The 245,977-nt window shown below is 45.2% G+C and overlaps 8 protein-coding genes across 18 annotated transcripts; 4 read left to right on the top strand and 4 right to left on the bottom strand.

Moving 5' to 3' along the window:
* Positions 1-20,329: 20,329 nt before the first annotated feature.
* RUFY4 (RUN and FYVE domain containing 4) lies at positions 20,330-55,701 on the top strand. 4 transcript variants are annotated; one of them, XM_084806276.1, is made up of 12 exons: positions 20,330-20,602; positions 27,453-27,516; positions 30,595-30,701; positions 31,409-31,537; positions 31,964-32,070; positions 33,329-33,472; positions 34,572-34,635; positions 36,543-38,546; positions 44,980-45,086; positions 46,474-46,620; positions 48,813-48,944; positions 52,716-55,701. In XM_084806276.1, exons 2-12 carry the CDS (start codon positions 27,471-27,473, stop codon positions 52,816-52,818), a joined length of 3,090 nt encoding a protein of 1,029 aa, XP_084662402.1. In that variant the 5' UTR covers positions 20,330-20,602; positions 27,453-27,470; the 3' UTR covers positions 52,819-55,701. The 4 variants fall into 4 exon arrangements, with proteins under 4 accessions (XP_084662402.1, XP_084662432.1, XP_084662423.1 ...); XM_084806306.1 differs by lacking the exon at positions 52,716-55,701 and adding an exon at positions 46,808-46,848 and having other exon boundaries at positions 48,813-48,886; XM_084806297.1 differs by lacking the exons at positions 48,813-48,944; positions 52,716-55,701 and adding an exon at positions 46,808-46,920.
* A 9,802-nt stretch (positions 55,702-65,503) lies between these two features.
* LOC146358252 (C-X-C chemokine receptor type 2-like) lies at positions 65,504-84,752 on the bottom strand. The gene is made up of 2 exons (XM_084806260.1): positions 84,672-84,752; positions 65,504-67,749 (listed from the first exon to the last, which is right to left on the bottom strand). Exon 2 carries the CDS (start codon positions 67,726-67,728, stop codon positions 66,649-66,651), a length of 1,080 nt encoding a protein of 359 aa, XP_084662386.1. The 5' UTR covers positions 67,729-67,749; positions 84,672-84,752; the 3' UTR covers positions 65,504-66,648.
* A 6,787-nt stretch (positions 84,753-91,539) lies between these two features.
* LOC146358251 (C-X-C chemokine receptor type 1-like) lies at positions 91,540-98,895 on the bottom strand. 4 transcript variants are annotated; one of them, XM_084806224.1, is made up of 2 exons: positions 98,713-98,895; positions 91,540-93,551 (listed from the first exon to the last, which is right to left on the bottom strand). In XM_084806224.1, the coding sequence occupies exon 2, from the start codon at positions 93,528-93,530 to the stop codon at positions 92,451-92,453; it is 1,080 nt and encodes a 359-aa protein (XP_084662350.1). In that variant the 5' UTR covers positions 93,531-93,551; positions 98,713-98,895; the 3' UTR covers positions 91,540-92,450. The 4 variants fall into 4 exon arrangements, with proteins under 4 accessions (XP_084662350.1, XP_084662375.1, XP_084662359.1 ...); XM_084806249.1 differs by having other exon boundaries at positions 98,534-98,723; XM_084806233.1 differs by lacking the exon at positions 98,713-98,895 and adding an exon at positions 98,493-98,701.
* Positions 98,896-100,515: 1,620 nt separating this feature from the next.
* Positions 100,516-104,167, bottom strand: LOC146358250 (C-X-C chemokine receptor type 1-like). The gene is made up of 2 exons (XM_084829456.1): positions 104,069-104,167; positions 100,516-102,782 (listed from the first exon to the last, which is right to left on the bottom strand). Exon 2 carries the CDS (start codon positions 102,759-102,761, stop codon positions 101,685-101,687), a length of 1,077 nt encoding a protein of 358 aa, XP_084685582.1. The 5' UTR covers positions 102,762-102,782; positions 104,069-104,167; the 3' UTR covers positions 100,516-101,684.
* A 36,440-nt stretch (positions 104,168-140,607) lies between these two features.
* On the top strand, positions 140,608-178,681 carry ARPC2 (actin related protein 2/3 complex subunit 2). The gene is made up of 10 exons (XM_084806179.1): positions 140,608-140,834; positions 149,738-149,772; positions 151,131-151,243; positions 155,507-155,552; positions 156,154-156,340; positions 157,815-157,908; positions 161,075-161,201; positions 168,712-168,812; positions 169,904-170,004; positions 178,225-178,681. Exons 1-10 carry the CDS (start codon positions 140,761-140,763, stop codon positions 178,247-178,249), a joined length of 903 nt encoding a protein of 300 aa, XP_084662305.1. The 5' UTR covers positions 140,608-140,760; the 3' UTR covers positions 178,250-178,681.
* Positions 178,682-180,020: 1,339 nt separating this feature from the next.
* Positions 180,021-205,339, bottom strand: LOC146358248 (keratin, type I cytoskeletal 18-like). 2 transcript variants are annotated; one of them, XM_084806107.1, is made up of 8 exons: positions 204,943-205,339; positions 198,743-198,825; positions 187,572-187,728; positions 185,915-186,079; positions 185,676-185,801; positions 183,186-183,406; positions 181,506-181,534; positions 180,085-180,269 (listed from the first exon to the last, which is right to left on the bottom strand). In XM_084806107.1, the coding sequence occupies exons 1-8, from the start codon at positions 205,327-205,329 to the stop codon at positions 180,172-180,174; spliced, it is 1,266 nt and encodes a 421-aa protein (XP_084662233.1). In that variant the 5' UTR covers positions 205,330-205,339; the 3' UTR covers positions 180,085-180,171. The 2 variants fall into 2 exon arrangements, with proteins under 2 accessions (XP_084662241.1, XP_084662233.1); XM_084806115.1 differs by lacking the exon at positions 181,506-181,534 and having other exon boundaries at positions 180,021-180,269.
* On the top strand, positions 205,246-228,398 carry LOC146358247 (keratin, type II cytoskeletal 8-like). Of its 4 annotated transcripts, none has more exons than XM_084806097.1 (10): positions 205,246-205,678; positions 206,008-206,300; positions 215,354-215,562; positions 217,458-217,518; positions 220,296-220,391; positions 220,656-220,820; positions 224,417-224,542; positions 225,623-225,843; positions 226,922-226,971; positions 228,137-228,398. In XM_084806097.1, exons 2-10 carry the CDS (start codon positions 206,022-206,024, stop codon positions 228,142-228,144), a joined length of 1,215 nt encoding a protein of 404 aa, XP_084662223.1. In that variant the 5' UTR covers positions 205,246-205,678; positions 206,008-206,021; the 3' UTR covers positions 228,145-228,398. The 4 variants fall into 4 exon arrangements, with proteins under 4 accessions (XP_084662223.1, XP_084662206.1, XP_084662197.1 ...); XM_084806080.1 differs by having other exon boundaries at positions 205,544-205,678; positions 228,166-228,398; XM_084806071.1 differs by lacking the exon at positions 205,246-205,678 and having other exon boundaries at positions 205,977-206,300; positions 228,166-228,398.
* Positions 228,399-232,850: 4,452 nt separating this feature from the next.
* On the top strand, positions 232,851-242,927 carry GPBAR1 (G protein-coupled bile acid receptor 1). The gene is made up of 2 exons (XM_084806141.1): positions 232,851-233,122; positions 238,808-242,927. The coding sequence occupies exon 2, from the start codon at positions 238,834-238,836 to the stop codon at positions 239,857-239,859; it is 1,026 nt and encodes a 341-aa protein (XP_084662267.1). The 5' UTR covers positions 232,851-233,122; positions 238,808-238,833; the 3' UTR covers positions 239,860-242,927.
* The last annotated feature ends 3,050 nt before the right edge of the window (positions 242,928-245,977 follow it).

The raw sequence follows: 245,977 nt of genomic DNA, 5'->3' as shown, positions 1-245,977 counted from the left end.
CATCTTCCACTCTTAACTCTCCTGTGTTTTCCCACTGTTTCTTCCACCTTTTTTCTTACCATGGAAAATCGGTTAAGGGGGGAAAAAACAGAATAGCTACTGTTAGCACTTGGACCTCTCCAAGCACCCTTATAGCCAATACTTCTGAATGTAGCTGGTGGTGTACAGGATGTATACTTGACCCTGAGCGTTATTATAACTCCTCAGATATAACTATCATATATACACAGTGTCAGTTATTATTTCAGTACTGCTGTTTGCATATGTCTTTTGCAATAAGGCACCACTGCAATGTAAACATTTCATTTCAACAACACATGAAATGCCTTATTTAAAATACCAATAAAAAACAGATGACATTAATTAAATGGTATCTCTTTCTGAATCCAAAATGGAAGACTGGGGCCACCGGGGGGTTGGGCTGCCAGATGTTGCTTAATTCAAGAGATTGTCCTTTATTCCAAAATATCACAGGCTGCAGAACATCATGGTTGCCTGCTATTTCAGAACACAAAAGCTCTGGAGAGCCCTTATTTTGTAACTCTGCATCCAGCAACAGAGTTGAGGGAAGCTGCCTTATGATGGGGTTCCAGGCTGCCAGCAATGGAATCAAGGGAGAACAAATGATGAAGGGGATTGCAACAGTCTTCCATATACGTGTTTAGGACTGGTCACCCCTTCCCACTACATCAAACCCACCTGGTTACTACTTTTCCCTCTTCTGCCTCCAGTTTCTCCCCTGCCCCCACTCCCATATCTCCACTCATGCTTCTCCCCACTCTCCCCGAATCTGCTTCAATGTATTTTTCCTTATATCCCAGTGCTAAGCAGCAGAATGTTCACTTTCCCTCTAGCAGAATATGTCTCCCTTTTGACATCAGTGCCAGAAATAGACATTTTCACACTGACGTTTGGACAGGGAATATTTGGTCAGCATCCTCCCTGCTATTTATGTTCTGTGTATATCTTCTGCCACAATGATAATGATGATTCTGTGTGTGTGCGCGCGCACATGCACAAGGGAGGGATGATGTCAGAGTTACCATAGGAAACAAATTGCCCTAAATGGTGAGCTGTATTGAGATATTTCCTCCCATTTAAACATTAACAGGAGCAGTTAATTAAATGCAGTGTTCTGATCTGCAGTTTGTTACATCTGACTTTTCTCTGCACTAATCCTAACATTGGCAAGATGTGTGTGTGTGTGTGTGTGTGTGTGCGCGCGTGCACGTATGTGAGTTAGTATAAATATGTCTCTGCATATGTGTAGATCAGTTGGGGTGTAATCTTCCTGCAGAACTCATCCATGCATTTCTGAATATGTGAGGTTGGGTGGAGGTGATCACCAGTGATCTGAGGACTGGCCACCACGTGAAGAAATACAGCGTGAAAGCCACCAAACCAGGATAACCAAAATCCAGCCACTTAGGAATAGTGAACAGAGTGCTGGACTCCAACTTTCAATCTGGTACACCATGAAGCTCAGTTGGTAGCTTTGAGCAAGTCACCTCATGGAAGTGGGAAGGAGGGTGGTGTCAATTTTTGTGTTGCAGACTTTGTAAGCATGAGACTGGATTGTGCAATAAAGGAACTTACATGAACACTGCAGCTTGTACAATGGTAATAGAAAATAGCCTGTGCTCTACATTCATTCATTCATTCATTCATTCATTCATTTATTATTAAATGTATTAATCGCCCATCTGGCTGGTCACCCGGCCACTCTGGGCGATGTACGACAACAAAACAGTTAAAACAATAAAATTCTACATTAAAAACATCATAAAAAATACCCTAACCCACCCCAAATGCCTGCCTGAACAACCATGTTTTTAATGCGCGGCGGAAGCTCATTAAAGAGGGGGCATGGCGGAGTTCCCTAGAGAGGGAGTTCCACAGAGTGGGGGCCACCACAGAGAAGGCCCTCTCCCTCGTCCTCACCAGCCTAGCTGTCCTGGCTGATGGGACAGAGAGAAGGCCATCCGAGGCTGATCTTGTTAAGCAGCCTGTCTGGTGTTGCTGGAGGCTCTCCTCAAGATAGGCTGGGCTGGACCAGAACTGCATAGGGTTTTAAAGGTCAAAACCAACACCTTGAATTTGGCCCAGAAAACAACTGGTAACCAGTGCAACTCCTTCAGCACTGGAGTGATGTGATCTCGCTGGCGGCTGCCTGTAACCAGGCGAGCCGCCGCGTTCTGTACCAGCTGCAGCTTCCGAACTGTCTTCAAGGGTAACCCCACGTGGACTGCATTACAGTAGTCTAAACGAGAGGAGACCAGGGCATGTACTACCGATGGGAGCAGATGGTCGGGAAGGAAGGGGCGCAGCTGCCGTATCAGATGGAGTTTGTACAGCGCTGCCCGGCTCACAGCTGATACCTGAGCCTCCATGGACAGCTGGGAGTCTAAAATGACCCCCAGGCTGCGGACCTGGTCCTTCAAGGGTAGCCGTACCCCATTCAACACCAGGTCAACATCCTCCAACCTCCTCTTGTCTCCCACCAAAAGTACCTCGGTCTTGTCAGGGTTCAGCTTCAACTTATTCCTCCCCATCCAGCCACTCACCGTCTCCAGACATTTGGACAGGGATTCTACGGCCAACCTTGGTGAAGATTTGAACGAGAGCTAGAGCTGCGTGTCATCCGCATATTGATGACACCGCACCCCAAACCTCCTGATGATAGCCCCCAGCGGCTTCCCATAGATGTTAAATAGCATCGGGGAGAGGATAGAACCCTGTGGCACCCCACAAGTGAGTGGCCATGGGTCCGAAACCTCCTCTCCCAGTGCTACCTTCTGGTACCTGCCAGAGAGGAAGGACCGGAACCACTGCAATATGGTGTCTCCAATGCCCAACCCCTCCAGGCAGTCCAGGAGGATACCGTGATCAACGGTATCAAAAGCCGCTGAGAGGTTGAGGATAACAAGGAAGGAGCATTCGCCCCTATCCAGAGCCCTCCTCATATCATCCACCAAGGCGACCAAGGCCGTTTCTGTCCCATGCCCAGGTCTGAAGCCCAACTGAAATGGATCTAGATAATCAGCTTCTTCCAAGTGTGCCCTTAACTGCATCACCACCACCCGCTCAATCACCTTGCCCCAAAATGGCAGATTCGAGACTGGGCAAAAGTTGTTCAGAACTTGGGGATCCAAGGACGGCTTCTTTAAGAGTGGTCTTATCACTGCCTCCTCAAGGGGGGCATTCACCACCGCCCTGATCCCCTCACCCAATCTCTCTCTGCAGCCCATAATGAGCCAAGATGGGCAAGGATCAAGTAAGCAGGTGGTCAGCCTTACAGATTAAAGCACCTTGTCCACTTCATCAGAAGGAAGAAGCTGGAACTGATCCCACAAAACCGGTTTGCCACAGGCCGCCTCTTGCTCACTAACTGTATCCACAGTACACGGAATAACACTCCTAATCCGATCAATTTTATCTGCAAAGTGCCTTCCCAAGGCCTCACAGGAGGCCTTAGAATGCTCCAGTGGTTCCAGAGCCACTGGACCGACCAGGCTCTGGACCACTTGGAACAGCCTCCTGGGACAGCATTCTGCAGATGCGATAGAGGCAGCATAATATTCCTTTTTTGCTGCCTTCATCACCACGTGATAGGCTGAAGATACAGCACTAGCCTGTGTCTGATCGCCTTTGGAGCGAGACTTCCGCCACCAGTGCTCTAGCCGTCTCACCTCCTGTTTCAGAGCTCGTAACTGCGGATTGAACCATGGTGCAGTCTGAGCCCTGTTCAGGGGGAGAGGGCGTTTCGGAGCCACCTGATCTAATGCCCCAGTGATCGCGGCATTCCAGCCACCCACCAGGGTCTCGACCGAGTGGCTGTTGGCGTGCTCCAGAGAATCCCCAAGCGCATTCAGGAATCCATTTGGATCCATAAGACGCCTGGGGCAGACCATTTTAATGGGTCCTCCACCCCTGCGGAGGGGTTGTGGAACTGAGAAGTGGTGAACCACATTATTCTTTATGTGGTGTTCTGCTTCCCTCGATACAACCACTCATGGAGCACTTTGCATCTTACTAACAACCACTTAGTGCTGGGCAGGGGATTCTGAGACGCAAACAGCTTTGGTGGAGATTTAATCCCACCCCCTCATAGTATGTGGTGGTCTCAGTCTGAATTGTGTTGCATGCACCTGTTGTTGTTCAGTCGTTCAGTCGTGTCCGACTCTTCGTGACCCCATGGACCATAGCACGCCAGGCCTTCCTGTCCTGCGCTCTCTCCCGGAGCGTGCTCAAGTTCATATTCATTGCATCGGTGATGCTATCTAGCCATCTCATCCTCTGCCGTCCCCTTCTCCTTTTGCCTTCAGTCCTTCCCAGCATCAGGGTCTTTTCCAGGGAGTTTTCTCTTCGCATTAGGTGGCCAAAATATTGGAGCTTCAGCTTCATTATCTGTCCTTCCAATGAGCACTCAGGGTTGATTTCCTTTAGGATGGACTGATTTGACCTCCTTGCAGTCCAGGGGACTCGTAAGAGTCTTCTCCAGCACCACAGTTCGAAAGCATCAATTCTTCGGCGCTCAGCCTTCCTTATAGTCCAGCTCTCACAGCCATACATTACTACTAGGAAAACCATGGCTTTGATTAGACGGACCTTTGTCGGCAAGGTGATGTCTCTGCTTCTTACTATGCTGTCTAGGTTGGCCATAGCTTTCCTCCCAAGGAGCAAGCGTCTTTTAATTTCATGGCTACAGTCACCGTCTGCGGTGATCTTGGAGCCCAAGAAAGTAAAATCTGTCACTGCTTCCATTTCTTCCCCTTCTATATGCCAGGAAGTGATGGGGCCAGATGCCATGATCTTCGTTTTTTTAATGTTGAGTTTCAAACCAGCTTTTGCACTCTCCTCTTTCACCCTCAACAAGAGGCTCTTTAGATCCTCTTCGCTTTCTGCCATTAGGGTGGTATCGTCTGCATATCGGAGGTTGTTGATAATTCTCCCAGCAATCTTAATTCCGACCTGTGATTCATCCAACCCGGCATTTCTCATGATGTACTCTGCATATAAGTTAAATAAGCAGGGTGACAATATGCAGCCTTGTCATACTCCTTTCCCAATTTTGAACCAATCGGTTGTTCCATGTCTGGTTCTTACTGTTGCTTCTTGACCCTCGTACAGGTTTCTCAGGAGACAGGTAAGGTGGTCTGGTACTCCCATCACTTTCAGAATTTGCCACAGTTTGTTGTGATCCACACAATCAAAGGCTTTAGCGTAGTCAATGAAGCAGAAATAGACGTTTTTCTGGAATTCTCTTGCTTTCTCCATGATGCAGCGAATGTTGGTGATTTGATCTCTAGTTCCAATGCCTCTTCTAAACCCAGCTTGTACTTCCGGTAGTTCTTGGTTCGCATACTGCTGAAGCCTAGCTTGTAGGATTTTGAGCATCACCTTGCTGGCATGTGAAATGAGCGCAATTGTGCGGTAGTTTGAACACTCTTTGGCGTTGCCCTTCTTTGTAATTGGAATGTAAACTGACCTTTTCCAGTCTTGTGGCCACTGTTGAGTGTTCCAGATTTGTTGGCATATTGAATGCAACACTTTAACAGCATCATCTTTTAGGATTTTAAATAGCTCGGCTGGAATACTGTCATCTCTGCTAGCTTTGTTGTTAGTAATGCTTCCTAAGGCCCACTTGACTTCACTCTCTAGGATGTCCGGCTCAAGTTCAGTGCCCGCACTATCATGGCTATCAGGGACATTCAGATCTTTCCTGTATAGTTCTTCTGTGTATTCTTGCCACCTCTTCTTAATCTCATCTGCTTCTGTTAGGTCCCTGCCTTCTTTGTCCTTTATCATGCCCGTCTTTGCACAAAACGTTCCCTTGAGATCTCCAATTTTCTTGAAGAGATCTCTAGTCTTTCCCATTCTGTTGTTTTCCTCGATTTCTTTGCATTGTTCATTTAAGAAGGCCTTCTTGTCTCTCCTTGCTATTCTCTGGAACTCTGCATTCAGTTGGGTATATCTTCCCCTTTCTCCCTTGCTTTTCACTTCCCTTCTTTCGTGAGCTACTTGTAAAGCCTCATCAGACAGCCACTTTGCTTTCTTGCATTTCTTTTTCTTTGGGATGGATTTCGTTGCTGCCTCCTGAACAATGTTACGGACCTCCGTCCATAGTTCCTCAGGCACTCTGCCTATCAGGTCTAATCCCTGAAATCTATTCCTCACCTCCACTGTATATTCATCAGGGATATGATTTAGGTCATACCTGAACGGTTTAGTGGTTTTCCCGACGTTCTTCAATTTAAGCTGAAATTTTGCAAGAAGCAGCTCATGATCTGAGCCACAGTCAGCTCCAGGTCTTGTTTTTACTGACTGTATGGAGCTTCTCCATCTTTGGTTGCAAAGGACATAATCAATCTGATTTCGATATTGACCATCTGGTGACGTCCATGTGTAGAGTCGCCTCTTGTGCTGTTGGAAAAGAGTGTTTGCTATGATCAGCATGTTCTCTTGGCAAAACTCTATTAGCTTTTGTCCTGCTTCATTTTGTACACCAAGGCCATGCCTGCCTGTTATCCCGGTGATTTCTTGACTTCCTACTTTAGCATTCCAATCCCCTATGATGAAGAGGACATCTTTTTTTGGTGTTAGTTCTAGAAGGTGTTGTAGGTCTTCATAGAACCGATCAACCTCAGCTTCTTCGGCCTCAGTGGTTGGGGCATAGACTTGAATTACTGTGATGTTGAATGGTTTGCCTTGGATTCGTACTGAGATCATTCTATCATTTTTAAGATTGTACCCCAGTACTGCTTTTCCCACCCTTTTGTTGACTATGAGTGCTACTCCATTTCTTCTAAGGGATTCTTGCCCACAATAGTAGATATGATGGTCACCTGAATTAAATTCGCCCATGCCTGTCCATTTTAGTTCGCTGATTCCCAAGATGTCGATGTTCAATCTTGCCATCTCATGTTTGACCACCTCCAGCTTACCTTGATTCATTGATCTGACATTCCAGGTTCCTAAACAATATTGTTCTTTACAGCATCGGATTTTCTTTTCACCACCAGACACATCCACAGCTGAGTGTCCTTTCGGCTTTGGCCCAGCCGCTTCACTCTTTCTGGCGCTACTTGGAAATACCCTCTGCTCTTCCCCAGTAGCATATTGGACACCTTCCGACCTGAGGGGCTCATCTTCCGGCATCATATCTTTTAGCCTTGTGATACGTTCCATGGGGTTTTCTTGGCAAGAATACTGGAGTGGGTTGCCATTTCCTTCTCCATGCATGCACCTACTCCAGAGTAAAAAGAAAGATAAGGCTCAGTTACACGCTATGCAATTATCATATCTTGTATTTGGACCCTTTGATTATAGGTTCTGCAGGGGTAGCCATGGGAATTTCAAAGACAGACAGCTGAACTACAGTTCATCAAGCCATTCAACTCTATCTCCTGTGGCTTGAACAGTGACACAAGTTTTCTTTTTTATATTACACTACATGTATGTATGTATGTATGTATGTATTTACAGTACTTATATACTGCTCCACATCAAAGATTTCAGAGCAGTAAACAACAAGATAAAAGAATAAAAACCATATTAAAACAATTAAAACATTTTAAATGAAACAGATTCTGAACTTAATAAACTGTGGCTGGTCACTCAAGGAAGGCCTCTCGAAATAACAATGTCTTCAGAAGGCGCTGAAAGCAACACAACTTTGGCACCTGTCTGACCTCCAAAGGCAGGGAGTTTCCCAGGAAGGGGGCCACCACACTGAAGGATCTTTTCCTGATGGACTCCAACCGGGCCATGGGTCCATGTGGAACCACCAGGAACATGCCCTCTGATGACCTCAGTGACTGGGCTGGTTGGTTAGGAAGGAGGCGCTCTCTCAGGTATCCTGGTCCCAAGTTGTTTAGGGCTTTGTACACTAGTACTAATACCTTAAACCTGGCCTGGTAGTGAATAAGCAGCCAGTGCAGTTCCCTCAGCAAAGGAGTTACATGCTGAAAAAGGGCAGCTCCTGATAACAGCCAAACTGCTGCATTCTGCACTAGCTCCAGCTTCTGGAGCACCCTCAAGGCTGCCCAACATAGACTGCATTGCAGTAATCCAGTCTTGAAGTTACTAATGCCTGTACCACTGCGGCCAAGCTATCCCTGTCCAGGAGATACCATAGCTGGCAAACCAGCCGAAGCTGGTAAAAGGTACTCTGAGCAGCAGCGGCCACTTGGGCTTCCAGCAACAATAATGGATCTAGGAGTATCCCCAGACTATGAACCTGATCTTTCAGAGGGAGTGGAACCCCATCCAGAACAGGCAATGAGCCTGTCTCCCAGACCCAGACTCTCTCAGACTCAAGGTGGCATACATAGGGTTCTCAGGTGGACCACCATCAAGGCACCAACCTGGCCCAGACCTGCTAAGTTTCAGCAAGAAGGCAAAATCATATAATTATATGGGGGGGGGGGAATTCTAGGTTTGTTTTGTAGAAAGGATTTTTCATAACTTTGGGGAATTGACAACTTTAAGTGCTATATTCTGTTTAAGTGTTTGTATTCTTTTTTATTTTTAAGCTTTATTGTATATTTTAACTGTTTGTTTCATATTTTAAAGCACAATCCTATGCAGGTTTAGAGAGAAAAAAATCCTACAACTCCCCGCATTCCCTAGCTGTCCTTGCTGGCCGGGGAATGCTGGGACTTGTAGGACTTTTTTCTGTCTAAACTTGCATAGGATTGTGCTCTTATTCTTTTAATTGTTTGTAATCCACCCAAAGAAATTAGTTATTGGTAGGATTAAAAATATAGCAAACAAGCAAACAGAAGTACCAGTGTGAAGGCACTACTACAAAAGAGGAAGTGATTAGATAGCAGTAAGCAGGCAATCTACTTTTATTTTTTATTTTTTTAAAAAGGAAGAACAATGCATATTTACTAGTTCCTTATACATTTCAGGTTCCCTGAAAAACTGGCACTAACTTTCTAAATTTCTAGAGGAAGAGATTTACCACTGAAGCATGATGACACTACTCAGATGGTTTGGGGGCTGGAAACTCTCTCCCAGCCCTACTAGTGGTTTCAGCAACATTCCATGACTGGACAGCTCCATATGGAAAATAAGCAACCAGGCCTCAGAAGACCTGGGAGCCATCTACACGGCACCGCTTTCAACTTTCACTCCATCGTAACTGCACAGCTGCAAATTAGCTTCTGCTGCTGTACCTGCACATTTTACTGCAGACTTCTCCAATGGGAAAATCCACTGTGCCCTGACACACAGCCATTGAAGTGAAGTGAACCCATTTTTTACCATTATATTTAAATGTGCAGCTGCGCAGGCCCATGAGGGTGGGGGTGCGACACTTTGGGTTTTAGTTGCTGTTTTTATATTAGGGGTTCTTTTGTGTCTGTCCATCCCTCATTTGGCAGTTGTCCAGTCTGAGACTCTCGTGATGGTTCACCAAGGCATGTGCCCTTGAGAGGGACGTGCCTACCCATCATTCCAAAATGGTGGCTGGAGCGAAGTTGGTCCTGGACCTTCTGCTCCCCCAAGACCCCTCGGCCCTTGGCCACTGACTCCAAAGCAACCATTGCAAAGATACAAAGTTGCAAAGGTGTGCAAAAGTGTGGTTGAATAAATGAGTACACTTCTCCATGCCTCTGTAACTGCGCAGCCATGAAGGAACGGGGAGGAGTGAAGGGGTGTCACAGGGTGACACAAGCACTAGGCACGCCTACCACACACCCACCACAAAATGCGAAGTCGGTTCAGAGAAGGGACAGACAGCTCACAACCATGGGAAACCCACAGCAAACCAAAAGCATCGCAGCAAAATGCCTCTTTGGAAAGCCACATTTTCCAGATGAAAACCACAGTTAGGCTGCGAAGTGGTGACTGCGTCATATGTCCCAAAGGACCTCGAATCGCAATGGCCCCAGAGTAAATGGCTCATGTAGATGGGGCCCAGATCCTGAGCGCAAGACATACCCAACAACTGTACAGTCTATAGACAAGATGGGGTGGGAGCAGGGGGAAAACAAGTCATGATTCTTTGAGGAAACTAGAAATTCTTGCAGCTCTTGGCTGATTACTTCACTCCTTGGGTGCTTCCAGATGGAGGGCTCCTAGCAGCACCAGTCAAAAGACACTGTGCTGCTATTCTTTCTTTCCCTCCTAAATGGATTTTCTGCAGTAAGAAAAAAGATGGAAGAAGCAGTGGGAAGATACAGGAGGGTTACAAATGGAAGTCAATGACGTCTGGACCACCACTGTAAAATTCCGTGAATCAGGCAGAGCAATTGCACCATGAAAGCCTTGTCCAGAGGCAGGCCTTTAGGCATGTTTAGTGTCTGACCAATAAGGCAGAATTGTGTAAGACAAGTCCCTTGATGACTCTTTAATTAAAATGTAATGCTCAAGGGCAATTGAAAAGGGTATCCTAATCCAGGGCTCTCTGGAGTATTGACACAAGAAATCCTGCTATCGTAGTTGATTAGGAAGTTCCTCTCCTGTCCAAACATGGAAATTGCTCCTCCCTAAAGTTTTATATATATACATTATATGTATATGAAAACATTCATTCGCATGAGACTGTATGTGATCCTCAGCCAGTTCTCATGTCTACAACCGCTCAAATAGGAAACTGTAATTCTGATAGTACCACATGGTCCGTACTTTAAAAATACAACGTTTAGGGGGTTCCTTTATTTCAGAGCAGAAGGGCCAGGCGCCATTCTAACCATAGTATCAACAGTCTCGGAAATGAGAGGATGGAAGCAAAGTGGCTATTTTGAAAAACAAAACTCCCACTTATCATGCCCTCCTGCGATGTTAAGGTGTGGGGGGGGAAAGATTCATTTTGTTTTATCATGTGGTTCTAGCCCCTCACTCAGGCTTTGTGGGCAGAGGCTGCCAGAGCATTAAAAATGAATGAACAACTGAAAGCCTCCAAGTGAGTGTCAAGTAGCAATGCCATTTTTGATTTGAGAGACATATTAATGGCTACTCAGCTATCGGAGCTCAAGGAATCAATCCCTGTTTTAAAAAATATTTGTCACTAATTAAAATATTCACAGTGTTTGTGTGATAGTGAGGCATACATATCAGTCATTTAATTAAACCTTTTGGCAGTTCTACTGATCCTATAGTTCACTATTGCCCGACCTGGGGCCCTCCCAATATGCTGGAATACAACTCCCATCATCTGCAGCCAACTCACCTATTGAGACCAACATATGTAGGGGAAGGTTGCTATCAGTTAGTATGCCACAGGCAGACTCAAAGCACTTGTTTTTGGCCCACTGAATGCATGAAGGCACCTTGGAAACCTCAGCTTTCATCTGGTGAAGCTTCTAGTTCTTATCATTATGAAATGATGATGGAAGGGTTAAACATCAGACAGTGAGTAAGAATATCACAAAGTTAAGACATAGGCCATTTTGAGAAGACTCACTTAAGAAGCAGTGTGGCAGTAACTGGGTATTCCAACCAGGGGGGTTGACCAAGGAGAGATCTGGTATGGCCAACCCCATGTGTGCCTTAGCAAACAATGAGGCTTTAGGCTAATTTTAAAATGGTGGGATGTTAGGACTGGGGATGGGAGAATCAGCAAAGCTTGAGCTTGGCGAGATTCTCCGAGTTCTACCTCAAAGCTCGATCCACCTCATTTCTGTTCCTGATTGTGAAATTTTTGTTGCTGTTCAAACCAGAAAAGCGTGCATTGGATATGCATTTTTTAAGTGCATACCCAAATGCGCACTTCCCACCATTGACTAAATCATGAAAATACACATTTTTCCAAAATGCACAATTTAAAAGTGCACTTTTTTTTTTGAACCAGCATCACAACATGAGAGCTTTTGCCAGCAAAATGCATTCACATTTGGGTGTGAATGGGGCAAGTTCTGGTCACAAGGAACTGCAATTAAATTCTCATCCATCCCTAGTTAAGACAAAGAACGGTGTATTATTTCCAACATGAAATCCATCATTTCCTAAAGGAGAACTGACTTTGGCTGATCTGAACCTTTGTGTGCATGTTATTTCTGTAATTGGGGAGGGGGGTGAAGTACTAAACATGGGTTCTCTAAAGTAGGGTTCCGGTGCACCATTCTATGAAAGGAGCGCCATGGCCATGGAACAGACCTTGAGATATACTGTTGGTGTAGAGTTTATTTTGTGGGCCTAGTCTCAGGGGTGCCATTGAAGGGGAACTGGGCGTTGTGGAGTAGAGTTGTCCTTTCCCCAGTTTCTGGACATATGTGATTATTCCACAGTTGTCACGAAATATAAAGTGAATGCTCTGAAGACATGCTCTCTTTTATTGCAATTAAATCTTGAATATATCCATACCCATTTTGAACCTTGCTGCAGAACTTGCTCCTCCTCTCACTGACACTTCTGTGTCCTCCCTGCCTGGCTTTATTTACGTTCTTGGTGGTGTATGGGGTACCAGTGGCTGTTTGTGAGCCTGAGCAATTCTGTGACCTCCTCCAGTGGTTATCAGGGCCAATACACTCATTGGAACATAGGATACTGCCTATGTTATGAACAGTCAGATTATGTGTTTGGCTAGCTCAGCCTTCTCCAAACTGGGACCCTCCAAATGTTTTGGACTACAACTCCCATCAGCCCCAGCCAGCATGGCTAATTGTCATAGAATAGTAGGGTTGGAAGGGGCCTACAAGGCCATCGAGTCCAACGTCAGGGATGATGGGGCTGTAGTTCAAAACTTCTTCCGGGACCCAGGTTGGGGAAGGCTAATCTAGGTCAATATTCTCTTTCTGACTGGCCTGAAAAACAACTTTCCCATCAGCTGCTACCTGGCCCTTTTAACTGGAGATGCCAAGGATTGAGCCTGGGGCCTCCTGCATGCAAAGCAGCTGCTCTGCCCACTGAACTACCGCCCCTCCCCTCCAACCACACTGCGCCTGCCTGGAAAGCAGCCACATTCATTCCGCTGGCCGTGGTGTGAACGTTCGACCTTGTAAGTGTCACCCATGAACACCAGCAAACAAACAAGCGGAGAAGCGTGTGCAAACTTTCTCCTCTCCCACAGGCCTGCCACACAGGCGGCAGGAGGTGACCCCAGCAAGACGGCCTGTTAAGACTGGAAATATTTGTCTGAAAGAAGATCTGCACAAAAGAACCATCTAGGCCAGTCAATTATTAATAAAGCATTCCTAGCTGTAGCCAGATTGGGCCGGAAGCATATTTTTCGCGGGGGAAGGGGTGTTGAACACAATGGGCAGCAGTGGGCCTGACAGACACAGTGTTGCCACCCCGGGCCCTGTACAACTGTTGCTTTCCCACTAGACCATTCCCTTCTATGGGGAGGGGGAAATGTTCAATGGAGCCCTTGTCTCTGTGAAATATCTCTGGCTTTGCAGCCAGCAGGCATTGTCCCATTCCTGACATTTGCTGGCACCTTCTGGTGTATGACACGTTTTCACTTGTCAAGGAACACAGGGGTAGGGGAGGTGCTATAAAACCTGAGTAGTGGGGTGTTTTAGGCCCTGCCCTGTAAACACTCCTCTTTACACGTACACTGGCCAAGCAGTAAAAGGCAACTTGGCTGCACCAATGATGGATGATCGGTGAGGCCAGGAGCGGGCCAAACTATTCCGAGACTAAATCAGGGGTGTCAGACCTCAGGCATTCAGCCCAAATCTGGCCCACTTTGGGCCCAAATCTATCCTTGTAAGGTTCCTCAGGAAGCCACACCCCTTCCCCTGGCCCCACCCCTTTCCCCACAACTGCCAGTCATTTGGTGGCTGCATGCTTTCCCCCCATTCTAAAATGTTGAAAGCTCCTAAGGCTGTGTTACGGGCAGTAAGAGCTTTAAGCTAAAAAAAAATGCTGATGTTTTTGGTAGCGTTGGCATTTTGTTCCCACGCTTTTTTGCTTTTGGTCTCACCCACCACCAGAATGCGGCTCCTGAGAGCTTCTCCAAAATGTAATTCAGCTCTCAGGCTGAAAGAGCTTTGACACCCCTCGACTAAATGCATCCTGGGTTAACCCGGGATATGATTCCACACCACACAATACATCTGGCTGGTAGGACAAGCCTGAAAGAGCAGCTGCTCACTGCTTTAGAAAAACAGTGGGGGGAGCCCAGTTCTGTGTTGTCAATTAACTGCACACCAGGGCATGGGTCACAATGAAGCAGTAAACCTATATTTGGGCTGTATCCTTTATGCCACAGATAGGAAGTACACATGATCAGATGCTTCTCGGTACAAAAAAAAGGGGAAACAACTATACACCAAATTCAGAAAAATGAGGACATCCTAAATAGTGTCATCAACATGCAACTTTCCTGCACAATGTCAATCATGATCTTTGACATGAGTTGAATATCTTATTGGAAATTGATCGATTTTATTTACTTGTGGCCATCGCTGTTTCCACACAGGATCATCATTTTCCAAAATGATATTCAACTTGATACGATATCTTTCTCTATCCATTATCATGAAAGTCTTTTGTTTGATGTAGTTAGGGCAAGGTAGAAACATCATAGCCTACAGAGAACTCAAAGTGTCATTCCACATATTACAGTTTTAGACATACACCTAAGGCATTTTAAGTATTCATCTACAACTGTAAAATGTGAAGGCATCACATGTGTTTCTTACAGGAGATGATTCCAGATGAGGCTTTTATTGCACAATCAACATGCTTCATTCACAGACTGAATGAATGAATGTGGAGGGGGGTGTTTCCCAGATGGTGACATCACCCATTTGTAACCCTCCTGTGTTTCCCTACCGCTTAAAATATCCATTAAGGAGGGAACGATGGAATAGCTCCACAATGCCTTGGTAGTGCTAAGAGAGGAAGCACCCCAGGAATATTTGTCAGGGATTTGGGATTGGCTGAAGCTCCCCATTTTATTCACGACACTTAGAGAAGTGTGCAAGGCCTGCCAACCCCATTTAATCTGCACAACAACCCTGCAAAGTATGTTAATCTGAAAGATAGTACTTTTCCAGCTGCACTGGCTGCCAGTCCTTTTCCAGGCCTGATTCAAAGTGCTGGTGTTAACATTCAAAGCCCTTAACGGCTTGGGGCCAGGTTACCTGAAGGATCGCCTCTTCCCATATGTGCCTGCCTGGACCTTAAGATCATCATCAGCGGCCCTTCTCCGTGAGCCCCTGCCAAAGGAAGTGAGGCGGGTGGCTACTAGGAGGAGGGCTTTTTCTGCTGTGGCACCCCGGCTCTGGAATGAGCTCCCTAGTGAGGTTCGCCTGGTGCCTACATTGTATTCCTTTCGGCGCCAGGTGAAGACCTTTTTATTTTCCCAGGCATTTTAGCATTTTAGCTTTCTAAATTTTTATCTTTGCTGTTTTAAATCTGTATTTTAAACTCCTGCACTGCTGCTAGGTTTTATTGTGGTTGTATTGTTATATTGTGGTTTTAATGTTCTGTATATTTTAAATTGTTTTATTGTGTGTTGCTTGGATTTAATTTTTGTGAACCTCCCAGAGAGCTTCGGCTATTGGGCGGTATAGAAATGAAATGAAATGAAATGAATGAATGAATGAATAAATAAATAAATAAATAAATGATTAGCCTAGGGTCATCTAGTGAGCTTCATGGCTGCATGGGATTTGAACCTGGCTTTTCTAGTACCTAGTCAGACTATCTAACCACAATGCCATACTGGCTCTTATGCTACTCAGTGACAAATCCAGTGACAAATTGCTTCTGTAATATGTGAAATGGCCCTTAATGGGGGCCTGGACTTTTATCACCATTGTGAAGTGCTAGAGCAAGAAGGTCTATCCCTCACTCTTTCATTGACTCTGCAGCCTGCTTCCAGACTTCTCTTTATGAAATATATTTTCCTGTTTCCTCTGTGTCCCATAGATGGTGCTAGCATACCATGCACAAATACAGTAACTCTAACTCACTTTACTGCTGCATGTGCAAGCTTTCCAGATCTCCAGATCTCTTTATCAGCCAAAACATTACAAAAAAAATTGTTTTGTAACATGTTTTCTGATGAGAAGATGTCAAAAGCTTGCACATTTTTGTGATCTTTTGGTTGGCCTAATAAAAGAATTACACTAATATGGACTTCCCCTTCATGGATCACTGCCTTGTTGTGGCAAAGGGGCTTGCATAACTCAGTGAAGCCATAAGCTATGCTGTGCAGGGCCACCCAAGATGGATAGGTCATGGCAGAGAGTTCCGACAAAATGTGGTCCACTGGAGAAGGAAATGGCAACCCACTCCAGTATTCTTGCCAAGAAAACCCCATGGACCGTATCACAGGGCTAAAAGAGATGATGCCGGAAGATGAGCCCCTCAGGTCAGAAGGTGTCCAACATACTACTGGGGAAGAGCAGAGGGTATTTCCAAGTAGCACCAGAAAGAGTGAAGCGGCTGAGCCAAAGCCGAAAGGACACTCAGCTGTGGATGTGTCTGGTGGTGAAAAGAAAATCCGATGCTGTAAAGAACAACATTGTTTAGGAACCTGGAATGTCAGATCCATGAATCAAGGTAAGCTAGAGGTAGTCAAACATGAGATGGCAAGATTGAACATCGACATCTTGGGAATCAGCGAACTAAAATGGACAGGCATGGGTGAATTTAATTCAGGTGACCATCGTATCTACTATTGTGGGCAAGAATCCCTTAGAAGAAATGGAGTAGCACTCATAGTCAACAAAAGGGTGGGAAAAGCAGTACTGGGGTACAATCTCAAAAACGATAGAATGATCTCAGTACGAATCCAAGGCAAACCATTCAACATCACAGTAATTCAAGTCTATGCCCCAACCACTGATGCCGAAGAAGCTGAGGTTGATCGGTTCTATGAAGACCTACAACACCTTCTAGAACTAACAACAAAAAAAGATGTCCTCTTCAACACAGGGGATTGGAATGCTAAAGTAGGAAGTCAAGAAATCACTGGGATAACAGGCAGGCATGGCCTTGGTGTACAAAATGAAGCAGGACAAAAGCTAATAGAGTTTTGCCAGGAGAACACGCTGATCATAGCAAACACTCTTTTCCAACAGCACAAGAGACGACTCTACTCATGGACATCACCAGATGGTCAATATCGAAATCAGATTGATTATGTCCTTTGCAGCCAAAGATGGAGAAGCTCTGACTGTGGCTCAGATCATGAGCTGCTTCTTGCAAAATTTCGGCTTAAATTGAAGAACGTAGGGAAAACCACTAAACCATTCAGATATGACCTAAATCATATCCCTCATGAATATACAGTGGAGGTGAGGAATAGATTTCAGGGATTAGACCTGATAGACAGAGTGCCTGAGGAACTATGGACAGAGGTCCATAACATTGTTTGGGAGGCAGCAACTCAATCCATCCCAAAGAAAAAGAAATGCAAGAAAGCCAAGTGGCTGTCTGAGGAGGCTTTACAAGTAGCTGAGGAAAGAAGGGAAGCGAAAAGCAAGGGAGAAAGGGGAAGATATACCCAACTGAATGCAGAGTTCCAGAGAATAGCAAGGAGAGACAAGAAGGCCTTCTTAAATGAACAGTGCAAAGAAATCAAGGAAAACAATAGAATGGGAAAGACTAGAGATCTCTTCAAGAAAATCGGAGATCTCAAGGGAACGTTTTGTGCAAAGACGGGCATGATAAAGGACAAAGAAGGCAGGGACCTAACAGAAGCAGATGAGATGAAGAAGAGGTGGCAAGAATACACAGAAGAACTATACAGGAAAGATCTGAATGTCCCTGATAGCCATGATAGTGCGGTCACTGAACTTGAGCCGGACATCCTCGAGAGTGAAGTCAAGTGGGCCTTAGGAAGCATTAGTAACAACAAAGCTAGCGGAGATGACAGTATTCCAGCTGAGCTATTTAAAATCCTAAAAGATGATGCTGTTAAAGTGCTGCATTCAATATGCCAACAAATTTGGAACACTCAACAATGGCCACAAGACTGGAAAAGGTCAGTTTACATTCCAATTCCAAAGAAGGGCAACGCCAAAGAGTGCTCAAACTACCGCACAATTGCGCTCATTTCACATGCCAGCAAGGTGATGCTCAAAATCCTACAAGCTAGGCTTCAGCAGTATGCGAACCAAGAGCTACCGGAAGTACAAGCTGGGTTTCGAAGAGGCAGAGGAACTAGAGATCAAATCGCCAACATTCGCTGCATCATGGAGAAAGCAAGAGAATTCCAGAAAAACGTCTATTTCTGCTTCATTGACTACGCTAAAGCCTTTGATTGTGTGGATCACAACAAACTGGCAAATTCTGAAAGTGATGGGAGTACCAGACCACCTTACCTGTCTCCTGAGAAACCTGTACGAGGGTCAAGAAGCAACAGTAAGAACCGGACATGGAACAACCGATTGGTTCAAAATTGGGAAAGGAGTACGACAAGGCTGCATATTGTCACCCTGCTTATTTAACTTATATGCAGAGTACATCATGAGAAATGCCGGGTTGGATGAATCAGAGGTCGGAATTAAGATTGCTGGGAGAATTATCAACAACCTCCGATATGCAGACGATACCACCCTAATGGCAGAAAACGAAGAGGATCTAAAGAGCCTCTTGTTGAGGGTGAAAGAGGAGAGTGCAAAAGCTGGTTTGAAACTCAACATTACAAAAACGAAGATCATGGCATCTGACCCTATCACTTCCTGGCATATAGAAGGGGAAGAAATGGAAGCAGGGACAGATTTTACTTTCTTGGACTCCAAGATCACTGCAGACGGTGACTGTAGCCATGAAATTAAAAGACGCTTGCTCCTTGGGAGGAAAGCTATGGCAAACCTAGAAGCAGAGACATCACCTTGCCGACAAAGGTCCATCTAATCAAAGCTATGGTTTTCCCAGTAGTAATGTATGGCTGTGAGAGCTGGACTATAAGGAAGGCTGAGCGCCGAAGAATTGATGCTTTCAAACTGTGGTGCTGGAGAAGACTGTTACGAGTCCCCTGGACTGCAAGGAGGTCAAATCAGTCCATCCTAAAGGAAATCAAGCCTGAGTGCTCATTGGAAGGACAGATCCTGAAGCTGAAGCTCCAATATTTTGGCCACCTAATGTGAAGAGAAAACTCTCTGGAAAAGACCCTGATGCTGGGAAAGACTGAAGGCAAAAGGAGAAGGGGACGGCAGAGGATGAGATGGCTAGATAGCATCACCGATGCAATGAATATGAACTTGAGCACACTCCGGGAGAGAGCGAAGGACAGGAAGGCCTGGCGTGCTATGGTCCATGGGGTCACGAAGAGTCGGACACGACTGAATGACTGAACAACAACAACAACAATATGGACTTGGGAATTTTTAAAATACCCAGCACAGCTACTTTTGCTTATAACACATGTGTATGCATAAAGAGACCCACTCCAAAACTCCCCACATACTGCAAACTCAGTGTCTATGGGGGATTTGCTCTATGAAAGGCAAGGCATGCCCTTCAAAGATAATCTTTAAAGAACAGAAGCAATGTTCTCAGTACCCTGCAAATGTTTGGATGACAACTCCCAGCATTCCTAACCTTTGGCCATGCTGGCTGGGGCTGATGGAAGTTGAAATCCAAAACATCTAGAGGGCACCACGTTAGGGAAGGGTGCTATAGATTTATATAAAGGAAAGCAGAGTTCTTTGTACTATGTAGTTCTAGTTACATTTTATTGTTCTAGTTAAATTTTATTGTTTCTTATTACTCTCTCTGTATATGATTTACTGCATTTCTTAGTTGCCTTTCTCTTAAAAAAGACCTAAAGCAACTTACAAACATATTAAAATATACAAAATATAAAACAGCTAAAAACAATTTCCATTAAAAAAATGCCAAAAAAAATTAAAACAACTAAAACATCAGTGCAGGCCATAACCCAAACAGCACAAAAAGTCCCATCATATGCCTTCAAATGCCTGGTATTAGAAGAAAGTCTTGACCTGGTGCTGAAAAGAAGACAATGTTGGTGCCTGGTGTGCCTCACTGGGGAGAACGTTCCACAATTGGGAGGCCACCACTGAAAAGGCCCTCTCCCTTGTTGCCATCCTCCAATGACAAGGGAAAGGTTGAATGCTCATGAAAACCCAGAAGCTTTGGGGCACTCCAAGGCAGGGAGAAGGTGGGTGGCTGTAGGGTAAGAGGGGCCCTCGCACCAGTGGAGGCTGGTGGCTCTGATTTCAGTGCGGCTGTGAATCCATTCTGGGTATCCATCAAAACCATCCAGAACTCTAAAGGAGCTATCCAAGGTGCTAAATCCTATCCCCAAAATAGGTTCAACACCTCAGATAGCTCCTTTAGAGCTCCAGCCGGCTCTGACGGAAACCCAGAATGGATTCACAGCCCCACCGAAATGGGAGCCACCAGCCTCCACTGCCTCGCACCCACCCTCGCTGCCGTCGGCTTCTCGCACGCTCTCCGGAGAGCACGAATGTTGCCGGACCCACCCCGCTCGTTGCTTTGGGGCTCTTGACTTCGCCCTTCCTCTTGGGGAAGGAACTGTAGTTCAGCTGCCACCGCAGCCGTCGTATGAGAAACGGGCTTCGAATGTCTTGAGCCGACGGGGTTTTCCTCCGAGATGCTTCCTGCTTTCGCTTTGCCGGGGAAGGATCGCGGGTGGCGGCGGAGGGGGCGCTTGGCCTCCACAGCTCTCCTGGGTCAAGGATCGGGGAGTGAAGTCATGCGGGTGAGTCTCTAACTAAAACAGGGCCAGTGGCCCACGGTCTCCGCCCGCCCGAGAGGCAGAAACGCACAACTCCCCTCCCCCTGCACCCCACCCCCACCCCTGTATTGCCCGTGCTGTGTGGCGGCCCTGACTCCGGCACTCAACCTGCGGGGAGCGGGCCTGCACGCGTGTTGCAAGTGGCGAGTAAGGGCTGCCCCTCGACGGGTTCACAGGCGCCCCTCGCCCCGCCCCGGCTCTGCAGCCTTGGGACTTCGGTGGTCCTGCCGTGAAACTGACAAGAACCTTCCTTCAGACTAGTCAGTTTCGGCGTCTCTGCAACTCTGTGCAGGCCCTGAATGCTCCCCCTCTAGGGCCCTAGTGTACACACATCATTCAACAAAAGAGAAGGAAGGAAGGAAGGAAGGAAGGAAAGAAAAAGAAAGAAAGAAAGAAAGAAAGAAAGAAAGAAAGAAAGAAAGATGTATGCATGTGAGCATATGCGTAGAGATCAGCAGCATGCCTTTTTGCCCTCCCCCTCCCCACAAGCTTGCCTGCTGTGGGCCAGACATCATGCTATTGGGGCTTGGAGGTCTAGCCCATAAGTGCTAACTTGTTGACAGAAGACCCATTGAAGAACTGCCTGTCTGGATCAGGCCTGAGTCGCTGCCGCCATTCCTGGAATCCAGGGGGATTTCCTCCTCTGCTGGAACATCACGCCTTGCCCTTGGGAAGCAATGACTCCCTGAGGAAAGGGGGAACTGCTCATGTTAAGCTAAGCATAGATCCATCAGCCTCAATCCACACTGATGAAACCAGAGAGGCACAAGCAGTCCGAGGGCCAGTCTTGAGGCAGGGCAGAGCTGAGATCCAGACCAGGTATGTGCAGTACTGCAGTCGTCCTTGGGTATGCAGAAAGGACACAGAAGCAGAGACTGGTGGTGGGATCTTGTCCAAGGAGTTCAGACAAACCAGGGAAAGCTACAGGGGAGGCCAGGAGCCTCAGGCCTAGAGATGTGAAGCATGGGGGATGGGGTGGGGGCCAAGAAAAATGGTGGGGCCGGGAAAGAAAAAAAACAGAAAAAAGAAGACCAAAAAAGTTTTCACTAGTTTTTTCCATATATTTTCAGGGGGGAATGTGGAGGGATGTTTTTTCTGAATTTTCCCATCCCCCCAACACCAGTCCCCCCCCCCCAAGTATTCACATCTCTGTCCAGGCCATACGAAGGCAGGCTTCATATGGATGAAACTGTTTCACCTGCTATGATGTCCTTTTAGGGCCTCACCCTCAAGCACTGGCTGGAGAAAATTTCACACTGACACTGTGACTAAATCATCAGGTTTCCTGGACATTACATTGTAGACTGCATGTAGGAAAAAGTCCAAGAAGTGTATCTGTGTGGGGAGGCCACCATGAAGTATGCAGGCTACAGGGACCCACGCACACAGGAAGGGGCAGATTTTCAGCCTAGTCGAGTGTTGAGAGGTGTGCGAAAATTCCTGTAAGTGTATGCGAATCAAGGGCCTCTGTGTGAATTTCAACTCTTTGATGCAAGTATATGAGAATTCAGATTTGCTCAGCACTGCACTGTTTTGGGGTTAGCAGTGCTGCTGGATGGCTGAAGTTGTGTGATGTGTTTTTTTCCCCTTTTATTCCTAGTGTCATTGTTGTTGCCCCAATTGGAGGAGGACTGCTGTGTGTCCCCTTCCTTTGAAAACTGTTGAGAAACTTCAGCTGGTCCAGAATGCTGAGGCCAGACTGTTGACTGGGGCCAGTTTCAGGGAGCAGGTGACCCCTTGTTACAACAGCTTCACTGGCTACATCTCTTTCTGGATCACAATCCAAAGTCTTAAGACGTGGGCAGGCTTGTATGTTAGAATGTGGTCTTCCAGGTAGCTCAGCCCCAAGCCATACATAGGGCTTTAAAAGTCATAAAGCCCTTGGGACTGGGCTACCTGAAAGACCACATTCTGCCATACAAGCCTGCCCAGGTCTTACGATTTTCAGGGGAGGTCCTTTTCTTGGCCCTGCCGGCTGCAGAGGCGTATTTGGCGTGGACAAGAAAGAGAGAGAGCCTTCTTGGTAGCTGCTCCCAGGTTCCAGAACTCCCTGCCAAGGGGGACTAGGTCAGGCCCCTCTCTGTTGCCCCTCCACCAGCAGGCAAATACATTTTAATTTAGGTAGCACTTTGGCATATAAACTGCTCTTCTACTGAAGGGCTTTTTTAATTGGTTGGTTCCACTTATTTTGTTGTTGTTGTTGTTGCTATGTTTTGTTTTTAATTTGTTTTTTATTATTGTTTTCATTAAAACTTTGTTTTAATCTTGGCATTATCATTGTTGTTGTTTGTTTGTTTGCTCATTCAAAGCATTTCTATCTTGTTCATCCATCTAAAAGAGTCACAGAGCAGCTTACAAGTATCAACAATCTGACAGTCCCTGCCCTCTAAACAAACATGAAAACATAAGGAAAGGGACTGGGAGAGAGGAAGGGAAGCAGGGTGGTGGTATTTGATTCAGCTGCCCAGATGGATGGGAATATACCAGTTGAACTCAGGTTTGCACTGCAACTCTTGCCCTTCTGGGCTGGCTTGTTCTTTGCTGGCCTGTTCCTCTTCTCCTTCTTGTCTTCCGCAATTTCTCTTCCTTTGAGTTCAAGCCTAGCCTGTTTCTTCTCCCATCCCCTCAGGGCAAGATGTCTCCTCAGATGCTCTTCTGGTGGCAGTTGGGGGACAGGGAGGCCACCACTGGGAGCTGGGTGGTTAATGAGTGCCGTTTTGGGGTGGAAAGGCAGGATATAAATCCAATAAATAAATAAATAAGCACACAAGGCTGGCCCTGCAGCAAGGTGAAGCAACCTGCTTCAGACTCCACCCTTGGAGACCGAGGAAGGCAGGAACTGTTGTATGAATGGTGCAGCACATCCTAGGCAGAGCAATCCAATGGAAACAGGGAGAGGAAGGCTCTGCAAGAGAGGAACCACCTCGGTTGGTTTCAGAACAGCGGTATAGAAATACTTCCAATGAATGAACAAGCCGCTGCTCCCATAGCCTTGCTGGATTCGCACTGAGCAGGAAGCAAAGTGTGTGTGTGGGGGGGGGGGGTTACTGCAGGGAAAATAAGTATGCCTGCTCCAGGGCTTTGGATTTGCAGGATCCACCCCCAGTAGGATCTGTGTTTATTAGATTAGAGTGGTGATTGAGTGTGGGTGCGTGGAAGAGGATATATAGAAGGTTTTTATGTGACTTATTACTGGTACTCAGTTATTTATGTGCAAGAGGAGAGTAAAGTGATTATTTACTGTTTAACACCTTAATTCTATCAAAAATAAATATTTCTTTGCTTTTCAAAATCCCACACCTATGGCTCATGTCTACCAAAGGGTAAAAAGTGATCAAGAGAATAATATATGTCAGAATAACAAGCCAGTGCACCCTCACATCTCAAGAAGGAAAGGTGTTGGACCTGAGATAAAGGTCTGAGCTGCAGCAATACTGCATGTGTGATGGAAAGTGTTGCCTACTGTGGGAAAGGCCTTATAGAAAAGGTATTCAAACCGGTAAATAGGCAGGAATGCACAGGTTCCCCGACATGCCTCTTTCCTCCCTACCACAGTTGGAGTGCCAACAGCAGAGAAGAGATGGTGGTGGTGGCAGTTTCCACCATGGCTGCAATGAGAAGGTCTTTGGGATTGGACCTCCATCTCTGCCCACAGAGAGGAAGGCCTGTAATATGCTGTGGCCCTGGTATACCCTCCCAGGGTTGCGCCCTTAAAGTGTCAGCCCTGGCGGGGGGGGGTACCATTTCAACTCTGCATCAGGCACCAAAATGTTGTGGGTTGGTGCTGGGAGCACCTATAATGACAGTAGAAGGAAGTGAGGGAGAGGCCTACCTGCCTGCCTCCCTTTTCAGGGTCTTCCTTAGAGAAATTGTTGGCTGCTTCCTTCTTGTAGCTCCACTGGGGAAGTGGAGTGGAAAGGGTCAGGGATGTTGCAAAAGACAAGAGAAGGAGGGACCGTGCACCCTTTTAACTTAAGGCTTCTCCACACTAGGTTTTTTATCTCACAATTTACTGGAGCTTCTGCTTCCGGATTCTTTTCAGGATTAAGATGGGCACCTTACACAGGCTGACACAGGATTTTTTTCCAGGACTTCCTTTGTCTGCAAGTTCTACATGTTTCATTACACAGCCACTAGATGGCACTGTGTTATAGTAGAACTCCACAATTTCACACAGCCATTAAAGTGGATTGACATTTATTACTGCGTTATCCCTGCTCTTTTTAAAACTGGGATAAAGATCAGAAAGTGAGGAAGATGCCCTGGAGGACCCGCGTAACAACGTCGCGTAAAGGACCCGCAAACCTCTGTGAGTGACCAATCATGAGTGTGCAATAGAAGCCTTGTGTAGAAATGCACTTAGTTTAGGTGCAAGTGACAGCCGATATGCCTGGGATCACTGCACCCCAGCATGAGAAAATACTGAGGAACATGCCAGCTTCCTATTCCTCCAAAGCACTTTCTTGTGCTGAAGTCAGGCACAGTGTCAGCACACAGGGTTCTTGGGTAGTTTCTACCAGGGCCCAATGCTGCACTGGTGCCTGCCCTGGTGGTCCCGTTAACTGGCGCTCCAATCCAGTGAGCTCCAAGCAGCTACACTGGGGAGCCACCATGTCCATTTTGTCACAATCTCATAAGAACATAAAAAGAGTCATGCTGGATCAGAGCAAGGGTCCATCTCATCCAACATTCTCTTCACACAGTGGCCAACCAGCTGCCTGCGGGAAGCCCACAAGGAAGACATGAACGCAACAGGACCCTCCTGCTCAGCGGAGGCTGGCAACTCCAGTGTCAGTGGGTCTGTGAATCCGCTCTGAGCTTCAGTCAGAACCAGTCAGAACTCTAAAGGAGCTATCCAAGGTGCTGAGCCTATTTTGGGAATTGGATAGCTCCTTTAGAGTTCTGACTAGTTCTGACAGAAACCCAAGGAGGATCCACACAGCCTCAATGGCATCGGAGCCACCAGCCTCCACTGCTCCCACCCATGTTCCCCAGCAACTGGTGTACATAGGCATGATCCTGGAGGATCCATGTAGCCCTTAGGACTAGTAGTCATTGACAGCCTTCTCCTCCCTGAACTTCTGCAATCCCCTTTTCAAGCCATCTAAGTTGGTGGCTGCCACTATATCCCCTGGTGCAGCTTCGCTCTGGGTGATTGTTGGAAATTTAAATGGCAGCTTTATTGCTGTCCACCACTGCTGCTTCTGTCATGTAAGCCACAGCATGAGATGGTCACTGGCGTAGGTGGGGCCTACCAGAGGGCACTTTGCCAAAGGCCCCATCAAACTTGGAGCTGGACCTGGGCTTACAGTACTGCTGTGAGGAGAAGGGGAAGAGTGCAGGAACAGGCAAAGGATGGAGTCTTCCCTCTCCTACCCTGGCCGTGCGTGAGAGTTCTCTTCAAAAACAAGAATATTGAGGCTCTGGCAACAAGGATTCCAGTCCAAATCTATAATCTGGTGACACTAGCCTAGGAGATGGACTGGATGGGAGATTGGGGTGGAAGGAGCCACAAAAGGATGCTATGGGTTGAGAAGCGCTTGCAGAGGAAAACTGGGGAATGGGGCAGTATGTGGAGGAAGCAACAAAAGCAGGGCAGGGTGTGGATGAATGGCTGTATGGTGGGCCAGGTACAGCGGTGCCTAGAGTTTCCAGAAAACGTTGTGAAAGACCTGGCCTGATAAACACTGGTCGCTTGTGACTAATTGCTTTTGTTCCTTGGGTATTTAGGGAAGGAATGATTGCTCAGAGTCTTGGGTCCGTTCTAGGCGGAAAATAAAACCCTGCCCACGTTTTTCCTTTAGTGTTACTGCAGTACTAGTCACAATTGAGTGTCAGTCATCAGCAACAGGGTGTGGGCACGTAAGGATTGGGGCACTTATAATGATTCATGTTACAGGCACTGTCCAATAGGGGTCTGTGGTGCTCATGCACATTTCACACGGCACTCACTCAACTACTGCAACTAATGTTCTAGCTAGGGGAAATACATGTCCCCAGCAACAACATACTGTGGTTTCAATGCTTGCCTGCCTGCCTGCCTGCCTTCTTTCCTTCCTTGTAATTGTACAAAATGACTCCACATTGACACTTTTCTTTGGCATGACACTGGAAGATAAGCATCTTGGTAATACCGTCCCAGACCTTTGCCATGGAACAGAGGAATGTCTCACAGTACAAGCTCATGCCCTTGTGCTCTCTTGTGTTTCCACATATCTCTGTCCCTGGTGGCTCCCTGAACCTCAGAATCACTGAACAACACTAGTGGCATTAGACATCCGGAGGGAATTGGAGGGAGGAAAGCAACTGCTCTGCAATCCCCCCCCACCGATGTTATCCATGGAGGGAAGTATAAGAATGGAGGTGAGGGAGGAGCTGACTGGCCTGCACATATGATTTATTTTATTTCATTATTACATTTCTATCCCCACCCCACGTTTTCCCCTCTTAGGAACCCAGGGCAGTTTACATGGTCCTCCTCTCCATTTTATCCTCACAACAATCCTGTAAGGTAGGTTAGACTGAGAGTGAGTAGCTGCCCCAAGGTCACCCAGTGAGCTTCTTGGCCAAGTGGGGACTAGAACCCAGATTTCCTGCATCCCAGTCCAACACTCTAACCACTACACCACATTGGCTGTCTGATGAGGTTCCCTCTTGCGTTACATTTCCATATTGGACAGATAGGGACTGTATGAGAGAGAGAGAGAGAGAGAGAGAGAGAGAGACCCAGGACAAGAATGAACAGACAGAAACAAGAGCAGCGTAAAAACTGGTGCTACCCCCTCACCTTAATGAATGCCCATTTCCTTTGCAGGCAAGGTGAGGGAGAGCTATGGCAAGTGACAGAGAGCTCCTTCGTGTGATCAAGGACTTAAAGAGTAAGTGTGTGGGGGACCCTCTCTGGTCTCCCTCTTCCCTAAGGCCATTATTTCGACCACAGGCATTATCGGAGGTGTGTTCTGAGGCTGGACCTATTTCTCAAGTATCCCCTATATTGACCATGTATTAAATTATATCCACTTTTGGTAGCCAGACTCTCCTTTCCCAGCTAGCCTTAGAAAGCACTGTCGATGACAGCGGAGTAGACCATTCCCCCATCCTTCCACTTAGGAGCCATCCATAACACAGCCATGCTTCCCGAAGAGAGAGAGGCCTTATACTGGGCAGGGGAGGGGGGAGCCCTCCAGAAGCTGTTGGACTGCAACTCCCATCAGCCCTAGCTAGCATAGCCAAAAATGAGGGCTGCAGGGAGTTATACTCTAATAACATCTGGAAGGCTGCAGGTTTCCCATCCCTGCTGAAGAAGGCATCCTTATTCATATATAGTTCTGAGCTTTCTTTCTGGTTTGATCGCTCTGAGGCTGGAATTGTGTATAACTGATGAGTGACTACATCCGCTACCTACTCTGCTTACGAGCTATTGCACTCATGCCCTGCTTGTGGGCTTCCCATTGGGGCATCTGGTTAGCCACTGTGAGACCAGAATCCTGGACTACATATGCCTGAGGCGGGAGACTCCTTCCCGCTCCACCCGACTGGCTTGTTTCTCTTACTTGAACAGGTGTGTCTGTGACTCCCCTGACCAAGAGAGAACGCGGCGGCTGTATGGACAGAGCCCACTCAGCCACAGATTTGTAAATCCCAGCTGGGTGTTCCGGGCGTCAAGAATTAATTGATATGGGCTGGGGCCCCTCCAACTCCCCTCAAGCCAAATTACGCCAAGTGGCACCACAAAATATATATTTATTGCTCTAACAGTATTAGAGAATAACAACACTTTGTAATTATGAAACGAGCAAGACCCATCACTACATACAATGCAATTAGGATGTTTAGACGCATAATAGAAATCATGGGCTAGCATATATCTTAGTGAAATTAAAGTTCTGTTCCTCCCAACTAACAAAGCAGACATAATTAATTTGTTTCTTTTAAAATGTTTTAATTGTCTTAATATGGTGTTTTATTCTTTTATCTTTGTTGTTCACCACTCTGAAATCTTCTGATGTGGAGCAGTATATCAATATTGTAAATAAATAAATAAAATAAATAAATCATTAAGATCTTACAGTTACCTATCTGGCAAGCATGGTTGGCAGAGGTTAGGCAATCCTTTGTGGTAGGTTTCTCATGCTCTCCGATCTCTCTCCCAAAGAGATCAAACCCTTGCCTTTTATAACCGCAATGTTGAGGACCTCATCCTACATTTTAAACCTGGTCATACCGCTACTCCCAAGTCTACCATCTAACCCTAGTAGGGCTGCCTCCCAATTCAGCTAGGTTTGCCATTGGCTTCAGAAGCTCCTTAATGAAGGCATCTCTCCTAAGCCAAGCAGCTTTTCGCTTTGGTAGGCGAGGTTCACCAACCCACTTGCGGTAACTCTCTTTGGCCCATTTCCAAGAACACTTTCCAGTACTCACAGCTAGTTTATAGCATACATTTGTTGTTCAGTCGTTAAGTCGTGTCCGACTCTTCGTGACCCCATGGACCATAGCACGCCAGGCCTTCCTGTCCTGCGCTCTCTCCCGGAGTGTGCTCAAGTCCATATTCATTGCATCAGTGATGCTATCTAGCCATCTCATCCTCTGCCATCCCCTTCTCCTTTTGCCTTCCATCTTCCCCATTACTGATCACTTACAGTTAGCATACACAGATCATAATGAATAGCACTCCTATGAAATATAATGAATTCTTATCAACAATAAACATAACATTCAGACTTTGTAACACACCTTTGGTCTGATCCAGCAGAGCTGCTCTCATGCTCTGCCTTCCACTACCAAGAAGTAGATCGGCCACATTCTCCCCATCCGGGGCTTGGAATTTCTGTAACAAGTTGGGAGGTAGAAGACAGGGAGGGGGATGGACTGGCGACAAAATTGCATAGGGGATTGTAGTTATGTGGCCTGCAGAGATAAAAGAACAGAGGATATGGAAGCCACTGAAATTTCTGCTGTGCTTCCCTCTATTTTCTGAGCCTTTTCCAAACACTGCCCAAATATTCCCAAGGTTTCATCTGAACACATGAGGACTAGAAAATTGCTTTTATTTTTCTAAAAATGAAATGCTCAGGAACACACATTTCATGCAGGATACTCAATTCCATGCTTGTGTGCTGACAAGGTGCACATACCAAATATGTACTACTCTCTCCTAGCCCATCCTTTTAACCTCCAAGGAAATTCCTCTGTCATTCCGCCCATGTACCAAAATAAAGACCATGGTGTTTCATCTGCCAGGCTGGGACAGTTGGCTGGGAATTCTCTTTGTGCATGATGGAAGAAAATTGGTTCAGCGGTGAACATTTTCTTAGTAGCTGGAACTGCAGTAGCCTACAAGTAGCAGTGCCCAAAGAAGGAGCTCTGTAGCCTAGTCTTTTAGTGTTGATAGCCATGGCTTTGACCCTAGCTGGCCTTTATAACAGAACAAGTGGGAGAGTCAACAAAATGTTGCAGTGGAGGAGACTGTCTCTGCCTTCCAGATTCTTCCCTACCAGCTATTTCGTCCCATGGTCCCTTTTCCTTCCCCTTCCCCCAAATACCTGGCTTTCAGGGATGGAGGCACTGGGGGGGGGGTATCAGGAAGGGAAGGGCTGTGTCTGTGTTCTGAGCTCTGGGTGAAGTTCAGGCAATGGCCTTGCTTCAGGTAATGGCTTTAATTCTGTGCTTCTTCTCCCTTCCCTTTTCTCCATGCAAGCGCACGCATGAGCAGCTTTTAAAATGTTTTGTGGGGAGCTGCCCCCACTTTTTGTTTACTATTATGTACTTCTGCAGACCTTCTGGGTTCCCCAGAGCGTGCAGATCTCTCTCTCTCTCATTTCTCAGTATGGCCATTTTGGCTACAAAGCTGTCAGCACACCCCAACCAAGTTCAGCATTAGAAGGAGTGATGTTATGGCAGGGCTGAGGCATTGCATGCTTTGGAATGTGACTAATCGCATCCCTTTCTTTGTCTAGATACCATAATTGAGTTACACAAAAACTACCGGGAACAGGGGCTACCAGTGACAGATGGTAGTCGGGAACTGCAACAGTTCTGTGCCCAGCTGGAGTTCCTGTTGCAGGTATGGGATTAACTGCACAAGGGCTTTAGTTACCAATACAGTTTTTTAAAGGACATTATTTATTTTGCCTCCTACAGGTTACAATAGAGATGGGCAACCTACAGCCCTTAGCCTTATTTCAAAAGCCCTCTGCAAGCAGTCAGTTCAGACCTCTGGCAAGGGCAAAATGTCCATCCTGCAGCAGCATTAGAGAGGGAGAGAAAGGTTCGGGGGGGGGGTGTCAGAAAGACAGAGAGAAAGGAGTGACAGAAAGAGAGAGAGAGAAGCGTGTGTGTGAGAGAGAGAGAGAGAGAGAGAGAAAGTCAGAGAAGGGGGGAGAGAGGGGGGAGAGAGAGAGAATGGTCCTGCTAACTTTTAGCTCTGGCCTCCCCCCCGCCCCGACTTTGGCCCCATGCCCCCCCTTCTGTAACAAAGCGGGATGCTACTCAAGCATGTGCCATTTTAATCTGTGTGCTGAACAATAGGGAGCCCAGAGTTTGTTTTATAACTGTTCTGCCTTGTAAACCCAGTCCATTTATAAGACCTCCCCGAAGGATCAAACTTACTTATTTAGTTATTGGGGGGGCGGGGGCGGACCATACCCTGCTCTTCCATTACAGTCACAACACTCTGGGCAGCTTACAACAATACAACAATGTAAATACATCCCAGAGAACCCATACAAATGAACAATACTCTTCTCCCTACACCCAATATTATTCTTCCAGTATGATTTGAAAGAGAAGAGGAACCTCTTTGGGCAGAGAAAGGATTATTGGGACTTTCTGAGCCGAGTCCTGACAAGGCTGCACAGTGGAGTACATGCAGGAATGCAACACATCGCCTCCCTGGACAAAGTAGGACTGGTTGACATTATATCTGAGCACAGGGTGGGGCAAAAAATCCTAACTTCATATATATGCTGATGTGGTCTGAGCTGGCAGTGACTGACTTGCACAAGGGCTGGGGCAGCTTTCCCCAACCTGGCGCCCTCCAGATGTTGTGAACTACAAACTCCCAGCATGTCTGACCATTGGCCATGCTGACTGGGGCTGATGGGAGTTGTAGTCAGATACATCTGGAGGGCACTAGGTTGGGGAAGGCTAGACTAGGGCATTGTTAAAGAATCCTTGCACTGGCAGTGAGAAGGGAAGCTTACAAGAGAATGTATGCCAGCCCAGGTGGGGTAGGGAGATGGGGTGCATAAAGGATTCTGTAGCAAACTTTAGAGGCTTCTCCACCTTTGAATGTGCATCGGAGTGAGAATCTGTTTGTCCTGGCAGCTGAAAACACCCATGGGGAAGGGCCGTGCTTTCATCCGCTATTGCCTGGTCCATCGGCAGCTGGCTGAGACTTTGCAGCTTTGCTTCATGGAGCCAGAGATCACCAGGTAAGGATGCTGTGAGCTGGGGGAAGACAGTGGCTTGGCAGAGAGAGAGAGAGAGAGAGAGAGAGAGAGAGAGAGAGAGAGAGCGGGCGCTTGAAATGCAGGAGAAGGTTACAAGCTCAGGGTCATGGTGGGGCCACGGTGCGAAGGGAAGGGGCAGAACAATGGAGACGCTGGCATAGGGAATCAGCGGCATGGAGAAATCTGCCAATCCCGAGCCATGACTGGGGTCGGGGCCGAGAAGAGAGTGCTGCCAGTGGCAATAGAGCCCCAGCACTTGTTGCCTGACATTGTAGTCAAGGGCAGAGCCGCAAGATGATGCATAGAAACAGCAAAAGGGCAAGTCAAGGGCTGTCCTGGACCAGCTAGGAGATGGCAAGTCATTTCCCAATGCAGTGTTAAGAGCCGTGTCGGGTCAGAGACAAGGAGAAGACCGCAAAGCCATATTCTGCTATCCTACGCAAAATATTCAAACCCTGTTGTGCCTTCCCTATCCGGACGAGTCGATCTGGAACCTAGCGCCCCTCTCTTATCCCCCTTGCCAATCTCTGGGGCATTTCCAGAATGTTACACCTTTCCCTAGAAGCAAAACAAAGCAGCTTTTCCTCGCCCTGCCTGGAACTCTCCACCTAGCAGGTGATGTGTGCTGGGACAGGGCTGGCCCTAGTTGGCAGAGTCTGCCTGGGGCCAGGTTTTCATTGGAAGGCGATGCAGGAGAGGTATCTGGTCATTTAGCACATCAATAATAGCTGGCATTCTCAAGCCACAAGATAACTAGGACGGTTTCGCCTTTCTAAGCCAGTTACATCTCCTTGGATCCAGCCCATAGTGGGGAATAGAGACAACAAGTTCCACCGGAGGGTTTGCCATCTGCTGTGACCGGGGAGTAGAACAAGCCAAACAGGCCCAAGCCAGCCCTCCAAGGTTCCCCAGATGGCCATGCCCCCTTCCACTGGTCCCACCCCCTTTCCCCTAACTGCTGATTGCTTGGTGGTTTCCTGACTGTTGTGCTCCCCCCGCCCGCGTTCTAAAAGTTTGAAATGCCCCTCCTAAGGCAATAAGAGCAATAAGAGCTTTAAGCTAAAATAAGTTGATGTTTCTGGTACTTGGGCCCTGCCCGCTTTGCCTTTGACACCACCCCCTTTGCCTTCAGCCCTGCCCACTGCTCAAATGCGGCCCCCAAGACCTCCTCCAAAATGGAATTTGGCCCTCAGGCTGAAAGATATTTCAACAGCCCTGTGCTATGGTGTTCTCCTTGCAGTGAGTGGTACTACGCACGCAGCCCCTTCCTGGACCAGAACCTGTGGCTGGACATCTTGGGCTCCCTGTATGAGCTGGATGGCATCGCCTTCCACCTGGCACTCCGCAGATCAGATCTGGATGCTGCATGGCCTATGGTCTCTGAGTGAGTAGTCATGTAGTCCCCCCACCCCCCAGTGACTACCACCACAGACATATTTCCTTCTAAATAGGCCAGGGGTGCTGGAACCAAGTAAGACTATTGGAGTTAGCTTTAGCTATTCTACTACCTTAGGACAAAAGGAGCTGTTCTTAGTGAATAACACTGCCGCTCATCAGTCTTCCCATTTCCCCTTCATCATTGCTCTCCCCACTGGTACCCCATTTGTGGGTTTCCCTTTACTCTAGTATGTGTACCTTCCTTGCTAGCTCTCAAGCTCTCTGTAGCTTCCACCACCTCCTATACATCCCTATGGACTACGCAACATCTCATCCCCTGCCTGTCCCCAGGACCCTCTCTTCCTTCCCCATGACCCTCTCTTTCTCCTCCATGGTCCACAACACGCTTGGGTCTGCTCCCTCCCTCCCAATACCATTCCCACTAGTAATTCAGGCTCACCCCACTGCCCTAATATGCATATCTCCCTCCAGGGAAACTGAGTCCAGGTGGATTGTCTTGAGAGACAGTTCCTCCCCCAGGAAGTTTATGAAACACACATGAAGTGGGAGAAGAAATCCAGATGTCACCAGCATCCTTGCAGATCCATGAGAACTTAGTAACTTAAGAAGAGCCATGCTGAATCAGACCAAAAGCCTATCTAGTCTAGCATGCTGTTGGCACAGTGGCCAACCAGCTGCCCATGGGAAGCCCACAAGTAGGACATGAGTGCAACAGTACCCTCCCACCCATGTTACCCAGCAGCTGGTATAGAGAGGCATACTGCCTCTGATACTGGAGGTAATATATAACCATCATGACCAGTAGCCATTGATAGCCTTATCCTCCATGAATTTGTCTAACCCCTTTTTAAAGCAATCCAAGATGGTGGCCATCACTACACCTTGTGGTAGCAAATCCCATAGTTTAATTACGTGCTGTGTAAAGAAGTCCTTCCTTTTATCTGTCCTGAATCTCCCATCATTCAGCTTCATGGAATGACTCTGGGTTCTAGTCTTCTGGACTAGAACCCCAAGTCCACTTTCTCCACACCATGCATAATTTTGTACACCTTCATCACGTCTCCCTGTGCTTCTGTCTCTTCTAGGGCTTTGCCACGGTGTTCCACCCCAGCCGTTATGCACAGCCAGGTGGAGAAAGTATCCTCTAAGGTACATAAGCCCCACCTCCTTGCCTATCTCTCTGCATAGCAAGAAACTCTATGCCAGAAGACCGCAGCAATGGCTTTGGGTCATTGGTGTACTGTGAAGCTTTCTCATCAGGAAAGGCAAAGTCCAAGCAAAGCTGTCTTTCTGGAGCACTGCTGTCTCAAGATGGTGGGAGTGCCCTGAGGTGGTGGTCTTCTAGGGCTCCATTCAGCCCTTCCCTTTCCCATCAGGAAAAGTGAGGACCAGGCAAAGCTGTCTCCGGACTGAGCTGCTGCTCCAGGGAGTGCCTAGTGCCTTGAGGAGGCAGCTCAGTCAGCTTCATTTACCCCTCAGCTTTCCTGTGAAGAAAGATGTGGGCTGAGCAAAGCCAGCTTACTGGAGAGCCACTGCCTCAACATGCTGGGAGTGCCTTGCGGCAGCAGTTCACTAGGGCTGAGCAGCGCAGTAGTGAGGAGATCATGGTGAAGGGAAGTTTAAACCTCCCCTCTCTGTAATCCTCCCCACTGCCACACCAGTATGTGTGTGTGAGTGGTGTGTGTGCGTAGGGGCTATGCATGTGGTATGTGCGTGGGAATACATGATGTGTGTGTTGTGTGTATGTATATACATGGTGTGTGTAAATGAAATGCGTGTGTGTGGGGGGGTGTCTGTATGTAGGGGCTCTGTGTGGTATGTGTGGGTATAAATGATGTGTGTATTGTGTGTATATATATAAATGGTTGCATGTGTGTGTATGTGTGTGTAGGGGGTATGAATGTGGTATATTTGTGGGTATAAATGATGTGTGTATTGTGCACATGTATATAAATGATGTATGTGTGCGCACGTGTGTGTGAGTGGTGTCTGTGTGTAGGGGGTATGAATGTGGTATATGTGTGGGAATACATGATGTGTGTATGTATATAAATGGTGTGTGTGTGTGTGTGTGTGTGTGAATGAAGTGCGTGCACGAGAGAGAGAAAGCTCTGTCTGTGCATAGGGGTATGAATGTGGTATATGTGTGGGAACAAATAATATGTGTACATTTATAAATTGTATGTGTGTGGGGGACAGGGAGAGTGGAGGGGGCAGTGGCCCCACCTACTGCTTGCATGCAGCCCCCAAATTCCTTCCCCAGAGCAAATGTGGCCCTTAGGCCAAAATAGGTTCCCTACCCCTTCTAAGACTTGACCAAGCTAGTCTCCTGTCCCCCATGTTGGTATCCTGAGATTTGCATGGATGCCTGTCAGTCATAGTCTTTCTTTCTAAGGGGAACGCAGGAATGATCAAGTGATGTGATCAAGTGGAACAGTTCTCATACCCTGTCTGCGTGTGGCAAGCTGTCCCAATAGCAAGATATAAGCAGAGAGTTCCGAGTATCATTTGGAAGCTTTGGAGAATTTAATTGGCCTTGACCAAGAGACCAATCTCAAAATGCATTGGCTCACAAATATATTGGGAAGGAAACCCTGCAGCTGTCTTCAGTTGTTTTAATGTGGAACCTGTTGCTCTCCAGATGTTGTTGGGCTATTTATTTATTTATCACAGTTCTATACCACCCAATAGCCAAAGTGGATTCACAACAATTAAAACCATAAAATACAATGTAAGATTGCACTATAACAGTTTAAATGTTTAAAACCACAATATAAAATAGAACTAAAAACCAAAACTTCAGCTCCCATCATCCCTGGCCATTGGCCATAATTTCTGGGGCTAATGGGAATTGGAGACTAACAACTATCAGAGGGCCACTGGTTCCTCACCCCTGCTGTAGTGACTGTGAGTGACAGGCTTTTCCAGAACTAGCTTTTGTTCATGACCATATGCCACGTTTTGAATCATTGTGACCCAGTGCTTCTCCCATTTCCTCGGATCCAACATGGCAACATCACTCTGTACCAAACTATTTATTTCTTTGTTGTCCGTAGGTTGGGAACTCAAATAGAGATTGTGGGAGTCACCAAGGAGTCACCAAGGGTCATGAGAACTTACTAAGAACCAAGGACCAAGATGTGGTTGAGTCAACTGCTGATGATCTAATCAGTCCTGGGCTGGAACATTCAGTGGAGAAATGGGTTGGGGCTTGGAGAAGCAGAAAGAATGGCCTACTGAAGATGGGTTCCCTCCTAAAGCTGCATCCCTTTAAGGAAAGGGGTGCCCAGCATCCCATTTCTGGCAAGGAGGTGCAGAGAGTAAATGGTGAATTACAGGTCCAAGTGGAGAAGCTGAGCAAAGAGCAGCCAGGCAACGTCTCTTCCAACCAGGAATTATATTCCTTACTTCCTCAGCCCGAACACTGCCTCTGTGGAAAGATGGAGAGACCTCATCAGGCAGTGGCTGAAAGTGGTGATGGGAAGCAGAAGGATCTGAGAACATTGATGTGGGAACTTGGAGTTCTGCAGCTAAAGTTGTCCCAGCAGCAAGAGGAGAGCACATCTCTGAGGCAAACCCTTTCAGAGGAGAACCGGACTCTGAAAGAGGAGCTAGCAAAACATGAAGAACAATGCAAAGAGAAAATGGCCGCACAGGAAAAGCAGCAGCAGGAGTTGGCCAAGGTAGTAAAGGCCCTCAGAGACGCGGAACACAAGGTTATGAACCTGACCAGTGAGTGCCAGGAGGCCTGGGCCAAGAAAGATGCTGCTGAGAGGTCTCTTGAGGAGGCAGAACAAAGGCTGAGTTCTCAGCAGGCAGAGAGGAGAAAGCATCTGGCTGATATCGAGGCCCAAGAACTGAGACACCAGCAGCTGATCTCTGAATGTCAGGGGCTGCAGGAGAAACTGAGAGTCCGTGAAGAGAGTCTGGAGCGGTGGGAAATGCAAGTGGCAGCCCTGAACAGCCAACAGGGTCTGATGGAAACAACTGAGGGGCAGTCAGAAGGGACGAGTTCCTGGCCAGCAGAAAGGGAAGAACATCCAACCATGCTGGAGAGGGCTCTCCTGAGGGAGAAGTTAGAAAGGAGCCATGCTGAGATAAAGGTGCTAGAGAGGGAGAAGGAGACACTTATGGAAACTGTGGTGTCTCAGGAGCAAAGCCTGGTCTTTACAAAACTAGAAGTTCAGGGCCTTCAGAAGGAGCTGTCAGTATGTCAAGAGCACATTGTTACTCTCCAGATAACTCTGGAGAAGCAGGAGAAGACCCTGAGGGACAGGGAAGAAGCTGCTCAGGGCTTGCAAAGAGACCTCAAGGACCAATCAGCCCAGCTACAGGAAGCACTGGAAAAAAACACTACATTACAAGCTCGGTTAGAGGAAAAGGCCAGCGAGAAGTCTCAACTTGAAGCCCAAGCTGCTGAAGGACAGAGCCGGTTCGAAAGAACTTTGCAGGAACTGAGGAGCCAACTGGGATCTTTTGAAAAGGAGGTGGCCACACTGCAAGAGGAGAGGCAGCAGCTCCAGGCCGCTCTACAACAAGCCCTCGAAGAAAGAGCAGCCTTGGCCAAGCAAGCCGAGAGCACAACTGCAGCCCTGGAGGGAAAGGCCAAAGAGGCCACACAGCTTAGAGATGAGCTGGAGAATTTGAAGGCTACCAGCCAAGCAGTACAAAAAGCCTGGCAAGAGAAAAGTGAAATGGTGGCCTCAGCCTTAAGAGAAGAGCGCCTGCAGCTGAGAAACCGAGTGGAGCAACTGGAGCGGGAGGAAATGCGAGCTGCTAACATAGCAGAGAACCTGAGTGAAGAGTTGGAACAGTGCTGGGAATGGCCCACAGAGGGAGGTGCTCCTTCTGTCACTGTGCTGGATCCAGCTTATGAGGCCAGAGATGAGGAAGCCAGGGGCCTAGGCAAAGAGAGTGACAGTATTGCCAAGGAAAACAGCCATGGAGTGGCAAGGTCACAGCAGATGGCCAAAGTCCTTCAAGTTGATATGCCACGAGATTGGGAAAGACCTGTCAAGAAGGAGACCAGCGCCAAGCATAGAACTGAAGCCCCAAGGAAGGTAAGGAGCCTATTGTTCCATGTGTTGTTGTTGTTGTTCAGTCGTGTCCGACTCTTTGTGACCCCATGGACCATAGCAAGCCAGGCCTTCCTGTCCTTCGCTCTCTCCCGGAGTGTGCTCAAGTTCATATTCATTGCATCAGTGATGCTATCTAGCCATCTCATCCTCTGCCATCCCCTTCTCCTTTTGCCTTCAGTCTTTCCCAGCATCAGGGTCTTTTCCAGAGAGTTTTCTCTTCGCATTAGGTGGCCAAAATATTTGAGCTTCAGCTTCAGTATCTGTCCTTTCAATGAGCACTCAGGGTTGATTTCCTTTAGGATTGACTGATTTGACCTCCTTGCAGTCCAGGGGACTCGTAACAGTCTTCTCCAGCACCACAGTTCGAAAACATCAATTCTTTGGCGCTCAGCCTTCCTTATAGTCCAGCTCTCACAGCCATACATTACTACTGGGAAAACCATAGCTTTGATTAGACGGACCTTTGTCGGCAAGGTGATGTCTCTGCTTCTTACTATGCTGTCTCGGTTTGCCATAGCTTTCCTCCCAAGGAGCAAGCGTCTTTTAATTTCATGGCTACAGTCACCGTCTGCAGTGATCTTGGAGTCCAAGAAAGTAAAATCTGTCACTGCTTCCATTTCTTCCCCTTCTACATGCCAGGAAGTGATGGGGCCAGATGCCATGATCTTCGTTTTTTTAATGTTGAGTTTCAAACCAGCTTTTGCACTCTCCTCTTTCACCCTCATCAAGAGGATCTTTAGATCCTCTTCGCTTTCTGCCATTAGGGTGGTATCATCTGCATATCGGAGGTTGTTGATAATTCTCCCAGCAATCTTAATTCTGACCTGTGATTCATCCAACCCAGTGTTTCTCATGATGTACTCTGCATATAAGTTAAATAAGCAGGGTGACAATATGCAGCCTTGTCGTACTCCTTTCCCAATTTTGAACCAATCGGTTGTTCCATGTCTGGTTCTTACTGTTGCTTCTTGACCCTCGTACAGGTTTCTCAGGTGACAGGTAAGGTGGTCTGGTACTCCCATCTGTTTAAGAATTTGCCACATTTTGTTGTGATCCACACAATCAAAGGCTTTCGCGTAGTCAATGAAGCAGAAATAGACATTTTTCTGGAATTCTCTTGCTTTCTCCATGATCCAGCGAATGTTGACGATTTGATCTCTAGTTCCAATGCCTCTTCGAAACCCAGCTTGTACTTCCGGTAGTTCTTGGTTCGCATACTGCTGAAGCCTAGCTTGTAGGATTTTGAGCATCACCTTGCTGGCATGTGAAATGAGCGTAATTGTGCGGTAGTTTGAACACTCTTTGGCGTTGCCCTTCTTTGGAATTGGAATGTAAACTGACCTTTTCCAGTCTTGTGGCCACTGTTGAGTGTTCCAAATGTGTTGGCATATTGAGTGCAGCACTTTAACAGCATCATCTTTTAGGATTTTAAATAGCTCGGCTGGAATACTGTCATCTCCGCTAGCTTTGTTGTTCCTAATGCTTCCTAAGGCCCACTTGACTTCACTCTCGAGGATGTCGGGCTCAAGTTCAGTGCCCGCACTATCATGGCTATCAGGGACATTCAGATCTTTCCTGTATAGTTCTTCTGTGTATTCTTGCCACCTCTTCTTAATCTCATCTGCTTCTGTTAGGTCCCTGCCTTCTTTGTCCTTTATCATGCCCGTCTTTGCACAAAACGTTCCCTTGAGATCTCCGATTTTCTTGAAGAGATCTCTAGTCTTTCCCATTCTGTTGTTTTCCTCGATTTCTTTGCATTGTTCATTTAAGAAAGCCTTCTCGTCTCTCCTTGCTATTCTCTGGAACTCTGCATTCAGTTGGATATATCTTCCCCTTTCTCCCTTGCTTTTCGCTTCCCTTCTTTCTTCAGCTACTTGTAAAGCCTCATCAGACAGCCACTTGGCTTTCTTGCATTTCTTTTTCTTTGGGATGGATTTTGTTGCTGCCTCCTGAACAATGTTATGGACCTCCATCCATAGTTCCTCAGGCACTCTGTCTATCAGGTCTAATCCCTGAAATCTATTCCTCACCTCCACTGTATATTCATCAGGGATATGATTTAGGTCATACCTGAATGGTTTAGTGGTTTTCCCTACGTTCTTCAATTTAAGCTGAAATTTTGCAAGAAGCAGCTCATGATCTGAGCCACAGTCAGCTCCAGGTCTTGTTTTTACTGACTGTATAGAGCTTCTCCATCTTTGGCTGCAAAGGACATAATCAATCTGATTTCGATATTGACCATCTGGTGATGTCCGTGTGTAGAGTCGCCTCTTGTGCTGTTGGAAAAGAGTGTTTGCTATGATCAGCGTGTTCTCCTGGCAAAACTCTATTAGCCTTTGTCCTGCTTCATTTTGTACACCAAGGCCATGCTTGCCTGTTATCCCGGTGATTTCTTGACTTCCTACTTTAGCATTCCAATCCCCTATGATGAAGAGGACATCTTTTTTTGGTGTTAGTTCTAGAAGGTGTTGTAGGTCTTCATAGAACCCATCATCCTCAGCTTCTGATCAACCCAGATCAGAAGTGGTTGGGGCATAGTGGTTGGGGCATAGACTTGAATTACTTTAATTACAATTGTGATGTTGAATGGTTTGCCTTGGATTCGTACTGAGATCATTCTATCTGAGATCATTCTATCATTTTTAAGATTGTACCCCAGTACTGCTTTTCCCACCCTTTTGTTGACTATGAGTGCTACTCCATTTCTTCTAAGGGATTCTTTCCCACAGTAGTAGATATGATGGCCACCTGAATTAAATTCGCCCATGCCTGTCCATTTTAGTTCACTGATTCCCAAGATGTCGATGTTCAATCTTGCCATCTCATGTTTGACCACCTCTAGCTTACCTTGATTCATGGATCTGACATTCCAGGTTCCTAAACAATATTGTTCTTTACAGCATCGGATTTTCTTTTCACCACCAGACGCATCCACAGCTGAGTGTCCTTTCGTCTTTGGCCCAGCCGCTTCATTCTTTCTGGCGCTACTTGGAAATACCCTCTGCTCTTCCCCAGTAGTATATTGGACACCTTCCGACCTGAGGGGCTCATCTTCTGGCATCATATCTTTTAGCCTTGTGATACGTTCCATGGGGTTTTCTTGGCAAGAATACTGGAGTGGGTTGCCATTTCCTTCTCCAGTGGACCACATTTTGTCGGAACTCTCTGCCATGACCTGTCCGTCTTGGGTGGCCCTGCACAGCATAGCTGATGGCTTCACTGAGTTACGCAAGCCCCTTCGTCACAACAAGGCAGTGATCCATGAAGGGGGTTCCATGTGTAGCATGTTGCTATATGATAGCTGGGAAAATAAAATACAACCGATCCTGAGAACAGCTCCACATGCAGACACCTTCTGAAACTGGCATCCCTCTTCTCTAATGGGAAAAGGCCTAGGGCAAGTCTATGCCACAAATCAAAAATGGAAGGAACTGTTATGTCATCTCCGAAGGTGCCCTGGCTATTATAACTTTTTGAGTCATCAACTGTTAGATTTCACCAGTTTCTCCATACAAAATGGTGATTCCCAGGAAACAAAGGAAGCCATGTCAATTAAGGTGGTTTATATTTGTAGAAAGGCATGTAAGACTTTCTCCTAGTTTTCTGATGAGTCATAATTAGAAATGTTGGGTCCTTTTTTATGTACAGAGACTGCAGAGCAAAGATCCATCTCAGAGGCAGAAGAGGGGTTTGTTTGTTTTACTCTAAAGGTGCAATCCTATGGTTGCTAGAAAGCATCTAGATGGCCATAGGATTTTTTGGTTTCTGGGAACCTAGCTTGGAGATTGCACTCTGAGCTGAGTTCCCAGAAATCTGGAGGCATGGCTTGTGCCCGGCTCCGTACCCGGAAGAACTGTACCGAGCGGCAGAGAGGGGGCATTCCTGGGGGTGGGGAGGGGAGGGGTCCATGGAAGCACCGGTACAACACTTCCTATGCACCGTCTGGCCTCCCGCTCCTTACTCCGAGGCGTCCTGGTTAGGCAGCCAAATCGGCTGTCGAGCCACAAATGCAGGGAGGCCAGAGTGCGGAAGAAAAAAAACTCCACCCGCCCTGCGTTGGATAGTTGGCTGCCTCCGAGTTCGGAGGCGGCTGACTATCCCCATAGGATTGTATCCTACGCCTGTCCTAAGGTGAGGAGGACATAGAGATGCAATAATGGAGACACCGTATGACTCTGATGACAGCCATAATTCTCCGGGTAGATTTTGGAACTGGAAGAAAAGGCTCATGGGACACATTTAAGACCCTCCAGCAGGGAGGAGAACTTCAGTGGGAAAGACATTGGCAAACAGCAGTTCTGTGAAGGAAGGAGTTTTGAAGCCAGAGATCAAGTATTAGTTGGCCTAAGGATAAGTCTCAAAATTAATTTCGGTATACACAATCGGAATTTAATTTCATACATTTTGAATGCAAAAATCTAACTTTGACATTTGAGTTTCATATTCCAGATTTTGGACTCTTAGGTTTTTGGTATATAACTCAGATTTTAGCCAGAGATTGGACCTTAATTCTCAAATTTAAGTGACAACGCTTGAGTTTCCATGCCCAGTCCTGGAAATGGAAGCTAACAGCCTGATATATTTTTCCCCTTCAAATTTAAATCCTCTAATTTTAGTTTGGAGGGATTAAATCAGACCCTTAAATCAAAGGCTTCATGTTTCTGTGGCATCACCTCAAGAAAGAAACAAGTAAAGAACAAAAGAATATTACAAAAATAATACATAAAAAAAACAGAATCTAAACAGAATCAAACACTTAAAAACAAAACTGAAGTTGCTATCCCAGGGGTCCCTGAGAGAGCTTCCCAAGGGCCATAGGATTTAGCAGAACTCCTTCTCCATCCTCAGAGAGTGGCGTCTATGAGTGGAGAAGGAGGTCTGTTCTCAGAAGCATCCTCTGTATGGTGGTGGGAAGGTCCGCCGCAATGCTCTTCCACCATTTCCCTCCAGTGGCAGGGAAGGCAAAATTCTGGAGGGGCTGTAGCCCAGGGGTGGAGCACCTGCTTTGCATGTAGAAGGTCCCAGGTTCAATCCACAGCATCTCCAGGTAGGGCTAGGAAAGAATCGTGCCAGAAACCCTGGAGAGCCGCTTCTAATCAGTGCCAACAATATGAGCTAGAAGGACCAGTGTTCTGACTCAGAGTGAGGCAGCTTTCTGTGTTCCTAAAAATTAGGTTTTCCAGGGGCAGATTGGGTGGAGATTTTGGATCTGCTGGATTCAAAGCCCTTCCGGTCCCCTAATACGCCTCTGGAATGCGGCGGGGGGAACTATGCCTGCCCTGGAGCTGATATCGTTTATTTCCCACCCATTCAGAGTAATAGGAGACAAACAGTTTTTGAAAAACAGGCCAACAAATAGAAGGAAACAAGGTGTCCATCACATCTTCTGCCCTGCCACCGCAGGCCCAGCAGGGCATAGGAAATGGTGGCTCATCCTTCACTTCTTCTCCTCTCTCTCCCCCCACTGGGTTGCTCTGGCAGGCTTGCGTAGATCAGGAGTCAAGCTGATGAGTTTCTGTATATTCAGCTGCAGTCCTGTGCCAGCCCTGGAAGTAAGCCAAGGCCCCCCAAGTATCTTCATGGGGCACGGTGCCATTTCACTTCATCATGAATGACCTGCAGTCAGGGGTGAACAGGGAGGGAGCCAAGCTTGCAGATGGCTCTGAGTTCTTCAGAACTGTGAAATCCCGAGACGACTGTCATCAGCTCCTGAAGGATTTCTCAAAACTGAGTGAACAGGCAACAAAATGGCAAATGTGGTTCAACGCAAGTAAGTGCATGCTGGGCCAAAAATAATTCCAACCATGGATACTCAGATTATAATTTACATAGTACCAACAATGTCCATTAATTGATTGATTGCACTTTTAACCCACCAATACCTCAAGTTCTCGGTGTACAATAAGTTAAAACATAAAATACAAACAATAAAACAATGAATAAAAACATGGTGCTCTCTAGACAACAAGAGGCAGAGGGCTCAACATCTACTAGGGATCATTAAAAAGGAGACTGTGAAATAAAACCACCAATATCGTAATTCCTTTATAGTGGCCTCCCCCAGCCAACCTGGGTCCTTGTAATGTAGTTTTGCTCTATAACTACCATCATCCCCAGCCTGCTTAGACAATAGCCAGTGATGATGAGAGCTGTAGTCCAAAACATCTGGAGGGAACTATGTTGGGGGAGGCTGCTTTCTATAAATCTGTGGTATAAATCTGTGAATTTTATTACCATTAATGTTACAGCTCCCGGAAGAAGGCCTAAAAATAAAGAAAAAGACCGAAACGCATTGGGCTTCCTACAATAAATTCATTTTTGCATCCTGAGAACCCGTTTCTCTTCTTTGTGGCCTCTCTGATTGCAAGCCATTGATTTTCTGCTGTGCTTTCCTCCCTTACCTGACTTCCCACAGTGTCTAACTAGCCACCTGGACAGAATGATGGGGGATGTTCGGCAGGCGAAGCAAATGCTAGTGGCCAAGGAGAAAACAATGAAGCATCTCACGGAGCAGCTGAGCCGGTGAGGGCATGAGCCGATCACGTTTCGTGTTACGTGTAGGGAAAGGGCAATGGAACATATGCTTGGCATGCAGAAGCCCTGGGTTCAAATTGTTCAATCCCTAGCAACTCCAGGTAGAGCTGGGAAGCACTCCTGTCTAAAATCCTGGACATACACCGCCAATTCACTTTCAGAGAGGCTGTCAAGGGCTGCATCCCAGTGGTTGGTGGAACCAAAGGAAAAGGAGTGGGCCAAAGAGAAAAAGGCCAGGGGTAAAAAATGCCCCCCCAGCATATTTTCAGTGGAGGCTGGTGGTTTCAATTATGGTGGGGCTGTGAATCTCAGAACCAGCCAGAACTCTGAAGGAGCTACCCAAGGTGCTGAAACTATTTTGGGAATAGGGTCCAACACCTTGGATAGCTGTTTTAGACATCTGGTTTGTTCCGACTGAAACCCAGAATGGAATCTTCACCCCACCAAAATCGGATCCACCAGCCTCCCCTGCCAGCCCTGCCCCAGGATCTACACAGGGTGGGAAGTCCAGCCCCTCATCCCTCCCTGGCTCTTGACAGACCTCTCCCAAGAGACCAGCTGCCTTGCCTCCTCGAGTGGTCATAGAAGATTCTATGAGAGTCTACTTGTGATATCCCTTCTGCTACACAGCAATGGTGTAATCTTCTGTATGTCCACTCAGACATAAGCTCCATTGAGTTCAATGGGGCTCACTTCCAGGGGCACAAGTATAGGATTGTTGTTGGGCAAGTCGTGTGTTCTGGACCAAGTGCATATCCTTTAACCAGGAGCAGTTGGCAAGGTACCTTATTGGAGGATGGGGCAACTTACTAGCAAAGAGCAGTCTCCAGCCAGTTATTGATAATTGTGTCATGAACTGTGGGATAACTCCCAAGGGTAGTGTGCCATTTACCTTCTATAAACTGCCCAAAGAGCTTCGGCTATGGGGCGGTATAGAAATGCAATAAATAAATTTTAAAAAATTGAGTGTGGGTGAAAGAAGGGGCACTTGGTAATTGACTCTTTCTATATAGTCGCTGTTGACTCTTTCTGTATAGTCACTGTTCGACCAATTGTAATGGGGTGGATCCTGACACATGCACTGTACGCAAAGTCCATGGTGATGAGCACCAGGCAGCCCAGAGCACTAGGAGAGACTCCACAATTCAGAGGTATCTTGCACTACAGGCTTAAACTGGTTTAACAATAATTTCCTCTTCCTTGTAAACCTTGGGGATTGTAGTTCTATGGTGGGGGAGGTATTTCTAATGGCACTCTACCTAACTAAAATTCCCAGGATTCTTTGGAAGAAGCCAGGACAGTTAGTGCTATAAAAACAAGATATGCCAGCAACGTATGTAGTAGGGCTTCAAGAGTTCCTCTCCCCGCTGCTTAGGTCTCAGCAGGAAAAAGAGCAGTTGCAACTTTTGCTGAAGAAAAGCCGCCAAGAATCAAAGGAAATGGAGAACAAGTACAAAGGGGAGCTGTCAGAACAGGGGGAGCTCATCTGCAGTATGAAAGGAAAGCTGCTGGAGTTGCTTCGGTGAGTGAAGAGAGTCCAAGAGGAGCGGGGGAGAAAGGGTGTATTGTCCTCCTATGCTGCTGGCGTCAAAAACTCCTACTTGGAGATGGAGCACCACCAACCCAAAGATCAAAGCGCACTAGATGAGATAGAGGCCAGCAGGACTCTTTACATTAGTACTAACCCATCTCTCTTATTCCTCTTGTAGGCTCTTCAGATGTATCTGAAATTATGGCCAGTGGTGTAATGGTAAATTTGGAAGTGCAGGCGCTCATCGTGACAGTCCCTATAGCCGCACCCCCAAAGAGAGTCCAGAAATGCTGCCAGCTGTGTTGATCCAGCTCTAGCAGTTTTCGTCTCCACCAGGAGCAGGTCTTCTGTAAAGCTAATGGGCCTTAATTGCCCATTCAAGACCAAGACCAATACTTCATGTTTGTGTTACAACAGGGATAGCTCTCAACAATGTACTGATGCTGAGAAAATCTGCCCCGCCCTGCACTCCCACTCCCAGCTACTATGAGGAGTATTGTAAGCTAAGCTCAGAGGGAACTGGGAAGCCTGAGGAGGGTGGCAGATGGTGTCGCTGTCCCTGCTAATCAAAAGGTCCCAGTGCTTTGACCCTGTGAGTCCTGGCTCTCCCGCAACACTTGAAATAGCTCATGGAAGCTGTGGAGATACTCAGCTGGAAGATACACGAATTGGGCATGGGTAGATCACATCACTACGAATGTTGTATAAGCAATATCACTAGACAAATCCCCAGATGAAATTGGTCAGCAACACTTGTGCTGCCCAGTGGCTATACAGTGGCCAAACTAAGGGCCAAACTAGACTTGCCATGTAGTCTGCACTTGTGTCATTGGTTTCTCTTTAACAAATAGCCAGTGCAGGGCAGGGATGATTCTACTCAAGACGGGGTTGGCAGCAAAAGAATAAAGCCCCCTCCCCCAACGCCACAGTCCTGATCCAGCTCAGGGACCCACACACCAGCTATTTCACAGATATGTCTTAGAAGAGCAAATTACGTTACAAATGTCCCATCCTTTTTGTTTCCCAATGTCTTGGAATGGAACCTTTATAGCCATTGTATGCAACGTCCAATATATCCATGAGCACATGCAATGGAATGCAATACCATCTCCATCTTCCGTTCTCCAAGGTCAAGGTACATTTCCCCACTCTTTTTGTAATGGGGGCCCAGCACAGGCATTGGTTTTGCTGCTTCGCAGCACCCTGGCTGTGTGAAAAAGGGCACCGAGCAAATGTGAAGGATGACCGCTTGACCCAGAACCAGCTGCTTGTGCACACTCATCACGAGTGTGTCAAATGTGTGTTGCACACAGCCTTTTCACAATTACCAAAGAGTAGAAACCAGCAGCCCCCTAATGTTTCAAACCTCTGAGAATTGCCCACAGTGAAGATAAAAAACAATTGTTCAGCCCTAATATTACTTGATACTGATATCAAGAAGAAATGGATGAAAGTAAGCTGCAGAAAAAGGAGATGTCATCAGTTCAATCACAGGGAAAGCTTTCTAATTAGTCATTGTGAGAAATGAAATATAAATTGAGAAATGAAATGTTGCTTAGAGAAAATGTACAGTCACCTTCCTTGAAGGTTTTAAATGAGCTGGATATGCTGTCATTTGGGATGGATTAAAAGCCTAGCAAATTCTGCCTCAATGCAAAGGATTTGGCTAGATCCTCATTAAGTGCCCCTCACCCTATGAGAAAAGGCATGGCTATGCTTAGTCTGGAGAAGAGACGATGCAGAGGAGACATGATAGCCACCTTCCAATATTCAAAGGGCAGTCACAGAAATGACAGAACAAATTTGTTCTTTGTTATTTCCAAGGATAGGAGCCACAGCAATGCAGTTTGAATGACAAGAGATGGGATTTGGATGAAAATTAGGAAGAATTTTCTGACAGTATGAGCTGTTGGAAGGTAGACTGGACTGCCTCAGGAAGTGGTGGACCCTCCTTCCTTAGAGGCTTTTGCGCAGCAGCTGGATGGCCATCTATCAAGGATGTTGTAGAAGTGGATTTCCAGATTTGGCAGTGGGTTGGGGTAGATGACCTTTGAGGGCACATTCCAACTCTGATTCTAAAGAGTTTCCATCAGCTTTGTCTCAGACTAGTGCTCATTAGCTGCTTGTTGAGCTAGGAAAAGAATGATCTTCCTTTGCTGTCTGCCCTCCTCCTCCTCTTTCAGGGAAAAGGATGCCCTGTGGCAGAAAACCGAAGGCATTGCCTCCCCTGCAGTGTGTTCAGCTCCTCAGAACTCCGGAGTATGTGTCCAGTGCAAAAAGGATTTCAGGCTCATTTCACGCCGATACCAGTGCAGGTAATGTGTCCAGGTGTTTGTTTGTGGAAGGAACAGGTGTGTTTGGAGAAATGGGGCACAGGCAAAGGGAACAGAACGATTTCCAGGGCCTCCATTTCAGGGAGAAAACTCCTCCCTGTTTTTTCCTACATTGGATTCTGCTGCATATGGGAAAAGAGAATCAGGTAGGCCAGCTGGGAAGCCAATACCAACAGGGGAGCAGATTGCGATTCTCTTTTGTCAGCCTGAAGTCCAAAGGTAAAGACATGTCACAGCATCAAAGGATTCAACATGGCACACCCAGAACGCCCTTTTGCATGTGGGAACCTCAGGGCAGAGCTGTGATTGCTCAGTAAAAGCTTCATATGGAAGCATCCTTAGGCTGCAATCCCACTTATCTGAGAGTGTCCCATTGAAATCAACAGGGCTTGGTTTTCAAGGCCAAAACAGACATGACTTTAAATCTAGCCACTACATCTTTTTTGAGTTTTTATTTTAGAGTAGTTGCAGGATGCCTGATCCTGATCAGAACCCACACAGGGGTAGGGGGGCTTTACCCTTTCCTTCACCCAGCTATGGGCTGAATGCAAGTTGGGGGCCTTGTGCCTACTCTAGAGTAAACATGAAGAGAGAAAAAAGACTGCTGGATATGGATTTAAAGTCATGTCTGTCTTGGCTTGAGTAGACATGTCTAGGATGACACTGTCAATAACACAGACATTTTCCCTGATGGGAAGTTACTGATATGTTTTCTGTAACGGGGCAAATAGCTTTGTGGCTGGATAAGTGGTGCAGAAAACCAAGCCGAATGTTAACCGCTCCCCACCTCCCGTGCTGTGGTCCTGATCCAATATTGTTGGGGGGGAGGGGTGTGGAGAGAGCTGCATAGGTTCTTAAAAAAAAAAAATCCTATTAAAGAGATGGAAGATCTAATCAGGGATCTCCAGTGCCTTACCTAGTTTGGCCCAGCTGCTGCTGCACCACACTAATTCTACAGCTAGGAAGCTTCGGTGGAGACTCTTTGCCAGTAAACAGCAGCTGCAGAAAAGGGAAGTCCAGACTCAAAACAAGACTTTGAGGTTTTCACAAGCGGGCAGGGTGTTAAGAGCTGAAGTGAAGTGGGAAATATCTCATGAAGCATAGGCTGGGTGCCTTTTATCCTGCAATCACTGTGTCTCAAACATGGGATTTTAGAGGGGTTCGAATGATGTTGTCTTCCACTGGCCACCCTCCCATGTTTTCCCACCACTTCTTCCATCCTTTTTCTTACCAGAAAATAATAACAACAACAACAACCACAGGCTTCTTCATAGGGTCAAGCAGGAAACCCAAGGGCTGAATTAATTAAATGCACGGAAGGAGAGCCCCAGAATATTCAGTAACTCTTTTCCCGCTTCAGTTATTGCTGAGGATAACTGAGCGCCTTGTTAAATGGTCACAATTCCAAAGGAGCTGTTAACACACATGAAAAGCAACCATGTCTGCAGTCAGGGCTATTGCTGTAGCATTGATCTCATTGCAGCTTCCACCACAGCCGATGAGACAAGCTACTTCCAAAACAGAATGATTTTGTCAGCTTCTGGGAGCAGGGGCTGGAGAAATTACTGAGACAGCCCTGATAATGCCTTTGGTTTCTCTGGATGCGCAGTCCCCTTGGATTAAACACTGGGTGGACAAGAAATAGCTTGTGATAATGTTGTGAATCTCCTGCTTTGTAGGGAAGGATGGAGGAAGCCGATTTCCTCCACCCAGCTCAACTGGAACAGAATCACCAAAAACTAGATCAGCCTTCCCCAACCAGATGTGCTGAACTGGATATGACTTCATTCTCAGCCCTCCAGATGTGCTGGACTGGAACTGACTTCCTTCCCAGTCAACGTGGCATTGATCATGCTGGCTAGGAATGATGTGAGTTCCTGTCCAGCACATCTGATGGGCACCAGGTTAGGGAAGGCTGCACTAGAGAATGATCGTATATCATGCTGAACACCAACCAGTGCAGAAAGGGGGATATCATGGATCTAAAACAGAGGACAGGCAACCTGATGCCCTCCAGAAGTTTTGGACTATAATTCCAGAATCCCTGGCCATTGGCCGTGCTGGCTGGGGCTTATGGGAGTTGTAGTTCAAAACATCTGGAGGGCACCAGGATGTCTTCCCCTGACCTAAAGCTACAATAATTTACTAAATCTCTGTAAATGATTTAGGGAAGTGGGTTTTGTGGAAAGTGCTTGGATGAAGCAGCTTCCACAACAGATCCCCGAGCCACTTTTTGTGCAAAGAAGCCTATGTTCTTTCAGTCTTGATTTCTGTGGGTTGTATCCAGTGTTACTCCTATTTAGAGTAGACCCATTGAAATGAATGAGACTTAAGTTAGACTAACATTGGATACAACCCACAGTCTGGGTGGGATCATGAGCATTTTGTTGTTGTTGTTATGTTGTGTGGGGGAGTTGTTGCCTGTGCTGTTTCTAGAAGTTGGAAATGGATTGTGGTGTTGAGGCTGCTTAAAATAAGAAGCTTCTCGACACGAGGCCTTTATTGTGTGCTTGTGATTGGTCATTCATGGATGTGTACAGGTCCTTTACACGATGTCATCAACCTCCAGGACCTCACCTGTGCTTTATAACCTTTATCCTGGCTTTTTTTTAAGATCGAGGAAAATGCGGTAATAAATTTAAATTGTGCTCCAAGGGCTGCTGAATTTTTGGAATCCTACTATATCACAGCACCATCTAGTTACTGTAGTATGAAACATATAGAACTTGCAGAGAAATGAAACCCCTGGAAAAAAAGGGGGAAGCACATGTGATGGAACTGATCGTAATCCCGCAAAGAATCCAGAAGCAGAAACCCCAGTAAAAGTGTGGGATAAAAGCCTGGTGTAGAGAAGCCCCACATCATTTTCACAAGAGACACTCAAATTGTCCTTTCCCCGCATCTGTAAACCGAATGGCGAGAAGACACATTGACTTGCATGTGCCTTTGATTGTCAGATGTTGATCTTCTTCCATTTATTGTACCACACTGGCAATATTTTGAAGTAATGCATTGCAGACTGTTAAAAGCATTCTTAAAACATCCTTGCTGTCACTCTGAGGAATGTCTCCTGTTATGCAGCCTGTTCTTATGCATCCTTACTCGGAAAAAGCCCCACTAAATCCACTGGGATTTATGCTGGAATCTTACGCACATTTAGAAGGGAGTAAATCCCACCAACTATAATAGAAATGCATACGTAAACGTGCATAGGATTGTGCTCTTACAGAGCCCATTGTCTATGATGGCTGGAGGATGCTGGGAGTTGTAGGACTTTTGGATAATTTTGTAGGGAGTTGCAGGATTGCACCCTTAGTCTCTTTGCCATCCTGTGAGTTAGAATAAATAGGTAACCAAACTGATGAGCTTCAGCCTGATTATCAGTCATCAGGGCCAGCCCAAGACATGTTGCTGCCTGAGGGAAAGAACAAGATGGCACTGCCTCCTATTCCATGTACAGCAGCATACTGGACTAGCAGATGAATCTGTCTTTAACACTGATGACGGGACAGCATCCTCTCCTGCATGTGAAGGCAGCAGGCTAATTTAGGAAAGGCTGCATGGTACACAGATCTCTCCTCCAACACCTTGTGACAGCTTCACTCTGCCTAATGGTAGGGCCGGCCCTGTCAGTCATGAGTGTGTAACTTCCTTTAGATCAGATGAGAACATGTTGGGAATCTGATAACTATATCAGCCATCATTAACAAATTGGCCACCTGTTCTCTCTCTCTCTCTCTCTTCCTCTCTCAGGTTATGCCGGAGGGCTGTGTGTCATGCTTGTTCTGTGAGCAGCGGACACAAAGAGCGCTGCTGCCTACCATGTCTCCAGAAGAGAAATGGCCAAGGCACCTGACGCCTGGGGGCCACCTACCTGACAACAGAAGGAGAAGCACATCAGAGTATTCTATGCATTTTCAGGAAATCAGCTTTGGTCCATCAGGGACACACAAAGCCAGACAAGCGGAGTATACTGTACCTAAAACCCTGCTTTTCACAGGTCACACAGCGCTTGGAATCAACTTCCAGGTCAGGTGGGTGGAATAGAACTGAACATTATCAACCTGGCAGGGGCTGTTCAACCAATGAGAGAGACTTGTTTCCCGCACCTGTCCAGGCTCCCCCTAGCTACTACATTATTATGAATGGAAAGTAACTAATTCACAATTCTAAAGGCTAGAAGCAGCACTGTAGCACTCTTACGAATGACAAAAGGCAGGCTAGATACTCACTCCCCATGAAAACACCCCACCAGCACAAATAAGCTCCATTCCAGGAAATAGTCAGGGAGTTCTAGCTTCACCTCCCCTTTCTTCTTCTCTGGCCACTTCTCCCTGCTCGCAGTGACAGGCTTCTCTGCTCCCGTGATCCAGATACCTCAGTAGATCGCTACTGTGAGAAAGCCCTAATGTGCATTTGTTTAATGCCAAAGGAAAAAGTATACGCTCCCTGTTCACTCACTTTTCCACGAAGAAGCCATAATCCCAAATTATCCAGTTCAGCATCTGAAACCTCCCCATGAGAGCACCCCACACCACCACCCCAATATTTCCCCATTACAGCAAACTGTCACGGAGATATAGCTCTGAAGTAACGGACAGGCACTGATGTAATGCAAATGTAAGAAAAGCAAAGTAACGCAAACATCAGAGAAGCACATAATGATGGCTCTCTATGGGGAAAGGGAGGCTAGTTACTCCCACTGGCGAAAAGGAAGTGCAGTGTGATTCTGAAAGCTCAAAAGAGTGCAAAAGCACTCTGATGAGTCAGAAAGGCAGGCTAGTTACTCTAGTTACTCTCCCTGGGGATAGTAGTGCCAGTGGGGAAAATGAGTGAATGCCAGGGGAAGGGGCAGTCCCACTCCTTGACCACATCACTGCCAGGTCACAAAGGCACGCCCAGGAGTTAATGTGGAAGAACATGGCATGCTGCAGCCATGCAGTTTTTTACAGTTAAGAACCACCTTAACTGTAAAAAACGGAGTAAAATGACTTTCCAATAATGCGGCTTTTCAAGATGGAAGCTGGTGGTTGGCAGTGCACTGGCCACAATGTCATGTGCTGTAACAACCTCAAAACGCTCCCAATCCTCAGGAAATCCCCCCATGAAGACAGTCCCCTGGTCTCATCAACCCAGTACATGCCACCCATTGGCACTGGTATTGCAAGCCCAGTAAACATCTCCTGGGCACGGTCTGGGAATGGATCGGATATCATTTGGGGGCATCATTGGAGGCTAATCCGATGTGGGATAGGGACATCTTTACTGTTTTCCAGACCCAACACTATTATAGCTAAAACCCTGCTTTTAGCTGGCATTCCTATAAAACATGCAGCCAGCCAAGTTTCCAGATCCAGCCAAGTCTCTGTTTGCCTTCAGCCCCCGCAGTTAAATATCCCCCCAATGTCTCATTTAAGAGATAAGAATGTATTGATTTAACAAGCAGTTGGACAGGGAGGTAAAGTATTTCCTATCCAGTATGAGGTGTGGAGAGCAATCGGCCAGCCTTGGGCCCTGTTGCAGCTGGTGGAGATGCTCTGGAGGTAGATGCATGGGTGTTCATATGTGTATTGCACCACACTGATTACTTCCATTGCAGTATTTTGTATTGTCCCCTACTGATTTCTTCTACTGCAGAATTTGAGTGCTACAGTATGTATGCAAGCTGGTAAAGACGGAATGTGAAAGGGAGTGACTTCATAGGAACCCCCCTGTTCTCTTCCTGTGCACGCTCAGCTACAGCAGCAGTAACACAAAAAGATACTTTTTTGCCTGTTAAGCCTGTGGCCGCATGAAGTTCCCCAGCTAGTCCATGGAAGAGTTTTGCCTCATACTGTATATTAAGCACTGATTTACATTGTTTGTAGTTGGTGGGGACTCTGAGGCATCAGGGAAGATGATTGGGGTGAGGGAGAGGGAGAATTATGAGAAGGGAACAGTCCCCCCGCCATGGATGACAGCTATTATGCCACTAATTAACTGTATTTTATTTATTTTTATTCTGAAAGAGTGGAGAAATCACTATTGGTAACTGGGATTCATAACTGAATCATGTAATTGCTATGGAAAAAATTATTATTTATGGGGAGGGTATTTAAAGCAATTAAATTGATTGAAAATCATTTGAGTTGTTTTCTTTTGGTTCTTTCACTTCCGTCTTTGTAGAAGATTTATAGTCTTCTGTTTCTCCAGATTAGCAAAAAAAATTCATGGTTTTCTATTTTTCATACATGTCAGCTGCTGTGAAAAGGGGCACTGAAATTTAATGTTCTTTTTCTCCTCCTCTTTTAATTTAGCAAACAAGGCCATTAGGGGGAGTTTGGTGAATCAAACTACTTGTTGAATGTGACATGTGGTGTTACGTCTTTGGCATGAACGCTAAGTTTTATTAGATTTTAGTTAATAATTAGTTTTATTATTAATTTCATACCAACAAGCAGAAAATGTCAAATGTGTTTAACCAGGTCTTCACTTTGTTCAAGCAAATAAATGAAAACATGTCAAGGGGGACAGCATGCTGAATGTGGAGAGGTAAACAATCTTTCTCTTGGTGGCTACAAAATGCACCTAGGAGTGGCAGACATATTATTATTAATATTAATATACCACCCTTCATTACCAAATCACAGGGTGGTGTACAAATTTCTTTAAGGGCACAATAGCTGGATGGGGAATGCTGGGGGTTGTAGGACTTTTTAATGTCTAAACATGCATAGGATTGTACCCTAAAGCAACAATTAAAATAAAATACAAAGATTAAATAATACAATAAAATACAAATGAAATACAAAACAAAACTATCTCCTAAGCGAGTTATTAAAATCAGCAGGTGGCTGGGTAAACAGAGTAGTTTTTAACAGGCACTGAAACACCCATCAAGGTTGCTTCCTGTTGTACTGCAGGCTCTTGCAGACTAGGGCTGCAGTCCTATACACACCTGTGAATAAGTCTCAGAGAACTCAGCGTGGCTTGCTTCTGAATAAACAGGTATAAGATTAGACTGCATAACTCTTACTTACCATCCCATTTCCACAAGGTCTCCTCCCTAGTGTTGCCAGGTCAGCAGCATCCCAAAGCCTGAAACTCACAAGGTGATTAGCCATAATAAATAAATGGAACCTCCTGGTCCAGAAGCAATTATGCTTCTGAATACCTGTTGCTGGAGGCAATGACATGAGAGGTGCATTGCCTTCATGTCCTGGTTGCAGGCTTGCTAGCTGGCCAATGTGGAAAACAGAGGGTTGAACTTGCCACTCTGGAGAGAAACAAAATACAATTCAGCAGAGGGACAGTGCACAACACTGCAATGATCCCAAGAACTAAAAACATAAATAAAGGGAAAGGATCTGGATTGGCAGTAGACAGCTGGTGGCCCAGGAGCCAGATCCAGTTAATGGACAACCACCAGTTGACTCACTACTCATGCATGCTCTTCTAGTAGATAAAAGGCATCTTTTGTTGATAGCCACTCATATAAATTCCCCCCACCCATGTCTTTCCCCTGCTTCCCTTCCAGGACAATCACTACGTCAGTCTGGAGCTTCCACCCACAGCTGGTTCTGAGTGAGAACCTGGAAGTGAGAAGAAGTAAATAAGAGGGAGGTGGGAAGGGGTATGGCCTCCTTGCTCCTGTTCTCTGGCCTGAGTGAGATACTGATCTAGGAGGCGAATAGACATAAGAAACAGTGCAAGAAATCACCATGGGCAGCCCAACAGATCTGGCATCAGGGCTGGCCCAAGACACTTTGCTGCCTGAGGCACAGGACAAGATGGCACACAGACCCCTTTCATGTACAGAAGCCAACTGGACTGGCAGTTGACTGGCAATGGGATAGCATCCTCCATCACACCTGAGGCCAGCAGGCTAGCTTAGAGCGCGGAGCAGGCTGTGTGGCATGTAGAACTTTGTCCTCCAAGAGAGGGGAATGGCCAGGTTCTCGGGAGGAACAGCTAGTGGGCTGCCACGGCTGCCCCCTCCCCCACCTGCATCTGCTGCCTCAGGCAGTTGCTTCACTGGGCCTAACTGTAGGGCTGGCCCTGTCCAACATCATAATCCAGAATCATGCCAGTTTCACCCAGATGGCAGATGCAATTTCCAGGATCTGAGCACTAGTAAAAACCAGCCAGTGATATGCATGTTGGCTCATCACAAACCAAATGGAGGTCAGCCAGCACCACATTAAATAGCATAAAAGCACATTAAACAGCATGGGCACCAACTGCTGTGTCAAGCCATTGAAAGCTTCTGCTGTTTTTACATTCTTTTAGCGGTCCTAGTGAGAACAGGCCCTTAAACAATCGGACATTCCCATAAACAAGCGTGTGGTTTATGAGAGGCATGGAGACCCACAGTTCAAAGGAACAAGGAGCTTTTGATTAAAACCACCCAAAGGCAACTCCTCCTGCATGTATTACTGCATTGAGAGAGAGAAATGAAGTAACTACGCTCTAGGCCCTGGGAAGATGGCTCCATGCGCGCTTCGGATGCTGTTGCTTCACACACAAACATACTTCCCTAATACATCAGGCATCTGATTCAACTGCCATTACTAGGAGATGGGATCTGGTCCCATCCCCGATCACCATGAATGCAAATTGTGCTGTCAGCCATTGCGAGCCATTCCGCTGCCAATGAAAGACAGCCACCCACCAGCCACTAGCCCACCCCACCCCCCAAAAGGACAATGGATGCCTTCTTTCTGGGCAATAGGGCAGAAAGGCGGAAACACTTCCATTTGCCAAAGATGGCAGTAGTAGATATGCCACTTGGCACCCATACCCAAGTTTCCCATAGCCACTGTTCATACCATGTTTTCCACTTCCTGGGCGATAGCATTTTGAGTAATGGCATTTTAAATGGTGCAGGTTTCATCCATCATTTGAAAGGGGACAGAATGTAATCTTAAAGCCCCACTTACCAGCAAGTAAGCTCCATTGAAATCAGTTGGTGTTTCCAGTGAAGCTAAGGAAGGACGGGGGGAAGAAAGAAACCCACCCATTTGATTGCAGAAGATAACATAAAGCTATGGGCACAAATCAGTCTGGCAGAAGGGAGTAAAGCTGCTTTAGGTCCCACAGCTAAGCACATGCTAAGCTCCCCTCCACTGAAATCAATGAAATCTATGAGGGCTGAAATTTCTCTGACTTCTTGGTGGAAATAGAAGGTTAGAGGGTATGAGCTTCCATGGTGTATCAAATATTCAACCAAGTTAGCTGCACCCTGTTTAAAATGGGGTCAGTCTAGATGTGTCACTTTATTTTATTTTATTTGAAGTGTTTTTACCCCTCTCTTCAGCTAAAAAGAGTCTCAAAGCGGCTTACAAAGATTAATAAGACAGCCTTTCTGCTGAGACTTGCAATCTAAAAGACACAGCACAAAAGGAAAAAGACATAGGAAGGGAGGAGGAAAAAAGCAAATTTAGACATCAGTTCTTCAAGTTACAGTTCTTGAAACAACCATCTGGGATGGACACAGTTCAGTTGCCTGATGGAACAGCTACTACTAGGTGACAAATGAAGGAGAAGAAGGCAGCTGGTCTTTCAGCAGAGTTCATGGAAGGGCCCTGCTTTCCTTTTCTCCCACTGCTACAGCCTGATGAAATGACTGCTGCTAGGGTGACAACGTATGTCCTCTTGTTGGAACATGGAACTGCTGCACAAGTTTATTTATTCACATTTATTTATGTATAAGCTTTCCCCATAGCTCAAACTAGGATTGGGTACAACAGCCTTTTCTGCTCCTGCACCTTTAACAGCAGCTCGATCTGCAGAAATCAGCAGATGAAGATGTTCATAGCATGAAGAAGAGCATCATCTGCAGTTAATAACTGCAGGCTGAGTCACTGTTAAAGCAGTGGGTGGGGAACCTGTAGCTCTCCCCATGTTGTTGGACTCCAACTCCCATCAGCCCCAGCCAGTACAGTGTATAGTCAAGCTTGATAGGAATTGCAGTCCACCTGGAAGGCCACAGGAGTTAAAGGCACAGCAGCAGCAGCAGGAGATGGGGCGGTAAAAAAAACAAAAAACAAATGGCAATCTAGACTCAAACACCTCAAAGCTGTTCATCCTAGACAATTGTTGTAGGGAGAAAGAAAGACTGTGTATTTATGTATAAGCTTTGTCCAGCTCTTTCTCTTCTGAGAAACAGTGCAATTAGGCAACCAGGTGCAGTAAAGAGCAAGAAACCTACCTCTTAGCCAACTGTTTGTTCCCCTCTGCAGGCTTCCTGCTGCTATTGCTCCTGACATCTCTTTTCTTAAGCAAGAGATTTTGTACTGGCAACTGCAGGGGAAATCCAGAACTTCTGGTCTAAAGAAACAAGGGGAAAGCTGTGACCCAGTTTGCACAATCAAAAGTACACACGATGGCTTGTTTAAATCGGTGGCATGTGCCAGTGTGTGTCAGGCAACATTGGCTTAATTACCCATCCAGGCACAGCCTGTTGTGTTGTCCAAACCCAGGCAGCATGGCTTGTTGGAGGGGGGAAAAACCCTCAAATAACCCATGGGCTTCTGTTGGGTTATTTGAAGGTTGTTTTCCCCTCCAACAAGCCATGCTGCCAGGATTTGGACAAGACAAGTCGCACCCAAGCTGGTAATTAGGCTAATGGTGCCAGTATGCACTGGCACATGCCACTGATTTAAACAAGTCACTGTGGCTTATTTAAGCCACTGTGGCCTGTTTGATCATGCAAACAGGTCATGTGTGTCTATGCTGGCTAGGCCTGATGGCATTGGTGGCCAAAACATCTGGAAGGCCACAAACTGCCCACCCCTGTGTTAAAGGGACAGAAAAAAAGTGCCATCTCTACAGTGGGATGGACACATTTCTTGTATTCCTTTAGTAGCCATGGGTTGCTCTGTAGTTCCTTCTTACCTGTGTCGTATAAGAGGCCTCTTTCACAACACTTGTGGCTGTCCGTTCAGTGTTGTAACCTGTAGCAGAAGCTTTGGAGATAGCATAGCAGCCCTCTAAATCAGGGGTGGTTAATTTGTGGTCCTCCAGATGTTGCTAGACTACAGCTCCCATCGTCCCTGACCACTGGCCATAGTGGCTGGGGTTGATGGGAGTTGAAGTCCAGCAACATCTGGAAGGCCACAAGTTATCCATCCCATTCTAAATATTCTAACTAGGTTGCTAGCTTAAAAGCAAACAAACAAAAAGTTTCAGCCCTGTGATGTTAAGAACAACCAGACACACAGGAATATAGGGAGGTGATGCTTTTCCACCACTTATTTCCATGCTAATGCTAGAAAAAGCTTCTTTTACTACCTATCTGTGTATCAGATTGCTACTGAAGGCACAGAGGTAGAGCAGAATATACTGTGGCCATTTTAATTCTAACCTAGTTTGTAGAACATCAAACGTTTTTAACTTGTTTGTTACTTGTCTTGAAATCACTTGATAAAAGGTGATATATGAATGTTTTAAATATGAACGCATCAGCACAGGCTTGCCAGACAGTTTCTGCAGCAAAATGCCTTTAAAACAGCAACTTGATCAGCAGCAGTTTCTGTATGGCTTGAAAAGCTTCACCTACTAAATCCTGCACATCACACTTGTTCAAGGAATAGCTACAGAGGCCATTCGTAAAGTTGGCAGCCGTACTCCTGTGGCTTTAATTACCCTGGTGGTCCAAGCACAAAGGCACCAACATGATAGATTTGTTGCCCCACTTCAGATACCTTTCCAAACTGGAGAGGATCAGAGGAAAGCAACCAGTTGTGGTCACCAACAACCAAAAAGGCACAAAAAACTGAACATGTTTCACTGCAATAAAGATCTGGATTTATCTCCCACTCCCCTAAAACTTTAGGATAGTCAAGCAGAAAAATGAACTGCTGAAGACAGTTATGCAGCTCTTCTTCTTTTTTGAACAAGACAAATCTCTGGTCTCCTTAATATGTATTCACTCCAGCTACAGTGATCGATGGCCCTTTCTGTAGAAGGAAAGACCAATAACCAACAGGAAGAAAAAGATGCTGCTTTCTCTTTACTGACAGTTTCCATGTCCCCAAAGCCTATGTTAGGGTTGCCAACTTCTTTTTTTACTAGTCATGCCTTTAACACCATCTTGATCTGCAGATGTTAGCAGAAAGGGAGCAATGTTTATCTACATACGGTGAAATGCTTCACCTGCCAGTTTCTCCAGTTCTCAAGCTGCTGTTAAAGGTAGAGGAGCAGAGCATGCCATTTTTTCTGGTCACCCAGCAACCCTAGATGGGCTCTTGGGCCATGGAATGTGTGCGTGCCCACAGAGTTAAATGGGGAAGCTCAGAGGCCCTTCTAAACAGTGCTGTTCTGAGGATTCCGATGTGAACTGTATAGCAGCAGCCTCCCAGGGTTCATCTCCCAGCTGTGCTCTAAGGCTGACACCAGCAGTTTACAGTAGGTGAGGAAGATGCGAGGACTTTCGCAAAAGCCAGTTGGGTAACAGCTGCTTTGGCATCCTGTAAATGACGTGTGCCAGTCTTGAGTACAGAGCACTTAGGAATTTCTCTACAGCCTTAGATAGTAGCTGTTTCTGGGACACAGGCCAGTCACTAGTTAGAACATCATCATAAAGAGGATATACATGGGTCAGGAAAACTTCTTGTTTTGGCCAAAGCAGCCAAACAGAGAATAAGGCCTGGTTTGCACGTAACAACAAGCCAGAGTTTGGGTTGAGTATGGGTTAAATCGTGGGTTGTTTTTGAGTCATGGGTTGTCATTACATGCAAACCCTGCACTATGATTTAACGATGGGTTGTCAACCATGACCAACCCAGAAAGAGAACCCATCATTTGTTGTTGAGTTATGAACTCTGGGTTGTTTGTGGTTAACAACCCATAGTTAAACCATTATGCAGGGTTCATATGAAATAACAACCCATACTTTGGGTTGTCATTACATGCGAACCAGGTCAGTACAAAAACTCTAAACAAGAAGGAGGCAACCTGCAATCTTAGGACCACATGTGGCTTTCAGTCTAATTTCATGACCCCCTTGACTTAATTTCAAAAGCATTGTGCATGTGATCAGTTCAGATCTCTGGCAAAAGCAATCTACCCCTTCTCTGCAGGTCCCCCTGTGTGGGAAGGAGGCGAGAAAAAAGAACGTGGCAGAAAGAGAAAGGGGAGACCCACCAACTCTAGGCCCTGGCCCTGCCCACTGCTGGCTTATCACCAACATCTTGACCATGACAGAATACTCATGAGAAAATACTTGACAGAACAAAAGGTTTTCCACTCCTGCTTTAAACCCAACACACTCCATAATGCTTAAGCTAGTAGTCACTGGACAGGTAGAATTTGAGGACTGGCAAAGGACAGCTCAGAATCTTCATGATCAATTGATTTGTATTTTGTAATCAGATAGTGTCATTGATCTCATAAGTTAGCTAGAACTGTCCCTTCATGTGGCTTTGGGAGCTGAACTTGTGACAGATAAGAACAGGAGAGTGATAAGATCAAGTGGTAGAGCATTTCTACACCAGCCTAAAATCCTGCATTTAAAATGGGGCTTTCTGCTTCCATTTTAAACGCAGGATCACGACTCCCTTTTTCACGCGCTTCCTTTCCCCCCTCCTTCTCCCTGTATCTGAATCTTCCATTATCTTTCATTGATCTCACTCCTCTTCTTGCCGCTTTTTCTCTTTTCATGGAGGGAACTCAAGAGGAACACAACGGGGTAATTTGATAGCTCATCTGCGATCTATTTAAAAATGGAACAAAGGGCATTTAGTGCAGGAGACGCCCTGGAGGGTCACAGCTTCATGTAAAGAGCCCCAAAACTTCCATGATTCAGCCATCTCAATAGCAGGATAAAAGCTCCATGTGACAGAGTCCCACATGCTTCCCTGCCCCTGCTTTTCCCCCTTATCTGCGTTGTTCTATATGTTTCATTATACAGCCACTAGACAGCACTGTGGTCTAGCTCCTCTTATTGTGGGATTTCTAGGGATGGGCAGATTATTTACCCTGTTCCGGGTGGGGGCGTCCGCTGGGGGGGGGAGGCGATCCGTCCCTCCCCCCGGAATCCTCCCCGGCTGCAGCCGGACTTCTGTCCACTGCTGGGCTGTGGCCGCAAATGGCATCCGGTGTAGCGGCCGCCATTTGCGTCCCTGCATTAGCCGTGATAGGCTACGTATATATTTACGTAGCCTATCACGGCAAAGAGCAGGGACACAAATGGCGCCCGCTATGCCATTTCTGATAGGCTACGTAAATATATATGTAGCCTATCACGGCTAACGCAGGGACACAAATGGCATAGTGGCCGCCATTTGCGTCCATGCGTTAGCTGTGATAGGCTACGTATATATTTACATAGCCTATCATGGCAAAAGGCAGGGACGCAAATGGCTTAGCAGACGCTATTTGTATCCCTGCCTATCACAGCTAAAGTAGGGAGGCAAATGGCGGCCACAGACCGGAGCAGAGGACGGACCGGACCAGCCAACGCCAGGTAGGGTCTGTCCTGGGAAAATTTCATGGGGTGGTAGGGGGGAGTGCTCCGTTCCGCCATGGACTCCGGGGGGGGGGGATTCTAAAGAATCCGGCCTCATTGGAGTCCGTGGCGGAATTCTCTAACATCCCTAGGGATTTCTTCCTTTCAGGAGGGAACTCAACCCACTGCAATTTGATAGCTCGTATCTCCAATCTTTTAAAAAATGAGATATAGTTCATTTAGTATGGGAGACACCCTGGAGGTTGACGATGTCATGTAAAGGACCCACAAACTTCCATGAGTAACCAGTCTCAATAGCAGAATAAAAACCCGGTGTGGAGAAGCCCGTAGCCAGGCACTGGAAAGGTCAGGAAGCTCCCCATCAATTCTAATTTCAAGACATGTGGAATGTATTTGCCTCCATTGCACCCCCTTCTCTTGCACCTGTGGAGTGCCCAGCTGATACCTAATTTTTACATTTTAATTTTAATTAAACATTTTTGAGTGAAGTGTTGGCCCCCAGTGGGGGGAAAAAAACAGGAAGGAAAGAAGAGATGAATCCCATTGCTGCTAGCTGGTAAGCAGTGGGAGGCTTGGGGTGGGGATGGCCGCATGAAAATTGGGGATTGCTGGGGATGACCCAAAAGACCAAGAGGAGAAATTGTGGAGATTGGGGCTGGTGTGAGGAGGGTTGGGATTGACCTGAGATGAAGGAAAAGAAGGGGGAGACTAGGGCTGGGGTGGGGAGGACTACAGAGGGTGAGGGAGACCAATGGGTCAGGGGAGATAAAGCAGTGTGTGTGTTTGGGGTGCAGTATATGTGAGAGACTGAAAGTCTGGGGGGTGATCCTGAGAGAGAGAGAGAGAGAGAGAGAGAGAGAGAGAGAGAGAGAGAGAAGTGAGTGACTCAGCTGAGTGGATCTTGTGTGCTGGGGATGTGGGATGTGATAGGAAGAGAGTTTGGGAGGATGCTGCTGAACAAGAGAGAGAGAACTGTTAGTTCAAAGGAGTGTGTTTGTGTTTTGAGGCTCAGACCCCACCTGTGTCTTGTATTAAGGTCCCTGGGCAAGTTACTTGTCCTTTAGTCTCATCAGTTTGCCTTACTCTGAAACAAATGTTTTGGTGGCTGCCTGTGCCTACAATGGCAGTCCATTTTGGGAATGGACCCTCCCATGTTTTCTGGTTGCTTCTTCCATCTTTTCCCTTAATGCAGAAAATCCACTGAGGGGAAAAAGACAGAGCAGCTACACACACCTCCCGAGTGCTAGCACTAGAAGCCCTCTGTCTGGAAGGCCCAGGACTGGCCCTGCCATTAGGCAGAGTGAGACAGCCACCTCAAGCTGAGGGGTAGGAAGTAGCAGCAAGGTGTTACAGCACCATCCTGTTTGTGCCACACAGCTTGTCTTGAGCCCCCTAAACTAGCCTCTTGCCCTCAAGTGCAACAGAAAATGCTGTCCTATTGCCAGCGTTGAAGTAAAATTCCACAACCAGTCAACCTGCGTACATGGAGCGGGGAGAGGCACCATCTTGTCTTTCCCTTGGGCCAGCTCTGGGAAACATCCAAAGATACACACCTGATTTCTCCCTAAGCTTTCTTCGTTAGGCAGTGTAGTCTAATTTAGAGGGACTAAACTTCTTGCTCTTGTTAAGGGGTTAGGAGTCAGAGCTTTTTCACATGAGGCATTTATTGTGTGTTCATGATTCCTCCTTACTCACAGTTGTTCACAGGTTCTGTGGATGACGTCAAGATCCTCCAGTTTCACTTTTGTTTTTTAAGAGCACTTTGCAGGAGTGGGTTTAGAATGGGGAAAATGGGGTATTATTTCTGAAAGCAAAAGAAAAGGTATTTCCCTGCTTGTATAATTACAGTATTCTGCTATAGCACAGCAGCAGGTTATGTAGCAGAAAGCAGAAAAGGAAAAGATTTTTGTGTAGAGCTCGGATCTCAATTCTGTGATGAAACCCAAAGCAGACACAGCGATTAACAGCCTTGTGTAGAAAAGCTTGCTGCTGACCTACTGCAAATCACCCACTGTAGATCACCGGTAGATCATGATCTACCCTCTGGCTGCCCTTGTTCTCTACATATAAAAAATAGAAGATATATGCAATAGAAAATGCAGAAGTCTTTATTAAGTGATCCAATAAGAGAAATCACCTCATTTAGTACCTGTGAGATAACATGTCTATATAGCATCTGTCAGGCCTTCCAATTCAGCACAGCTATCCACAACATAGTCAGTGTCCCTGTGGAATAAACAGATACTTTCTCCCTGAGATGTCTGGCATCCAAAGCCATGCAGACTGCAGAATCACACTAGGCCCTCAGTGGTCTCTGTCTGACAGTGGACATGTGGAAAACCACCAATCCAGGCAGAACCTGTGTTAACACCTCTGAATTGTGAGAAACAGATCCACTAGGTGAGTGCATCCAGTCACTCGACTGACTATTGCCTATATCCAGCATGGTGGAAACAATTCCTTGTGCCAAATATACATGCATCCATACATACATATGCATTGACTTAAACACAGTTGCAAGCATAAGCTTACAGCAAAATCATATCTTCATCATAATATGCAAACATATTTAGTTTTAAATATGAAAAAGTCAGATGCATCTAAAACAAAAAAGATTAAACACTAGAGAGGGAATTATTATTACATTTGCGAGCTCCCTCTATATTGTATTCTTTAGTTAAGCTCAAATGAAAATGACAACTACCTCCACCCAAATTTCTGTCAAGAGAGTCTACTATAGACAGAAAGGATGGAGAAGGACAGGAGACCCTTTGTTGTTGTTGTTGTTCAGTCGTTCAGTCGTGTCCGACTCTTCGTGACCCCATGGACCATAGCACGCCAGGCCTTCCTGTCCTGCGCTCTCTCCCGGAGCGTGCTTTAGGTATAATTAATAAGACTACATTCTCTCTGTGTTGGATCATGGGCAGACTTCTTGATTCAAAATACACAGTCTCCTGTTGTTTGACAATTATGATTGCTGAAGTACAGTAGTTAACATGAACTTGTTCAGATTATTTGGATAGGAAAAGCCCTTCTTGGTAGAGAACAATCATATTTGCTTTTGTGAGAAGCAGGCAGGAATCTTCTCATGGCTACAGTTGGCAGCTACAGGTCCTGAAGCATCTCAGTGTTATCACCTTAGTCTGAATCTTGTAGTCCACTAAGAACTCCACTGTAAGAATAGCTGGACCATCCCTTTAGTGATTGTGTATTGCCTCCCTTCTGCCAGCATGGCAATTACAAGGTCATTGAGGTGTTGCCAGAGGTAGATGAGAAGGAGGACCCCTTCCTATACCGAGTCAGTGTTTCTTTGCTGATGATACGTCGTGTGACCAAGATCTTCAGGAAGCTGTTCCGGAACTTCTGCCCTATAAAGGCATATATGATGGGATTTATGCAGCTGTGAGCAAATCCCAGAATCTCCGTATCTAAAAGGGCTCTATCAATAGCAGCTTGGGGGCCGCAGGTTTTCCCAAAAATGCCAGTCCTCAGCAAGGTATCAGCAAGCAGAGAGATATGGTAGGGCAGCCAGCAGACCAGGAAGACCAGCACCACAACCATTATGACTTTCATGGCCTTCTTTTTTTGGCTGTTCTTGGTCTGGAAGAGCCGGTGCACTGTCACACCATAGCAAAAGAGCATGATGATCAATGGGACAATGAAGCCAAACATTTGCGGCAGGATTCTCAATGCCACCCTCCAGTCTGATGTTTTGTTTCCTCCAATATTCTCATAACAAGACATTCCAGAGGAATTGGGATCCTGGAAAGCCTCACGGAAGTAGATCACAGGGAAGGCAAGGAGGAAGGCGCACAGCCAGATGCCAACGCAGACAAATTTGACCCAGTGCCTCTTCTGAGTGGCTGCCCGAGTAGCGTAAACTATGGCCAGGTAGCGATCAATGCTGATAAAGGCCAACAGGAGGATGCCGCTGTAGAAGTTGACTTCCTTCAGGCCTGAGATGATTTTGCACATGGCAGTGCCAAAGATCCACTCATGAGCTCGGTAAACAGCCCACATTGGCAAGCTGAGTGCAAAGAGGAGATCGGCAATGGCTAAGTTCAGAAGGTAGACGTCAGTAACAGAGCGGTTCGCCTTGTTGTAGGTGACCACCAGCACCACCAGGGAGTTGCCCAGCAGGCTCACAAGGCATACAAGGCCATAGATGAATGCCACGGCATAACTGAGCCCAGTTGTCATACTCTCACTTCTGCAGGGTGGTGATCCGACACTGCTAAGGTCAAAGGTGAAGTTATCATAACTAAAATTTACTAGGAGATCATCCAGATTCTCATCCAATGTGAACACTTCTCCCATCCTGGAGGTCTTGCTCTGGACCTGTGTAGAGTATGAAGCCAAAATACATGAACACCGTCATTAAAATCAAGGTGATAAATACAAATCTTAAATGGATCAAATCTATTTTTGACTGTGTTAGGAAGACCATTTTGAGTCCCCACAATTCTTGAGTATCTTTAAGAAACATCAACATTGCAACATCTTGCACCCTGATGTTGGGGGTATTATCAGTCAGTGTTATACAATGAAGTGCAGAGCTAAAAAGAACCAAGCAATCATCAAATTCAATTCCCCACTACAACACAAGATGTAATGCCAAATGGTGTGGCCCTTTAAAAAAAATAAAGTATTTAGAATGACAGATAATTACAATGAATTTAAATCTAATTGTTGACAGGGGGTAGTACATTTAACATTTTTCCCTTTACTTTACAGGCAAAAATATACAGTGTACCTCATCTCTGCCAGTTCCCACTGGTTATCTCCGTGTCCTGTCTCCATGGAGAGAGAGACTCAACTCTGCTGCCACTGAGCCCAGAAAGATACAAATCTAGCAGCAGCAGTGGCGGAGAACCCAATGGGCAGGTGCCTTCCTGCCCTGCCCTAACCATCATAGGCACAGTTTAGCACAGTTACTATGCATTTAAGGACCTAACAGAGGAGGTATCATGTTGATTGGGTTGACGTAGAAGGAAATGATCTCAAGACACAAATTCTCACCCTTTTCCTTCACCGTCAGTATTCATACTTTCTAAGAGGCAGGACCCCTTCATGGATCACTGCCTTGTTGTGACAAAGGGGCTTGCGTAACTCAGTGAAGCCATCAGCTATGCCGTGCAGGGCCACCCAAGACGGACAGGTCATGGCGGAGAGTTCTGACAAAATGTGGTCCACTGGAGAAGGAAATGGCAACCCACTCCAGTATTCTTGCCAAGAAAACCCCATGGAACATATCACAAGGCTAAAAGAGATGATGCCGGAAGATGAGCCCCTCAGGTCGGAAGGTGTCCAACATACTACTGGGGAAGAGCAGAGGGTATTTCTAAGTAGCGCCAGAAAGAGTGAAGCGGCTGGGCCAAACCCGAAAGGACACTCAGCTGTGGATGTGTCTGGTGGTGAAAAGTAAATCTGATGCTGTAAAGAACAATATTGTTTAGGAACCTGGAATGTAAGATCATTGAATCAAGGTAAGCTGGAGGTGGTCAAACATGAGATGGCAAGATTGAACATTGACATCTTGGGAATCAGTGAACTCAAATGGACAGGCACAGGCAAATTTAATTCAGGTGACCATCATATCTACTACTGTGGGCAAGAATCCTTTAGAAGAAATGGAGTAGCACTCATAGTCAACAAAAGGGTGGGAAAAGCAGTACTGGGGTACAATCTCAAAAACGATCGAATGATCTCAGTACGAATCCAAGGCAAACCATTCAGCATCACAGTAATTCAAGTCTATGCCCCAACCACTGAGGCCAAAGAAGCTGAGGTTGATCGGTTCTATGAAGACCTACAACACCTTCTAGAACTAACAACAAAAAAAGATGTCCTCTTCATCATAGAGGATTGGAATGCTAAAGTAGGAAGTCAAGAAATAACTGGGATAACAGGCAAGCATGGCCTTGGTGTACAAAATGAAGCAGGACAAAGGCTAATACAGTTTTGCCAAGAGAACACGCTGATCATAGCAAACACTCTTTTCCAACAGCACAAGAGGCGACTCTACACACGGACATCACCAGATGGTCAATATCGAAATCAGATTGATTATGTCCTTTGCAGCCAAAGATGGAGAAGCTCTATACAGGCAGTAAAAACAAGACCTGGAGCTGACTGTGGCTCATGATCATGAGCTGCTTCTTGAAAAATTTCGGCTTAAATTGAAGAATGTAGGGAAAACCACTAAACCATTCAGGTATGACCTAAATCATATCCCTTATGAATATACAGTGGAGGTGAGGAATAGATTTCAGGGATTAGACCTGATAGACAGAGTGCCTGAGGAACTATGGACGGAGGTCCATAATGTTGTTCAGGAGGCAGCAACTCAATCCATCCCAAAGAAAAAGAAATGCAAGAAACCCAAGTGGCTGTCTGATGAGACTTTACAAGTAGCTGAGGAAAGAAGGGAAGCGAATAGCAAGGGAGAAAGGGGAAGATATATCCAACTGAATGCAGAGTTCCAGAGAATAGCAAGGAGAGACAAGAAGGCCTTCTTAAATGAACAATGCAAAGAAATCGAGGAAAACAACAGAATGGGAAAGACTAGAGATCTCTTCAAGAAAATCGGAGATCTCAAGGGAACGTTTTGTGCAAAGACGGGCATGATAAAGGACAAAGAAGGCAGGGACCTAACAGAAGCAGATGAGATTAAGAAGAGGTGGCAAGAATACACAGAAGAACTATACAAAGATGCTGCTGTTAAAGTGCTGCACTCAATATGCCAACACATTTGGAACACTCAACAGTAGCCACAAGACTGGAAAAGGTCAGTTTACATTCCAATTCCAAAGAAGGGCAATGCCAAAGAGTGTTCAAACTACCGTACAATTGCGCTCATTTCATATGCCAGCAAGGTGATGCTCAAAATCCTACAAGCTAGGCTTCAGCAGTATGCGAACCGAGAACTACCGGAAGTACAAGCGGGGTTTCGAAGAGGCAGAGGAACTAGAGATCAAATCGCCAACATTCGCTGAATCATGGAGAAAGCAAGAGAATTCCAGAAAAAAACATCTATTTCTGCTTCATTGACTGCGCTAAAGCCTTTGATTGTGTGGATCACAACAAACTGTGGCAAATCCTTAAAGAGATGGGAGTAGCAGACCACCTTACCTGTCTCCTCAGAAACCTGTACAAGGGTCAAGAAGCAACAGTAAGAACCAGACATAGAACAACCAATTGGTTCAAAATTGGGAAAGGAGTACGACAAGGCTGCATATTGTCACCCTGCTTATTTAACTTATATGCAGAGTACATCATGATAAACGCCGGGTTGGATGAATCACAGGTCGGAATTAAGATTGCCGGGTGAATTATCAACAACCTCAGATATGCAGATGATACTACCCTAATGGCAGAAAGCAAAGAGGATCTAAAGAGCCTCTTGTTGAGGGTGAAAGTGGAGAGTGCAAAAGCTGGTTTGAAACACAACATTAAAAAAACGAAGATCATGGCATCTGGCCCTATCACTTCCTGGCATATAGAAGGGGAAGAAATGAAAGCAGTGACAGATTTTACTTTCTTGGGCTCCAAGATCACCGCAGACGGTGACTGTAGCCATGAAATTAAAAGACGCTTGCTCCTTGGGAGGAAAGCTATGGCAAACCTAGACAGCATAGTAAGAAGCAGAGACATCACCTTGCCAACAAAGGTCCGTCTAATCAAAGCTATGGTTTTCCCAGTAGTAATGTATGGCTGTGAGAGCTGGACTATAAGGAAGGCTGAGCGCCGAAGAATTGATGCCTTCAAACTGTGGTGCTGGAGAAGACTCTTACGAGTCCCCTGGACTGCAAGGAGGTCAAATCAGTCAATCCTCAAGGAAATCAACCCTGAGTGCTCATTGGAAGGACAGATCCTGAAGCTGAAGCTGAACTATTTTGGCCACCTAATGCGAAGAGAAAACTCTCTGGAAAAGACCCTGATGCTGGGAAAGACTGAAGGCAAAAGAAGGGGACGGCAGAGGATGAGATGGTTAGATAGCATCACTGATGCAATGAATATGGACTTGAGCATGCTATGGTCCATGGGGTCACGAAGAGTCAGACATGACTGAACGACTGAACAACAACAACCACAAGAGGCAGGACAAACAGAGATGACCATCTTTCCCTTCATCCCAAAGGACAGGGCAGTGGGAAGAAGTCTCCTCCACTTTCCTTTCACTGGTTCCCACTTCTCTATTGTACAAGACTTAAGGTGGCTGTCACGTTGATCCTTTTGAGTCATTGACTGTATTGCTGCAATGGCATGTACAAAATACTTTTAACTCCTGAATGGGGAGAGGGAGAACAGAAACAGAGAAGCTGAGGCTGGGAAACTGACTAGAAAGTGCATCTAAGGGATCGTGAGCCTAGAGATAGGGTGGATTAAGGAGAGGAGACAGAGCATGTGGCAGGCCAAGAAAGAAGGACCCAACGGCCAAACTGTGTGTGTGTGTGTGTGTGTGTGTGTGTGTGTGAGATTGAATACCCTGGAAAAGGGCATGGCTGGCTGGTTGGCTGGAATTCTGAACAGGAGCACTCCAAACAGCAACAGTTCGTTGCAAGACCCACTTGTATTAAAGTGAATGATAAGAGAATGGCCACTGGAATGCACTGAATTTCTAACCAGTGATTACAATATATTAAGCCAGGGGTGCATAACCTTTTTGTCCCTATCGGCCATATGTGATGCTGACTCAGGGGTTGGGGAAAATGCACATACACATGTGCACACATCCCAGAGATCGGATACAGATTGCTTCTTCCTTGCTGCTAGCACCAACAGGGAAAGAGCGATCGGTATGAGAATTGCTGGAGGAGGGGATTTGGAGGCAGTGGCGAGGGGGTGAGGGCATCTGTGAGGGGCTGCAATTAACAGGTTGTGCACCCCTGCATTTAACCGGTAGTGCCAGTTGCATTTCTTTCCTCAGCCTAACTGCATGGGGTGTTGGCAATTTTCTCCAGAAGGAAATTAGAGAGAGAACAGGGTGGGCAGGGGATAAAAAGAGAGATGTGGATGAAGGAATGGAGAGAGGTGAGTTGGAGAGAATATGTATTTATTGTTCTTCTAATATGTTAAATAATCTGGGGAGGACATTCTTCCCCCGGAACCCTGGTAAATTCTGGTTGTGTAATTGTGTGTGTTATGTGGCTTCTCTTGATCCTTGTGTGTCTCCCTGCTCTGCACTTCTTTATTTTTATTTATTATTAAATTTATTAATTGCCCATCTGGCTGGTCACCCAGCCACTCTGGGCGATGTACAACATACAATAAAACAGTTTAAAACAATAAAATTCTACCATAAAAACATTTTCTAAAATACCTGTGGCACATGGAGAGGTGTTCATAAATGATCTGGAATTAGGAGTGAGCAGGGAAGTGGCCAAGTTTGCTGTGGACACCAAATTATTTAGGGTGGTTAAAACAAACAGGGATTGTGAGGAGCTCCAAAAGGATCTCTCCAAACTGGGAGAGTGGGCATCTAAATGGCAGATGTGGTTCAATGTAAGCAAGTGTAAAATGATGCAAGTTGGGGCAAAAAATCCCAACTTCAAGTATAACCTGATGGGATCTGAGCTAGCAGTGACTGGCCAAGAAAGAGACCTTGGGGTTGTGGTGGACAGCTTGATGGAGATGTCAACCCAGTGTGTGGCTGCTGTAAAAAAAAAGAAAGAAGGCAAACTCCATGTTAGGCATAATTAGAAAAGGCATTGAGAATAAAACTGACAATATCATATTGCCTTTACACAAGTCTATGGTGCGACCACACTTAGAATTCTGTGTACTGTTCTGGTCACCACACCTAAAAAATTAAAAGACGCTTGCTCCTTGGGAGGAAAGCTATGGCAAACCTAGACAGCATAGTAAGAAGCAGAGACATCACCTTGCCAACAAAGGTCCGTCTAATCAAAGCTATGGTTTTCCCAGTAGTAATGTATGGCTGTGAGAGCTGGACTATAAGGAAGGCTGAGCGCCGAAGAATTGATGCTTTCGAACTGTGGTGCTGGAGAAGACTCTTACGAGTCCCCTGGACTGCAAGGAGGTCAAATCAGTCAATCCTAAAGGAAATCAACCCTGAGTGCTCATTGGAAGGACAGATCCTGAAGCTGAAGCTGAAATATTTTGGCCACCTAATGCGAAGAGAAAACTCTCTGGAAAAGACCCTGATGCTGGGAAAGACTGAAGGCAAAAGGAGAAGGGGACGGCAGAGGATGAGATGGCTAGATAGGATCACCGATGCAATGAATATGAACCTGAGCACACTCCAGGGGAGTGCGCAGGACAGGAAGGCCTGGCGTGCTATGGTCCATGGGGTCACGAAGAGTCGGACATGACTGAACGACTGAACAACAACAACAAAGAGCTGGAAAAAGGGCAGAAAAGGGCAGCTAAAATGACCAAGGGGCTGGAGCATCTCCCCTATGACAGAAAGTTACAACAGCTGGGATTGTTTAGCTTGGGAAAAAGGAGGGTAAGGGGAGACATGATAGAGGTGTACAAAATATGCATGGTGTGGAGAATGTGGATAGGGAGACATGTTTCTCCTTCTCTTAAAATACTAGAACCCAGGGTCATCCCATGAAGCTGATTGGTGGGAGAAACTATGGAATTCACTACAACAGGATGTAGTGATGGCCACCAACTTGGATGTCTTTAAATGAGGGTTGGACATATTCCTGGAGGAAAAGGCAATCAATGGCTACTAGTCTTGATGGCTATGTGCTACCTCCCATACCAGAGGCACTGAGCCTACATACACGAGTTGCTGGGGAACATGGGCAGGAGGGTGCTGTTGCACTTGTGTCCTGCTTGTGGGTTCCTGGTCGACAGCTGGTTGGCCACTGTGTGAACAGAATGCTGGACTAGATGGACCCTTGGTCTGATCCAGCAGGGCTCTTCTGATGTTCTTACATGGTGTTAAGTGTGAGACTTCCTAGCCTGCTGCTTTGGTTGTGTCTTCCTCTCTGTGTCTAAGGCACAATCCTATCGGGATAGTTGGCCACCTCTGAAGTCAGAGGCGGCTGCCTATCATACGCAGGGTGGGCGAAGCACATAGGGGATCCTCTCCTCCGTGCTCTGCCTGCCCTGCTTTTGTGGCTAGACGGCTGGTTTCAGCTGCCTAGCTGGGGCATGTCAGAGTGGGAGCGGGGGAGGCTGCGCACTGCAAAGGAAGCTGCATAATCGGCTTCCGCAGTCCCCTCCCCACCCCACCGCTGGGAGCGCCCCCTATTCACCTGCTACGTGCCCGAGTGCAGAGATTGGCAAGAATAGCACCACTTCCAAGGCAGCAGGGGAGGGGAGTGTCATTCCTGGCAACCACTATCAGAGTGCTGGCTTCGACCTCAGTTCCCGGGAACCGAGAAATCCTGTGGCCCCCTAGACACCGTCTAGTGGCCGCAGGATTGCTCTCCCTGTGTGTGTTGGGGGAGGGAGTCACAAGTTCCCAGCTGTGCATTTGTACTCAGAAGTCAGTCTTCCCATATTCAGTGGGATAAAAATGGTATAGGCTCAAGCTGCATTGACTCTGCTGCTGTTCACTTTGTTTTTATTTTGACAATATAGTATCCCTTTTACACTTAATGGTGCTTACTCCCAAGTAAATGCTTTTAGCGTTCGGCGCTCGGCCTTCCTTATAGTCCAGCTCTCACAGCCATACATCTCCTTATCTTTAACCCCTCCCAGTCACCACAGAAAGCTCCTGCTCAGCAACTCACCCGAGGTCGGAGCAACCACTCCAGGTAGAGGAGAGAGAGGGGGAGGGCAGGATAGGAAGAAAGAAAAGCCAAGGATCCACCAGATCCAAAGGCCTCTCAAGCACTTCCCCCACCCCAGCCCAACGGCACCAGACAGGCTCAAAACCCTTCTAGTGGAAAATGCTGCAAAGGAGCAGAAAACACCCCCATCACTCCTCCCAACCTGTTGGCAACAGCCCAGCAGGGCATAGGATTCTCAGAGGCCTCAGAGATCGGAGGCGTCTGTCTAGCAGGCAGCAGAATTGAGTAGAGTTGTCCCCTATGACAATAAAACATCTAAACATTAAAAACCTTACAGTACAATCCTATACATGTGTCCTTAGAAGTAAGTTCCACCGAGTTCAATGGGGCTTACTCCCAGGTACCATGTACCCCAAGACAATGAGAAACTACGATAGAGAATAAAAAGGCGTACTACTTCTCATGCCTCCAAAACATCCTAAGCAGCTTCCATTCCTGTTCAAACGGATGTATTCTGTATCTTCCCTGCTTTACCCCAAAAACCTGTTTAGCTTATGGCTGCTAAATTCCACAATTTAACACACAACTCCTTTAACTGAGGTATTCCCTTTCTTGCTAATATCATATAAAAGAGTAGTTTTTCATTGTTCTTGGGACTGCATCTTTCTGATAAGTTAATAAGCAAATTCTAGAACTTAAACAAATAGTATATTAACAATATGACTAATATTAAACACAATCCTGCAACTAACTCTTTGCCACAGAACAATTCTACCAACAGTGTATACATTCTGTTCTTCCCTTCCTTTGCTTGTAACAAATATTCTGATTACTCACTGATAATCTTAAAAGAGGCATATGCCTTTGAGTTAGAACATTAATTTCCATTTAAAACATATATCCATTCAAATTATTCCAAATAGATTCCCACGTTTCACCTAATGTTCTTTCTCCAAGTCCCATTTTAATCTTAGAGCCATGATGGTGGCTTCATGAAGTGAACTTAATGGGCTGGATACAAACTTAGGGCTTCTCTACTCCAGGCTTTTATCCTGCAATCAAGATTAGTTACTCACTGAAGTGTGCAGGACCTTTACATCAGCGGTCCCCAACCTTTTTGGCACCAGGGACCGGTCTCGTGGAAGACAATTTTTCCACGAACCGGGGGGGATGGTTTCGCTGGTGGACTTTCGGCCACTGGGATGCAAATGGTGTCCACATAGTGGACGCCATTTGCATCCCTGTTCTTTGCAGCCTATTACTTGAAGAACAGGGACGCAAACGGCATCCACTATGCGGACGCCATTTGCATCACAGCAGCTGGAAGTCCGCCAGTGGCCAGAGCCGGCTGGCATCTCTGCAGACTTGCCACAGAGCGGAGCTGGCCAGGGCCGGCGAGGATTCCGGGGGGGGGGGGGAGGGACGGATCACCTCCCCCCCTGCGGACACAAGGTAAGGGGGGTTCCCACACCCCTACGTCAGCCCAGTTCCTAACAGGCCACAGACCGGTACCGGTCCATGGCTCAGGGGTTGGGGACCCCTGCTTTACATGACATCATCAACCTCCAGGGTCTCTCCTGAGCTTTGTGCCCATTTCCATGGCTTTATTTGTAATGGGCAAAATGCACTATTTTTAAATGGCAGTTTGAATCGCTCCGTGTAATTATGGACTTGCACTATAACCACAGCTATACCACAGTGCCATCTAGTAGCTGTATAATGAAACATAGAACTTGCAGACAAAGGAAAGCCCCAGAAAAAGGGGGAAGTGCATGTAAAGGGCTGATCTTAATTCCACAAAGAATCTAGAAGCAGAAATCCTGCTAAAGTTGTGGGGTAAACAGCCTAGTGCAGAGAAGCCCTTAGTCATGCTTAAAGCAGACCCACTGAAATCAATGGTTCTTGAGTTAGTCATAACTAAATTAAGTCTAATTAACTCTTAGCATGACCAAGTCTGGATCCAGCCCAATAAATTCCTGATATTCTTGAATGCCTAGACAGGTGAAATGGTGTGTCAATATTCTCTCTCTCTCTCTCTCCCTCACATGCACGCACGCATGCATGAGGTAATGAGTTCTGAGAAGACTCATCCCCCAATAAAAAAAAAGTTTGGGAACCTTTGCAGTGGAGAAATATTGCCTGCTGTGAGGGCCACTTCACTCGGGCCATTTCCCCTACACAATAATAACCATCTGTGAGAAGCTGTTTGCGGGTCATCATACAATCCCGCAGGTTTTGCTGACTGCAAAGCAAGAAAAACCTACAAGTTTGGGCTAGTTGAACAGAATTGAGAGGAATCAGGACAAGGGCTCTTTAAATGGCTTGAGGATTCTGAGAAAGGAGAAAGAAAGAAGAGGCATAGCAGAAGCAAAGGATAAAAGCCTGAATGCTAGAAGCACAGGAGGGAGAGAAGAGAGACAAAGCAGGACTAAACAGACTCAAGAGGACTGGCTGGAAGAAACAACAAAAACAGAACAGAAGGTACAGAAAGGGGTAGTAGGAAGAGAAAGACACCAGCTAGCTCACTAGAAGGCCAAACACTGAAGCAGATGACCAGCTGCTGGGATTTGTAGGAGAGACCTTTCAGTATGGACAGCAGTGGACAAATAGAATGAGTGGATAAGAAAAGACTTACCCACTTCTACAACAAACTCCGTGCCAAATCAACCTGACCCTACAACTACTTACTGATGGTTTACATCACTACATAGCCACTCTTTCTGATCCTGCAAATACTTACATGTGTTGCTCCATTGGCATTCACTTTGGGTCTGCAGCCACTTACCTCACTCAGTGAGGATTTATCTTGATCCTGCAGATACTTACATGTATTGCCCACAGACATTCAACCTGGTCCTGCAGCTACTTACTAGTATTGCTCTGGAAGCTTTCCACCTTATCCTGCAACTACTCATATAGCTCCCTAAGAAGTTATTCTGATCCTGCAATACTGGATTTGAATGATCCTGTGCATAACAAGAATTAATAAAGTCTAAACTTGCTGTAAAAACTAAGCTTCAACATTAAAAAAAACTAAGATCATGGCATCTGGCCCCATCACTTCCTGGCATATCGAAGGGGAAGAAATGGAAGCAGTGACAGATTTTATTTTCTTGGGCTCCAAGATCACCACAGACGGTGACTGTAGCCATGAAATTAAAAGTCGCTTGCTCCTTGGGAGGAAAGCTATGGCAAACCTAGACAGCACAGTAAGAAGCAGAGACATCACCTTGCCGACAAAGATTCGTATAATCAAAGCTATGGTTTTCCCAGTGGTAATGTATGGCTGTTACAGCTGGACTATAAGGAAGGCTGAGCACCGAAGAATTGATGCCTTCAAACTGTGGTGCTGGAGAAGACTCTTACGAGTCCCTTGGACTGCAAGTAGGTCAAATCAGTCAATCCTAAAGGAAATCAACCCTGACTGCTCATTGGAAAGACAGATCCTGAAGCTGAAGCTCAAATATTTCGGCCACCAAATGTGAAGAGAAAACTCCCTGGAAAAGACCCTGATGCTGGGAAAGATTGAAGGCAAAAGGAGAAGGGGACGGCAGAGGATAAGATGGCTAGATAGCATCACCGATGCAATGCCTATGAACTTGAGCACACTCTGGGAGAGAGCGGAGGACAGGAAGGCCTGGCGTGCTATGGTCCATGGGGTCACGAAGAGTCGGACACCACTTAACGGCTGAACAACAACAAACTTGCTGTATGTGTGTTTTTAAGTTGTTCTTTTGCAGTGAAAGCTGAAGGAAGTTACATATCCCCACTAATGGAGGGGACATCCCTTGTGACACCATTCTATATGTACTATGTAGGGGAGAGATGTATAACTGTGTACCTTGTACACCATCATGTGTGAAAACAGATAAAATGTTTATTGTTCCGTGATTGGTTCTAAACATCTAAGACCAAGGCAAAAGATACGCATGTCATTTTTATTTTTATTCTTTGCCTGTATAGAGGATTTGTCAGTGTACAGATGAAACTTCATGTGTGAAGCAGCCCTTGCTTTACAGCTATGTTGGGAAATATGTGTCAACTTGGTTGCTTTTGCTCTCATTGTAATAGGAAGTGTGAGGACACCCCTTTCCCAAGATGTAGTTATGGCATGTTTGCTTCAGGAGGTCTGCAATACAAGTCTCATTTCTACTGTCTGCAGTACTACACAAAATGTAACTGTAAAGTGAGGGCTGGCTGGTTCACATGTGACTTTTTCCCATGCTGACACCTCCTCTCTGATTTAGGGCTGGGAAACATCCAGTGTGGGAGGGGTCACTCCAAAATCTTGCCTTTGCATGGATATTCAAAATCTAGATCAACTATTTTGTGTGTAAAGAAAAGTCAGCAAATAAAGAGGTGATATTTTCCCTAAACTCATGGTGTTGATGGTGAGTCCGATACAGATTTAGACCACGGGCTTTTCTACACAAGGCTGTTAATCCGCTGTATCTATTTTTGGTTTTGTCGCAGAATTGAGATCTGAGCACTGCATGAAGAGCATTTCCTTTCCTGTTTTTCTGCTACATAACCTTCAGGTGGTGCTGTGCTATAGAGAATAGTGCAAATACACAAGTAGGAAACCAGTTTTCTTTCACTTTCAGAAATAATACCCCATTTTCACTGCTCTAAAATAACCCACAAAAGCACTCTTAAAAAAAAAAACAGAAGTGAAACTGGAGGGTCACAACATTGTCTAAAGAACCCGTAAACAACTGTGAGTAAGGAATCACAGGTGCACAGTAAATGCCTCATGTAGAAAAGCTCTTAGTAAGCTGCTGGAAAGAGGGGCTGTAAATGGTGACAGCTAGCAAGAGAAAGCAAATGAGGGGTGCTGCAGCCAGTGGGGTGGATTTTGAGTTGAATGTTACATTTTGAGCAAGAAGCTTATCATTGGCTTCTGAGGCGTTGAAGGATAGGAGGTCTGTTTTTCATCATCACATTTAGGCAGGTCAGCTACCTAGAATAAATGACATGCCTGTTTTAGCCCCACATCCTCTTTCCCTGCCTTCTACCCTTTCCATCCCTGCCAGTAGGCGCAGTGTCTTAGCAGAACCTCAAGGATGGAAAGAGGGGGAGAAAAGTCCATTTGTGCTTTGCTAGCCTCATCGCTAAAGAGGGCAGCCTCTTCCCTTGCTGCCCACCCAAAGAGTCCCCTGCCCCAACTGTGCCGGCTCTGTACAAGCCTTGCTTTCGGCCAGCCTTCCTCAAACTGGTGCCCCTCCAGATGTGTTGGACTCCAACTTCCATCAGCTCTAGCCAGCTTGACATGAGCTCATCACCTAGGGAGGGCTTCAGTGCTGCTGCTGTGTTCAAGACCTTGGCCAGATGCAGGGCAGCAGAAGGCAGGCAGCAGCTTTCACATAGAACAGGGGACCCCAACCTTTTTGGACCTGTGGGCACATCTGGAAATTTGAGAAACTACTGTGGACACCACCACAAAATGACTCCCAGGGAGGATGTGGCTAATCACATAATGGCTGCCATGGGAGCCTGGATACTCAAAAGAGGTGGGGGAAGAGAAAGAGCAAGGCTAGAGACTAGAAGGGAGGAGGAAGGGAGGGGAAAATAGCAAGGCAAAGGGATAAAGGGAGAGAAAGAACAAGACTAGAGATGGAGGGGGGAGAAACAGCAAGATAAAGAGATGGGGGAGAAACAGTCAGGCTGGAGGCTGGAAGTGGAGAGAAACAGCAAGATAAAGGGGTGAGTGGGAGAGAAAGAGCAAGTCGAGGGGCTAGGAAGGGAGGGAAAGGAGGCTCAGGATGGGGAGAAGGACAAATAGTGAGGAAAGGGGTTGGGTGGAGAGACATAGCAAGGTTAGAGGCTGGGAACAGAGAGACAGAACAAAGGGGATAAGTCTGTGTGGACCGAAGAAGATTGAGCGAGGCCAGGAAGCAACCTGCCTGCTGAACATCTGATCAGCGGCAGGTTTAGGAACAGGAAGGAGTGCCTGGTGCCCTAATGTTTTTCATGTTTTTTCAAGGGGGTGGGAGAGCTTTGTGGGCACTATTAGAGGTCCCTACAGGCACCATGATGCCCACAGGTACTGCGTTGGGGACCCTGATCTAAAAGCTGCCTCTTTTCTCTTCAGGAAAGAGGGGTTTGGGCAAGGAGGATATTAAAGTACCCATAATTAAATTCTGATGAAAAGTAGGTCCTCTCTTTCCAGTGCAGAAGGCCTACACACCTACACTCAGTCTCAGTCTCTCTCTCTCTCACTCTCTCTCTCTCTCTCACACACACACACACACGTCCATGTAATGGGGTATGGAAATGATGAGAGATTAAAACAAAATCTCTCGTCAGAAGTATTGGGGGCAGGGGGATCGATTAAGCCTTATTCCCGAATATGGCAATAATTTCTTAAAAGCCAAAATGCGGGGTGGGTGTAAGTCAGGACCAGAGACCAGGGCAGGAATGCTCCCAGCCCTACCTGAAGATGCCGGGATTGAACTCGGGACCTTCTACAGACAATGCAGATGCTTTACCACCGAGCAATGGTCACTCCCCAGCTAGCACTTTTACTCTGGGGTAAGTGCAGGAGAACCAATGTGGATCAGGACCCTAGTGTTGAGTAGGGGGCTTTAACCCTTTCCCCTTCCACTATGGGCCCAGTCTTGATCAGGGTTCCCACACCTGCCATTTCTCTTGCAAAATGATGCTCCTTTTGCGTCACGGATAGCAATCGGGCCAGCCTCACAAGCATGCAGGCTGACCCAGAAGCAGCACTGGAATGGCCAGCTGCCATCACCGGGGAGGCCCACTCACAAGTGAGCACACACAAAAGGGGGAGGCTGGTGGCTGCACAAGTGCCACCATCAGGGGGCCCAAGTGGTGGCGGGCACCGGGGATGGGCCCAGGCAAGGCCCTGCCAGAGCACGCGGGCCCCAGTTAGAGCTCTGGTATGCCAAGCACTGATACCAGGCCTGATAAAGCAGTGTGGCGATAGAGTCATTGCTTGCCTCAAAACCACCCCTCTTCTTTAAAGATGGAAACATAGTGCTAAGGTGATCTAGACTTGGGGGGCTGGGGGCAGGTTGCCTCCCTTTTCCATTGTTTTCACGTGCAAAATTCAGATGTTTTGCAGTCTAAGAAAAGATGGATAAGTCATGGGGAAAAAAACAGGATAATAACCATTTGATTATGGGCTTCATCACACAAGGCTAAAAATCCTGAAATTTACCAGGGCTTCTGCCTCCAGAATCTTTGTAGGATTAGATTGGGTCCTTTCCACATGGCATTAAAAAAAAAAAAAAACTACTAAACTTCTGTGTGTTTCATTACAAAGCCACTAGGCGGTACTGTTGTTTTATTTGCAATAAAAGCGACTTTACCCTCATTTATATCCACTCCATGGTAGGAGGAGGGAAAATGCTGGACTTTCGTCGTCATGGAAAACAAGGCAATAGAGCTCACAAAGAGCGGGACATTCTCTGGAGGAGGGCTGCGTTGTGTACAGGACCCGCAAACTCCTATGAGTAGGCAATCTACATTGCAGGATAAAAGCCCAGTGTGAAGGAGCCTTATGTGGGTGCCGCATAAAAATGGCTGAAGAGAGACAATTCCAAAGGAATTGCCTAGTGGGGAAGCACATACACCCCTCTGTAGAAATCCTGTGATTAGGTGCTATTTTGCCCTAAACTCCATTTTGTTCTGTTGCCAGTACATTTGTTACACATAGTCACTTACTACAGAGTAACGCAAGAGAGCTGTGTGCATCGCTGTGGTTCTTCTGCAAAACAGTGCAGGACACGGGATAATGGGCTCAAGTTACAGGAAGCCAGATTCCGGCTGAACATCAGGAAAAACGTCCTGACTGTTAGAGCAATACAACAATGGAACCAATCACCTAGGGAGGTGGTGGGCTCTCCCACGCTGGAGGCGTTCAAGACGAGGCTGGACAGCCATCTGTCAGGGATGCTCTGACTTGGATTCCTGCAATGAGCAGGGGGTTGGACTCGATGACCTTGTAGGCCCCTTCCAACCCTACTATTCTAGGATTCTATGACTCTGTGATTCTGGGTTAGGTATGCTGCAATGTCTTAAGAAAAACTCCTGCAGCATGTTGTGATGCCAGGCTACATTGTGTAGATCTGACAGTCTCCAAGCCGTACAAAATGCATACTGACACTCATATGGAGGCCCAGCTGCTTCTTGAATACCTGGCAATGATATCCTTTATAAACAGTTGCTCTGCTCTAGAAATAGCTGTTCATTCCTGCCAAGCAAAGGATGCTTGTACTGTTACCTGCCCCTTCCCATGAAATAATGGCAGCATCCCTTTGCCTTCCTCTGGCTTTCCCAGTCAAAATTTAAATTGTAAACTCTTTGAGGGCAGGGACCTGTCTTTTTTATTTATGAAAGGTAAGGTACCATGCATGCACACTGAGAAAATTGTATTAGTGATATCTTCTAGTCTCATCACCTATCACAGCAGGGGTGGGAACCTGTGGTCCTCCCAATGTTGGACTACAGCTCTCATCATCCCTAACATTGACCATGCTGGCTGGGGAGGATAGGAGTTGGAGCCCAACAACGTCTGGAGGGGCACAGGTTCCCCACTCCTAAGCTGCAGGATCCCTCTCTAAACAACGGTTCCACCTCAGAAGTCAATCCGTATCAGCACCAGATTTAGGATTATTTACAACATAAACAGCTACCCCACCTCAGAGATGGTGACACCCATCAGGCGCATGACTTTGCATTGTACATGAACCATTTCATTAGACATGTTTGTGTGTGTGTGCTTCTAATTATTATCTACATTTGAAGTTTTGCTTCTCAGTTTAATGATAAAGTATTATCAGCACAATAATATGAATATACTATGATATCTAATCAGGGTTTTAAAAATGTATCATGTAATATTTTATACAAAATAATATTTCATAAGATTGAATATGTAGAAAGATTGCATTCCCATATAATATGAAGTGAAGCCTGCTCTGTGGAATGTCTAACACTTAGCAACGTGCAACACAGAGGAATCTTTGCAATGTCCAGGAATGATCACTCCATCAAAATGATGTAGCAGCTCAACTTCCATCTTCTGTGCTTTTCAACAATTGCACTTGGAGGTGCAGAGGGAGTACGTTTACAACCTTGGTACTCTTGAATACGAAGTTGTTTATATTAATCCATTGGACCTAATATCTTACTGCATTATTATTTTCCTCATCCTCAGCCCTGCTCTTGTGGAAAGGCAGCCAGGGTCAGGGTCAGCCCTGCCATTAGGCGGAGTGAGGGGATCACCTCAGGCGTTGGGTGCTGGGGGCAGTGGTGGCAGCCTGCTGGCCATTCCTCCTGAACTCCCCAGCTGCTTCCTGCTGTTGGAGGACAGGGCCGTGTAGGCCACACACCTTGTCCTGGACCCCCTAAACTACCCCGCTGCCTCAGGGGTGGTGGAGGACGCTATCCCATCCCCAGGGTTGAGGTAAGATTCAGCTGCCAGTCCAGCTGGCTTCTGTAAGAGGAACGGGCAGAGGGCACCATCTTGTCCTTCACCTCAGGCTGCAAAATGGCTCAGGCCAGACACCATCCACTTACCTGCCTGCTCTGGAGAATCCTCCGGACAGCACAAAATGTGATGCTGAAGGTTCGACTTTTCTAGGAGGAAGTGGCCCTTGCAAAAGCGCACAGGGAAGAACACAAATGCCTCTTTTGTATTACCTCAGAGGCTGGTGGAGGAAGAAGACAACAGGAAACTACTCACACAGCAATCAGTGCAGCAAGTGAAGAGCCCTGCTGGATCAGGCCAAGGGTCCATCTAGTCCAGCATTCTGTTCACATAGTGGCCAACCAGATGCCCATGGGAAACTCACAAGCAGGACATGAGTGCAACAGCACCCTCCCAACCATGTTCCCCAGCAACTCATGTACACAGGTATGCTGCCTCTGATACTGGAGGTAGCACAGAACCATCAGGACTAGTAGCCTTTGCTAGCCTTCTCCTCCATGAATTTGTCTAATCTCTTTTTAAATCCATCCAAATTGGTGGCTGTCACTACATCTTGTGGAAGTGAATTCCATAGTTTCTCCCACCGGTCAGCTTTATGGGATGACCCTGGGTTCCAATATTATGAAAGATGGAGAAAAATGTCTCCCCATCCACTTTCTCTACACCATGCATAATTTTGTACACATCTACAATGTCTCCCCTTACTCACCTTTTGTCTAAGCTTAACAGTCCCAGACGTTGTAACCTTTCCTCATAGGGGAGTTGCTCCAGACCCTTACTCATTTTAGTTGCCCTTTTCTGCTCCTCCTGCGTTGTAGATTCCCGAACAAAGGTGGGAATCAAAAAGCTAGTGGGATGAGGGGTGGAGTACGCAAAATGCTGTCCCTGGGGAATTGTTGTCCCTGGAGGGAAAGGGACTGCTGGCAGTCAGGGATGGATCAGCTCAATCAACTGTAGGATAGTCCTCAGTGTGAGCGATTAGTTCAAGCGGAGCCTGTAGCAGACTAGGATTAGTATCATTTTCTACATCAATTACATACCAAGACTGGGAAAATGAAAAAAGGATAACATACCGGGAAGCTAAAGGCTCCAGCAAACTGGGTGCCAATAAAATGTCCTGCAAAAGTGGCTGTCTGGAGAAAAACAGCCCCATTTCTGTATTTGAAGGATGAAACATTTCCATTAATGCTGTGTCACACTGAAAATGCAAACACTTTAATCAGGATTTTCCCACCCACTTTTAAGTCAACAGAAGGGGCATAAAAGGGGAATCGACAAATTCATCAAGGAGAAGGCTCTCAGAGGCTACTGGCCATGATGGCTACATGCTACCTCCAGATCAGAGGCAGCAGGGCCCTGAGTACCTGTCTCTGGGGAGCAACAATGGGACAGGGCATGTCCCGCTTGTGGGCTTCCCCTTGCTTGGCCATTGTGGGTAAGAGAATGCTGGACTAGATTGGTCTCTGATTTGATCCAGCCAGGCTCTTCTTATGTTCCTAAGACACTTTGCTCCTAGGAGGAGGCACTGTTCTCTGTTTAAGCAGAAAGTGACAGCCACAAGACAGAGGCTTAGACCAGAAAGAGACACCCAGGAGACATGAGCATTGAAAGCCATGTGCGTTGACATGCACTATATAAAGCAGTGGCTCTCAGGGTATAAGCATGGAGAGTTTGGAACTGTATCTTTATGTCTCAGTTTGCTGAGAATGTCAACTCTTCGACCCATATGAACCTGGCACCCATGCTTGCAGGCTCTCTGTGCTTTCCCATTTTTATGATATTTGAATCCTGGGAGGCTTGGCTAGGGAGGTTTGACCCCCCAGAAAAGCTTGCCTCTATGCCTCCACACTCCTTCTACTGAAGTATGTGCCCCTTGGTTGTATCTTCCAGTAGAGCTGGTACAGCCAGAGAACATGCAAAAAGGTGACCACACAGGAAGTGCTTGACCACTAATGAATTAATGGCCCTGTTCAATAATAAGGAGTTTTTAATAATAAAAATAAGGAGTTTTGAGCTAACCATGTTGGTTTAGCATGAGGTCTGAACAGGTGTCTGTCCCAACCATGGTGGTTCATTAACCACAGACTACCGACTTTCACTAACCACTTTCTGCAAGATAGTTAGTAGGCTCTACCATGGCTTAGCATGATGTCTGAACAGCCTCCATAGTTAATTGACAGCTGCCATAGAGCTCCACGGCCTGAGCAGCCAAAGAAGGAGTAGCTGCTGAACACCAAAATGGCCGACAGCACAAAGGCCACTGGGATGAATGGCTGCCCATCCAGAGAACTGCAGGTTCCTGCAGGAGGGGGGTGGTTAGAGAATGGTTAGTCTAACCATGTTGTGGAACATGGTTACCTGCACATGTGGCAGTAGCACTCGCAGTGGTTAGCGGTAACCACCACACACCATGGTTAGCCTAACCACCCTTCCCCAATGTGAGTCTGAACAGGGCCAATGAATTCTATTAGGTGTGGCCCATTCCTTTCATATGTCAATATATACGCTAGGGCCTCTAGGCCTGAGTCTTACCCACTCCAGGTGGAAAGATGAGAAAACTATGTGTAGAGATTTAGGGAGAAACTATGGTAGAACCCGGGGACTGTGGGAGAGGTCCATACATCAGCAGCTGGAAGGAGGCATACTGAAATGGAGAAGTTAGGCACTGTCATGGAGCTGGAGGCGATTAGCAAAACAGCATGTCTATTCTGGAGGCAGAGGTATGACTAGCAGGGAGTTGGGCACTGGAGCATAGGAAGCTGGCTTGGCCTGAGTCAGGCCATTGGTTGGTCTAGCCCAGTACTGTTGACTCTGACTGGCAGTGGCTCTCCAGGGTTTCCAGCAGGATCCTTTGCTAGCCCTGCCTGGAGATTCCAGGAACTGAACCTGGGACCTTCTGCATGCAAAGCAGGCGCTCTGTCATTGTGCTACAGACGAGTCCCAGCCAGGCGTCTTGGAATGGAAGATGGTTGGGGAAACAGTACGTGCTCTCAAGGCCAGCACATAGCATTACTTCTCAAAAGGCATTGTGCAACTGTTCTGTCTTTTCCTCCTTAACGGATTCTTTTGTGGCAAGAAAAAAGAAGGAAGAAGCAGCAGGAAAATGTGTGTGTGGGGGGGGTTACACAACTGGAAGATGCCTTCATCTGGGCCCCTCATAAAATTCCATGAATGATGCAGGCTAATAGCATGATTGTCTGGAAGCACCCTGCATTGTGGGCTGTCCATGTCATAAGAAACATTGGGCATCAAGAGCCAGCTCCATTATCATCTGCACCTGCACCCCACTCAATCACCTGGGGAGCATGTAGTTGCAGCCTGGCCAGGCTCACACGGAGGTGCTGGCTGGGTTTTGTCACGTTTCCCATTGCCCCTGCTGCAAAACTTCAAAAGCCAAAACAAAACACAGACAAGAGACTTCAGTTCCAAGGCTTTTAATCCACTTGATTCAACGGGTCATTCAGATGCTAAGTGTCAGTGACCCACAGTCTACAAAGAAATACCTTCAGGGAGTTCAAAGGAAAACTATTAAAGTTGCCCACCGTCTGAGGAACAGGCGAGCTTGTTGTCCTAACTTAAGGGGTGGAGGGATCTGCCTCTATTTCCTGAGGACTCTAAGCACAGCTATTCCCTCCGGGCCAATTGGGCAGATCGCCTAAGCTCTGCCCCTGCCATTTCTCTCTTGTCTCTGCATCTAGTGTCTAAGAATTCAGGCTCTGCCAGGCCCCCTTCTCCCTGTTCACTATCTCTCACAGGGATGGGAGAAGAGGGGCCCCCTCCATCCAGCTGTGCCTTTGAAGCTTGAGGAGTAGGCCTATTCATCTCTGTCCAGGCCTGGGAAATTTCCTCCCCCACATTTTGCGGTTCCTCTTCAGACTCCGAGCTACTCTGCCAATCGCTGCGCTCAGGGGCAACCCTGACAGGTTTGCATCTACAGCTGCCCTGACTTACATAATGTGAGTGAGCTTTTGCCAACTTCTTGCTTCTCCGCTTGGGGAACCTTCCTCTTGCATAGACCCGCAGCACGAGTTCTGGCTGCCCAGAAGAGCTTTTCCCAACCTAGTACCCTCCAAATGTTTAGGATCTCATTTCCCATCAGCCCCAACCAGCCTAGACAATGGTCGGGAATGCTCGGAGTTGTCATCCAAAACATCTGGAGGCCACCAGGTTGAAGAGTACTGAACTAGATACTCCCTATTGCAGTCTGCTCAGTTTGAGTGCATGGAGAGTGTTGGTTTAGCATCTACCCTGCTGCTCAACAGTCTCCTTTCCTGAGATAGCTGGGGCAATCTCAGAACTGGTGTTTTGCGGGATTTCAGCATTCATGTTGGCGTTCCTCAGTCATGAGCAGCTCAGTCTTTTGCCTCTGGCAGCAGAAAGTCTTGGCTAACTGGCAGTGTCTAAAAAGATATTCAAAGTTGAAAGACAAAATGGTCCCCTGCCTGCTCTAAAATTCTGACGTGATGAAGCACATTGTTTATACAAGTGTGCATGATATGTTTGCTATATTTTTCTCTGAGTGCCCATCCTGAAGAGTTCTGTTCAGCTCAAAACCTATTCATTTTACACTAGAGCTGTTACATACATTATTCTTTATGTATTCTTTGCCAGCACAGAGAACATGAGACAAGCTGTGTAACTGAACACACCTTTTCCAAGTTTGAGTTAGTTCCCTTTGCTGCCCAGACACCCAACTGCTACAGTTATTCTCCAGAACTGCTTCCCACTTCTCAGAATATGGCTATGAAGCAACATGAGAGCTAGAAGCACTGCCAGGAAAAGAGCAGGCAATGGAAAGACGGCACAACACAATCTGTTGCCATCACAGCTGCCTGAGCTGCATGCAGGAAATGTTCCAACAGAATGTCTTGCTGCTCTTCCTACAGCTTCCCAGCAGAGGGAGGAGTTCCTTGATTTCAAAACGGAAAGGTGATGAAAGAGGTCTGGGAAGCTAGTACAAGTATCAATCATCATCATGCCTTTGGGGCAATTTTTAGCTGCTGCAGGGATGTGGGACTTGGTGAGGCTCACCAAACAAAAACAAAGTCACTTTTAAAGTATAACAGTATAGCCCTGCCTTGTGGTTACTCTCTCTCTCTCTCTCTCTCTCTCTCGGGAGCTTGCTATTCTTACTTCTGAGCATTTATAGCTAAAAACAGCACTAGATTAAGCCAAAAGGTTAACTTAACACATTTTTGTGCAATCTGCGCCAATTCTATGTATGCATTTCAGTTTTCCATAAAGAGAATGGTCACAGACTGAACATTTTGCATTTCATAATGACCCACTGTTTACTAGTGCTGTGCACCGCTTTGGTCTGAATCCCAAATTGAATCGGGGTGCTTTGGGGATGCTTTGTTGAGCTCCAAAGTGGGTCAGAATAGCCCCGAAGTGGCCCGAAGCAAAGTGGATCACCCCCACAGTGCCTCGGTGCACTTCGGAGATTTGGAGCTATTCTGAAGCCATTCTTGAAGCCCAGACAACCTGTCTCTAAAATGTATGAACTTGCAAAAGATCAGGGAGGGGGCAAGGAGGAGGTTGGCACGGGGAAGGGGAGAGGAGGAGGAGGGAGGGGGGAAATGGCGAGCCTTGGTGAATGGCAACTCTAGTTGCCAGATTAGGGCTGAACTTAACCCAGCAGTCTCCAGTCAGTGACGGTGGGGAAATGCTGTATACAACAGCAGATCACTCTGCCTTCATTTCACTATGAGAGAGTTGGTTAGAGAGAGAGTTGGCTAGCTAGATCTGTGTGGTGCATGTGTTCTCCTGCAGCGTCAGTTGCCTTTCTTCTTCCATCCTACCCAGCTCTTCTCAGTTTAATGATTCCTATTAATCTTCCCATCCTTTATTTTCTACTAGATTCTTTATTTTAAAAAAACAAAAACATTTAAAAAGTACTTTAGTTTCCTTGCCTTGTTCTTTGTCCCCACTCCCAGCCTTCTCAGTTCCTGTATTCCTTCCCTTCCCATTTCAGCTCTTATCTTTCTAAAAAAAAAGGTGTGTGTGTGTGTGTGAGAGAGAGAGAGAGAGAGAGAGAGTGTTTGGGGGTGATCCTGAAAGAGAGAGAGAAATGAGTGACTGAACTGAGTGGACCTTGTATCTGGGGATGTAGGGTAAGAAAAGAAGGGGGGGATGATCCTGAACAAGAGAGAGAAAGGAGTCATTTGAGTTTTGGGCCTCAGACCCCCCCCTCTGCCTCATATTCAGGTTCTTGGGAAAGTTACTTGTATTTTAGTCTCACCAGTTTGCCTTACTGTGAAACGGGTGTTTGTGACTGGCTGCTCCTACTGTCAACCTGATGTGCAGCTGCTGCAAAAAAGCCAAATTCTATGTTAGGCATAATTAGGAAAGGAACTGAGAATAAAACTGCCAGTATCATACTGCCCTTATACAAATCTATGGTGTGACCACACTTGGAATACTGTGTACAGTTCTGATCACCACACCCGGACCTACCATTAGGCAGAGCGAGACAGCCACCTCAGATGGCATATGCTGAGGGGTGGGAAGTGGCAGCAAGGTATTAGGGCACAGTTCTGTTTGTGCCACACAGTTTGTCCTGAGGCCTCTAAACTAGCCTGCTGGCCTCACGTGTAACAGAACATTTTGCCCTATTGCCAGTGTTGAAGTAAAATGCCACTGCCAATCTGGTCGACTTTTGAACATGAAGTGGGGAGAGGCACCGTCTTGTCCTTTACCTCAGGCAGCAAAATGTCTTGGGCCAGCTCTAGAAAGCACCCAAAGATACATGCCACATTTTCCACCCAAGTTTTCTTCATTAGGGGAGTGCAGCCTAATTCAGAGAGACTAAACTTGTTGCTCTTGTTAAATCCTTAGGAGTCAGAAACTCCTGACATTCTACTGCAAATAACCCCTGTAGATCACCAGTGTACATTCCTGATGTACATTCTGAGCAGCCCTGTTCTACATATAGAGAACAGAAGAGATACACAACAGAAAATGCAGAAGTGTTTATTAAGCAAACATCTTAAGAGAAATCACCTCATTTAGTACCTCTGAGAGAACACATGTCTACATAGCAACTGCCAGGCCTTCCAATTTGGCACAGCTTCCTACAACATGGTCAGTGACCCTGTGGAATAAACAGGTACTTTCTCCCTGAGACGTGTGACATCCAAAGCTGTGCAGATTTAGAGATCACAGTGGGTCCTCAATTGTCACTGTCTCACCAGTGGATGTGTGGAAAACAACCAGCCCAGGCAGAACCTGTTTTGACATATACAAATTGTGAGAATCAAATGTGCTGGATGAGCCCCTCAGCTAATGGCCATGGAAGCATACCTTACAGCAAAATCACATTTTCATCATGATATACAAACGTTTTCAGTTTAAAATATACTAAAGACAGATGCATTTAAAATTTAAGAAAAAGAATAAAGAGGGAATCATTACACTTACTAGCTCCTTCTTTACTGCATTTTTTTTAGTTAAGCTCAAATGAAAATAGCTACCTCCACCCAAACTTCTGTCACGAGATTCTACTTTAGATAGAAAGGATGTAGAAGGACAAGACATCCTTTGGGTATCATTCATAAGACACTCTATATTTTATTTGAAAATACAGGTCTCGTGTTGTTTGGCAATAATGTTACTTGATGTACAGTACTTGACATGAACTTGTTCAGATCATTTGGATGGAGAAAGCCTTCTGTGCGGAGGACAAGCATATTTGCTTTTGTGAGAAGCAGGCGGGAATCTTCCTACTGCTACAATTCACAGCTACAGGATCTGAAGTATCTCAATGTTATCACCTTAATCTGAATCTTGTAGCCCACTGCAACCTTCAGTGTAAAAATAGCTAGACCATCCCTGTAGTGATTGTGTCTTCCCTTCCTCCAGTATGGCAATTAAAGGGCTGTCAAGGTGTTGCCAGAGGTAGATGAGAAGGAGGACCCCTTCCTATACTGAATCAGGATTTCTTTGCTGATGATACGTCGTGTGACCAAGATCTTCAGGAAGTTGTTCCGGAACATCTGCCCTATGAAGGCATATATGATGGGGTTTATGCAGCTGTGAGCAAATCCCAGAATCTCCGTACCTGAAAGGGCTCTGTCAATGGCAGCACGGTGGCCACAGGTGTCCCCAATAATGCCAATCCTCAGCAAGGTATCAGCAAGCAGGGAGATATAGTAGGGCAGCCAACAGACCAGGAAGACCAGCACCACGGTCAAGATTACTTTCATGGCCTTCTTTTCTTGGCTGTTGTTGGTCTGGAAGAGCCGGTGCACTGTCACACCATAGCAAAAGAGCATGATGATCAATGGGACAATGAAGCCAAACATTTGTGGCAGGATTCTCAACGCCACTCTCCTGTCAGACGTTTTGTTTCCTCCAATATTCTCATAACAAAACATTCGAAAGGAACTGGGATCCTGGAAAGCTTCACGGAAGTAGATCACAGGGAAGGCAAGGAGGAAGGAGAACAGCCAGATGCCAACGCAGACAAATTTGACCCAGTGCCTCTTCTGAGTGGCTGCCCGAGTAGCGTAAACTATGGCCAGGTAACGATCAATGCTGATAAAGGCCAACAGGAGGATGCCGCTGTAGAAGTTGACTTCCTTCAGGCCTGAGATGATTTTGCACATGGCAGTGCCAAAGATCCACTCACGAGCTCGGTAAACAGCCCACATTGGCAAGCTGAGTGCAAAGAGGAGATCGGCAATGGCTAAGTTCAGAAGGTAGACGTCAGTAACGGAGCGGTTCGCCTTGTTGTAGGTGACCACCAGCACCACCAGGGAGTTGCCCAGCAGGCTCACAAGGCATACAAGGCCATAGATGAATGCCACGGCATACTTGAACCCAGTTGTCACACTCCCACTTCTGCAGGGTGGTGATCCAACACTGCTAGGGTCGAGGGTGAAGTAATCATCGCTATAGTTTGCTAGGAGGTCATCCAAATCCTCATCCCATGTGAACACATCTCCCATCCTGGAGGTCTTGCTCTAGACCTGTGTGGAATATGAAGCCAAAACAGATACATGAATAACATCATTAAAATCAAGGCGATAAATACAAATCTTAAATGGATCAAATCTATTTTTGACTGTGTTAGGGAGACCATTTTGAGTCCTTACACATGTTTAAGAGACATCAAAATTGCAGCATCTTGCATCCTGAAGTTGGGAGGATTATCAGTCAGTGTTACACAATGATTGAAGTGCAGAGCTTAAAAGAACCAGGCAATCATCGAATTCAGTTCCCCATAACAACACAAAACGTGATGCCAAACAGTGTGGCCCTTCAAAATAAAGTATTTACAATGACAGATAATTACAATTAATTTAAATATAATTGTTGACGGGGGCAGTACATTTAACATTTTCCCCTTTACTTTACAGACAAAAATATACAGTGTACCTCATCTCTGCCAGTTCCCACTGGTTATCTCTGTGTCCTGTCTCCATGGAGAGAGAGACTCAGCTCTGCTGCCACTGAGCCCAGAAAGATCCAAATCTAGCAGCAGCAATGGCGGAGAACCCAATGGACAGGTGCCTTCCTGCCCTGCTCTAACCATCATAGTGCTTCGACATAGTTACCATGCATTTAAGGACCTAACCCAGCTCTGGTAACTGCAGAGTACAGAAAGGGAGAGAGACATCCTTCTACCACTCCTGTCTCCCCATCCTCTTCCCTTTCTCTTTCCAAGCTCCCTCCATCTCTTCCACACTGCCCAGGCCTTGTTCCATCCTTCCCCTCCCTCTGATCCCCATCCCCTATCCTGCCTCTTCCTTCTTTATCCTACCTAATTTTCTTCCTTGCCCCCTTTCCTCTACCTCCTCTGCCCCACACTCTAGCCTTCCCGCCAGCCAGCATTCTGAACCCTCCGCCATAGAATTGTGTGCCACTTTATTTCAAATTCAATTAATGGAGGTAATGTAGGCAACTGATTAAATGTTGGAGTGGGGTGTAGCTGGAAATTGGGAAATTACTTGGGAGTGACACCCCCACCTTGGCTTCCTTTTGGATTGGTGCTCTCTGACACTTTTTGAAAGTCCACCTTGGTGCAAAAGTTGCCATTTTTGGAGGAGGCGGAGTAGGTAGAAAGAGTGCATGAAAAAAGTTACCAATCGTTCTCTTTTATGCATTTCTTACACCCATTCACAGCCATTGCAAATTAATTGCAGCTGAAGAGCAGCTACTGATTTGGTATAATCCGGAAGTGCCATGCGGATCAATTGAATAATGTCTTTAATTTGGGGTTAATTGGACAGAAAATTAATTGCCTGGCTTTGCATTCTGTGAAATTTAAATCAGTCCTAATAATAATTCCTAAATGTATATGTATATATATAAATTAGTGCATGCAAAGTTTATGCAGATTTATGTCCTATGAGCCTGAGCCCCACATCTTTTATAGCAGTGCTGCTGAACCTCTTTCAGCCTGAGGGGCGAATTCCATTTCAGATAAGTCCCCAGGGGCCACCTTCCAGCGGTGGACAGGCCTAAGGCAAAAAGAGGTCAGAGCTGAAGGCAAAAGGACGAGACCTAAAATGCCAGCATATTTTGGCCTAAAGTTCTTGCTTCCAGTAACTAAGCCTTAGGAGAAGCATTTCAACCTTTTAGAATTGGGGGGGGGGGGCGCGGGGGGCTGTGCAAAAACTGGGAAACTACTAAATAATTGGTGGTTGGAAGAAAGGTGGAGCTGGGGAAAGGGTCGTGGCCATCTAGGCAACCCCGAAGTGCTGCATAGAGACCCCAGGCAGGCCGGATTTCACCCAGGGCCTGTGGGTTTGCACTGCTGTTTTAAATGACTAGCAATGCCTCAGATAGCGTGCAGAGGGCTGCAGCCTTGATGTTCTGTTCCTCTCATTTCTGTGAACATTTTTTTCTCTTTTATCTCTACTGCCCCTTCCTGTCATAATTTGCCTTGCTTATTGGTCCCACAATCTTGTCTTCATTCTCTTCCATTCTGGTTTAACATTGTCTTCCTCATTCCTCCCATGCCCTGTTTTCTTCCTCCTGTTCCAGCCTGATCTTGTGCATTTTTACTCAGAAGTCAGTCTTGCCAAATTCAGTGGAATAAAAATGAAACAGGCTCAAGCCAACAATATTTTTAGAAGCTAGCATTGACTCTGCTGCTGTTCAGTTTGTTTTTATTTTGAAAATATATTATCTCTTTTACCATGAAATGGTGCTTACTCCCAAGTAAATGTTTTTAGCATCAGGGCAGCAGAAGCAAACCCATTTTAATTTTCTTAAGTAATTTTTGTATCACAGTTTGAGAAAACAGAAAAGAAAAACATAGCTTCCTTTCTATACATAAATTCTGTACACAAGCCATTCAAGTTCCATCTCACAAAAATTCTTAAACATTAAAATGTTAAGACCTTGCCAATGACTTCACATTAACAAAGAAGTCAGAAGCAGATTACTTGATGAAACAAATCACCACAAACATTAAAATATTGCTATCCTATAAACATTTAAAGTGCTAATGCCTGTTAGAAACAGTAAAACATTGAAACCTATCAAACACCTTAACCAAGCAATCCTATGGCCCCTTGACAATGTCTGGGATGCCATAGAATGCTGCAGATCTCTTCCTCCTCAGCCCCTTTCGCCCACAACAGAGGGCTCCTTGACATTTCCTCACTTGAGGTCAGAGCTCCAACCTCCGGGACAGGATGGAGAGGGAGGGGATGTGCTGGTAGGCAGGAAAGGGAAAAGAGAAGCCAAGGATCCACTGGATCCTAACGCCTCTCAAGCCCCACCCACAGCAGTGCAACAGCACTAGGCAACCCTGTCTAATGGAAAACACTGTAAAGGAGGACAGAGAGGCAAAACTCACCTCCATCACTCCTCCCTCCTCTCAGAAGCCTCAGAAATCGGAGGCTTCTTTCTCGTGGGCAGCAATCCAGTAGAATTGCGCCCAAAGGCAATAAAACATCTAAACTTTAAAAACCTAACAGTGCTATCCTAGACATCTGTACTCAGAAGTAAGCCCCATTGAGTTCAATAGGACTTACTCCCAGGTAACCATGCAGCCTAAGACAATGAGAAACTGCAATGAAGGAAAAAAGGGGTATTACCTCTTATGCCTTGCTTATCATTCCAAAATGTCCTCAACAGCTTCCATTCCTGTTCAAACTGATATATTCTATATCTTCTCTGCTTTACCCAAAGAACCCATTTAGCTTATGGTTGCTAAATTCAACAATTTAACATACAGCTCCTTTAATTGAGCCATTTCCTTTCTTGCTAATATAATCTAAAAGGGTATTTTTTCATTGTTCTTTGGGACTGCATCTTTCTGATAAGTTAATAACCAGAACGTAAACAAATAGTATTTTGAAAAATATGGCTAATATTAAACATATCCTGCCACAAACTCTTTGCCGCAGAACAATTCTACCAACAGTATTCACAATCTGTTCTTTCCTTCCTGTGCTTGCAACAAGTATTTTTACTATTCTCACTGATAATCTTAAAAGAGGCATATACCTTTGAATCAGAAGATTAATTTCCATTTAAAACATACATCCATTCAAATTATTCCAAATAGATTCCCACATTTCACCTGATGTTCTTTCTCTAAGTCCCATTTTAACCTTAGAGCCATGATGGTGGCTTGATAAAGTAACCTTAATGCGCCTCCAGCAACACCAGACAGGCCGCTCAACAAGATCAGCCTTGGATGGCCTTCTCTCTGCCCCATCAGCCAGGACAGCTAGGCTGGTGAGGATGAGGGAGAGGGTCTTCTCTGTGGTGGCCCCAACTCTGTGGAACTCCCTCCCTAGGGAACTCCACCATGCCCCCTCTTAAATGAGCTTTTGCCACACATTGAAAACTTGGTTGTTCAGGAAGGCATTTGGGGTGGGTTAGGGTATTTTTTATGATGTTTTTAATGTAGAATTTTATTGTTTTAACTGTTTTGTTGTTGTACATCGCCCAGAATGGCTGGGTGACTGGCCAGATGGGCGATTATAAAACAAAATAAATAATGGGCTGGTCCAGTTTTAGTCATGCTTAGAGCAGACCGATTGAAATCAATGGTTCTTAAGTTAGTCATGACTAAACTAAGTCTAATTAACTCTTAGCCTGACTAAATCTGGATCCAGCTCAATAAATTCCCAATACTCTTGCATTCCTAGACAGAAGAAAGGTGTGTCTATATCCTCTTTCTTTCATAGACACACACTCGAGCTAATGAGTTCTGAGGAGACTCATGCCCCAATAAAAAAAAGTTTGGGAATCTTTACAGTGGAGAAATATTGTCTGCTGTGAGGGCCACTTCACTCAGGCCGTTTTCCCTATACAGTAATAACCATCTGTGAGGAGCTGTTTGGGGGTCATCATTAGTTCATGTGTGTTTATGAAAGAATGCACTCCCCCAGTTGTTTCGCTGACCGCCAAGCAACAAGAACCTACAACAGTTTGGGCTAGTTGAACAGAATTGAGAGGAATCAGGACAAGGGCTCTTTAAATGGCTTGAGGATTCTGAGAAAGGAGAAAGAAAGAAGAGGCATAGCAGAAGCAAAGGATAAAAGCCTGAATGCTAGAAGCACAGGTGGGAGAGAAGAGAGACAAAGCAGGACTAAACAGACTCAAGAGGACAGGCTGGAAGGAAACAACAAAAACAGAACAGAAGGTACAGAAAGGGGTAGTAGGAAGAGAAAGACACCAGCTAGCTCACTAGAAGGCCAAGGAACTGAAGCAGATGACCAGCTGCTGGGATTTGTAGGAGAGACCTTCTAGTATGGACAGCAGTGGACAAATAGAATGAGTGGATAAGAAAAGACCCACTTCTACAACAAACTCAGTACCAAATCATCCTGACCCTACAACTACTTACTGATGGTTTACATCACTACATAGCCAGTCTTTCTGATCCTGCAGATACTTACATGTGTTGCTCCATTGGCATTCACTTTGGGTCTGCAGCCACTTACCTCACTCAGTGAGGAGTCATCTTGACCTTTCAGCTACTCACCAGTATTGCTCTGGGTATCACGAAGTATGAATGTAACATGTATTGTTGATAATAATTCATTGTATTGCTATTTATAATAATCTGTGTATGCTGACTATAAGTATAGAGTGATTAGCTATGCATGCTATATGCTAGCTTAAAGGGCAAAAATGTATTCTTGGAAGTAAACAGCTCATTACCTTGTGAAGAGATGGACCTTTGCAAGGCTGCTTCTGAAGTAAGCCGTGAGCCTGGCTTCATTGGGGAGACGCCCTCCTGAAGTCATGAGTAGAAGCTATGACTAAGTCCAAAAAGTCAAGGTGTGTAGGTGTGATTAGTTCTCTGTGTGTTGTGAGATAATGGTGAGTACTAGAAAGTATTCTTGGAAATGAGGCAAAGAAGATTGCCACAAGAGGTTTTGGTGAACCTCCCCCACCCAAACAAAAAGCTGCCTGGCTTAGGAGAGATATCTTCAATAAGGAGCTTCTGAAGTTAATGGTAAACCTGGTTGCACTGGGAAACAACCCTATTAGGGTTAGATGGTTGAACTAGGGGTAGTGGTATCACCAGGTCTGAAACTTAGAGGATCTCTACACCAGCCTAAAATCCCACATTTAAAATGGGACTTTTCGCTTCCGTTTTAAATGCAGGATCATGATGGGCCCTGTCCCGCCCGTTACCTGAGTCTTCCACATGTTTTCTTATACAGCTGCTAGATGGTGCTGTGGTCTAGCACCTCTTTTTCATGAGGGAACTCAAGTGTGGTAATTTGATAGCTCATTATCTCCGATCTTTTAAAAAATGAAATATAGGTCACTTAGTGCAGGAAACGCCCTGGAGGTTGATGAAGTCATTTAAAGGACCCACAAAAATCTGTGAGGGAGCAATCTCAATAGCAGGATAAAAGCTCCATGTGAAGAAGCCCTTAGAATGAGGTCATCCACATAGGGGTTATATAAAGCAAGGGCTTGATCTATTTGGGAGGGAGATCCTGGGAGAACAAGAAGCCCGCCATACATGCCTGCTAGATAGGTAACTATAAAAACTTAATGATGACTGCTTTGTTGGTTGACAGGAATAAAACTTTAATTTTACTAAGGAATATACTAGCCAATATTTCTATTATGCTTCTAATTGCATTGTTCGTAATACTGTGTTTTGCTTGTTTTATCATTGCAATAAATATATATTTTGTGGTGCCATTTTGTGGTAATTGGCTTGACGGGTGTTTCAGGGACCACAGCTCATATAAACTAATTCCTGAAGCCCACAAAACTTAACTGGAATTCATACACCTGTTGCTGAGTGGGGTCTGTCCAAACAGCCACTGTTAACTCTCCTGGTCAGTCAGAGACACACCTGTTCAGAGAAGAGAAACAAGCTAGTCAGACGGTGCTCCCATCTCATGGGGGCATTCTGCTTCATCTTGCAACTATTTACATAGCTCCCTGAGAAGTTATTCAGATCCTGCAGCAATGGATTTGAATGATCCATTGGCTGTACCGTTAGGCAGAGCGAGACAGCCACCTCAGATGGCATATGCTGAGGGGTGGGAAGTGGCAGCAAGGTATTAGAGCACAGTTCTGTTTGTGCCACACAGCTTGTCCTGAGGCCTCTAAACTAGCCTGCTGGCCTCACGTGTAACAGAACATTTTGCCCTATTGCCAGTGTTGAAGTAAAATGCCACTGCCAATCCGGTTGACTTTTGAACATGAAGTGGGGAGAGGCACCGTCTTGTCCTTTACCTCAGGCAGCAAAATGTCTGGGGCCAGCTCTGGAAAGCACCCAAAGATACATGCCACATTTTCCACCCAAGTTTTCTTCATTAGGGGAGTGCAGCCTAATTCAGAGAGACTAAACTTGTTGCTCTTGTTAAATCCTTAGGAGTCAGAAACTCCTGACATTCTACTGCAAATAACCCCTGTAGATCACCAGCATACATTCCTGATGTACATTCTGAGCAGCCCTGTTCTACATATAGAGAACAGAAGAGATACACAATAGAAAATGCAGAAGTGTTTATTAAGCAAACATCTTAAGAGAAATCACCTCATTTAGTACCTCTGAGAGAACACATGTCTACATAGCAACTGCCAGGCCTTCCCGTTTGGTAAAACTACCTACAACATGGTCAGTGACCCTGTGGAAAAAACAGGTATTTTCTCCCTGAGACGTGTGGCATCCAAAGCTGTTGAGATTTAGAGATCACAGTGGGTCCTCAATTGTCACTGTCTCACCAGTGGATGTGTAGAAAACCACCAGCCCAGGCAGAACCTGTTTTGACATATACAAATTGTGAGAATCAAATGTGCTGGATGAGCCCCTCAGCTAATGGCCATGGAAGCATTGTTGTTGTTCAGTCGTTCAGTCGTGTCCGACTCTTCGTGACCCCATGGACCATAGCACACCAGGCCTTCCTGTCCTGTGCTCTCTCCTGGAGCGTGCTCAAGTCCATATTCATTGCATCAGTGATGCTATCTAGCCATCTCATCCTCTGCCGTCCCCTTCTCCTTTTGCCTTCAATCTTTCCCAGCATCAGGGTCTTTTCCAGAGAGTTTTCTCTTTGCACATGGAAGCATACCTTACAGCAAAATCACATTTTCATCATGATATACAAACATTTTCAGTTTAAAATATACCAAAGACAGATGCATTTAAAATTTAAGAAAAAGAGTAAAGAGGGAATCATTACACTTACTAGCTCCTTCTTTACTGCATTTTTTTTAGTTAAGCTCAAATGAAAATAGCTACCTCCACCCAAACTTCTGTCACGAGATTCTACTTCAGATAGAAAGGATGTAGAAGGACAGGACATCCTTTGGTTATTCATAAAAAAACCTCTATATTCTTTCTGTGCTAGACATAAATTGGCAGTCTTTTTGGTTGAAAATACAGGTCTGTTGTTTGGCAATAATATTTCTTGATGTACAGTACTTGACATGAACTTGTTCAAATCATTTGGATGGAGAAAGCCTTCTGTGCGGAGGACAAGCATATTTGCTTTTGTGAGAAGCAGGCGGGAATCTTATCGCTACAGTAGGCAGCTACAGGATTTGAAGCGTCTTAATGTTATCACCTTAGTCTGAATCTTGTAGCCCACTGTGACCTTCAATGTAAGAATAGCTAGACCATCCCTGTAGTGATTGTGTCTTCCCTTCTTCCAGTATGGCAATTAAAGGGTTGTTGAGGTGTTGCCAGAGGTAGATGAGGCGGACCCCTTCCTATACCGAATCAGGATTTCTTTGCTGATGATATGTCGTGTGACCAAGATCTTCAGGAAGCTGTTCCGGAACTTCTGCCCTATGAAGGCATATATGATGGGGTTTATGCAGCTGTGAACAAATCCCAGAATCTCCGTACCTGAAAGGGCTCCGTCAATGGCAACTCGGCGGCCACAGGTTTCCCCAATAATGCCAATCCTCAGCAAGGTATCAGCAAGCAGAGAGATATGGTAGGGCAGCCAGCAGACCAGGAAGACCAGCACCACGGCCATGATTACTTTCATGGCCTTCTTTTTTTGGCTGTTGTTGGTCTGGAAGAGCCGGTGCACTGTCACACCATAGCAAAAGAGCATGATGATCAATGGGACAATGAAGCCAAACATTTGTGGCAGGATTCTCAACGCCACTCTCCTGTCAGACGTTTTGTTTCCTCCAATATTCTCATAACAAAACATTCGAAAGGAACTGGGATCCTGGAAAGCCTCACGGAAGTAGATCACAGGGAAGGCAAGGAGGAAGGAGAACAGCCAGATGCCAACGCAGACAAATTTGACCCAGTGCCTCTTCTGAGTGGCTGCCCGAGTAGCGTAAACTATGGCCAGGTAGCGATCAATGCTGATAAAGGCCAACAGGAGGATGCCGCTGTAGAAGTTGACTTCCTTCAGGCCTGAGATGATTTTGCACATGGCAGTGCCAAAGATCCACTCACGAGCTCGGTAAACAGCCCACATTGGCAAGCTGAGTGCAAAGAGGAGATCGGCAATGGCTAAGTTCAGAAGGTAGACGTCAGTAACGGAGCGGTTCGCCTTGTTGTAGGTGACCACCAGCACCACCAGGGAGTTGCCCAGCAGGCTCACAAGGCATACAAGGCCATAGATGAATGCCACGGCATACTTGAACCCAGTTGTCACACTCCCACTTCTGCAGGGTGGTGATCCAACACTGCTAGGGTCGAGGGTGAAGTAATCATCGCTATAGTTTGCTAGGAGGTCATCCAAATCCTCATCCCATGTGAACACTTCTCCCATCCTGGAGGTCTTGCTCTAGACCTGTGTGGAATATGAAGCCAAAACAGATACATGAATAACATCATTAAAATCAAGGCGATAAATACAAATCTTAAATGGATCAAATCTATTTTTGACTGTGTTAAGGAAGATCATTTTGAGTCCTCACAATTCCTGAGAGCATTTAAGAGAATTGAAAATTGCAGCATCTTGAACCCTGATGTTGAGAGGGTTATCAGTCAGTGTTACACAATGATTGCCTGGTTCTTTTAAAATCTACACTTCAGTCATCCAGATCAATTCCACGCAATAACACAAGCCCTGAGGCCAAGCGGAGTAGACCTTATATTCCAGACTGTAGGGCTGAATGTGAAGAAACCCCTGCTGGGGGTGTCCAGATGGAGGGAGTCAAGCAGAGAACACCGGAGAAAAAGGCCTGCTTGGGGAATCTGCTGCTGTCAGCTCTGCAGGCATATTTCAGGCAGCGCACGTCATCTCTGCCAGCTCCTACTGGTTATCTCCGTGTCCTGCCTCAGACTCAACTCTGTTGCTTCTGAGCCCAGAAAGACCAGCGGCAGCCGTGATGGAGAGCCCAGTGGGTAGCTGCCTTCCTCCTCTGCCCTACCATACTGCTTATGCTCACACAATTTTGTCCTCATTCACTTACTTTCTGACTTAATACCCTACTGAATATGTAGACAGCCTGCATTGCAAAATGAAGCCTGTTCTGTGGAATGTCTAACACTTAGCAACGTGCAACACAGAGGAATCTTTGCAATGTCCAGGAATGATCACTCCATCAAAATGACGTAGCAGCTCAACTTCCATCTTCTGTGCTTTTCGACAATTGCACTTGGAGGTGCAGAGGGAGTACGTTTACAACCTTAGTACTCTTGAATACGAAGTTGTTTATATTAATCCATTGGACCTAATATCTTACTGCATTATTATTTTCCTCATCCTCAGCCCCGCTCTTGTGGAAAGGCAGCCAGGGTCAGGGTCAGCCCTGCCATTAGGCGGAGTGAGGGGATCGCCTCAGGCGTTGGGTGCTGGGGGCTGTGGTGGCAGCCTGCTGGCCGTTCCTCCTGAACTCCCCAGCTGCTTCTTGCTGTTGGAGGACAGGGCCGTGTAGGCCACACACCCTGTCCTGGGCCCCCTAAACTACCCCGCTGCCTCAGGGGTGGTGGAGGACGCTATCCCATCCCCAGGGTTGAGGTAAGATTCAGCTGCCAGTCCAGCTGGCTTCTGTAAGAGGAACGGGCAGAGGGCACCATCTTGTCCTTCACCTCAAGCTGCAAAATGGCTCGGGCCAGGCACCATCCACTTACCTGCCTGCTCTGGAGAATCCTCCGGACAGTACAAAAGGTGATGCTGAAGGTTCGACTTTTCTAGGAGGAAGTGGCCCTTGCAAAACTTCCCTCCACAGTGCACAGGGAAGAACATCAGTGCCTCTTTTGTATTACCTCAGAGGCTGGTGGAGGAAGAAGACAACAGGAAACTACTCACACAGTGAGGAGTGTAGTAGGTGGCCACCCTCAGACCTTCCAGTGCCTGTAGATTCCCCAACCAAGGTGGGAATCAAAAAGCCAATGGGATAAGTGGGTGGAGTAGGCAAAATGCTTTGTTGTTCCTGGAGGGAAAGGGACTTCTGGCAATCCGGGATGGGTCAGCTCAATCAGTTAATAACATAAGAAGAGCCCTGCTGGATCAGACCAAGGGTCTATCTAATCCAGCATTCTGTTGACACAGTGGCCAACCAGCTGTCAACCAGGAACCCACAAGCAGGGCATGAGCGCAACAGTACCCATCCACCCATGTTCCCCAGCAACTGGTGTATAGAAGCTCACTGCCTCTGGTACTGGAAGTAACGCATAGCTACTAGTCGTGATGGCTATTGATAGCCTTTTCCTCCAGGAATTTGTCTAACCGCCTTTTAAAGCCATCAAAACTGGTGGCCATCATTACATACTGTGGAGTTCCATAGTTTAACTATGTGCTATGTGAAGAAGTACTTAGAATCATAGAATAGTAGGGTTGGAAGGGGCCTACAAGACCATCGAGTCCAACCCCCTGCTCAATGAAGGAATCCAAGTCAGGGCATCCCCAACAGATGGCTTTCCCGACTCATCTTGAATGCCTCCAGTGTGGGAGAGCCCACCACCTCCCTAAGTAATTGGTTCCATTGTCGTGTTGCTCTAACAGTCAGGAAGTTTTTCCTGATGTTCAGCCGGAATCTGGCTTCCTGTAACTTGAGCCCATGATTCCGTGTCCTGCACTCTGGGATGATCGAGAAGAGATCCTGGCCTTCCTCTCTGTGACAACCTTTCAAGTACTTGAAGAGCATGATCATATCTCCCCTTAGTCTTCTCTTCTCAGGGCTAAAGATGCCCATTTCCTTCAGCCTCTCCTCATAGGGCTTTGTTTCCAGTCCCCTGATCATCTTTGTTGCCCTCCTCTGAACCATCTCCAGCTTGTATGCATCCTTCTTAAAGTTTGGTGCCCAGAACTGGACACAGTACTCCAGGTGAGGCCTAACCAGTGCTAAGTAGAGGGGAACTAGTACTTCACGTGATTTGGAAGCTATGCTTCTATTCACACAGCCCAAAAGAGCATTTGCCTTTTTTTGCAGCCACATCACATTGTTGGCTCATATTCAGCTTGTGATGGACAACAATTCCAAAATCCTTCTCGCTTGTAGTGTTGTTGAGCCATGTATCCCCCAACTTGTAACTGTGCATTTGGTTTCTTTTTCCTAGGTGCAGAACTTGGCATTTATCCCTATTAAATATCATTCAGTTGTTTTCTGCCCAGTGCTCCAGTCTATCCAGATCACTTTGAATTTCGTTTCTGTCTTCCAAAGTATTAGCTATCCCGCCCAATTTTGTGTCATTGCAAATTTGATCAGCATTCCCTGCACCTCCTCCTCCAAGTCATTAATAAAAATGTTGAAGAGCACTGGGCCCAGGACTGAGCCCTGCGGTACCCCGCTCGTTACCTCTCCCCAGTTTGAGAAGGTCCCATTGATAAGCACTCTTTGAGTCCGATTCTGTAGGCCTATCTGTATAAGGAGGCACGCTTACAAGGGGGCCAGCTCTCTGAGCGTGAGGAGCCCCAGTGACAAAGCGCCTCAGCCCCAGGGACAAAACGTCAGCAAACAAACGAGTTAAGCAACTGTACGAATTTAGCAACAGGGGGAGGGAGCCAAGGCAGAGAACCCTTTCCCCCCCCCAATCATAATAAGTAACTGTAAATAATTTCCCCACCTTCTCGTAAACAATTAAGTTTTCCAGGGAAAACACACCCAAATAAAAAACCAATTATGAAGGTAGAAAACCAACAGGGGGCAGGGGCTATCCAGTGCATTGCACTGAGTGCCACATGTAGGACTATTTGCCTGCTGGATGGAAGTTGTGGGTATGTGCTTGGTGTAATGAGTTCCTGGCTCTCAGGGAACAAGTGCGTTCCCTTGAGGCCAAGGTGGCTGATCTGGAGAAGCTAAGAGAGGCAGAGAGGTTGGTGGATGAGACTTTCAGGGACCTATTAGCTGTGTCCCACTCCCAGGGTGACAGCTCCTCTGCCATCGTGGAGAATGTGGGTCACAGGGAAGGAGGGCATCATTCTGAGTGGCTAAGTCTTTCCCATGTCCACTACTTTTTGGATCTTTCTGTTCACTGCTGTCTGTGTTGGAAGGTCCCTCCTACTGTTCCTAGCAGCTCATCATCTGTTTCAGTTCTTTGTCCTTCCAGAAAGCCAGCAGGTGCCTTTCCGGGCTTACTACCCTTTTCTGTACCTTCTGGGCTTAGTTTCTTTAGGGTTGCTCCCCCACAGCCGCTCCTCCTGAGTCTCTTTACTCCTGCTTTGGCTTTCTTCTCTCCTCTCTATGACAGGTGGGACAGCACAGGAGCTGTCGCCCTGGGAGTGGGACACAGCTAGGGATGGGCAGATTCCCTACTTGTTCCTCCGCTTGGGAATCTGCCCGCAGGGGGAGGCAATCCGTCCCTCCCCCCGGAATCCTCCCTGGCCAGCTCCGCTCCACACCAATTCCGCAGAGCCGCCAGCCGGCTCTGGAGCACCAGCGATACAGCCACCATTGCTGTATCACTGGCTCGGCTGACTGACTCCGGACGCAAATGGCATAGCAGACACAATTTGCAGCCAGAAAGCAATTAGATTAAGCTAAATGCAGCCATAAATGGCTGCATTTAGCTTAAAGTAAAGGCTTTATGGCCGCAAATGGTGTAGTGGACACCATTTGCGTCTCTGGTTTTTCACGCAATAGCCTATCTTGGGTGCTGCCTGCTCAGTTTGCTACCCAAGTGCCAACTGTGGATGGGAAACTTCAAGGCCCCTGGTCTCCCTTCTCATGGTTCTTTGACTTTAAACCACACTTAGATTGGACAACCTTCAAATAGAGGACTGTCCTTTGTAAAGTAGGACACCTGGCCACCCTGCATCCATGCCTACTCTGATTCACAGAACGTGTGTGGCACTTTGGAGCTGGGTTGTCTTTAGAAGACACCAAACCCACCCTGAAGTGCTCGTTCACACAAGCAGCATCTGCATGTGATCCAGGCAATCAGCCCAGCAATGGCTTTGTATGGTCCTGGAAGGGTTCATGTGGAGACTCCGCATGTATCGAGGCAGGTAGAGGCTGTACAGAAGGAGAGGAACAGGGAAGCAGGGCTATTCCGCTAGTCCTGCTGAAAATCCATGTAATTTTCCCCATTCCCATCCATTTGTTCTTGTGTGTTATGTCTTTTTAGATTGCAGGCCTACAGACAGAGAGCCAGTCTTGTTTTACTGATTGTGTGTAAGTGGCTCCTAGAGCCATTTTGACTGAGGAGAGGGATCAAAATAATTTAAATAAATACATGTCTGAATTAAATTAAAACTCCCTTTTTAGAGTCTGCATGCCTCTGATTTCCAGATGCCGAGAACAAATGACACCTAGTTCGCCGCCACTGAAGACAGGATAGGCCTTTGGTCTGACCCAGCATAGCACATCCTAAACTTTCATGATATTATCAAATATCTTTCTGGGGACTGAGGTCAGTAATATATCACTGCAGACTCACACTAAATAGGCCTTATCTGCTGACTCAGACCGGCAAGCTGGCTGTGCATTTCACCAGCCTGTATCGAGAAGATGGTATCTAGTGCCATTTTCATTTCATTTTAGAATATCCTAGGAAATCACACCAGTTGTTGAGAGGAATGTCCTCCATCGCCTTTACATTTAGAAAGTCACTTCCTGCCTGATGCGCAGAAATCACGTAGTTTGGTAACATGTAGGTTCAGTTGACCTGTGTTGGGCTCAGGATGAAGAAGCCACTAACCAACAGGAACACTCCAGGTAGAACTGATTATAAATGGCTTATTAAATCTAGCTGTCATCGTCTCCCTCTTTTTAGTGCTTCTCTCACCCACCCTTGAGCTATGTGTGTGTATCTATGTATAATATATATTCTGAGTTAATTCTTCCTGCAATACTTATAGACTTGTTAAATGACTGCTCCCTCCCCCCTCTGTGGGGCAGCACAGTGTCAGGGGAATTTCTTCAGTGGGATGGAGTGGGAAGAGACCTCTCACTCAGGGAGCTATGGGGGGGGGGGAAAGGGCAGGGCAGGGAGCAGGGGGAGGTGGCCACTTACAAATCATTGTGTAATATATGGGCACTATATAGTTATTTGTTAAACAGTTTTTCTCAGTCTGGTAGTTGCTTTTGTTTCCACACCACACCACAGGAGCTGAACACACCTGTGAGAAGCAGTCAGGGGCCACTGTGCAGGCCCCCAGGTTTCCCTGATTATCCTACCCAGTGATAAGAGCCTGCAACAGCTAGGACTAGTTGAACAGAACAAAAGGGAATCAGGACAAGGGCTCTTTAAAGACTCAGGCACTCTGAGAGAGGTGGAGCAGAAGCAAAAGATAAAAGCCCAAATGCTGGAGGCATAGGGAGGAGAGAAGTAAGCCAAAGCACGAGTATAGAGACTCAGGAGAAGTGGCTGTGGGGGAACAACCCTAAAGGAACTAAGTCCAGAAGGTACAGAAAAGGGTAGTAAGCCCGGAAAGATACCTGCTGGTTCTCTAGAAGGACAAAGAACTGAAACAAATGACTAGCTGCTAGGAACAGTAGGAGGGACCTACTGTTCCTCACAGCTGTGAACAGATAGATCCAAAAAGGAGTGGACATGGGAAAGACTTAGCCACTTTTGCAACAAACTCAGTAATGGTTCATCCTGATCCTACAACTACTTACTGATAGCTTACAATTGTTCTGATCCTGCAGGTACTTACCTATATCACCTCACTGGCATTCATCCTGGCCTTGCAGTCACTTACCTCCTTCAGTGAACTTCATCCTGGTCCTGCAGATACTTACCCACAAACATCCCCAAGACACAGTATCACCCACAGACATTTGTCCTGGTCCTGTAACTTTTTATCAGTATTGCTCCAGGCCAAAGCACCTTATCCTGTGAATATTTACATAGTAACCTAATAAGTGGTCCTGATCCTGTAACAACAGACTGTAATGATCCCGTGAGGTAACAAGGATCAGTAGGGTTTATAGTTGCTATATTCATATTGTCAAGTTGTCCTTTTCAGATGAAAGCAGTGGGAAATGACATGTTCCCCTTGATGGAAGGGACACCCCTTGTGACATCATGTTTGCTTTACTACCACAAAGTGGCTTTGATACAACTTGGCATATAAGTGATGATGAGTAGAATCAACTACCACTTCACAGCCAAGAGGCTGAGCAGTAGACGGCCTCACAATGATCCTGATAAACATAGATTGTGACAGTATCAGTTCAGTTCTTGAGACCAAATGAGATACAGAACACATTGTGACAGTATCAGTTCAGTTCTTGAGACCAAATGAGATACAGAACACATGGACAGGGCATTGGGAATGTGGCACCAGGATCCACACCTCAACCTCTATGTCAGGGGTCCTCACCCTTTTGGGGTCAGTGGGCACATTCTGAATTTTGAGAGAATGTTGTTGGCATTCTCACAAAATGGCTGCCATGGGGGGTGTCTTGCCCATTCATAAAATGGCTGCCATGATCAGTACGGCCACTTACAAAACACTCATTTCTCAGAAGGCAAACTGGGGAGACTAAAAGAAAAGTAACTTGCCCAGGAACCTAAGTACAACACAGAGGTGGGGGTCTGAGTTCCAAAACACAAAAACACTCTTTTGAACTGAAATAAAAATGGTGCTGGAGGGCAGCCATTTGTTTTGCAGCATGCCAGGCTCCCAATTAAAAAAAATAATGTTTTTAACAAATTTAAAAGTAAAATAAAAATCAGGAGGAGCAGAAAGCCTGCCAGGCACCAAGAGAGGTGTCCATGGGCACATTGGTGCCTGTGGGTGACATGTTGGAGACTCCAGGCATAGGCAATCACTCTGCATGCACAGGAAAAAATAGTGCAACAGTTGAAAATGTAAGGGTGGACTTCCACTATAAGAAGCAGCACGCCTGTTTTCAACTGAAGGTGAACTGAAGGGGTGTTCTGAGGGACACAGATTATAAATGAGGAAGGGCTCATGGGTTGCCATTGAAGGGCATGTTAACAGGAGGATGTTGGGCAAATAAACCCTTCACCTACTCTCAAAATTATGAGACATGACTAAATTCATTGCTTATACATTCTGACATGATCTATTTGCTATATTTTTCTGAGTACCTATGCTGAAGAAAGAGCTCTGCGTGGTTCAAAGGCATATCTATTTTAAAATAGAGTTGTTCCAAATATTTATGTGTTCTATGCCAGCATGGAGAGTATGAGACAACATGTGGAACTGAACACACCTTTTCCAAGTTTGATTCCTTTTGCTGCCCAGACACCCAAATGATACAGTTATTCTCCAGAATTGTTCTTCACATTTCTGAACATGGCTACAAAGCAACATCAGAGCTAGAATCACTGACTGGAAAAGAGCAGGCAATGGAAAAACGTCACCAAACAATCCTTTACTGTCATAACTGCCTGAGCGGCATGCAGGAAATCTTCCAACAGTAACACTTGCTGCTCTTTCTATAGCTTTCCAGTAGAGGGAAGTGTTGCTTGACTTAAAAACAGAAACATTGAGCTATCAGGAAAAGCTAGTACAAGTGTTGATAAAGGTATTGATTTTTTTTGCACACATATCTATAGTAGGAAGAGGAAGTTTGTTACTCTTGCTTTTGAACATTTATAGCTAAAAACAGCACTGAATTAAGGAGAAAGGTTAACTTAACACATTTTTGTACCTGTGCCAATTCTTCGTGTGCATTGAAGTTTTTCATAAACATAATGGTCACAGAGTGAACATTTTGCATTTCATAATGACCATTTGGTCCCATGTTTACCCTTTTCCCCCTCTGTACCCATATATGTTCGTGTGTATGTTCCCTCTAGCCCACAAAAGCTTATGCCACAATAAATCTCTTAGCTTTGATGGTGCCACAAGTCTCTCATTGGTTTTTCTGCATGATCTTTTCACAGCTCATTGTCAGCCTGGCCAGGCAGTTTGTAGTTGCTGCAGCAAGCATGGCTCCTGGCCAGGGACAGACATATCCTCTGTGACTTCTGTTTCCCCAATCATATCCTTTAGAGCAGGTGTGAGCAACCTGTGGCCCTCCAAATGTTTTGGTCTACAACTCCCACAGCCCTAGCCAGCATAGCCAATGGTGAGGCATCATGGGAGTTGTAAGCCAGAACATCTGGAGAGCCACAAGTTGCCCACCTCTGCTTTAGAGAGAGATGCTTTTTGGAACTCTTAACAGTCTGCTTGGGATATCACCATCCAGACCAACAGAGTGCCAAATCAATGTTTGCTTCGTCCAATGAGGGGAAGAACGGAAGCCTGAGTAACCCCTGGACCTCTCCATGTTAGACAGGATTTGGTGCTTTCCAGTCAGGGAAATCTTTTGCCCAGGGGTGGCCCTACCATTAAGCCAAGTGAGGTGGCTATGTCAAGCAGCTGGTTTGGGGTGTCATGAAAGGGCAGCAAACTGAACGTTATTAAAGGTGCATGTGAAATTTTCTGCCTCAGGTGTCAAAATAACATGACTAGCCTTGTGTACTAGGCACCTTTACTGGGGGGGGGGTACAGTATTTATTGCTCTTCCTCAGGTAGGAAAATGTCTTGTGCAGGCCCTGCATTTACCTGGTGGTAGGAGTGATGCTCCAACCACGCCTCTACCTTCTGTTCTATGGGTAGTGTTGCCCTAAATCCTGGCAAGCTGGGCTGCAGAGGTTTCTCCACCACCTTTCCCCCCAATGGTCTGTCACACCATATTACCATACTCACCACTGCAGGCCTGGATTCAATTCCTGGCCAAGCAAGCCCGTCTCCCCCTGCAGTCCCCCCCACACACTTCCTCGTTTGGTTTCCAAATAATGTTCTTGTAACCAAAAGCATCTTTCTGCTCCCATAAAACTTGGTTTGTTTTTCTGTGAATGTTTTTAAAATACACACATATACAGACAAGAGCAAATATTGCCATGGCCCCTCCTGTTAGCACTGGGGGTGTCTCCCTCCTTTTTGACATATTGGTATTTTATGTTAACATATGATCTGTTGACAGACAGAACCACAGAACTGTTTTACTAGAGATCAGAAAGAATCTCAGCTCATAAATGGGCCCCATAAAAAGCAACACACTGAGATGGGAAAGATTTGATGTTATCCACCAAATATTAGCCTTGCCTCCTAGGGTACAGGATATGAATATATGGAGATGAAGTTCATTAAGTCAAAAGGGAAGTTTGCTACATATTTTGGATGCTATCTTTCCCACCAGGGCCATCCAAAGGCATTTTTCTGGCTGAGGCAAAAGGCAAGATGGCTCCCCATTCCCATTCCATCTACAGAAGTTGACCCAGCTAGCAGTTGAAGTGTACTTCTACACTGGAACATGTCAACATCTTCTACTGCACCTGAGGATGGTAGGCTAGCTTAGGGGCCCAGACAGGCCATGTGGTGCACAGAATTCTGCCCTCCCAAAACTCACTGCCATTCTCTACTCCCCAACACCTGCTGCCTGATGCTGCCACCTCACTCTGCCTAGTGGTAGGGCCAGCCCTGTCTCCCACTATGGAAAATAAGGACCACACTAGGCATAACATTTGTCATGTAGTTTTCCCTTGTGTGGCTGATTTTTGGCAAAAGAAATCACCACTGCTGGCCCAATATGGACCATGGCATGGGGAAGGGGGCTTTAATTCGTTGACCCTTCCATAGTCACACTTGGAACTGCCTTAACCCATCACCTGTTATTCCAACACTGCTTGAGAATGACTAACCTTGTTGGACCTCAAGCTGGGTGGAGATACCAAAGAATCAATGGCAGACAACGGAGATGCAGACCAAGATTACATAGAATTGCTGGCTGGAGAGGACCAGAAATTTATCGCCAGTGGAATTAATCGGAAAACAAAGTGGTACCACCCCACTATGAATATTTTCAAGTAATTTTAATTTCTAGCACGGATGTTGAGCTTCTATCAGCCCACAGGCCAAATTCTATTTTGGAGAAGCTCCCAAGGGCCACATTCCAGGAATGCGCAGGGCTGCAGGAAAAGGGCGTGGGGCCAGAGGAAAAACAAAAATACTTAAACCACCAGCATCTGCAATGACTGCCAGTCCATTTCCATGTCCAGTTCAAAGCTCTGAACAGCTTGGGGCCAAGTTACCTGAAGGATTGTCTCCTCCCATCTACACGTGCCTGGACCCTAAGATTGCCTTCAGCGGTTCTTCTCCGGGAGCCCCCACCAAAAGAAATGACATGGATGGCTATTTAGCAGAGGGCCTTTTCTGCTGTTGCACCCCAGCTGTGGAATGAACTTCCCATAGAGGTTTGCCTGGCACCTACATTGTGCTCTTTCCGGTGCCAGGTGAAGACCTTTTTATTTTCCCAAGCATTTCAGTATTTTAGTTTCTGTTTTAAATCTGGTACTGTACTGTAACTCTTCACACTGCTGCAAGGTTGTATTTTGTTATTATTTTATTTTATGCTGTAGTTCTCAACTTTTATATTGTATTTTATCATATTGTATTGTATTGGTTTTAATTGTTGTGAACCACCTAGATAGCTTCGGCTATTGGGCGGTATAGAAATGTAATAAAATAAATAAATATTTTAGTTTAAAGCTCCTACTACAAGTAACTAAGGTTTAGAAGCATTTCAACCTTTTAGAATGGGGGGGGGGGATTTGCACGAAAGCTGGGAAACTACCAAACGATTGGTGGTAAAAGGAAAGGGGCGTGGCCATATGGATTGAGACCGGATTGAGACCCTAAGAAGGCCAGATTTGACCCCCAGGTCTGAGGTTCTGCACTCCAGATTTACAAGAACTGAAAGGAATATTGCAATCGCAAACATAAATTAGATTCAGCTGCACAAAATGCATATAAAAGTAGTCTATATGCCAACAATATTATTCATACCCTTTCGAATCCAGTTTGAGATGTTGTACATGCCGCCAGTTCAAAAAATGAACATTTCATTTGCACCCTGTATTGTGAACTAAAGCTACAGTGCTTAACACACTTACCTGGGCATAAGCCCTACTGAACTCAATGGCTTTTACTTCCAAAGTAGACACGTATAGGACTCCACTGTAATATTCTCAAAACTTTATGTGTATATCTCAGTTTTATCAGCACCACTGTTCTAAATGTCAAGAACAAGGAAGTGAAATCCCAGCTATTGAAGCAAGAAACCTTTTAAAACAGGTGCCAAGCAGTATCGGATGGGAACCAAGCCATCCTTTTTGCAGAATAAAAACAAAACAAAACAGCCCATGAAAGAAGCCATGTAATCACAGGAGTGATCTTCTTGCATTCCACTCTCTTGAATCTGGTATTCTATAATCTTGGCACCATCAAGAGGCTGTGTCTTGTGTACCTGCCCTCAGGATAGAGAGCAGGGTATCTGCTGCCAATGTTAACGGCCAGGCAGTCTCTTGTGAGAGCAGGCAGCTATGATAGCCGAATAGCCTAATAGGGTGGCCACTTACGCATCACCAAGAAAGAGGAAATGCATCACCAAAATTGAGGTTAAAAGAGGACGGAGGTTTGCATATGTTCATTAATACATAAAGATAAACATTTAGAAATAATTACTATAATTTAAGTAGAAATCCAATACATGAGACTAGGTGAATTGTGTACCTTGCTCAGTCTGCTGTTCAGGTGCTGTTAATGGCCAACTTCACAGCCATTGCTCTCCCTTCTTATGGTTCTTTATTTTGAAACCAAACTTGTACTGGACAGTCCTTCAAATAGAGGACTATCCTCTGACAGCCCTTCAAATAGAGGAGTGTCCTCTGTAAAGCAGGACATATGGCCACCCTACATTACAAGTTGCGACACATATTTTTTCCCCATTCTTCTTGTGGGGAGTGTCGGTGACCCTGGGAGGGAAACAGGGCTATGGACTCTGAATGAGAGTGCTTCTTTTTGGGTAGAAACTTGGTTGCCTGATCAGAGTGGGAAGCTAGTGTAGCATAGTGGCTAAGAGGCTCAGCTTCAAATCAGGAAGCCCTTCGCTCAAATGTTACTACTGTCATGAACTCTCTACATGCTCTTAGGCAAGCCATTCTTTCTCTGCCTCAGCACCGTCCCTGTCCCCCCGCCCCTGCCGTCTGCAATATGGGAATAATAATACTGACTTACTAGATAATGCAAGTGAAGGGCCTTAAACACTTCGAAGTGCATACAATCCTCACCATCTCCATGTGGACTGGATATCACACAATTGCCTTTGAACTGCGATGTGCTGGACTGTTCTATATTGATTAAAATGTTGAAAGCCATGATTTGAACTGTCTCAGTAAGTCTGCAGAGAGTTTAATAATGCACAGTGCAATCCTAGGTGTGTCTACTCAGAAGTAAGTCCTACTGAGTTCATTGGAACTTTTACTCCTGGGCAAGGGTGCACAGGATTTCAGCCCTAATTATTATTTTACAGTGGTATCAGTATCAGAGGCAAAGCTAAAATGCCACCTAAAAGTGTTAACAAAAAAAGAATAGAAAGTAAGCACCAAACTACATACAAAGAGGAATACAGTAAGGACGGAATTTCCATGCACAAGAAAAAGAAAGACAGGTTATGAAGGATATGGCAGACTTATCTAGGAGTAAGTCCCACTGAACTCAGTGGGCCTTACTTCTGAGTAGACAGGCATAGAATTTAATTGTAAGTGTTTCTATAGAAAAGCAGGATAAAAATAACATGAAAATTTATTTAATTTTTTAAACGTTTTTAAAAATCAATGTCCAGTGGTCAGGAGAATTATCCCTAATTATATGAAGTGCAGCGTAACAGCGTTCCGTGCACCTCGATGTTCAGTCATGCCGGCCACATGACCACGGAAGCATCTTCCGACAGTGCTGGCTCTTCGGCTTAGAAACGGAGATGAGCACCGCACCCTAGAGTCGGACACGACTGGTTGGGGACACCTTTACCTTTTTATATGAAGTGCAGCAGGGATGGGCAGACTTCAGGCTTGCATGATCTACTCTCTTTTTTACTAGAACCATAGGATCCACCAGATGAAGCCTGGTGCAAAAGACATACACTTGGAATTAAAGAATTTTGAGGCCAGGAATCAGTTTTGAGTACTCGAACTTAACTGAACTCATAGTTCTTCTACACAAAAATTCACTCAGGGTTACCTTTCTTCATTTCAGCAGTAGAATTTAGGGTGGGGAAGTCATTTTGTTGTTACTACTGTTAAACAACTAGGAGTCGGAAATGCTTGTCGATCTACCACAAATCAGCCAGAGGTCTACCAATAGCTCTAGATCAGCTTTCCCCAACCTGGTGTCCTCCAGTTTGTTTTGGACTTCAGCTTCCATCAGCCCCACCAAACATGCCCAATCCTGGGAACTGTTGTCCAAAAGAGCTGGAGGGCACCAGGTTAGGGAAAGCTGATCTAGAACTACCTTCTGCTCACCTTGTAGTATCTTCCACTACTAGGATCGGCACCAGCTCCACAGGGAAACACATATTCCATTGAGCCATCCAAGTCAGTTTCTACATTATTGGAGTCAAAATGCAGCATAAGGGAGAATAAAGCACCTCCCTAGCCCATCTCATCCTCTAAAGAAGCCTTCTCCAACTTGGTGCCCCGCAGACATTTTGAACTACAACTTCCAGCATTCTTGACCATTGACCATGCTGCCTGGGACCAAAGGAAGTTGAGGTCCAAAACATCTGGAGGGCACCCAGCTGGGGGAGGCTGCTCTAAAGAATGGCACCCCTCTGTCCCCAGCAGCATATTGAAACACTGTCATATTTGTTTTTAAAAGCATAGTTCTCCATAATTAATTACTCAGCACCATCACATCACTATACACGGTAGTAAGCCCGAGTGTACCCTGATATACTTCTTGTAGACACTGAAGGTTACAAACCGGGGCAGGATGGGGGGTGCTCTTTTGGTAGGAGAGAGGTTTTGCCCAATTGTGGAGACACTCTACCTTTGTTGTAGTGAATGAACAGGGTGGAACAACCTCCATTGCCCCCTAAAAAAAAACAACTGGTACGTATGATGGATTATGCATGTGTACTACCACTTACCAACTTCGGTTGGTGCATCAACTATGCCCGTTCTTGGATAGGGGTAGCCTAGCGACATGATCCATGTACTGGTAAACTCACAGTTAGATTACTGTAATGCACTCTATATAGGCTGCCCTTGCACCTGGTTTGGAAGCTGCAGCTAGTGCAGAATCCAAGCAATTCGAATGCTCATATTACACCTGTATTAAAAGAACTGCACTGGTTGCCTATCAGCTACCTTGCCATGTTCAAGGTTTTGTTGCTAATATTCAAAGCCATCAGGACCAGGATACATAGCAGACCACCTTACCCTATATAAGGATGTACGGATTGTAGAAAATGCATTCTGTCTGTGTTACGTGGATTGTCAGGCACTTTTCATTCCATCATCCATCCATCGATGAATAGGATTTTTTTCTTTCTGAATTTGCACAAATTCGTACATGCAAAAATGCACAAACTCCCCCAATGCAAATTTACGCACTTTAGCGTATGGGGCGAAATGCACATTTTTGGCCAGTTTTTTCCTAACTTTGTGTATTTTGCTCCAATGAAATTTGTGCAAAATTCAGGAAAGTTAGAAAAACAGTCTGCCAGGCTGCGGAATCCACCTGACAGGGGAAAAGCTGGTCCACTGTGGAACCCACGGGTCAGATTCATGAAAATCCAAACTCATTTGGTTCCATGATGGATTTCTCCAACATCCCTAATATATACCCAGTCCACTCCAGAGCTCTTCTGAGGAGGGCTTGTGGGTCATCCCACGACCAACAGCGTATCATCAAGTAATGTCCCATAAGCAGGCCTCCTTGGTAGTGGCACCCATCCTTTAGAACGCTCTCCCACATGTGGTCCAAAAGGTGGAAGCCATAGCAATGTTTAGATACCTCTTGAGGATGCACCTGTTTCCTTAAGTTTTCCCTGACATGTAATTGTACTGCCCTGTTTTTACTGTTTCTGTAATGTTTTCAATATATTATTTTATATTGCTTTTATGTTACACTTTGTGTATTTCTTATGTAATCTGCTTAGAGATCTTATGATAACAAGTGGAATATAAGTAGTATAAATAAATAAACAAACAAACAAATAAATAAATGGGAATATCTCAAGCAGCAAAGAGCAGCATAAAGGGACAAACCTTTAAATACTTGGGGCAGGGAATTTCCATCACTGAGGGGAAGCAAGCAATATACAGGTTGGCAGCTAAATGGATGCATTCTGTCCTCTCTTTGGCAGACAAATTAGGCCTCACCCTACTGCCTACTTTGATATGGAAATTACTATTTGATAAGGCTCTAATCTCCTTGCAGTTTTGTGCCTTTCCCTACCTATGCCATAGTTTAGCAGGCTGTTTGTACCACTTAAAAAAAAAAAAAAGGAAAAGAGAGAAAAAAGACGCAAAGCCTGCTGCAAGAGGAAGAGATTCCAAGAAGCATTTCAAGCATGGAAGATCGGAAGATTAACAGGGCAATCTATGGCAGGCACTACATCCGGCTTAACACAGAATGCTCATAGCAGCACATACACCATATAACCAAGTTGGTAGAGAGCCACTGTTTTCTTCCCAGTAGAGACCACCATGGTGCACCGTGCAATGGGAAGGAAAGTAGCCACTGACAGCTACAAACCTCAGGACTCACCACAGACCAGGGATACAGGAGAAATTCATTGGGTTCACATTCCAACGAAGAAATACCCATTTTGCACTTCCGGAGTGCCAACAGAATGAGACAGATCCATACATTCACAAGATTAGCAATGAGATGCGGAGAGAAAAATGCACAGGAAGCCACGCACACATTTCAAAATGTGAATGACTGAAAATGCACACAAACACGCTTTAATGGATTGGGAAGGGCATAGAAAAAATGTGCACAATAGAAAATGCATATGTGTACATTTTGTGTACAAAACAATGTGTACATTTTGAAAAATGCACATACATTTCCGTGTGGGGGAAAAATTCTTGCAATCTGATGTGGGACAAAGACAAAATGGGAATGCCAGTGGAAAAAATGGGAAACTCAACAAGAATGAAGGTGACAGATTCACACATCCTTATCACAGATAAAGGAGGGTTCGGACCCCTAATAACAAAAAGCACATGCCTGCGCAAACCGTCACTCTTTTGCCAGTCAAACACACAGGGAAAGGAGTGTCACCTTTCCAGTCACTAACACCTGCCCAGTGGGTAGGAGACAGTCCCATGAGTTACCAAGAGAAGAGTTCCAAGTCCCACTATGGGAAAAACGCTCTCACAGGGACACTCACCAGAGCATTACAAACAACACAGTTGTATCAGTGCCCCTTTGACTGAGGAAACGAGGTTTCTGCAAGGGAAAGAGCCACAGGCAGAAGAAGAGCAAGAAACACAACACAAGGCCACTACAGAGAGCTGCTAGGTAGCTTACTGGAAAAGAGTACACTGCTCCCAGGGAGCACAGCCATACAGACCAGGACTGCTGGTGGCAGTTTTGTGTACATACATGCAGTATTGCATTCTGGGGGAATTAAAATGGCAGCAGGAACACCTTCAGCCATGCAGACCTGTCACTCCGACCTGCACCAGGCCTATTGTCAGCCGTGTCGGGCCCTGCAAGAGTCCTAACATTTGTTCAGTTATGCCATGCGCTGGTGCCGGTCCAAACTAAAAGGGTCCTGTGTGGGGCTGTAGCTCAGTGGAACAGCACATACACCTGAGGCAGAGCAGTGATGTAGCCGATCAGGGGGAGTAGTACATGGGCCAGATACCATATTGGGGTAACTGTATGACCCAATTGTGCACTAGGATGCCTTACATTCTGCCCAGCCCTATGATCCCATCCAGCCACACTTTCCCCCATGTTCTGTTACTGGATTGCCAGTGCCTGTCTTCCCCACTAGGGTCAGATGTATTGTATTTCTGTTCAACTTATAGTAGCTATGTTTCCAAATGTGCACCGATATGTATGTTAGCATATGCAAATCTTATTCAAATCAGTGTACTTTCTCCTCTTTTTTGGTGATGCATAAGTGGCCATCCTAATCCAGATTCACCAGCTTTGAAACAATTTGAACAAATACGTTAGGAAAGGTTTAGGGTTAATTATTCCTGCCTCGGCATGAGGCAATAAACTACAGATGACCTCAGCAATGTTCTATCAGCCCCATTGTTCCAAGAGTCTATTTTAAGGCAATCAAGCATTAATCTCTTACCTCTTTTAGAAGATATATGGAGGCTATCGGTACCAATGCCAATATAATACTTTTAATAGTTCAATCCTATACAAGTTGGGGAGGTGCCACAGAGCACATGCTTTGCATGCAGAAGGTACCATGCTCAATCCCCAGCATCTCCAGGTAGGGCTATGAAAGAATCCTGCCTGAAACCCTGCAGAGCCGCTGCTGTCAGTCAGTGTCGACAATACTAGATTAGATGGACCAATGACTGACTCAGTATAAGGCAGCTTCCTATGTTCCTATGTATACTCATGCGCAAGTCCCACAGTGTTCTATCAGACTTACTCCCAGCTACTGTCAGGGTGGACACTGAGCCCAGAGTAGTTCCGATTCTGAGGAAGAGCAGTCGCTCCTGGGAGAGGAGCGCGCTCCTCTTTCCCAGGGCCAACAGCTGACGGAGATTCCTCCCACCAGCATTCCTAGCTTAGATAGCAGTCCAGGGAGTGACAGAGCGCGGATAGCAGACTTGGTGGACGCGCGACGCTGACGCAGAGAGCGGCGCCAAATGGAGGGCGCAGAAAGGAGGCGTAGTGCCCGGTTGGCGCGCAAACAACGGCTGCGCCCAGAGGATCCAAGGGAAAAGGGGAGGGACTCTCCCTAGTCCTTAAGTTCAGGGGTCTGCCAGTGATTCCCTTTCAAACGGGGACCAGCTGTTCCAACTTAGGGCATAGGTACTGTGCTGCTCAGATCTAGCTGCAAACGGTAGAGTTGTTAAGTTGTAAAAGAAGAATAAAGCTTTGAAAGGAATCCCTTTGTCTGTGTCTGGACTTGGCTACTGGATTAGACTGAGAGAGACCTCCAAGGAGCCCTTGACAGCTACGTATGTACATGATACCTAAGGCATACTATTGCACTGTCGAAGGGGTGGAGTTTGGACACCGAAGGCAATGGCGGCATGATCTTGGCGCTCCCTGCCATCAGGAAATATTTGAAGCCGAGAAAGGTTATCGAAAAAGAAAATAACTCTTGGAAACAAAATTCCAGGCAGCCATTAATGAATCTATCAGGGAGAACAGAGAGTGAAATAAAATACTTCTTTAAACCAGCAAAGAAACAGCTGCGAGAAGTCGAGACTGGTGGAATGGCGGTCTCAAAAGAAGAACTGACTGAGCAGTTAACAACACTCAGACAAGACTTATTGACTGCCTGGAAGGAAATACTGGAAGATAAATTGGAGCAACTGCAAGAGAGGATGAGAGAAACAAAAGCGACAGTTTCAGAGAATGTAGACAGGCTCAACACCCATGAGGTACAAATTAAATCTTTAAGGGTGCAGTCCTATGGCTGCTAGTCAGTGGCTAGATGGCTATAGGATAGGTTGGTTTCTGGGAACCGATCCCCACCCCCTCCCTCACCGCCTCATAGGCAGCGCAGATTGGCCCCGTGCGCCACGCTTATAACAGCAGTGTGGAGTGGCAAAAATGGGGCATTCCTGGGAGCGGGGCGGGGAGGTTGGAAATGCCGGTACAACACACCCTATGTGTTGTGCAGCCACCGCTTCCCATGCTTCGAGGTCTCACAGCTAGACAGCTGAAATTGGCTGTCTAGCCGCAAAAACAAGGCGGGGGGAGTGAGAAGGAGATCCACTCCTCAGCACACCTCCTGCCCTTCACTGGACAGGCGGTCGTCCCCGGGGTCGGAAGGCAACCATCGATCCACATAGGATTGTTTCCTCTGAAAGCTAATTGAATAGCTTAAAATGTGAAGATCTGTCCAATAGAAATCGTAGGGAAAATGTGCATATTCATGGAATTATGGAGACTGCAGAACGAGAATCTGTTAAAGAATTTATAGTGAAATGGCTCACAGAACTATTTCCTGCATGTAAAATACAGATGGATGATCCTGGAAGTGCTCATTGGGCACTAGGACCCAGAAGGTTAGAAACAAACGTTGCATGAGATATAATAATTTGTTTTGTAAACTATTCTGTAAAGGAAAAGATAATGAAAGAAATACAGCAAATGAAAGAAATTAAGTATATGGACATGCCTGTGATGTTTCTACAAGACTTAGCCCCAGAGATGCTAGAGAAAAGGAAAAATCTAGGTGCATTTACAGGAAAACTTCGAGAAGAAGGAATTAAATATTTGGGGGGCTTCCCTTTCAAACTGACAATAATACATAAAGGGAAAACATATCTGGTAACAACCAAATCTGGGATCAAGAGACTGTTCCAAGAGTTAAAGATAGAAATCCCAGAAGAAGAAAAAGGGGAAGAAAGGACTGCAGATGACCAGACAGATGTTTCAGATGGCGAGGGGGAGGAGATATCATGGCCAACGACAAGCATAAGAGGAAATAAAGAGAAAAAGATAACAAATATTTCTAGAAGAGAGTTAAGGAAGCAGCTATGAAGGAAAAAACAATGAAAGGAATAAATATAGATTAAGTCATAAACAGGAGGAGATGAAATAATTATCACCAAAAAAGGAAAAGAAAAACAAACAAACTGAGGGTGATGGAATCTAAGGCAAGGAGCCAGCTTATGAAGAACTAAATTGGCTGACCACCCCAGAGAGGATAAAGAAGTTTAGTTATCCTCTCATATTGTTCCAGTTTTGCTCTTCCCTCTCTCTCTCTCTCTCTCTCTCTGTATTTCTGTCTCACAACTTTCTCTCTAAATTTGTAAATTTGTCTAAATATCCTGTGTGTTTATATAAGAGAGTATTGTGACACTACAGTGATAAGCTTTGGAGATATGAGTGAGGAGAAAATTAAAAAAAGAATTGAAGGAGACATTGGCTCTTGGAAGCAGGAGCAAAGCACCTTTCAGGAAGGGGGGAGGGGGAAAACTGGGAGGGATTGGAAATAAGGAATAAGTAAAAGGGAAATAACAGGTAGCTTTTAGGAGAAAAGAGAAAAGTGGAAGAAGGAGAAGGAGAAGGGAAAGCTGAAAACAAGAAAGCAAAAGAAAAAAAGCGGTGGGGAGAGAAAACTTAAAATAAATATGGTATAGTGTACATCTCTGAAAATAAGAGAAGAAGGGGCTTGGGTAAAACAAACTCGAATGTATAAACTGATATCTGAAATGAAGCTTGAGATACTATTTTTGCAAGAACTCCAGAAACCAAAGACCAACAGTGGGATTGTCCAGCAGACAATGGGGACATAAATTCTTAGCTGTAGGATCTAGAAGAGCAAGGGGGTAGGGATATTAATAAGGAGAAAAATTTTCAATTAAAAAGAATGATGAAATATAAAAAGGGGAGTTATATATCTGTAGAGGGGATGTATAATAACAAAGAGTTAATAACATTGGCATCAATATATAGCCCTAACACGAATCACTTAAATTTTCTACAGAAGATCTTAGCTAAAGTTAACAGATTCTCAAAATCAGGGGAAAAAAATAATTGCAGGAGATTTAAATTGGAATCTGCAGGGAGCAACAGCAATGAGTGATATGAAATGAAGAACAATGTTAAAGCAGGACAGAAGAGTATCCTGGTATATGGAGATTTTGAAAAAAAATATTTATGATGCTTGGATCGAAATAAATCCTAATTACTATAGTCATACATATTTTTCAGAAGTATATAAAAGTTTCAGTAGGTTGGATACAATTTTAATGACAGAAACGTTTTTACGAAGGCTTAAAAAATGGAAATTGGACAAATAAAAGTAACAGACCATGCCCCAATTAAAATGTATGTAGAGATGGACCAAGAAATTAGAAGGCATTGTATATGGAGATTGAATCCCATATTATTAACTAAGTAAGATATTGAAGCTAGGATACAAATTAATATAGAAAGATATTTTGAAGAAAATAAAACAGGGGAAACAATGGAAACAATTACATGGAAAGCGGGTAAGGCAACAATAAGAGGGATATGCATAAAGAAAAAAGATAAGGAGAAGACGGAGACACTGAATCAAGAAATTAGATTAATGGAGCAGTACAAGTATACTAGTCAGACTAGAATCAGAAAAGAAATGGAAAAACTGAGGAAAAAAAGAGAGGCATTAGAAATAAATAAAACAATGATAGACATGTTATATGTCAAGCAAAGGTATTGTGAGTTTACAGGAAAAAGCTGAAAATGGTTGGTGAACAGATTCCAGAAAAAGAGAACTAGGAACAGAATTTTAGCTTTGAATACAAAAGAAGGAATCAAAACATATGATCAAAAGGAAATGGGAAAATTATTATAAAGATCTTTATGAAGGGAAACAGATAAAATAAAGCAGATCGGAAATATCAAGACAAAATAAAAATACCCTCACTAAAAGAAGAACAGAAACAGTTGTTAGAAGCTGAGATAGGAGAAGAGGAGATTAAAGAAGCTATAAAAGAATTAAAAATAATAAATCACCAGGCCAAGATGGGTTTACAGGTGAATTTTATAGAGCATTTGTGGGTGTGTTGGTGCCACAGCTGAAGAAATTATATCGGGAAATAACACTGATACTCAAATTAAACAAAGATAAATGTAACCTGGACTCCTACAGACCAATATCTCTACTGAATGTGGATTATATTTACTAAAATATGGGCAAAACTCTTGAAAGAAGTTATTAACGACTGTATAGGTTCAGAACAATATGGTTTTTTAAAAAATGGGTTTACTGCAGATCCAATTAGGAAAGTATTTAGTATGATTAATATTTATAAGACAAGAAAGATCCTGGTTGTAATAATGACACTTGATCTTTACAAGGCTTTCAATACGGTTAATCCAAAATTTATATTAAGTCTGCTAAATAAGACTTCCGGTCAGAGCCAATGTTGCCCTTGCAGCTTCCCACGGGGTCTCCGCAGGACGCCATCTCAAACAGATTTTTAAAAGGTTGAAAAACCTTTTTATCTCTCCCCTGGAATTAAAAGGGGAGGCGGGAGCAGCTCTGGATGATGTTTTGGAAGAACAGCTCTCTCGGCATGGTAGCAGGGGGGCTGTACTCCGGGGCTAGTCTGCCAGAGCTTAATCGCTCAAAGCTGTTTGAACCTCCTAATTAATTAGGAGAAATTAGGGCTGACATGCTCTATTGTAGTTTTTGGATTAAGAAACGCCAACAACATCTGAGGAATGGATTAAAAAATATCAATAATATTTGAGGACCTGCAAGATTTGTTTGAAGAGGATGACTACACTAAGGCGAAAAAAAGGATCTCCACCCACCCCCACCTCCCATGGCAAAGGCTTCGAGAAGTGGAGATACAGAGGAGTTACTTGCTTTGATAAAAACTTTGTCCTTTCAATTTGCGGAACGGGCTAAGAGGCTGGATAGCATCCAAAATTCCATCACTGCCCTGCAAGGGACTGTGGATTTAATTAACACTTCTTGGCAAAAAAATAGAGGCAAAGGTTAACAAGTTGCAAGATCAGCTGACAGGGAATGAAACTACATCACAAGCTTTTTTCAATAATTTTTCTGTCAGAATTTCTCAACTGGAAGCATTAGCGCGCAGGGCAAATGTACGTATTATTGGTATTAAATATTTACCTACTGATGTAAATCTGTCTACTTTTGTAGATAAGTTCCTGCATGAGATACTCCCTGTGCCATCTTATTATTCATTTGATATTGAGCAGGTATTCCGTGTGTCAAATGCCAAAGGGACTGGTTATACGATTATAGACCAATTTGCAAGAATCTCCACAAAAAATTATATCCTGCGTTTGGCAAGAGAGGCTGGAAATCTTTTTTGGAAACAAGATAAAGTTATGCTATTTCCGGATTACATCAAAGAAATTGCTGATAAAAGAAGGCAATTTACCAAGGCGAAAAATATGGCAAAACAAATGAACTTACAATATTCTGCTACATTTTGCATTTTTTCTGAAGGTCAGATGAAGAAGTTCATAAATCATGAAATGGTGGAGGTGTGGCTAAATGGGAAATCACGTGAGATTTGTGTTCCAGCACCATGAACTGGAATCTACAAACATGATTGGCTAACTGACTATGTTTAGTCTGGAAGATACAGGCTAGGCCAGAGATTTTTTCCCCCTCTCTTATTTTTCCTCTCTTTTTCTCTTTTCTTTAAATCCTTCATGATATACTGTACAATGTATACACTCATTTATATATCTAGTACAAAATATATTAGTGATTGTTCTGAGGTTGATTTTAAGCTTTATTATTATATAACATTATAAAATTTATTAGTGATTTGTTGTTGTTATTATTATTATTATTATTATTATTATTATGTATCCTTTTAAATCTCCTTTTTCATTATTATTACTGGTTAGTAAGATCTTTGGCTGGTTAAATTGTTAAGCTTTATAACTATATGTTAGCTGAAGGGCAATATATGGTTACTGGAAATGAACTGTAGGCCTGCTTCCTTGCTATAAGACTGATGATATGATATTGAAATGTTAGGTTGATTATTTATGCTGTACTGAATTGTAACATTGTCAATGTTATGGGTATAATTTTTAAGCAGAGTGGAAGTTTCTGTGTAATGGAGTTTAAATTTAATTTCTTTAAACAATCCTTCTTTTTTCATGTTTTTTTTTCTTCCTTCTTCTGTTTTCTCTTTCCTTTCCATTATTGCTGTGTCCTCTTAAGAATACTGTATTGTTAGGAAATTGTAGTTATTGATTAGGTTGTTGGTATTGTTTATTTCATTTATAAAGTTAAAAAATAGAATAAAAAGTATTTTTTTAAAAAGTCTGCTAAATAAGTATAATCTGGGGAATAAGTTTAAACATATAATAGAGATGATATACGTACAAAAACAGCAAAACTAAGGTACAATGGATTAGAAACAGGAGAAATAAGGCTTAATTCAGGAACAAGGCAGGGGTGCCCCCTTTCACCACTTTTGTTTACAATGGTAATTGACTTTCTGGCTGATAGAATCAGGGGAAATAAAGATATTAAAGGGGCATTCATAGGCAACAGAGAATTTAAACTAAACCTATATGCAGATGACATTTTATTTACATTTATATTTATTTATATTTATTTATTTAGGAAATTCAGAAAAGGGAATAAAGGAATTCATGAGAGATTTAACAGCATTTCAACGGGTGGCAGGACTAAAGGTAAATACAAAGCAATCTGATTTGATGTGCCTGAATATAGGACCACAAGAACAAACAGAAATTTCAAAAATGACAGGTATTCCCTTAGTAACAAAAGCATTTAGATATTTAGGAGTTCAAGTACCTAAAAGACAGAAGAATGTGCTGAAACTAAATTATGGGAAGCTATGGAAGGAAATAAAGAATGACATAGTCAGATGGGAAAAGCCAAATTTAACACTTCCTGATCGGATTATGACTAATAAAATTATGGTATTACCAAAATTTACTTATCTTTTTAATGTGCTTCCATTTAAAAGGTTTAAATCATGGCAAAACAGCATAGAAAACTTTATTTAGAAGACTAAAAGGCCACGAACAGCAAAGGTGTTCTGATATAGACCTATGCAAGAAGGAGGATGGGGTATACCATACTTAAAAACTTATTATAATGTGCACCAATTAAGACATATGTTAACAATAATGAAAGAAGGGGGATGGTAAATTGTATAGAAATAGAAAGGGAATTGATGGGATTAAAGGAAGAGGAATTACAAAGTACGTTTTATATTAAAAAGTATCTAAAATAACAAACAAGAAATAATGGAAGTACAATAAAAGGATTATTAAAAGTATAGAACTTCAGGACAGAGGAACTAATGCTAGGTGTTTCCCCATTAATACAAATTTGGGCGCACCCAGAGTTTGATATAAAAGGGAAAGCAGAGAGGAAAAATAAGTTGAGCCAAAGAGTGAGCCAAATGAGAAATTTTTATGAACAGCAGAATCCTATAACACAAGAACTATGGAATAATTGTGTACAAAGTATGGGAATGTCATGGTTAGTATGGATGCAAATCAGTAAATATATAAGAATTAGAAAGGTAAGAAGGAAAAGTACAAGAGATTTAACAGAATGGGAAAAATTGCAGATAATTATCAGTTAGGAGAAAAAGGTATAATAACCCAAATACTTAAAGTTTTGATAAAGGAGGAGATGGGGGGAGGGAATGTAACAATAAAACAGATATGGGAAAGAGATATTGATGAGGAGATAGAGGAAGAAGGCTGGAAGTAAATTTTAGATAGATTTCCCTGTCAAGCGATATACACCAAAATAAAAGAAGGTGGATTAAAGGTGGTTCAGAAGTGGTATTTGACACCAGTGAAGCTAGCAAAAATGAATAAGAATCTATCACCTTAGTGTTGGAGAGGATGTGGAATTAATGGTACTCAAATACATATGTGGTGGGAATGTAGGAGGATTAGAAAATTGTGGGACAAGATATTTAAAGAAATAGAATTACTGATCAAGAGATTTGTAAAACACCAGAATTTGCTTTATTGATATGTTTGTAAAAGAATAGAGAGATTAGAGAAAAAATATTAATTGGTTTCTTGTTGACAGCCGTGAGGCAATTAATTGAAAGTAATTGGAAGACAGCCCGGATGCTAACAATATCTATGTGGAGAAGAAAATCTGGGACATAGCAATAAATGAAAAGTTGACACAGAAACCAAGAGTCCACAAAGGAGTAAGGAAAAGAGGCACTTTCAAGAAGGATTGGCAAAAATATATAGACTATATGAAAAAGGAGTCAAATGGAACAACCTTAGTGGAAGCCTGCAGAAATCTGTGGGACTCATGAAAAGAAGAAGACAATAAAGGAATTAAACAGGATGAATTGATATATTATCCTGGAACAGAAATAGAAAATAAAGGGGGAAGAAGAATCCTGAAACTGTTTGAGCTGGGGGGAGGAACTGGGGAGGAATTTTTGAATTAATATTAGTGTGTGTGTGTGTGTGTCATTTCCTTTGGGAAAATAAATAAATAGCATTGCACTGTCAACACATATATACCCCAAAAGTCCAAAAGAGCTACATTGATTCCTCCTGCTGCTCTTCTCATGCTGTTGACCTATGGTATGAAGAAAAGCAATACGTCCAAGTCAGGTATGCAGATTATCACATTCCTGTACCAATGCTCACAGCAAATTAATTAAAACACTCCTTGTGCTATTTTAAAACCTTAGATTAAATGTCATTGGGGGTTTTATTTCGTTGGGGGCAGGTTGCACTGCCCTATTAGTACACTGGAATCTTAATGGATTTGCCAAGTCTGTCTTGCTTATCTTAGTGAAATTGGGTTTTTTTTCTCTTTAAGAGAATTTGGCACAGAATAGGGGGAACGCCACCACACCGCAGTAAATTTATGAAGGGCTGTAAAATTACATCAGGCAATAACATCAACAGCCTACTCCTCAAGCCAGTAGACCTGCCACCTTTCATGGTTCCCATGCTACTAAACATTGACACCTGTGATCCTAAACCTTCCTACCAAGAAGTAAGACCTCTTTAACTCAGTGGGACTTACAGCTGAGTAAACCTGCTTATGATCAGGCTGCAGGCCTTCCAAGGCTGGGAGGGGTGGATAAAATAGATTATGTTGGATATGGACTTGGCCTGCAATTCTAAACACACTTACTTGGGTAAGCCCATTGAAGTCAGTGGGGCTTACTTCTGAGTAGACATGTATAGGGTTGCACTATGAGTTAGTTGGACTGAGGTCCTGCTGAAATCAATGGGACAAATTAGTCATGACTTAAATCCCACTAATCTCAATGGGACCTGAATCGAATCTATTACCCCCTCCCGGAATGGTGCAGCAAGCAAAGCACCTGCCTGCCTCATGCTCATACTGTAGTCATGTCCAGCCTATTCCCAGAATTTTTCAACACATGTCAATTGTGGGGAAAGCTTTATCCATGCTGACTCCCTATTATTTTATATCATAGCAAGCAAGTCATGTGCAATTAGTGGCATGGGCTTAGTCTGGTTTTTGGCACACTACCACCACCATCTATCTGGAACAGAGGTATGCCAAAAGCCTAATATATCATATGATAGTAGATTGCGCACATGGCCGCTCATCGTAGCCCAGCCTTTTCTCGCAGCTGCCATGTGCTGAAATGTTTTCAGCTGTCATGGCTTTTAGCCATGAGAGCTAAACTGAAACTACATGTTCAAAGGAAGCATCACTTTGAACACCAGATGCTAGGGACAAAAACAGGGGATGCATAGAAATGGTCAACTGGATGCCTCCAGAAAGGCTACAGTCAGGGATGAAGGCAATAGCCCTTTCCTGTGGCCTTTGTGGAGGCACCTGGCTGCCTAAAGTTGGAAAGGATAACGGACCAGACGGACCTCTGGTTTGATCCAGCAGGGCTCTTCTTAAGTTAAATCCTATTGATTTCAATGGGACTTACTCCCAAGTAAGTGTGCATAGGATTGCAGCGTTATACACTTAACAATAACCAGCTGGAGACTGGCAACACTATTTTAAATCAATAAATGAAAATCATCATAAAGATAAACATAAATCAGGATGGAAATTATATATATATATATATATATATATATATATACACACACACACACATGCCCACACAAACACACACACCAGTTCACACCAATTAAAACCATAAAATACAACATGATAAAATGTAATATAAAAGTTTTAAAACTTGAAAACTACAATATAAAACAAAAGTCAGCATCCATGTAAAGATGTAAAAAAATACAATAATAGATTTAAAAACAGCAAAAACTGAAGGAGTAAAATGCCTGGGAAAAAGGTCTTCGACTGGCATCAAAAAGACCAGAACATAAGACGCTGGGGCTGTGTTTCCACGATAACGGAAGAAGGCTAGAGTCGCTTACCTTGTATTTTTCTGGGAGGCAGCTTTGGTTGGAGAAAAGCTCCACGAGTGTGTGCATTGCAGCATTCTAAGTTACTTCATATAACATACTTCCCAGTAAGGGGGGGGGGGGTTGCAGTGAACATAATCTGACTGGCAGGGGCTGCTCAAACAATAAGAGAGGATTCCCCACCCCACTTCCAGGCTCTCCCCCACTTCTCTCTAACATAGGTGCAAATTAGTTACTTCCCTTGAGCGTAATGCCTCATAACCAGCCTCCTTTCTAATCCGAAGGGGGTGGGTGAGAAAGGGAAGAGATATAAGAGGGCCAGTGTGGTGTAGTGGCTTGAGTGTTGGACTGGGAGCCAGGAGATCCAGGTTCTGGTCCACACTTGGCCATGGAAGCTCACTGGGTGACTTTGGGCCAGTCACAGACTCTCAGCCCAACCCACCTCACAGGGTTGTTGTTGTGAGGATAAAATGGAGGACGAGGATTATGTATGACACCTTGGGTTCATTAAGGAGGGGAAAAGGCAGGATATAAAGGTAATAAATAAATAAATCCTGGGTCTTCTTCCCACGTGAATTACCACCGCCAATGGTACATTACATTTAGCTGTAATGGTACATTACACTTAGCTTGTGGTACATTACACTTAGCTAAAAAGCAGTAGGTTACACTGAAGTGTGAAGATCATCGTATCTATTTCTTTCACTATAAGCAGGTGGAGGTATTGCTTTACCTCTGCTTTAAGGACCAATGCAGTTAAAAGAGCCAAGGTGAAGGCTGCTAGTAATGGTAGCTAAAATGCTCCCATATGGTTTATCATTCTTTTGTCCACAAGTATTTAGTGGGGATTACCATCTATCTGCATTTGCCCACGGAGAACAATCCGCCCACTCCCAGATTTCCAAATCAGTCAGCTAAATCTATAGTTTTAAAAATACTATGTTCTGGAAGCCAAATGTTTGCATGGTTGAGGTAGAAAAGCCTCAAGATTTTGAAACAATGATGCTGTTGATGCCATTTGACTCCAGCTTTGTAGAACACATTCCAACATAATAATGGCCCGGAAGCAAAGATCCGGTAATGCTAAATTCATTAGGGGTTTGAGCTTGACACTTGAAAATAAAACTTTCAACAAAGAGTTAACATACTACATCAATACTTTTACACCCATTCTCATACACTCTTTTACATCTTGTCAAAATAAGTGGACTGATCTACATTTTTGAAAAGTTAATGGCACAGTCTTATGTATGTTTTCTTGGAAGTGCGTTCTCAGGATTGCAGTACAACTCATTATTTCTCATCAAAACTTTGTACTTCTTGGACTATCAGATGAAATGGGAAAGAAATAGCAAGAAATCACAATAACAGCCCTTCCATTATTGGTTAACAAAGCAAAGTCGTCAAATATTTGATTTTGAAAATAAAACTTCAAAAAAACCCTTTTGAGGCATCAGCATTAGAATGGCAAAAAGAACAATGTCTTTGGCCATGACCCTGGTCAAAGGGTGTTTCCCATATCCCACCCCGTGTTTCCCAGCACCAACCAAGTAGTGTCTACTCAGAAGTAACACCCCTTGTGCTCAGTGAGGCTTGTCCCCTAAACGCACACAAGGGAAGTAACTAATGCGCCCCTCCATGACAGCTGCCCAGCGCACTATCGGCAACACCACCAGACCCCAGATCTGCCCCCTTTTCAGAATTTGAAGGAAGGGGGTGGGGGTGGACAAGGATGACCAAGATCTCTGTAAGTTTTTTTTTTTTAAATTGGCTTTTAAACCTCGTTTAGCAGTGATGAGGGTTTGTTTTCTCGTTTGCCGGGGTGGTGAAGCACAGCAAGATCCGTGGCCTGGTGACGGCAGGGGCATGAGTGATATCTTGAGTCTTCCATTATCTTTCACTGATCCAACTCCTCTTCTTGCCACTTTTACTCTTTTCACAGAGGAAACTGAAGCAGAACACAACGGGGGTAATTTGATAGCTCATTATCTGCGATCTATTTAAAAACGAAACAAAGGGCATTTAGTGCAGGAGATGCCCCGGAGGGTCATGGCATCATGTAAAGAGCCCGCAAACTTCCGTGAAGTTGCAGGATAAAAGCTCAGTGTAAAGGAGCCTTAAAACTGCTTTGGTGCTCAGCTACAAGTTGGTAACTCCGTTCTAGTAAGCTGGGGGAGGGGGGATAAATAAAATAATGACTGTAAACATTACAGTTTTAATGGGTACACATTAAATGTTGGATACTGTAATGTTTGACTTACATATACATCTTTCTTAGCTCCTCCACCCTGCCCCACCCAATCCTCCTCATTGTAAATAATTGTGGTCTTTACCTGTCAAGTTACCATTAAGTCAACTAGGGTGGCAATAAGAAACATGCAGCAGGGAGCCAAGGTTATTTATAACTCCTTGGGCTGATCTACATTGCACCCGCCATCACAATGAATTCGGTGTCCCATCGGGTTAAACGCTCTCGCATTAAAACGTGATTATTCACACTCACCCATTTTCCCCGTTGCAGTGCTTCATCGAATGCATGAGCTCGGTTCACACTTGAGCGCTGTGCTGTTTTCCTGCTGTTTCCCTGCGCGCGCTTGTCTGATCTCAGATGCTAAGCAGGGTCGGCCCCGGTCAGTAGTTGGATGGGCAACCGCCTGGGAATCAGGCTTCCTGCACTGAGCAGGGCGTTGTTCTATCCCTTCAAATGAGACTAAGTTTTACCCCCTCCTATCCCCCGCTCCGAATTTTTTTAAAAAAAGACGTTATCCTTGCAGAATCGGGGCTTTTCTGCAATTTTTTTTTTTTCTAATTCAGGCATGATCTTCGAAGATTCGAAATTGTGAAGCTTAGAAGCGAAAAAAGGCAGTAAGTGTAGATCCAGCCCTTGCAACATGTTTATGTCATGCATAGAGACTTAAATATGCCTTAGAGGTTACACATCATTGGGAGCCTGTAATGTATATTCATTAACACTGCAATCCTATATACACTTACCTCAGAATAAGTTTCAATGAACTCAGTAAGGACTTATTTCTGAGTAGGTATGTACAGAATCGAACTGAACATGTGTGTAGTCTTCAGACTCAGCTGAGACAAGTACCATGGGCAGAGGTAATGTAGAAAGAGCTATGGATGTGGAGGGGACGTTTGGCCCCTGCTGACTTCGCAGGGAGTTATTGACTCAGCCAATAAGATTTACATCCTCTCTCTCCATTCTGCCCCACCCAATCCTCCTCATTGTAAATAACTGTGGTTTTTAACTGTCAGATTGCCAGGAAAAGGTATTTAACTCGACTCATGTAACAATAAGAACGGTAGAACAATCCTGTTCTCATGAGACAAACATAGCTACTGGTGCACATGGAAAAGGGCCTCCATCTGTTTGCTTACTAGGGAGTGTACTTTGGTGGTGGCAGGGTGTGTGCGTGCGTGTGTGCGTGTGCGTGCAACTCCACTCTATACCCTCCTGAGCCAGATTTACTCTTCCCTGTGCACTTGTTTCGAAAAGATGAGAAACAGACCTTTGTAAGATATTTCCCAAATACAGAGTAGTAAAGCATGTTGGTATTATTATTATTAACTATTGACAAAACTGTGTCAGTACTACAACCTGTCAGTGGTTCATTGCTCTGCTGACATTGGTATAACCAGCACCTGGCTAAGCATGCCTGCCTTTCAACAGTTCCGGCCCATTTCTAACAAGTAGATATTAAAATGAATCCTATGTGCTTCTCTTCTGCATATTAATGGGGGAAACCAAATGAGTTAGTCATAGAGCAAGGGCAGGGAACCTTTATCAGCCTGAGTACTGCATTGCCACTGGGCAAGCATGCATGCCAGCAGTTTGTGGGGCTACCTGAAGACTGTCCAGCTTGCCGGGACACTCTCTCTCTCTCTCACACACACACACACACACACACACTTACCTGTTTCATACGCATACACTCACCCCATTCGCACAGACACACACTCCAGTCATCCCATTCACACACCACATGGAAAGGCAGCAAACTGCCCCTCTCCCCAAGTAGGGAAAAATGCTTACCTCCAATCAGCATCCATGTAAGAAGCCCTCACCATGCAAGGAAAAGCTCTTATCTCCAGTCAGCTGCTGATCAGAAACAGAAGCTTTCCCCTTTTACATGGTGACAAAAGTAATAGAGTTTCCCTGCCTAGGGAGAGGTGACAGGGCCTAGGGAAGCGGATAGTAGGCCAGATTGGGGAACGTCTGTGGGCCATATCTGGCCTGTGAATCAGAGGTGTGTCCCCCATCCCTTTCCTATTATCTGAGCTCACATTTGCGAGCTCATAGAGGCAGCCAGCACAGTTCTCTCCGCACTGGCTGTGAGGAGCTCAGGCTCCTAGGTCCGAGGTCAGGGCGCTGTCTCCAGCCTCAGATCGAGGAAACCAAAAAATGCTATGGCCCCCCAGATGCTGTCTAGGGGACACAGGATTGCTCTCCAAATAATGCAATTTGTGAAAAGATCAGCCTTATGTGACATTGTGATGTCCAAAGTGGCTGCCAAAATCACTACACCACCATTAAAACTGTAATATCATTTTGTAATCAGAACAACAATGAAAGGTTTACAACTATAGAAATAGCACCTGATATTACCTCAAAACAACTCTTACGATTTCCGGTTGTTTTTATATCTGCTTATTATATCTGCTTTTATAGTGTCACATTAAATAGTTCTATCGAAGATATGGTAGAGGCATAACAAGGTAGATTAAAAAAATCAATGATTTTTAACAATTGTAATAAAAACCTGATTTTTATATATAAATATATGTTTTATTTTAAAATCATAAAGAAAACACTACATATTTCTCACACAAAAAACAACATAGTTACAATTAAATTTCATCATAAACATGGTCAATCTACGTTTACAGTCTTTTAAAATTAATTTTTGTATCCTAAATTTCAGCAGAACAAAGCAAAACAAAACTGTAAGAAAAAATGTTGACATGATCGAATGGATCAATTTCAGTTAATTAATGTGAAATGTATACACGCACGCACACGCGCACACATATATATATGAAAATACAGCTTTCTAAAAAATGAAAGAGATTATACCTAAACTTCGACAAAGGCAGGCCAAATATCCATATAGGTATCCATTCACGAGTGGTACCTATATACCACCTGATCAAATGTTGAAAGCATTATTAAGTCCTCAACCCATTGCATTAAAGGAGATGAAGATTTATCCTTCCAATGTTGTAATATCAGTCTTTTAGCTGCCAAAAGGGTGTGGAGAATCCACTTGTGCTGACCGTATGTTAACTTCCAGGAAGCAGGTAGATAATTTAAAAGAACATGTACATCAGGAAATATTAAAGATTGTTGCAACATAAAGTTTATCCATTACAAAAATATAAGTTAAAAGAAGCATTAGCTTTGTTACACCTCCAGCAATTAGCTGACTTAGACAAACCCTTACTGAAGCGACGTTGTGGTGTCCAATAGATGTGGAACAAGAGTTTTTGCTGAATAAGACTTAACCCGAGATCCATAGATTCTTCAGATACAAACGCTAAAGTGGTGATCCATTGATTAGGCAAAATGGGACAATTCAATTCCCTATTCCATTCCTGCTTAAGACCCTGTGTACCATATTTATTAACCAACAATAAATATTTATAAACATGGACTGTGGGTAGATATAGCTGATCAGCCTCAATAAGTGTTTCCAAAGCAAAGGAGATTCTGAAGCAGTAAACTCGGAGGGGCCAAACTTAGATTCTAACAAATGTTGCAATCCATTCAGACAAATCATATTTGGCACACAAAGCTGAAAAAGACAAAAACTGACATCCGTGGCCCTGTGGGGAAGAAGAAGGAGCAAGGAGCAGGCAAAGGGCACATCGGGGCCTGCTCCAGTTGGACTCCCCCTCCCCCCGGGCTAACTGACGTCCATGGCCCTGTGGGGAAGAAGAAGGAGCGAGGAGCAGGCAAAGGGAGCATCGGGGCCTGCTCCAGTTGGACTGCCCCTCCTTTGGGAGTTGAGAGAGGGGAACAGGGCTGTCCCACCAGCCCTGCTGACAGTCTACCTAATTCTTTTTTCTCCCCTCCCCATTGCCTTTTCCTTGTGTGTCGTGTCTTTTTTAGATTGTAAGCCTGCGGGCAGGGAGGGTCTTCTTTGTTCATTGACTGTAAGCTGCTCCGGGAGCCTTTTTTGGCTGAGGAGTAGGATAAAAATACAAACAATCAATCAATCAATCTCATAATCAGCACCACTAATTGATCAAAGGTAAAAAGCAACTTATTCCTCCAAGTCTGCCACAGAAATATTTTCTTGCCTATTTTTAAATCTGGATTTCCCCATGAGAAAATGGATCAAAATGAAGTTGACGTGACATTGTATGCCACATGCCTCTAACAGCCATAACTGTAAAAGGAACCCTATCCATTTTAATATGCTGAGACCCTTATGCCATCCATCTGGAGAGAGGGTGCAAACAGGAAGACTCCAAAACTGACCAAGGTGGAAAATCTAATCTGAGTGGAAAAGACAAAAATGTACTACAGTTCAACAGATAGGCCCAATGATACAAAGCGACATCTAGAAAACTGAACCCACCTTCTTCAACTGGAAGCTGCATTCTTAAGGGTATTTGTAGCGGAGAGGACACCCCTGCCCCCAATTATGAAACAAAGCAGAGATTTTGAAAATATTTGCCAGGTATAAATAAAGGAATCTCACATGTAATATAAACAATCCAAGGTATAATATTCATCTTAAGTGTATTTACCTTGCACCACAAACTCAACTTTAAAGATGCCCATCTATCAATGTCCTGTGTGATCTCATTAATCAACTTATTCAAATTTAGTTTCATCATTTGAGATATGTGTCTGGGGTTAAGTATTCCCAAATAAGTAATAAGGTCAGGGCACCATTGAAATGTACAATTAGCTAATACTCTAGGAAATATAGTTATCTCCAATCAGCATCAGTTCAGACTTTGACCAGTTAACTGAACAGCCAGACAAATCACCTAAAGTATGAATCAATTGATCCTCTCCTCTGTGCTATAGCTGCCCTGCATTTTTGCCTAGACAGGCAATTTTGCCCGTCTAGGCACAGCCTCAGGGACAGAAGGGGCCTGGAGACCGGAGAGGAAGCTACATAAGGCAGCTTCTGTGGTATTCCCCCCCACCCCACCCCTTTTCCCCATCTCTGTGCCCTGTTTCTGAGCGTGGAGATGTAGCTGGCCTGGACAGAACCTCTCTGGCTACAAGGGGGCAGGGAACGTGGTTTCTGGGATCCAAGATCAGAACCCTGGCTCTGACCTCGGTTCCCAGAAACTGAACAATCCTATGGTCCTCTAGACAGTGTCTAGTGGCCATAGGATTTCTCCCTCCGAGTCTCATAAAAATGAAGTTACCTACCAATCAAATATGGGCATTCATTTCAGCTTTTCATCACATGAAAATGACTCTGTCCAGCCTACCTACCAGCTCTTGCTGGGCTTTCAGTTTGTCTGGCTAAAATGACGTGTAAAGACACAGGCTGGACCGGCTGTTGTTCTCTGCTGATGTGGTGGTGGAGTCAGGCCAAGCAAGGCAGAGGAGTTAGTTAAGATAAGACAAGATAGCACAGTGGATAAAAAATTATGCTTTAAAAAATCCAAAAAAGTAGAATTTTAAATGTTTAAATAGGATTTTTTTCTGTGCAGTAGCTATCAAACCTTGCTTTGACCTATCAGGCATGGGTATTTCATTTTTGTTTGAGACTTTATTTTTTGTAAGGGCAAGGTTGGGCCAGGCCAGTGTGAAGCAGAAAGGAGCAAAACTTGAAAGAAAAACAGAAGACAAAACTGTCCAGTGTATTCCTGTATTCCCATGCTAAGGCTGCAATCCTATATCCATTTCCCTGTGAGTAAGCCCCATTGAACTCTATGGAACTTATTTCTGAGTAGACATGTATAGGATTGTGCATGTGAAGGGGGGGTACCCTAACTCCAGGCAATGTAGGCATATATTAATTAGGCTGTTAATTATTGGTAATCAGTAGCCATTTCCAAAGGTGTGGAATTCTGAGTTTTCCACCACAGATGATAATGTCTGAACATTTTAATCATAATAAAATCAAGACTATGTGTCTCAACTTCATGAAACCTTGCAGTCTCCCTATTAAAAGCTGCAAGATGACATTTTTTAAAAGTTCAGCTAAAAAATGGCTGAGATACAGCAGTTTAAGTGTTTTCCCTTAAAGTGTAGATTTACTTGTTTGTGCCCATTTTCCCCACACACAGTATACCTCCCATTTTTCTTTTCATTGCTATAGATTCCTATCATCCGTTCAACAAAATGAACAGCTATTTGTCTTCTGTAAAATGGTCATGGAATCTTAGCATTTTGCCTCTCCTATATCTTCCATAGAACTATTGAACATGCCTATATAAAAACAGGAATAGAGATTTGCTCTCTAAGGTAAGATCAGGTGCTATTTCTGTAGTTGTAAGCCTTTCATGACGGTTAAAAGCTAAACATTTAAATTTGGCTTAAAAAGAAAAAAAAATATTTTGGGGGGTATCATCCCTAGTGTGAGAGCTCACCTTGGAATTTTATAGAAGGGGGTTGAGTGGGAGACACATTCTAGTAAACACCAGCAAGGCTTTTAGGTTTTCGTTGGGTCTGTGCTTCTCCTCTCTAGCTCTGTAGTGCTCATGAAGGATTATTTTAACACAGACATCAAGTGTAGAACATAAATTTATTTATTTGTATAGTGCAATACGACAGTCCCCTGCCCCGTGGAGCTTACAAAGGAAACAGGAACGTTGTCACAGGTGCACACGTTCAGGCTTAGTAGCTGGGTTGCGTCAAAGCCTTCACATTAAAAGTAGACTTATTTTCCGTATAATTTACACCCCACACACCTTCGGTGAAAACAATCTTGGGATGGCACAGGGTGTTTCCAACCCCCACAAGCGTAGAAAAATCTAGTGCAGAGAATTCAAACGATAAATGGCTCAAGCATATATGAATCACCCCGCCCGCCCCTCCAAAGTAGCGCCGCCTGGGCACGCGCCCAGGCCGCGGCAGAGCGTCAGAAGAAGGAGCCGCACGCGCTCGTACGCCAGGCATATGCTCGGCAGAGGGGAATCATCCCGCGGCACGTGCGACTCCACAGGGTCGACAGCCAATAGGAGCCCACCCTTCAAGCTACAGGCCTACTACTAGCCAACATGCGCGCGCAGCCCAGCCCGGAAAAGAGCAGCCAGACCGAAACGAAGCGGGTCTATATCACAAGCTTTCTGCGGTTGGAAGGCGAAGCGCGCATGCGCTCAAGGCGTTCCGTCCGTCCGTCCCTTCCCCAGCCCGGAAGTGACGCACAGTGCCGGCTCGGCGAAGGTGGGTGGGGACCCTGTACCGGAAGCGGCTGGGGTCGGGCGGGTCCCCGGTGCGGCGCGCTTCTCGGCTAGGTGTTTTTTTCCCCTCCCCTGCCCCCCTCCTGCTCCTCCTCCTTCCCCGCCCGGCTTCCGTACCCCTCCTCACCTCGTCCCGCCCGCAGCCGTCGCCATGATCCTGCTGGAGGTCAACAACCGCATCATTGAGGAGACGCTCTCGCTCAAGTTCGAGGGCGCGGCCGCCGGGTGAGGGGCAGTGGGAGTGGTAACGGGAATGGCGGGTGGGGGCAGACAGAACGGGGTCCTTGGCCTAAACGCCCCCAGGGGCTGCCTCCCCACTGACGGAGGAGGAAGTGGGCAAGGTTCCCCAGCGACGGGGGGGGCGGCTTTGGGCCTACTTGTCCCCCCCTCCAACGCTCCCACAGTCCGTCTTCCTCTTTTTTAATTGTTTGCCTGCGTGATTACTTGTACCAGGTTGGAGGGACACCCTAACTAGGCGTGGGTGGAGGGCTTCAGCTTCCTCTTAGCCTCAGCTGAATGGCCGTGACCCGCACTCCGCGGGCCCCCTCCGTCCACCCAGAAAGATCTCGCTGCTTAAAAGTGACTCCTCAGCCGCCCGCCCCCCGCAGAGGTAGCCGTGTTGCCCGTAAGAAAATGTCCAAAATCCCTATTCGTGTAATACCTCTATTAAGCCCATCAAAAGAACACAAGAACTGTACAAGGTTTTGAGATCTCCAGATCTCTTCATCAGGCAAGATGTTACAAAATGCAGGTTTGGAGATGGGCGGGGGCACTGCAGAGGGGGAAAAATGCTGATTTGATGGCATGCTGAACTATCACCCTAATTTGAGAGTGTTTGTGCCTGTTCTCCCCCAAACTGTCGAAACGTTAGACAGTAGGGTGCGATTCTTGTTCCTAAAGACAATACTTGCCACTTAGGGGGTGGATATAGTTGGTGGTAGACCTTTAAGTGTATACTTGCACCAGCATAACTGCAGGCTCACTGCATAGAAGTCACCATGTTGATGTCACCACACTTGCCACTTCCCCAGGCTCTCCTCTTATCCTTCCTGTAGCTACTCACCAGGAAGTATCCCTTTCCTTGGCTGCTAACTTGCACACCCTTGTTTTAAATCAGGGTGTGCTCCTGAGCTTATATGTACCGTACATGTCTCAGATATACGTGAAATTGTTCCAAAACTGTTGGGAAGTATTCTTAGTGGTTTCTGAGAGGAGAGTGAGGCAAGGCATTTAGGATAAAAGTAAGGATGTTGTGGGGTTTCTTTTGGGAAAAATTTTTCAAAATGTGCTGCAGAGCCACATGGCTACTTTGAATTTTTCTACAGTGTGTGTTTGAGTGCAGTGTTGGTAAACCCTAAACTTGCCATCCCTGTTGTTCACTCTTGCTTAGGAATAAAAGTGCCTTGGTGGATCACGTTAAGGTCTGCTTACTTCAGCATTCTTGGCAAAAAAATCCTAGGAAATAGCAGGTGCCAAGCGGTCTTTTAGGGGTATGTGTCACTTACAAATGTAGCTGATTTGGCCAGATTCAACCTCTTCACTTTACCAATCATTGTTGCATAGGCCTTGTTTGCACATTGTAACACAATGTGCCATGATAATATTGTGTGATGACATCTGGAAAGCAGTAGGTATCACTAGCTAGTTCTGTGCTTGCAGGTAGCATGCTTGCCGATGCTGAATGTTTGTCAGTCCCACGTAGAACAATCTCCTGTGGTGTGTTTCTTATCATAGGTTGCTTCACATTTGTAGGCATGCACACTTTTAGCATTGGTGCTATTTTAGGTAAATGCTTGTATATATGAATTACCATGCAAATTTCAGTGCTTGTATCCCAACACTTTGGGGAGGATGTGCTATCTTAGGGCCCTTTCATGCATTATACAGAAGTAAGCCCAGATTTGCCACAAGATTGCTGCAAGTCCCTGCTGGGTGTACAATTACAGTTCCCTGCTAAGAGCACCTGTGTTTAACTTTTTATTCTGCCCTTATTCCAAGTAGTTCAAGGCAGCTCATCTATTTACCCTTTCATTAAGTCTATCCATTGCCCCATACAAAGTGGCATACACATTTGCAAACATGTTTGCTGCATTCACACCTTAACATGTACACCAAAATTTAATGTGTTAAGTGGCCCTTGTGCTAATCTCGTATTGAATTTTTTTTGCATTAAGTAACATAATAAAATGGCCTCTCTAGAACTGTAGTATGATTAGTACCTTAGGTATATCAACAGAGAGGAAGTTGTAGCTTCTGCATTTTTTAAGCTCATGGCGTCCATGTCCAGACAAGCTCAGAGTTGAGACAAGAGTCTGAAATGAGTGATCAACTATTTGTTTCAAGCTGAGTCATCTGTTATAATATATAAAATGGATGGGTAGGAAGAGCTTTGCTCTCTGAATTTATTAATACTCATCAGCCAATTGTCCTGCATTCTAGAGTGCTGCTCCTTTGAAAACAGATCACTGATGTGTGTTTTTTTTAAAAATGAGGGTATATTGTATTGACTTCAAGGATATTTCTTTCCTTGAAATATTAAGACATTTCTTACAGTTGCAGAATGACAAATATTAATGTAAAAGAAATGGGTGATTGTGTTGTATTAATAGTAGATGGGCTTAAACCCATTGGAAGTAGTGGGGTCTCATGGTTATGATACTGGACTTGCATTTGGAAGCTCTTTGGTCCTTTCTCAACTCTGTCATTCATTGTTGTTTGAAGTGGGTCATACACCGTTGCTGCTTCCCTTTATATTTGATGAAGCAGCAAAAACATCTTTCTCTTTTAGAGAATATCAGATAAAGCATGGTAGTAACATCAGATGGATATGTGAGTGCTATGATACAAGAGATTGCATGCAGAGTCCTTTTTTTAAAAAAAAAAGTTGAAATCACTGTGATCAGCTATTTGGTGGGAAAAGAGGAGTAGGGAGGTCATCAACTCCGCCCCTAGCAGCTTATGATGGAATAATATTTTTTAAAAGTCTACACACGCTGTTGCAGCAGACTAGGGAATCATGCACATAACATTCATTTACACTCAATTCCCTTTTAGCTAGGGATAACCTCACTGAAATTTGCTTCTCCCTGCATATAGATTGAGATATGTGTACTTGATTTGAACCTATTTCCGCACTTACTTTGAATTGGAATGTTAGTCTATGTAACATTTTATAGAACAAAGGCCAAGATATTTCTCAGAATAGTTTGGCTTTGGCATCACCTTTTCGATCTAGTTTCTTTTGACTGCATATTAGAGAAAACACTACTTGGTTTTGGCCATGGGTGTTCTGGAACATCAAGTGACATGTTCATTAAAAAGAAAAAGAAAAAAGACCTTTCGAACAGCCCAGAATGCTATGTATTCCCAGCTATCAGTGTTGGTGGGTGTATTGATCTGCGAACATTATGCCCACACAGCTTATGCTGTGCTAAGTCACACCCCACAGCTTGCTTTAACTGTTCTGGGTTTGGTTTCTACTGCTTATATAAAATAAGTTTGTTACCCTTTCTCAGATTATGAAGGAAGAGGCATATAGAATGAAATTTAACTTGGTATGAATTTGTGGCTTTCAGTGTTTTATGGTAATTTGTAAAGCTGTCTCAGACAGCTTTCAGATATTCAGCATCAAATATTCAGCCTGGTACAATCAGTTTTACTTCTGGTCCAAATTGTAGATGACTTTGCTATAACCAGCTTCGGACAAAAATATGCATGTCTGAAAGCATCATGCAGGAAAAGGTTCAGTGAATTTTCCAAGCCCATCAGACAGCAACTGATCAGAAGTCATTACATATTGGCTATCGACAGACATAATTGGTTAGACCGCAAAGTCTCTCAAAAGTGGCCAGATGCAGATTTCTCAGACTAGCTACTTATTAGTAGCTTATATGTTCCCCTGTCTCTTCATGGAGTCCCACAATGCAGCACAGCTTCTGCAATTGCTCTCAGTTACCATATCATTTTTTTCTGGTGGCAATTTTAATCTGTGTTGAAATATTGAACATGTACAGCAGCCCTTGGTATCCACTTCAAATCAGGTGTTTGATGTTAAAATTGTGTATCCTAACTTCATACTGCAACTACAGGATCTCCTGTTGTTGCATGGTTCACTTTAATACACTGCTTCTATCAAGTCTCAGACATCAAAATCGCTGTATTAAGAATAAATAGGGATACTAGAACCAGTATACAGAGGCAAACTGGCTGAAGTAGTGGCACAGTAGCAGAAGAGATGGATTACAAATAGATTATTTAAGAGAATTTTTATCCTGCCTTTCCACTGAAAAATACAATGCTCAGGACAGCTGGACTAGTGCCACATGACGATGACTTACTGTTTCATGCTTTCTCTGTATGACACAGATCTGCATAAGCTTTATCAGGACTAGCATGTTTGTCATTCTGAATGCAATCATGCCTAATTGAAAGGAGATCCCACTGCTTTCAAGTAGTCATGTGTGGGATCGCAGTATGTAAGCCTGCCAGTTCCTTTTATCTCCGAGCCAGTGTCCTCTGTGTTTTCAGCACAATGTGAGGGATTTTTAAAATAGGTATTGCTAAAGTTTGTGGCAGTGAATGACTACGGGACAGTTGTCTTTAATGTAATTTCCTGTTCTGATGTTGTATTTTTGGCATAGCTCTACCACCAGATTCCACCATAATCTATATTTATTAGTACATCCTGTCTTGCAATTCCCCAAAGCAGTGTAGACTCTGTAGAATATGAACTGATCCCCTGTGCAGTGCAAGCTGTAAGCTTTTAAATGGCTCTTTTTGTTTGTTCTACAGGAATGGGAGATTAGATTGGCCTGGAATCCTCAATTTCCTTTATTATTCAGGCCAGACATTAACTGTGAACTGACTGAGCTCCTAATTAGGCTGCCTTTCCCCCTGTATGCCCTCCTGTGTGTGCATTGGCCCCCATTTATGTCTATGTAGCAGATGAGAAGCAAGTTCTGCACAATATACATAATTATCTCTTTTCTCATTGTACTAATTTACTGTTAGTCTGAGGCATTTGGCTTGTGTCTGAGTGAAAACTGAGGAAATGCTGTCAGATGGGGATTTGATGTTGGTTTTAAGCATGTGCTGGCTTAGATCCATGCTAGCTATCAGTCTCTCTTATCAGTGGCTTTGGGGAGCAAAGTCTGATTGGAAGTTAAGAAAGTACAGTGACTTCATTTAAAAATGATATACAGCTGTCATTGGTTGGAGGGAGACAATGGGCTGCAGGGAGAAATGAGGCTGGCCAAAACCCATTCTCATCTCTAGCATTAGTGTAGATGTCCTTGGAATCAGATTCAGAGAGGATTTGAATGGCCTGGACTCAATGCCCATTAATGTTAATGGGGAAAACAGACAGCTGCCTTTGGCTGGAACTGCTGCCGTTTTTAGTTTCCAAGTTCAGATGAGCTTGTCAAAAACAGGTCTGTCTGGCATTTAGAGTCAGTAACAGGAAGGGAGCTGACTGCTGGGTGGTATTTTTGGTTTGTGAGCCTTTTTTGTTTGCCCCTTGGGGCAGAATGCAGTGAAAAGAAAAGCTTCCTGTGTCCTCATGTTTCAGGTGGCTTGCACTGTAGGAAGTTCATAAAGAAAGAGGATAAAAAGAAACCCTTATTAATCAGTGTAGAAGAAAGCAAAGCTTTATTTGCATATTTGAGCATATGTGCAGCCCTGTTAGGTAGTTTGATTGAGAAGGGAGCCATCAGGAGTAGCAAATGGACCTAGCATATAATCAGTGAAGTAAAGTTGATCTTATACCAAAATTAAACAGTTGTGTATGTGTGGTGCTGATGATACTTGCTGATGAACAGCATCATATGATTGTCTAAAGTTATAAGTCCCTTGCCTTAGGGATGTGAGGCGCTATTTATATAAGTGGTCCAGAATTCTCTGTTGTACAGTTTGTATAACAGCCACCATGATGTGTAAGCCAATTCATGGCTTTTCAGCCTAGGTCATCAGGTCTTTGGCAGTTGTGTATGCATTTATGGATCATTTTGAAACCTCAGGCATACTCAATTGTCCATTAGGAGCATCAAGATCGCTACACTTTGTCCATTAAGTTTTCTTCTAGCCTTCTATATTGTGCAGTGTGGATAGCAAGAACTAAGCAGTTTTAGCCTATTCCTTTCCAAATACATTGAGGAAGTTCAAGTCTATACCCAGTGGCCTTAGGGGAGAAAAGCAGCCAAAAATACATGGGGCAGTAAATAATAAACTGTCCTAGGATTACCAGCTTGGTGATAAATTTTGCCCCTTTGAATGGAAAAATGAGAATGATTATAATTTCCTTCCTTGATCTGCTAACAGCTGATAAATACAGAAGATGAGTTGAGATGTCTGTGTAGAAAAGAATTCATAGTTTGCTGCCCTAAGAAATAATTCATTTATTGGCTTTATGAAGCTCTCAAATGGACAACAGCTCATTAAAGATGCAACCAAATATCCAAGATTTTGAATATACAAGGAGATACTCAAAACTGTGTCTATTCTACAATTGCACCACACAAGCGTTGAACTGGTTTTTAGGCACAGAATCTGGTCTTCCGGATTTAGCCATTATTGCTGCATAGATGAGTTTCAAAATGAAATCTCATATGCTATATAGCTCATCCTGCTCCTAGCAAAAGTGGGCTCTTTCATAGGAAAGAAGTATACGCAGATGTGATCAGCAATTGAAACTCTTTCAGGTAGAGGCTGTGCATGTGCAAACTGAATATTGCAGGCATGCACTAGAGAATGCAATGTGCATATGTCATAGGACCCCTCTGTATGTTGTATACTTCAAGATGCATAGGCTGGCAGAAAATCCCATACAGAGGAAGTGCCAAAATGGCTTTGACTAGCATTTCAAAGTCTGGCAAAATAAATGGAAAACATCATAAAGAACCTCACTGAAAATGAGGCATGTTGTAGGAAGAATGTTTGAGAAGGACCTGACATGTTAGTTAAAAATTCTGTGAGTCTGTTTAGCCAATTTGTACTGGACACCAGTTTGGTTTTGACACATCAACTGCTACTCTGCGTAGTGGAGCAAAGAGGTGCCCTAGCTAACAGTCAGTAGCTGTTGGCCATCAGACTGAATCTGACCCTCCAGCTGGCAGTCTCCCTTCTCCCCTTTCTTCTACAGTAAACTATTTGAAAAGCCTTGGCAAAATCAGAAGGACATACAAGGAAGAAAATTCATTTTCTTGTGAATATGTTTCCTCCTATATTCATTACCTGAGAAATTGCCTGAGACAAGGGGAGAGATGTAGACCGAAGGAAATGTAAACAAGAGAGTTCTCTTCCTTGCCCCTCTGTCTTCATCCCTTGTAACTGGAAGCAGCTTGGAAACAGGAGCCAGATGATTGTGTGAGTGAGAGAGGGAGAATCTTCACCTCCTTTTATGAACTCCTCTTCTGTCCCACCTCTTGCAGATCAAATAGTTAGTATGTATGAAGTACATTTTGGGGATGAGGGAGGAGGAATGGTGGTTGGCTTGCTTACAGCTTGCCAGCTGAAAAGTTTAAAAGTGTATTGTCAGTGAGTGCTGATGTCATTCAATCAAGAAGATTTCAATGGATCTTCCATTGTTTGGGAGAGGGCCTTTGTACTTTCCACAACTCCTCCCCTTATCTCCGTTCTTATCAACCTAATTTCCCATTAGTTGTCCTGTTTGCCTCTTTTCTGTTCTTCCCTAAATGCCTTAAGACTATATTATGTATAGGTACACTAATTTGCCTTCTGTTTTCCCAGTTATCACAAAATCTGACTTTTCCTGGTTTCAGAAAAGTTCTAGAGTGCTTGGAGGCGACCAGTTTTGCTGCCTTAATTGTCTGCATTGGTGCATTTTATGTTCATATAACCTTTGTGTTAGAACTGACTATGAGCACTCAAAAAAGAAAGGTTGCTTTTTTTCTGATAGAATTAATAAAGTGTGTGGGTGGGGAGCTTGCCTCTCCCTCACATGGAGCAGAAGGCAGCAAGTAAAATGCCTTTAATATCCCAATCCCAGACTGCCAGTCAGAATTAGCTGTGTGGTGATGGACTTGTGATTACATATGGAATTCATTTTCTGGTCTGTGTTGATAACCAGTGAACAGATACTAATTTGAAAGCATGTGGGAATTGCTCCCTACACAGGATAGGTTAAAATGGGGGCTAATTCCTGAAGCAGTAAGACTATAGTCTCTCAAGCTCCAGCTGGTAGGCAGAGATGAAAAAGAGTGGTCTGCAGGCAACTGGAAATAATTTCAGATGTAAGAAGTGATATTCTGTTTAGTTTTCTTTTGTGCCTTTGATCTTTCAGTCTTACTGTGTAGAGCTTTTTAGAGTATCTTAAACTACTCCAAAGCACTGAGACTTGACGTTGTTCTATCACTGGCATGAATTAAGAGATTTTCAAAACTGAATCACTGGCATGAATTAAGAGATTTTCAAAACTGAAGACAGGTGCAAGAAGAAATGCCTTTGGTATTGACAGTTTACTCATTTAGTGTCATACACAGACATAGTTTAAGACATTTAGCAGCTATTTTTCACTTAATAAAACCCAGCAAGAACAAGGAATCTTGTTTAAAATTCTGTGTCCCGTTTACCTGTGCATGCCACAATACTGAAACAAAGGATGTAGTTCAGAAACTACATTTGCTTTTTGCTGCATGGAGATATTCTTTCCAGTTCGTGGTTCTGAACAAGCAGTAGGCAGAGCTTTACTCAGTTTGAACAAAAAGTAACTTCAGCAGTCCCTCCACTGTGGGGGGCAGGCACGAAGAAAGAGTCAAAGTATGGAAGAGGTTTCCTCCACCTCAAGGTTGGTCATACTTTGCATAAACGAAAATCCAGCTATTTTGCTTGGAACTTATTCCAACCCGAACCCAGCCAGAGACGTGATAAACTATATTTACATGCTGATGACCAATTACTCAGGAATGTGAGGCAGTGATGAGAGGAATACTTACCTGCATCAGTGATGCCAGTGGTTCTGCCAGTGCCTCTGTGGATGTGCTAGAAAGCATATAGATCAAAAACTGCCATTTGGCCTTTTGTGACTAAGTGTACCCTAGCTCATGTAAACCTTTGCAAGGGCTTCATCTTATTGTAACTTTTGGTGTTTTTGGTTTTGTTTTGTTTTTTTCCAGAAACAAGCCAGATGCTGTAGAAGTAACATTTGCAGGTAAGTTCCACTGTTCTAAACTGTTTGGGATAAAGAACTGGGAGTAAAATAAACTACAAATCCTTGCATTTTGTGTGGGTTGTCCTCATCAGTGAACACTGTGTCCTTTCTGTTGACCTTGACTGTGCAGTCATATTAATTGCATAAACGAAGCCCTTTTTCTGGGATTTTAATATTTAATGTTGAGATGTCCAGTGCCATCTTTCTGGAGATGATATATTAGTGATGGCACCCAGTTAGATGCTTTCACAGCCTTCTCATTCTAGTTCGTTCTGCTAAGGAGCATGCTTTTAAGGATAAGGTCTGTAAGCCATTAATATAACCCTGTTCATATTTCACAATTTGTCAGGTAATCAAGCGAAAAGAGTGTCTGAGGTCTGTAGGCCTTGGTTTCTGATTCCTATTCAGTCTTGGCCTCACTTGGTGGCCTTGGTAAGAAGGTCATTATCACTCAGCTTATTGCAGTGCTAAGGCAAGGATCACTCATGACTGTTTTACCTACCTGAGTGTGGATGCTAATTTTGGCATCACATGTGTGCTTAAGTCTTAGCACTGAATGTTATACATTGCTGCCTCAGTGAAGTGACTCACAGAAACATGCCATTGTGAAAATTTGCTGTTAACTTGGCTAAGAACCTGATAGTACTTCCTATGGTTTTGACATTTTATCCTTCACACATATTCTAGAGCTCCTCTACTGCAGCTTGGTTCTAATAGAAATCTGTAGGCCCAGGTGTCATCTGACAATAGAGAGATGGGGAAGAAATTTGTTTGGTTCTCATTTTAATGTGAACCTATCTAATTTGCACTTCCTGAACCAATTCATGAACCAAAACTGCTAAGCCAGTCTCTGATCAAAAAAGTGTACATAAATTCATATATTGGGGAGCAATGCACACCCAGTGCATGTTAGTGAAAATAATACCTAAAAATGCACTATGCTAGGGTAAATTGCTTGCAAAACTACATGTATTTGGCAAAATTGTGTACAAAAATACATATATTAGAAGAAATCCACACAAAAATGCATACAAATTGTCATGCGGGCTTCTTAAAAAATTGCAAACTGATGCAGAAACAGGACAAAACAAAGTTGAGATTGGAAAAATAAGAAATGGAGAGAAACCAAAGTTTTCAGACTCATTCATCCCTGTCATGATACAATTGTAACTTGATTGCTTCTGTCTTGTCACATAGCTGCATGTAATAGTCTTGTTTACTGTTAGTTTACAGGCTCTGTAGTAGTATCTCAAAAGCCAAAGAACCTTTATATAGTGTGTACTCTATTATAGAAACTTTTTAAAAGCTAGATTGAAAATATGCCAGTGCTCCTCATCTCTCAAATGCTTCCTTCATAGACTTCGATGGAGTCCTTTACCATATTTCCAATCCTAATGCTGATAAAACAAAGGTTATGGTCAGTATTGCTTTGAAATTCTACAAAGAGCTCCAGGAACATGGTGCCGATGAGGTAAGAATGGATATATTCTCTAGTCTTTAACTGGTTATTCTAATGAGGACCTCTCTATCTGCCCTGATTATATCTCTTCATGACTATATCTTATAAACTAGTCATCAGTCTACCTTGTCTGCTAAACTACATCCTGTTCATTACCTTGTTTTAGTCTCAAGGAAGGACTCTCATGAACTTCGTTGCTTCCTCCCCATGCTTGTAATAATAATTTCAAGGAGAGCCAAATGCTTTAACAATGTAAACTGATGCATCCAGACTAGCAGGGTGATAGACTGGGCTAAGCCAGGTAGTCAGCTGCATAGAACATGATTTGGGGCATAATTCAGCACTTGATCTTCTTTAACTGAAGTTAATAAAAGTGGGGATTGCTAGCTGACGTGCTACACACCATCTCCGAGCACAGAAGTTACAGGCACAATTCAAGAAGCTGGCTTTGACCTACATAGCCCTAAATTGCTTTTACCCAGGAACTCTGGAAACACTTAATTACCTATAATTCTTCTCTTCCTGATGTGTTGAGAGCTTAAATTCTCTCACTTCCTCCTATTGTGAAAACAATGGATACATGGGGCAGCACATGCTTTGCAATTGCATGCAGTTGAGGAACTCTCTCCAAACTGGGAGGCATAGGCCCATTTCGCACGTAACTCTAAGCCACCTTGCAGGATAAGCCATTGTGGGTTGGTTGTTCGCTTGCCAACCCACGTTACTCCCAACAGATAATCGGGCACATAATGGCTTGGCATGCCTTGTTCCCCCCTCAGTCCTCCAGCCTGCTCCCTGCAAATATCCTGGTCTCCTGTGCAGCACTACTTGTCTCGTCTCCTTGTCCCTGCTCCGCTTGCTTCACCTTACTACTTTCACCACCTTTTTTAGAAAAAAGATTTAGTGCCTCAAAATCGTGCAGATTGGATTGTAATTTTTATTATTATTTTGTCAGTCTTTTGTAATAGCACAAATTCAGCTGTCCAATATGTGTAACCTCGCCTGGTCAATATCCTTGTATGTTTTAGCTGTCAAAGGGAACACCAAAGTGGAGTAGGTAACATACAAGGAAATTGACAAGATGAGGCTGCATATAGGCTAACTTGCACACGGTTGTGAAAGACGGGGAGAAATAATAGTAAGAAAGGGGGGACTCAGTAGTGCAATTCAGAAGCACCGAAAATGGGGTGTGTGTGTGTGTGAATGGATTAAGTTCCCCAAAAGAGTGGGGCAATATATCCCCCTTGGCAATGTAATCCTCGAACTTTTAAGTGTTCAACTTAATCTACTTAGTGTCCTCCACATTTTCAGCACTTCCCTGAGCCTCCAGCTAGCCCAGAAATGGGAGTTATTAACTCTCCCGCCCCCTTCCATGGCTTCTTTTTAGAGCAGTTACTGCAGGTGTGCAAATTTCCCCTCCTTTTACTTCCCAGCCTTTACATTTGCACAAATACTCCCCACAGTTAAAAAAAAAAAAAAGAAAGAAAAAAAGAGGGTGGTTGAACAGGACAGAGCAAGTGGGGCACCAACAGTACTTACACCCTTCCCCGCACCCCCCATGGCTCCCCATTCACTCTGTCCCATGCAGTTGTCTTCTCAGGGTGTGTTTTTAAGCTGTCAGGGAGATCTGTGCACGTCCGCTGAAGCTCAGTAACCGCTCCGGAAAGGAACTGCAAAAAGGGGAGGAGTCAATAGCTCCCATTTCTGGACTAGCTGGAGACTCAGGGAAGTATTGAAAAGGTGGAGGACACTGAAGTGTCAGTTCAACACTGGTTGGTGTTGTTTGCGGGCTTCATTGTGTTATAATAATGATGTTTTACTTGGATTTGGTAGTAGGGCTGGATTGTAAACTGCCATGGGTGTTATAATGCCATATTCCTAGAGACAGTAGAGCCAACACAGTTCTGAACAAACAAAATTCTGCATCCCATATTACTTAGTTTTAATCAATGAAGCTCTAGTCCTATCAGGTAAAAATTAGACCAAGATAGCTAATTCAAGTCCTTATACTGTTTGTTTAAAACATCTATATACCGCCTTTCCGCCAAGGCACCTAAGGTCGTTTACAGTTTTTAAATACTGAAACAAAAATATTACCCCAAAACAGAAACAGGATATAGTTCCCTCAGACTGATTGAAGGATTCTTCAGGAGCTGATGGCACAAGCTCCCTGGCCTGAGCTTCTCCTGTATTGTTAACTAGGACACCACTGTTAAGGGCTTGTGCTCCCCCATTGAAACCTGGAGAGCTTGTCAGGGAGGATCACTGTGGAAGCAGTAAGTGTGATTTTGCTCTAAGAACACTTCCAAAACAGAGCCTCTCTTCTTCCAGGTCTGCTTGAGTCTATCGCAGGCTGCAAGGGCTCACTGTCTGCTTCTGCAGCTGAAGTGTGAAGTGGCAAGTTTGGTTCACGTTGAACAGCAGATTTCTTGCATAGAGCCATTTATGGTAGAAAGAGCCGCTCTTCTGTGCCTTGTGGTTGAATCTCTCAGCAGAAAGTGTGACTCAGTTCCTGAAATGGTTTTCAGATGTTGCACAACTAAACAGGATTCATGCTGCATTGCTTAGGAAGAGCAGATGCTGCAATTGGTATGGGGCATATGTAGAAAATAGTTCATAAAATTGCTTGAGTCACTGGTAGAGGCATCTGAGAAGAACTATGGCATTACAAGCCCATGAAAACCTCAGAACTAAGGGACAACTTAGACATCGCACATGTTTTTAAACCGTGATGGGTGCATTGCTCATGGAAAAACATTTTCGGGAGGATTTGCTTCTGAGTAGAAAGTGTGTTGTGTCGGGGAGGGCATTAACTCTTTCCCTGCTTATTTATTTATTCCAAACCTCATCCCACTCACCTAAAGTGGGGTGTTGGATCCAGATGCATATTTAGTCTTGCAATCTAAATGATTTGGAGCAGAAAACCAGTGGATGGAGAAAGGAAATTTTTCTCTGTTCAGTCACTTTGTTCAAAGCTGTTTCTCTATAAACAAAATGACTGTCAGGGTGTTATCGGCAAAAATGCATTTTTAATCTCTAGTTTAAAGTCACTCTGGGTGGAATCCAACAGGGCGCTTACACCTCCACCAATTCCCTTATGCCCCACTAATTCCAGTCTGCAAGTGGGACCCACCACTTGTTGAAGGAAGATTTAGAACTTTTAGGGCAACTGGAAACGAGTGACAATGCTTGTTTCTGGAACAGGGTAGGTCGGTGGAGCTTGCATAAGGGATATCTGCCAACTAGCCCCAATCGAGAAACAGGCGTTTCCACTCGTTGCAGGGCTTCCATTGGGAAGCACTAAATCGCTGTTGTGCAAGCAGGTCCCGCTCATGCAACGGAATCGGTGGGACCCACTGCTTGCACAACAGAATCAACAAAGCACAAGAGAATCAGTGGAGGCGTAAGCACCCTGTTGTATTCTGCCCTGAATCTTTTATTTTGCCTTCTCAGAAAGTTAGAGAGAAACCAGAGCCACATTAAACAAATGTTACAGTACACCAAAGGAGCATAGAGCAGCTAGTGCCTGAAAACACCCCGTCCCAGAGTGTAGTTCATAATATTGCCACTGTTGCTACCTCATCTGTCTTCACAGAGCAACTTTCCTTCCTTTTTCCCCCTCTTCCCACTGCTGATACTTAGCTGTGTGACTATTTAGAATACCAGTGTATTGTCTCAGTCTGGCTGGCTTGGGAACATTTGGTGGAATTGATGTGGTGAATGTACTGAACACTTGACCCAGTCCTCCTGGCCTAGCAGAATGCAACCAGAAATTGAGAAAAGAGCAATTCTACTGTAGGGTAAAGGAAGGAAGGTCTGTCCAGAACACCAAGAGTGTAGGGCAGGGTAGGCAGATCTTAGGCATGCAGGATCTAGCTTTTTTTTTTTTTTTTTACTATAACCCTGAGATTCATCAACTCGAACCTGGTGCAGAAGGCATACACTTAGGATGTAAGAATTCTGAGTCAGTTTCAAGTACCAGAACTGAACAGAGCTCACAGTCCTTTCACACAAAAGTCCACACCTAGCTACCCCAAATTTTCTTCATTTCAGCAGCATATGGCATGGGTCTGGCAGGGGAGGTAACAGCAAGTATAGAAGCCTGAATAGGGCTGCTATTTTACTGTCAACTGAGCACACAGCAGAAGTGACTAGTGTAAGGGTTAGTGCTTTTAAAAGAATGCAGATGTGAAAGGCAGGAAAGTGCTCAAGAGACCAGTTAGGAATACATATCAATATCAAAGCTCACAACACTTTCACCTGTCTCTTTTCCAGTTGTTGAAGAGAGTGTATGGAAACTACTTGGTAACTCCAGAGCCTGGTAAGCCTTGGCATAATTTGTGCCTTGATACTTGTTCAATTTGCAGTTACAATATAATTATTTTCAGCTTTTCAAAAAGAGAAATTACACTCCACGTTTTCAAGCCAGCTCGCAGTTGGGATCTCCTTGTCACAGGGCTATTTTAAAAAAAAAGCCCCCACCCCCCATGTTCTGCATGAAGAGCTGAGAACATCAGAGCTGTATTTCTCAGCAGCACAAGCTATGATTTTGGGTCCGCCCCCAAGCAAGCCCCCGCTCCTCTAGTTAGGGATTCTTTGTTCTGTGTAAAGAGACTGACAGGCACTCAGAAGCTCTGGAAAACCATGGTTACCTGTGACAGTACTGCTTCCCACTCATTTGTTACAAAATACAGGGGTAGGAACTGTTTCAGAGTTGAGGAAAGGAACAAGAATGGTTGTCTCATGTGAGGGAGAAAGGCATGTTTACTATATTAAAACACCTGATTTAAATGTCTTGCCATTGGAGAGTTGGGAAGAAATAACTTGTGAATAAGTGATCAATAATGTACTGTTTTCTCCAAAAAGTGATCTGATCAGAGGGAGGGGAATGCTGTGAGTACTATATTATTTACCTGTTCTAGGTTACAATGTCACTTTGCTATACGATTTGGAGAACCTTCCTGCCGCCAAAGACTCCATTGTACACCAAGCTGGTATGCTAAAACGCAACTGCTTTGCCTCAGTCTTCGAGAAATATTTCAAGTTCCAGGAGGAAGGAAAGGATGGGGAGAAGAGAGCAGTCATCCATTACCGGGATGATGAGACTATGTAAGAAACAACTACACTTTTCATCTCCCATATCTTGAAATCTGTTCCCCAAACCCTGAGATTGAAGAGATGTCCGAAGTGTTTCATGTTCAGCAGGGTATGGCTGTCTATAATCCAGAAACACATTTAGATAGACTGCTTAGTAGCAAAATTTGACCCACTTGTCCATAGATGTTAACACTTGGTTGTGTTTGAAGGCTCTATTTTGCAAATACATTGTGCAGGTCCATGGTATCCAGGTGTCCCATATTCATCAGTGGGGTTACTCATAAGGATAGGTAGTCATCCATGGAGGTGAATGGTATCACTGAATTGAGCTGTCATCCATTTTATGTTTTCATGGTGGAGAACAGAAAGATATGTGATAGTGTACACAAGATTGTTAGTGCATGGAGGCAGCTTTAAATTGCATCTTATGGGGTGGGTCTGTCCATGTGTCAAGCTATTCATGCACAGCAGCTTGACCCACAGATTCAGGGAATCCCCATGCTACTGCAAGATTTGGCTGAGGCTTGTGCTGCAGAGCAGACCTTCAGAGCCATTTGCACACAGATGTCCACAAACTTTGTCTTGGCTTAATAGCCAGCTGCTATTCGTGCTTACCACCAACTCCTCTAGAATAGAGAAGTGGTTCTTGAAGAGGGCATGTTCAGAAAGCTCTGGGGAAGGGAGGGGTGCTTTCTCTAGCTTTTCCACTTTGTTTTTGCCAGAGACAGAAGTGTAAAATTGCCGTCTTCTTCAAAAGCCCAAATTGAAGCCAGAGGGGAAAAACCTCTTTTCCCTTACATTTTCTGCAGTTCACAGAGAACTATGGAGAAGGGATTCTTTGCTGAAAGGGCTGACTATGCCATGCAGTGGGAGGAAGTGAAGGCGGCACTGTATGGATGGGAGGATATGTGAAGGAAGGAATTGTCTGAATAGTGCAGCAAGACATCTTAGGTACCAGCCCTAGTGGGAGGGGGGCACCATTTTACCTCCATTTCAGGTGGCAAACTGTCTTGGGCCAGCACTATGTGCTGGCAGTAGGGGACTAGGGATGGTCACCATTGGCAAGTGGAGTGATGTACATAAGTTTCTGCAGGCAGTAATCCCTGCTGCAGGAAGCAGCTCCACGTGAATGCCATTTCACACGCACAGCCCCATTTAGTGTAAGGAAAGATGTTGCATGCGTCTGCTTTGGACAGTAGGAGGTCATCAGTCTTAGCCACAACAGGCCGATGGAGCTGATGCCTTGCAATAAACTTTGACTGAGTTTGCCCCTGCTTTGGGGGTGGGGGGGTCGCAAAGAGAATAGAGGCATTGTGCTATTGTGGTTGATCTCTAAATAAGCTCTGTAAAATAGCTCTTCTGAGCTGAATCAAGACTGATAGATGATTAGTGAATCACCCTTGTTTTTTAAATCCTATATTCCTATGGGTTCCCCACATTGAAGATTTGGATATCCTAGGCAGTCTGCTTTTTCCCTCCTTTCTAGGTATGTTGAATCAAAGAAGGACCGTGTCACGGTTGTTTTCAGCACGGTATTTAAGGATGATGATGACGTAGTGATTGGAAAGGTGTTCATGCAGGTATGGCAGTTCACATTCTGTACAGTTCTAGTAGAATATGACTGTTGTATTTATCCCAGGAGTTCCATTGTGTTATTGCTTTTGAAGTGAAGTTCTTCCCCCAAAATTGATGGTGCTGGTGCAGTTGCTTCTGTTAAGAATATTATATTAGACACCTACAGTTACCAGGTGTTGTACAAAGAACTCTTCCTGCAGGTTTGCTGTCTAAATGACTGTAGGATGAGGGTATGGAACTACACTGTCAGAATCATGTTACCAGCTGTGACATTGTGCCTCCTAATCTACTCCCAGCATCAACTTTATATTTATAAATCAGCATAAATGTTCTGTGCACTATATAGTGATTAAAAGGTAAGATGGTCCTACTTGCAGACTTACAGTCTGCTAAAGACTATGCACATAAGGGGAAAAATAGGAAGGGCATAGGAGAAAGGAGGGTCAATCGGGGAAAGGCAGGGTAGAGAAGTGGGTCTTGAAGCGTCACTTGAATACAGTTAAAAGACAGCCTAATATCATAGGAAGGTGTTCAGGAGCAGTAAGGGAAAAGAAGCCTAGGCAAGAGACAAAGATGGTGTAACCCTAGGATTAAGTAAAAACCATGTTTAATCTTGTAGAATCTAGGGTTCCGTCCCAGTGCTTGTTTTTCAATGCCCTTGGGTTCAATGCTAGAAAATAGGAAGTAAAAATAGAAGAAAGAGCCCTTGGGCAGGTACACAGTGCATTTCTCTAACTACACATACCATACAAACTGGGAATTGGAAGAAGGGCTTTGAGATCAGAGTGTGGTAGTGCCAGGCAGACTTGAGCCTCAGCATCTCTTTTCCTAGAAATTCTGACTAAAAGTTTAGTGTCAGTAAAGGGAATAGGAGGGAGCATAGTGAAAGGACAGGAACTCAGAGAGAGGAATAACACAATCTGAATAATGGGTAGAGAAAATTGGACTGAAGACAACATTTAAAACTAAGTGGGGTGGTATTAGGGTGAATGCAAGGTGACCTACAAATAGAATGTCACAATAATTTATGCAAGAAATGCAAACCAGTAGCTAAACATTGATAATACTTGACCTGCATGTACTCTGCTCTTTGAAGTACATACTAAAGATTGCTTCCTCCAAGTCACTGGAGTTTTCATCGAATTGTGTTAGCTTGCATCTCCTCCTCTGATGTGGCATATTTAACATTAGGTCCACAAAACTGTTCATCTTGTAACAAACTGATATTGACTACCTGATCAACACCTGACTGTGTATTCTCCTAAGTTAAATTGAGAGGTAACGTTGAGGACGGTGAAGAATTCAGAAACAGTCTTAAATATTATTATTACATTTCTATACTGCCCCATAGCCGAAGCACTCTGGGCAGTTTACAGAAGCTAAAAATACATTTACTGAGTAAATACATTTACTTAGAAGTAAGTTGCATTGGCCCTTGCTTCCAGAAGCTTGATTCCACTTTGATTTCAACTACATGTCCACCTTGTTTCTAAACTCTAGGACAAAGATCATTCTTAGTTGCGCGGGTTCAATTCAGCAAATGTTGGGAATGTCCTTACACTGGAATTGAAATTCTGTGGTACAGATATGGCATGTTTTTTTCTACAGAAACATAACAATGTTCACTCTGTGCTCTTAAATTTTAATCCACCTATACATTGCGCACTCTGTTTAGACTAGATGCTACTGAAGTATCAGTCACATTTCTAAGGAACTTAATAAACCCAGGTTCTTGTGCACCAAGATCTGGGAGATATTTCCAGAGCATTGGGACCGCTGGAAAATGTGTGGTCCTTAACTCCAGATCTTAACACTCAATTTATTGATCCCAGCCAAGGTAGCATGTTGTTTATTTGGTTTGTCGCTTCCGACTCTTCGTGACTTCATGGACCAGCCCACGCCAGAGCTTCCTGTCGGCCATCACCACCCCCAGCTCCCTCAAGGTCAAGTCTGTCACCTCCAGAATATCATCCATCCATCTTGCCCTTGGTCGGCCCCTCTTTCTTTTGCCTTCCACTTTCCCTAGCATCAGCATCTTCTCCAGGGTATCCTGTCTTCTCATTATGTGGCCAAAGTACTTCAGTTTTGCCTTTAATATCCTTCCCTCAAGTGAGCAGTCTGGCTTTATTTCCTGGAGTATGGACTGGTTTGATCTTCTTGCAGTCCAAGGCACTCTCAGAATTTTCCTCCAGCACCACAGTTCAAAAGCATCTATCTTCCTTCGTTCAGCCTTCCTTATGGTCCAGCTCTCGCTGCCATAGGTTACTATGGGGAATACCATTGCTTTAACGATGCGGACCTTTGTTGTCAGCATGATGTCTCTGCTCTTAACTATTTTATCCAGATTTGTCATTGCTGTCCTCCCAAGAAGTAAACGTCTTCTGATTTCCTGGCTGCAGTCAGCATCTGCAGTAATCTTTGCGCCTAGAAAGACAAAGTCTGTCATTGCCTCCACGTTTTCTCCCTCTATTTGCCAGTTATCAATCAAGCTGGTTGCCATAGTCTTGATTTTTTTGAGGTTTAACTGCAACCCAGTTTGCAGGTAGCATGTACACCCATGATATTTCATTGAAGTTAGCTATGATCAGAATTCATTTTTTAACCAGTATACTTAAGCTGTTCCAAATACCCTGTCTTTAGCCAAGCATTTCTTGAAACAATTATGTGTGCTGATAAAAGGGATGGATCTTGGCAATGAATATTACTGCTGCAAAGTACCTGATTTATGACAGCAAGAGTAACCCTTTGTAGCATTAACAGTTAGCTACTCTTTCATGGCCCAGTCTTAGATTCTACATCTTGCTTCAAATGGACTACTTTTCTTCCCCCAGCTCTTTGCATTCCTGATAGAATTGCTAGCAAAAACATTGAGGTTTTGCTATAATTACCCATGACTGTAACAGGGTTTTGACACTCAAATCAGTCTTAACACTGGTATGTTAAAAGCACATGTGTGTGTTTGTTTTTTGAGGGAGGAGTCTTGAAGTTGCCAACCAGTTTTGATTCCAGGATGAAAAATGATAGAAGCTCATATATTATAGACATAGCGGGGAGAGGGGAGGAAATAAGAAGTCTTTGGCAATTTACATTGCCCAGAATGGAGAAAAGGCTCAGGGGATGCCTGCTCTTGAGTTTCTGATTAATACTAAAACTTGCTCTCTCCTATTCCAGGAGTTTAAGGAGGGTCGCCGTGCCAGCCACACAGCCCCCCAAGTGCTCTTCAGCCACAGGGAGCCCCCCTTGGAACTAAAAGATACAGATGCAGCAGTAGGAGACAATATTGGATACATCACCTTTGGTAAGTGTATGCTGTTCTCAGCTGGGTAAGGATATGGTGACTGGACAAGGCAAAAGCTATTCACCTTTTGTGAAAGGTGAAACCTTTCAACAACGTAAGCCCCTGCTTAAATAGTTCAGGAACCAGTAGAGCAGTAGCAATGGCTCTCCTTTTAGAGCATTGGTAGGTGATGAGCAGTCCCCCAGAATTAGATGTATTTGTTGAATATCTCTTAATTCTGCAGTGAGAAGGTGTATCCAGAGCACTGTCTAGACCCATTTCACTGGATTAGTTTCAGTTACGGAGTCCTGAAGATTTGGTGAAGTGCTTGGAGAACAAACTACCACCTGTTTGCTTGACACTTACCCCTCTTGGCTTATATTTATAAAATCTAACAGGAGAGGCTTTACCACTAGGTCCAGGAGATGGTTAATGTCTTCCTGTGAGAGGGGATGGTCTTGACTGTTCTAAAGGAAGCAGTTGTGAGACCACTCCTAAAGAAACCTACTCTGGTCCCAGAAGGTTCTTTGAGCTATTGTCCAGTTACAACCATTCCCTTTCTGGGCAAGGTGCTTATGCAGTTCTTTGCTGTGCAACTCCAAGCATTCTTGGAGGACACTGATTATATGGATCCATTCCAATCTGGTTTCAGAACTGGTTTTGACATCAAAATAGCCTTAGTCACATGGATGATCTATGCTGGGAGAAGGAGGATGGAAGGTACAACCCAGCTCATTTTTCTGGACCTCTTGACACCTTTTAATAGTATCAGCCATAGTATCTTTCTCGATTGAATGTCCCATGGCACATTCTGAATTGGCATTTGGAATCGGTAATGGACAGGATGATGGCCAGTGAACTGAAGCTTAATCCAGACAAGACAGGAGCATATTTAGTGGGTGGTTTGGATCAAGGAGGTACTATTCAACCTCTTCTGGATAGAGTTGCATTCCCCCTTTAGAATCAAAATGTTGGGGTGCTGTTAAGTATCCAAGACAAGGCTGGATCTAAGTGACATCTGTGGAACGAAGTATCTTCCACCAGTTATGGCTGCTGCAACCCCTCCAGAGAAAACCAGGCCAGTGTTATTCATGTTCCATTAACATCCATATTGGACTACTGCAAAGTGCTATATGCGGAGCTGTCTTTGAAAACTTCTCCAACTTCAATTGATGTTAGATTGATAAGGACTCGCTGAAGAGAACATATCTCACCAATTTTTAAGCAACTTCACTGGCTGTTGGTCTGTTTGCAAACACAATTCAAAGTGCCAGCGCTTACCTTTAAAATCCTATACAGCTCAGGACCCCGGTATCTGAAGGATTGCCTTCTCTTACTTTAACTTAAGCTAAGTTATTCTTCAGACATTCTTCTTTGGACATTAGGCATGTAATGTCTGAGGGCAGAGCCTTCTTGGTTGTAGAGCACTGCTTATGGAATGCTCTTCCCAGGCAAGCTTATCTGGTCTTGAGTCTTTTCACTGCCAGGCCAAGATCTTGTTATTTCCACAGGCCCTTTAAAACATAGAATTGGTTTTTACTTTGCTATTCTTACAGCTGTGTTCTATTGTTTTAATGATAATATGTTGGATTGGATTGTTTACTTTGATTCATTTTAATATTGCAAACTAACCTGAGAGCAACAGTAATGAAGGGTGGGATATAAAGTTTTAAATCCATTGAATAAATTCTGGCTAGTTTTGAAGAAAGAGAAATGGTTTAAGCTCATGTAGCTGTGTGGGAAGAGATGATGGCTGTTTCTCCCATAAACACAGAATCCAGAAGTCATATAATTTGAAGTATTCGACATAGTTTGTGGTTCTTCATTCCTGATTTCTAGCCCATTTGAATATTTTTAAGAGCTAGTTCAAAGACTCAAGTTAAAAAGGTCAGAGTTAATTTGCCTGCTTTTGCATCTCCTTCGATCATATCCACCCAAATGATATGATGGCATGCCTCTAACATGCAAATCACCTGTGGCCTTCTGGGATGTTTGCAGTGCATCCCTCAATGCTGAATAAATTGCCTGTACAGAAGGTTAATGCCTTGGTCCTGAAAGATGAGGTGAGAGGTACAAAAGTATTTATTTGGATCACTTTCTAACAAGCTATAATTCAAATCAAGTTTATTAGGCAACCAGTTACAGGTTATAGCCAAAAAGGAAACTTACAGTCAGACAACTCAAACATTTATAACACATAGGTCATACATAAGAGGCAAAGTCCTTAGACCAAAAAATTAGCCTCACAGGCTTGCCTGAGTTGGGAAGCTTTCACCACAAATATGGCTATATTAAACATAATGGCTTTAACTGTGCTAGACAGCAGATTTTTGATTTGATTTATATCACTACAAATGGCTATCAACTCTAAACTTCAGGTATTTTTCCCTTGGAGTATCATATAATATACAGTATAGCATATAATGTACGGTATCGTCCACCATCTGGAATCCAGAGATACAGAAATGCTGTTTACTGGGGTTTTCTTGCATCTCCCTTCCAAAAAGTTGGTTTTCATTGTCTGAAAATGTAGGACTATAAAAGCATTGTGACGGAAGGGTGAAGTGAGCTCAGATAAATATTTCTCTTCCCCATGCTGGATTTTTAGAATGGAAAAACTATTAGAAAATCTAAATGGCCCAATTGCTTCAAGGTCCAGAGTCACAAATCATTCCTGAAGCCACTCTTTAATGATTTCTTGGCTAGACTGTGTATCAGCAGCTGTAAGCGCTATGGGGAGCTTCCGTCTTAAATACAGCAGGTGTGTGTGCGTTTGGGCTAGCAGTTAATGACAAAGGCATATCACTGAAGGGGCATATGTGGACCACCTTGGGGACTGCGCTTCTGTCATTTCTGCCTACTGAGACAGTCGGTATAGTTCTGCAAAACGCATGATGCATCACTGGCTGTTTTGTGTGATCATGACCATTGGGCACAACCTGTCATGCTTGCATGGCATGAGTTGTTGTAGGCTTTCGGAGCAGTCTGGGCAAACTGCTGGCGCTCTTGGGCCACAACATTTGGTTCCAGCACAGGCTATAAATGTCACATTTGAGACTGTCCAGGTGTATCATAACATCATAGAATGTAATAATATATTTTAATATCCCCTGGGTGGCAGAGGGAGCAACAGGATTCCTTTCCATGGAGAAGCTTCTTGACTGTCATAGTATGATTGCCCCCTGATTTCCCCCTCCTTTTCCAAGATTAAAGAAAATCAGTATATGACATTTTCTGCATTCAAAATTACCTTTATTTTCTGAAATGGTAGCGATGGAGAACATGCAGTCATCTTTTTTTGGCCATTGCTATTAAATACACGTAATTATCTGAAATGTAGAGAGAACAATAACCACTAAAAGCACCATTTTCATTAGGAATAAAACACGTTCTAAGCTTTTCAGTATCTCGTCACATAATGTTCCATTTCAAAACGACCAATCCTGACAATTCTCTAGCACATAGACTCTGCACAGGATCAAGTCATGGACTCATGCATGCCCATTACATGTGTATAGAATGTGTTGTGTGATTGCAAGATAAAACACAATCTCTTCAGTACAAGAACAGGCTGGATGGATTGAGTGAATGGTATCCGAGTGCTTATCACGTGTGTCCGGTGTAGAGTGAAGGAGCCAGTGCGCATCTGAGACTTGTCACATTTCACCTTGTACGGAGACTACATGTTTGGTGCCTTTGTGGAGCAGACCTGAGATACTAGACAATTCTAGGACTCTGGGTCTCTGTATTTCCTGTTTGAGCCCAAGTTAGACCTTGGGAACTATTGGTTGTATGGGTCCCAGTGTTACGAATAGCTGGGATCACGGGGTGAGATACAGACTGAGACTTTAAACCCAAATGCAATTTCTAGAACACCTTTATTTAGACAGAATGCAGTTCAGTTCAATCCATTCACACTTTCTCATTCACTCAGAATGAATGAGCAGCATTCACTGCTCATGTTGGAGCAATGGAATCTGGTGGCCAGCCAGATTGTATACTCAGAAGCAGGAGGTGTGCCGCATGCAGCTGCTTCTTTAGTGTTCCGGTCATCCTCAGAGTTCTACTGATTTGGGGGTATCTTAAATACTTTTTAAGAGCCTCGTGTAGCTCAGAGTGGTAGGCGGCAGTATTGCAACCGAAGCTCTCCCCACGACCTGAGTTCAATCCCAGCGGAAGCTGGGTCCCAGGTAGCCAGCTCAGGTTGATTCAGCCTTCCATCCTTCCGAGGTCAGTAAAATGAATACCCAGCTTGCTGGGGGAAAGGTAGTCATGACTGGGGAAGGCAATGGCAAACCACCCCGCTATAGTCTGCCATGAAAATGCCAGTGAACCAGTGTCCCTCTAGGAGTCAGCAATGACTCGGTGCTTGCACAGGAGGAACCTTTCCTTTTCCCCCCTAAATACTCTTTCTCCCAAGTCTTTGAATGATGTGGAAAAACATGCCTGTTGACTATGTGTTTTGGTTGTACGTTAATTGGGCTTTTTGGAAACTCTGCTGTTGATGTGAAAGGGCATCACCTTTTCCTTAGAAGCTGTGACCACCACTTCATCTGCTGGCAACATTCCTGAATTATATGACCTTTGCCTCAGGTTTTGGGCTTATCTTGGCAGTTTCCTTGTCCAGTGCTTCCCCCACCCCCAACTCGGCTAATTAGCTTTGCACACTCACACTCTTGTTTTTCTCAATTCTTCAGCCTTTACCGCACATTCCTTCTGGTAACTTTCCTACATTCAGACCTATGGAATCCATCCAACCAATAAAAGGGGTGGGGAGGTTATATGATTTTATGTGATGCCAGGTAGCCCTCAGAAAACATTGGCTACAAAACATTATTTGGTGCTGGATGCTTCTAACAGCTGTGCTTAAGGGAGGAGGAGATCAGTTGCTGAGGGGTAGAGTGACATCTGTGAGTCAGTGTTCTGTCTATTGCTTTAGAATTCTAGTTCTCCATCAGTTGCAAAGATCTGAATTCTAGATAATAAAAATTAAAATCTTGTTGTAAGCAATTCTGAAATAATTATTTTGCATGGACTTGCATGTATAAGACATTCTAGTTGCTGAAATGAGTTTCTCTCATGCAAAATTCAGATGTTGCTAAAATTTTGCTTCAGGATTCCTTTATCCCTGGCTGTGCTATGCTTGTGAGGGATGAGCTCAGGCCTCCTGGCTCTGCTGAAATAGATCTGTGAAAAATCAGCGACATCTGCTAGTTAGGCATTAAAACATGTGAGTTAATAACTGTTCTCCAGAACTTTGTACGAACCTTGTACTTTAAGGCACAGATATTTCCTCTTCATCTCCTGAGCCAACAGCTTGTCATCAAACCAAAGGTCTCCATTCTTGGAACAGTAAAGGGAGATTTTGCCCAAACAAACCCTTAGATGCTCAAGAGCGTTGCCACTGGCAGCAGTTAGCTGTGGAGCACTAATGACTGCTGCCTTCACCTGAAAACATCTTCTCTTTCCACTATGACACAAGGATAAGGAACTCCATCTCGTGCTTAGCTTCTCCCAGGTGCTCCCTCACTTTAGCCCATCATGCTAAAGAGGAGCCACTGCCAAGACTTGTTTGTGCTGAATCTTGGACACAGAGAAGGCAACTACAGAGGGCCTGTTAGCATGTCACAGCGGGGAATCTTGGGTTAATTAACCCACGTTTTGCTGGGATGTGCCCTGTGCATGAGCCACTTCTGTTTACTGTAAACAACCTCCAATTAGCCCAATCAGAGGTTGTCAGCATTAGCCCAACCTGCATTCGATAGGCATCAGCCTCTAAGTTCGGAGGTTAACTAACTGGATAGGATTGTGCCCTAAGCCATGATTGATGGGAACATGCACCATGTGCAAGCCACTTCCAACTTCTGTAAACAACCTCTGAACAGTCCGACTGGAGATTGTGAACATGATCTGTGAACCCAGACTGATGGGTTGTTTAGAGGCTAAATAACCCAGCAGTTAACCCAACAATAAACCATGGGTTAACTGCTGGATCATTTACCCCATAAACAACTCATTGGTCTGGGTTCACAGATCATGTTCACAACCTCCAGTCGGACTGATCAGAGGTGTTTACAGAAGCCAGGAGTGGCTTGCATGTTCCCATCAATCGTGGCTTAGGGCACAATCCTATCAAGTTAGATGTCCGAACTCAGAGGCTGATGCCTATCGAATGCAGGTTGGGCGGACTATGGAGGGGATCATCTCTGCAATCTGCCCACCCTGCATTCTGGGCTAGGCATGTGATTTTACACATCTAGCCAGGGCTTTGGAGGAGGGGTGGGAATGCGCCTGGAGACCCCATACGAAGCAGCGTAAAGGGGCTTCTGCAGTCTCCACCCCTGGGAATGCCCTCTTTTTGCCCTCTCCATGCTTGGTTTTACAAGCACGGAAAGGCAGCTGCCGCGGTTCTCCCCACACAGGCTATGAGGGAGTGCTGGGGGGGAGTGCAGTTTCCTGGCTCCGAGCTCAGATCACTGTCTACAAGCTCCAAGCCAGTAAATCGAAAAATCATATACCCTTCTAGACAGTGTTAAGTGGCCATAGAATTGCTCTCCCCAATAACCCACAATTTGCCGCCATGACATGCAAACCCGCTCAGCGTCTGTTAGCCAACAGGCATTTCAACATACACAGTAAATACTAAATGCGATATTTGCAAATAGAGCCTTGTGAAGACTGTTTCCTGGCTTTCCATCAGTGATAACCATATTCTAACTCTAGATATTGAAAGGCTGCATAATACATCCTTCTGCAGGAAAGCACTGTGCTTCTTGGGGTATAGCTTGGTTTTTGGTTTATCTAGCTGTCTGAGGAATAAGATGCTGATTACTGAAAAATTGTACTAAGGAGTGTTGAGGAAAGTCCTTCATGAAATATCCTGATAAGCAAATTTTTCACTGAGGCCAGCAATTAGAGTGAGTGAGTAGAGTAGCTAAGCAGACTGGGAGTTTCAGGGCCAATAAAAGGAACTAATTCTTCACGTAGCACGTCGTTAAACTATGGAATTCGCCAGCACAATATGTAGTGACGGCCGCCAACTTGGATGGCTTTATAAGAGGATTTGAAAAATTCATGGAGGATAAAGCTATCAGTGGCTACTAGTCGTGATGGCTATATATATTGCCACCAGTATTGTTCTATATACCAGTTGCTGGGAAACACAAGCAGAAGGGCTTCCCATAAGCATCTGATTGGCCATTATAGGAACAGAATGCTGGATAGATAGGCATTTGGTCTGATCCAGCAGGGCTCTTATGTTCTTATCTGTTAGATACTGGGTTGAATTCCTGTATTAGAGTTGTAGAGAGACTTTGCTTCCAGAGACATTTCTCCCATGACATCACATTCAGACAGGCTTAACCTTCATGTGCAGTATGGGGAAAGACCCGTCTGTACAAATGTCTTGTATATTAACATTGCAGATACTGTTGGTCTTGTGAATGGGTGTCTGGCTCAGGAATAGGGGTATCTATGTAACCTTGTAGTGCTTGGTAGAGAATAAGCATTTTCTGTTACCTTACCTTTGCAGTGCTGTTCCCACGCCATACCAATGCTGCTGCCAGGGACAACACCATCAATTTGATCCATACATTCCGGGACTACCTGCACTATCACATCAAATGTTCCAAGGTACATGCAAAGGGTATAACTAAGGGCCTTACTGATTCACTGTGGTGGGCAGTCTGGTGTAGTTTGTGAAAAGGATACCCCTTCTGAAAAATTTATTTGTTACGTTTATATCCCCATTTTCCTCCCAAGGAGCCCAAGACTGTATACATGGTCCTCCTTCTCTCCATTTTATCCTCACAATTAATCCTGTGAGGGTAGGTTAGGCTGAGAGTCAGTGACTGTCCCAGAGTCACCCAGTGAGCTTTGTGGCCAAGTGGAGACTAGAACCCGGATCTCCTGAATCCCAGTCCAACACTCTAACCACTACACCACATGGCTCTCAGTCTTGAAGATTTGATGTGCAGAACTCCTTTGTATGCATAAAATTATTTCCTAACTGTTGCCTACACCATTCTTACCATTATGTCTGTGAGGCAGTGCTTCAGGGAGTGTTTGTTTTCAAGTGCTAACTTTATCACTGTCACAAAAAACTCAGCCTGGTTGACCAGGAAGACAAGACAGCATGAAGCTTGAGTCCAAATAATCACACAGATGTTTGTGTCTATTCAATAAAGGTTATTTTCTCCTCTCAAACACATAACATTTAATTGGTATATAAACTATCATAGATTATAGAATGTAGTGCAGGCTGCACCGTCATCCACATCTTAGGCATTAGGTTGTGCAAAAAAAGCCACAACACCCTGCCTATCTAGGTGCAACCTTACAGTTCAGTGGGGGGAGCAGCTGATTATGATTCCTCTCTAGGTAATCTCACCCCCCTGCTTTTCTCATACACCACTGAAAAGGGCAAGATGTTGAGTGATCCTATGGCTTCCTGTGATATAGATGCTTCTTCATTCCTTCATTTCCAGTTTGGCAAAAGGTGAAAAGAGAGTGGCAGGCTGAGCCAAGAACCACACTTGGGTTGTTACAGACTTCGCTTTTGACTGGGATCATCTGTGCAGGGAGCCTTTGTAGACTATTATATGCAGATAGTTGGTGTCAGTTGTAATTTTAGACTGAATAGATGAAGTTTGCATTTCAAAGTGTTGAAACAGAGCCCTTCAGCTTCCTTTTGTGTCTTCTTTTAAAAAAAAAATAACATGCAGGCTTACATTCACACGCGCATGAGGGCAAAAACATCAGACTTCCTCAAAGTGCTGAATCGTGCCCGGCCAGATGCAGAAAAGAAGGAAATGAAAACAATCACGTGAGTATCGAAGGGACAATTTTCTTCCCTCTGTTGCTTGTGGCCTTGCTTTCCATTATTTGGAGTAGTACAGACATGGAGAGGAGCAGAAGAACCCAAATAATTAGTATTTCTGTCCCACAGGCAGGGTTGATTGTGCTTTATGCAAAGAAGTACATTCTTGACTTACAATAAAGTATATAGCCTTGAAATTTATGAGGATGGATAATAAAGATGTATTACTACCTTTATTATCAACTGTGCACCAAACTCCATATATACATCCCTTTTTTCCCCAAAACATTAAGTGGCCCAGTTCACCACTGGCTGAATTACCCAACAGAGTCCTGTAGCACCTTAATGACTAATACGTTTATTATGACATAAATTTTTGTGGACTGCAGTTCATGAAAGTTTATGCTATAATTTGGTGTTCAAGGTGCCATAAGACTTTTTGTTGGTTTTGCTGCAGTAGACTACCCCTCTGGAAATTGTTACAACGAATTAATGTCATTATCTGACAAGGCTTCCTGCTTACCCAGGTGGGCAAGTAGCCTACACATAAAAGGCAAGGTTGAATTCATTGCCTAACTTGTTCCATGCAGTGGACAGGGGCATGGTGAAGCTGGACTGAAACTAGTTTGAAGGAGGTTGTTGTACTGAAATTTCTTGCCCCACTCCACGCCAAGTGATGAGGGATCAAAAGGAGACCACTTGGCCAACTGTGGAAGAGAAAGATGAGGAATGTTTTATAAGTAAGCTCACGATCACTCATCTGGAACACAACCATTTCAGCAAGGTTATCAAGAAAGGGACTCCAGCCCTCGTGGCTGGTTCTGCTGGGTGGTTAGCTATTACATCACTGTGCTAGGAATACAAGTGTAGGCTGAAAACTGCATCTATAATTTCTTGTGTGTTCCTGTTCTACCTAACTGCCCTTCTGTTTCCTTGGTTTACTGTAACCAGACACATTGTGCGTTTATCTTGAGGAGCTGAAGTCAGCTGTTCAGCTTTGGGGTATTGATGTTATGGAGGCAGCTATCTTTTTTTCTTTCATGTTGAAGGACTTTGGGTTTCAGGGAATAGAAGCAAGGCTGGCAAATCTTGAGATGAGCTTGTTTGCTTCTCAGAATGACGTTTGAGTCCTAACAAATAAGGTCATGTGGGAAATCTCTTGCACCAGTTTTGAGGAATAGAGGGACCAGACCATTCAGGAACTACAGCACCAGGAGGGCTTGTAGTGCTTCCTTTGTGGTAGATCAGTTGGGCTCCCAGCTGGGTTCAGGGTGGAAACAGCCTTGGTTGCCCTTGTTGACAACCTGCACTTGGGGTGGTGAGAGGCTTTGTGGCCGTGCTAATTCTCCTCAGTCACTTAGTGGCTTTTGAAGCATTCAACCTTAATATCCTTCTGGACCATTTCTGTGGATAGGAGTAAGGAATATTGCTTTGCAGTGGTTCTGCTCCTGCTATGTCGGGTGGTTTTCAAAGGTGGTGCTAAGAGACTGTTGCTCTTTCCTTTGGGAGTTACTGTGTGCAGTTTTGTAGGGTTCCGTCTTGTCTCCATGCCTTTTAATATCTACATGAAACAACTGGGTGAAGTTGGAGCATGGTGTCTGGTACCATTAGCATACTGAAGGTTTGGTTTTTTCTCACAGGCATGTCCATATGTGTGAGCTGAAAAAACCTCACTCGGCAGCTTCATGTAGATGTGTAAAGACATTTCTCCTTTCCATTGATTATCTGATCTGGTAGAGTCTGCTGTGCAGTTTAATATTGTGTATACTTTCTTGGGTATGGGATCATATCCAAGCCTATACCAGGGGTTGGACTCAATGGTCTTATAGGCCCCTTCCAACCCTACTATTCTATGATTCTGTGTTTCCTCCAAGTTCTCCAAGCCTGTTATAGCAAGTCCACAGGCTCAGGTTATTGTGATAATTGCAGTCTTATGAATCATTTGACTTATGAACCCAAATTAAAGGCTGTTCCTTCTTCAGGGGGTTGAGGATTCGGGTCCCTGCCTTGTAGTACGTCACTGTCCTGTGAAGTGCAATATAGGGCAAGTCAGAACGACACTGACATGACAACTGGGATGTTTTCTATGCTCTGTACAGAGGGTAGAAGCCAATCACAATATACTGCAGCTTGGGGAGAGTGGGGAGATAGATCATAGGTGGGAAGTAGGTTTGCTGGTTGCAAAGACTTGTAAAGCGTTTGTCTATATTGCCATTAAGCACTTTGCTAGTATAGCATACTAGCCCTACTCAGAAAGAGGAGATGTTCGAATTGATGTGGATAACCTTAACATTTCAGGGATCAGATTAATGAACTCCATTCCACATTGGCGTTCACATTCTTCTTTTCTTGGAGGATCTTTGGTGCTTTCCTTCATCAATCAGTGTCATGCAGGGAGGCAAACAGTGTAGTTGAGGCTGAAATTGGGAGATGATGGATAGGACCAGTGATGAAACAGGTTGCTCAGCAGTTCTTTCCGCCATTGACCAGGCAGGCATACTGCTTTGTGTGGAGATAAAGCAGACTGATGGGTCACACATTAGGATGCAATTAACTTATCTAGTGAGATATCCAATCTCTGGCTGGGGCATATTAATATTTGAGCCAGTTGTCAGACTGATCTTGATACTTTGATGAGACACTATGATTTGGGAGTCAGGCAGAACTGCTAAAATATACACATAAGCCTAAGCATAGGTCTCCAGGGGTTGTGGGGTTGGGTTAGGCCAAATAGGCTTCTGCTGTGAGCCCAAAGGCTAGAAGAGGACACAGCTGCAGAAGCCTTGCGCTTAGACATGTTGTAGGATGACACTGCCTTCCCCAGAATTCAGCACATATAACATCTCTTTAAGGGGGCATCTGGTTCCCTTCTTAGTAGCTCAGCTTCTGCATTAGGCAGCCTTTGGCTATCATATAAACATATATTTATCCTCAAATGAGCAGGGATAACTGCACCCTGAGGTGATTGGATGTTGTGACCTCTTAGTTAAGAACAAACTTGCAGCTGTTAAAAAACCTCCTCTTTTCTTTTTGTATTTGCTCTTAATTTATCTTATAACATAAAATAGACCTGCCTATTTCTCTTCCTTGTCTCCTAGCTGCTAGGACTTAGCATCTGGCAACAGTGCTGAAGACTGTGGGGGTTTGTTTTTACAGATGGGTGCATTCTAGTGTTAAGGTTTAGCAGCTAGGGGGAGAGCATGCAGTGTAATATCAACTCTTGCCTTCCAGGGGTGTCCTTAGACTTCCCTGAATTTGCTCCGTGCTCTGTAGCACAATTGGAGTCCTGAGATGTTCATTTTAGTCAGGTGGCATTTCCAAGCCTCACCTTACTCTAATTTTGACACTGTCCTGTCTGCAGCCTTCCTTTCTCTCCAGTCTGGGGATGCTGTCCTTTGGGGTGGCTTCTTGCACTGTGTTTTCTACCTAGGTCAAAGTACAAAAGATATTATGTACCACATCAGTTGTGAAGAGGTGTACTTTTGTGAGTATATATAAAAATCTCCACTTTCCCCTTTAAAATACACTGAAACATGAGCATGATCCTTTCGTAGTTGCTGCTTCATAGGCAAAGTTGGCATTTGTGTGACCGAATGTCCTCACTCACATGCAGCGAACCTGCCTGTGTGTGTGTGTACCTGACAAACCTGGAAATTCGGGGATCGTCTGCAGAGGCATGTTGTACATACTGTAGACTATGTACTGTAGTAGACCACAGTGGGGAAATTTATTCAACAAAAGATTCTGTTTACACGTTTATTTTACCACAGAAGTTTACGGAAAGAAGAATGACCAATTACTATACCCACCCCCTAGCGCCGGATGGGCAGACTGTTCCTAATAACAATGATAGAGGAAGAAGAGACAGCAGAGGCAGGGAGTTATGGTTTGCCAAATGAGTGGGGTGAGGTATGCAAATGGTGAGGCACGACTTGGAGGGACTAAGTACAACAGGAAGAACCAGTGGCAAGGGTAGGTCACACGAGGGATTGAGCAAGATTGGGAAAGAGAGAAGGAAGAGCAGGAGGAATCTTGTTTCAGAGGAAGGGGAACATAAGGAATTCTACTTTGTTGGACATGACCACTTGGAAACTCCCTGTGGGTACAGGTTATTCTTGTTTCTACCAGACTTTATGCACATGTTTTGGATTAATGTCACATGTTTTGGATTAATGCTCTGGCATTTGGATTAATGCCGGAACTGTCACTTGAGGCGCAGGTGAACTCAGTGGCATGGAGCACTTTTTATCAGCTTAGGCTGGTATACCAACTACGCCCTTATCTGGACAGAGATAGCCTAGCTACAGTGATCCATGCTCTGATAACTTCTCATCTGGATTACTGCAATGTGTTATACGTGGGGCTGCCTTTGAAAACGGTCTGGAAACTTCAGCTGGTCCAAAATAGGGCAGCAAGATTGTTAACAGGGACTGGCCAGCGAGCTCATATTACGCCAGTACTTTTTCAGCTGCACTGGCTGCCAATCCATTTCCAGGCCTGATTCAAAGTGCTGGTATTAACATTCAAAGCCCTTAATGGCTTGGGCCAGGTTATCTGAAGGATCTCCTCCTCCCATATGTGCCTGCCCGGACCTTAAGATCATCCTCAGCGGCCCTTCTCTGCGAGCCCCTGCCAAAGGAAGTGAGGCAGGTGGCTACTAGGAGGAGGGCTTTTTCATAGAATCATAGAATAGTAGGGTTGGAAGGGGCCTACAAGGCCATCGAGTCCAACCCCCTGCTCAATGCAGGAATCCAAGTCAGAGCATCCCTGACAAATGGCTGTCCAGCCTCGTCTTGAAGGCCTCCAGTGTGGGAGAGCCCACCACCTCCCCAGGTAATTGGTTCCATTGCCGTATTGCTCTGACACTCAGGAAGTTTTTCCTGATGTTCAGTCGGAATCTGGCTTCCTGTAACTTGAGCCCATTATTCCGTGTCCTGCACTCTGGGATGATCAAGAAGAGATCCTGGCCTTCTTCTCTGTGACAACCTTTCAAGTACTTGAAGAGCGCTATCATATCTCCCCTCAGTCTTCTCTTCTCAAGGCTAAACATGCCCAGTTCTTTCAGTCTCTCTTCGCTGTGGTTCTTTTCTGCTGTGGCACCCCGGCTGTGGAATGAGCTCCTTAGTGAGGTTCGTCTGGCACCTACATTGTATTCCTTTCGGCGCCAGGTGAAGACCTTTTTATTTTCCCAGGCATTTTAGCATTTTAGCTTTCTAGACTTTTAGCTTTGCTGTTTTAAATCTGTATTTTAAATTTCTGCACTGCTGCTAGGTTTTGTTGTGGTTGTATTGTTATATTGTGGTTTTAATGTTCTATATGTTTTAAATTGTTTTATTGTGTGCTGTTTGGTTTTAATTTTTGTGAACCACCCAGAGAGCTTTGGCTTTTGGGTGGTATAGAAATGAAATAAAGAAATAATCAGTCACCTCAGACCACACATATTGTGGCCTTCAGTCCCAATAAGGCTGGATTGACAAAGGCAATGATGGGGAGACCAAATGTCTGGCTGAGCCGTTATTGCAGAGCCTCAGCAATGGTGTAGAATGCAGTTCAATATAGAATGTGGAATGGAGGTCCCTAGAACTAGGGGACTCCTTAAACCCTGACTAACCTGGGGAAAACCGCAAACAGAGAGAGAGGTAGGGAAGCTTAGGGGAAAGAGGTAAGGAGGGGAAGCTGGCTAAATATGGGGGCTGCATTTGGTCAAGACCCTGATGTGCTTCAGCAGTGACCCTAGACCTCCAGCTTGTCCGCTAAAAAAGGCAAACCGCTCAGCTTAACATTCACAACCGTAATAGCCCCGTTGCCCCACTGTGAGGCACTGCTGCCCCATAGAACCAAGAAGGTAAACCTAGGGGTGCACGAAAGTCACTTACCTGGTCTCGCAGCTTTTCGCGGTGGGGGGGAGGCGCTTCACTGCTCTCCCCACGAAGTTCAGGCCGGGGGGGGGGCCGAAATTCAGGCCGGGGGGGAGGCTTCCCACCTCGCCCGGCCGAAATTCAGGCTGGGGAGGAGGCGCCTTGCCCGGCCGCGAAATTAAAAGTTAAAAAAAAAAAACCACGCCCCCGTGATAGGCTACGTGACGATTAACGTAGCCTATCACGGCTAGATCTGCAAAGTCAGCCGTGATAGGCTACATAAATCGTTACGTAGCCTATCACGGGTGACTTAAAAAAAAAAAAAACACGTACGCAAACGGCGGCCCCCATAGGGAGCCGCCATTCGCGTTCCTTATTTGGTCGCTGTAGTCTACGTAAATCTTTACGTAGACTACAGCGACCAAACAAGGAACGTGAATGGCGCTCCCTATGGGGGCCGCCATCCGTACGCGCTGTTTTTTTTTTTTAAGTCACCCGTGATAGGCTACGTGACGATTTACGTAGCCTATCACGGCTGACTTTGCAAATCTAGCCGTGATAGGCTACGTTAATCGTCACGTAGCCTCTCACGGGGGCGTTTTTTTTTTCTTTTATTGGAACGGCGGCGGCGGCAGCCGGTTGAAAGACCAGCTGCCGCTCCCGCCCCGGACAAAGACCCGACGAACCGCTGGCTGGACCCGCCGCCGGGAGGGACATTCGCCAAAGGTAAGTCCCGTCCCGGGGGGGGGCGGAGAATTTCTCCCCGAAACTTGTTCGGGGGGCCGAACACGTTGGCGCTTTGTCCCCCGAAGTTTCGGGGAGAAATTCTCCGCCATCCCTAGGTAAACCACATGGTCAAGTGGAGGTCCCTTTCCCACACCCCTTATGATGACAAGCAGCGGGGTTCCCAATGTGGGTGGGTAACCCCACTGAAATGGATGTGGACAGAAAAGCAGCAATGGGTGCTTCACATGAGGTGAAGCTTTATCTGGGTATACAAGACAGCAAATCTATCTAGTCAAAAAAGGCAGCAAGGTAGTACCTAAGGGAAAAGAGAGGAGTTTCGGCCCTGGAAACATGGCTCCAGCACCAGCATGGGAAAGGGAAAGTGCTAGGATCAGTTCACAATGGGCTGCAAGATAAGTGAATCCCAGGTGGAATATTGGAGCTGCATGGCAGAGTGCTTGTCCCCATTGGCTCGCATGATCGAAAAACCACACTGAGTGGTTAGACTCAGAGGTGTTATAGATCCTGCCAAGACCCACCAGGATGACTTGGGGTGTTGTCAGGATGCAGCTAGAACAAAGACCATGGTACATTGACTCTGGCAACTGAATAGGAACTTTGCAGAGGCTCCTGGCTACTTGACTTAGTGAAAGATGAGTGATCTGGCACTACAAAGGCCATGCTTTGGAGGGTCTTATTAGGTGGAGATTACTAGAACAAAGGGATCCTCAAGGGAGTACCCAGGGGGTACTTTATCCTGCTGGTTTATCTTGGGCTGACAGTACTTCAGGATTAGAGGATATTTCCCATCAGGGCATTAGACTAGCCAACGCAAGTTAGCTGTTATGGGTTGCTCAACCAGGGTAGTAACTAGTCAGGGAGCAATTTATATTACCCACATTTCCCACAGTGGCAACTTCTAATTTAATCAGTCAAGGACACAGAGATGATAACTTACCTGCTACCATCTAGAACTTTCTGCTCCTGGCTGCTGACAGGCTGCCTTCTTTCACAGCCTTTTGTTCCTTTCTGGAACAAAATGGATACTAGCCTTCCCCAACCTGGTGCTGTCCAGATGTTTTGGACTTCCTCTCCCATCAGCCCCAACCAGTATGGCCAGTAGTCAGGGATGCTGGATACTATAGTCTAAAACATCTGGAGGGCACCCAGTTGGAGAAGGCTGTGCTAGGGTGAAGCAAGCCAAACACAAAATACATGTGAAAGAAATCATGGCTGAACTTCTCAGTAAGAGCATGTGCTTCGTAACTAACACAGTATATATGTGTTTTATATTCTGGTATCAGCTTCTGTTTCTGAGTACACAGTGTAGTATGAGAAGCTGCTTTCAGTGTTTTCTCTTTAGACCCCTTCCCCTGATGTGTGTGTAACTTTTCCTAAGTTGAGAAATCTGAGAAAAAAATCAGTTTTGTTGAATTAATCCACAAAGTAAAATACATTAGCTAACTTTGGTCTGAAGTCTAGGATTAGGATTTAGGGCATCAGTAGTGCAGAGCAAGGGGAGGATGGCCCACTGTGCTAAAAGGGCAGTAAGTTGGGTTAGAAGTCAGGAAGTTGTAAGGTGTGATTATGTCGCTACACTGTACCAGAACCACACTAATGGTCCCTTCTGAATTCTTGCCAGGGGGAAGACATTTGCATCCCGTTAACGCCTGGGGCGAGATGGAGTCGGACAGCTGTGGCAGAAGGCTGGAGCACTTGCTACCTGATAATCGTAGCTTTTTAACGTTGCACCTCTCTGGGCTCTTAAGGAAATAAATCCAATCGGGTTATGTTTTCTACACAAGTTTGGGAAGTGATCTGCAGAATCGAGCTGTGCTTGCAAGGACTTAATAGTTCAAAGAAAAAAACCTTAATTCCATTTTGATCAACTTTACTTTCTTTCCTTTCCCCCCCTTTCCCTTTTTAAGCTGTTTTGCTTTGCAATATGTTTACCGGTAATGAGTTGCAGTATTTCTTATGAGAATAATGCAATATTAACTTGTTTTTCTTCTGAGTTTGTTGAGTTCACAACTCCTGTATCTGAAGAAATATTGTTGGGGTTCATTAATAAAGGAGATCTTTCTATCTTACCAATCATGATTCAGGGGTATTCATTTTTAGATGTATTAGTTTATGTTCACACTAAATCAGAAAAGGCATATGGGAAAGAATATATATATATGATGTCCAGATACTTCTGCAGAGCTTTTTCAACAGTAACTGATGTGTGTTACCTGGTTGATGTTTGGGCAGGCTTACTTATGTAACAGAAGAATGTATGAATTTGAAACACGAGGAAATGAGACAAGTACATTTAAAAATAAGAATGCTTGGTTTCGATTGCAACTCCTTTCCCCTAGGATCATGCCAATTTTCTTTGATGTAGCACTTAGCATACTAGTATCCACATAGGAGAAGTACTGGCCATGGGAGGTGTTAAGACTAAGCCTGTAGTTTTCCTTCCTGCTTGTCCCCATTTTAGCAAATGTGGGGCTGGTCATGGAATTGTGTAGAACATCTAGCTTGGTCCTTAGAGATGGGAGACAACTCTAGAAGGATTTCCTAGTAATAGGCCAACCAGAAAACTCTCAGCTGATACAGCACTAGTGCTTTATCTCCTATGAAAAGCGATGGGTGTATGAAATGGGATCTGAAGAATCTTTGCTACACCCAGATTACTAGGCCATAGAGCAGGTCTCTTTGCCGCTAAAGTTCAAGCATTTAAGGGCACAATCCTATCAAGGTAGGCAGCTGCCTCTGAACTTGGGAGACCACCTATCCAAAGCAAGGCAGGAGAGGCCCTGGGGGGGGCATTCCCTCTGCACCTGTCCTGCCCTGCTATTTTCTATTAAGCCGTTTTTGGCTGTCTAGCCACTGGGGGGGGGGGGGACGACTGGGAGATGAAGCTGCTGTATAACACATTGGATGTGTCGTACATGCAGCTCCACTCTCCCCGCCCCGGAATGCCCCCAGCCCTGCCCCTTTTCATTTGCTCCATGCTCCTCTTCCAAGCACAGAGGATGGGGCTTCTCCACGCTGCCTCGGAGGCAGTGCAGATGTGGGTAGAGGTCGGTTTTCCGGGACGCGACCTTAGGCCGCAGTTCCCGGAAAAGAGCATATCCTGTGGCCCTCTAGACAGTGTCTAGTAGCCATAGGATTGCTCCCTAAATCAGCTAGGGAGTGTGATGATTAGAGAAGAAATCTTACTGTACTGTTAGGTATCTGATTACCCAGACTCCTGCTGTAGGTGGTGGGGAAGCAACAATCCATCTCTGAAGAGAAGTATTGAGTCCCTTGCCATTTCTTGATCTCTTCTTAAATCTGCATTTCTGCTATATGGTGCTCAGGCCCCAGTCTTAAGTAGACTGAGAAAGGAGAGGTCCAGCAGCACATGATAGTGCTATACAGATGCAGCTAATACAAGCTTCAATCTGATTTCAGTGTTCGTCTTTTTAATATGGATCCTGACTAAGTTGTGCAAGCAAATTTCACAACAGGATGTCTAGAGTTACTAAATATTGCTTTATTCAGCAGTGGGAGATACTGTTGATACAAGGATTAGCAAAATACACATGACACTCAGGAAGAGTTAGTGAATCACTTCTTCAGATCTCCGGGCCACCACTTGCCCATCCACAATTTCTCGTGTGGTGACCACCACCTTTTTAATTGTCTGTCTCCTGGTGTCTACAAAAGAGTGATAAACATTAACTGGTTAGAGAGTAAAACCAGGATCAGATGTCTCTAAAAATGCAGCAGCAGGAAGCAGTTGACTTCCAACTTTTTAGCAAGATTGAAACAAAAATGCGTGCAGTTTGCAAATAGCCCCGAAGTAAGCAACTCCCTCACTAAACAGAGGGCTGCTACAAAGTGGAACCACACACTGTATGTAGTTCCATGAAAAGGGTGATCTGTCTTGCCAATCATGGTTAATGGGTATTTCGTTTTAGACGTTAATTTAACACCCTTCCCCTACTGTGCCATCTTCCTGCTCAAAGTTGCTCCCTAGCTGCTTTTACCCACTAGGGAAGAGGTGAGTACCCATATATTTGTCTCAGGGGCACACACAGTTGTGGGGATGGGGTTTTCAGTGGGAAAGTGGCACAGCGATGGAAAACGTCAAGGAACCCATTTCCTCCTGCACTAATAATCTTTACCTTCAAATTACAACCTTAGGAGCTGCACTGAATAATATGGTTCTCTTTTTTAAAAAATAACCACGACTACAAGTAATGCATAGTTCTGCTCTCACACACAAATTAGATGGCTGGAGTGCTCATACGGAGCAGATAAGAGAACCACAGAAAAGGAATAGTAAGCTGTGTAGCGTGCTGGTCTGGGGTCCAAGTGTAACAAATCGTCTCCATATAGGGAGGGTCTCAAGGCATGCAGCAACTTTGGTGAAGCTAGGCAGGCCTAGACCTGGTCAGTGCCTGCATAAGTGGCCACCTGCAAGTTCTATGTACGCCATCTTGAAAGGTGAGAGATAAATGTAATACACGCCATTAAAAAAACAACAACATCAGGGCTGTTTGACACTTCTAGATTCATTCTCTAACTTAAGGGTACCTGTGCAGCCTCCTATTGAGAGCTAGGCTCCTACTTCATGCATGAATTAATTTCATTAAGGCTTTGTGTGTACAACATCATCCTCTGATGCATAATACTGACTTCCTGAAGATTGACCAGAGTTCTGCCACTTGGCTTGGGGCAACATATGCTTGGCATCCCTGTGGGTATTAACCATTAGCAGCAATATTCAAACCAAGTCACTTTCATATGATGCCTCTTGCTAGAAAAGCAGCAACAAAACTTGGGAGAGTGAATTGTGGGATGGGGGATCAGATTGACAAGCAGTTTGCAGGCAGAGGTGAAAGCAGATAGCTCTGCATTAATGTCTCTCTACTGCTATGTCACGCTTACCTGCATTCCCTGAGCTCAGCAACTCCCCTCTGAAAATACAAAACATGGCAGGTGTTTGTATGCTCAGCCCGAGGACAATTTGCTTCCCAGGTGGGCTTCCTGCTACAGATTTGCTTACACCTGTACTGCAATGCCCACTGGATCAGCTTCTACAGTCATAGCTCTCACCAGCTGCTTTATCTCTGCCTAGGCAGGATGCTATCCAAAAGTCAGTGTGTCAACTCAAGGAACATGAATGGTCTGTCAGAGCCCATTTTCACTCATTGATTGACAAAACAGGGCTGCCAGGCCCAGATCCTGCAGCTTTTATGACTGTTTCAGAAGAAACATTTCACGGGGGGGGGGGGGGGGGGGCAGGTTTCCCATCACACTGCTACACTGACAGGAAAAATAAGCACCTTGTGGGGGTGCTCTTTCTCAAAGATACAAGGTCCTTCCCAGCATCTATACCTGAAAATCTCTGGTACACATTAGTTGGCTAATCAACAACCTCTTCCATTCATAATAAAACAAGGCTGAGTTGCCCACTCAGTCCACAGAACAACAGTCAGGCCAAAGACCACTAGCTCAGCCATATACTGATTACAGCTTTATGGATAGGTTGTGGGTTTCTGAATCTTGGATAGGAGGCTGAGTTACCAGAACCTGTAACTACTTTTCCCCCAACCTGGTGCCCTACAGATGTTTTGGACTACAGCTTCCATAAACCCTAGCCAGAACAGCCAGTGGCTAGAGATTATGGGAGTGGTTGTCCAAAACATCTGGAGGGCACCAGGTTGGGGAAGACTATCATGTACTATAGCTTTCAAAGACACACTGACCCAGGAAAGAACAGCAAAACATAAATGACTAAAGAAAAACAGCTAGAGTTAACCTTGTAACTTTTGGTATGCTCATCCTGATGGTAGCTCCCGCCCAGTAGACATCCACAATGAGGAAAATGACACATTGGTTGCGTTCAGACAGTCATATCCTGGCATTATTCCTCCCTTCAAGTGAGCAAGCTAGGAAGTTGCAGTTATAGCTTGTGCTTACATTTGAACTAGGAACTATGGTTAATGGCTTCTGAACAAGCCAGGACACACATGCCAACTTTAAACTATGGCTTCAAATCCATGAACCATAGTTTCTCAGTTCAGATGTAATGGGATGCTATGGTTAACTGAGGCGTCCTGGTTTGTTTCCCCACTCACATGAAGGGAGGAGTGAAGCAGAAGAAAAGGGGCTGTGTCCAGGTGCATGCAGCTCATGCTCATCCTGGCTTATTAAGCCAAGATTGATTGTACAAGCAAGGCCATTGATTTCCAGATACATGCACTGCTAGAACAATCTGTCCTTTAGATGCATATATACATCACTAAGAATTTTGACTGGGGTGGATGACAGCCAGCCAGCAAAAATTACCAGCAAGCTAGCAGTTGTAGGTTTCTGGAGACATTACGTTCTTTTTAGTTAATGTATACCTCTACAAACGTCAAATGTGAATGACATAAACATGTTTGGAAGCATGACTCATACAGGGATGCTCATCGGAGAGCCAGGATTGGCTGCAGCTTCTTCTTGAATGTAAGCTTAGTGGCCAGCCCAGCGGAAGAACTCCAGGACACTCAATCCCTCCAAAATAGAATTGTGCCCGAGAAATGGGAGTGCGTGAAAGTGGAAGGCACAGTCCCTTGTTACCTGGCTGTCGCGCCCTCAATCAAGCTGCGGTAGTGCTCGATCTCATTCTCTAGCTTGGTCTTGAGATCCAGAAGTGCCTCGTAGTCCCGGGCCTGCCTTTCCAGGTCAGCCCGGCAGGCTGCCAGATCATCTTGCAGCTTAGCAATGACACGGTTGAGATTGGCCATGTCATGGCGATAATGATCTCCTGTGCTCTTCAAGGTGTTCTCCAGGGTGTCTACCTGTATCACAGAATGGTTTGTGTTTATGCAATGAACAAAATTTGATAACTTACGTGACAAGAGTGATGTCCCCTTTGTGGGTGGGGGGTGGGGGGAGGGGGCACAGAGGCACCTATCATTTCAACATAAAAGGGCCTTGGTCTACAGAGAGGTTAGGCGGGGGGAGTTCGTTTCGTTTTTATACAGTATTAGGCATATAATGAAAAAAATCAGTCGGCATCAGCCAGGACGCAAAACAACACATCCCCCCGGCTAAAAAACGAACTCCCTTAGCCAAATGGGGTTTAGATTTATCCTTTTTTTAAACAGTACTTTCCCCCTCGCCATGATGCCTCATGACAAACCTCAAACGTAGCTTGTTTCATGGCAGGAGGGGGCCAACTGTTCGAAGGGCAGAGGGGAGGGTGTCAAACATTCCACTGGGCTAGTACAAGCCAATGAATGAATGAATTACATTCCTATACCATCTCTCTGGAATCCAATCAAGGCAATTTACCCCTCAAAATTAAAAAACAAAAACAAATCACAAACAAGCTCAGGGGTTGCATAACCCCTGTAGATGCACCTTGTATAAACCTAAGTCTCTCTCTGGATCCCAGTCAATGCTTGAGCCATTTTTTGTCATCACAAAGGAGATTGCAAGATTTTTCTCCCCCTCCCACAAGCAGGTGCAAAGGACAGGATTCCTGTAATAAAGGACTGGTGAACCTATTTTGGTCCGGGGGGACAAATTTTCCCCAGCCAACCGATCAGGCAGGCCAGATGACCTTGGGCGGTGACACCACAAAGGCCCTCCCTTCCCTGACATTATCTCCCCCCCTCGCCGCCGCCACCGCCATTTCTCTTTCTCCTTGCAGAGGGAGCTCTGTGCCTCTTCCTGCATGGGGAAAGGAACCAGCACTGGATGAATGGCTCCTCCCAGCACCAGACACGTCAGACACCTCCTGAGCGATGTACAGATTTTGTTAAATCCATTCCGTCTGTGCTCTGTGGATTGCCAAGCATTTTTCATTCCATTGTCTAGATCGAATTGGATTTTTTTAAGGGATGTATGAGAATTTAATTCCACTTGTGCAAGAGCACAGCCGTGCAAGTGCACATTTGTGCACCCCCTCCCTAAAAAGTTGAAAAAACAGCCTGCAAGTCTGGTGCAACTCAGAAAAAGCCAGTCAGCTGCAGTATCCACAGGTCAGATTCACAGAAATCTGAACTTATCTGAATCCCTTGTGGATTTCTCCGACATCCCTACACCTCTTTCACATGCCACACACTGTCCCCAGTGCGTGAGGGGGAATTCCCACCGTTACCTCTGATCAGTGATAGGAGAGAACAGCAGGAATTCCTTTCCCTGATTGGGAAACCTCCACAGGCTGCATTCAGCCCAGCTCCCCAGCTCCCCTGTAACAGTTGTGTCATCTGAGAAGAGAGACCTCTCTCATGCCACTGGTCATGCAGGGGAGAGAAAAGGTGCAATCCTGAATGAAAGCTGAATTCATTCTTAGGAAGAAGCAGAAATGCAGGACCCTTCTTACCAGGGCTGGCCCAAGGACAAGATGGTGCGTGCACGCGCGTGCACACCCCCCCCATCCCACATACAGAACCCAACTGTAGTTGCAACTGAGCCTGACTGCAACACTGATGATGGGACAGTGTGCCCCACCATACCTGAGGGCAGCAGGCTAGCACAGAAACGCACTGCTCTGTTGTCCAACACCTCGCCACTGCAGCTTATGACAGTACTAACTGTCACTCCTCCTCCTGGATCCCAACAACAGTTCCACTGAGGCCCGCCTGGCACCTACACCGCCATCTTTTCAGCGCCCGGTTAAGACTGCCCTCTGCGCCCAGGCATTTAATGGCGTACGGTGGGGCACTTATGTCAGCAGTCTTGAACAGGTCTGCTTTGAAATTGTGTACTGTAATTGTTTCTAGCTTCGTAATTGTTTTAAATGTTGTACCTCAAAAATAATTTTAGACCACGTTTTATTATAATGTTGTATGATAACGCTTATAACGTTGCAGTTTTTGTATTTTCTTCTGAATTGTTGTGGACTGCCCGGAGCACCTCGGCTACTGGGTGGTATAGAAATGACAGACAGACAGACTGTGGGGCTTCCAAGGTTTCTCTCAGGAACATGGAAGGCAGGCTGCAGATAGCCTGTCTTAATTCTTCCTGCGTCACTGTTATTCCAGGATGAAAAGTTCTGCCCTGCCCTGCCAAATAGCACCCACAGGCTATCCCAGGAGTCGGGAGGGAAGACCGCCATACCATTTTCTGGAGAGTCTGGCGTTCAATCTCCAGGCCTTGCATCTGCCGGCGAAGCTCTGTCAACTCGCTCTTGGCCTCTTCCAGTGCTTGGGTGTTCACAGCAGCTTCCTGGGACATGGAGTCAAACTGCAAGGGTGAGCGACAACAGCATGGAGAAGAAAGTTAGAGTGGTTGGAGGGAGGGGAGAATCCATGCTGTCTCCCTACCTCCAACTGTTCCTGGTTCCCTCTATTTCTTACCTTGGTTTTGTACCAGTTCTCAGCATCGGCACGGTTCTGCTCAGCCACTTTCTCATACTGATTGCGAATCTCAGCAATAGTCTCACTCAGGTCGTTCTTCTGTGGGTTATCCACCTGCACTGTGATGTCTGAGCTGGCGATCAGAGCGTGGAGTGCCTCCACTTCCTGCAGGTAGCCAAAAAGGGGAGATTACCTCAAGGGCTCCTCAGATCACCACACCCCCTTCCCCTGGCCCCACTCTTTCCCCCCAACCACCAATTGTTTGGTGGTTTCCTGGTTTTTGCATAGTATTTTCCCCTTTCTAAAAGGCTGAAATGCCTCTCCCGAGGCTTCCTTGAAGCCTGGCAGTAAGAGCTCTAAGTTAAAATATGCACGTATGTATTTTTGGTCCTGCCCATTTCAGTCTTTGGCCCCACCGGCCACCGGAATGTGGCCTCCCGGAGTTTCCCTGAAATTGAATTCAGCCCTTAGGCTGAAAGAGGTTAACACCCTGTTTGAAGCGGTTGATATGGCTTTCCTTAAATCCTTTGGCATAATCCCTTAGTCCCCATACCCCACTGTAACTAACCCTAAGTGTATGCACATTCTTCCAGGGTTCACCACTGCCTCTCTTTCCTCCGTTCTCAAATGTCAGACTGTAAGCACCTTGGGACAAGGAAGCCACCCTCTTTTATTTTGTAAAAGTGCCATGTGTGTTGATATTGCTAGGTGATATGGAAGACTCAGATAGAAGCTGTCATGCAGCCACGGGTCACAACCTTGTTTTGTGTTGACAGAAATCGATCAGCTGGATTAGAGCAAGAGGTCCATGTGGCCCAGTATCTTCTCTCAAGCAATCACCATGATCAGACCAGTGTGAACAGAGGGTGCCTACAAATCTGCCTTGCCACAATCAGGTGGTACGGCAGACTTCCCTGTGCCATTTACAATGTGCTAGGGGCAATCCTCTTCATTTTAGAAAGTTGGTTTTCAGCCCTCGTGAGAGTTAAGGGGAGAAATTAAAGGAGACATGTCTGCTTAGGAAAACCCTCAGGCACCAGAAAAGATCTGAGCAGAACTGCCATGAAAAGAATATACAGAGGACTATGTTTTCTGTGACCCCACCCAACCCCATAATTCCAAATCCTGTGTAGCATCCAATGTGACTGAAGTTAGTCATGACTAACTTCAGTCCCATTCATTTCAATGGGTCTACTCTAGGTAGGACTGACATTGGATACTACCCCCTGTGCCTAGGAAAGGTTAAGATCAGCAATCCAATCAAGGCTACAATCCTATTTACCGGCTGTCCCCAATGCGGCACCCTTCAGATGTGTTGGACTACAACTCCTATCATCCCCAGCCAGCCCAAGGCCTCCTGGCTAGGAATAATGGGAGCTGTAGTCTGTTCTGTATTTGAAGGGCCATCAGAGAACAGTCCTCTATTTGAAGGCATCCTCTATTGGAAGGGCGGTCCAGTCCAAGTCCAGTTTAAAGATTAAAAAAACATACGAAGGAAGAACAAGGGCCTTGAAGTCTTCCAGCAACAATTAACAAGATCCCAAAGCCTGCAGCAGAAAGCAGATTCGCATGCTTGAACAGTGGTCCTGTGTAATATGAGAAAAATGCACTGTCTTGGACATTCCCACGGTGTGTTTCTTCCATGGGTGCCTGTTACCTCCTTGTGGCTTTTGCGTAAGTGAGCCAGCTCCTCTCTGAAGGACTCCAGGTCCCCTTCCAGCTTCAAGCGTAGGAAGTTGGTGTCATCTATCATTTTGCGCAACCCATGGGTGTCCTTTTGCACACTGTCGCACACAGCCTGCTCTGCTTCCAGCCTGGAAAAAGGGAGAGTAGAAATGGAAGAAGGTGATGCGGGACTAAAACGTGTTCTTGGAAAGGAGCGCTCAAGACTCATGGCCGATTCTCACTTTGCTTCTTGTGCTCAAGTGCATTGCCCGAGAAAAAAAAATACAGACGAAGCTCATCAAGTGTGAAAGGCAAATGAGAGAGAGAGAGAGAGAGAGAGAGAGTGTGCGCGCGCATCTCTGCTCTACTTATATGTTTGTAGCTAAACTGCTTTTATATTATGCATATACTGTATTTTTAAGGCTTTTAATCTTCGTAAACTGCCCAGAGAGCCTTGGCTATTTGGTGGTATAAAAATGAAATGAATATGTGGCTGCATGTCTCTTTTAAAAATTTAGAAGTTGCTGCTGGATCTTTTCTTGATTGCCCCTTCCAGGTTTTTTTAAAGGTTAATGAGCTCACAAAGTCATAAGGATCAAATACATGTTTGTTTGTTTATTATTAAATTCCTACCCCAACATTCAGCTCAAAAATGCAAAGTAGTTTACATGACAAAAATAAACACATGCACTCCTAGATAATAAACACACTAAATTTTCTATATTAAACCAACAATAAAGCCTAATCCTAACAACAACATCCACCCATTATGAAAACAGCCGGTACCTTAATAATCCCTCAAAGCCTGCCGGTAAAGAGGGCAACGTTCACATGGACCTAACCCTCCAGGAGCCACAGGTCAGTGCCTGTGCCTGGCCAAAGCCAGAAGAGGGGGAGGCCAAAGCAACATCCCCCCTCTCTCTCCCAGTATCTTGCTTGCCCTCTTCTCTCTCTCTCCTCTATATCCCAGTGCAGCACTCAGCCTTAGAAAAAGACCATTGTGTGACTGGGACCTTTCTCCAGTGGCCAATTGCTATGAGGAGGGAGGCTGTGAGATGGTTCCTAAGGCTCTGCAGGCCACAGTTTCCCCACCCCTGCACTGAAGGCTCCAGCAGACTCAACCTGTGTGGGTCTCTCTTTGGAGGATGCTCTACACAGCAAAGGCCACCCACAGAGAAGGCCCTGCCTCTGATGGATATGTGTTTGCCCACCACTTGAAGTAAAGCCATTTGGAGCTTCTGAGAGCTCCAACTGAATTGGGGGTATGTGGCCTGAGTACTCCCAGCAGCTGAGTGGGCAGGAAGCTTCAGTCTGTTTCCCGCCTCCCAGCTGAGCAGAGCAGAGCAAGCTGCTCCAGGGACTACAGAAGCAAGCAAGCTCCCAGAGAGCGAGCATCCAGAGCAAGCCAACAGGGGGAGCAAACAGAAGTTGGCCAGGGGAGTTCAGCAGGGGAGGTCAAGGGGGAGGCCCCTAACATTTTTTTCTTTTTTAACTAACTTTTTTTCCATTCATTTGTCTTGTAACACACACTTCCACACCAGTGGGACTCTGCTTTTAACCTCTACTGAGTAGAGGAGCAGGCACAGGCTAGTCTAGAACAATCACAAAGCTAGACACAAAAACAGAATAGAGGCAATGGAAGGACAAGACTCTCCAGTGGTGGTGACCTGCAAGGTGTGTGCAATGTTTGTTTTCTTGCCTGAGAACAACATGGCCTACACCTGCAACAAGTGCAAGTTGATCACACTGCTGGAAGAAAAAGTAAGTGGACTGGAGCGGCGACTGTCGACCCTCCGGGGAATAAGAGAACATGAAGAGTTCTTGGACAGAATGGGGGAACTACAGCAGCAAAGGGAAGACCAGAAGCTTGAAGAGCAACAGCAAGATGAGGCAGTGGGAAATGCTGAGGAGAAGAAAAATGCAGTAGAGGATACTCCTTGGAAAAGGGTGACAGGAGAAGAAGAACTAGACGCCACTCTGCACCAGTGGAAGCAGTGGAGCTGTGGAACTGATTCCAGGTACTTGCGGATGAGACTGGAGGACAGCCTGCAGAGGAAGAATCACAGGGGAACCTGCATGAGAGTGAGCAAGAGGCTAAAGGTCAGTCAAACAGAGGCGATGAAACCCAGGCCTACAAGAAGAAGAAGAGAAGAGTGGTAGTAGTGAGAGACTCCTTGCTGCGTGGGATCGAGACCCAAGTATGTCATGAAGACCCATGGACTCGCCAGGTATGTTGTCTCCCAGGAGGACGGATTAGAGACGTGACTGAAAGGTTGCCTGCACTCATAAAGCCCACTGACAGGTATCCCTTTCTTCTCATCCATGTGGGAACAAATGATACCGCCAAGCGGAGCTACAAAAAATCACATCCGACTTTGAAGCTTTGGGAAGGAAACTCAAGAACTTTGGGGCCCAGATAGTTTTCTCATCCATCCTTCCAGTAGTTAGAAGAAGGATAGAAAGGGAACGAAAAATACTCTGGGTGGCTACGAAGGTGGTGCCAATGAGAGAGATTTGGATTCTGGGACCACGGGCTATACTTCCTGGAAGATGGGCTGTTGGCAAGGGACAGATTGCACCTCACAAAGGATGGGAAGAATGTGTTTGGCCACAGCATGAAGAACTTCATCAGGAGGGCTTTAAACTGAATCCTACGGGGAAGGGAGATGTAATGTTGGGGGTAACAATGGATGTAGGCTCATGCACTGCAACGGAGAGAACACCTCTAATAGCGCCCAATAATAGTCTTCAGACACATGTAGGAAGAAAGCCAGACTATGAAGCACATGGTGTTCGATGTCTATATACTAATGCCTAGAGTATGGGAAACAAACAGAACAAACTTGAACTCTTAATACAAGAGGGAAATTATGACTTGATAGGTATAACTGAGACTTGGTGGGATGACTCTCATGACTGGAATACAGCAACTGAAGGATATAACTTGTTCAAAAAGAACAGGAGGAACAGAAAGGGAGGTGGGGTTGCACTGTATGTGAAAAATACATATCTCTGCCCAGAAATACAGGAGGATGGGCTTGGTAGCCCCATCGAGAGCATCTGGATCAAAATAAATGGAGCAAAGAATAAAAGGAACCTGATGGTCGGAGTCTACTACTGGCCACCCAATCAAGGAGAAGACGAGGATGAAACTTTTGAAAAGCAAATAGCCAATGTTTTAAGGAAGAATGATGTAGTAGTAATGGGGGACTTCAATTTCCCTGATATTTGTTGGGAGACAAATTCTGCAAAACATGGCCCCTCCAGGAAATTCCTGACTTGTGTGACAGATAACTTCCTCCTACAGAAAGTAGAGGAAGGAACTAGAGGATCAGCTATCCTTGACTTGATCCTAACCAATAGAGATGACTTAGTGGATAAAGTAGCAGTTACAGGAACTCTGGGGGAAAGCGACCATGTTGCACTTGAGTTCTTGGTTCTAAGGGAAGCAAAAGCCGAGTGTAGTCAAACGCGTACCCTGGATTTTAGGAAACCTGATTTTAATAAACTCAGAACAATGATCAGTAAGGTCCCATGGCAAGCAACGCTAACAAGAAAAGGAGTCCAAGATGGGTGGGAGCTTTTAAAAAAGGAAATTCTCAAGGCACAATTACAAACAATTCCAACAAGAAGAAAAGGGGGAAGACAACAGAAGAAGCCAATGTGGCTTCACGAAAAGCTTAGGGATGACCTGAAAACAAAAAAGGACACATATAGGAAGTGGAAAGAAGGCCAAGTAACAAAGGAAGAATGCAGGCAGGTAGCATAGAATTGCAGGGATGGCGTCAGGAAGGCTAAAGCTGAGAACGAGCCGAGGTTAGTGAGGGATGCTAAAAACAACAAAAAGGCTTTTTTCAGCTACGTGCATAGTAAAAGGCAGAGGAAAGAAATGGTTGTTCAGCTGTTAAATAAGGATGGCAAAACGATAACAGATGACAAAGAAAAGGCAGAGGTGCTCAATTCCTACTTTGGCTCAGTCTTCTCCCCAAAGAGGGTCTATGACCCCCCTGGCAAAGGCGAAGTACAGGCTGAAGAGGCAGGATGGCAGCTTGAGATCAATAGACATATGGTCAAGGAATACCTAATTACTTTGAATGAGTTCAAATCTCCAGGGCCAGATGAACATCATCCTAGAGTAATAAAGGAACTGGCAGAAGAACTCGCAGTACCACTGTCTATTCTCTTTGAGAAATCATGAAGGACGGATGAAGTGCCAGATGACTGGAGGAGGGCTAATGTGGCCCCTATCTTCAAAAAGGATAAAAAGGAGGAACCTGGGAACTACAGACCAGTCAGTTTGACATCAATCCGTGGGAAAATTCTGGAGCAGATGATAAAGCAATCCATCTGTAAGCACCTTGAAAACAATGCAGTGATTACTTGAAGCCAACATGGATTTGTCAAGAACAAGTCCTGCCAGACGAATCTGATATCATTTTTGGATCAAGTCACCTCCCTTGTGGACTGTGGGGATGCTGTAGACATCATATACCTCGACTTCAGCAAAGCTTTCGACAAAGTGCCCCATGATATCCTGATGAGCAAACTAGCTCAAAGTGGGCTAGATGAAACAACGATCCGGTGGATCCACAGTTGGCTACAGGATCAGACTCAAAGAGTGCTTATCAATGGGATCTTCTCAAACTGGGGAGAGGTAACGAGCGGGGTACCGCAGGGCTCAGTCCTGGGCCCAGTGCTCTTCAACATTTGTATTAATGACTTGGAGGAGGAGGTGCAGGGAATGCTGATCAAATCTGAAGATGACACCAGCTAATACTTTGGAAGACAGAAACAAAATTCAAAGGGATCTTGATAGACTGGAGCGCTGGGCAGGAAACAACAGAATGACATTTAATAGGGATAAGTGCCAAGTTCTGCACCTAGGAAAAAGAAACCAAATGCACAGTTACAAGATGGGGGATACGTGGCTCAACAACACTACAAGAGAGAAGGATCTTGGAATTGTTGTCGATCACAAGCTGAATATGAGCCAACAATGTGATGTGGCTGCAAAAAAGGCCAATGCTCTTTTGGGCTGCATTAATAGAAGCATAGCTTCCAAATCCTGGGAAGTACTAGTTCCCCTCTACTCAGCACTGGTTAGGCTTCATCTGGAGTACTGTGTCCAGTTCTGGGCACCACACTCTAAGAAGGATGCAGACAAACTGGAGAGGGTTCAGAAAAGGGCAACAAAGATGATCAGAGGACTAGAAACAAAGCCCTATGAAGAGAGACTGAAAGAACTGGGCACGTTTAGCCTTGAGAAGAGAAGAATGAGGGGAGATATGATAGCGCTCTTCAAGTACTTGAAAGGTTGTCATAGAGAGGAAGGCCAGGATCTCTTCTCGATCATCCCAGAGTGCAGGACACGGAATAATGGGCTGAAGTTACAGGAAGCCAGATTCCAGCTGAACATCAGGAAAAATTTCCTGACTGTTAGAGCAATAGGACAATGGAACCAATTACCTAGGGAGGTGGTGGGCTCTCCCACACTGGAGGCATTCAAGACAAGGCTGGACAGCCATCTGTCAGGGATGCTCTGACTTGGATTCCTGCATTGAGCGGGGGGTTGGACTCGTTGGCCTTGTAGGCCCCTTCGAACCCTACTATTCTATGATTCTATGAAGCAGAGCCTGCCATGGTGATTTCAGTATATGACACAAGGATGTTCATATGGGAGGATGCACACCCTATTTCTCACTGAGGTGTCTGAGCTGTACCACTCCAGGTGGCAGACTGGGGTTCACAAGACTGAATGCTCCTCTATATAAGTCCCTGAATGTTTGTTTGTTTTAACGTGAAGAGGATTTTTGCATGCAGTTACTGAGTCCTCAACTGCAGTCTGATTGCATCAGCAAGAACTAGGCTTGAGATACTAGAATGGATTTCTGCCAGAGGACCGCAAATTGGGACCAGGTTACCTGAGGAATAGCCTTCTCCCATATCAACCTGCCGGTTTCTTGAGATCCACATGTCAGGGTGTCCTGGCTGGCCTGTCAACTGCCCATGTACATTTGATGGCAACTAGGGGGAGGCACTTTTCAGTTGTGGTGCCCTGCCTTTGGAATTCACTTCCCCCTGCAGTACGACAGGTGCCTACCCTGATAGTGTTTCTCCACCAGTTAAAAAACTCAGTTGTTTAACCTGATTGCCCGACTGTAATGTCTACCTGAGCGAGACTTTAATTTTTATTACGGATTTGTATTTCAGTTTAATTCTGGTTTTGGTGGTGGTGGTTTTGGTGGTGGTGGTGGTGGTGGTTTTGGTGGTGGTGGTGGTGGTGGTTTTGGTGGTGGTGGTTGTCGTTCAGTCGTGTCCGACTCTTCGTGACCCCATGGACCATAGCACGCCAGGCCTTCCTGTCCTGCGCTCTCTCCCAGAGCGTGCTCAAGTTCATATTCATTGCATCGGTGATACTATCTAGCCATCCCATCCTCTGCTGTCCCCTTCTCCTTTTGCCTTCAGTCTTTCCCAGCATCAGGGTCTTTTCCAGAGAGTTTTCTCTTCGCATTAGGTGGCCAAAATATTTGAGCTTCAGCTTCAGTATCTGTCCTTCCAATGAGCACGCAGGCTTGATTTCCTTTAGGATTGACTGATTTGACCTCCTTGCAGTCCAGGGGACTCGTAAGAGTCTTCTCCGGCACCACAGTTCGAAAGCATCAATTCTTCGGCGCTCAGCCTTCCTTATAGTCCAGCTCTCACAGCCATACATTACTACTGGGAAAACCATAGCTTTGATTAGACGGACCTTTGTCGGCAAGGTGATGTCTCTGCTTCTTACTATGCTGTCTAGGTTTGCCATAGCTTTCCTCCCAAGGAGCAAGTGTCTTTTAATTTCATGGCTACAGTCACCATCTGCAGTCATCTTGGAGCCCAAGAAAGTAAAATCTGTCACTGCTTCCATTTCTTCCCCTTCTATATGCCAGGAAGTGATGGGGCCAGATGCCATGATCTTCGTTTTTTTAATGTTGAGTTTCAAACCAGCTTTTGCACTCTCCACTTTCACCCTCAACAAGAGGCTCTTTAGATCCTCTTTGCTTTCTGCCATTAGGGTGGTATCGTCTGCATATCGGAGGTTGTTGATAATTCTCCCGGCAATCTTAATTCCGACCTGTGATTCATCCAACCCAGCGTTTCTCATGATGTACTCTGCATATAAGTTAAATAAGCAGGGTGACAATATGCAGCCTTGTCGTACTCCTTTCCCAATTTTGAACCAATCGGTTGTTCCATGTCTGGTTCTTACTGTTGCTTCTTGACCCTCGTACAGGTTTCTCAGGAGACAGGTAAGGTGGTCTGGTACTCCCATCACTTTCAGAATTTGCCACAGTTTGTTGTGATCCACACAATCAAAGGCTTTAGCGTAGTCAATGAAGCAGAAATAGACGTTTTTCTGGAATTCTCTTGCTTTCTCCATGATCCAGCGAAAGTTGGCGATTTGATCTCTAGTTCCTCTGCCTCTTCGAAACCCCACTTGTACTTCCGGTAGTTCTCGGTTCGCATACTGCTGAAGCCTAGCTTGTAGGATTTTGAGCATCACCTTGCTGGCATGTGAAATGAGTGCAATGGTGCGGTAGTTTGAACACTCTTTGGCGTTGCCCTTCTTTGGAATTGGAATGTAAACTGACCTTTTCCAGTCTTGCGGCCATTGTTGAGTGTTCCAAATTTGTTGGCATATTGAATGCAGCACTTTAACAGTGTCATCTTTTAGGATTTTAAATAGCTCAGCTGGAATACTGTCACCTCCGCTAGCTTTGTTGTTAGGAATGCTTCCTAAGGCCCACTTGACTTCACTCTCTAGGATGTCCGGCTCAAGTTCAGTGACCACACTATCATGGCTATCAGGGACATTCAGATCTTTCCTGTATAGTTCTTCTGTGTATTCTTGCCACCTCTTCTTAATCTCATCTGCTTCTGTTAGGTCCCTGCCTTCTTTGTCCTTTATCATGCCCGTCTTTGCACAAAACGTTCCCTTGAGATCTCCAATTTTCTTGAAGAGTTCTCTAGTCTTTCCCATTCTGTTGTTTTCCTCGATTTCTTTGCATTGTTCATTTAAGCCAGTGTAGTGTAGTGGTGAGAGTGACGGACTGGGAGCCGGGAGATCCAGGTTCTAGTCCCCACTTGGCCATGGAAGCTCACTGGGTGACTTTGGGCCAGTCACAGACTCTCAGCCCAACCTACCTCACAGGGTTGTTGTTGTGAGGATACAACGGTGAGGAGTAGGAGAATGTAAGCCGCCTTGAGTTCCTTGCGAGAGGGAGAAAGGCGGGGTATAAATGCAATAAATAAATAAATAAATAAATTAAGAAGGCCTTCTTGTCTCTCCTTGCTATTCTCTGGAACTCTGCATTCAGTTGGAGATATCTTCCCCTTTCTCCCTTGCTTTTCGCTTCCCTTCTTTCCTCAGCTACTTGTAAAGCCTCATCAGACAGCCACTTGGCTTTCTTGCACTTCTTTTTCTTTGGGATGGATTGAGTTGCTGCCTCCTGAACAATGTTACGGACCTCTATCCATAGTTCCTCAGGCACTCTGTCAATCAGGTCTCATCCCTGAAATCTATTCCTTACCTCCACTGTATATTCATAAGGGATATGATTTAGGTCATATCCCTTTAGTGGTTTTCCCTACGTTCAATTTAACCCGAAATTTTGCAACAAGAAGCTCATGATCTGAGCCACAGTCAGCTCCAGGTCTTGTTTTCACTGACTGTATGGAGCTTCTCCATCTTTGGCTGCAAAGGACATAATCAATCTGATTTCAGTATTGACCATCTGGTGATGTCCATGTGTAGAGTCGTCTCTTGTGCTGTTGGAAAAGAGTGTTTGCTATGATCAGTGTGTTCTCTTGGCAAAACTCTATTAGCTTTTGTCCTGTTTCATTTTGTACACCAAGGCCATGCTTGCCTGTTATCCCAGTTATTTCTTGACTTCCTACTTTAGCATTCCAATCCCCTATGATGAAGAGGACATCTTTTTTTGGTGTTAGTTCTAGAAGGTGTTGTAGGTCTTCATAGAACCGATCAACCTCAGCTTCTTCGGCCTCAGTGGTTGGGGCATAGACTTGAATTACTGTGATGTTGAGTGGTTTGCCTTGGATTCGTACTGAGATCATTCTATCGTTTTTAAGATTGTACCCCAGTACTGCTTTTCCCACCCTTTTGTTGACTATGAGTGCTACTCCATTTCTTCTAAGGGATTCTTGCCCACAGTAGTAGATATGATGGTCACCTGAATTAAATTCGCCCATGCCTGTCCATTTTAGTTCACTGATTCCCAAGATGTTGATGTTCAATCTTGCCATCTCATGTTTGACCACCTCCAGCTTACCTTGATTCATTGATCTGACATTCCAGGTTCCTAAACAATATTGTTCTTTACAGCATCAGATTTTCTTTTCACCACCAGACACATCCACAGCTGAGTGTCCTTTCGGCTTTGGCCCAGCTGCTTCACTCTTTCTGGCGCTACTTGGAAATACCCTCTGCTCTTCCCCAGTGGTATATTGGACACCTTCCGACCTGAGGGGCTCATCTTCCGGCATCATATCTTTTAGCCTTGTGATACATTCCATGGGGTTTTCTTGGCAAGAATACTGGAGTGGGTTGCCATTTCCTTCTCCAGTGGACCACATTTTGTCAGAACTCTCTGCCATGACCTGTCCGTCTTGGGTGGCCCTGCACGGCGTAGCTTATGGCTTCACTGAGTTACGCAAGCCCCTTCGCCACAACAAGGCAGTGATCCATGAAGGGGAATGAACTTTATACACCACCCTTAAATTTGTTGATGAATGGTTGTTTATAACTATTTTAAATACAAAATAAAAAGTTAAGTGAGAATCAACACTTGGAGACATTTGGGCAAACAAGTGCTGGAAATGAAAAGAGGACAGTCTTTTTTAAATTAGAACTAGAAATAGCCATGGCTTGCCAGTTATGTTTCCTTCAGTGGTTTTTTCCTTGCAATCCCATAATTAAAGCATTTGTCTGCATGATGACTCTATTAAAATATGAATTTGGTTAGTTTAGTTAATGTTAAACTAACCACTCCAGCTTTCTAGTGCAACTGCCATAAACTCATTGGATAAAGGCTTGGAACACTTTGTCTTCAAACTCCAAATCATCCAGAGACTCACTGGATGGCCTTTGGAGGAAAGAGTCAGTCCCTTTCAAAGTTCTCCCTTTCTCAAGTGAGAATAGTCAATTACTTATCTCCAGGTTTTTTCCAGGTTTTTTCATGAGAATGACTCAAATGTTCTGACTTCGTACACTCTTTCTACGTTGTGTTTCCATACGATACAAATATAGGATTGGGTATTTGCCAAAGAGTTCAGCAGCCTGAGAATCTCAACTTTCCAAGTTTCTAGCCCTCAAGATAGATTGCCTGAGGCATGGATTAAGATTTGCATGTGATTTTCCTAGGGAACTCCGTCATGCCCCCTCTTTAATGAGCTTCCGTCGTGCATTAAAAACGTGGTTGTTCAGGCAGGCATTTGGGGTGGGTTAGGGTATTTTAGAAAATGTTTTTATTGTAGAATTTTATTGTTTTAAACTGTTTTATTGTATGTTGTACATCGCCCAGAGTGGCTGGGTGACCAGCCAGATGGGCGATTAACAAATTTAATAATAATAAATAAATAAAATGTCTGACAAAGAAATGCAAATTTCCCATGTTTACAAAGTTCAAAGAATTCTGCTTTTCTTGGAGCACGTGCATGTGAGTTTTTAATGCAGTGCATTCACAAATTGGACTATAAATTACGTATTTTCTATGCCAATCAACGCTGAAATCCCCAAGAATCTAAGTTATGAGCCAAGTATTAAATTCAGTGTAGAATCTCAGGAAGTGAACAAGCTTGGTAAAACTCCTCCTCAAAAAGTAACATACACTAGAAGTGTGATAGGTAGCTAACACTGATGAATGTTAAATTAATTGCATAGTAAATAAGCATGTTTCGGTTTGAATCTGTGAGAAAAGAAGAATGTTAAAAGGATCCTGTTTTTCATTTAAGCCTTATTCAGCATACAGAATTGGAATTATTTCCCCACCCCTGACTTTCTTGAGACGTCTTCTCACATTTAGGTGTCTGAGGTAGTATAATTCTCCATCCCCACAGGGACGCTTTTATAGTGCATCTTCCAACGGGGCTGGAAACAAAACAACTTACTTATGGTTGTAGTCATCCGCTGCTAGTCTGGCATTATCGATTTGCAAAAGCAGTCTGACATTCTCCATATTGAGATCTTCGACCTATCATGAAAAAGGTATATTTGTATATCAGTCACGCGTTTACAACACAACCATATGCAAAAATAAGTCCCAGTGTGTTCAATAGGGCTTACTCTGAAGTAAGAGTGCTCTTAGGATGGCAGCTAAAGGGTACAATCCTATCATAGTCCTACATAGTCCAATCCCCAGCATGGCTGGCTGGGGAATGCTGGAAGTTGTAGGACTTTTTTTGGTCTAAAAATGCATAGGATTGCACCGTTAAACTGCAAAAGCTAAAGAACTACAGACAATCAAGGTTCTAAATTGCATGACAAACCTCCACAGATACAAAGGCTCCCTGCTGCAGAAGTTACCCCTGAACATAGGAGGGGCCAGGAGAAATTTCCTGACCTTGAGGGCAGAGGCCCCATAGCCTCCCTACATCCATCTTGCTACTTGGTGTGAGTAACACCTGAACGGGGCATGTGTATTGATTCTTTAATTGCACAACTGGTGACTCTCAGAGCTGTAGTGGAGCCTGGCCTCGCAGTGGCACAGCTCTTTTTCACTAGTGGGGATGCTGATCTCATCTGCCAACCCCCCTCAGAATCCCAGTTCCTCTGAGCTCAGCTGCAACCTGCACAGTGGAGCGGGGAGGGATTAATTTTTCCAGCAACAACATATTGTTCACTGTTGTAATGCAAAATATTTTGCCCTGGCTATGTCTTGAATGGGCAATTAAGAACCATTAGCTTTACAGAAGACCTGCTCCTGGTGGAGATGAAAACTGCTAGAGCCGGTTTGTTGATAGGGATCAAGCCAGCTGCCTGCCTTTTTGAACTCTCCTTCTGGGGCGTGGCTATGGGGACTGTCATGATAGGTTCCTGCACTTCAAAATTTACCACTATACCACTGGCGATACTTTCATGAAATTTGACAACTATGTGGATGAACTGGGCGATTTCAACAAGATACCCACCCACCCTTGCCAAATTTGCCATATACCCATCCTATAAGATCTGTCAGAATCTGGGAGAGGTCCTTCTCTCCAGCTGGCCCCAGTTCTGTGCTAAAACAGACTTGTTGAAGCCAGAACCTTCAAGCAACATGGTAACATTTTCTGATTTCAGCAGAGAACTGTATGAACTGCCAGGCTATTGAAACTAAGGCTGTGCATCACTTTGGCCTGCAGCCCAAACTCTGAGCCAAAGCAGGGCACTTCAGGCTGCTCCCAAGGTGGACCACAAAGTGGGTCTGATCATCCAAAGTGCTTCGGCGCACTTTGGAGTGATCTGGAACCTCGGCCATGCTGCTGCTGCCGCCGCCCAGCCCCGAGCTCCTTACCTGGGCCCTCAGGACACGCACCTGCAGCCATCTTCTTGTTCTAGGGAGTCGCCATTTTTAAAATGGCAACTCCCTGTATTTCCAGACATAGATCCTGCACAAATGGGAGCCATCAAGCATGCAACGTTAATGTAGCATACCTGATGGCTGCCATTTGTGCAGGGGCTATTTCCGGAAATACAGGGAGTCGTCATGGTGACTCCTTCGAAGACAGTTACCACCATGAGCCCACGTAAGGAGCTGGCAATGACGGCAGCAACTCCCTGGAAGAAAGTGGCTGCCAGCACTCATCCCAAGGGCCCAGGGAAGGAGCTGGGGGCTTGCATGGTGTGGCAGGGGTGTCCCGAGATTTGGCCATCTGAATCCAGCTTCAGCTCCGGAGGCCGAAGCGGGTTGGGGGGCCCCCTGAATCGGATTGGACCCACCTCAGAAGCCCTAAAGCAGCCTCCGAGTGGATTGGGGGGGGGGGGCTCCCTGCACAGCCCTAATTGAAATATGATTTGAGTTATAACATTCTGCTGGAGCGTGGGCTTGTAGTTTCTGAACTAGGAACATTATACATGGAACTCGAATAAAATGGGTGAGGGATACATTGGTTTTATGTGTTCCTTATGCAATCAAGCACTAGGCACAGACAAAAAGTTCATCTAGGCAAGTATTCTTCCTCCCAACAGTTGCCAGGCTCTGCCTTTAGGTCAGTGGTGCACTTAGTTAATTTCAGCCTCTGTACTCTGTACTTAATGGTCTTCCAGGGAGCTCTTCAGATGGTCATGTTTATTACTTCACTTACTTCAAATGGCCTCAGAGGGGGTCCCTCTTTACAATGTATATTATTTCACTCACTTCGAAATGGGCTAAGCCAGCCCTGCTGTGTTTGGGGGCCCCTCATGATCATTCTACTGAGTGGGGCTCTGGACTCTTGTCCCAAAGTCCTGCTCTGAGGGCACCATTTCTCTAGGCGTTCACAAGCAGCACGCAACAGCCATCAGCTGTTGTTTACCTATCAGGAGCAAAGTGTCTGACAGCACAATCCTAGTCCTGCCTACTTGGAAGTAAGCCCTATTGAATTCAGTGGGACTTTCTCCCAAGTAACTGGGTATAGGATTGCAGTCTCAGTCAAGAGGTAAGGGCTTCAAGGAATGTTTGAGCCCTGGAAAGTTCTGGGTGGCTTTTTAAAAAGAAACAAAATACAAGATATTAAGCTTGGTTTAATTGACGGTCATGGCTTTGCCCTTACATACTATCCCATCCATTCCATCTTCCCAACTCCTGTTGAAACCAGGCGGCCCTTGGAACTGAACACTGGGTTGCAGCTTCAGTAATAACCTACAGTATTTGCATAGCAAAGTAACATATTTGTTTCGACTGATGGGTTCTTTGAGCCACTGTATTTGGTTACTGCAAAATAAAATCTAGGATTTGGAACTAATGGTTGCACTGTTTCTTTTGTGCTGACCAATGAGGGCCATTTATGAGAGGCCATCAGGTTGATGAGTAACTTGCTGCTAATGAGGTTCTGAATGACTGAGCATTCAAGTCAGTGTTCTTGTTCAATCACATAGTACATCAATAAGCTTTTTTTCCCCTATAGGCTGAAAGCAACTCAGTTGTATCATGTTCCATGGGACACTAAATCAAACATGCTGTTCTAGGAGGCCAAACTTGAAACACCAGCTCTGTAGCAAAAAAGAAAGAAAAGAAAAAAGAGCAATCTATTTTAAAATGAACTTGTGGCAGTGAAGCCTCTAATACCAATTGGCTGAGCTGGGTGTGTTGGCACAGAACGTTGCCCATGAACATTCCAACGACACAGGCAATAAAGATGCCTGCAGTTTAGTTTCTGTAAGGGAAGGGAATGTAAATAGTTTAGCTGGGATTAAAATCTTTCACTGGTCTTAGGAACAGGAGTAGTTTTGTGTGGCAGGCTGAGGACTGGGAAAAGGCCTCAGGAGGCAGGAAAAGTAAGGGCAGAGAGCCCAGAGACAAAGTTGCTGAAGGAAGGGTACAGAGTACGTGATACATGAGAAAAAGGAAGCTGAGGAAATAAAGCCAGCCCTACCATTAGACAGAGTGAAGTGACCACCTCAGGCAGCGGATAGTGCTGGACCAGGAGCAGTGACAAGGTGTTGAGACTTGAGAGGACAGAGCTGTGTATGCCATGCAGCCTGCCACTAGCCTGGTGTGGAGGAGATACTGGCCTGTTGCTAGTGTTGAGTTAAGATGCAGCTGCCAGTCTGGTAAGCTTCTCTACATGGAATTGGCTGAGGGGCAGGGCGGGTGGGTGAGGGGAGAGACATCTTGTGTGCCACTTTGGGAGACAATCGGTTGGATCCAGATTCAGATACCCTTAGAGCAGACCAACTGAAATCAATGGGACTTAACTTAGTCATGACTAACAAGTCCCATTGATTTCAACTGTCTCCTCCAAGGGTGACGGAGTCTGGATCTAATCCAACATTTGTCCAGAAAGTGGACCACATTTAAAAAAAAAAATTATGTTTAGTCTATCAAGTGTTCTCTGGACAGAATGGTTCCTATAGACTATTAATAAAAGGTCATTGTTCAGCTTTGGAAAACTTCATATATGAATGAGAATTACCCAGGAAGTAGTTGATCAACGTTAAGTGCGACACTTCTCTGCACCCTTCAATCTTGGTCTTCCAAGAACATGCTGAAAACCAGCTGGGCATTAGTATATACCCCACCAGGTGGGCGAGCAGATAATCCAAGGATATTAATATGAGAACCACACCCACCAAACCAAGGGCTTGGATTTCCATCTACAGCCTCTCAAACACGAGTCTGCAAGAGAGAAATCATTCGAGTTTTTAGGGCAATGAAACTAATCCAGATATACTTCATTTGAGGAGAGGCAGGTGTTTCAGAGGAGAGGATTGTGTGGTTTTCCAAGCAAGTTATTGCAGCCCCAGAATTCGGGCGTGTCCTGGTCCCCTTGCTCATTGTTTGGACAGGCAAACAAACTGTACAAGGAAGAAGTCCATCTAGAAGGGGATTGTTTGTTCACAGGCAACAAATAATGGAAAGGGGGGAATAGCTGGTGTTTTTTTAAACTAGGCTCTGTTGATAAAGCTGTCAAGAGAGAGGGAGAGCATCACAGGTATGGGGAAGGGGAAGGTATTTGACAAGGGGCTTATTTACTTTCTGGGGAAGCAAGAAAGACTTTCAATCTCATCCACTTCCCTGTGCCATAGCACAGCCATTGCACTGTTATTGCCCCTATAGAGGGGACAGGTGGCACACTTTTCCACATCACCTTTGGGGTGACTGCCATCAGAACCCTTCTCTCCACTCATCCAGCCTGCCTGGACAAAACACATGGGAAGATGGCTGTGGTAATGCAACAGTCCAGAAAGCAACAGTATCTGGCACAAGTGGGAAACGAGCATGAGAATAAAAGTTGCTCAGACAACACAAGCAGGCAGTGCCGGCTCCAGGTTTTGGAAAGCCCTTGGGCACTTCACTCAGTTGGAGAATGGTAAACCCAAGTGATTGTCAATTATCACATAGGTCTGATTTTTGAAATAATCTTTCCCCAACTTCATGCCCTCCACATGTTTTGGACTACAACTCCCATCATCCCAAACATTCCTGAGCTTCGGCCATGCTGGCTAGGGTTGATGGGGGTTGAAGTCCTAAACATCTGGAGGGCATCAGGTTGGGGAAGGCTGAAAAGCTGCACAACGCCTTTTGACTGTTAGCACAAGGTGCCCTCTGTCTGGAAGCATCCTGGCTCCCTTAAAGCAGCTCTGCCTCTGTTCCTCTTTCCACACCTTTCCATCATCTTCCTGATCAGTGCAAAACCGTACAATGTGTCCCTTGCTCACTCACCCAGCCCCCGGCTCCTTTTCACCTACACCTTCTCCTCCTCATACCTGTTGATCTCCCCCTTGCCCTGTCACCTGGCTCATTTGCCTGACTCATCTGCTTTTCTCACACCTGTACAGCTCGATACTATAAAGGCTTAGTTCGAAGCCCCTCCAGATCAACTGAACATATCGCTGAGTGTTGATGTGTGCATAGGCGTGTTGCGGCCTTCCTTGGCATAGCTTTGTTTGGTCCTACAATCTGCTTGTGGCACAACTGGCCCTGGCTTATATTAATTAGTCTGGGTAGGGTGATATGTACAGGATCCTACCTGGAAATGAGGTTGGACCATCACCTTTGAGGTCCAATAATTATATATTGATATCCCCTTGTTAAGCCCATCTTCCAAGGAGCATCCTCCTTTCGTCCTCCCTCCTCTCACATCACATCCCTTCCTACCTGTTGCCCACCCTCATGCTATGGCTTTGCTCAGGGCTGTCATCCCTTTCACCCACGCTTTCCAACCATCCAGTGGCACAGCTAGCCAGTGGCAGCTGGTGACTCCAGTTCTGGAGGAGCTGTGATTCCATGGAGTCACCAGCCACTGCTGCAGCTAGGTCCTTTTAGATCCTGGCCCTAATTACAGAGGCCCCCTTTAGATGGCTATGGGCATTGTTTCAGCTGTGAATCAGTCAGCTGGCATTTCTCTCCCCGCAAGCCTTCAACTGCTATTCTGTGCTTTACAACTGCTTCTATATTCCTGATATGTTACAGCAAAACAATAACAATAACAACAACAACAATAATAAAACAGCAAAACTATTCACTAATCCTGATTTTCTTAACCACTCTGAGCACGTGCAGTTTAGCATTTTGAAGTCACGTCACAGCACCATCGTGGCGACAGGGCCACGACGGAGTTTCTTCTGCACCTGCCGAGCGCTGGGTGGCCCTAGCGGCGCCCATTCTCGCTTGCTACGCCCCGCTCACCTGCTTGCGCAGCTCCGCCAAGGGCCGCTCGCAGGCTTCCCAGTCTTTGTGGCCGCCTGCCCCAGCCCTGCGCGCCCGGACGGCGGCGATCTCCTCCTCCAGGGCCCGGTTAGCCGCCTCCAGCCCCCGCACGCGCTGCAGGTAGCCCGCCAGGCGCTCGTTCAGGCCCTGCAGCGCCTCCTGCTGCCGGCCTGGGCCCAGCAAGATGGGAGCCGCATCTACGCTGTCTCGAGCCGCCGGGAGGGCGGCGTACAGTCGGGACAGCGAGAACCAGGAGTCTGACCCGCTGGAGCTGCCGCGCACGGAGCCAGCGGAAGAGCCGGGGAGCAGGCGCGCCGAGCCCGCGGACAGGGAGCCACTGCGGGGCCGAGAGAGAGAGAAAGACATGGCGCGCCCCGGGCTGCCCGCTGCCTCCTGCCCGCTTATATCCACCTGGGGCCTCGTTTGCATGCCCAGGTAGCGGCCAGCCAATGGGAAAGGTTCCGGGCTCCCCATTGGCCGGGCAACAACCGCGACTTCTCTTGATTTGCATGCGCGGAGGGAGAGCGGCCAATGAAGGCGCGCCCTCGTTGGCACGCGCCTCCTTCGTTTGCCCGAGGCTGAGATTCTTCCCGTCAAACGTAAAACGCGCCGCCTGCTCGACTTCCAGGCCACTGACTTGAGCCCCGCAGTAATCTCACGTTACAAAAAAACGCCGAGGAGAAGGGCGATCGCCCCGTCTCGACATCGCTCAGGGGTGAATACTGAAGAGCAGAGCACAAGGGGGTGGGGGAGCCACGCAAACGGCCAGAAGGCGCTCGTCTACACACCGAGCTGGCCGAGGGACACGGGCGTGGCTGTAGGGGCAGGGCTATGCTAATACGGTGGCAAGGTGGTAGCGGGATTACAGTAGGCGCATCGCGGCAGGTGAAAACCCGGGGGGGGGGGGCGGGCTGCTGATATACCAATAAGGTGCCTGCTAGGTGTGCGAGGGGCGGGGCCCTCTGCATCGCCCCCGCCGGTATTAAGCCCGGGCGATGCACCGAGCGCCTGTTTCCTTCTCCCTTCCTTGTCTCTGGAGATCAGGCGCTCCTCGCACCATGAGCAGCAGCTACCATCGCCCGACCCGCAGCCTGAGCTTCAGCAGCCGCTCCCACGGCTCCCTCCCTGCTCGAAGCTCTTTGTACCGGGCCAGTCCGGGGGGCTTCCAGCCCGGGCTCTACCGAGGATCCGCCGGCTCCCCGCTTTCTGCCTCGTCCGCTTTCCTGCTCTCCTCGCTCCCCAGTTTGGAGATCGACCCGAAGCTGCACCAGCTCCGCACGGAGGAAAAGGAGCAGATTAAAGGGCTCAACAACCAGTTCGCCTCTTTCATCGACAAGGTGCAGCCCCGGATGCGCGTGTGGGCGAACGTTTTCTCGTGTGTGCATGCAGTGGAGGCTGGTGACCCCGATTTCGGTGGGGCTCTGAGCAAGCCAGAACTCTAAAGGGGCTATCCGAGGTTCCGAACCTATTTTGGGGATAGGTTTCAGCACCTTGGATAGCTCCTGTAGAGTTCTGGCTGGTTCTGACTACACCCAGAATGGACTCACAGCCCCACCACAATCGGAGCCACCAGCCTCCACTGTGTGTGTGTGTGTGTGTGTGTGTGTGTGAAAGAGAGAGAGAGAGAGAGAATACGCTTGTGTAACCTGTTCCTAGGCCTATGCTAGCCTTCCTCAACCCTCCAGATGTGATGGGACTACAGGTCTCATGAGCCCCAGCCAGCATGGCCAATAGGAATGATGGAAGCTGTTATCCAACACATCTGCAAAGCACCAATTTGAGGTAGGCTGGTGTAGGCAATGCTTGTGTGGACAATCCTAAGAGAGGGAAGCATTTGTAAAAGTCTGAGTCAAGGTAGCTTCACGGTTTTGCACTTATGGATCTGAATTTTAAACACCTGTGTTGTTGTTTTTTAATTAGCATTATTAGTATTGCTACACAGCGCCCAAACCTGCGCAAGGCACTGTTTTAATAGGGTAATATTGATCATGATTTATGTTGCTCCAGCAGAGTGCCAGGCGAAGTTCAGAACACACAAACAGCGTCTTTCACACCCATCCCCAATGCATATAGTACTACTTGGAGGCAAATTATTTCTATTAAAGTATCTCTTTGCTACTTTATAGCCACACAAAGAAAACTTCTCTTGGTGACTTACAAAAAGCAACAAATCACTAAAGTGGAACATCAGTAAAACATACCATAAAGCAGCAGGTTAAAAAGAAACAGGAACAAATAAAATAGATGCAGCCATGGAGCACAACAAAAACAGCAGCCAATTCAGAAGTCACTCTATAGTTAATAAAACTCAGAATGATCTACAATAAAGCACAAACAAAATCCAACATTTAAATAAATAAAATCAAATGCAGCACAATAAATCCATTAAAACCAGCAATCAAGTAAATCCAGCAGAGGCTAAAACAATAATAACAACACAAAACTATACTGGGCCAACCTTGATTAAGCCAACCAAAATGTCACAAAATCACATGCAAACTTTCAAGTTCTTCAGAACTCTTCATCAAGCTAGTTTGGTGATGGTGACCTCATTCAGCCCAAGGGCCAAATTCAGTTTTGGAGAAACTCTTGTGTCAGCGCCACCAATGGTTGGTGGGGCTGAAGGCAAATGGGATGGAGCCAAAGGAAAAAAGAGGGGGCAATCTAAAAAAAAACACTCAGCATGCTGTAGTTTAATGCTCTTGCTGCCAGCATTTAAGCCTTAGGAGAAGCATTTCAACCTTTTAGAATGGGGAAAAAACTGCACAAAAGCCAGGAAACCACAGAATGATTGGCAGTTGGGGGAAAGGCAGGGGGAGGGGGATAGCCCTTGGGGGAACCCAAGCAGGCCGAATTTGGCCCATGGGCCTGAGGTTTACCCTGGGCTAAATGATAAGAAAGTGAGGGGGAAGGAAAAAAAGTTGGGTAATATTGATGCAATTGAGTCTGCGTTTAGTCACAGTCTTAAGATGGAATGTGGGAGGAGGCAGCAGACATTCAAACTGTGCTGTACCAAACAAAGAAACATACAATGGTTGATCTCCAGTTTTTGAAAATATAACATCCGGCTGTTACCCGGATCTGGCTCCATTCTTAGGCAAAACACACAGGTTTCTTGATAGGTGGAAAGCAGAAGTAGAGTGAAACTAAACAGTTTTTATATTAACAAAGCAAGATATAATTTTAGGTGGTGTACTAGATAAATAAATGGCAATAAAAACCAAATTTGGTAGTTTTACCTTGCATTTGAAGGGAAGGGCTGTGGATCAGTGGTAGAGCACATGCTTTGCATGCAAAAGGTCCCAGGTTCAATTCCTGGCATGTCCAGGTAGGGCTGGAATAAACTCATGTGTGAAACCCTGGATTGTTGCTGCCATCCAGTGCAGACAATACTGAGACAGACCAATGATCTGACTTGGTAGAAGGCTTTTTCCTATGTTCCTAAGGGCTCTTTCTCAGATCATCTACTACATATCTTTGAAAAGGAAATTCCAGGAATTGGACCTGGGACCTTCTGTGTGGAAAGCTTGTGCTCTGTTTATATCTAGGGAATGGAGATAGATGCATACTCAAACTCACTTTACACTGACTAGTTCCCACTAATGCATTTTCACATGACTGCCGTATTCACAATCATTATGGGTAAAGACTAGATGGAATTGTTCACCCTTTCAGTCTAAGTTCATGGAAGAAGTAGGGTAGTTGGGACATTAAGCTACCTTATGTTCATGGTCATGACTATAAGAACATAAGAAGAGCCATGCTGGATCAGACAAAGTGTCTAAGCATTCTCTTTACACAGTGGCCAACCAGAGCCTGTGGGAAGCCCACAAACAGAACATGATTGCAGTAGCACCTTCCAACCCATGTTCCCCAGCAACTGGTATACATAGCTGCCTCTGATTCTGGAGGTAGTATACAACCATAATTTTTGTGAACCGCCCAGAGACTTTGGTTATTGGGCGGTATAGAAATGAAATAAATAACTAAACCATCAGGACTAGTAGCCATTGATAGGTTTCTCCTACATGAATTTGACAAACCCCCTTTTAAAGCCATCCAAATCAGTGGCCATCACTACATCTTGTGGTAGCAAATTCCATAGTTTATCTATTAGCTTTTCTACACGAGGCTGTATCTACTTTCAGTTTCATCGCAGAATTGAGATCTGAACGCTACATGATGAGCATTGCGTTTTCACTACCATAACCTTTAGGTGGCACTGCGATATGGCAGAATAGTGCAAATATACACGAGGAAATTGTACTTTCTTTCACTTTCACAATTAAATGCTGCATTTTTCCTGCTCTAAAAAAACCTCACTGACAGTGCTGGTTAGACACAGAAGCAAAGCTGGAGGGTCATGATGTCATCTAAAGAAGCCATAAACAACTGCGTGTAGGGGACAAGTGCACAATAAATGCCTTAAGTAGAAAAGCCCTAAAGAGCTGTGTGAAGAAGTACTTCCATTTATCTGTCCTGAATCTCCCACCAATCAACTTCATGGGATGACCCCATTGGGTTCAAGTATTAGGCGAATGGGAGAAAAATATTTCCCTATCCACTTTCTCCACACCATCCATAATTTTGTACATCCTTATCATGTTTCCCCTTACTCACCTTTGTTCTAAGCTAAGCAGTCCCATATGATAAGGAGGTACTTCTCTGGTATAATATGTGAGAACTTTCTCCAATTTTTCAAACTCAGGCTGGGAGGAGGGGATTTTTAAAATCTTAATCACACTTTTCAGTCTCCCAGTGAATTGGGGAGTGGTTGTAAACTAGTTGTTTACTTAAAAGAAACCTTTAGCTCTTTATCCTGAGACCAGGAAGTAAAACAAGATCTGATGTAATTGTGAATTTTAAGCTGTGAGTGTGCAGGAGCTAAAATAAAAATGAATCTTAACAGCAATGCACTAAAGTTTCCCTGGGAACTGTGCGCATTACTACTATAGTTATAGCAAAGTTCTCAAAAGGGGCTCCACCTACATACACATGCACACACTTTATAAATTAACTATTTGAATCCAATAAGGATTTTCTGCCACAAAAAAGTTCATTATTTAGTGCACATTAATGGGGGGAGAAAGAAAATATTCCGCTACATAACATAAGAGTCATGCTGGATCAGACCATCTAATCCAGCATTCTGTTCCCACAGTGGCCAACCAGGATTGGATTCCTTCCAGTCCAGTTAAATGCTTTATTTCAAAACAAACCAACAAAACACTTCATTTTGAAAATGTGAACTAATTTTTTAAAAGTCAGTTTGACGGTGCATATGCCTTAAATACCTAACAGGAATAACTGAATCCCATCCCAAATTTTCACCTTAAGTTGGAGAAATTATTCTCCCCTTATAGGGAGGCTGTTCTATATCCCTGAACACATTTGTGCTCTTACCTTGTTCTACTCCTTTGGAAATCGTCTATATATATTATGCAGTTTTTCTTTTTGCAGGAGAGGAGCTGCAATCGCACATGATAAGCTTGTGGTTCCCACATTACACACCTCAAGCAAGTAGACCACTTGTGTGAGAAATTTTATCCCTGAAACAGGCCACCAGTGTACTTTTGGAACCAGTAGTGCCATGAGGGATGGATCACAGGGTGCAGGTCCAGGGCCCTGGAGCATGAGAACATAAGAGCCATGCTGGATCAGATTAAAGGCCTATTGTCCAGGATTCTGTTCATACAGTGGCCAGCTAAATGCCCATGAGAAGCCCAAAAGCAGGACAACAGCACCCACCCAGAGGGCCCCCAAAGACCACTGCACAGGCGGAACTGTACCAGTAGCCAAAACTGTAGCCACCCACCACCATTTCAGTGTACTGAACTTCCCCCAAAGTGATGAGAGTGGCAGGGAACTCAGCCCCCTTACTGCTCTGCAGCCCTCATTGGCCCTGTAGCATGAGACTGGCTGAGCTCCCTGCCACTCTTGTCAGTGTGGGTGTTGTTCCATTCACTAAAATGATGACAGGCAGCTAAGGGCTCAGCTTCCATGCTGCTTGCTGACTGGTTCGCTTTCCCCATTGCCCATCCACTCCAACCAGCCACCTGCGTGTTCAGGCCCAAAAGTGTGGTGGCAGTGGTGGGGCAAAGACTGACAGTGGGTAGGAGAAGAGCAGCCCACCGCCCAGCAAAGTGAGGTAAATAAAAAGGGCCACCGTCAAGAGGGCAGCCCAGGTGGAGGGGGCCCTGGAGGCACCGCGTTTGGGGGCCCACAAACCTGGCAGTGCCTGTGTTTGGAACAGACTCCTCTGTGTTCATCTCCTGACATCAACAAGTAGCAGGGCCTGTTTAGACAATTCAAGTAACAAAAAAAACCCTTTCAGTTTAACATGTTATGTTAGTGGTTTTCCATGTTCACTCATGCTCCAAAATGCTGGGAAATTACAGTTGTTCAGGGCCAATCTTTCCTACACTTCCAAGTTTGAGATCAATCTTCTCAGCTGTTTTCTGAGTATAAGCTGCCCACCTAATTGCTGGTTATACAGGTGAGATGAGGTTTGTCTGACTCAGCCTTAAATTAGGGCCATAACAATCAGTAAGATGGTAGAAGAATGATTGTTCTGGACTGTACAGCTTTACTTTAGCAGGCAAGCTATTGTGTGTTTGAATGCACCCCATTGAAACAAAAATCAAACACCTCCCCCTGCATGGAATTGTTGAACTTGCTAATCTCCTATGTACAAGGAATTCTTTAATGGGGGAGCGTTCAAATATGTGCAATCCTTTGCCGCCTGCAGGAGTGCAGTCCAGGAAAAAGCTTTACCATTTCATTCTGCAGATTTTATAAAAGGTCCACAGAAGTTAACAATAGCATTTTATTAATTGTACACCATGTGCTCATAACCAGCACAATGAGGTACGTGCTTCTCCCCCCTGTGCATACAGCTTCCCAACACAAGTCCATCATCTGAAGAGACATTTCACAAGGTATTTCAGGTAATGTAGGATTTCCACACCAGTGAGGGATGCCTTATACAATTTACAAAGATGAAAATGCTGCATGCATTAATAATTGTGTAGAAGTGGGAATCTTTCACCACTGCATAACAAGCTGTACCTGCCAACATTCCCTGTTCTGCCTAGCTGTTACAGATGCAGACGCTCTGTCTTCTCTGTTTCTGATTATCCTACACATGATGCACTTGTGTTGGGAACTTGCAGGCAATTACTTCTCCCCACTGTAGTATGCACAGCAATAGACATATCTGAGAGTGTGTCGCATAGTTTATACATTGGATTAACACAAAATCTCACCATGTAAGTCAGCCCTCTGCATGTTTTAGGCTCCCACTCCATGCTGGTTGTGGGTGATGGGAGTTGTAGTCCATCACATCCGAAGGGCGCTTGGTTGGGGAGGGCTGATATAAATTAATGCAGAATTTTTCTAAGGTACAAAGCAGCATTCAAAAGCTGTTTCAGGGACAGCCCTAAGCATGGTTTCTGAAACGACCCCTACTTTGGGTGGGTGTGGACACCCTACAACTAATCTCCCAGGTGTTTGGAGTCCCCAGCTATGGCCAACGGATGGCATATTTTAATTAAAGTATAGGTGATGCAAGACAGTTAAATTATGACTTCATCCCACTTCTGCTTAAATGTGCAGAAGAATTAAATATAGAGGTTTTATGCCCCCTGGTGGAATAATTGTGTCACTCTGGCTTTCAGTGAAGGTTTGAAGAATGATACACCACACAACCTCCCCTGATCTAAAATCTTGGATCAGAAGGGGTGGGGGAAGTGCAGTGATCTCCACACTAACCAAAGTGTCTTAGGGTTGGATCCAGATTTATTCAATGGGAGTAGACCCACTGAAATCAGTAGGGCTTGTTAGTCATGACCAACTTGTCCCATTGATTTCAATGGGTTTACTCTAAGTTTGACTGAATCTGGATCCAGTCCCCGATCTTCTGCAAAGTTTTCTGCTTCCAAATGAGAGGCTGGAGACAGGGACTGCAAAGGGGAGAAGATCTCTGTAAACCCCAGTCTCAGATTGTGTGTGAGGCGGGGGGCGGGGGGCGGGAAGAGATGCAAGAAATCCATTCTGAAGTATTACTACAACCACAAACCACATGGCAGGGGAAACATTCTGAATTAGGGTTAGAACACAGACAGTATTCTATCAATCCTTTTTTATACACCTGTGATCACAAGGCCAGCCTTACCATGAAGCAGTGAGTAATGCTCATTTCAGATTATGGCAAATGCCAGGTGATGCATCTCCTCCTTTTGACATCATTAAGGAAATGAACTACAGATCTGGATGGCGCAATCATATTTCCACTGGGTGTGAAAATCACGAAGACCCAACACTGTAAGATAGGGGTGGACTACTTGTACCCCTCCAGGTGTTTTGGCCTACAACTCCCATGATCCTTCACCATTGGCTGTGCTGGTTAGGGCTGATGGGAATTGTAGGCCAAAACATCTGGAGGGCCACAAGTTGCCCACCCCTGCTGTTAGATGAGACCTACTAATATGACAGCTGAACACCTGTTGCCTCTGTTCTTGCTCTACCGGAGTTGAAGCAATGGAGGGTTATCATCACCTTCCAAGACTGAGGAGAGGAGGGCAGCAGCTACAAGAAAATAGGGACATCACCAGGCAAATCCAGAGAGTATCTCATCCTTGTAAACACTGCATGCCAGTGTTTGCTTTACACTGGACTTGCAAGCAAGTTTCTCAGGCTGGACATACTAAAACAAAGGACAGAAAATGGCCATTAGATGCATTGGTTCCTTCTAAATGGCCCTAAGAATGTGCTGAATTTTGAACGGCCATTGGAATGCATTCAACCCAGAGTGACTAGTTACTTACATAGAGAAGTTAAGGGACTGTCCACAAATGGCCAAACAGAAGCATTGTCTGTCCAAATGGCAGTGGGGTAGTGGTAAAATCTGAAATGCAGAATCTCCATCGTGGTAGTTTGTCCACACAGAGACAGAACTGCAGTACATAGCATAAAATCCCATTTATTAGGATCAACGTGACTACAACCTGATGCATAGTTACCCAGGAGTAAGCTCCATTGAACTTGGCAGTGCTCACTTCTGATGGGAGTGGATAGGTTTAATCTGTAAAACACGTTGAGCTTTAACAAAAGGTCTACGGCTGGCTGAAATTAGAGCTTTTCCTTAGAAAAGCAAACAATCTGGCCAAGAACTGCTTCCATTTAAACTGCTCATGTGAAGTAAGAAGCTCATCAAAGAAAAGAGTACAGCCTCTGCTTGATTATTTTCCTCATTCTCTGAGTTTTCCTGTCTAAAGAAAAGCAAAGGTAGCCATGCTTGCCTTAAGAAAAATTTCAAAGCCCATATTAGCGTAGAACCTTAATAAAGCCAACTCAAAGGTTACAAAAATGTGCACATGTTCAAGATCTCCAGATCTCTTCATCAGGCAATATACTACAAAAGGGTGGTTTGTCAGGGGATGTGGGGGTGTCAGGAGCTGACTTGATGTTGAAGTCATGATGTCTGCATAGTCACTCTTAAGACGATATGGTAAAGGAGAGTTCACAGACATTCACACTGGGCTCTGTCAGGTAATGTGATCATTTCAGTGCCTCTAGGCCCACTGGGAACAAGACTGTAGCAGACAATTGTTGATCCTCCATTTTTGAAAATATAAAGTCCACCTGTTAACTCAGAAACAGCTCTATCCCAGGCGAACCAGACAGGTCACTGGAAAACAGAACTAGAGAGAAACTAGGCAGTCTTTATACTAATAAAGCTGGAGATCATTTTAGATGCTGTACTACAGGGGTGGGCAACTTTGGGGGCCCTGCAGGCCACTTTCCACTCCCAGACCCGACTGCGGGCCACACACCTGCAGTTGCTGTTGTGCCACCCCAAATTGCCAACATGTGGTGGCAAACTGGTACATATAATTAAAAAGGACAAATTTACTTGAGAACAAATGGCTTTGTCCTTGCCATGCCACCGAATTCCAGCAGCACAGTGGTGACAGGGGCCATACAAGAGGACGGGGGGGGGGGCTGTATGTTGCCCACCCCTGCTGTACTAGGTAAAAGGAAGTCAATAGATGCCAAATTCAGTTCCTTTCCATAGTAGCTGGAGGGGATGAACCCTCAGATAATTTCCTGTATGTTAATCTGTCACAAACAAGAGCACAACTTGAAAGGCCTTGTTATCCCCTCATTCATTTGCCAGAGCAAAGTGGGTATAATTACCCTGGTCATCTGGCAGCTGATGTGACTGCTCCTGCTCTGAGAAAGGCCCCTTCCACCACATCATAGCCAAAAGGCCACCAGAAAGCATTAGGGTGGGATGGGATCCTGTGCCCTGAGCAAAGCTTCTGAGGGCCGCCTCCCTGTCCTAGTTTTCCCCTTTTATCATGTATTTTCTTCTTCTCCACCCTCCAAGGTGCGTAAGCTCGAGCAGCAGAACAAAGTGCTGGAGACGCAGCTGAAGCTTCTCAAGGGCAAAGACCAGTACAAGTCCAATGTGGGGCGTATCATGGCAGCCCATAGCCAGCCCCTTAAGCAGCAAATTGATGCCCTGAATCAGGACAAGATAAAGTTGAAAAATGAGCTGGACCACACACAGGCCCTTCTGGAAGAACTGAAGAACAGGTGGGTTTGTGGGGAGCAGACTAGATGAGATAGTAAGAGTTCCACTATCAGTTCTTCTCTCTCTTTTTTTCATGGGTGGTGGGAGGGAGGAATCAGATCGGGGCTGTGGTCTGGAGAGGGGGAAATTTCCCCCATGTGATTTTCCTGATCTACATTGCCCCTCCCCCCTGCACCGCTGAGGCTGCTCTTTGTCCTATGCATGAGAATCTACAGATACTTGGTATAATATGCACTGTGAGAATCCAGGAAGGGGTTCTATCCAAGAGTGTGTAAAAATGTTTGTTGTTGTTGTTCAGTCGTTAAGTCGTGTCCGACTCTTCGTGACCCCAGGGACCATAGCACGCTGGGCCTTCCTATTCTCTGCTCTCTCCCAGAGTGTGCTCAACTTCATATTCATTGCATCGGTGATGCTATGTAGCCATCTCATCCTCTGCCGTCCCCTTCTCCTTTTGCCTTCAATCTTTCCCAGCATCAGGGTCTTTTCCAGGGAGTTTTCTCTTCACATTTGGTGGCCAAAATATCTGAGCTTCAGCTTCAGGATCAGCTTCCAATGAACACTCAGGCTTGATTTCCTTTAGGATGGACTGATTTGACCTCCTTGCAGTCCAGGGGACTCGTAAGAGTCTTCTCCAGCACCACAGTTCAAAAGCATCCATTCTTCGGCGCTCAGCCTTCCTTATAATCCAGCTCTCACAGCCATACGTTGCTACTGGGAAAACCATAGCTTTGATTATACAAACCTTTGTCGGCAAGGTGATGTCTCTGCTTCTTACTATGCTGTCTAGGTTTGCCACAGCTTTCCTCCCAAGGAGCAAGCGTCTTTTAATTTCATGGCTACAATCACTGTCTGCGGTGATCTTGGAGCCCAAGAAAGTAAAATCTGTCACTGCTTCCATTTCTTCCCCTTCTATATGCCAGGAAGTGATGTGGCCAGATGCCATGATCTGAGTTTTTTTTAATGTTGAGTTTCAAACCAGCTTTTGCACTCTCCTCTTTCACCCTCAACGAGAGGCTCTTTAGATCCTCTTTAGATCCTCTTTGCTTTCTGCCATTAGGGTAGTATCGTCTGCGTATCTGAGGTTGTTGATAATTCTCCCGGCAATCTTAATTCTGACCTGTGATTCATCCAACCCGGCGTTTCTCATGATGTACTCTGCATATAAGTTAAATAAGCAGAGTGACAATATGCAGCCTTGTCGTACTCCTTTCCCGATTTTGAACCTGGTAGCCCATGCCATAGGAGGACATCCTTTCACAACCTGGTGTGCCTCCAGAAGTTTTGGCCTTCAACTCCCATGAGTCCAGCCAACATGGCCAATGGTCAGGAATGCTGGGAGTTGTAGTTCAAAACTGCTGGAGGGCATCAGGTTAGGGAAGGCTTTCATAGGTGGTTCCTCTAGCTACACAAAGTCAGAACATCCTTTGTGGCCACCCCAAACCCTTCAGTTGGAGACAAAGGCATATAGTACCCTTCCTCCTATCTTGCCTTAGCTGATTTCTGATGCTGCATGGTGCAGCCACTAAATTCCCACTTCAAATATTATTGACAGAATTTTTTAGTTTGTAGGCCCCTCCTAATGGATCTTTTCTAATACTTATGTATTTAAAATGATGTAAGATGGGAAAGTAGCACTGCCACGTATGGACACTTATGGAGAATCATACCTGGGGGTGTGGTGCTTCCAAGTGGAGATGTTATGTGCACGACAAACAAAAAGCAACAAGCAGATGCTACAGACATTGTGGAGGCTGGAGGGGAAGCCTGGAAAGGAGGAGGTTGGGTAAACAGTACATAGACATTGAGTCTAATTACTTCATTTGCCAATCAGGCTGTTATTGGTGAGGTATTCCCCATTGCATCTCACAGATACCATCTCCTCTCTCTGACCTTTTAGGTATGAAGATGAAATCAACCGGCGTAACCAACTGGAAAATGAATTTGTGGTGACCAAGAAGGTGGGTCCCAGAGGTGAAAGAAGTGTTGATGTCTAAAAGAATGGGTCGGGCATGGGGTTCCCGCAATGACCTGTAGAAAGCTGTCTTCCTCTCCCCTGCAACTCCAGGTGGTCTATTGATCAGATGTCCCTCCTGCTGCTGTGGAGGTTCAAACTGCTCCCAGCTTTTGCTTGCTTCTCCATCTTCAAAACTCCTACTTTGCCTACTTAATGTTTCTCCTTTTCTATCCAACACAACTGGTAGCTGAACAGAAGCCTGAGTTATTCCATATTTCACTGGGAAATAGGAGAGGGCAATAGCTCAGTGGCAGAGCACCTGCTTTGCAAGCAGAAGGTCCCAAGTTCAATCCCAGCATCTCTTGGTAGGGCTGGAAAAACTCCTGCCTCAAACCATAAAGAGCAGCTGCCAGCCAGTGTCAACAGTACTGGCCTAGATAGACCAATGAATGGTCTGACTCAATATAAAGTAGCTTCCTATGTATGTAACTTCACTGCAGCTGGTTAAACATGTGTGCCTCTTCTAGACCATTATTGTCCTCGTCCAGAAGGTGCACATATGCTACGTACAGCCTGGTTTGTGAGGCTTCTTGATCAGCTATCTCTGTAGTGAGGGTAGAGTGGCCACTCACCAAAAAAGGAGGACAAAATAGCACATATTTGCATAAAATTTGCATGTACTAATTTGTATGTATGTATAAAACTGATTGCTATAATTTTAAATAGAAACACAATACATCTCACCATACTGGGGAACACCCTGTGACCTGTATGCCTGCTGATCAGTCTGCTCTCCAGGTGCCAGCTGTTGATGGGCAACCTCAAAGCCCTTGTTCTTATGCCACTTTATCTTTAGACTGGGCTTGGAATGGAAAGTCCTTCAAATAGAGGACTGTCCTCTGTAAAGTAGGACACATGGCCACCCTAAGTGAGGGGCAGATAAGACGTACTGTCGCTATTCTTTTTCCTTCCTCCAAGCCCCAAGAGAGAATGCATATGTTTGCTCGGGATTAAAGACAGTGCTTTGCTGTTATGTCTACATAGTTAAACTATGCAATTTGCTACCACAAAATGTAGTGGTGGCCACCAATTTGGATGGCTTTAAAAAGGGATTAGACAAATTCCTGGAGGAGAAGGCTATAAAGGGCTACTAGTCCTGATGGCTCTATGCTACCTCCAGTACCAGAGGCTGTATGCCTTGTACACCAGTTGCTGGGAAACATGGGCTGGAGGGTGCTGTTGCACTTGTGTCCTGCTTGTGGGTTACCCGCAGGCAGCTGGTTGTCCAATGTGTGAGCAGAATGCTGGATGAGATGGACCCTTGGCCTGATCCAGCATGGCTCTTCTTAATGTTCTTATGTTCATAGAAAGATGGTCCATGCTGTCCAAGAAAGGTATACCATATCATAGGCCATGTGGTTCGCATGTCCGGGAAAGTGTGGAAACATACATTCAGGAAGCCCTACCCACTCATCCTCCTGACCTAATACAGTACTACAATGCACAGGCTAGCTTTGCATGTCCTCCCTCTGTGAGGAGTGGGCTATATCTGTACTGACCCCATCATTCCCTCAAGTCCTCTGCACAGATTATGGGAGGATCTCCATAGGACATGCCTGAATATTGTAGGCTTTGAGGGGCTGGTTGCACTGAATCAATACCTTGTAAACCTCCGTGGAGATGTCAGGAATGAATCTGAGCGTATGAAGATATCTAACAGCTCAGATTCAGAATGGGAACAGCTAGAACAGGGGGAGGCTCTCTCCCTAGCGAGCTCAGATATGGCAAGGCCTTCTTCCCAAGAACTTGGCACACAGATGGCTCGGCCTGAAGAGCCCCCACTTTCCTCCTCCATGAGAATCCAGGTCTCGGCGGGAGGAGGAGAGTGAAGGGTGTGACTTGAGGGATGCTAGGGTCCATCAAAGAGTGAAGTGGGAAAAGTTAGAGGAAGAGCTCAGACGCTCCTCCAGGTTGGCTACGTGTGATAGCCTATGTAGGAGGGAGCCACTATAAGGGAGGGGCATCCCCCCTAAGCTAGTCTGGCTAAGAAGTTCTTGTTCAAACTGCTGGCAACTTCTCTCACTTCCACTTTGGCTCTTCTATTGATATTCATAATTGTGTGGCATATCTGTTTCCTTTGTAGCCTGAGAGTTTCCTAGAATTTGTATTAGTAAGGAACCTGGTCCTTAACCAATAAAGTAGTGAGCCTGAAGCCTGGTATCCTGGAGTGTGTTGATTGCGAAGGCAGAGGACGAAGGAACATGACAGGTGCACAATATCTATTGCAGGGGTGCAGAACCTCAGGCCTGGGGGCCAAATTTGGCTCTGTAGGGTTCCCCGGATGCCACACCTAATTTGGTGGTTTCCCAGCTTTTATGCAGCTTTTTCCACCATTCTAAAACATTGAAATGCCTCTCCTAAGCTAAAATATGCTGTTACTTTTGGCCCATTCCTTTTGCCTTCAGCCCCACCTATCACTGGAATGCAGCCCCCAAGAGCTTCTCTGAAATGGAATTCTGCCCTCAGGCTGAAAGAGGTTCAACAGCCCTGATCTATTAAGATTCAAGGCACTATCCCATGCATATTTAGACAAAAAGAAGTCCTACAACTCCCAGCATTCTCCAGCCAACATGGCTGGCTGGGGAATGTTGAGAGTTTTAGGTCTTTTTTATGTCTAAACATGCATGGGATAGTGCCCTCAAGCAATGTGGTGGGCATTACATGGAGAATCCCATCCTGGCTCCAGCATGGGGTCCGATGACAACTTCTCTCCCATGACAGGACCTGGATGACATCTACTTGCGGAAAGTGGATGTTGAATCCAAGCTGGAAGGCATCTACAATGAAATCAAATACCTCAAGCAGCTCTTTCAAGAGGTGGGTGCCAAGTGGGGCAGGAGTTGAAGGATGTGTTTGCTATAGGTGGCAGTGGGAGTGAGGCGGGGAGCAGGGGGGGATTTTGGTCCCTGACCTCCATTTCTCAGTTGGTGGCCCCTTGGAGAAGCATTGAGAGAAGAAAAGACAATGCAAGGATTTGGCATAAGAAGGACCTGGATTCTGCTCTCTTACCATGTTTCCCAGCTGAGCTGGCCTGCAATTCCAAATTCTCCTGCAATATAGCAATTATTCTTTCCCCACCAGGAGATCCAGGGGTTGCAATCTCAGATCCAAAATACAATGGTCACTGTGGAGATGGACAACAACCGGGAGTTGGAGATGAAGCACATAATTGATGAGGTGAAGGAGCAGTACCAGGCCATGGCTGCCAAAAGCCGGGATGAGGCTGAACAATGGTACAAGAACAAGGTGAGAGGGGTACATTTCTATCATTCCATGGTATATCCAAAAAACAAGCAACAGTACCAATAGGGATCAGAAAAAAACAGCTGTAAGGCTGGAAACCAAAATAAAAAAAGGAACAGCTGCAGTAACTGAATTCCCTACGTGTTTCCACACGGGTCTTTATCAAGGGAAAAACTCTTAGAGACTTTTTACTTCTTACTTTTGGAAGAAGTAAGGGAGAGGAAATCCTCCAGAAAAGCCTCTAAGGCAGCAATCCTATTACCTGCTTTTCCAGGAACCAACCTTGGAGCCCACACTCCGAGGTCAGTTCCCGGAGAACTGACCTCCCACACTGCCTCACAGGCAATGCAGAAAAGCCCCATGAGCCATGCTCGCAAGGGGAGTGCAGAGCGGCCAAAACGGGGCATTCCAGGGAGCATTCCGGGGCGGGGAGGACAGAAATGCCTGTGCAACACATCCTATGTGTCGTCTGGCATCCTCCTCCCCTGCTCTGCCCTCCTGCAGCTAGGCAGCTGAAATTGGCTGTCTAGCTGCAAATGCAGGGCAGGAGAAGTGTGGAAGGAACTATCGCCTCTGTGCTTGTCCTGCCCTGCATTGGATAGGCGGTTGCCTCCGAGTTCACGGCGGCCACCTATCTGCATAGGATTGCACCCTAAGGGTTTTTCCCTTGTTAAAGATCCGTGTCAAAACACACAGAATTAGGAATTTCAGTTGGTGCAGCTGTACATTTTTTAATTTTGATTTCCAGCCTTACAGCTGTTTATTCTGATCCCTATTGGTACTGTTGTACATTTCTATCACCCTGTGTTCATCTCATGGCAGTGCATTCCATGTGCATGCAGGTGCATGTACAAACATATGCAGAAGTATATGTGCATACTTGAACACTGGTGGCAGGTCCCCCGTTTGGCTCCCTTTCTGATAACAGTCTCTGGGATATAAAACTGAACAGTCTAACCTGCTAACATCAACTAGGACAAGATTAAAAATAAGCAGTTTCATTTCAAGTCCAAATAAACAGGACACTCAGGTACTGGAAATAAAGGAAAGGAATCTAATACTGCTGTGCAACTCAGTGGGATCTAGAAAAGTACCTACAGGATTAGCAAGGCCACTGAAAAGCAGAAAACTATAGAGGTCTGTTTGGACAAAGCTGCTCTAATCCCCTAGTAAAGCTGGACCAACTTCTATAATTTCAGGAGCAAATCTATCCTCCCAATAGCAGTCTGAGAGCCAGAAGTGAATACTGCAGCACAATCTGAGCCCTTCATCAGCAGTCAGGCATTGCCTAGCTGAAAAATGCTCACAGTGGTAAACCACCTTCTCTCAAGCATGGCTGAACCGTATGGCTTAGATTCAAAGGTATCTTGTGCCAGCAGAAAGGTGATTCCACCTGTGGAAGGCAGCCTCTTCAAATTCTAATTCCCTCATCCTGTGGCACCCTGATGCGCATCCCTAAGCCATTCCAGAGGGCCCCTCGGCCCTCAGAAGCAGCTTTTCCATGGCACAGGGGGATGTAGTGGAGAGAAGGAGCCAGGAAAAGCCCATGCAGGAGTAGACTTCGGCTTGCGTTTCTTTGGATTCATTGCTACATATGCACACCAAAGGTGCCATTTTTAAGCGTAAAACATCTGTATCTCTGACTCCAAAAACTTTTAATCAAATTATTACCATGTCTTTTTAAAAGAACAAAACAAAACTTCAGTTTAGATTTAGAAAGTTTTAAATTTTATAGATCAATACTTGTACCAAACCCCGCCATAGATATCTAACTAATAGTGCAATCCTAGACATACCTACTCAAAAGTAAGTACTATTGAGTTCATAGGGATTACTCTTATGTAAATGGGTATAGGACTGCAGCCTTACAGGGGGAGCTCTGCAATATCCTATGGTCCCTGGGATGTTCTCCCCGCGACCATAGGATTGCTGTAGATGTTTTGGCCTACAAATTCCAAGATCCTTCCCCACTGGCTATGCTGGCTAGGGCTGGTGGGAGTTGTAGGCCAAACCATCTGGTGGGCCACAAGTTGCCCACCCCTGATTTATTACATAATATTATTATAATGTTCATAGCTTTTTAAACAAATTAATAATGTTTAACACATCTTCAAAGTACCAATCTCTGTCAATATCAGTATGCATATTCTGATTATGTCTATTCCACTATATATTTTTAAAAGGTTCAAACGTTCATAATATGCTCTAACTTCATTAGCTTTCCTCCTACTATCACAGAACCTAACCAGTTGTGGAAGCTTGACCATGTACAGTGTATCCCAATCGTTGTTAACCACACCTCTAAACAAGAGCCTTCATGACCTTTCCAGTTCTTTACAATTTCTACTGTAGCTGTTAAAATTACAGTATTAACCACCTCTTGCTGTTTTACATGGACAGCATGTAAACCCCGCAGGATCCATACTGAGGATATAACATCAGCTACTGCTTTCCAAAAATCCTAAATGTTTTTACTGCTCCATCACATATGAATATAATCTACTCTAAAATTTACATATCCTACATCTAATATCCCTGTATTAAATTTACTAATCTTTTTTGTGTATGATATTGGTCATAAAGGACTTGGAAACGGTTGTTCCTTCAATCCAGTAGATACAACTACTTTTATTAATAGACCATTCCAAATGCATTTCCCCACCATGAATTTTTTATAAGGAAAAAGGGTTTTAACTGGGGATATATCTGAACTTATCTGATGTTTAACTTGTTGCCAATTCAATAACAGCAATTTTCTTACTAACTGATACTAACTGATTCTTACTAGTATTTCCTGGCCAGTATCTCTTTCTGTGCCCGTTTGCTCCCCCAAAACAAGTTCCCATGGCCAGTAAATGCAGTGCTAAATAGCATATCAATATGTGGAGCGTTCACCTGCTCTCCATTTTCTATATATATTCTTTGGTTATGAATGTCTATAAATTATTTGAATACTCTTTCCTATTGCATATGTAGATGTTTGAATATGCATAGGTCTAGTTAAGAAAATAACTGCAGATCAAGATTTACCTCTTTGAAGTGGTGAAGGTAAGTTAAGATTAGTCCATCCCTCATATCTAATTTCACATTACTAATCAAAGTAGTACAATTTAAATTTGACAGCTCTCTTTATGTCTGGTAACAATTTAAACCCAAATATTTTGTTTCTTTTCTCCATATAGCAGAAACTGTTAACATGTTTTATCATGAACACTTAGTGCTAATCATTCCAATTTCATTTTATTCCATAAATATTCAATTATCTGACAGTTGTTCTGAATAATTTTTAAAGACAATCCACAGGGTCCCCCTAATGTGAGACAGAGAGAGATTTTACCACATTTTAATTAAAAATTGGGAGGCCCTCTGCGGGCCAGATATGGCTGATGGGCATGCCCTAATAGGTCTGACAGCATCACAACTGAAATGTTTTCCAGAGGGGTGGCCACGTTAGCCTGTTGCAGCAAAAACGACCAAATTTATTATGGCATAAGTTATCGTGGACACTATCTACTTCGTCAGATGCATCTTACCCTGGTGTTCTTTGCATCTTGCACTGGTGACTGCAAGGTCTCCTGATTCTCTTCCTGACCTTCCAGTTTGATGACATGGCAAGGCAGACCCAGAAGCACCATGAGGAGCTGAAAGGCATCAAGGGGCAAATTGCCGAGCTGACTCGCTATGCCCAGCGTGTTAATGGGGAGATCGAGGCCTTGAAAAACCAGGTGAGCTGCCTGCCTCTGGACAGACAAGAAAGTCTCATCCAAAATATTGGTGAAAGTTGGAAGTGTCTAGTAATGGGGAAAATGCTACACTAGGGGTGGGCAACCTGTAGCCTTCAGCCTACCTTCATGGGGCCCTCGGCCTAATTTCAAACGCCCTCTGTGTGTGGTCAGTTCAGACCCCTGGCAAAGAGCCATCTAATTTCAAACGCCCTCTGTGTGTGGTCAGTTCAGACCCCTGGCAAAGAGCCATCTGTCTCTTCCCTGGCAGCTTGCTAGGCAGGAAGGAGGGGGGGGGAGAAAAAAGGGGGTGACAGAAAGAGAACAGGGGTGACCCACCCACTTTTGGCTATGGCCCCGCCCATCACTTGCTTTGATCCTGCTCACTGCTAACATGAGGCCCCCAGACAGATTACCTATGAGGAAATGCGGCCCTTGACAGAAAAAAGGTTTCCTACCCCTGTACTAAGGAGTCTTAATGGACCCATAACCCATTCTGTATACACCCCCTTTGGTCGTAGTTCACAAGTAGATTCTAGCCTCGCTCTGACTTGCCTGGTTACCAGTATTGTCATTTTTATTTTTTTAAAGAAGTGTCTCACCGGCAAGAGGCAGAGAAAGAGGTCATGGCGGTGCGGGGCAGGCTTCACGGAGCTGCCAACTTTAAAACTATCTCTACTCCACATAGACCACTAGGTGGAAACTGAAGCCTAGAAGGCCTTCATCTCTTTCCAAATACTGACTTCTCTTCAGGGGGATTCTGCAGCTTCCTAAATTGGAGGAGCTGAAGGAATCTTGCCCCAAAACTGTGGAGTAGAGGAAAGACTCGTTTTCCTCAAACCTTCCCCAGACTCTTCCATTCAAAATGGCAGTTGGGGAAAGGAAACAGATCAGCCACAGCCATGTTGGGGCCACTCTGTAGCTCAAAAACAGGCAGGGTCTTTCCCATATTGCTTCAGCGCGAGGCAAGCCTTTTGCTATGGGCCCCAGCTTCCTCCTATTAGCTGCTGTGGGCTTTCCACGGGCTTCCCACCAGGGTGAGACAAAATGCCCAGCCCATAGCTCCTTTCTCCTCCTACCCAGCGAGCCAATCTGGAGAATGCCGTAGCATTGGCTGAAGAGCAAGGGGAGCAAGCTGTGCAAAGTGCCAAGGGCAGCATCCAAGACTTGGAAGAGGCACTGAGACGGGCCAAGCATGACATGGCCGGCAAGGTGCGAGAATACCAAGAGCTGATGAACATTAAGCTGGCCCTCGATATGGAAATCGCCACTTACAGGAAACTGCTGGAAGGAGAAGAAAACCGGTAAACAAGGTTTTAACCCTGGTTGACTTCACCATGCATGGGTGCTGGAGGTTTTATGAATCAGTTGCTCTCTGCCATGCCATCTAGGGTGGCCCCCCAGATGTCTGGGACTACAGTTCCCATAATCCCAAGCTATTGGCCATGCTGGCTGGGCCTGATGGGAGTTGTAATCTAAAACATCTGGAGGGCATGATCTAGGCAACCTGGGAAGGGCCATCATTGGGGGGCAGGCGGAAGTTGTTCCTGTGTGACCCTCCTATACTATATCACGTATCAGGCTGCAGTTATATGAATGGAACAACTGCAATAGAGGCAGGAAAAGCAAAGGACCTGAGTGTGAAAGAGCGCTTTGCAGTTGGACAGGGGAGAACTCACAAGGGGCTTGAACTCTGGCTATATCAGACTACGGTGTGGATTCTGATTGTTGTATAAAGAGCAACATATTAGGAACTTAGGAAGCTGCCTTATACAAAATCAGATCATTGGTCCATCTAGCCCATTATACCTACTGGCGGCAGCTCTCCAGGGTTTCAGACAGGGTTTTTTTTCCCAGCCCTACCTGCAGATGCCAGGGAACGAACCTGGGACCTTTGGAATACAAAACAGGTGCTCTACCACTGAGCTATGGCACTTCTTCAAAAGGAACAGGGCTGTCCCTTTTAAGAGCTTTGAGGAAGACAGTTAGGTGATGGTGAAAAGTTCTATTTCTTGAATGTTGCTTTGCATCAAAGGTTCTAAAGGGACAGAAGGGAAAAGGGAGGAAGGAGACCTCCAGAACCACAGGAGAGAAAAGTAGCCTCTTGTGCACTTTGGAGGTTTCCTTCCTTCCTTCCAGTTATTGGTGCCTTTCTGCTCTTTCTTTCTTGCTCCTAAAGGGACAGAAACCTTGTTCTTTTTGGAACGTGAGCAACCTACGCTGGTGGGGAACCATCAGAACATAGTGCAGGGAGGGGTGGGGAGAAGTAGAAGGCATTGGAGCACACTTGGGGCTGTGCAGGTACCTCCACTAATGGATAGTCCACTGCTTTGAATTCCTTCATACACACTCAAACTCTACATGATGCTTTTCTCTTCTCAGGATGGTTGGTCAAACTCCAAGTCATCAGTTCAGTGCTATTGACAAATTAGGTGAGTCTATTTCTTGCTCTGACTGGTGCATGGGGTTCTATCTGTTATAAAGCCCAGTTACTCTGGTAACTCCATCAAACTATCACATTAACCCTCCTCCTCTGGAGGTTTCTGGTAACGTTGTGGATACATCCTTCCCACGCTGGTTCCCTTTGAGCCTTTCTCCACTTCCTGGGCCTCCTCACCATCCATCTGAGCACGTTCTGACAAAAGCATAAACAAACTGACACCCCAAAGTTTTCCTCAAACTTCTCCTTTGCTAATCACACATCTCTGCATTTTTAAAAAAATATTTCTTGCATATTTGTTACCTGTATTGGATGCTCAATGACATTTGATTTTAATATTTGATAACTGGCAGCCTGCAACTGATTACGGTATTTGATCCTTGACATGCAATAGTGTTTAGCATTCGACAGGACTGATAAGTGATGCATAATGGTATGTCAGTGGCTTTTAAGCATTATACATTCAGGGAACGCTTTCCGTCATGTGCACCTGCCATGGCACCCCTGCATATTGCAGAGAAATTCAGGGCTGCTCTTGCGACTGCCCTTTGCTGACTCTTTGTTTCTGCATGTAACTGTCTAAGAAGGCTAAGTCTCAGGATTGGCACAAGGGTGCTAAACCCATTCCCAAGATTACATTCCACGTTACATTGCTGCAAAATGAAAGTCCTTTTAATCCAATTCTCCTCCTCCTCCTCCCTCTCTCTTTCTGTCCTTGGGTAAGTGCTCACTCCCTGCACAGTCCATTAAAGATGACAAGTGAAGAGCAGCATACGTTCTAGACCAGCCTTCCCAATGCTGGCTGGGAATGATGGAAGTTGCAGTCCAACACATCTGGAGGGCACCAGCCTGCTCTAGACCTTTTTGTGGGCATTTGTGTTTAATATCTTTGTTCCATCAAGGAGCCTCTGTCTGTGTAAAACATCACCCTATCAGATCTGGTTCAGTGTCTGTGTCTGGCCTGGTTCTCTCTCAGCAGATTCATGTAAATCACTTGCTTAGTGCAAATGGCCAGTTAGCATTCTGACTCCTGGATGATATCTGTCTGCTGCTTACTTGGAAGGATTCTCTGGTCTCCTCTTCTTTCTCGAATCACTTTGGGGAGCCAATCAATAGCCTCTTTCTTAAAGTCATCCTTCTCTGATCTCTTGACCCAGATTTCTAAACCCATCCATTGCTTATGCAGCTGGGCTTCTGACACAGGAGATGGCGTTACCCTCCCACAACGGGGCCGCCAGGACTTCCTTTACCAGCCACAGCTCCCTGAAGAGGCCATTGCTGATCAAAACCATTGAGACCAAGGATGGGAAGATCCTTTCTGAGGCCAGTCACTTCTCGGACAAGTAGCTGACGCAGAACAAGCCAAAGGGCCAGTCAGGCTTGAATGCTTAAAAATAAAGGATTGTTTAAAACCCCCTAACTCAGGTTGACCTACTTTCTGCCCGTGCTGTGGTGTCTCTTCTCCAAGCCATCAGAGATGGCACAGCAGCAGCCATTGCTGGTGAGGCAGTGTGGGTGGAGCATCCCTTTTAACATTTCATATTGGAACTTCCAGACATTTTGTCCCCGGCACCAGTTCCTTGAATATGTCCTAACAGCAGCTCCATGCAATTCGTTCTTGATCTCCTGGTGCTGTCCCCTTTTCATGTCCATGCGTCATAGGTTTATTCCCTGCTTGCATCGAAGCGGGAGGTTCTGACCTCCCTAGATAACATGTACGAAGAACTGTGCCAAGTACACCAAATGCTTAGACTGAAGGGGATGGAGATTTCAAGTTAAGACAGGCTTCGTGCTGCATAGAGAGGGCCTGGAGCATTTACCAGGAAGGGATTGAAGGGAAGGAATGTATAGTTAGCTGCATGCGGATGCGGCAGTGTACATTCTCCCGCAGCCCAAGTAACAGCATATATAAAATCACAGTTCTATGCCAGAGAACATTGGTTCTGTCTTTGCCATGTTGTAGCTCAGCCTTTCCCGACCTTGGGTCCCCAGATGTTGTTGGACTATAACTCCCACCATCTCTGACTATTGGCCATGCTGGATGAGGATGATGGGAATTGTCTAAGAACATCTGGGGTCCCAAGATTGGGAAAGGCTGTGTGACAAATGGTATGTCTGTACTTCCAGCTCTGAGAGGTAGGACAGGCTCAAAGACACCCTTTCCCTATATTCCTCTGAGGTAGACTGCCACCACCCACGTGATTAATAACTCCTACATCCTGGATATGTGGGAATCCAGGCTTTCACTTTTATGGAGTAAGACAGGCTAGGGCCAATGGGATTGTAGGCCAAAACATCTGGAGGGCCACAAGTTGCCCACCCTTGCTTTAGGTGATTCCTGCCGGTACCTATTTAACATAAGGCTCAGTCATGGCAGAAGTGAAGGGGAAAAGTAAAGAGTCAGCTTGGGATGTGTACTAATGCAGATGCTGGTACCTAAAGATGCCTGGGCACGCTCTTCGCTCAGAAACATTTCTGAAAGGGACTGGGCGGGAAGGTTGGGGTCATCACAGGCTGCGTCTAGCATGACCAACAGACAGAACCCGAGGAGGGGCTGTGACGATTCAAGCGGACTCATTTCTCAGTGGCTCCTACTAAGTTCAATGGGGTGAAGTAAATGGCTGCAATGGGAAGGGCTTTTAGGGGAGGAGCAAAAACACCCCTGAAGAAACTGGAGTTACTTTGGTGGGTTAGTCCCCATCCCAATAACGTTCCTGCATACACCCCTGTTCATTTTCGTATGTACCTTAATAAGTGCCATTCACTTCTATGGGGGGAAAGTAAAGCATTGCACTTGGGGTCACCATTGCAGTGAGGACAAACCCTGCCCCTGTGACCCATGGTGGCCCCATCATTACTGAGAGAAAACCTGGAGGGGGGCACAGTTTGTCTGTATGCACACACACCCCTACACACACACACACACACACACACACACACCCCCAAGCTGTGTACAATATATGGACCTTCTGTCTTGATTCCACCACCACCACTCCGTACCCCATAATGATAGGTATTTCCCTACATGTTAAGGATAGATCCTCTTTACCCATCCCCACCAACCAGCCCAGTTCTGGGGAGGGGCTGTAGCTCAGTGGAAGAGGACTTGCTATGCATACAGAGCATCCCAGGTTCCATCCTGGGCACCTCCAGCTGAAAGGATCAGACAGAAAAGACTTCCACCAGAGACACTGAAGAGACACCAGCAGTCAAAGCAGAGAGTAGTAGGTTAGATAAACAAATACACTGAGCTAGTATCAAGTAGATTGCTATGTTCCAGTCCAGCAATGATGGTCAAGTCTTTGTATAAGACAGCAGTTCTCTTGGGCAAGGTGTCTTGGCCAGCGTGAACACCAGCCTTCATTGCCAAACTAGAAGTTTAAAGGCATTTCTATACTATACACTTACATTAGTTTCACACCATGTTTTAAAGTGCCATGGCTTCCTCCGAAGAATCTTGGAAACTGTAGGCTGCTATGTGGGGAGGGATACTCAGAATTCTGTTACACATCCCTAGATCCCCTCACAGAACTACAATTCCCAGATTTCCTTGGAGGGAGAATGACTGTTAAACTATTTTGAGCCTGTGGTGTAGGTATGCCCTTCACCCTTCCTCAACCTGGTATCCTTCAGATGTTTTGGCCTTCAACTCCCATCAGCCCCAGCCATCTTGGCCAATGGTCATGAATTCTGGGAGTTACAGTCCAAAATATGGAGGGCACCTGTTCAGAGTTGCCTTAATCTGTATGGAGGGCGGGGGAGGGGGGAGAGACAAAAAGAGCTATGGTGTTTTAGGAGGCTAACTCTGGTTCATTGTGGAAGACGGTCTATGAAAGCTGAGGCCATAGTAAATTAGGTTGCCTCTAAGACAGGGGTGGGCAACTTGTGGCCCTCCAGATGTTTTCACTTACAAGTCCCATGAGTCCTAGCCAACAGAGCCAATGGAGACGGATGATGGGAGTTGTAGACCCAAACATCTAGAGGGTCACACATTGCCCACCCCCTTCTCTAAGGAGTTTGCCTTGCTATGCAAACCTTCCTAGTCCTTTCACTTCAGTCCTGAGATCCACAGAGATTGGCAGAACAATTTGGGGATTGCGAGGGGGTTGATTTTCCTTGAAACAGAAATCCTGATAGGGAGGTGGGAACTGAGAGCCTGCAAAATATACACCACATATTTTATATACAGGACATTTTACAGCCAGGATGAGAACTCTTTCTTGGATGCTGGACAAGGCTGAATTCCTCTCTTGTCCAGGCCTACCCTGGACATCTGGTATCACTAGCTGCCCCTTCCCTCAGTCCTGTGTCATGTCAGGAAGGAGCTAGCCCAACCCTCTGAGTCTCTTTAAGAAACAAAAGTCATTGTTTGACCATAAAAGGCAAGCTGGTGCTTTTGGAGAAGGGAGTGTGGCATAACTTAAGCCTCTGAGAGAAGGCGGAGGATGTCGATTGGGCAAGAGGCATAATGTAAGCCTCCATTTTGAAAGGTGACATACATTCAAGGAGGAGGGAGCCTGTTGTCAAAAAGATTAAAAACCTGAATTGGCCTTCCCCTCTCTTTTCAGGGGAAAAGCTTTGCCATTCTTATATTCTGAAGAGCACGTAGCATAGCACTGGAATCACACAAATGTAATACTCTTGTCAAGCAAACGCACATGCACACATATCCACACACAGCAACTCATGCAGCAGGGATATAACCTTACCCAGACTTGCAACCCTCCAATATTTTTCTAGAAGCAAGGAGGGGATGGAAAGTTGCTGTCATACAGGGTGCATTCTTCCCATGCCCATTTTTGTCTCATGAGGGTGCAACCCATAGGATTGTACCCTAATAGATGTTGTGCACTGTAGAGATATTAAGAGATATTCCCTGACTGCAGTCTCACAATCAGACATGATATAAAAGGAGAAAGGAATGGGGCAGGAAGAGAAAAGCAAGCACTAGAGCAGCTGCTGCTGTACTGGCTGACAGAAGAGGCTGAGTTCTCTCACTTGCCATGACGTTCTTCCTGGGAGGCAGGGGGTGCAGCCTTTCAATGGCCCTTCATCCCCTGACAGGCGGCAGAAGCCAAAGTGTGCCTCCCTTCCATTCTGCAGTCCCAGGGCAACGGGCAGTTGGAGCAGAGTGTTCTTTGTGTGTTGTCAGTCAAAACACAGTGACCCCAAGGAGAAGTCAAACTGCTTGAGGTAAGCAGAAAGAATAATTCTGGATGATCTGTTAGGACTGAATGGGTCAGAGAACTACAGTGCAGGTTATATCTGATATGACTGTATAGCCCTCATTTCTCTTCTAACCAGAAATGCTGTGGTGTTCAACCCTATGACTAGGCTGAGGAGGTCTTTAAGGTGCCACAAGACTCTTTGTTGCCTCTGCTGCAGCAAACTAATACGGCCACTCCTCTGGAAATAATTTACCTGGAGCACAGAGGCGGCTCTATATTTGGGGCAAATAGAGCGATGACCCACTGCCTTTCCCCCACCTGCTTGTGGCAGAGAAATCCCCCCACAACCAGGTACATTTGCTCCAAGGCATTTGCTGCAGTTGCCAATTTCCATGCATGATTATCTCCTGCCATCCTCCTGCATTCTCAGTAGAACCTTGAGTATCTGCCCTGCCCTCTGCCCCACCACCCTGATGAGCACCATCCGCCACTGCTGGAGCATGCTTTCTCATAGGCGAGAGTTTAATTCCTGCTGTGCTAGCAGGGGGCCTTCCATCTCTCAGGCACTTCGGCCTCGGGTAGAGCTGCACCTTCTGGAATAGACCAGGGCCACTAGGAGGCAGCCGAGCCCCTGAGGAATCGGAGCTCAACAGGGCTGGACTTGGCAGCAGCTCTCCAGGGGTGGGACTGCACTGCTGAGGAGGGAGACGGTCTCGCTCTGGTTTGACAGCAGCCTCCGCAGCCTTCCAGCTCCTCAGCAGGGATGCTGCTTTTTGCCACCTGTCTGCTCAGTTCCTTCTAGGATGGGCAAAGGTATGGTGCCATACCACAGCAGCTGAAGATGGGCCAGGCCTTGCCCCAGGGTGGCATCCCAGAGGCATCTGGCAGGTGCTTGTTCTCACCACATTGTTGGATGCAGTGAGGAATGGTGTCCACAGGAGCTCTGCCTAGGGGAGGCTGATAAACCCACACAAGGTTAGTTAATGCCTGTCTTGTTCTTGGATCTTTAATTCTGATGGGGAGGAAGGGAAGGAAGAAGGAAGCTGTATCAGTCAACTGAGTCCATTCACACAAGTGTGTGGAGCAAAGCCCCCAGGAAACCCATCCTGGAGAGACACACAGCACAAGAGACACACAGCACAATCCTATATACGTCTACTCAGAATTATTTCCACTGAGTTTAGTGGGGTTTACTCCCAGGTAAGCGGGTAGAGGGTTGCATTAACTTTATTGGTGAAATAACATTCTTTCCCTATAAGCAATCAAAGATGTGAACAGGGATGACTGTTGTAACCTTGTACATTACAATAGCCCTCGTATCGAGTTCCACAGGGTTCCCTAGGCAGACACCCCATGGCTTCACAGATAGAGGTGCTCAGGCCTCGACTGAGAGAAGCTGTGTAGGTAAGACTGCAGTCCTATATGCACTTACCTGGGAGTAAGTTCCATTGAACTCAGTGGACTTACTTCTGAGTAGGCATGTACAGCTTTGCACTGCATGTCTATATTCATGTGTCTTATGTTTAAAAACACTCTGTCACCACAGTCATGCTCAGAGATCTTTTGAAAACTTTACTTTTCTGCATTAAGAGCAAATAAGATGTCTGACTGCTTGCTGTAACAAAGATCTAACTGTTCAGAAAGTTCAGAAATAGAAATTTCCCATGGAGATAAGGACATTTCACGCAGATACTGGTGATGGTGGTGGGATGATGATAACGCAGTTCACTCATCCCACCCCACATGTCCATTGTTGCTCAGAGAGCCAAAACCCCCACTCAGCTCCATATATGTAGGTATCTTTCTGCTCCCAGAGTGCGAGCAGGACCAGGCACACACAGCTCCCTAGAAATAAACATTCCTATATAATATACTCGTCCCAGATTTAGAATTGTGCCAAATTTAGGTGAATGTCTAGTGCCTTTTACTGAGAGTTTACTCTTCTTTCTTCCTCCACGCACACATGCACATGTAATTTTAAACAACTGACATGGTATGCAACAGTGCTGGCGTCCATGTTTTTGTGGACTCTTGGACAAGATCCCCTCAATGGGCCCCCTCTCTCAGTGAGTCTACCTTCTCACTGCCATTGCCACCAATTGCTGTTGCTTCTCATCCTCTTTCTCTCCACTTGCTTTCTTGACAGGCAGAGAGCCAGGGAGCAGACAGGCAGTGGCATCTACTGCTCCTCCTCCTCACCACCACCACGAGTGAAAGGCAGGCGAACAAGAAGGCTGCAGTGGTGAAGAGGAGGAGCAACTCCAGGGGACTCTTCTCAGTGGGCTCCTGCTGAGGTGTGGGCCCCTGGCAGGTACCCAAACATGACTACCCTTGACGCTGGCCCTGGTTATGCAAGATCTTAAAATATCTCACTTATCAGAAGCTTTTAAAATATCCTAAGCAAGCAAGCAAAAAAAACTTTACATTTTCTTTTGAAGCGAATCATTTTTATTTTGAAACATTGCCCTTGGATGGCTGAGACTGCAGAAACTGGATGTCCCAACAAGGTCTTCCCGTTTGCTTTCTCCTGAGGTTATTTAGAAGGTTTTTCCAGATGGGGCTTTTATCATGCCATCTCCCTGCCTTGTTCACAGAATTTTATGTGGGGTCCAGACACTGACATCTTCCACTCTCATGGTTTCCTACCACTTCTTCCATCTTTTTTCGTACTGTAGGAAATCTGTTAAGTCAGAAAAGGCAGAATAGCTGCACAATGCCTTCTGATTGGTAGCACAGGAGCCTGCCATCTGGAAGCATCCCTCACTTCCCACTAGAAGAAAAATCTAATATCAGGGACAAAACTCATTCCCCCAAGAAATGCTCTTTGCCATCAATATATTTTTTTCCAGTGCAGTCACTGATTCTAAAAATAAATATTCTTGGTTATAAAAGTGAATTGGGCTTTGGTTTTCAGTTCATAAAAACTAAAGTGTTTCTTCTTCAGTTCAGCTTTCTTATTCAGTTCAGAAAAACGGGAGTCTTAGAAGTTTGGAAAACTCAATTTGTTTTTTTTTATTAATTTTCATTGTGAAATTTCAACAAAACAAAATGAAAATGAAACAAACAAAAAACCATTGTAGCTACATAAATGAAAATATATAATTTCAATGCATTCCTATGAAATGTGTGTGTATTTGTATGAAAATACAGCTTTCTAAGAAGTATACTTCAGCAAAAGCAAACCAAATATCCAAATAAGTATCCATTCACAGGTGGTGTCTATACATCACCCATTCAAATGTTGAAAGCACTGTAAGGTCTTCCATCCATTGCATTATAGGAGGTGAGCATTTATCCTTCCAATGTTGTAATAGTCTTTTAGCTGTCAAAAGAGCATGGAGAATCCATTTGCACTGAACATGCATTAACTTCCAGGAAGCACGTAGATAAGTTAAAAGGACATGTACATCAGGAAATATTAAAGAGTGTCCCAATACAAAGTTTATCTATTTAATAACCTCCTCCCCCCAAAAGGGAAATATTGGACACTGCCAAAACATATGGTTAAAAGGAGCATTAGCTCTCTTACACCTCCAACTATTAGCTAACTTAGACAACTCAGTTTTAACAGCACGAGATATCTAGCCCTGCAGACACCGAAGGGTAGGATTTTCTTTTACTTTTCTTACACTGATTGCCCTAGAAGCACCTCTGCCAATTAGCTCTGCTCCTCTTGTGTTCCATTTTGTTTTCCACCTCTTGACAAAGGCTGCAGGGCCTCTCAGTTGGGATGGCTTCTGCTAGCAATTATGTCACTATAATAGGTTAATTGACTCCTGTTGTACACAGCCAGATGGTAAGAGTCTCCCTCTAAGTGCCTGCTGCCTCTTCTTTATGAGCTTATTAAAATAACATTCCTGCTCCTTGTAGCAGCTCTTGTCTACAGAGTAGCTGCAGCCACAGCGGATGCCGCGTGCATATTCCTCCCCCTCTCTCCAGTTTCATTATGTTCTTCCTCCTTGGTTGTTTTCGAGCAGTTGCTGTCCATCAACTGACCTATTGCTACACTGCTCAGGGTGCTTCAGTCAGACAGCTCATAGCACTGCCTATCAGGGCCAGCTGAAGACATTTCACTGCCTGAGGCTAAGGACAAAAAGTTGTCCCTCCCTCCCCGCCTTGCCAGTTCCACATACCAAAGCACTTAACACTGATGACTGGACAGTGTCCTACACCACACCTGAGGGCAGCAGACTACTTTTGGGCAGCAACATATGCCCCCTCCCCGCCTTTTTTGCAACCGCCAATGCTCCACCACTGCTGACAAATTTGCTGTGGTGGTAAAAAGTGGCAATTTTTCTTTAAAATAAAGCATGCCTTATTTTAAAGAAAAAATCCACTCTTTTTTTGCTACCAGTGTACCACCAAATTTTACCTACAGATCTGGCAATGCAGTTGCAGTGGGGAAGAAGGATACAGACCCTGGCGAGGGCAGGGTGGGCAGGAGTGTTGCCCCTGGTGTGTTACAGGGGGGATCCCCAGAAGCTGACCTTTGCTGGTGCAGGGATAGTCCCATGACGCACAGAACTAGGTTCTCCAACACTTCACCACCACTCTCTATGTCCCAGCATCTGCCAGCTGAAGCAGCTGCCTCATTCGGTCTAATGGTAAGGCTGGCTGGCCCTGCTTTCTATCCAAAGGCATTGTGCAGCTATTCTGTCTTCCACTCCTTAACAGATTTTCTTTGGTAAGAAAAAGGACGGAAGAAGAGGTGGGGAAACACAAGAGGGTTCTGAGAAGCAGACCATGACAGGACCCCCTATAAAATTCCATGAATGAGGCAGAGCAATGGCATGATAAAAGCCTCATCTGGATATGCCCTCAGAGTTCGGAAAGGGTTTCAACTGCTAAGACAAAGAAGAATAGTTTTAACTTGGGGGAGGGGTTCCCTGATCTTGTCTAGACATTCTCTATGCATTTCCCAATGTCCCTGCTCTCGGCAGGAGTTGGATATGTGGAAAGAGGTCAAAAGTCAAATGGGCCATGGAGTTCATAAGGGACCACAGGGAGTCAGAAGGACATCTTACTCATTTCCTAACATAACACAGGAAAGGCTTAGCAAATCAGATAAGGATCATAACAGCGCTTTTGGCCTCTTTGTGAAGATTGCTCAGATTTCCACATGCATGCAGAGCCAGACTGTGAAGTTTAGACAAGCCTCTCCTTACTTGGCAGCCTGGCCAAATGTGTGATTTTAAAATCTAGCAGGATTTTAAAATTTGATCTAGCGGATTTTAAAATTACACTAATCTCGGAACAACTTCACTAGCTTCCAGTTTGTTTCTGAGCACAATTCAAGGTGCAGGTTTTGATGAACAAGGCCCTAAAGTAGGGATGGGGAACCTGTGACCCTCTGGATGTTATTTGACTACAGTTCCCATAATCCCTGACTGGCTGAGGATGCTGGCTGAGGATGATGGGAGTTGGCATCCAGAATCTAGAGGGCCACAAGTTCCCAAACCCTGCCCTAAATGGTTTGGGGCCAGGATACCTGAAGGACCAGTTCCCATCTTATCAACCTGCCCATATATTACTATCATTATCAGAAGCTCTATTAGATGTTAAAGAAGACACAGATCATCCCAATGCCTCCAAATCTATCTCTTTTCTTCTTTTTGCCTCTTGAGACAGACCCAGGGTCCCATTCTGGAGTTTCTAAGGCTGCAATCCAATACACACTTACCTGGGAGTAAGTAAATGGGAGTTTACTTCTGAAGATACATAAACAGGACTGTGCAATAAGAGACCTGTGGAAGTTGCCATATGTGTTGATGAGGTTTGGACTGTGGATTTGCAATAACTGTTCATCTTCCATTATGAGAAGCCATGATTAACGCATATGCTGAAAATTATGCACTATGTGATTTCAATGGGCTTTTTTCCCATTTGATGGATTTTACCAAAAACCCATTGCTGGTTTTCAGCAGTTAAGACATCCAATGTCGCCCTAGTGGAAATCTGCTAGCTCAATGGGGCTTTCTTCATAGGAACATAGGAAGCTGCCTTATACGGAGTCAGGCCATTGGCCCATCTAGCCCAGTATTGTTGACACTGACTGGCAGCAGTTCTTCAGGGTTTCAGGCAGGATTCTTTCCTAACCCTACCTGGCGAAGCTGGAGATTGAACTAGGGCCTTCTACATGGAAAGCAGGCGCTTCTCCCCACCACAACCCTCCACACCACCCAAAAATCTGCTTCAGAGGGTTTCCCAGCCCTTGAGAGCAGATCTTGAGGGCATGCAGGTGGGAATCATCCCTTCTGGGTTCCATTGACAGAACTGCTTCCATAAGTGGAAAAACACAATGGGATTCAACTCATATTTATTCATGGAGTAAATTTTAATTTATGGGGTATGGAGTATTTATCCTTTTGGCATTTATCCTATTGACATTTTTATATTTTTATAGATTTTATATCATTGTGTAATACAATAATTAAATGTGTTGTAATTAATTGTTCTGTCCCATTATGATTACTCTGGTTTCTTCAACTGGAGTAATTCCTCAGCATAAAGATCAATAACTAACCAATACAACAGATGTCTGTGAAATATTTACACCAGTAGCAGGCACAGTTGTTTGGAATAGAAATGCAATTGCTGAACCAACTTCCTCTTGATTTTGTTGAACAATAAAGCTGTATATAATTTTCTCATTTCCTTCAGGAATCCCACTGCAGAAAGCACAAAGGATGGGGGAATCCTCATCAGATGCACCAACAGAGAACAAGACACAGAAGGAGCTCCTCATACTCTGGTTCTCTCTGCCTCTATCAGTCTTCATCATTTTGGCCAACATCTTCAACATCTTTGGGATCCTCTTCAACCGCAAGCTCCATGGTACCACCAACTGGTTCTTCCTGAGCCTACTGTTTTCTGATCTTCTGGCGGGGGCAGCCCTTCCATTTATCCCTGAGCTGTCCTTTGAGAAGGAGCTGAACAACCTCCTTTGCTTCTTCAACCATGTGGTGCCCAACTTCCTTTTCCTCTCTTTCTTAGCCAACCTGCTGGTAATGCACTATGCCAAGTATGTGTGTATCATACACCCACTGCACTTCCACAACTCCTGGGTGCATCGCTGGGCTGGTCTTTACATATTCCTAGCCTGGACTGCTCCCTTGATCTTTGCTTCCCTGCCCCTGACTGGGTACCAGTGGGAGTCCAGAGTAAACTGTTCCTTCAGACTTGTTTTTCCTGTGCCTTACCTCTATCTAGAGACCTATGGGTTTCTCATTCCAGTCATCCTTGCCATGGCCTTTATGTGTGTCCAGATGCTATGTGTCGCCCAAAAGCAGCTGAAGAACATCACAAAACTCCTTCATTCAGTGAATCAAGGCCAGGCCCCTTCGGAACTAGAGCAGCAACTGGAACTGAGGAACGCTAAGAGTATTGCCAGTGTGTCCCTCATCTTCCTGGTCTGCTGGGTGCCATACATTGCTTGCTTGAATATCTCACTGGTATCTATACATGGGACCATTGAACCCCACGTTCTCACTATTGTCACCTGCATAGGCACTGGCAGTGCGGCTGCAGTACCCATCATCCTCAGTCTTATCAACCACCAGTACACACAATTTTGGAGGGACTTGGCAACCAAAGTCTGCGGGGGCTGCTGCAAAGGACAAGGGTGCAAGCAAAGGCAAGATGAACCACAAGCAAATCTACCACGTGGAAATCTCTGCACCAGAGAGGTAGTCCCCAGTGGAGCTCCATCCTGATGCCATTCCAGTACAGAGACATCAAATCGTCACCAGCAGCAAGCAAAGCTGGTCACAAAACTGGGGATCAGGGATTTAATGCAGACTCTTGTGGTAATAAGTCACGTTCTTCCTATACTCCCATTGGTGCCTTGGGAGCTGCATTCTAGTGGTGGGCAGGGCCAAAGGCAAAGGGGCAGGTCCAAAATACCAGAATATTTTAGCTTAAAGCTCTTCCTGCGAGTAATTAAGCCTTAGGAGGGGCATTTCAACTTTTTAGAATGGAAGAAGAAATCATGCAAAAACTGGGAAGCTGCCAAACAACAGGCAATGCGGGGAGTGGGAACCACCTGGTGATGTGGAAAAGGGGATGTGACTATCTGAGGAACCTTGGAGCGCCAGATGGGGGCTCCAGGTGAGCTGAATTTGGTCCCCAGGCCTGAGGTTCAACACTCCTGGTCTAAGCAACCTTCCCCAACCTGGTGCCCTCAGCTGTTTTTGACTTCAACTCCCACCAGCCCCAGCCAGCATGGCCAGTGATCAGGAATGCTGAAAGCTGAGGTCCAAACCATCTAGAGGGCACCAGGCTGAACCAATTAATTTCTTGCCCCCAATTGAGGGCACTGAGTGGACTATTGCCCAAGAATAAGCATTGCTACTGTGCTGGTTGGTCACTAATGGAATCTGCCACCCTAATATCAGCTAGGTTGGCTTGTTTCATCAAGCACATTTCTGGTTTCTTTGCTGTATCTGTATTCAGTGTTGCGTGATGCAGCAGAATCCAGTGGAGGCTGGTGGCTCCAATTTCAGTGGGGCTGTGAATCCTCTCTGGGTTTCAGTCAGCACTCTAAAGGAGCTATCCAAGGTGCTGTACCCATTTTGGGGATAGAGAATAGCATCTTGGATAACTCCTTTAGAGTTCTGTTTCCAACTGAAACCCAGAGCGACAGCCCCACTGAAATTGGAGCTACCAGCCTCTGCTGACAGAATCCCCAACATCTGGATTTCTGTGCTTGTCCTTAATCACCTAGACAGCATCACATTAACCTTAACCTTTACTGAGCATATGCTTAGCTCTCTACCACTGATATAAATGGAGTATAAAAGTGGTTATTGTTGGCTACACTGAGCCATCAGTCTGGGAGGAAAGGATGGTCTGCTCTTCTTGTTGTAGGGTGGTGCAAGAAAGGTGGCTGTACCACAGGCCCCTGTCATTATGGAGATAGTATGCTGCTAGTCTTCTAACTACAGTGCAGCTGGAGAACCACCCTCATTTCTTCTTCAAGAAGCTTAGCACCCTGAATTAAAAGAAAGTTCGCGGAGAGATCAAAAGTGTATGGTTTATGATCCTGCGTTTCCTGAAGAGGGAGGAATAGCCTGCCCCATTGATAAGAAGAAATATTAATAGCATGTGAAGTCTGAGGCTGTGCCTCTGTGTGAAGACACAAACCACAGCAAGCAGAAATTGCATGCAGAAAGAGCAGCGCCCCAAACAAGGCAGCAACCAAGACTGCTTGCTCCTAAAATCAATGCTCAGCAGGGTCAGTCACCCGACATCAGATTGCTAGGACCAATTCAGACAAGACTTTGGCACAGTGCACACGGTTCTGGTCATCCCATCCCTAACGATACTGGAAAGCTGAAACTGGACAAGTTTCAAAGAAATGCAATGAAAAACAATGAGGGGTATAGAACAATGGCTTGACAAGAGTGAATCCCTTAAACATAATCTTTAACACTGGGAACTCTAGAACTTAAACCAAGGCAGACTCTTGGCTCAATTTCCCCCAGCAATGACTGGGGGAAAGAGGACAGCGACAGAATAGACCAGGGATGTCAAATCATTTTCAGCCTGAGGACAGAAATCCATTGCAGGGAAGCTCTCGGGGGCCGCATTCCTGTGGTAGGAGGGGCTGAAGGCAAAAGGTGGGGCCACAAATACCATTGTACATGAGCTTAAAGCTATTCCTGCCCATAACTAATCTTCATTACTAAAGCGGCATTTCAACCTTTGTAATAGGAAAACTAACACACATAAGCTGGGAAACCGGCGAATGATCAGCAGTCAGGGGAAAGGGAGTGGGGCAGGGGAAGAGGGCCTGGTCATCTGGGGAATCCCAGGCAGCCAGATTAAGACTCCAGGCAGGCCAGATTTGGCCCATGGGCCTAAGGTTCAACAACCCTGCACCAGATATTGCAGCAGCCTGATCTGTATGATAGATAGTGCAGGTCATACCAGTTTTCTATGAAGTGAGGAAGGGGTATTTAAAGTGTAATATGGGTAGCTGGGAGTGCTGAACTCTTTCTCCACCCATGCTATCTCCAGAAAATATTTCTCTTTGGCCACTTGACTTCCATTGGAGCTTTGAGATCTAACCTCCCACCAGAAGAAAAATGGCTGGGGAGAAGCAATTTGGGGGTGGGGAGAGGTGCAGGCAGAGGATGGGTTAAGAACTGGGGAACCAGGGAAGCTTAGGTTCCTACAGAACCTCAGCTTCCCATGTCACATCCCATTCCAGGCCACCACTGCCACCACCACATTGGATTCTTTTATGTGACTGCTTTCCTTGGAACTTGGGAAAAAATTCATTGGACTATTGTTTTGAGTACTTTTGTAACCAATTTAGAAGATTCCTGATGTTCTTCGGTTACAGTGTTTTGAAGACTCATTTGAAGAACTATATTTTCTTGAGAGGAAGATATATGGTTGACTTCATGAATATGTATTGGAAGATGATGAATTCAGAGTGTGTATGCTGTATAAGAGCTACTGCTGAAGGCAGAGGTCAAAAACAGGAGGTTGGATCCAGGTTTAGTCAGAACAAGCCCTTTGAAATCAATTGGACTGAAGTTAGTCATGGCTAACTGAAGTCCCATTGATTTCAGTGGGTTTACTCTAAGAATAACTAAATTCAGACACAACCATAGTCTCCAGTTTTGATTAAACTAAGCCTGTTTCTACAATTGTTGAACTTAAGACTATTTGATATGAAAATAAATTTCTAAAATGGGTTATATTGGGGCTTTTTCAACTGACTCGATAGGTTTCACTTTGATTTAATATGTTTTATATGGATTATTAAAGATGGTTGACTAGACTGCATTATTTATATAATCAGAAACACACACACACCCATGACACTATCCTGCCTTTACTTACAACCTGGGTGCTGCATCCAGGTTAGCAAAATAAACAAGAGTCCTGTGGTGTTTCTTTCACCACATCCCAACCAGTACCAGTATTTGCTGATAGCCATTTAGGATGCACAGGCAGTAGCAGTACCTGCTATGGTGTTTGCTCCAGCACAGGTTAATTATGAGGTGATGATCCCATACCCTCCACCGCTTGTCAGATGAGAATTCATAAACATTGCATTAAGAAGCAAACTGCCTCCACGGAGGGGCTGAAATATGCCGTCACACCCCCAAGATGTGCAGAGTTCAGCCATCAGAAGGAAGGGACTGGAGAGTGTAATGCAGAGGGTGGCAAGCAGAAGTAACACAAGCTGCAGCCTGGGTGTTTATTAAGCACAGGGTAACAGCTTTGCCTGATCATGCCATCATAAACTGCTGCTCCATTCTGTATGTTAGGAGCAACCTTCAGCTGGGTTAAGTGACAGGGGCAGGAAACAGTTTTTGTGTCCGTCTCTTCCGGCACAAGAAAGAAATTCCACTATTTCTAAATAACCCTTTGTTGATTATCTCCAGCTCCATTCCCAGCCATAACTGCCCTTCCCTTTTTCTTCCATTGTGCTTCCCTTCTTCCTCCCTCTGGGGCCCAACTTCTCAAAATGCAAACTAATAGTTAACAAGATACACCAGCATGGACAAAATAACTGTAATTACTGCCTCCTCTGTAGTTTGACAGTAGCACAAGCAGCTCAAGTTGCTTCCAGGGTCTCTGCTCTAATGTCATTCCATGACAGTGAGAGGTTTGCATCCAGTCATAGCTTCTCCTCCCTTCCCAGCCCTGAGCTCTGTTTTTGTTAATAACCACAAATGTGGCAGGACAGAGGTTCTAAGTTTAAACTGGGGGTGGTAGGAGGAAGATCTGGTCAGCTAAAAGTTCCTCCTCCCCTGCTGATGCTGGAATTGGAAGATACAGGGTTTTTCTTTTCCTTTTTATGGTTTTGTTTTGTTGAAATTTTACAGTAAAAAAAATTAAGGCACACAGAGAGAGGGCTGGGGTGCCTTGAAAATATTCAGCCACTGCCTTGCATTTATGATGATTTACTATGCTGCGTTAGCAGCACTTAATGGAAGAAATCAGAGAAGGGGCAGCACACAGCACTTGTCTGAATAAGTCAGTCCCTACCAACCAGCTCGCAATCCTGACCCACTAACTCCCTGCCTTCCAGCTACACTGATCCCATTTTACAACACTTCCCTCACCGCAACAGGAGATGGTGTGTAAGACTCTTCCTTGACAAACCACTGACACCCTCTCTCCCCCTCCACACCTCACCCCATTCAGCAGAGTCTCGTGACTCGGTGTAGCCTTTTCAGGGATGGACTACTGTGGGAAATAGAAGGGAAAGTCCACTTCTGCTGGCACAGTTGATTCAGTTCAAATCTGGATCCAACACATAGTTAATATAATAATCACCTGTCCTAACTGGTCAAATCCAAGGGTGTGTAGAAGGTAGATCTGGATCTACAGCTAGATCTCTGTATAATGTGCAGTAGATCAGCAAGACTTTCAGATTCATAGTTCTGCAACTACAGCAGCGACATAATGAGCCCCCACCCGACCCCGAATTATCCTCCTGAAATTATGAAAGCTTGTGCATAACCAACAGCGGATTTGTCTGTGTGGAAGGATGACGAGCTCTACTCAGTTCTGGCACTCAAAATAAATTCCTGGGCTCAGAATCCTTTATTTCTGAATGTGTCTTTTGCACCAAGCTCCAGTTAGTGGCTTTTGGAGTTCTAGTAAAAGGGGGGGGGGGGAGATCCTGCAAGCATGAAATCTGCCCATCCCAGGTCTAATCCCCCTTTAAAGCTATCTTCGCCAGAAGTAGGAACTGCTGCCACCACATCTTGTGGAAGTGAAAATTCCATAAGCTAATTACATGCTTTGTGAAGGACTTTACTTGATCCTTCCCGAATCTACTGACACCCTCTCCCTGTTCACTTATTAAGAGTGAGTGAAGGAAATGTAATTTTATGCATCTCTAACATGTCCCTCTTTAGTTGTCTACTTTCTAAATAAGACTTCTCCAACATGGCACCCTCCAGATGTTTTGGACTACAGCTTCCATCAGCTCCAACTCACATGACCAATGGTCAGGCATGCTGGGAGTTGTAGTCCAAAACATAAGAAGAGCCATGCTGGATCAGACCAAGGGTCCATCTAATCTAGCATTCTGTTCACACAGTGGTCAACCAGCGGTCAACCGAGAACCCACAAACATCTGGAAGGGACCACATTGGGGAAGACTGTTGTAAATTATAAGCTCCAAATGCTTACCCTTTCCTTGGAGGGAAAGTGCTGAAAATACCCAGCTGCCTTTCACCACAAGACAAGCACCAAATGGCCCAGAGCATCACCATTGTACAATCTCCTATAGATTCCCAACAAATGATCTTACACACTTTCTTTGAGCTTGTGATTATACCAATAGCAACAGCATAACTGAGACTCTGCTCTGGAGCACATTTTGTGTATACTGCAGCCCTTCCATGTTGCTGCCACTGAAAGTAGAGACACTGGGAGCCTGCCTTCACCTTTAACCATTTCACTATGGGTAGCCCACTAGTTCAGAAATCCTCTATAGGATCCAGCCACTTTACTAGCTTTGGCGTGGTCCTCCTAGCACAGGGATAGGCAACTTGGTGTCCTCCAGACATTTTAGGGTGCAACTCCATAATCCCTGACCATTGGCCATGCTTATGGGTGCTGTAGTCCAAAACACCTGGAGGGCACCAAGTTGACTACCCATCCTGGAATCTCTGATACAGTTATATCAATTAAAGGAGCTGTCTGAGAATCATTTAAGTGGTAGCTTTTAGCCCACCCAAGTTGTGGGGTTGTCTGAACTACAGCTTGGAGGAAGTTGGAAGACTGATGCAGGGCCAATGCCAGACATCCTTTGCACAACTCTACAGCATGCATCATTGGTATTTTATCTGCTATACT

The sequence above is a fragment of the Heloderma suspectum genome, chromosome 1, assembly GCF_057233095.1.
Source record: "Heloderma suspectum isolate Gila_16-S chromosome 1, 16-S_ref, whole genome shotgun sequence".
NCBI lineage: Eukaryota > Metazoa > Chordata > Lepidosauria > Squamata > Helodermatidae > Heloderma > Heloderma suspectum.
Note: the sequence above shows the minus strand (reverse complement) of the source record. Positions and strands in the feature narration are given on the sequence as shown.

What these genes read in the sequence shown, in the direction of transcription:
- LOC146358251 (XM_084806224.1), bottom strand. Translation starts at nt 93,530, where the DNA reads ATGGGAGATGTGTTCACATGGGATGAGGATTTGGATGACCTCCTAGCA.
- ARPC2 (XM_084806179.1), top strand. Translation starts at nt 140,761, where the DNA reads ATGATCCTGCTGGAGGTCAACAACCGCATCATTGAGGAGACGCTCTCG. An exon ending in TTCGAGGGCGCGGCCGCCGG is followed by an intron (nt 140,835 to 149,737) that starts GTGAGGGGCAGT and finishes GTTTTTTTCCAG; the next exon opens with AAACAAGCCAGATGCTGTAG. An exon ending in AAGGAAATGAAAACAATCAC is followed by an intron (nt 170,005 to 178,224) that starts GTGAGTATCGAA and finishes AATTCTTGCCAG; the next exon opens with GGGGAAGACATTTGCATCCC.
- GPBAR1 (XM_084806141.1), top strand. Translation starts at nt 238,834, where the DNA reads ATGGGGGAATCCTCATCAGATGCACCAACAGAGAACAAGACACAGAAG.
- LOC146358247 (XM_084806080.1), top strand. Translation starts at nt 206,022, where the DNA reads ATGAGCAGCAGCTACCATCGCCCGACCCGCAGCCTGAGCTTCAGCAGC. An exon ending in CTGGAAGAACTGAAGAACAG is followed by an intron (nt 215,563 to 217,457) that starts GTGGGTTTGTGG and finishes CTGACCTTTTAG; the next exon opens with GTATGAAGATGAAATCAACC. An exon ending in CTGGAAGGAGAAGAAAACCG is followed by an intron (nt 225,844 to 226,921) that starts GTAAACAAGGTT and finishes TTCTCTTCTCAG; the next exon opens with GATGGTTGGTCAAACTCCAA.
- LOC146358248 (XM_084806107.1), bottom strand. Translation starts at nt 205,329, where the DNA reads ATGTCTTTCTCTCTCTCTCGGCCCCGCAGTGGCTCCCTGTCCGCGGGC. An exon ending in TGGCGGAGCTGCGCAAGCAG is followed by an intron (nt 198,826 to 204,942) that starts GTGAGCGGGGCG and finishes TTTTCATGATAG; the next exon opens with GTCGAAGATCTCAATATGGA. An exon ending in GCGGATGACTACAACCATAA is followed by an intron (nt 187,729 to 198,742) that starts GTAAGTTGTTTT and finishes CCCTTTTTCCAG; the next exon opens with GCTGGAAGCAGAGCAGGCTG.
- LOC146358252 (XM_084806260.1), bottom strand. Translation starts at nt 67,728, where the DNA reads ATGGGAGAAGTGTTCACATTGGATGAGAATCTGGATGATCTCCTAGTA.
- RUFY4 (XM_084806276.1), top strand. Translation starts at nt 27,471, where the DNA reads ATGGCAAGTGACAGAGAGCTCCTTCGTGTGATCAAGGACTTAAAGA. An exon ending in TGGAGAAAGTATCCTCTAAG is followed by an intron (nt 34,636 to 36,542) that starts GTACATAAGCCC and finishes TGTTGTCCGTAG; the next exon opens with GTTGGGAACTCAAATAGAGA. An exon ending in GAACTGAAGCCCCAAGGAAG is followed by an intron (nt 38,547 to 44,979) that starts GTAAGGAGCCTA and finishes GACTTCCCACAG; the next exon opens with TGTCTAACTAGCCACCTGGA.
- LOC146358250 (XM_084829456.1), bottom strand. Translation starts at nt 102,761, where the DNA reads ATGGGAGAAGTGTTCACATGGGATGAGGATTTGGATGACCTCCTAGCA.